At 40.4% G+C, this 281,378-nt stretch overlaps 4 protein-coding genes and 1 pseudogene across 6 annotated transcripts in view; 2 read left to right on the top strand and 3 right to left on the bottom strand.

Annotated features, from left to right (window-relative positions):
* Window positions 1–32,056, bottom strand: part of DENND2A (DENN domain containing 2A) — a 100,360-nt gene extending 68,304 nt beyond the window's left edge. Inside the window, exons 1-3 of the mRNA XM_032401453.1 lie at window positions 31,999–32,056; window positions 4,312–4,413; window positions 58–1,221 (exon numbers count right to left, since the gene is read on the bottom strand). Of these exons, the coding sequence (XP_032257344.1) occupies window positions 58–1,221; window positions 4,312–4,385 (1,238 nt within the window). The 5' untranslated portion in view covers window positions 4,386–4,413; window positions 31,999–32,056. The remainder of the gene's footprint in view (window positions 1–57; window positions 1,222–4,311; window positions 4,414–31,998) is intronic.
* A 9,766-nt stretch (window positions 32,057–41,822) lies between these two features.
* Window positions 41,823–57,569, top strand: ADCK2 (aarF domain containing kinase 2). The gene is made up of 8 exons (XM_032401451.1): window positions 41,823–43,188; window positions 44,773–44,919; window positions 47,351–47,479; window positions 48,446–48,541; window positions 50,655–50,906; window positions 52,320–52,448; window positions 53,280–53,333; window positions 57,138–57,569. The coding sequence occupies exons 1-8, from the start codon at window positions 42,256–42,258 to the stop codon at window positions 57,276–57,278; spliced, it is 1,881 nt and encodes a 626-aa protein (XP_032257342.1). The 5' UTR covers window positions 41,823–42,255; the 3' UTR covers window positions 57,279–57,569.
* Window positions 57,570–62,068: 4,499 nt separating this feature from the next.
* On the top strand, window positions 62,069–72,470 carry NDUFB2 (NADH:ubiquinone oxidoreductase subunit B2). Its single transcript, XM_032401157.1, has 4 exons — window positions 62,069–62,232; window positions 68,279–68,423; window positions 71,006–71,108; window positions 72,390–72,470. Exons 1-3 carry the CDS (start codon window positions 62,135–62,137, stop codon window positions 71,078–71,080), a joined length of 318 nt encoding a protein of 105 aa, XP_032257048.1. The 5' UTR covers window positions 62,069–62,134; the 3' UTR covers window positions 71,081–71,108; window positions 72,390–72,470.
* Window positions 72,471–82,496: 10,026 nt separating this feature from the next.
* On the bottom strand, window positions 82,497–248,780 carry BRAF (B-Raf proto-oncogene, serine/threonine kinase). Of its 3 annotated transcripts, none has more exons than XM_032401448.1 (20): window positions 248,618–248,780; window positions 169,079–169,180; window positions 157,041–157,304; window positions 145,496–145,599; window positions 144,554–144,656; window positions 140,195–140,343; window positions 139,131–139,250; window positions 134,081–134,240; window positions 127,095–127,130; window positions 126,727–126,763; window positions 122,910–123,046; window positions 122,548–122,665; window positions 120,611–120,695; window positions 119,329–119,505; window positions 103,193–103,239; window positions 102,265–102,383; window positions 98,437–98,568; window positions 93,092–93,226; window positions 89,396–89,549; window positions 82,497–83,882 (listed from the first exon to the last, which is right to left on the bottom strand). In XM_032401448.1, exons 1-20 carry the CDS (start codon window positions 248,747–248,749, stop codon window positions 83,860–83,862), a joined length of 2,334 nt encoding a protein of 777 aa, XP_032257339.1. In that variant the 5' UTR covers window positions 248,750–248,780; the 3' UTR covers window positions 82,497–83,859. The 3 variants fall into 3 exon arrangements, with proteins under 3 accessions (XP_032257339.1, XP_032257341.1, XP_032257340.1); XM_032401450.1 differs by lacking the exon at window positions 127,095–127,130 and adding an exon at window positions 125,201–125,320; XM_032401449.1 differs by lacking the exon at window positions 127,095–127,130.
* LOC116631191 lies at window positions 219,985–220,103 on the bottom strand (annotated as a pseudogene).
* Window positions 248,781–281,378: the final 32,598 nt, after the last annotated feature.

The following is a 281,378-nucleotide window of genomic DNA, read 5'->3' as shown; positions in this document are numbered from 1 at the left end:
TGTGGTCAGCGCTGTGATGCCGCATAAACCACTGGAGCAGAGTCCGCCGTCACCTACCTGTGGTCAGCGCTGGGTTTCGGCCTCCCGGTCCATAGTCTTCTGTTCACGGAGGAGGGCGGGGGGGAGGAGGGCAGGGGCGGGGGAGGTAGAGAAGGCAGAGGAGGCAGGTGCCTTTTATCCTTCTGGAAGCTGATGCCTGGGTTCCCGTCCTTGTCCCCTTCTCCATCGTGTTTGAATGTTCTCCGGGGCTTGGGCAGGGGGTTGATGAAGGGTTTTGCAAGGGAGCCCTCCGAGCTCCTGTCCACACCCTCCAGGGTCTGGTCGCAGGGCCTCCTGCACGAGCCTTTCCTTTCCTCTGCGGCTTCAGGAGCGGGCTCCCTGGCCTCCAGGTCCCAGTGGTGGGACCTGAATTCCGAGCCACGCCCGCCCCCACGGTTCTCAGGAAGGGCAGGCCCATCCTCAGCCTTGTCCGGCAGGCAGTGTGGGGAGTAACAAGTCCCAGGTAACTGGGGATCCAACCCCGCCGACCCATCCTTCAGAGCCTGCTCCAGTTTCTTGACCTGCCTCAGCACGGAGAGGCTATCGTTCGGAAAGCGCTGCTTGCCCAGCCTGGGCTCTCGGCCTCTGCCCAAGCTGGGTGCCAGCTGCCCGGCTGGTTGGCTGAGGTCTTGCCTTGGCTCTGCATCCTGTCCCCCGACTTTCACGGCCCCTTTATTCCTCTCATTTTCCTTGCTCTCTGTCTCGGGCCTGGTTCCATCCTGAACCTCCGTGACCCACGCTCTCACACCATCACTGCTTCTCCTCCCCATCACACAGGACATCAGGTAGTCCTCCTGCCCATCTGCTTTCCTGCCGGGTGCAGGAGTAGGCAACTCCTTTTTCCCTTCCCATTCGGATATCTTGTCCTTTATGCTGAGGGGCTTGTGCAGGGCCCCGCCTCGGGCAGGAGGGCAGGGGTTCTGAATGCCACGGAGCTGCCTCTTGCCCGCCTTGCTGGCTTCTTTAGCGCTGAGATCTGAAGCTGGGTCGCTGATGATCATATTTGAGCTGAACATGTTCTGCTGAAAACAGTCCACTCTTGACTCTAGCATCAGGTTATTGAGACTTTCCAATGAGCTTCTTCTGGGGGGTGAATCCTGATCAGTCTCTGGGAAAGGAATGGGGGACTTAAATGGCAGCCTTCGAGGGTCTTCCCCAGCCTTTGGACCTTCCACCTTGACCCTGAACAAGAAAGACAAACATTGGGTGATGGATTCTTAGTCATTGTTCTCGGCTGGTCATAGAGATTGGCTAGAACTTAGATATAAATACTATATGCTAGCTGTAAGTCACAAACATTGAAACCACCATTTTAAGGAATCACTTTGCTCTTCTTGGGAAGACAGTATTGTGGAATGAAAGGAACTACTGGATTTTGGAATGCAGTAGACTTGAGTTTAAAGCCTAATTCAACCACTGACCAGCTGTGTGACCTTGGACAAACTGTTTCACTTCTCTAAACCTAAGTGTCCTCATCTGTGAAATGGGAATAATAATAATACATATCTACCAGAGTGGCTGAAAACACTGAAAGAGGCAGACCATATTAAGCATCTAGCATGTCGTGAGTGTACAATAAATGTTATTATCATTATTGTTAGCTTGTTTCCCTGATGAAAATAGGGAACATCTCCTGAGGTAAAAGCTTACACAGTCCAGATTTCCTCTGCTTCTGTAATCAACGGATGGGCCTTTGTGATGACTATTTAAAAATTAGAACAATGCCATAAGTCATACAATGTTTGCTAATTCTGGGCTTCATAAGCTCTCCTGACTTGAGTAGGTAAAGCCAAAATTATTGGCTGCATTTGAATTGGACCTCCTCTAGAATGTGAGCCCTACTAGACTGGTTTCTCATGTGGACAGGGATTGCTTCGTTTTGTTGGATTACTTTTAATTTTGGCCTATCTGGGCTACTGCTGAATCCCCAGCACCTAGAACAATGGCAGAGTAGTAGAACATGGTACTCATTAGGCACATGTGACATCCACATTGGACAGAGCAAAAGAATATTTCCATCATTGCTGAAAGTTCTGGCCTAGAACAAACATGTGGGGAGATATGCCTCCAAATGTGATTTTAGGGGATTAGTCAATGCCATGAAGATGTTAAAAGCTCTTTTGAAAGAAAACCAGAAAAACATTTTTAAGCTAGTCTAATGAGAACGGGAGTATCTGTTTCTGAATGCAAAACATTCTTCCACCAGCAAAGGTCATAACTAAGTGGAGTGATCTTGGATGTGCCAAGATTAGCAAGGACGCACGGACCAACTTCATGGTGCATATTTTTTGAATATATAGATCTGACTATATAGGAATTCTGAAACTCCGGTTAAGGTTCACAGTGAGGAATGAATAATTAGCAATTTCATGCATCCTGTTACTATTTAGCTTTCTGCTCCAAAGACTAATAATTGTTTACACGAAGACTTCTCCCTCCACTGGGACGTTAACACGTAAATTGCATTGCTATTTGTGGTTGCACAGCATAAATTAGAAACTTGTGAATAGGCAAACACATTTTCGTATTTTAAATACAGCTATCAAAGCAGAATTCCTTATTTAAATAAACAATTAGCATGCATAACAGAGTGCTTACAAAAGAGAAACACATTTTTTAATTGTCCTGTCACCACTGAGGACATTAGCATGAATTCAGATTTTAGTCAGAAGCAAAAGCAGAATCAGTTTGTTGATATTTTACTGAGAGTTCAAAAGGCAGAAGTTAAAGCCCTCGCTCTCACAGTGCTAGAAGCAAGGTGACAGGACAGACACATAAAAACACAATTCATTAGTTCTTGCTTAATGACAATGGATGATATAACAATAATCATACATATCATACATACTGGTTTCTAAGGATTTATTTATTTTAGAGAGAGAAAGAGAGCACAGCATGAGTGGGGGGAGGGGTAGAGGGAGAGGGAGACTGTCCAACAGACTCCCCACTGAGCCCCATGCAGGGCTCGATGCAGGGCTCGATCCCACGACATGAGATCATGACCGAAATCACAGGTCGGACACTTAACCGACTGAGCCACCCATGTACTGTTAACAATATTGACAACAGATAAATATGGCTTTCAAGTCAGAGGGACCTCGGTTTGAATCTTGGCTGTATTTTTTTCATTTTAAAGTAAGAACTCTCGGGGCACCTGGGTAGCTCAGTTGGTTGAGTATCTGACTCTTTCTTTTTGTTTGTTTGTTTGTTTTTGAGTATCTGACTCTTGATTTTGGCTCAGGTCACAATCTCAGGGTCATGAGATCGAGCCCTGTGTCAGGCTCCACACTGAGCATGGAGCCTGCTTAAGATTCTCTCTCTCCCCCTCTCCCTCTACCCCCCGCGCCAAATAAATAAATAACTCTCTCTTCCTTCCCTAGACTGGAACTTGACTGGTGCAGAGGCCAAATTCATCTTGTTTGCTGTGCCTAGTACGCAGTAAATAGTCAAAAAATACTTGTAAGATGAATGAGTGGATGAGTCAGTACATGTTAACATTCCCAGAGTACAGCACACATTCTAATTCTTGATATTACTAAATGGCAAGGAGTGTTGCAATGATTATAGTTATTGTCTAAGATCCCAGACATCTGGGGTGACCTCACAATCACGGAGGCCTATGTGAAAACTGAAAGAGACGAAGGATGGCTTGCTGGAAGACTGCATGGATTTATGAAGTTCAAGAGAGAGGCAAGGATGATGAAGCCAGAGGCAGAGGGTCCTCTCCATGTGGTTGTTGCACCCAAGGATTTTTTGAGGTCCTGTTTCCAGAAGGACGCTATGGCCCCAGAAGGGGCCAGGGACTGGGGTGCAGAGCTGTGGTCACCAAGCCCACCGTAGAGTGTGAGACAGAGAGTCAGAGGAAAGGGCTTCATCTGGAGAGAAAACAGCACTGTTGAGACAGGATGGGCAAAGCTGGCTTTGCAGACAGATGCAGCTGTAAAGATGTAAGGCTCAAGGATAATTAAAAAGCCCATGCATCCTAGTAGTTAGGAAAACAAATCCTGGGCTGGAATGGGGAGAGGGCCTGAAGCTGCCATGGGCCCATCCTCTCAACAACCGGACACTAGTCAGACCTTCCACTGACCACTGTGGTCTCAGGTTCTGCAGCGCGTGGGGATAATTTCCAGGAGGCGCATCGCAAGGACTCGGAAAAGAACCCGTCCTTAGTCCAAGGAAGTGGGGATAGAGAGGAGGGAAAGGCAGTAGACAAAGGAAGGAAGTGGAGAATCTAGGCTAACGTCTACACTCTCAGGGGAGAAAAGCTCTTACTTGTCAGCCAATTTGTAGCTCAGGCTTTCAGTCTGGATGTGGCTGCCCTTGGCCGGCCTGCACACTGTCATCATGTCAGCACCAAGAGGAGCTCCAAGTCGCCTGGGGGAACAGGGATGCACACTCAGTGAGTCACGACAGCAAATCTAGGGCCCACACCCCAAACTATTTATCCCTGTTGGAGTCCACCCGGGAGTGGGGCGGGGCAGGGGGGGGCGGGATGTCCAACTGCAACACACCCTCCAGAATCCCTGACCCAGGAGAGGGGGCAAGGGCACAGAATCCTGAGATCCTCCTGGATACAGACCCCACACCAACCACCCTCTTCTCATTCAGACCGCATGCCAATCTCACGTGTGTCTGTGCATGCGCACGTGTGTGTAAGCAAAACATAAATACCAGCACAACCTGACACTTTTTCAGGCTCTCTAAAACCTGTGATGAGCTAATAGTCCCCAAAGAAGACATGAGTTGTTTCTTTACTTGAAACAAGAAATATACCACCTGCCAAAGCAGAAACATCTACACAGAGGTCCTCCTGTGCTGGCCCTCGGGCAGGCATGGACGCACCCCGTCCTTGGCCTTGGAGCCCTGCCCGAAGAACCTCTCCCAGCGGCTGCAAACCCAGGGAAGGAAACGCGTAGCCACTAGGTCATCTGTCTGGTCTAAGGAAAAGTAGGTGGTTCTGGCAAACCCCGGAATCCCACGCGCCTCAAACCCGCCAAATATTAAGGACCACGTGGACGCCAAAGCAGCGGCCTCCGCGCAGTAGTGGTTTTACGACACGCCAGGGCCTGACATTCAAATGAAGTGAAGTAGCTGATTAAAATGCATAATTTCAATAGCAAGGCCCATCAGAACTCTGTGCCTTCAACATGAGGACAAATGGACATTGCTCAGGTGGACGTGGCTAGGAAGCTGAGACCCATCGGAGAATGGAGAACGCCAACAGGATGGGAGACGCAGGTCTTCTGTAAAGCATGAACACTGCATGGCTGGTCCCTCCTGATGGGGATGAGGTGACTCTTTGACTTGAGGTTCAAGGAGTACTGAGATACTGGAGATTCACATTTCTTTTCCACTGACCCTCAAGGGAATCCCTCTCAAGTTCCAAGATTCCCATCCCCTCTCCCAGGAGAGTTTCCCTGCCAGGTGACAGGGTGGCTGCCCAAATTCCTGGCCTAGGCATCCCCATCCTGCAAGAAATCAAAGGGCTGAACTTCAAGACATGCATATAACTCCTGGGAATAAGGAGAGGGAGGCCAGAAGCAGGAAGAGGAAAAGAAAAGGAGAGTGAGCTCTGGCTAACAAATTAAAAAGAAGGGGGTTGGGCCTGGTGAGCTGAAAAGACAGGAAGGGAATAGGCTGGTCCAAGAAGGTGTGAGTTAAGGGAGGGGGGCAGAGCTTAGGACTGCCCACGGAGCTCAGCTGCCCCTTACCCAGTCACGTGGCACCCTACCTTTTGGGGTACGGCAGTGCTGAAAGCAAGCCCAGCTCTTTAAAGAAGTCAGGCCTAGGACTCTCCCCTCCCGTTATGGAAGAGAGCCCTGAAGGGCCTTTCAGAACAGGAAGGAACTCATCGCCTCTCTCATAACGCTCCACAAAGCTTCTGGTCAACTATACTTCAATAAAAAAAAAGAAAGAAAAGCTTCTGGAGCCTCTCCATTTGGCTGGACTGAAAGACACTGCCCTTCTATCCTGCATCTGGCAGAGGGCCCGGTGGATGTCAAGGACAGGGGCCACTCCCCCCGCTGCCCGCCTCATGCCTGCACTCTGCACCCACACAGCCAACCGCAGGGATGCAGCCTTGTTCTGCTTGAGCAGCAACTCTCTCCACCACCCTCTTCTTTCAAGCAGACATACCTTTTTCCCTGGCTCTAGAAGCAGGTGCCAGGCTCTGTGCAGGATGTGCCGCGGCCTCAAGGATGAGTAAAATGCGGCGTCTGCCCTCAGGGAGAATACCCAGGACTGTGCTTGGGTCACTACCAGCCCTGGCATCTGGCTTTCCCCAAAAGAAAACAATTTCCCTATACTTCCCAGAAAGCCAGAGCTTTTCCAAAATGAACAAAAGCCATTGTGTCTCATGCACAGAGAACCGTGTATGGAGTCTGAGGTTGAAGGTCACAGAAGCACTTAAACAATATGGTACTGAAGTGAACTCGATTCCCATCGGGCACTAATAACTTCGAGGACTAAAACCACGGTCTCTAGAGAAATAGCTGATGCCATATTCTGAAAAGCAAGTTCAAGTGGGCTTCAGGCGCTGGAACTGAGGGAGCAAAGGACGCCCCCAACACTCAGCAATCAGCCTGCCAGCATTTCTGAATTCACAGAGGAACAGAAAATGCTGCCTCCACAAAGGCATTTTTCCCTTTTCACCTGTGATGTTTAAAAATCATTAATTAGGTGACAAGCCCAGCCTAATTTGCTGATTGGAAGTACTCTGTCACTTATATTACCATAACTTCGCTATCACTTTGTAGATCTGGGATTATAAGACGGAGCTTTACATCTTTACAGCTGCATCTGTCTGCAAGTGTGGTCCACTGGGAATCTGTTCGAGTCCTCTGGCGGACCTCGTTGGGCAGGTAGACTCCGGGGCACCACTCCAACGTCCCAAAACCCACTGTCTGGGCACTGGCCTGAAGCTGCACTTAAATACGGTCAATCAAAGGCCTCGGGTGATTTTTACACAACTCGACATTCTTTATTTCTTCCTGGGCAATTTGGCCTTGTGATCCCGACTGGTTTCCAGGAGGTATAATGAAGGCATGACTAATAAATACACATTTTCCCACTCAACTGCTTTCCATAAAAATAGAACTTCCCATTCACCAGATGGGCTTAATTAGTACTAATAATTTTAATTCAATTTAAAATGTCATACACAATTCTGAAGCTCGATGATGGGTACGTGAAGATACGTTTTAGTGAGATGCTTCTAGTCCATCTCAAAGACCCACGGAAAATGTAATTGCTTCAGCCTGACATTACCAGATTAAAAACCTGTGTTATTTTATAATTCCTTTATGTTTACCCACGAAGGCTTAAAGTTCCAGCCTGACCTCTGAAAACACCATTTTTCTTTTTTTAAGGGCCTTGGAGTACTAAAAGGTGAAGTCATTAATTAAAAAACAAGTTATCTCCCCATGAGAGCATCAAGATTTTTTTTTTTTTAAAGATTTTATTTTATTTATTTGACAGAGAGAGACACAGCGAGAGAGGGAACATAAGCAGGGGGAGTCGGGGAGGGAGAAGCAGGCTTCCCGCCGAGCAGGGAGCCCGATGTGGGACTCGATCCCAGGATTCCGGGATCATGACCTGAGCCGAAGGCAGACGCTTAACGACTGAGCCACCCAGGCGCCCAAGATTTTTTTTTAATTTCTTTTTTTTTTAAAGATTTTATTCATTTATTTGACAGACAGAGACATAGCAAGAGAGGGAACACAAGCAGGGGGACTGGGAGAGGGAGAAGCAGGCTTCCCGCCGAGCAGGGAGCCCGGGACCATGACCTGAGCCGAAGGCAGATGCTTAACGACTGAGCCACCCAGGGGCACCGAGCATCAAGATTTTAAAACAGATATAAAGTGTCCCCCCCCCCCCCAGTAGGAAGGAGGAAGTGACCATATTAGATCTTCTCCTGAACACAGTTCTTACAGGAGAGCCTGAGGGTGCCTGAAGGAGGGAGGGCGTGCAGCCACCAGGGAAAGGAAGGGGGAAGCAGCTCCTTCAGAATCCTGCCCATGCCTGCCTGCCTGCTCTGTTCCCTCCGCTGCCATTTGGGGAACCAGCCTGGTGAAGCCGGTGTAGTCTCCACTGCCCGGAGCCCAGTGAGACAGCTACCTGTGGTCTGAGGCCTGGCCTCTCAGAGTGTTCGCACTCGTAACAGAGCTTTGTTCATGTTTTATTCTGAGCATTGATTAATTGTCCATTTATCATACTACAAATTATACAGGGTGCCACTGAGCTCTCACCAACATTAATAACATTCTTCCTATTAACTCTGCTCGGTTTTTTTGTTTTTTTAACTTTTTTTTTTTTTTAAGATTTTATTTATTTATTTGACAGAGAGACACAGTGAGAGAGGGAACACAAGCAGGGGGAGTGAGAGAGGGAGAAGCAGGCTTCCCGCGGAGCAGGGAGCCCGATGCGGGGCTCGATCCCAGGACCCTGGGATCACGACCTGAGCTGAAGGCAGACGCTTAACGACTGAGCCACCCAGGTGCCCCTCTGCTGGGGTTTTTATGGTACAGCAGGGAGGTAATACATGATCTACAAAAATGTTGCTATCAAAGTCAACCTATAAAAAGAAGTTCAGATATTACTGTTTCAGACATTACTAGAAAAACAAGCTGGGCATGTATAAGCCATGGGGAGTGAGGGGTGGAGAGACTGGTTTTCCCCAAATCTTAAAACAAAAACAGTGATTTAAATAAAAAGTGAAATCTGGAAATGTCAATCAACTAATAAACAAAATGTGATATATATATATATATATATACACACAACGGAATATTATTTAGCCATAAAAAGAAGTGAAGTACTGTTAGATGCCACAATATGGATGCATCTTTGAAAACACAGTAAGTGAAAAAGCTGGACACAAAAAGCCACATACTGTATGATTCCATTTATAGGAAATGTCCAGAGTAGGCAAGTGCATAGAGGGAAAGGGAACTGGGATTGATTGCCAATAAGTAAGGGTTTCTTTTGGGGATGATAGAAATATTCTGGAATTAGATAGTGGTCTTTATAACTACCAATATATAGTGAATAACTACAAGTCACTAAATTGTACACTTCTAACTGGTACATTTTATGTGAGTTATATCTCAAAAATATATGCATCTTCAGTGAAAACAAAAATAAGAAATTTGGGCAGGGGAAGGAGACGGAGTGAGGAATAAAACACACACAACTATAATTTTCCGGTGCTCTCTACTGCTCTGAGGTGAGTATGCTAATTCTGGAATAGAGGTAAATACACATTATATTCACTTGATTCATAAAATGGTCATACTTGATATACTGAATGAAAAAATACAATTTACATCACAAATGACTGCACACTAATACAATTCAATTTTAAATGGTTTTTCCTTGTGTCGCAAATAAAGCTGTAAGTTGTTCAGCTTTAATGATTCTAGTAACTGTTATTTTTATCAGTTTATAAACAGCAAACACAAAATTGAGAAGGAACCACAACAATTACTGCAGAACAAAAATAGTTATTTTTCTCAACTGAGCATTCTTCACAGCAAGCATAGGTGGAAGGTGTTTGTTTTCAGAAACTAAGCTGAGAAGGAAGAAACACGGCACCGTCACAACCACGCAGCTCTGGCTGCGTCGAGCTGCTCAGTGACGCTCCCTCCGAGCCTCTGGAGCCTTCATTCTCGTCTTCTTCAAGCAAAACAGTTTTAAAAAAAAAAACCAACTAAATGGATTGCTCTAGTATTTTACATAATACCTTTATTTTTTTGATTTTGGAGTATTTTCAAAGCAAACCTATTTCTTCACGTTTGGACGAAGACAGAAGACTGAAGCGGGTGAGGAACAAGAGGAGGCAGAGGCTACGCGCCACCTCAGAACCCAGGGGGCCGTTGTGGCGACTCGCAGCCTGCGCTCTTGAACCCAACACTTAAACCATGCCTGCACAAAAACCCCACACACCAGGACCAGAGACTAGGTCCCCAGCGCACCACACCGGGCAAAGACAGTGGCGGTGCCAAGGTAATGATTTTTCTGCTAACAACCATCAAAGTCTTCCTATTTCTAGGAGTTCTGCTTTTGAGCCCAGAAGATTCCCCCTTCAAATAAGAGTGTTCAAGAAGGGTCTAATGAACAAACGAACACATACCATTTTCTTATAGTTACCATATCCATCAACAGATGACTGGATAAACATGTGGTTTAGCTTTACAATGGAATATTATTCGGCCATAAAAAGGAATGAAGGACTTGTACACGCTATGACGTGGATGAACCTTGAAAACACCACGCTAAATGAAGAAAAAAAAAGCAGTGACAAAAGACCAACCATGTTATATGATTCCATTTATGTGAAATGTCCAGGACAGGCAACACAACAGAGACAGAAAGCAGATTAGTTGGGTGGGGGAAGGGGTAACTGGGTGATAGGCATTAAGGAGGGCACGTGATGTGATGAGCACTGAGTGTTATGTGCAAATGATCACTGAACTCTATCTTTGAAACTAATAATACCTTATATGTTTTTTTTTAATTTTTTTATTGTTATGTTAATCCCCATACATTAAATCATTAGTTTTAGATGTAGTGTTCCATGATTCATTGTTTGTGCATAACACCCAGTGCTCCATGCAGAACGTGCCCTCCTCAATACCCATCACCAGGCTAACCCATCCTCCCACCCCCCTCCCCTCTAGAACCCTCAGTTTGTTTTTCAGAGTCCATCGTCTCTCATGGTTCTTCTCCCCCTCCGATTTCCCCCCCTTCATTCTTCCCCTCCTACCTTATATGTTAATTAAAAAGAAAAAAGCAGATTAGTTGTTGCCAGGGCTGGGTAAGGGGAGGTGGGGAGTGACTGCTAACAGGTACGGGGTTTTTTTTGCGGGGTTTGGGGGGAGAAGTGATGAAAATGTTCTAAATTAGGTAGTGGTGATGGTTGTACCAGTGAATAGGCTAAAGACCACGTGATTGTACACTTTAAAAAGGGTGAATTTTATGGTATGTGAATTGTATCTTAATAAAGCTGTCATGGAAAAAAAAAGAAAAAAAGCAGGAAGGACTGCTGAAAGGGAGGAGTCCTGGCCCCACCACAGACCCAGTGAATCAGACCGCCAGAGGGCCCCAGGAATATGCATTTCTAAGCTCCCCAGGGAATTCATGCTACAGTCTAAGAGCCCATAATCCATATTTATTTTCCTGCCGCTTGTGTCCTGAGTCGGCAACAGAAACACTCTCCTACGCCCTCTGCTTTGGAAGTCTTTTACTCCAGTGTGTGCTCCTATTTCAGAGCACCTCTAAAACCTGATGGAGGAGGTATCAACACAGAGTGAGTTGCTCCTGTCCCTCGAGCCCAAGGGTAAATGCTTCAAGTACTGTGTCCCTATGCAGACTTCAATACCAAGGCTTGTTTTCATTCTAAAGGAGGCCTAGGACAAAAAGTATAATCTGAGTAATTTTAAGACTTTCTGTGGGTATGAAAACTCAGTTACCGGACAATCATATTTTCTTTTAACAAGTTGGTCAGTATTTTCCTGACCTACACCTGTCAGTTTGTCTGACAAATGAAGCCACTGGGAATCTGTGGCTAGAGCAGCCTAGCAGCAGGCTAGACCACACTTTGTGATGCTCCTAAGGCCAGAGGCAGCTGAAGATTTTTATTCTCACTACGTATAAACCCGGTTTTCACACCTGCAGAACATTCTTATGTACAGAGATGTATTTGGCCACCTTCGTAGAATGGAAACACATTTTCGCTTGACAATATTTGCAAACCATGCTTTTTCCGTCACTCACTTGCAATGCAGAAATACTTCCATATGTTGCCTTTAGGTTGTCCATTTTGTAGAGGGTAAAAAGAGAAAAAGTACAATTAGGTGGCCATACGAGCGCTAAGCTACGGTGTCTATATGGTTCTAGCGCTGTCAGCCCTCCCGAGTGAATGCTTGCAACTACTGCTGTGACCTCTCTGGAAAAAGTTACTATGCGTTTGCCACAAATCATCAAAGTATGAGTTATGAAATTATGAGATATGCTCACACTGCCAAAATATGGCTTAAGAATCTGAATTCTGGTAAATATATTTTAAGTAAAAAAGTACAGGGGCTCCAGGCTGGCTCAGTTGGTGGAGCATGTGACTACTGATCTGGGGATTGTGAGTTCAAGCCCCACGTTGGGTGTAGAGCCTAATTAAAAACAAACAAACAAACAAACAAACAAACCCTGCATTGCAATGGTATTATCCTCATTTAAAAAAATTAAAAGTATAATTTCTTTTTTTTGTTTATTATAGGTCACCAAACTGGGAGGACTCAGGTTCTAACTTCTTTCAACCCCAAATATTTATTTTTTTATTTTTATTTTTTAAAGATTTTATTTATTTATTTGACACAGAGAGAGCACGAACAGGAGACAGAGAGCAAGCACAAGCAGGGGGAACCGCAGGCAGGGGAGAAGCAGGCTCCCTGGGGAGAAGGAGGCTGCCTGCTTCTGAGCAAGGAGCCCGATGCGGGACTCGATCCCAGGACCCCGGGATCATGACCGGAGCCGAAGGCAGCTGCTCAACCAACTGAGCCACCCAGGCGCCCCAACCCCAAATATTTAAACTTGCTCTTCTTTCTCTCTGTTCTGGGCTGGCCAGAAACCACTTCTTATTTCTAACTTCTATGGAAGTCTGGAGTCTGCTTCTCCCTCTCCTTCTGTGATCTCTCTTGCTCTCACTCTCTCTCAAATAAATAAATAAATAAATAAATCTTTAAGGAAAAAAAAGAATCCTAAATATGGAAAAACATATGCATAAATGTTTATAGGTATTACTTATAATATTGCAAACTTAAAAATAACTTAAATGTCAAACAATATAATGGTAACATAAACTATGATATAGTTATTTGATGCAATATTATAGAGCACATTAAATTATGTTTAAAGAGGGGCTCCCGGCTGGCTCACTCTTGATCTCGGGGTGGTGAGTTTGAGCCCCACACTGGGTGCAGAGATTACTTTAAAAAAAAAACTGTGTTGGGGTGCCCTGGTGGCTCAGTGGGTTAGGCCTCTGACTCTTGGTTTCTGCTCAGGTCATGATCTCAGGATCCTGGGATGGAGCCTCATGTGCCTCCCAGCTCAGCAGGGAGTCTGCTTCTCTGCCTCTCTGCCCCTCCCCCTGCTCTCATGCTCAAATGAATAAAAATAAATAAAAAATAAATAAAAATAAATCTTAAAAAAAAAAACAAACTGTGCTTAAGGAGAATACAATTCTGTAAGGACAGAAAGGAGATTAGTGCTTGCCTAGGCTGAGAGTGGGTAGGGCAAGAAAAATGGGAGTGATTGCTAATGGGTATGGGGTTTCTTTCTGAGACGATGAAAATGTCCTAAAATTGATTGTGGTGACGGTTGCACAACTCTGTAAACATGCTAAAAACCATTAAACTGTACCCTTTAAATGGGCGAACTGTAATGTATGTGAAGTATATCTCAATAAAACTCTTATTTAAAAAAATAAATTTCTGTGGGTGTCTCGGTCTGCCCTGTGGCGCCCCCAGCAGGCCCTTGGTTGCCTTGCAGCCACAACCAGGCCTGCAGGGCGTTGGCTCACCTGAACCCCTCCCGCCACCACGTGCTTTGCTACCGCACAGCAATCTCCAAAATGGAAGCGTAAGTGACACTGTATTCTCATTACCTCCTTCCCCTTAGTTGACCACCAGGACCTGTATTCTGGCCTCCCACTTCCCAGTACAGCTGTTTCATTGGGTCCAAAGAGAGATTATATGGAAACCTACAGCTAACAGAAAAATAATCATATAATTCATTCTTCCAACTAACAGTTGTGTCTACTGTGCAAAGGGAACTGAGTGAAGCCTGGGAGAAATATAAAATAAAGACACTGATTTGCCCTCTGAGAGTTTTCATTCTTGTACAGGAAAGATGATGCACAAGACAATACTGTATTATACACTTGGAAGTTGCTAAGGGAGTAGATCTTAAATGTTCTCACTACATACACACACACGTTAACTGTGTGAGGTGACAGTGTGTTAACTAACCTTCACAGTGTATACATATATCATCTAATCATATCATCGTGTTGTATACTTTAAACTTATACAAAGTTATATGTCAATTATATCTCAATAAAGCTGGGGGGAAAGATGCACATGAGTGCCTCCAATGCAAAACACAATATGATAAGCAAAACAGTGAAAGCAAGATGCCTTTGTAGATCTGGGCTCGAAGGATGGGCTGAATTTCCTTTGGGGTATAAGGGTGAAGGCACAGATGTTTGCATAATCTCAGGACAACTAAACGTTGAAGCACAAACCACAGAATGAAAAGCAGCACCAATTCCGTAAGGAGATTACACTGAACTGAGGGCTGGATTCCTTTCAGGGGTCAATCAAGTGAACAAAGGCAGAATCTGTGAACACAATTTGTGTAGATTTTCTGAAAGCTTTTACCAAGATACTACTGTAAGCGTAACGACCTTACATATTTTTTTATTTGGAAATGATTTCAGTTTGCAGTACAGTTGCCAGAATTTTACAGAAAACTCTTCTAAACCCTTTATACAAATTTACCAAGTTTTAACATTCTCTCAATGGAAGACTGCTTTAAAATGCTGTTTTGGAGGCTTAGGGAAAATAAGTTCTAGGCAGGCACTAGAAGTCTTGAGTGCTCATGAATCCAAAAGAAAACAGAATCTTACAAAACCAGTTTACTGAAGTAAGCAAGCACAGCCAGGTCCAAAAGACAACTCGACCTCCAACCTACCCCAACCCTCCACCAGGACCTCCCAGGAGGACACTGAAAACTTTAAAACCAGAATACCAGACATGGAAGACAAGCTAGGAAAACACTGAAAAATACAAAAGAGTGGGGGGGGGGGGGGGGGGGTTGGGGGGGCCACCACTATATATTAAAACATACTATAAAGCCTCTATAACTAAAACAGTGTGCTACCGCCAGAAGAATAGATAAATAGACTGGTGGAACAAAATAGAAAGCCTAGACCCAACTACACATAGAACTTTATATATGATAGGGGCACCTGGGTGGCTCAGTCGGTTAAACGTCTGCCTTCGGCTCAGGTCCTGATCTCAGGGTCCTGGAATGGAGCCCTGCATCAGGCTCCCTACTCAGCAGTGAGTCTATTTCTCTTCCCCTCTGCCCCTCCATCGGCTTGTGCTCTCTCTCTCTCACTCTCTCTCTCAAATAAAAAACAGAAAAGAACTTTATATATGATAAAGGTGGCATCTTAAATCACTAGGGCAAAAGTGGACTTTTTAATAAATGATGCTGTAATAACCAAATAGGCCAAAAATGTTCAAGTAAGATCACACTGCAACTCTCATGTGCCTGGGGCTCCTGGCTGACTCAGTGTGTAGAGCATATGACTCTTGGTCTCAGGGTAGTGAGTTCAAGCCCCACATTGGGCATGGAGCCTACTTAAAAAAAAAAATATGATGTACCTGCAGTTCTAGTGAACTGAGGATAATCCGCATCTTTTTCAGAGCCAGAAAACCAGCTGCAGGCAAGAACTAGTTTCACAAGGGGACTGCAGCCTTGAGGGGCTAACAGGAGACCTTGAAGGATCTGACCAGTGCCTGCCATAACTCCCGAAGGGCTCCAACTGCCTCAGAACCTGCTATGATTTCAATGAAGTTTTTAAAAGTCTGATTCTTGAGGCGCCTGGGTGGCTCAGTTGGTTAAGCGTCTGCCTTTGGCTCAGGTCATGATCTCAGGCCCGGGATCGAGTCACACATCATGCTCCCTGCTCACTGGGGAGCCTGCTTCTCCCTCTGCCTGCCACTCCCCCTGCTCGTGTGCACTTGCGTGCTCTCTCTCTGACAAATAAATAAAATCTTTATTATTTTTTAAAGACTTTATTTATTTATTTATTTGACAGAGAGAGAGAGCGAGAGCAGGAACACAAGCAGGGGGAGTGGGAAAGGGAGAAGCAGGCTTCCCGCTGAGCAGGGAGCCCCATGCGGGGCTTGATCCCAGGACCCTGGGATCATGACCTGAGCCAAAGGCAGATGCTTAATGACTGAGCCACCCAGGCGCCCCTAAATAAAATCTTTAAAAAAAAAAAAAGTCTGATTCTTTTTCTAGGGCAGCCCTAGAGCTTATAATACATTTGTGCAGCACCTGATATCCATACTATACACACATTATAACATATATAACCCCCCTCCCTCCCACCAATTTCCAGGTGTGTTACTGTTATCCTTATTTTGAAGGTGAGAAGATCAAGGTTCAGAGACTTGCCCAGAATCACAACTGTTTAAGAGACAGAACAGGGGGGCCCCTGGGTGGCACAATCCGTTAAGTGTCTGACTCCTGGTTTCAGCTCAGGTCATGACCTTAGGGTCCTGGGATCGCGTCCTGGGATCGAGCCCTGTGTTGAGCCCCATGTCAGGCTCCTTGCTCAGCGTGCAGTCTGCTGGAGATTCTCTTCTCCCTCTGCCCTTCCCACCATGCTCGCTCTTTCTCGCTCTCTCTAAAATAAATAAATAAAATCTTTAAAAAAATAAAAGAGAGAGAACAGGGAATTTGTAACTCTCTACTCCAAATTCTATATTTTGGCCCTCAAACCTCCTCTGCTCTCTCAGCACCTTCAACTAGAACCAGCCTGGATTGACACCTCTCACAACCTGATGCAAGAATCTGCTAATTGGTGATGCCAAGAGACCCGGGGGGACAGTAACCTCAGAGTCTGACCCACAGGGGTCAGGCTCCTTAGGGGAGCCTGACTTTCTTCTAAGGGCAGCAAGCAGGAAATAGCTTTCATTCATAACCTTTGGGAAGGTCAGGGTAAAGAAATTAGCACTGTTACATCCTGTGATCTGTCAGGCATTGATTTAAGCACTTTACAAACATAATTCTAGAAGTAATGCATCGCCCAAGACAAATGAAAACGTATGTCCACATATGTTCTTCTACACTAATATTCATACCAGCATTATTCATAATGGCCATAAAGTAGAAATAATCCAAACGCCATCAACTGATGAACAGATAACTAAATGTGGTATATCCATACCATGGAATATTCTTCAGTCATAAAAGCAACGAAGTACTGATACATGTTACAACGTGAACCTTGAAAACATTACGCTAAATGAACAGAAGCCAGTCACAAAAGCCCATACATGGTTTGAGTCCATTTATCTGAAATGTCCAGAACAGGGAAAGCTATAGAGACATAAAGTAGATAAGTGGTCGCTTAGGGTTGAGGGGAAAGGAGAGGGAGTTAGGGGGTGACAGCTAAGGGGTGCGAATGGGTTTCTTCTTCCCTGTGGTGGTGGTTGCACAACTCTGTGAATATACTAAAAGCCATCAAATTGTATGCTTTCAGTAGATGAATTTTTATGGTAAGTAAATTATTCCTCAATAAAGCTATTACCAAAAAAAGAAAGGAAGGGGGTGGGCAGAGGAAGGAAAGAAGGATCAATCCAAGCATCCAGCACCATGTACCAAGCACATAATAGGAAGTCATAAGCGCATCAGTGAGATTTTAAAAGAGACATGTCTGGTCCCAAAGCCCTTGCTCCAGAATGCCATTACTTCCTTCACAAGCAGTATCTCTGACGAAGTACTTAGCGAACGAATCCAAGAAACTAGGATACTTATGAATACAGTGGTAAAACAAATGAACACAAAACGGTCACAGAAACATAACACGGGTAGTAGATATGGCAGGCGCTATGCGGAGCTTGCCTACCTCACAAGCAGGTCCCCTTTTCTACAAACTGTCCTATCCCTCAGCCGAAGGGTTCCAGGGTCGCCGGCAGCCATGTTTGAATGATGATCCCACCCACACCCACAGCTGATTGGCTCTAGAGGAGGCCTGACTCAAGCCGGGCCAATCAGATTCCACTCCTAGGAAGTTGCGCCGATCTGCGTGGCTGGAACATGGAATCCGGAGCCTGCGAGGGAGCCATTTCCCAGCTTGTGGAGTAAGGAGCCGGGAGGCCTGCGCTGTTGGGGAGACTGATGCCAGTGCGCAGATGGCTTGGCAGCCCCTGGATCCAGTCCCCTTTTGAGGCTAGGCTGCAGTCCTGCCCGTGGGTTCCACGAGACATCTTCATATCTTTGTTTAAGCAACAAAAGAATCCCCCCCGCAACGCCTAGTGCCGTGTTAAATCTGTGTTCATCTGCTATGTTCAACGACTTTCCCAAAGCGAAAAAGTAAAACTACTGTATGTGTGAGATTTTGGGGGGGAAGATATTTATTTATTTATTTATTTAAGATTTCATTTATTTATTTGACAGAGACACGGCGAGGGAGGAAACACAAGCAGGAGGAGTGGGAGAGGGAGAAGCAGGCTCCCCGCTGAGCAGGGAGCGATGCGGGACTCGATCCCCGGACCCTGGGACCCTGACCTGAGCTGAAGGCAGATGCTTAACGACTGAGCCACCCAGGAGCCACAGATTTTATTTATTTTTTAGAGAGAGAGAGGGCACAGAGAGAGAGTGAAAAGCAGATTCCTAGCTGAGTAGAGAGCCTGACCTGGGGCTCCACCCCAGGACCCTGGGATCAGGACCTGAGCCCTAGGCAGACGCTTAACCGGCTGAGCCATCCAGGCGCCCCTGTATGTGTGAGTTTTAAACATGAATCTGCATCGATATCCGTGAAGCTGAGCAAGCTTCAGCTACTAAGGAAACTAAACCCCGCCTTGGGTTTGCCTCCAGCCTGGCACAGGAGGTTGGGTGCGAAGTGATCATTCCCGTGACACGATTGAGGGGCAGAAGAGCAGCTCTCAAGAAGTCCTTTTCCCTCCCTGAGGCTCTTCATGACACTGGAGGTGCTGGAAACTTCTTAGTAAAGCTATCATGAGACCTAACCTTTCCAAGGACTTTAAGAGCGTATTATAAGCATTACTGCAGGAGAGCTGCTGAACCCTTGGATGAACCCTTAAATAAGACATGGTATCAGAAGGTGAACATTCTCCTTCCTTCCCAATAAAACCTCACTGAAAAAACTCTAGCTTTATATTGGAATGGACTAATGAGAGGTTACTGTGGGTAAATGAACAAATAAAAGGCATGCATGCCTTCTTCAGTTCTTATTTTAGATCTACAATATACATACAAGAAAGCAGATACCACATCTCTCCCACACACACACACTGGCAGGAACACGTTTGAATGAAAAATATTTCTAAGAGTTTTGCATAGTCTGGACACCAGAAGGAAGAGCTGACAGGAGGGAAGGGATGGACGAGTCCTTTTCCCATCCCTCTGTCTATTTATGGGAGCCATTTCCCTTCAGGAAATGCTGAGCCCCTTCTCCCAGGACCCTGTTGGGAATGACGCCTGCACTGGCTGACCCAGCCTTCCACATCCTTCTCCTGGCCTCAGCAATTCTCCCCTCGTGACCCAGTCAGTACTGGGAACCCAGCCTGTAAATGACAGTGCTTTTAGAGGCCCCAGTCTAGTGAGGAAATTCAAAGAGAAAAGGGAGGGTGGGAGAGACACACCACGAAGCCAGAAAGCCCCTGGCGTGGCAAAGCTCCTAAATCTGAACATGGTATCAAAGGGGATGAAAGGGGATGAATCAGGAGGAAGTTGGGGCTAGAAACGATGACACTGTGGCCCAGGAGTTTTGTAGCTCCCCTAGCTTTGGTCACCTGGCTGGGTGGTGGCAGAGGCAGGAGCAGGACCCAGGGCTCCTGTCGCCCCATCTAGGGCTCAGTCACCAGCTCCATACTCTTTTCCTTTCATGTTTCAATGGAAAGCTGTCCCAGGGGAACTTGGGTCTATTGTGTCCTTGATGAAGGTGGTTCGCTTCTCTTCTTGGTCTTCTCTTTTTGGTCATCTGGGGTTTGGGTTGGTTTTTGTTTTTGTTTTTGTTTTATTTTATTTTTTTAAAGATTTTATTTATTTATTTATTTGACAGAGAGAGAGACAGTGAGAGAGGGAACACAAGCAGGGGGAGTGGAAGAGGGAGAAGCAGGCTTCCTGCGGAGCAGGGAGCCCGATGCGGGGCTCCATCCCAGGATCCTGGGATCATGACCTGAGCCAAAGGCAGACGCTTAACGACTGAGCCACCCAGGCGCCCCTGTTTTTGTTTTAGAGGTGAGAAATGTCCTTTGTTATTAGGACATTGAGGGATTTTTAAAAAGCAACAAAAGCAAAAATGTTTGCCCCACAGATGCCAGGTAATATTTGCCTCACAGATGCCAGGTAATATTAGTCACTGGCTCCCAGGGAATGCTTTTTCTTCTTTTACAAAAAAATTAATGAATATATATAGTGTTCAGAGCTTCCCTGCCCTATACCAGGGAGAAAAAGAGACTTAGTGTTAGCAGATCAAAGAAAATGAACTGGAGAATGAGGGTAAGACAGAAAAGTAGAGACTGAGAATCAGAAAGACAAAGACTGAAAACCAAAGAAACAGGGAAAGAATGGCAGTAAAACACGGAGAGGAGAGACCCAACAAAAAACTGCCAAGACACAGACCAACAGGGAGGCTATGGGAGGTCACATCCAGATGCCTCTCCATCGGATGCAGCATCCTGGCGATCAACTTTTTTGCAGCTGAAATGTATATAAAGGAAATACCTTGCCCAAGTGTATATCATGGGCAAGAGAATAGCTAGAATGCCCTATTGGCAAATACTTGGAATTAGAATTTTCCCAGCCCCACATTTCTATTCATATTCTTTCCCTCAGTTGTCATCCTCCCTTTTCCTTGCTATTATATTCCCACCTACCCCTCAAAATCTAGTTTAAATCCTAAGTTTTCCATAAAACCTACTCTGACCCCCCAAACTAAAGTTCTTCCCCACTCTTCTGAATTTCTAGAGCAATTATTAACTTATCTATACTTGATAATCTAACTAAATGTGTGTAACCTTGTCTTATCTCTTCTATGGCTGGCTTCAACTGTTATTGAAATACGTTTTACTCGGGGTATCTGAGTGGCTCAGTGAGTTGAGAGTCTGACTCTTTTTTTTTTTTTTTTAAAGATTTTATTTATTTTTGACAGAGAGAGAGTGTACAAGCAGGGGAAGCAGCAGGCCGGAGAGGTAGAAGCAGGCTCCCCACTGAGCAGGGAGCCCGATGCGGGGCTCGATCCCAGGACCCTGGGATCATGACCTGAGCCGAAGGCAGTCGCTTAACGACTGAACCACCCAGGCGCCCCTGAGCCTCCGACTCTTGATTTGGGCTTAGGTCGTGATCTCGGGGTCGTTGAGATCCAGCCCCACCCACCTCGGGCTTGCACTCTCCCTCTCTTTCAAAATAAATAAATAAAATCCTTAAAAAAAAATATGTTTTAATCAAGGTTCCACATATCTATGTTTGCCACTTCAAACTGCAATAATGAATGAATGGCTAACATTTATTGAGTATTTACTATTCTCTAGGCAAGATTCTACATGGATTCTTGCACTGAATCCTCACACCAACCCTACGACTGCCTCCCCTTTACAGATGTGGAAACTGAGGTCTGGAGTGAATAACTTTTCCTAAGGCCACATGGATGCTGAATGGGTCCAGTTTGTCAGATTCAAGAGTCCAGTGCCTAGCACCCGAATAAATGCCTTGGGGGTAGGGTCCAGGCCTTCCCCTCCTGGGTACAGAGTAGCTACTCAGTACATTGTTATGATTGGATTTTATTCCAGGTCCCCAGCACCCATCCCCTTTCATACCTCCCCTCCATCCCTTCCCTGCCCACCACAAACACCCTGGCCCCACCCCCCATCCCATCGGATCTGTCCTGGGCCCTGAGCACGTGGAGAGCCCCAGGGCCTGTGCCTCCCGGGGCTGGATGCTCACACTGCACCACTAAGTAGCCACTTGAAGGGATGCACCTGAAGGCCACATTTGTTTGCTTCCTGACACCCATCTCTGGTTCCGGCTGTGCTGCCCCAAACTCCTCACTTTCCCGCCTCCTCTCTCCCTCTCTAATTCCTGCCCTCCTCTTCCTTTCCTCCCCCTCAAACCCCTTCCCACCCTCTTTTGCTGGCTTCTGTTCTCTTTCTTTCCATGAGCAGAGACTTTCCAGCTTGGCTTCCGGCCAGCACATTTGGACAAAAGGCAGCAATCTTAGAGGAAGACGTCATCTCCCATCCCCTTTCCCGGGGCCAGCACCATGGCTCTCGAGACCAGAGAGGGAGAAGGGGGCCCAGGCTGCTCTGCTGTGGCTCCCTGTTCTGGGAAAGGCCTTGAGCGATAGGGTTAAAAGCAAAGAGTTTGCAAACAGACCCAGGTTCAAACTCCAGTTCTGCCACTTGAGCCGGGGGGACCTTGGACAAGTTACTTTTCAAAGACTTCGCTCTCTCCTCTATAAAAGGGTGGTCATTGTAGCACCTCCTTTGAAAGAATGCAGGAAGGATTAAATGAGAATGCACCTGTAAAGCATTTGGCACAGCACATGTCCTATAAAAAGTGCTCCACACCCATCGTCTGTAATAAAGCGAGCTTAACTCTGCCAAATAATAAAATAGGAGTAATAATACGGGAGCTTGTATTAATAATACTACCACCGCCTCAACTCCTCTGCAGGGCTGCTGATCCGGCCTCAGCTGTTTGCAAGTGTGGCAAAGCTGTAAACCACTCTCCAACATGGAATTGCTATTACCGTGTACGAGTTGGCTTTGAAATTGGAAGGGGAGCTGACCCCCTTTCCTTTTCAGTAGGAACCAGGACGTGCTAATGCTCAGCTTCAGTGCTGGATGTGGAAGTAGGAGGAGCCCACCCTGATCAGCACAGCGGGGCTCATCCTGACTCCCCGCCCTCCTCCTCCCCTCCCCCTCCGTTTTCAGGCTCCCTGAACTCTGAGGCCCTGTTTCTGTTTGTTTACTATCTGTGCTGGTGTGTGGTACTTGGAAGTTGTGCAATGCTTGGGAACGCGTTCACTTTTATTTAGCTAGGTTTTGAGATATGGGAAATGGTCTTTCCCCTAGGATTTTATTTAGCTCATCTAGGCCAGCATGGATGGATTTGAATTTAATCAATAAGATTAATCAAAAGAGCTGAGTACAGTAGTCCACATGAGATGCTGTTGGGAAATACACACATATATGGGATGGTCCCTGCCTCTTAGAGCTACGGATGACAGCTATGAATCAATCAACGGAATGGCAATTAAAGATTGCAATTGTTCAAGACAAAAAGACAGAAGCAGTCCAGGGAATGCCTGACACACATTCCACAGAAGTCACAACAGGAGATTGGCTCAAGGACTAAATCTGAGCTACAGTGGTGAAGGTTATAGAACAAATATAAACTGAAGGGATGCAGAAGTGGGCAATGAAGGTCAGAGGAGTCACAGACAGCCTCAAAGAAGAGGTCGGATCTGATGGCCCTTGTGACTGGATTGGGTTCCAACAACTGGGGAAGGAGAACGCACTCCAGGCGAGGCAAGGGCAAGAAGAAGTTGCACCCCTGCCCCGACGCACGGACTGGGGGCTGGAAGCCCTTGGATGTGCGATGGGAGCCAGGAGAAGATGAAGTGGCTTGGTGGCTTACATTTGGGCATGTCCCAAAAGCAAGGAGGAGGAGTTAAGAGGGGCTACCCTGGGAAAATGAAGAGGATACATAACGAAGATATGTACTCTTTTGGACATAATAGGGTTGAAATGGCACCTTCAAGAGGAACCTTGTGGAGTAGGCAGTCAGAGGTAAAGATCTAAGGGTCTGGGGAAGGAAGCCCCCTGGAGGGGTAAATCTGGGAGGGAGCCCAGGAACCCCTGCGCACAAGAATGAGCTCCCCAAGGGACAAGTGCAGACAAAGAGTGAGGACACCAGCTCTGGTTGCTCTTCCATGGCCCTCATTACTCAGCTTGCCTCAGTTTCTTTTTGTTTCTTTATGTGGGCCTTCCAACTAGATGCTGCAGTCTGATGGTAGAACACTGGCCTTGGGCTTCTTTTTACTCCTCTACAGTGCCTAACCCACACTTGGTCTACCACGAGTGAGGCGTACATGCTTGCCAAATAAGAAAAAGAAAATGAATCAGTGGAGATCTCCTTTTCTAAAGATGATGAGGATAAGCCAAAGAGTGTGGCATCTCAGGTGAGGAGGCAATATTCAGAGTACTTACCAAAGGGGTGGCTGGGCCACCAGCCACTCAGAATGACCTTACTGTTAACCCTGTAATGGCTGGATCTGGGGAGGTTGGGGTTCCGGGGAATGTGGGACACTGGGAGCTCAGCAGTTCAGAAGCAGTCAGCATTTTGATAAGTGGACCGATATATGAGTGCACAGTGGTTCTACATTGACCTTGACCTGGGTCAGGGTGGGGGTGGGGTCACGTACATTAGGGAGCTAAAGAACAGAGAACTGGCCCCCGGGGGCATCATTAGTAATCGAGGATAAGGTGTCAGCAGCTGGTTAGGGAAGGAAGCCAGATTTCAGGACCTTGGGGAAGGAGCTGGTGGACCAGCCTCAGGGGCTCTTACAGCCACTCCATCTCCCCATCCTGAAAGCATCCTGCTTCTCTTTTCCTCCAGGCAGCAGGCAGCCTGAACCTGGAGCTGTGTGGGTATCAGAAGCTGCCTCTTTGACCCTTTCCCCAGCTCTCTCCTCTCTGCCCCAGGCCAGGGATCTTGGCTGTCCTGCGTTCAGCGGAGAGGAGAGCCCTTCTTGGCTTCATCTAGGCAGTGCTGGGACCTCCAAGTCTCATGGTTTTGGGAGGCATCAAGGAGCTCACTCTCCTCTGACATTTTTTTCACCCCATTAGATGCATGGGTTCAGCTGGAGGGTAAACAGAGAGCACTGGTCCCTTTTTGATGTCCTGGGAGTTTGTGCATATTTGTTGACTGTCACCAGCACAGACGATGACATGGACCAGATGGAAAGGATGACAGTGGCCACAAGATGCCGGGGAGTCTTACTTGGGGTTGGATGACCACACACTTCATTCCAAATCTGAACCCCTCTCACCTGCAACTCAGAGTATTAAATAGAGAACCCCTCTGAGCCCCCAGAGAGCTGGAGACATTTTCTGGCAGAGAAGCCCAGAGCACCCGCAAGCGCAGGGGATGCAAGTTCTGAATCTCAGGCTGCCCCATCGCCCCTGCCCGGTGATCAAATCAGTCCTCTATGGCTTCTCTCCCAGCTAACTTCTCCCCTGACCATGCAAAGGGCAGTTTTAATCCTGATTTGCTGCATGATCCCGTACAAATGCCTTTGCCGCTCATCTGGGGTGGTTGAGCCTGTAATTCCCAGAGACCTGAAAAGCACATAAAATTATAGAAGTGTCCTGCTTCAATGGTTCTCATTTGCTGAAAAAAGGCAGTCAGTTATTATTTTTCTCAGGGTGAGCTGGGGGTTGGCAGGGACAGTAGTATCCATCTCCTCTGACTCTTTCTTTTTTTTTTTTTTTAATTTTATTTATCTATTTGAGAGAGAGTGAGAGCGAGAGAGATCACAGAAGGAGAGGAAGAGGGAGAAGCAGACTCGCCACTGAGCAGAGAGCCTGATGTGGGGCTCGAGCCCAGGACCCTGAGATCATGACTGAGCAGAAGGCAGACGCTTAACCGACTGAGCCACCCAGGCGCCCCTCCTCTGACTCTTTTAGTGGGAAGGAAAAGTTTACATGTAGCACTTGACCCCTCCTCCTTCCCTGGCTTTGGGCTCTACTCTAGGGGGAGCTAAACAAGGCTGGGGGGGCGGCGGGCAGAAGGATGGTACAGACTCATGTCTGCTTATGTCAATGCACTGGGACCAGCAGGGAGAAGGGAGGGACACGGCCAACTCTCACCCTTTCCCGGGGCCGCGACAACATGCAGTTTCCAACGACAGTCCCAGGGTAAGCCTGTTGTAGACCAATTAACAACTTATCTTAAGGGCTCCCTTTTTACTTTCCAAGTGTCCCAGTTTGTATATATGGTTGCCCTATCCATGACCCACGGTGGATTTGCAGAGAACTTGGTGCTAAGTCAAATGCAACCCTATGATAGCTTCCTTTCTGAGAAGTGAGGAAGTATGAGGGAGAAAAGGGAGGCACTGTGGATTACTGCACTGGGTTGACTCTTGTGTGTAACCCACCCCACCCATCCCACGTTTCCGCCTACACAATATGTGGAATGGTGGTTACGTGGGATCAAGGTTATAGGAACATGAAACCAGCTGCCAGAGACAAAATTAAGTCAGTTCGTTGGATAACAACCTATAAAACATAAAAAACCTCTTAGAAATTATAATTTTAATATGTTGCCTATTTCAATTTAATAAAACTCAAAATAGTAGATTCCCTTTATGAATGTACCACACTGTGAATTTTAATTTTCGGATTAACTTAAATAGAAACTCATAGTAAATTCAGTGGGGGAACTAGGGTGGGAACACTTGGGTTAAGGGAGAGGGAGAGAATATATTTTACAATTTTTTTTAAGACTGAACATCGGAATCTCATTTTTGAAATGTCCATCACTGGGCCCAAAGATATTCAATATGCATTTTGCTTTGAAATCTATTTTAATCTAGCAATTACACCTCTAGGAATTTATCTTACAGAAATATTGGAACAAGTGCCAGAGAGTGGCTAAACTCAGGAAAACCCAGGGCTCATAAACAGGTAATGTGTTAAACAAATGAAGGCGATCCACACAGAAGGAACCCTAGGTGGCTGGGGCCGGGGGCGGGGGGAGCGCGGGGAAGGATGGGACTATGTATGTCCCCCATGGAATTATTCTCACAAACCACTGTTCAATTGTGACAGCATGCATCCATTTCTGCAAGCAAACATATTACATGCAAAGGGAAGAAAAATCTAGGAGGGTTTGGGATATATACCAAACAGTGATTGCCTCCAAGGAGGGAGATGGTATGGGGTAAACTTTCATTTTTTCGTTTTATTCTTTTTACGTATTGCTTAAATGTCTTCCAACAAGCAGAACTTTCACAGTTTACACAGAAAGATATATGTATATATACAACGATGTATATAAAAGCAATCTTACAATTTTAAAGTACACTTTTTAAGAAAACAAAACCACCAAAGGAAATGCATTTGATACTGTGTTTGAACTGGTCTGACAAGCCCTGCTGATAAGACACGCAGCCCTGGGTACCATGGAAGGATGGTCACGGTCACAATTTCCTGTCCTGACCCCACTCTCCAGCTCGATCCTGCTCTCATTTCCTTCTGAAGGGGAGCATGAAACCTCTTGTTCCCCATTACTGAGGGAAGTTAACCTCTTCCCTGAGCTTGCCACAAAGGTGACTCATCCCTTCCTTCCCTAAGGCCGGGGGGAAAAAGATAACAGTTTTTGGCAGTTCAGCCTGTTAGAAAAGGGGAGTTTGGGGCTCACCTCTCTTCCAGTCGACTGTAGGCCAAGGATGGATGTGTCAAAGGGAAGCCAAAGACAAAGCCCTTCTGGGCTGCAGATGGCAAAGGGCTTAACTTCTAGGCAAGCTGAGAGTCGACAGGATACATTTTTGCTCAGCTGCGACAATGATCTTAACAAGAGCGTAAAAGATGGTCTGACTCTGGCTTCCCAACATATTCGTCTTTGGACATCAATTCTAGAAAACTGAGTAATCGCTCACCTCAGTTCCAGGCACTGACTTGCCTCCTATAACTAAAGGGGCAGATGTGCTTGTCAGTCCTTCTGTTTGGTAGCCAGTGTGTATGGGTTAAAGAGAGTATGGGGTGGGACGCCTGGGGGGCTCAGTTGGTTAAGCATCGGCCTTCAGCTCAGGTCACTTTCCCAGGGTCCTGGAATCGAGCCCCGCATCAGGCTCTCTGCTCAGCGGGAAGCCTGTTTCTCCCTCTGACCCTCCCCCTGCTTGTGCTCTCTCTCTCTCTGACAAATAAATAAAATCTTAAAAAAAAATAAATGAAGAGAGCCTGGGGTACCCATGGAGGCCATCTGGCTCTGTGGAGGAAGAAGGGTCCACGCCTGGACACAGGAGACTGGGCATGACATAACCTTGGTCACTCATGAGTACATGTGACACATTCCACAGGCCCTTAGGAAGCAAAAAAGAAGGGTCTGGGGTTCCAGAGAGAGTAAAGGAAGCTGAGTCAACTTTGCCCACAGCCAAAGAAATGAATGCCTGCAAGGTGTATTTGAGTGTTGTTGGGAAAGTCATTGAGCCTCAAAATTTTCCCCTATTATCCTGTCAGAGATGCAAAATTCAACCCTTATAGATTCTTCCTTTTGACTGAGACCTTATGGATGTTCAATTGCAAACTAATTCTCCCAGCTTTTTTCTTTTTTTTTTTAAAGATTTTATTTATTCACTTGAGACACAGAGATACAGAGAGAGAGAGAGAGAGCATGAGCAGGGAGAGAGGCAGAGGGAGAGGGAGAAGCAGGCTCCTGGCTGAGCCAGGAGCCCGATGTGCGGCTCTATCCCAGGACCCTGGGATCATGACCTGAGTCGAAGGCAGACGCTTAGCCATCTGAGCCACCCAGTCGCCCCCTCCCAGCTTTTTTCCAATCCAGAAGACATGGGTCAGAAGACAAATATACTTGAATATCAGGAGGCAAGTAGAAAGAACCCAGAACTCAGAGGCTCGACACTCAAGAAAAGTAGACTTAAGTGGGTTCCAGGCAAAAAGAGAGCGGTGCCAAAGCTTTTCAGTTCAGGCTAAGGTGCAGCACTGGATACAATTGCATTAGACAGATCTAACTACAGAAGCCTTGTGATTATGCTTTTAGAATTCCTATTTTTAAAAAAATACTTCACATACACACGAAGCTTCCCATGAATGTGTCTGCCGCTAGCCTTCTTATCTGTATCTGTTCAAGCTGACTTTAAATCCTGATGTTGAAGGCTGATCAGCCATTATTTCATAATGAGTAACAGGCTTCTAATTTTAAATTTTATGGGGTCCTTGCTTTTGGAATCTGAGGTTTCTGTCCCTTGCTGGGAGGAACCCTTTATGTGACTGTTAAAGCAGCCACTCTCACCTCTGGCTGTACCTTAAAATCACCTGTGACCTTTCAAAAATCCTGATGCCCAGAGCCCATTCTCAGAGATTTTTATTTAATCCATCTAGGGTCGGGTGCAGGCATCCATTTTTTAAAAAAATGCTCGCCCAGGACATTTAAGTGTTCTAATGTGCACCCTGAGTTAAAAATGTTAAGAAACGTGGTGGGGCTTGGGGAGTAGAATCTCGTACCTACTCAACGCTAATTTAAGACATCTAAAATGAGCAAGAAATGGGTTCAACAGAAGCCATGCACTGACGTGGATTCTGCAGGTTCTGTCCCTTCTGCAGAAAGGAAAGGGAAGGGCCCGGCCAGGAGATTGGTGACTGAGTCTGCAGAACATCCCGGCTTGGCTCTCTCGGCTCACTCTCCCTGCTCTTCCGCGACATTCCTTGAGTTGCAGCAAACAAGATTCCCACCCTCCCTAGCTGCACTCACACTCTGGAGTGAATCTCTGGTCTCCTGAGTCCCACCCTTGCCCTACTGCCGAGAAGCAGGCTTACCATCAGGTCTGAGGGTAGAAAGACTTGGACCACGGTGGGGGAAGTGCTCTGCCCATCGGAGCGGAATCCTCAAATGCTGTTCTCACTCCCCATTTTCCTTTGGTCAGGATTTCTGGGTGCATACTGCCCTAGCGGACCCTTCACCAGACCAGAGTCTCAGCCCAGCGGGCTGTGGACCATTCTGTGACTTGCTTCCTTCCTGTCATGGTGGGCACCCGGCGTGCTTTGCTCTCTACATCCATCAGAGCTCGTGTCACCTCTTCCTCCACTTGAGAAAATGGGCTCCTCCACACAGAATTCCCCTGGCTCCAGCTGCCTGCCCCGCCACTGCCCACAAGCCTGAGCGACACTCAGCAGCCCACAGAAATGCAAGCAAGTTCCCAAGTCATAACAGGAAGATGGTATAGGAAGATAGTCATGCGGAATTTTATCTTCCCATCTTTTGTAACACCAACAATGAAGATTCTTTTTCTATGTCACTCTTTAGTCTTTACACAAAGTTCCTCATGACAAATTCCCTGTTGAGTTAATTCCAGGAAAAATTTTGTTCTGAAAATTAATTTGTAAGCTTTCTGTTGTCCAAAATCCAAAACTGTGCAATTCAGTGTATTTTTGTTTGTCTCGAAGCTGCCAGAAAATTTAGAGCCAAATTCATTGTCCAAGTGTTGTAATCTGCTAAACTCAGGCCACTCAAAATATCCATTCCTTTTGCTTTGCTTTGTTTTCTCCTGAGCTTTTGGGCACTTAGTTTTGGTCTAAGTTACCTTACCTGCACGGGAGCCTGTCACCAGGTCCCACCTCTTTATCTCTTGGATCCTTCCACCCTTCTTCAGCATTGCCAATCTTCTCTGTGTCAGTAACTCTGGCCTGGGCACTGCGTGGCCTTGGTCACATCCTCCAGGCCCCCACCCAACCACCAGAGCAGGCTTTCTAGGACACCATGCTGAACCCATCACTCCAGCTTCAGTGAGATCCTCCTTCCCTCTGGGGGCACACTGTGAATTCTCCCCACACTTACCATCCCCTCCTTCCCTTTTGGTGACTTTGAGCTTTCTGTTCCCTCAGGCTGGAACAAACTTCCCTGCTTTGTTTTCCCAGTGAAGAGGTTCTCAGCGCTCAGTCCCAGCATTACCTCGTCTGTGGGCCTTCCCTGAGCTGGGTGGCCCTGCTCTGGGCTTCTCTAGCATGCAGCGCTCATAGCCAGGCCACCCTAGGACTGGTTTGAAATTTTTTTTTAAGATTTTATTTTTAAGTAATCTCTGTACTAAATGTGGGGCTTGAACTCAACAACCCCGAGATCAAGAATCCCATGCTCTACCGACTGAGCCAGCCAGGCGCCCCTAGTTTTAATTTTTTGACTACCCAACTAGGATGGTTGTTTCTGGAAGTAAGAGAGATACCTTATTCATTTCTGTGTTTGTTCCTAATGGCTAGCACAGAGCTGTTAAGTGAATGATTACACAACCCAGGGAGGCTTCAAATCGTCCCAGTAAAAGGACCTAAGGCCATCTTCCTCCACCAGACTTTTTACTACCCTTCCTCAAAAACAGTCACTGTTTGCCTTTGACTTCTCACAGAATTCTGCTCCACCAAAGCAGCCCACCCCAAAGACTTTGCACTCCACTCCTTTGGTGTGTTCAATACTCGATGATGCAAGCAAAAAGGATTTTGTTCTTTTAAGTTGTAACCAAGGGTGCAAGAGTTTAATAACAAAATTATGGTAGAGAGCCCATTAAAAGCCTACTACCCTGGGGCCATTATTACCTGAGTCCTTGGGAACGTTAGAGAAGTCCCATCCCTGACGCACATCTCCACACCAGCTAGAATTCCGCTAGCTCTCTCCCCAGCACCAGCTGGTTAAAGCACAGTCGCTGCACTTCCCTTTCCCCAGCCACGTCCCGCTTCCCCACCGGGTCCCCTCCGCCAAAGGACTCCACCGCTGAGGTCTGGCTCTCCTCAGGGGTTTGAATCCAGCTCTCTGTGATCCCTCCTAAACATTATTGTATCTCGTGCTGTTAAGAGACTCCCCCTGGGTTCCATCTGCTCCCAAATCCATCCTTAGGGGCAAAGTGGGAGAAATAAGATCATTTGATCAACTTTACCATCCTGCTTTCCCAAGACTGCAAATTCTGACCACAGTGTGTGTGTGTGTGTGTGTGTGTGTGGAGGGGTGTCTGGCTGCTCAGCCCCACTCGATTCCTTCTCTGCACACTCTCTCTCTCTCTCTCTCTCTCACGCCCCCTGGGACCCAGCCGGGGCTCTGCCCAGTTTCTGCAGGTTTCCGAGGCGCGGGACAACGGCTTCCCCCCTCGGCCCTGAAAGTCTTCCCGAGCCCCCAGAGACCGTCTGGCCAGTACTTTGCTCAAGTCCCACAGGTCGGCCCGAAGCGCCTCGGTCCCCACGTCCGCACACGGGAGACCCGGTCCTCGGTCTGCAAGCAGCCACTCGCCCGCTCCGGACCGGGCAGCTCCCACCGCCTCCTCCCTTCCCCACCCCCGGCGCGTCCCCCTCCGCGGCGCCCCCCCCGCCCCCCCGCCCCGCGTGCCCCCTCCTCGGCTCCCCCCTGCCCCCCACCCCGGCCCGGCCCTACCTCCCGGCGGGCCGCGGCTCCGCGGGCTCCGAGGCGCAGCTCGGGGACGCCCGGGCGGGCGGGGGCGGCGGGCGGCGGGGGCCCGGGGCGCCATGGCCCGCGGCCCTCCGCCCTGCTGTCGGCCGGGCCTCTCCCTGCGCCCGGCGAGCCGCGCGCCCTCCGCTCGCGTGCCCGCCGCCCGGCCGCGGCTGTGGGCGAGTGGAGGGCGGGCTCGGCCGGCTGCCGTGTCCTCTCCGCCGGGCCGCGCGCCCCGCCGCCGCCCCCCGCCCGCCGCCGCTCCAGTGAGCTCATCCGCAGCTGGCGGGCGCCCGGCCCGTTGCCACGGCAACGCCTCTCCCAGGGCCGCGCGGACTCGAGCGGCTCCGGTAAACAGGACCTTCTGCCGGACTCTTCCCCTCGCCTTTGGAGGGTGAGGGTGGGTGGGGGGGGGGGTTCTGGCGGCTTAACCCTTTCTTTGCTGGAGACCCAGCGCCGCGGCGTTCTCCATCTCCCGCGGGCAGCTGTCGGCGCGCTGCGCTCGGCCGCTCGGACCCTCAGACGCGGGCACGGAAGTGGCGGCGACACTCCCTGCACCCCCACCTCCGTTCGCTCCGGTCGCCTAACGCGTTCATGGGGCACCTACTACGGGTCAGGCGCGGCGCCGGGGTCCGCGACACCGCAAACGAGGCAGCCGCCACCCTTGCCCCTTGCAGCTTGCGTTCCGGCTGGGGCTCCGACGACCAGGGTCCAGGCAATGAAAGCCCGGGGGCCCCGAGCGCGGGGCACATGGGTTCCCGAGGCGCGCCGGCAGGGGAGTCAGGAAAAGGTTCCCAGAGGGGCAATGACTTTATAGTGTCCACTGCCCCCACTCACGTGGGACAAACAATCAAGGAACACAGATCGCAGGAGTTAGGACTGCCAGATAAGAAGTACACGCGCAAGTGTTGTGGGCTTTTTATGCTGAGGACAATGGGGGGCCACGCAAGGTTTTTGAGCCGAGGAGTTCCCTGATGAAAGGGAGATGGAGCTGACAGTGGTGATTTATGGGTCTGGGGGGAAGCCTCCAGGCTCATCTCTACACCAGAGGAAAGTCACTCTTGTCTTTAGCTCAGGGGCCCCTAGAAGGAAGGGTCTAAAGCTCAGGCAAGGGGGAGAGGGGAGATAGAGGCTTAGCCTATAAATCCACGAAAGGGGTGTGCAGGAGAGAGAAGGAAAGAAAGGATTGCAGAACAGGGGGAACATTAGATACTGTCTTGGCTGTCCCTGTAAACTGGGGGCCCAAGATTTGAGGGACTGATTTAGATATCAAAGGCACAGGAAAAAACTGTCTCCTTCTTAGCTGAGGGTTTTGCTCATTCTGTGAGATCTTCGAAGCTTTTCTAGAGCTTGTTATAGCTTCCTAAACTCCATCATGCCATACCCATTTCGACTAAGCTCAGTAAACTTTCAGAATAAAAATTTGCAAGGTACTAGCATTTTTTTAAAAAGTATAAGCACTTATTTATTAATTTTTAAAGATTTTATTTATTGGGGCACCTGGGTGGCTCAGTCGGTTGAGCATCTGCCTTTTTGGCTTAGGTCATGATCTCAGGGTCCTGGGATCAGCGGGGAGTCTGCTTATCCCTCTCCCTCTACTCCTCACCCCCACTCATGCTCTCTCCCTCTCTCTCTGCTCTCTCTTTGTCAAATAAATAAAGATCTTTAAAGATTTTATTTATTTATTTTAGAGGGAGATAGAGAGTGGGCAAGTGGGGGGAGGGGCAGAGGGAGAGAGAGAGAGTCTCAAGCAGACTCTGCGCTGAGTTTGGACCCGGTTGCCGAGCTTGATCCCACGACCCTGAGATCAGTACCTGAACCCAAATCAAGAGACAGACGTTCAACCCACCGAGCCACCCAGGTGCCCCCAAATTATAAGCATTTAAATTATTGTTTTGTTTGTTGAAGCATCATTTAATACATTTTCACTTTCTAAAAAAAGATAAAAAACTTGGCTTCTTTAGGGTTAATTAGTCCCGGGGTTCTGGGGTGTCATGAGGCAAACTGGCAAAGTAGAGCAAATGGCAAGTGGAGAACAACCGGGAGCCCAGCTGGCTACCTCCCCCGAGCCAGGGCACGCAGCAGGCCGGCCACCTTTGATGTTGTGGCTTCCAGATTGCCAGGCACATGTCAGGTGGACAAACCAGAGAGGAGGCTGGGGAGCTCCTCAGTAGTGGCTGCCACTCCATCTGCTCCGTCATCTTTGAGTTCTAGACACTAACTTGTTTTAGAAAAATTCCCTGCCTCAGCTCATGGGGTCAGACTCTGATGAGTGAGGCTGGGGCCTGTGCTTTGCAAGTTTCCTTCCCTGCCTGCCTGTCACAGCCCCCAACCCCATGGCTGCTCCTGTCCCTGAGCCATTCAATGGCTCTGTTGCCATGGCAGGGTCCCTCCTTTCCTGTATGGCCCTGTCTCTGCTGGCTCCCTGGAGCTCTGGTCTATCCCAAACCCTGGTTCTCCAGCTCCAGAGGCTGGGGTAGCGGTCCAAGGTGGGGGCGGTACACTGGAGCCTGGAAGACCCTCTCCGTGGTCCCACTCCTCCCAGGTCCTGACACTGCTCCAACCGTGCCCCCAGCCCTCCTGGTCGGTCCTCAGCTTCTCTCCATGTGGGAAAATGAGGCCTAGGGTAGGAGATGCTGCCCGGCCTCAAGTCAGGAAAGGTGCGGAAGGGAGGAGGGAGGCAGAGTTGATTTTTCTTAGTTTTTTTTTAATATATATTTTATCTATCTATCTATCTATCTATCTATCATCTATCTATCTATCTATCTATCTATCTATCTATTTATTTATCAGCGAGGCACAAGCAGGGGGAACGGCAGGGAGAGGGAGAAGCAGGCTCCCTGCTGAGCAGAGAGCCTGATGCGGGACTCAATCCCAGGACCCTGGGATCATGACCTGAGCCGAAGGCAGATGCTTAACCGACTGAGCCACCCAGGCGCCCCGACTTGATCTTGAATCTGCTTTTCCCACCTAGAACAACCATGGAGAACTGCGGAACCTCTCCTACCCCTCCGTCCCCTTCCTTCAGCATCCTGTTGAGGGGTGCGCGCTCTGGGGCAAGTGGCTTTGCCTCTAAGTCTCAGGGTCTCCATCTGTAAGGTGGAATTAGGAACAGTTATAACCGACTTTATCCTGTTGCGGTGATTAAAGCAGGTCAGCAAGCAAAGGGGGTAGTCCTGGGCCTGGCAGATTGGGGACACTCTCAGTTACCTCCTGTTTGTTATGTTCCTAATCTCTCTCTCTCTTTGCAGGAGAACAGAGGTGTTCAGAATTCAGCAGATGGGAGCAGGCCGTTTTTCCCCTCCCGTATCGGGCACAGAGCCTGCTTCATCTCACCTATAAACCAGGTGAAGGAGAACCGAGGGCCGATGGCCGGAAGGAGGCTAGCCTGATTAAGATGGGGAGAGAGCCTGAAAAGGAGCCTTTGACCAACTCCTCTCCCCCAAATTGTTTCATTTCCATTCAAATTCCCTTTGGATGCTAAACATTTACCGAGAGTCTTTCATTCCAGCAGCTTCACATATGTCATGTCGCATAATCCTCCCCACGCTTGTGAGCAATTCACTATCAGCCCTAATATTTTATGGGTGGGAAAACGAAGTTCCAAGAGGTTATGTGCTTTAATTGAGGTCGCACTAGCCTAGGCCCGTCTGGCTCAAGCCATGTTCTCTTTTACACCAGCTCTGCCCGAGAGCCGGGGTTCTGCCCAGTGCCAGCCACTCTGGACGGGGGTTTCTGGATCAGCGTTCAACCCATGTTGTGGTCATGCTTTCCCCTCTGGAAGGCACAGGTGGTGCAGTTCCTCCAGGAATTTCTGACACCCCTCCTTAGAGACTGGGTGACCCCTGCTTGGGTCACTGGGACCCTTTCCTTCTCAGCCCTCGCGTCACAGCAAGCCCTCTTCTGGGTCACGGCCTGAAAAGGAGCCTTTGACCAACTCCTCTCCCCCAAATTGTTTCATTTCCATTCAAATTCCCTTTGGATGCTAAACATTTACCGAGAGTCTTTCATTCCAGCAGCTTCACATATGAGCCTGCCAGCTCATAGTGGAAAGGTATACACACAGCAGAGAACAGACGAGAGGTTTGGGTGTTGTTCCTATTCTTTTATGCAGAGAGCTGGTGTGGGGAGAGCAGTCATTCACTTATGCTCAGGCCCGTGACATGTGGATGCGGCCGAACAAGGAAGGAACTTATTTTAGGGGCAGGGAAAAATCCACAGCCTCACCTTGAAATGCTCTTGGGAAAGCTCCTCCCCGTCGCTCCAGTGGCTGATGTGAGCCAACCAGCAGCAGGGCTCCCCTGCTCTTGTCCTCCTTAGGCAGCCCTTTCCCTCCTTCCCTTCTCATTCCATTGCAATCCCATCCTTGGCCCATTTTCTCCTGCCTAGAGACAGCTGGATGCGAGTTCCTTCCCATCCACCACAACCCTCATCTGCCTCCCTCTGAGGAAACAAAACCAAGCCAACCATCCCACCCAAACCTCAAACCCAGGTTTGGTTTGTTCTTGGTCCCAATCAAATGTCATCCAGGAGGTGTGGGAAGGGAGGGGGTGGGTGGGAGGGGCCGCGGAGGCCACCCAGGGGAAGGGGTGAGCAGGGCCCAGACTGAGGGCCCCAGGCTCCTTCATCCTCTCCTGCTGTGAAGGGCGGGTCTTTGGCTGCGATCCGTTTGTACCCTCTCTTCCTCTCTCTGGGTGCTCTGGGGCCTTCTACCTCCCACACTGGGGCTGAAGATGGGCAGCTGTGGGGGGCCCATTGGGGGCGCTGTGGAGTAAGCGACATTTGTCAGGGTACCACTGGAAATCTCAAAGAATCCCTGAATTGGCAAGTAACACAATAACAGAATTTTGCCTAAGAACCATCTGTTGCACTTCTATGCCCCTGGCTTTGGAGGGTCATTTTTTTCCCCCACAAAGAATTAAGGCATTCATAGCTTTACAAGGATTGGTGTGTTTATGACCGAAAGCAGAGAACAAAATCATGGACATTCTGCAGCGTTCACCATTAGGCCCTCTCAGATGTCAGGCCGCCATGCCAGATACCCTCTACTCATATTCTTTTCTGTTCCTTTTGGGAGACCCAGTTGAACATGAAGGAAGGGAACAAGAGTGTGGTGATTTAGATTCTCTTTTTTTTGAGTCACAGATTTCTGCGTCTGAGCAGCTATAGATCTTCCTGTTCACTGTGATTGCAGAACACGCTAGGACAGTCGGACCAGCTCTAGACTGGCCTGAGGACGCAAGACTCTCACAGCTTGCTTCTCAGAGCTTTCCTGACCTACTTCCCAGCCAGCTAGACAACCTCCTCAAACCTGAGGGAGGTGTGGGAGAGGGAGAATCCCTCCAAACATTTTCATCACACAACATTATGAGCTGCGAGCTGCACGCATAGACTCAAAACCCGCCAGCTCATCCCCCCCTTGCTAATGTCCCCCCAGCCCTGATCTCAGCCTTCAGGCCTCCAAATAACTGGACTGCCTCTTAGAGGCCACACCTTGAAGGAACATGCTTCTGGGGGGCCCTAATATCTGATCCACTTCCTGTATCTCTCAGATCAACTTAGAGCAAAATAAAAAATACTGTCCTAAAGGCGAGCCAGGTGACATCTGACCAGCCTAGATAGCAGTGTGGCCTGGGCTTGGCTACTCCCTTTCGTGGGTCTCAGGTGTCTGGGGAGATCAGGGCAGTTGGCTCTCAGGCCATCCCCAGCTCCCTGCCTTCTCAAATAGGCTAAAAATAGCAGCTGCCAGTTCTCACCCTTTCTGCTTTTTCCTGTATGGCTGGGTGTGTGCCCGCTAAAGCTAAGGCTTTGCGGAGATCACCTAGGAGGCAGGTTCTAGTGTCAGCCTCTTTTATCAGTGAAGAAACAGCCCAAAAGAGGTAGGTGCCTTGCCCAAGGCCACTGCGAATGAGGGCCAGAGCCCGGAAAGGCCCAGCAGTCTAACCCAGGACAAACCCTGCTGCTCAGCCACTAGGACCACGGGCGGGAGCCACTGTGTTCACGTGGCCGGCTTGCGAGCAGAGACGTAGAAGGCCAGGGAGCAGCAGAGCAGAGCGGGAAGGGGCCTCTCGGTTGGGCACAGCCAAGCCCCTCATCGAGGAGGGAGGGGACCTGCCCCCACCACCGGGCATTTGCACAAGGACAGCACCTGCCCCTGGGGCATGCTGGAGCAACCCTAGCAAGCCAGAAGGTGGGACCCGGGGGGAGGAGAAATTCCCATGACAACCCCATTAAGGAGAAAGAAAGGAGGAAGCGGGAAGGCGGCCAGGGAGCCCACGCGAGGGAGGGGCTGTGAGAATCGCTGCCACACGTGCGGAGGGAGGTGGGCGAGCCCGTGGCAGCCTCCTCCCTCAGTGTCCTCCTTCTCCAGCGCTGTTTCGGACAGTCCTACTCTATGGGTTTGAGGAGCAGCTGTAGGTGGGTGGCCCAGGGCCAGAATTTTCATGCCAGGGTCCCATTCTCTTGGGAGCTGATTGCAGGCCAGGTGTACCAAGTGGGACCTGGGGGGAGTCAGTCCTGGAACTTTTATTTGTCTAACAATCCCCTAGGTTTGGGGTGGGAGTGGAGGGGGGAAGCTGGGTCTCATCTTCCCCACAGGGATCCTCAGGCATCGGGGGCTGCGGCAGGCCTGCTCAGGGGCTTCCCTTCCCTGATACCCTGTTTTGAAGAAAACGAGTGTGTGTGTGTGTGTGTGTGTGTGTTGAGGGGGGAACTGCTGAAAGGGTCTCAACAGAGAACTGTCCCCCACAGGAGCTAAGCCCCGTGGTTTTCCTCTAGAGGCAACTTTGTTCCCCAGGAGACATCTGGCAACGTTGGAAGATGTATTTTAAAGTCATAGTCTGGAAAAGGTGGGGGGGGCGGTTTCTGGCATCAAGTGGGTAGAGGCCAGAGATGCTGCTAAACATCCTACAAAGCACAGTTCAGCTTCCCCTCCCCCTCGCCGCCCCCCCTCCCCACCACACACAACAAAGAATTATCCTGCCCCAAATGGGAAACGTGCTGAGGTCGACAACAATTGTTTGCTGAGCCCATTGCCCATCTCTACCCTCTTCCCCGGGAGTCTTGAACAAGTACTTGCCCTGCATCCCATCTGCTGTGTAACCATGTTACAAGGGAAATGCTAAAATCACAGTCATTTGGGTCCTGTGAAAAGATAAGCACAGCCAGGTGGGCCTTTGCCATTCTCTTTCCACGCCCACCCGATTCTTCTCGGTGGGGTCTGGGAACGCGGAGGAAGCTTCGGTGCACTTCACGAGCGAATGGTGCCACTTAGTGGTACCAGGGTCAACAGCAACAGCAGGAACATCTCCAAGAACTGGAAACTGTTAATAGTTAGCTGGCTTAGCTGTGAAGAAAATTTCTATGGGAAAAAAACGGGGTCCACCCAAATGAGGACAAACAGAGGCTATTTATTCAGAGATTTCTATAGCAGGGAAGTCAGCCACCGTCACTTGCATGTGGCAGAGACTCAAATACCCGCGAAGACTCAAATGCTAGGTTTATAGAGGAAAAAAAAGGCTTCAGGTGTGCCCTAATTGTCGGTTGTTGGCACAAGGCAGCTGGAGGCCTGGGCATCCTCTGTGATCGGTTTGGAGAAGATATTTGGCTTTCTCTGGTTGGTCCTGAGATGGAAGTGGGGGACGAAAATTAGAGAAGTTGGCAGTCATTGACCAAGTGCTGACTGTCCGGGGCCGGTGGCTGCAGAGGCTGAGGGTCTGAGTTCTACTGTCATATACTGGCCAGTGTCCGTTTGTATATTTAGTCTCTTAAGTCATTAACCATCCCAAATACATTTGTGCTGTTACTAATCCTGAACCAGATTACATAAAATGACCCATGTGAGAAGCAGCTTGACTGCAAATCAACATCTGCGATTTTTTTTTTTTAAGAATTTATTTATTTATTTGACAGAGAGAGACACAGCGAGAGAGGGAACACGAGCAGGGGGAGTGGGAGAGGGAGAAGCAGGCTTCCTGCCGAGCAGGGAGCCCGATGTGGGGCTCGATCCCAGGACCCCGGGACCATGACCGGAGCTGAAGGCAGACGCTTAATGACTGAGCCACCCAGACGCCCCAACATCTGCGATTTTTTTTTTTAAAGATTTTAAAAAAATTTATTTATTTGACAGAGAGATAGAGAGAACAAGTAGGCAGAGAGGCAGGCAGAGGGAGAGGGAGAAGCAGGCGCCCGCTGAGCAGGGAGCCCGATGCGGGGCTCGATCCCAGGACCCTGGGATCATGACCTGAGCCGAAGGCAGCCGCTTAACCGACTGAGCCACCCAGGAGCCCCGCATCTGTGATTTTTAAAGGCTGCCCTTACAAATTCTGAGTTAGGGTTCATATTTGATAGAACGGTGTGATTTTGCTGCCCATGTGCCTGAATATGGATGACATCATTCTCCTCATTGACAGTCACATGGACCCCAGGAATCCCCCAACTTCACCTGCTTGGGTGACTATAGATCCTTGAGAAGTTGCACCTCTAACCCACCACCACAACCATCACAAACACCACCACCATCACCACCTCCGACACGGGGCTAGAGCCCCTACTACCCTCACCATCACCTCTGTTTCTCTCCCCCTTGCTGTTTAGAGCCATATGACCTTCCTTTGGTTCTTCAAGGTTAAATCAAACCAACAACCCCCGCTCCCAAATTCTCACACTCAACTCCTTCCTCTTGAGGACTTTATTCTTTACATGTCTGAACACCTTCCTCTCCAAAGTAGCTGCCATCCTTGGGGTTCTCCCAATTCTTCATTTCTTTCATGCTCTTGCCACATTGAAATTGCACATTATGTGTTCCCCTGCGGGGTCTCCCTCATGAGTGATCATCTTGTAAGGGCAGGATGTGTGTCTCCGTGTGTCTCCATGTCCCGGGGCCTAGCATGATACCTAGTTTTAATACATATTATGGAGCCTTGATAATATTAGATTCTGCTTAAGAAATACGTATTGGGATCAAAAAGTATTGGTTGAATGAATAAGCGTGGTCTTTCAGGAGCCACTCCTCAAGGTCCAAACACATTCCCCAAATCAATGCTGCCTGGAACTCTCCGTCCAAGGATAACCTCTCCCTGCCTCTCCTCACATTCTGCTTAGCTGAGAACCCAACCTGTGTGCAGAACGGGCTTTCAATTCACTGCGCGTCTCAGCGTTTCCATGCCTTTTGTAAGGAAAGCTACAAAGATGTCGGTGGAGACTGAGAGGCACGGAGGAAGGGGAGGGCACAGAAGTTGCCTTTGCATTTTGCATTAAACCTATTTATGGAATCCAGGACCCGAGGGCCAGGGCAGCCTCCGAGGGTGTCCGCGCCGCTTCCGCTTTAAGGGGCGGAGCCCGAGCGGGCGGGCGGGGCGCTCCCGGAAGACGCGGGCGCCGAGTCCTCGGCGTCGGATCCCCGGCCCTCCGCGCGCCCCCCACGGCACTGGGCGGCCGGACTCCGGCCCTCCGCACCCCTCTCCCCCGCCCTCCTCACCGTGATCCCCAGCCCTCCCCTCCCCTCTCTCCCCACTCTCTCCATCCCGATCGCCGGCCTTCCGCACGCCCTTCCCGATGTCGGCGTCCGGATCCTCGGGCCCTCATCTTTGAACCTCTGCACCCGTCACCTCCCGGCCCCTGGCTCTTCCCGACCCGGGCACCCGGTGCCTGGGTCTCCGGCGGTCCGCACTGCCCCTCCCCCACGCCGCGGCTCTCAACCCTTTGTCCCGGGTGTGCCTTCCTTCTTCCCCCGCACCACCCTTGCCTCCGCCACCCCCCGGCTCTCGGCACCCCGGCCCTCCGCGCCGACCTCCACCCCCACCCCCGCCCAGCCCCTCCGCGCTCTGGCCCTCGGCGGGTGCCCCGCCAGCGAGCTGGTGTGGGGTGACCCCGCGGCCGCCAGACTCTGGCTCCGCCCGCGCGGCCACCTCGTGCAGGTCGCGTCCCCGCTCTGGGCCTGGCCGGGCGTCTGGCTTGGTCCCTCCCGTTGTCACAGTCGGTGCAGTTCTGAAAGCCCCCGAAGGCGCAGCCGGCCTCAGGCCTTAGGTTTAGGCGAGGTACCGGGAGGGAGTGGGGTGTGGAGGGGGACCGAGGGGCCGGGCTGCGCGGAGCCTGCACGCGGGGTCTCGCTGGTACCCCACCCTTAAGTGGGGTACTCAGCTGTGGCCCTGGACTCGTGTCAGCCTTGCCTAAAGCGTGAAGTTAGATGGGTGCCCTTTAAGCCGGGGGCAGGCAGCCTAGGCCGGGGACCTCTGGGAGAGGATGGTGACCCCCTGGCGCTTCTCCGTCAGGGTCTGCTTGTCGCACCTAAGGGGTTTTGAGCTCAGAAAAGAACTCGGCCTTTTGAGATCATCTGGATGCTCTCGTAATGCCAGACTCTGTTGGCTTCTGCTTGGTACTTTACCCAAACTTATCTCAGCCTATGGGGACACTGGTGAGGGGGCTCCTGAGAGTGTGCGCCCGCGAAGAGCCGGCTGGAGTGACCTAGCTGAGAATGGGCCTCTGGAGAGAGTGTCCCAGGAGGGGCGGCTCGGATGCCTCTTTCTGCACCTCCGCATCTGGCTCCGGGCTGGGGCTCTCTTGATGAAATTCCTCCCCCTCCTTCTCTTCTACCCCCTCACCTACCTGGCTCCCAGCGTCTCCAGCCTCTGGCTCTACCTGCTTCTGAAAGCCACGGAGACCTCAGGCCCAACATACATCAAACTGGGCCAGTGGGCCAGCACCCGGCGCGATCTCTTCTCAGAGGCTTTCTGCGCCCAGTTCTCCAAGCTGCATGTCCGGGTGACCCCCCACCCTTGGACTCACACTGAACACTTCCTGCGCCAGGCATTTGGGGAAGACTGGGGGAGGGTCCTCTGCTTTGAGAAGAAGGAACCTGTGGGTTCAGGCTGTGTGGCCCAAGTGTACAAAGCGCGTGCCAATCCCACCTTCCTGGAGCATGACAGCGTCCAGAGACTTGCTAAGGCCTCCCGCCTGCAGCTTTCTTCAGAAGCTGGGCCAGTCGGGAGGCTGGGAGAGCTCTTTGGCCCCCCGGGGAAGGGGTGGGGGTTTCAAGGAAGTCTTGCTGACCAGTCATTTCTAGAAAGGCTGCTTCTCCCTAAAGCTGCCCCGGTTGGATCAAATGCAGTCGTGTCTCAGTCTTCAGCACCTGCCCACCAACCTGAGCCAGATCACCTCATCCCCGTGGCAGTGAAAGTAAGTGCTCGGATGTCTTCGGCTGGTCCTTCCTGTCTAAAATTTCACCGACTCCACAGAGCTGTCCCAGGTCAGGAACCCCCATTTGCAAATCCCCCCACATTGCCTTCCACTGATTTTTATTAGCTTGACCTTTGTCTGTGTGCCTGTGCTGAGCACGCTGTATTTCTGGGTTCGAGGGAGTGGTTGTGTGAAGAGTCTGATAAAGGAAATGAAGAGGGTTTGGGGTCCGCTGCCTCTGTGGGTGGGGGAACCGCCCCCCAGCTGACCCACTCCTCTGGGGCCAGGATAAGTCAGGGACAGTCTGTGGCGAGCCCAAGATGGCAGTATTCATTTTTATGGAAGTGGCTTCCTTCTCTCTTCATTTCTAGTCACCCCTGTCCGGGCTCCATCATTTTTGTCTCCACACTTTTCTGTCCCCATTCAGCATGATCCCAGGGATCTGGCAGACCCCAGCAGCAGGTACCCTTGATGCTCTCTTACACCTCCTTGGAAACAACCCTCTGTTCAGACCCACTGAATCATACTTTCCAAGGCCTGAGGCCTGGCTTTTTATAAATGCTGCCAGTGATTCCCGTGAGCAGGCACGTTTGGGGAACACTGGACCAAAATACCCTCTGCTCTGTGGAAGACACAAGGAGTGGATGGTGCCCGTCATGGAGGACGCATTATTTAGTCTGTGCTAGCTGCCTTTGAGGGAGGCATTTGCTTAACCTACATCTCTATTTATATCTCTGCTTTGTTCCTGAAAGGACTTCATGTGTGTGTGGGGGGAGCAGTAAGGACTGTTATCTCCATGTTTTGTTTTTAGATTTTATTTATTTATTTGAGAGAGAGAGTAAGCAAGAGAGAGCACGAGCAGGGGGAAGGGGCAGAGGCGGAGGGAGGAGACTCCCCGTTGAGCAGGGAGCCCGATGTGGGACTCGATCCCAGGATCCCGGGATCATGACCTGAGCTGAAGGCAGACGCTTAACCGACTGAGCCACCCAGGTGTCCCCTATCTCCATGTTTTAAAAAAGAGGAACAGGAGGCTGAGAGGTTGAGTAGCTTGGCCAGTTTCAGACTGGGAATGAGTTGCGGAACCAATAGGCATTTGAAAGCAGACTCTTTGCATCCCACCTCTGTGAACCTTGCTGGGGTTCTGGGACTCTACATCCTTCTCTGACTCAGGCTTTGGACTCAGTACCTGTGTGCTCAGTAAAATGCAGATTCCTGGCCCCATGCCCAGAGTCGGTGATGCAGTAGGTCTTGGTGGAGGCCCGGCTGTCCCCATCTACACCGGGTACTCCACAGTGACTTCGATGCACACTAATGTTTGGGAGCCATTGACTTAAACTTAATGTATCTGGAAGGAAAAGCCCACCTGTTCTTCCCGGCAAAGCTAAGTGCAGCGCAGAGGAGCTGGCCCTGCTATCTGATCGAAGGCACGCGGGAGCAAAGGAGAGGAGGGTCCCGGGTGTTGGGACCACGTGCGTTCCGCTCTGATGAGAAGCTGGCTTGGCTCCCTGATGCTGGGGCCCCGTCCCATCTGGGTGAACGTGCCCTCCTGACCCCTCCCTGCCTCACTGTTCCTCTTCCTGGCAGGTGCTGCACCCTGGCTTGCTGTCTCAGGTGCAGATGGACCTGCTGCTGATGAAGATGGGCAGCCGAGTCCTTGCGCTTTTGCCGGGAATCAAGTGGCTTAGTTTGCCTGAGATCGTGGAGGAATTTGAGAAGCTCATGGTCCATCAGGTGAAGTCTCCTTCCCTCAGTTGCAAATTGCATCTCACATAGTTCTTGCCATCAGCTGTTTAGCAAATGCTGAATGGATGCGTGACTTCCCAGTGTGTCACGGCCAGTACGGTGTGGTGGTCGGGTAGGTAACGCTAACTGACGTAACAAGGAACGCCCAGATCTCAGAGGCCGAATGCTACGAGGTGATTTCTTGCTTCTGTCAAAGTTCCATGCCGGTGAACTGAAGGAGGGAGAGGGAGCTCTACTCCATAGTGATTCAGGGACCCAGTTTCCTCCCAAATTGGGCACAGTCATCTTCAACCCACGTCATCTCGGGTCAGTGCGGAATGGGGAGGAGGCCATGGAGGATCCCGTAAGAGATCTGGGGCCTTCTTAGTCCACAGGCCAGAGCTTAAATGCCACAGCCCACTGTAACTGTGAGCGTGCTTGGGAAGCTACCTTCCTTACTGCCTGCAGGAAAGTGCAGGATTGTGGAGAGGCCTTCAGCATTATTACCTGTGCCACAGGCAGCCGCGGAACTTCCGGGTGAGAAGAATTAGTGAAGTCGCGCACTGTGCCTTTGCTTTGTTTCCAGGCCCTCCTCCCTGTCCAGGACCCTTGGGATCCTTGTTTAAGTAGCGAGACTTGGTGAACACACTTTGGGGGCGGTCAGGGCTTCAAGTAGGCAACCGTCCTGGCTCCCCGCTAGAGAGTGCAGAAGTTGGCAATCTTCCAGAAGCAATGTGCTAGGTCCTCATTTATGTCCTCCGATGTAAGGTTTTAAGTCCCAGGAATGCATTTTAATGTTTAGAAAGCTTTGCTGTATGCTATGGAGTAATGTAGTTTTAATAAAAACTACATATATATAATGTATATAATAAAAGAAGATTAAAAGAGAGAAAATAGCTTCTATTCCCACAGCCATCTCCGCATTACTCTCAGTCCTACCACCCATGTGAGCTTTGGTTCCCCTTCTAGAATCTGATAGACAGCATGGGGGTGATGAGTGAGATTTTCTCATCCACAAGGAAGGTATAGTAGGCAGAGTAAATATTTTACGGACAGACCTGTAAATATTTGCAAATAGAGCATGATCTCAGAGACTCCTGTAGAAGTCTCTACAGGTTCAGTTGGGTTCAGCTGGGGCCCAGAGAGGAAGTGATCATTCTGTCCTGAGGGTCAAGGCTCCCCAGGCTCAGGCTGAGTCTTGGAAGGTGAGTGGTGTTTACAGTTGGACCAAATGGGGGAAGAACATTCCTGTCAGAGGGAATAAGGAAGGCAAAGGAGAGAGGGAGAGGCTCAGGTAGGCTGGGATGTTCAGCACCATACAGACTGGGGGAAGCTAGAGTTCTGGGTCAGAGAGGAAGTGGGAGGCACAAGAGATGGATCTGAAGAGAGAGCCACCTTGGATGTCATCCTCAAGAATTTAGACTTCATCCTGCGGGTAGCGGGGGGGGGGCACCAGCAGATGGATTAGAGAGAGGGACGACGGGAGTCAGAGAGCCCCACTCAGGTGCCTCTGTTAGGATTCCGGTGACTGGTTGCGAGTCAGCTTGGGAGCCACGGTGCGGTGGGGCAGAGCTGAGCGTGCTGAGACTGCAGCCCACTGTGTGGAGGCCACTGTGTGGAGGCCACTGTGTGGAGGCCAAGAGAGAAGAAGTAATGTGCAGTCAGGGGGGCGGGGGCAGTAAGTTCTCTTTAGACACGGAGTTTAAGGGGCTACCACTTGAAGAGAAGTGCGGAGCTGGTAGCGGGGTCTGACCGGGGTCTGGCCAGGAGACCGTGGTCTTGTCACGAGGAGGTCCCAGCTGAGGATGGAGGCGACGGAGAGGGGGGGCACAGGCTGGTGAAGGGCAGCAGCTGAGAGAGCGTCAGCATGTGTGGGGCACACAGAGGAGGAACGGCCGGGAGACCAGACCCAGACGGGGCGGTTGGAGGCTGGGGGAGGATCATGGGGGGGAAGTAAACAGCAGGTGCCAGGAGATGGGCTGTTCGGGAAGAAGGGGGTCCTCAACGGCACCAGTACCGGGCGCCCCGAGAGCTTGTTAGGATAAAGATGGGAGCGGTCCCTTGAGTCGGGCACGCGGAAGGCTTGGTGAGTGTAGGGAGCAGGGTCAGTGCAGTGGGCGGAGGGGAGCGGGCTGCTGGAAACCAGTGGAGACAAACCCTTGGGACATGGGGAAGGGCTGCACGGGCTGGAGTGAAGGGGGTGAGCGGAGAGGGAATGGCGGGGAGGCAGCCAAGCCCAGGTGCTGCAGGGCTGTCTGCCGCTGTAGCTTCCAGAAGTTCGTGGAGGCAAAACCGCCCCTCCCGAGTCTCCTGGGGCGTTCTGCAGGAAGGCGGGGGGGCAGGCCGGTGGATGTGGGGGCTGCCTAGCTCTGTGGTTCTGCAGATGCTGCCATCCCGGTGCCCAGGTCACCCCTCATCCCTTCTCTCCACGTCCCTCTAGATCGACCTGCGTTACGAAGCTCGGAATCTAGAACACTTCCAGTGCAACTTCCTGAATGTGAATTCTGTCAAATTCCCCACCCCTCTGCGTCCCTTTGTCACCAGGGATGTCTTGGTGGAGACGTACGAGGTAAGTGAGAGCTTCCTGGGGCTGTGCCTATCGCTCACAGCTGGGCCATCTCCGCTGAAAAGACAAAAGCCAAGAGAGCATGTGATTACTGTCTGTAAAGCTGAGGGGAGTTCGGATACGGGGTGGGGCGGCAGCGTAGGGAGGTGGCTGGGAGCCTGGACGTGGCCCCAGACTTTTCTGGACTTGAAAATCTTTCCATTTTATTTGCTGGTGACTTCATATTCCTCCTGTGTAACAGTGGGCGCCTGTCCCTGCCTCGTAGGCTTGTCCCAGGAGTCAGTGACACGTTGAATGCAAAATGCCTTCAGCACAGAGTTTGCAAAGAGAAAGTGCTCAGGAAGCGTTGGTGTCACATCACTGGCCTTAGCTGTTGCCTGGTCCGGCCTCCTTTGTAAAAATGGTAACGTGAGACCCAGGGAAGTGACATGAAAGACCCACTGTTACTGGCTGTGTGACCTTGAGCAAGTTACTTAAACTCTCTGGGCTTTAGTTCTTCTCTTTGCTACTGAGGAATAACAAGATCGATCTCAATGGGCACTTGTCTCAATGGACAAATAACTAACCTATATGAAATGTTTACTTCCCCCTCTTTCTTCCCTTTCTCCCCTTCCTTTCCTGCTTGAGGTCACAGAGCTCACTCATGTCCCTGTTGGCTCTCCTGAGGCCTGCTCCTGTCTTCTCTCACGACATTACAACATCTCTTATCTGTGGGTGGCGGAGTCACGGGTTTCCTCCATAATAAGCCTATGGCACTTGTTTTCTTTTGAGAAGTGTTACAGAAGGGAAGAGCAAACAGGTTAAAATGAACTTGTGGGTGACAGATTCAGAGGGATTGTAAGGAAGGGAAAACTCTTTGGGAAGAGTCGGGATGGGAAGGTAGCGCCGATGTGTCCCGTGGGGATGAAGAGCAGGGCACTGGGCGGGCTGTCCAGGGTAAAGCTCTCTCTTTCCTGACCTTCCTTAAAGGAGAGCGTGCCCGTGTCCAGCTACCAGCAGGCGGGGATTCCCACTGACTTGAAGAAGAAGATTGCACGGCTGGGGATCAACATGCTCCTGAAGATGGTGAGCTCATGGGCTTGGAGAGGGTGCTCTGGGCCCGCAGGTGGTCAAGTTGCGTGTGGGGAGATGGTGGAGACACCGGTCGGCTGCCACGGGCGAGGGGGTGAGCAAAGCAGCAAGCCACCACGGTGAGAGTCTGCTCTGGAAGTAGCCCCTTCATTCTGTGCCTTTCTGTTAAGCACAGTCTTGGGGGCACGCATGCTGTCACCGTGCCAGGTGCTGTGGGAAGAGCAGGGAGCCAGACCCAGGCCCTGCCCACGTTGCCTATAGTTTAGACAAACAGCCGAAGATATCATACGTTCAATGGCACTTCATTCATTCATTCGGCAGTGTTTATCGAGCACGTATTCTGTGCCAGGCACTGAATTAAGTGCTAGATTTACAGCAGTGAGCGAAACAGACATGATTACAATGTTCATGGAACTACCGTTCTCCGGGAAGACAGGCCACAAATAAATGATACACAGGTACCACAGGGTCATTTAGGAGGGGCCCGTCCTGGCCTCGGGATTTATTCAGGAAGTGGCGCCATCTGAGCTGAGATGTAAAGTCTAGATGTCACCTACGAGGGGACAGCCTGACGATGAAAAGGACGCTCGTAAAGGGACATAGTGAGCCCTCAGCCACGTCAGCTTTCAGGTATTCATAGCAACTCACGTGGAGGAGTGAAGGAAGAAGGTACGGAAGTGTAGGGCCTGAGCTCTTCCTGGTGGCCGGCATGGAAGACCGTGGTCGAGGGATGGATGGCACGTTGTTGGCAGGAAAGAGGATGAGCGTCCAGGCCTGGAGGGGGCAGGATCTGGGGAAGAAGGAACCAGGTGCGTGGCCAGAGTGGGAGGACAGAACCCACGTGACTGACATGAGCCGTGGGGAACGAGGCCGGTGGCCAAAGTGGGGCAGGGGCGGGAACAGGAGCTCAGAGCAGGCCCTGCCTCCACCTCTAGCCTCTAGTGGAAAGTCAGCAGCCCCCACCCGAGGGGCTCCTGGAGCAGCGGGATTGTGTGGGGAGAGCTGGGTGTCCACTCAGTCGGTGCCGTGGGAGTTCAGTGGGGAACCAGGCCCCAGGGCTCCGAGGGGCCCCCTGGACTGGAGGGGAAGCGGCAGTGGAGCAGCTAGGGGAGAAGCAGCACCAAGCGGAACCAGAAGACGGGAGATCATGACGGGCTCCTGCTTGCAGGATGGAGGACGGGGGCGAAAGCTGGGGGGCTAAGCTGACAGCCATGCGCCAAGAGGTTCGGCCCTGGGGTCGGGTCAGCCAGCCTTTCGTACCCACATCTGGCAGCTGTGCCAGCCCTGGCTTCTCTAGTTCTCAGTAGTTTCACCAGGGAAGCAGCCTCTTGCCGCCTTCAGAGCCAGAACCCGGACCAGGGGGGTCTCTCTGTGGCCTGGGGCTGCGGTAGGAGGAGTCCCGGAGAGCCTCTGTCGCGGCAGCTCTCTGCACCGTCCTCGGGCTCTCCTTCCCCTTCAGAAGCACTGCGGGTGGTTTCTGACCACAGAGACGACCTTTCACAGGACGCACACTCCTGCCCCACGAAGTCACACCTGACTTCCGTCCATCGTAGTCCCTGGGGCTTTCTTTCCTGCTTAGTAGGTTCAAAGCCACTTCCCCCGGCCCACCCGATTCTGTGTGCCGGGATGGTTGTCGGTATCACGGTCAGACTTCACTGTGATGGGCAGATGGAGATAATGGAGGGGATGTCTGATTTATGAAAAATTTTTAAAAAGATTATTTATTTATTTTTATTTATTTGACAGAGAGAGAGAGAGCACAAGAAGGGAGAGTGGCAGGCGGAGGGAGAGGGAGAAGGAGGCTCCCTGCCGAGCAGGGGGAGCCCGATGCGGGGCTCGATCTCAGGACCCTGGGATCATGACCTGAGCCGAAGGCAGACGCTTAACCAGAAATAATTTTTCTCTTAATAATGTCAACCTGGCCTATGCCAGTACAGATTCTGAATGCATGACATAAGCAGTGAGCCTTTCTGAGATGTACACCTCTCTGCCGTGTACTCAGTCCCTGGGCACTCCCTGTCACCTTGGAAGCTTTTTTGCACATGGCCTGGTGGTGATGGGGTGGCGAGGGGTGACTCTGCCTTGAGTAGCGCTGATCTCCTTCCAGATATTCGTGGACAACTTCGTCCATGCGGACCTCCACCCCGGGAACATCCTGGTGCAGGGTGCCGACGGTCTTTCCGGGAGTCCAGAGGCCCAGCCGCCGCGGGTGGAGGCCCATGACGCGCTGGTGGGGGCCCCGCCGGCCGCCGGCCGCGCGCTGCGCCTGGTGCTGCTGGATGCCGGCATCGTGGCCGAGCTGCGGGCCGCCGACCTGAGCAACTTCCGGGCCGTTTTCATGGCCGTGGCGATGGGGCAGGTGAGACCCCCTGGGCCTGCGGGAGCTGGGGACGATCTCGACCTGTGGGGCCCCTCGGCCCTCGTCAGTCTTGTAAATGCCTCCGTTTGCCACGGGTGCTCCTGACGGACGGAGTGCAGTGGTGGGGGAGGGACTGGGAGGGAGAGGGGAACAGGGGGACAGGGGGAGAGGAAAGGAAGCCAGCCGAGGGGTCTTCAGTCAGAATGTGCCGAGGCCCACGTGTGACACCTGTTCTGAGCAGCTCACGGTTTGGGACCAGGGGAGGGAATGGCTCTACCCTGAATGCTGCCTCCCGCAGGGAGCTTCTCTCCCCGCCTCGGCAGGCCTGCGGGTGGGCGCTGGGGACACCGGCTTCTGGTCTGAGTCACAGCTGGCCTGGCCTGTGCCACTTGCCACAGACGGCAGGCCGGTGAGAAGACTTAGCCTCCAAGGCTGGGAAGATCCCTTGGGATCTGGAGTGGTTTTTGACTCCTGACCCTGTGGCTGCGAGGGGCTCCCGTGGCTGAGAATTATTATTTACGGAAAGGGATTCAGCACAACCTCTACTGAGTCAAGAGTGACAATGAAGAAACCCTCCGACCAACTGGTGTGGAATTTTCCGGCAAGAAAGACCCTGGCAAAGAGAGAACTGTTTTGTTTTTGTTGTTTTGTTTGTTTGTTTGTATGTTAATAAAGGCAAAAATTCAGGGGAGCCCCTGCTTCTTTGGGAGCCTGAGGGGACAAACCAAAGGCTTGAGCCTGAGACAGTTGAAAGTGTCCCCTGAGTCAAGGTTAAACACAGGTGCAGTGGCAGGTGGCGGGGGGGGGACGTTCCCCTGCACAGGTTGGGGTGAAGGAAGGTCACAGCCAGAGAGGAGGAGCTCGGCTCCCGGGGTGGCGCTGGGGGATGCGAAAGGCTCTGGGAGTGACCACTAGGGTGTTCAGGGGGCCCGGAGGCTCTGGTCCGAGGGCGCCCAGGGCAGAGGAGGAGGTGTGAGGCTGGAGCACAGAGGCTGGGCCAGGTGTGAGGAGGGAATGCTCCTCAGCCAGGAAGAGAGCCCACAAGGCGAGTGTGGCCGGTCGAGTCCAGAGGCAGGTCCTGGTGACTCTGGGGACGGGCTGGTTGGTCAGCAGGGCCTCGTGGAGCGCGAGTGGCAGGACACTGGCTTTGCCGCCATGCCCCGCGTGGCCGTTGAAGGTGAAGGAGATGAACACAGCCCCTGGCCCTGGCTGCGCTAGCCCAGGGGGGCTGCCACCACTTTCAAAGTCTCTGTCGGTTACCAGCTATTCTGGAGGGGGGTGAGATTAAAAAAGGATGGGTGGTCAAAGGCAGGATGGTTGAAACCTTGGGTGGAAGCAACTAGGATATGAGGCAGAGCGTCTAGTTTTATGGTCTCTTGACTCTACCAAGTTCCTTTCTTTCACGTCTTGTAGGGCCAGAGAGTGGCTGAGCTCATCCTGCATCATGCCCGGGCCAGCGAGTGCAGGGACGTGGAGGGGTTCAAGGCTGAGATGGCCACACTGGTGACCCAGGCCAGGAAGGACACCATCACCCTGGAAAAGGTGAGCAGGCCACTTGGGGGGTGGAGGCTGTGGGGCGTTTACCGCCCTGGCCCTTGGATGGAGCAAAGGTCGAAGGGAGACCCTCTTTATGGGGAGTTGGGGGTTGAGTGGGGTTGAGTTTTAAGGCAGATAAAGAGCACACCTGTCCTCTGCCCGCATCTTCCGGGTGTGAGGCAGGTCACTGGAGTCCCTGGCTCTCGGGAGTGGCTCGGTGACCTGGTGACATTTATAGTGCCGTAACCCCTCCCTGTCCCGGGTGTAGCCATTCTGCTGCTTCCCGGGATCAGGAGCTCAGCTGAGCAGGGAGGGAGGGAGGACTAAGGCCCTTGAGCAGCCAAAGGACATACCTAACGTTCGTGTCCTTTATTTACACCTGAACCAAAGCCCACTCTGTGTTTTAGACACAGTTCTAGCAAACTTGACTGTTTTCTCACCGAGTGCATGAGTGCATGGTCTACACTAGCAGGAGCGAGTCAGAGCAAGGAGCGGCCCCCAGGTAGTGAGGATCGGCGGCTGACACCCCGGCCCTGCGGATCTCATGGATTCAGATGTGATTCTGTGTGTGCTGGGAGTGATGGGAGTGATGGGAGACGGGCCTCGAGGCTCGACTCCGGCAGGGGTCTTTGAACTCACTAGTGCAATGGGGGCTGTGCTGGTGCGTGTGTGGTCCTTTCTGGAATTTGTCCGACAGCTGGTGTGTGTGTGTGGGGGGAGCAGTGGTTGCTAGTGTGGGTGTGAGCGGGTGTGGGTGGGAGGACGGAGAGGGACGGGGCCTGGAAGGGAGCGGAGCGGTGGAGGGGACTCTGCAGTCAGTTTTATCCTGTTTTCCAGCTTCAAGTTTCCAGCCTCCTGTCGAATGTCTTTAAGTTACTGATGACTCACAAGGTAAGGCCCCCGGTGGAGCCGAGCCCCCGCGCTCTGGTCAGGCTGGTGGGGAGGGGTCTGGGGAAGCGGGCGGGTGGCCGCAGGGCGCTGAGAGGGACTTCTCCTACAGGACATCTCAGTTATGCAAACATTTTCCATACCAGTCCGTTTGTGTGAAGGGGGCCGTTTCCGTTTCCTGACACGGTCGTGGCGGGGTCTTTTCCTCGCCACAGTTAGTCTGGGTACTGTCAGTCTAGCAGTCTAAGTACTCGTGATCCCTAGCTGGAGGAATAGGTCTATACAAATGCAAAAACTGTCTAACTCAGGCCCTTCATACCTTTTCCCTCCTCAGTTCATGTTACTGATGCTTAGTCTTAATGTAAGTCATACTTAGTTTTTTCCTGGGGTCAGGGGCGGCCCAAGAGGAGGTGCCTCTTGTCCTGGTGCGTTTGGAGGCCCCAGCTGGGCTGTCCTGGCCCAGCCCCTTGGAGGGCGGCGGCCTCACGGTTCTTCACCTTGGCCTTTGCCTCGGGCTCTGTCTCCGTGTGATGGAGGGTGGTCTTGGGCCACTTTTCAGAGCCAAGCCGCCTGCCAAGGGTGTAAGGCGTCGAGGGCAGGGCAGGGTCTCCTCTGAAGACGGCCTTTCCCATTGTTTCTCTTGAGGTTCTGCAGTCTGATAATCAAACACTGCATGGGAAAGGCAGCTACCTGACAAGGATCGTAACACACGACTGAGAGAGGGTTGTCTGGCCGAGCACCTTCACTTTACAGAAGGCACGAGGGAGGGAGGGTGGTCCGCTCGCCTCCCTGGGCCTCGCGGGCGGAGCCAAGACTTGACCCACAACCGGGTCTCTCAGTCTCGCGCTCTCTGCGGCTCCCCAGTTGCTCTGCAGCGGCTGGGTGCTCGGAATCAAACCGACACGCACACTAAGGGTCCCCTAAGTATGCCATGGACTCATGGGGTGACAGGTGCAGCGAGCACGTGTGGGATGCCTGCCACCTGGACTCGGTCGTGCTGGGTGCTTTTCATCCAGTCTCTCATTCAAACCTCAGGATAATCCCCATGGGGAGGTGTGATCTCTGCCGTATTATCTGCACGAAGAGACGGGCACCGAAAGGTCGGGTGACTCCCCACGCCCCACCGACTGCATGCCAGGGCCACGGTCTGCACCCGTCTCCGCCTCTAGAGTTGGCCTTGTTGGGGGGGTTTTGGTGAAGAGCTTTATGCTTTCCAAAACTTTTGACAAGTTCTGTTTTAAAAACGACTTAAATATCACCGTGGGATTGGGAAAAGCTTTAATCATTGCTAGGGAGTGGGGCTGGAGAGAAACAGGAATGAACACACACTCCTGGGAGTTCAGTTGCACCCAGTGTGGAGCACGTCGCCTCGGCTCGCACTCCCCAGCTCTGGCCTGCATGAGCCTCTCCGAGCCCGCAGGGCCGCCGGGAGGACTGGCCCAGTCACGGCGCTGTATGCTGAGCCCCCTCTCCGCACCCTGGGGTGCCTGATTTAGCTGTGTCGTATTTGTCAGTATCCCACTTAAACCCCTCCACATTCATCAAGGCAGCCACCTATGCCAGGAGCCCCGGCAACAAACCCACGGCCACGTGGCCCCTGTGGCAGGTTCAGGACCCGGGTGCCGGCAGTCTGACCACAGAGCCCCGACACACAGTGGGGGACACCATGGGCAGAAGCTCCCTAAAGGTTTGCTGTTGACATTGCTGTTCCCAGGATGGAAGAGCAGAGAATGTCTAGTACCAGTACTGCATTCTAGGTACTTCCCTAGGCATTTCGTTTTTTTAAAAAACTTAAAAATGTTTACTTATGGTTAAAAATACGTATATAAAATTTACCCTAACCATTTCCAGTGCATAGTTCAGCAGCGTCAACCATATTTACATTGTTGTGTGGCAAATCTCTAGAAGTTTCTCAACTTGCAAAATGGAAACTATATCCATTGAACAAGTCCCGATTAATTTCTCCCTCCTCTCGGCCCCTGGCAACCACCGGTCCACTTTCTGTTTCCATGATTTGGGTGACTTTAGTTATCTCGTATAAATGGAGTTGTGCAGTATTTGGCCTTTTGTGACTGGCTTATTTCACTCACCATAATGCTCTTGAGGCTCATACATATTGTAGCATGTCACAGAATTTCTTTTTCAAGATGAAGAATATTCCATTATATATATATATCATATTTTTTTATTCGTTCATCCATCCGTGGACATTTGGGCTAGTTCCACCTCTTGACTATTATGAATAATGCTGCAGTGAACATGGATGTGCAAATATTTCTTTGAGGTCCTGCTTTCAGTTCTTTTGTACATTTACCCAGAAGTGGGACTGCAAGATCATAAGGTATTTTTGTAGTTTTTGAGGAAGCTCTATTCCGCTTTTCCACACATGATTTTACATTCCCGCCATCAATATACAAAGGATCCAGTTTTCCACATCCTCACCAACACTTGTTATTCTGTTTTTTGATAATGGTCATCCTAACGCGTGGGAGGTGGTCTCTCATTGTGATTTTGATAGCATTTCTCGAATGACTAGTGACGTTCAGCATCTATTCATATGCTTGTTGGCCATTTGAATGTCTTCTTTGGAGAAATGTCTATTCATGTGGCACTTAATTTTTTTTTTTCTAATATTTATTTATTTGACAGAGAGAGACACAGAGAGAGAGGGAACACAAGCAGGGGAGAGGGTAGAGGGAGAGGGAGAAGCAGGCTTCCCGCTGAGCAGGGAGCCCAATGTGGGGCTCAATCCCAGGACCCTGGGATCATGACCTGAGCCGAAGGCAGACGCTCAACGACTGAGCCACCCAGGCGCCCCCATGCGGCACTTAATTTTTTAATAAGATATTGGCCAGAAACACAGAAAGAATACAGCAAACACTGAGGAACTCACCACTCAGCTTAAGAATGAAAGCCTTGCCCGTGGTGTCGAAGCACCATCTGACTCCCCAGACAACTTTTCAGGCCTGAACGGAGACAGATACCCTTTCCTTTCAACAGAGATTATTTCCCCCTGTGTCCACCTGCAGTTTTCCAACCTTCAGTCCATTTGAGAAACAGATTCTTATTCTTCTAGGTTTAAATCTTGGCTCTCCTCTCCCTCATGCAGTGGCTTGAGCAAGTCACTTAACCAGCCTGTGCTTGAGCTTTCTTTCTATAGAACGGGGATAATGATAGTACTTTTGAGAATTAGTTGAGTGATTCACTTAAATTGCTATTACTATTAACCTGGCTCCAAAGGGGAAGAAGTTGGGGCGCCTGGGTGGCTCAGTCGATAAAGCATCTGCCTTCAGCTCAGGTCATGATCCTGGGGTCCTGGGATTGAGCCCCACATCGGGCTCCCTGCTCAGTGGGGAGCCTGCTTCTCTCTCGCTCTCTCTCTCAAATAAATAAATAAAATCTTAAAAGGGTGGGGGAGAAGCTCTTCTGTGTTTGAGCAAAGCCACTTGTGCGTGGTCTCAAAAAGGCTACTGCAGATCTTGAAGAATGACCCTCATGTAGATTTATAGTTTCTGGTATAGCTATGAAATATTCATTGTATTATTTTTAAGTCATTCAAACACATACACACACACACACCCCCCTAGAGAAGTACATGCTGCATCCCCCAGATTTCCCCTTAATATTTCTAGTAGATGGGAGGTTGGGTGAGTAGATGAGATGGTGGGGAGAATGATGGGTAGGGGAAAGAGTGTTAGGTAGACGGTAGAAATCCCAGCAGGCCTGGAGTGGACAGTCACATGGTTACCCAGGATACTGTCCCTAGATCAATGGGCTTTGGAAAGAACCCATGTTTTTCTGTTTCAGGTAAAACTAGAGAGCAACTTTGCCTCCATCGTGTTCGCCATCATGGTGTTGGAGGGGCTTGGCCGCTCACTGGACCCCAAACTGGACATCCTGGAGGCAGCAAAGCCCTTCCTTCTGAAAGGACCAGCGTCCTCCTGCTGACTGCAGTAGTGGGCATGCAGTGGGCCTTCGTCTAAGACCCGAAGGCCACTCCCGACCGCCTCTCCTGTGGCAGCTTGAACATTTTAAAATTGGGATGCATGGAAGGCATACCAATATTTTTCATTCTGACTTGGTTTCAGGGGTCTGTTTTAAAAGCTTTGGGTTATTTGGGGAAATGAAGGGAGGGAAGAGCCCTAGCCATTCAGTCGTGGAAGCTGGGCCTGGTGTCGGGGAGGCTATTTCAGGGAAAATGGTCTGTGGAGGAGGACAAATAAACTTAGTTATTTTGTTTTCTCGTTTTTGTCTCTTCTCTTTTTAACCCTCTCTCCTTCCTGATCAGGTGGGTCCTGCTGGGTATTCCATGACTCTGGGATTTAGGTTGGAAAAGGTCACAGAATCCTGTAGACCCATGGCTTCCCAGTGTTTCTGATTACGCATCCTATTGGTGAAATATATATATTTACATATATATGTGCACAGGTATCACTTATTCATAGGTTTTATACACGTGCGACCACCACTACAAATCTCTGGGGGGTACCTGGGGCAAAGTTTGCTGTACTCCAAATGATCTTCTTGATAATTTTTAATATTTTTTGATGATCTCCTGCTCAATTTTATTACAAGGTAAAATGATTAATGTGGCTGACATACTAGGGACAGGAGCAGAATCGGCTCTGCCATTTTCTTCAAGTTCCCCTGTGTCCACGTTAGCGTTCAGACTGCAGTTTCTCTGGGTAATGTTCAGCCCCTTTTCCATTTGTCCAGAGTCAATTTTGGCTAATATTAACATAGAGATAAAATAATCAGTACATCCTCTTAAGCAGGGCTTGAAATCTGCAGTAGCAGCCCAGTGGTACCCCAGCAAGGGATTAAGGCGGCCGCTGCCTACCTCCCTGCACTGGGTCCACTCACGGTCAGTTCTCTCACAGCTGTGGCTGGCCCACACGGACCTAAGGGGCTCCCAGGGTCAGCCGGTAGAGTAGATATTAGTAAAGCTTAGTTTCTTTTTCTTTTTTTTTTTTTTTAAGATTGTATTTATTTTGAGAGAGGGTGAGAGAGAGGAAGCACAAGCAGGGGGGAGGGGTAGAGGGAGAGGGAGGCTCGATCCCAGGACCCTGAGATCATGACCTGAGCCGAAGGCAGTTGCTTAACCGACTGAGCCACCCAGGCGCCCCTAGGTTCTTTCCTTCTTCTTTTTTTTTTTTTTTAAATAAAAAATAGCATTTTCTCCCACATCCCAGTGGGTTCTCTTGCTTGCTTTGGAGTCCACTGCTTTAGACAGTGAGTGGAAAGTCAAGCTCTCCTGCTCTCTGGAAGTTCTGCTCTGACCACAGGACTCAATTCTTCCATTCTTTCCTCAAGAATAAAGTTCCTCCTTTCTGTCTTTTGGGAAGCAACTAAGGTTTAGTCAGACAGAGAGGTTCATTTGGGGCAGTTTTTTTCAGAGAGCTGGAGATGTTATTTTTACTTACCGAGTCGTGAGGGGAGAGCAGTCTAGTCAGGCAGTGAGGGGCTGGCGTGGCTCAAGGTAGCTGGGAGAGGGCGGCGGCACCAGTTAGCTCCCTCATGGACACCCTGGCCAGACACAGGGCGGATGTGTCAAGTGCACATACACTGAGGTGACAGGGGTTCAAACACAGAGCAGGTGCCGTCCTGAGCCCACACCAGCACTACTGAGCTTTAACTAAAAGCCCGTTGGTTTAATCACACCATAGTGGTACGTATTAGGTAGTTATCTATCAGCGCATACAAACTACCCAAAACTTAGTGGCTTGAAAACAATAAAACTTAGTACCTCACAGTGTCTGCAAGTCCGCAATCTGGGTGCTGCTTCCCAGGTCCCCTGCTCAGGGTTTTGCACGGGCTGTGGGCATCTTGAGGCTCCCCAGGTGTGGGTCTGATGCCAAGCTCATTCACATGGTGGTTGGCACAATTCAGTTTCTCATGGACTGTTGGACCAAGGGCCTCAGTTCCTTAGGAAATTTTACAGCAGCAACAGAAAATGAACACAGGCTGTATTGAAGAGGAGAGAAATGGGCAACAGATATGCTTTAGTATGGGTAATTTGCTGATTTTTAAATTATGCATCTTAAAAAGGCAAAACTTGATCTATAAAGTCATCTTCTTAAGGAGAAAAGGCTATGGCTACTTCCTTGGCTGAGCAGGGAGCCCGATGCAGGGTTGATGTGGGGCTTGATGCGGGGCTCCATCCCAGGACCCTGGGATCATGACCTGAGCCGAAGGCAGACGCTTAACCGACTGAGCCACCCAGGCACCCCCGTGGAATAGGTTCTTGATTTGGGGTTAGATGCTCTATGTTAGGTGATTTAGAGTCTGTCTTTTGTTAGCAGTTGTCAGTTTGTTAACACTTGACTGGGAATTTGATTCATCATGTTGCAGCTGAGAGCTCAGTGTCAGGGCTTGGCATCCTTCCTCTCACCTTCTAAAATGCATCCTCTAGGGGCGCCTGGGTGGCTCAGTTGGTTAAGCGACTGCCTTCGGCTCAGGTCATGATCCTGGAGTCCCTGGATCAAGTCCCGCATCGGGCTCCCTGCTCGGCAGGGAGCCTGCTTCTCCCTCTGACCCTCCCCCCTCTCACGTGCTCTCTCTCTCTCATTCTTTCTGTCTCAAATAAATAAATAAAATCTTTAAAAAAAAAAAATAAATAAAATGCATCCTCTCAAATGGGGCGCTCATCTGAGAACCCAAAAGAAGCCACCCCAACCCCTCACTGCCATCATGCAATCTACAAAAAGTAGTAAGGGATATTTGCTCTGGGAGTTCTTAAAGCATGTCTGCAGAACAAACATGCATCACTGCTACATAGTCAAAATAGTTTACTGACAGAGACCCTACACTTTCTACAGTAAAAAAATCAGAATTTGTAATGCAAGACATTAAAGCTAAAGGCCCCACAAGTGGTCTATAAAACAATATTGCTTTAAATACAAGCAAGCAGTGAAGTTAAAACTTTTCTTTTGTAATTCAGCAAGAAAGATGGGGAAGGTGGATGGATTTTAATACACCTGAATAGGTTTTGGTACTAGGAAGGGAAGGAATAACAAAGCATAAACATTTCCTGAGTGTGTGCTGTGGGCCAGGTACTCTCTTAAATGATTCCCACTCAGATGGGGCCACTGATACTCAGAGAAGTAGAGTGACTTGTCCAAATTCATAGAACTATTAACTGGCAGTGCTGAGGTTTGAACTCTAGATATTTTGGCCCTTTTTTGGTTTAAGCTGTGCTTTTTTTTTTTTTTTTCTTGGCCTTGACATCATAAATTCGTTCTTTGCTGGGATCAGGAAAGTTGTGTAGCTTGGGCAGTGAGCTCCCAAGGAAGGATGGAAAGCCCTGTCTTCCCAAATCATGAACTTCATATCTTAGTGGCTTGTACATGTAACTAGAAAGGGTAAGTGGTGAATGGTAGCTCAGAGAAAGCCACATTAGTGTATCAACTAGAAAGTCAACTTTCATCCAGAAGATAGTGGATTCTCTCCTCTAATTTATATACCAACTTAGAAGTTAGGAGGGCAGGACAACAGGGGAGAGTCCTACAGGGCCAGAGGGATAATTAATAGGCTGTTCAGAATGCCACAGGGCAGCTCAGTAAATCATAAGCTTTACCTGAGCGTAACTCCAGGGAGAGAGGTTTCCCGTTACAGGGCACATGGAGACCCACATCTTGGCACAGAAGGACAGGTGTCAGTTATAGTTAAGGCATTCAAATCCCTACATTTAAGTCTACATTTCTGTCCATAAGTATCCCATTTTTCATGCATGAGTGTGAAGTCTTCAGTGTTTAGCTGAAGGATCATTTGATCCATTTCAAATTGAAATCTGCAAGGTGTGAGGCTGGCAGGCTAACTTCATATAATTTAATCAAACCTGGAACTTTTTAGGAAAGCTATAACCCATATATAAGACCCTAAGAATTTGTGGGACTGATGTGGGGTGGGTGTCCAGAGAAGCTTCGAGTCCATCCAGGATTTAATAGAAGGCAATATTAAGAGATAAAAGCCAAGAATCCAGGGCTTGGCCCTGGATCAGGGAATTAGAGCACTGCGGAAACTGGAGGCCACGCTAAAATGCAGATTCCTTGGCCCTAGTTCAGACTGAAGAGTATCTGAGGTCGGGCTCCTTAGATGAACGTGATGCCATGAGCCCACGTACTGGTATTTGGGAACCATTGGCTGCCGGTCGGTAACCAAGTTTGCAGAACAACAGTAAAACAATGAAGACCTTAAAGAAACCGTCGAGAGCCTCTTGCAGGAGAGGAGAGTACAGAAGACGAGCTTTGGGGGGCGCCTAGGTGGCTCAGTCCTTAAGCGTCTGCCTTCGGCTCAGGTCATGATCCCAGGGTCCTGGGATCGAGCCCCGCATCGGGCTCCCTGCTCCGCGGGAAGCCTGCTTCTCCCTCTCGCACTCCCCCTGCTTGTATTCCCTCTCTCGCTGTGTCTCTCTCTCTCTCTCAAATTAAAAACAAAAACTTTAAAAAAAGACTAGCTTTGGGAAGGTCCTCTGGTTCAGAGTGGGTCAGGCGGCCTAAAAGGGTCCGGAAGGCTAACTCAGGAGCAGCAGGTAGAGGAGGGGAGGACGTGGGAAAACACCATCAAGATGAGCAGTCAGGGGGAGCGACAGCAGACTCAGCGTTGGTTTCTCAGCACACGCGTACAAACAGGGGTTCCTGAAGCCAAGCCCGACGCCCGGCGACCCGAATACCCCCTGCCTGCCCCCGTAAGTCACCTTCTGGGAGGTGGGCGGGCCGACGCCGTGACGTCACGAGGCGGGACGCCGGGGGAAGTGACGTAGGAGGCGGTGGGGCCTGAGAAGTGCTCTCCGGACGCGCGCTGGCATGTCGGCTTTGACGCGGCTGGTGCCTTTTGTTCGCGTTGGAGGCCAGTGGTTCAGAGGCCCCGGCTCGCGGGCGGCGGGAGGCAGTGGAGTTCGTCAGTGAGTGTTGGCTGGGGGAGGGGCCTCGCCTGCTTCTAACGGAAAACGCCGGTCTTCGGGACGCCCTCACCTTGACGCCGGGCACCTGGGGTGGACCGGGTTCCCGCAGCGACCTCCGCCCCGAGGCATGCTGGGACTTGGAGTCCGTCTCCGCGGCGCCGGGGCCGGGAGAGCGGGGGCCGTGGGCTCCGGGAGGTTTCTTGGCAGGTTTTTATGACCTGAGCGGAAGGCAGACGCTTAACGACTGAGCCACCCTGGCGCCCCCGCTTGGCGGGTTTTAAACTGTGTATCGGGTCACTCCGGCCCCAGGGGAGGCCTGCCCTCGGGAAATTCAGTTAATCGTGGAGGCAAGCTGGAGCTAATCTGGAAGCGAGGGCAGGAGGGAAGAACTTGTACCGTATGTTTCCGAGGCAAGGAGTAGCACAGAGGCGCCGCGGGAGACCTAGATACTATTTTTTTTTTTTTTTAAAGATTTTAGTTATTTATTTGACACAGAGAGACACCGTGAGAGAGGGAACACAAGCAGGGGGAGTAGAACAGGGAGAAGCAGGCTTCCCGCAGAGCAGGGAGCCTGATGCGGGGCTCGATCTCAGGACCCTGGGATCATGACCTGAGCTGAAGGCAGACGCTTAATGACTGAGCCACCCAGGCGCCCCACCTAGATACTATTTTTTAAAGCAGTTTTAGGTTCACAGCAAAACTGAGCAGAAGGTACAGAGATTTCCCATAACCTTCCTGCCTCACAAGTGCATAGCCTCCCCCATTATCAGCGTTCTCCACGAGAGTGTAGAATTGATCACCCAAATCCTGTAGTTTGTATTAGGGTTTACTCTTGCAACACCCTCAATTCAACAGAATTGAGAGCGAGCAAAAGAAGAGTCACCTGTGAAGTAGCCCAAAAATTCGACTGGAGAGCATAGTGCTGGGCTGCCAAGGGAGGGCACCTGCCAAAAACAAATTGGTAGTGCGGAGAGATTCAGTAAGGGCAGGATGGAAAATAGAACATTAGATTTTTACGGGTGATGTTCCAGGCCCCTTAGATCATCATCTGCATTTTTCCAAGAGGCAGTGCAGGGTCGTGGTTAAAAGCAGGATTCTGGCGGGACGCCTGGGTGGCTCAGTCGGTTAAGCGTCTGCCTTCGGCTCGGGTCATGATCCCGGGGTCCTGGGATTGAGTCCCGCATCGGGCTCCTTGCTCCGCGGGGAGCCTGCTTCTCCCTCTGCCTCTGTCTCTCTCTCTGTCTCTCATGAATAAATAAATAAAATCTTAAAAAAAAAAAAAAAGCAGGATTCTGGCCCCAAACCGCCTCAATTCAAATTTCACCTCTGCCACACTCTACCTGTTTGGCCTTGGAAAAGTTTCTTGATTTCTAACTGCCCCCGTTTTCTCACCCGAATGATGGGGATAATGTCAATTTCCAGGGAACTGAGTGAATAACAATTCTCTAAAGTATTTTAGGACAGCTGCTGCTGCCTAGTAAGGACCTTACCGGTATTGTTTAACTGTTGTTGTTAGGGAACTGAGACTCAGGAACATTAAAGGAGTGACTTGCTTAAAGTCACATGTCTCTTAAAGCTGTGGAGCTGGGACAGGTGTGGGGTGAAAAGAAGGAAAAGGCCTGTGTGACCTAAACAAGGACAGTGATGGAAAGCCACCAGCCATAGCCCTTGACCCTGCATGGGAAAACTGGGGAGTGCTTCTCTTCACTGAGGTGTTGTTACTTATGTAACACACCTTATTATTATCACACACAGTTGTGTGATAATTAAGTGGATAGGTATGGAGCATCTTCCAGGTGCCAGGGTCCTTTCTAGGTTGTAGGGATAGAGCAGAATACAAGAAAGATAAGGGAGCTTCCATCCTGGAGAGGACACAGGTAGAAGAGAACATGTTTAGGTACTGTTAAGTGACATGAAGAAATAAAGCAGGGGATTAATCTAGAGAGTGCCTGCGATGGGGGTGGATGGGATATTGTACTTAGGATGATGTGGCAATGCAGGCCTGATAGTGATTTGAATAGGACCTGAGTGATAAGTCAGCCAAGCAAAGATGCCAGAAGGAGCCTCTGACAAGGAGACTGCAAGTGTTGAGGCTCTGAGTGCTGATGATGGACAAGCAAGCCAGTGAGTCTGGAATGGGCCGAGCAAAGGGGAGAGGTAGAGGTGAGGTCAGGGGAGGGGTGGAGGCAGGTTAGTGACAGCCCTGTAGGGATTTTATTTTAAGAATCATGGGAAGCCATTCGAGACTTTGAAGCAGGAAAATGATATGATCTGGTTTCACTTTATTTTTTAAGTTTATTTATTTATTTATTTTTAGTAATCTCTATACCCAATGTGGGGCTTGAACCCATGACCCGGAGATCAAGAGTCACATGCTCTTCTGACTGAGGCAGCCAGGCACCCCTTTTTATCACATATTTTTTGATATGATCTGGTTTATGTTTTAAAATTTAACTTTCACAGAGTTATGATGCATTTTTGTTTTTAAACTTGACACTTAAAAATCCTGGGTTGGAATAGCCATTATTTCTTGGGATACTGTTTCTTCCCCATTCTGTTTTCTCCTTATGGAACAGGAATTGGGCATATGTCAACTTTTCTCATGCTCCTAACCTCAATTACATTTTCTTATTTCTAGAAATTGTTTTTGCTGTTTTTAAACCTCTTTGTTCTTTATAATGAGTTCTTTTTCCTTGCTCTTAATTTCACACTGCTCCACACTCAGCAGGGAGTCTGCTTGGGATTCTCTCTCCCCCTCCCCCTCTTGTGCACTTTTTATCTTTCTCTAAAATAAATAAAATCTTAAAAAAAAAAAAAAGATTCTCTCTCTCTGCCCCCCCTTCTAAAAATAAAAAAAAAAGATTTCCATCTTGCAGTCAGTGGTCCACTTTCTTTCTCTTTCTTTCGATTATATTTCTTTAGAGAGAGAGCGTGAGCAGGGGGAGGGGCAGAGGAAGAGAGAGAGATAATCTCAAGTGGATTCTGTGCTGAGTGTAGAGCCCGACCTGGTGCTCGATCCCATGATCCTGAGACCATGACCTGAATCAAAATCAAGAGTCATTTGCTTAACCTACTGAGCCACCCAGGCACCCCTCTTTTTTTTTTCTTTTTCTTTTTAAAGTAATCTGTCCACCCAGCATGGGGCTGGAACTCAAAACCCTGAGATCAAGAGTCGCATGCTCTACCAACTGAGCCAGCTAGGTGTCCCAGTGACCCACTTGTTTCAAGGAATAGTTAAAACAGCATGTCACTCTAGCAATAATGAGATGTGGAGTTCCTGGTAGTGGGTTTGAATTATAATTCTCAAATATTATTTTAATGCATTTAACTGATGGGCCCTTATAACTAGATTGTATCTAAAACCTATCAAAGAGGAAGCCTGTTGTTACAGTATATTGAATTCCCATCCCCATGGTTTGTTTGTATAATACAGTATTTATATGCACAGATAGATCCTGAAGACTGTTAAATAGAATTGGCATATGATGGCATTACAGAAATAGTGTGATATATTCTTCAGGTTGTAAAGCAGTGATGCTTGAGGGAGTCTTTTAAAAGTAATATGTGGTAGAGGCGCCTGGGTGGCTCAGTATGTTAAGCGTCTGCCTTTGGCTCAGGTCATGATCATCCCAGGGCCCTCCATATAGCCCCGCATTGGGCTCTTTGCTCGGCAGGGGGCCTGCTTCTCCCTCTCCCACTGCCTGCCACTCTGCCTACTTGTGATCCCTCTCTCTCTCTCTCTCTCAAATAAATAAATAAAATCTTAAAAAAAAATAAAAGTAATATGTGGTCAGGGGCATCTGGGTGGCTCAGTCAGTTAAGCGCCTGACTTCGGCTCAGGTCATGATCTCAGGGTAGTGGGATCGAGTCCGACATCGGGCTCTCCACTTAGCAGGGAGTCCGCTTGTCCCTCTATCCCCCCCCCCCCCGCATGCTCGCTCACTCAAATAAATAAATCTTAAAAGTAATATGAGGTCACTATTTTTAAAAAAGATACATATTACTCAGCCATAAAAAAAAAATCTTGCCATTTGCAACCACATGGAGTCAGACAGTATTATGCTAAACAAAATAAGTCAGAGAAAAACATATGATTTCACTCATATGTGGAATTTAAGAAAATAAATGAGCAAAGGGGGAAAAAAAAGAGGCAAATGAAGAAACAGACTCTTAACTACAGAGAACATACTGGTGGTTACCAGAGGGGAGGTGGTGGGGGAATGGGTAAAACAGGTGTTGGGGGTTAAGGAGTGCACTTGCTGTGATGAGCACCAGTTGTTGTAAGGAAGTGTTGAATCACTGTATTGTACACCTGAAATTAATATTACACTATATTGTAACTAACTGGAATTTAAATAAAAGCTTAAAAAAAACCCCATACAAAACCCCCCACATACATACATATGCAAAAATAAAAGCCATCTCATATCATCCATAGCTAATTATCAATATTTTATGTAGAGCCTTCCAAAGAAAAGTGTTAATATATTGAATAAATATTTACATAAAAATGAAACTATCACTTCACTGTGGTATTGTGCTGATGGGAATTCTAATTAAGAACTGTCTTTGGTTCATAAAATGAGAAAATTATTAATATTGTTTGTTTATAGGCTAGGCAGTACATAAGAGCTTAGGCTTTGCCTCCAAATAATACCCTGATGTTTTCATTTGTAAACACTAAGAACCATAGGATCTGTCTCCTAGGGTTATGAAAATAAATGATAATGTGTGTAAAATGCTTCGTGTGGCGTACGGCACACGGCAGACACTCAGTAAATGATAACTGTTCATAACCTTTAAGAGCGGGACAGGCTAATAAAAAGGGTAGGAGGTAATACGTATCAGGGACCATAGATGTATTCATGTTCACAGATCTACAGTGCATTTTGAAGAAATGTTAGTGCAGTTTTGGTAGTTTTTGCTGCACAAAAGAGCACATTGTTTTACAAGCTGTTCTTAAATTTGTGAATACATTTTCTGTGGAAATTCTCTTTAAATTCTTTATTTTTGTATAGTAGAATATGTATAGCTGCTAAATAGAACTTGACAGTAATGCCATTAAGTACAAATTATATTATTTAAGTTAGATTCAATCAATAACTAATTATAATCTAACTGAATAAAATGCAGACCTCATGGATTGTGTCCCACAATTTGTCAACAGAATCTAAATGGAAAAAAAAAAAAAAGTTGTTCATATTTACTCTTTAAGGCTCTTTGCTTTGTTCGGAACTATTAGCGTATTAAAAAGGATTTGCTGGGCGCCTGGGTGGCTCAGTTGGTTAAGCAACTGCCTTCGGCTCAGGTCATGATCCTGGAGTCCCGGGATCGAGTCCCGCATCGGGCTCCCTGCTCGGCGGGGAGTCTGCTTCTCCCTCTAACCCTCCCCCCTCTCGTGCTCTCTCTCATTCTCTCTCTCTCAAATAAATAAATAAAATCTTTAAAAAAAAAATAAATAAATAAAAATATTAAAAAAAAAGGATTTGCTGGTGCAGCTAGAGCATGTGACTCTTGATCTCAGGGCCATGAATTTGAGCCCCACATTGGTTGTAGAGATTGCTAAAAAAAAAAATTAAAAAAAGATTTGCTGAGTTCTCCTTCCCACGTAGTGTTCTTTATATTAAGAAAGACTGTAATAGAGCAGAGGACATAATTTGCCTTTGAAATAGATATGGCTAAACAGAACAAGGTTAACTTCCTGATTTGTTTTTCGAGATCAGCTAAGTGCCCAACTACTGCGGGTTCACATCCCTTAACTGAAACTTTGGGGCCAGTAGCCCTATTTCTGCTGTAAAATCCATGAATATTCACTAAAGGGAAATAATCGTCTTTCATCCTTGCAGGCCAGTTTTTGCTGCCAAACAAGTTTAAAAGCAAGCTTATGAAAAAGGAGTTTTGAGGGCTTATGGAGCTCCGTCATCCTGTACTTCGTGGAGGAGATGAGAAACGTTAGATTTAGTTTCTAGCTGGAACTCAAAAGTTTTGGATGACTTCAAACTTAGAAGAGGTACCGAGTTGCATGACATCTGGTTCTGTCTTGTAGTGCTGGCGGCGGTGTGCATATCGAGCCACGGTATAGACAATTTCCCCAGCTGACCAAGTCCCAGGTGATCCAGGCCGAGATTTTCAGTGGGACCATGTGGTTCTGGATTCTCTGGCGTTTTTGGCATGACTCAGATGCTGTGCTGGTAAGTGCAGGAGACTAATTCTAATATAGTAATAAAATATTATAACTAATTAGATTATTACTAATATATTAATAGCTTAGCTTTTTTTTTTTTTCCCCCTCCTTCCTGTTTGTAGACCATTTTTCTATCTGGATATATCCCTTTACCATGTTGTCTTTGTGTACATGCAGGAATCCTGTCATTTAATGGAATACATTATCTCTGACCTTTCCTACTCACAGATGTGTGTGTAGGTAGTCCATCTCTTGTGGCTTCTGTTAGGTTGCCATATTTGGAAGGAAGACTAGAAACAAATTGTTTTACTTTCTGAACCAGGGGTTCATCAGTGGGTTAAGTTTCACACTTAAATTTCTTTTTTTTTTTTTTTTAAAGATTTTATTTATTTATTTGAGAGAGAGAATGAGAGAGAGCACATGAGAGGGGTTATGGTCAGAGGGAGAAGCAGACTCCCCGCCGAACAGGGAGCCCGATGCGGGACTCGATCCAGGGACTCCAGGATCATGACCTGAGCTGAAGGCAGTCGCTTAACCAACTGAGCCACACAGGCGCCGCACACTTAAATTTCTTTAAATGCACCTCACAGGGGCGCCTGGGTGGCTCAGATGGTTAAGCGTCTGCCTTCAGCTCAGGTCATGATCCCAGGGTCCTGGGTTCGAGCCCCGCATCAGGCTCCCTGCTCAGCAGGGAGTCTGCATCTTTCTGTCCCTCTGCCTGCAGCTCCCCCTGCTTGTGCTCTCTCTGTGTCAAATAAATAAAATCTTTAAAAATAAATAAATAAATAAATAAATGTACCTCACACCAGTCAGAATGGCTAAAATTAACAAGTCAGGAAACGACAGATGTTGGCGGGGATGCGGAGAAAGGGGAACCCTCCTACACTGTTGGTGGGAATGCAAGCTGGTGCAGCCACTCTGGAAAACAGTATGGAGGTTCCTTAAAAAGTTGAAAATAGAGCTACCCTACGACCCAGCAATTACACTACTGGGTATTTACCCCAAAGATACAAATGTAGTGATCCAAAGGGGTACATGCACCCCGATGTTTATAGCAGCAATGTCCACAATAGCCAAACTATGGAAAGAGCCAAGATGTCCATTAACAGATGAATGGATAAAGAAGATGTGGTATATATATACAATGGAATATTATGCAGCCATCAGAAAAATGAAATCTTGCCATTTGCAATGACGTGGATGGAATTAGAGGGTATTATGCTAAGCGAAATAAGTCAGTCAGACATGTATTGTATGACCTCACTGATATGAGGAATTCTTAATCTCAGGAAACAAACTGAGGGTTGCTGGAATGGTGGGGGTTGGGAGGGATGGGGTGGCTAGGTGGTAGACATTGGGGGAGGGTATGTGCTATGGTGAGTGCTGTGAATTGTGTAAGACTGTTGAATCACAGATCTGTACCTCTGAAACAAATAATACATTATATGTTAAAAAAAAAAAAAGATAGTAGGAAGGGAAAAATGAAGGGGGGGAATAGGAGGGGGAGACGAACTATGAGAGACTATGGACTCAGAAATGGGGAGGGGGTCGGGGGATGGGTTAGCCTGGTGATGGGTATTAAAGAGGGCACGTATTGTATGGAGCACTGGGTGTTATACGCAAACAATCATGGAACACTACATCAAAAACTAATGATGTAATGTATGGTGACTACCCTAACATAATAAAATAAAATTAAAAAAAAAACACAGAGGACTGAAAAAAAAATTCTTTAAATGCTGAATGTCATCTAGTCTGTCTAGAGGCCCAGGGCAGCCAGATTGGGGTGGGAGAGATGTGGGTTAATTTGTCTTAAGGTGAGAAGTTAGCTAGTGATAACTTTCTAACGTGTCATTAGCCTTGACTAAGCTTTTATGACTTTCACACAGACCCTGTTCTGTAGGAAGTTAAGCCTTTAAGCCATTGAAATCTGTGCTTGCTGATCTGGATAGGATAGGAAAAAAATCTTCAGTGTGCACGTCTTAGACGCATCATTTCTCTTAGAACTTCTCTGTGGCCTTGTCATGCAGTAGAGAGCTGCTTAGTGTCTGTGAATTGGCAGCACAGTCACCCCTACCTCATTGTAGGTCAGCTGTCAGGAGGATATGTGGCTGCTTGGCCTGAGACGAGGATGCCTCCAGATACGTCCTAGATCAGGACTGAAGATGCATGAGCCCACTGAGGCTCCCAGATCTCTCCCGGGTCGGCAGCAGTGATAGGTCATTTTGAGACATTCTGTTTTACCAGGGCTTCAACACATTGTCGAGATGTGGGCTGCCTTTGAAGTCTGTTGTCTACCTTCCTCCATCACAAACACATACTGAAATGCTGGCTCAGCCTGGTGGCTCCAAAATGGGTCTTTTAAAATTCAGGCCACAGCCCATATTGAGCAAATTGAAGAACAGTTGGACAGTCAAATAGTTAAAGTAGTAGAATTTGTTCCTGTGACTTGTCAAGGGCTGTGTATGTGACAGCCTTACCATATATATATATATATATATCTATATTTACATATACATATATATATGTGTTTTTTTTTTTAATTCATTATATGGAATATTTACTTTTTTTTTAAATGGTTGTCACCAGGGTCACTTTCCATATCCAGATCCTTCCCAGTGGACGGATGAAGAACTAGGTATCCTTCCTGATGATGAAGACTGAAAGTGTAGATTAAACTCTTTGCAAGCAGGTATGCCCCAAATTCCTTTTTAAAGTTTATCTTGTGTCGATTAAAATGTTTGACTTTATGATGGTCTTGAAGGTGGTACATTTTCTAAAAGCATGGAGGACAGTTAACTATATCATGTCTAATTTCTGCCTTTAGTATTTTTGTATTTGCTATCTTCCTCCCATCCCCTTCTTTTGGTCTCATCTTCCTTTTCACTATTTCTTTTAAAAAATTTTCTTTTCCTGAGTTGTGTTACAATTTAGGGTCCCGTTTAGCCATCTGTTGATCAAAGACTTTTTAAAAAAAATTTATTCCTTTTCTAAGATTTTATTTATTTGAGAGAGAGAGAGAGATTACGAGTAGGGGGGAGGGACAGACGGAGCTGCAGGCTCCCTGCTGAGCAGGGAGCCCAATGCGGGACTTGATCCCAGGACCCTGAGATCATGACCTGAGCTGAAGGCAGGCACTTAACCGACTGAGCCACCCAGGTGCCCTCCACCCTGAGTGTCTAAATGGAAAGTTCCAGCATATGGGAATGTTAGGATATGGAATTGTGTGGAAATTAACCCTAAACACTAAAAGGTTATGGCCCTTTCATTTTTCCAAATTAGGAATCAGTTTTTCTTCTTTCAAAAGGAAGGTACTAGGAGTAGGTACTAGAAAAAGGAGTCTCTTTTCCCACAAACCCCTCGGAGTCAAGACATTCTCATGTAATGTTTTTAAATTAATCATTGCACATAAATAATTGCCATCACTCAAAATGCCTTGGAAATTGTTTTATTTATTTATTTTTGGGAATTGTTTTAAAGGCTAGGAAGCATTAAGGAAAAAGTGTTCCTATTACATCATATTGTTAGTATTGTTACTCTAATTTTAATTAGAAGTAGCTTATTAACATGGACAGCAGTTTTGGGGTCTTTAGGGAGCCAGGGGGATGGGAAAAAATGTCACTGAAGGGCAGGCAGCAAAGCTGTGTTACAATCTGTTCCGTGTCTCTGGATTTACTGTGGGTCAGAGGCCCCAGGCCCTGCCAGGACCCCGCTTCCCTGTGTAATATGTCTGCTGGCACTAACCTCTCCTCTTCCTGTGATTTCCCAGTATTCTCACACATGGTCGTTAATATTTTATTTTAAAGAGGAGACTCTAAACCCTTTGAGAAAGTAAGGTGCCTTTGCTTCTCTAGAAGACTACTCCCATAATCCGTGTTCAGTGAATGCTTGAATAATGGAATGAACCAAAATTATGAATTTGAATGATTGAAAATAAAAGTACTTAAAGCTTTTTACTTTTGTTTCCCTGCAGGAGCCAGGTGAGAATTTCAAGCAGTTACGGACTTCATATTGTACATGGAAGTTGTAAAATTAAAGTGTTTTGGTCAATAGTAAGGAACTGAGTTTTGGATGTTTCTGATAACGACAGCCACTCTTTATGGATTATTTCCTGTGCCCCCGGCTGCTGTCCTAATTGGGTACAGGCCCTTTCAGTGGGTCCTCGGGGTTACCCCGGGGTGGAGACAGACATTAGCTCCACTTACCAGTGAAGTGATTGAGGCTGAAGCCGATGAAGTAACTTTGCCTGTGGGTCACACATGGATGAGGGGCGACATTGGGTCTGACCCTGCACTTACCTGCAGTGCCAGACTGCCTTCCTCCTAGTGAATGTTTTAGTCACACGTATGTTGACAGTGCGAAAACTCTTGTCGTCTCTCTACTGCTGGCGCCATCTCGCCCTGATTCACGGAGGTTAGAGGTCCGTGCAGTCCAGTTCTTGTGTATTTGTGTATCTCTTGTGGGCTGGGCGTTGTGCTGAGGGGCCATTTGTGGACCCAAGACACACGTCTAACTAGGATTTCTTAGGGCTGGAGGAATGGGAGGTATGGGTGAAATAGGCTATTCCACTTTTTCTAAAATGTGTTTGTACTTTGGAACTTCCTGTAGTGTCGCAATTCTGAGTAGGTAGGACAGAATTTTCTTTTATCCACAGATAAGAATCTGCAGTATAGAGTGGTTTAATGACTTGCCCAGCAGCATAACTGTTCATATTTTTAATTTAGGCTCTTGACCACTGAAGTGTTGGGAATACAGTGCTGAATAAGACAGATGATTCAGTTTTTTTTTTTTTTAATATTTTATTTATATATTTGACAGAGACAGAGAGAGAGGGAACACGAGTAGGCGGAGTGGGAGAGGGAGAAGCAGGCTTCCCGCAGAGCAGGGAGCCCGATGCGGGGCTCGATCCCAGGACCATGGGACCATGACCTGAGCTGAAGTCAAACACTTCATTGACTGAGCCACCCAGGATCCCCAGATGATTCAGTTCTTAAGGGATCTAGATTTTAGTAAGGGAAGACAGACACAGATTGATTATATGAGACTTACTAAGTGCTCTGAAGGAAAGCACATGGGGTCATGTGCTAGAGACAGGTGCGTACTGATCTTTGCGGGGTGGGACCTAAACGAGGAGGAGGAGCCAGTTGAGCGGGAGTCTAACGGGAGCATGCTCTGGGGACAAGGGACAGCAAGAACCAAGGTCTGGGATGGGACCAAGGTCACTGTTTCAGGAACACAAAAGTCCGGTGGGGTTCCAGCAGGAGAGGAGATGGGGACTAGATGAAGCTTAGGTCATGGTCGCAGGTTTAGGTTTTATGTCAAGTGCAGTGAGAAGCCTCTGGCAGGCTCTGAACGGGGTCATCCTTGAGTTCCCACTCCGCTTTGGTTCTCGGTTGTCAGAGTGCACACAATGGCAGCGAAGTGGAAGCCAGGGGCCCAGTTCCACCCTCCCCACTGCCAGCTCCTGGGCCTGACGCAGCGGTGCTAGAGACACTTCTCTTGGTTTTGTTTACTCACGTGGGTAAGAGGCAAGCAGTCTCAGCTCGGCTGAAAATATGGAAGCTGTTTAAAAGGCCATCTCTGTTCTGTACTTTTTGGGTCAAATTTTTGTTGTCTCCCTCCAGCCAACAAAGTGTTTTATTCCTGTGTACTCATTGTAACCGTGAACTCAAGGAAGATCATCCCATTAGCTCTTTTCCTTAGAAATCATTCAGAGTTGCTTGATTGGAATTAAAGGTAACTTTAAAAACAGCAGTCTTCTAAACTCAGCGGCCTCCACATACTGGATCCTCCTTTTCATACCTGGGCTGTGAAACCAATCTTAGCTGATGGGGAAGTTGTCCCCAGCCTTCTCTCCGAGTAACAACCTCCACCCTGTCACGTTTGACTCAAAGCACCCAGGGGTTGGGGTACCAACCCTGAGCAGTCGCAAGTCCGGGTATCACTTTTGGCTCCCCCAGAACCTAACAGCCTACTGTTGACTGGAAGCCTTATTGAGAACATAAAACAGGCAATTAACATGTTTTGTATGTTATGTGTATTACATATTCTTAAAGCTAGAGAAAAAAATTAAAATCCTGAGGAACAGAAAATAATTTATAGGACTGTACTGTATTTATCAAAAACAATCATGTATAAGTGGACCAGCACAGTTCAAACCCATGTTCAAGGGTCAGCTGTACAGCTTATGGGAAAATAAAGTGAGAGCGAGCCCCAAAGAGATGTTAAGTACATTTGATTGACGGTTATATATAGTTGAACAGAGGAAACTCAGGGCTTACTGTGGTCCAGGCACTGTGGTAAAAACTTAGCATGTGTTAATTCTAATGTATTAAGTGCACATTCTTTCCATTTTATAGATGAGGACACTGAGCTATAGCCAGGTGACTTGTCCAAGGTCATACAGGTAGGGCTGAGGTTCAGATCCTGACTGGCTGGCTGGCTCTAGGCCGAGTCAGATTATCTGAGAGTCAGTACAGCGTATGTAAACCTTTTTGATCATGACCTACTCGCAAGTAATTTTACATTGTGACCTAGAGTACATGCCTGTGAGTGTATATGTATATAATCCAGTTTTGTGAAACAGTACTTACCTGTGATACACACTGATACTTTCTCTTATTCTGGTCTCCGTACAAGATGGTTGATCGAGACTGATTTTACTATCCACTAATGGAACTCAGCCTGCAGTCTGAAGAACTGGCACAATGCTTAAAGAATTCAGGCTCTGGGGCGCCTGGGTGGCTCAGATGGTTAAGCGTCTGCCTTCGGCTCAGGTCATGATCCCGGGGTCCTGGGATCGAGCCCAACATCGGGCTCCCTGCTCCTTGGGAGCCTGCTTCTCCCTCTGCCTCTCTCTCTCTGTCTCTAATGAATAAATAAATAAAATCTAAAAAAAAAGAATTCAGGCTCTGGGAGAACTATATAACCGAGACAGCAGGTCCAAGGATCACAGCCCCTGATAAAATTTCAGGACTAGTAGGGTAGTAGGTAGGGTGCTAGTAGAATTTTATCACAGTAACGAAAGCGTTTATGTTCTGGTCTAAATTTTATTATTTTATTTTATTTTATTTTTTTTTAAAGATTTTATTTATTTATTTGACAGAGATAGAGACAGCTAGAGAGGGAACACAAGCAGGGGGAGTGGGAGAGGGAGAAGCAGGCCTCCCGCCGAGCAGGGAGCCTGATGCGGGGCTCGATCCCAGGACCCTGGGATCATGACCTGAGCCGAAGGCAGACGCTCATCGACTGAGCCACCCAGGCGCCCCTGGTCTAAATTTTAAAGAAAACCTTTTGTAGAATAATAACATTCTTAAAAAATAAGGCCCCAATCACTCTGTTGTAATCATGTATGAAGGTTCTTTAAAAATGAGTTTCTCAAAAAAAAAAAAAAAGCTTCTATAATGTTTGTACTACAGAATTACATTTTTTAGATGAGAATGCTAGAGTTCAGAGAAAATACTTGTCTCTACAGAATTTTATGATTAGTTGGAGGGGCATGAAGGCCAGAAACCAGATGCCTCAAATAATGTGCCATCCTGAACACTTTTCTGTTCCTTCCTATAGTTCTGGGACAATAAGGTTTCCAAGTGAAGTTTTAAAATGGTTTACTTCTCTTCTGGAAACTGCCCAGTTATCTGACACAGCTAGAAGTTATTTTAGGGGTCTTTCAAACTTGAGGTCATGAAATCACATGCACAAAATCAACTCACTGGGGTGGCCAGTATTTTTAAAAAACAGTATAAAACACAATGCACAGTTTCAAATATATATGTCTTTGTGTACATTCTGTGTTCCCACAGAAAATGTATTGGTAATTGTGTCCAAAAAAAAAAATTGAGAGATACACTTTTAAGGGGAACTTCTCCAGATGAGACTCTTAACTCTAATGACTCAATTACTGCACCCACTTCAACTGAGCACTGCATGGGATCAGTCAGGTCAGAGTGTCACCAAGTATTTGAGGGGCATCACCAGCACTGGACAGAAGGCTGTCCCCACTACAGGACTGCAGCTGGTACAATGCAGCAGGCATTCATCCTGACAACTTACTTTACAAATATTTTTCATACGAATAACTTCTACCTACCCAGCAGTAACTGACAGGAGACAAAAGGCACATTTCTCAGTGTCTGCATTGCCTGGAGGAACTGTCGGCACCCTGACTACTTCCGTTGTCAAATGTGATAGTGCTAGAAAAAGAATCTTGATGAAGACTTCTCCATGCAGTCAATCTTTATTATAGCAGTATTCGCATATTCACATCAAGTACATAGAACTTTTTGCCTTTTATATAATACAGAGTTTTTAAATAACTTTACACAGAAATAAATCTCTTCAATCTGAATTTCAGCTATTTTTTTTTTAAATTCTCCATGCTTTCTATCCAAACTGAACAATATTTTCCATTGTACAAATTTACATGAGAAAAACTCCAAAGTACAAATGAAGGGACCTGAGCAGGAAAGAACCAAAGTATCAAGAAGTGGGTATGGGGAAGAATTAAAAAAAAAAAAATTCAAGCAAACATTGAGGATTAAGGGACAACAGGGAGACATCATCCATTTGACTGAAAATAAATGTCTTTTTTTATGAATTGAAAAATAAGCTTTAAAAATAGTTACTCCATTGTAATTTTTGCAAAGCAGGTATAAAGAGGTCTGTGGACAATTTAAAAGTCCCCATTTTTTTCCTCTGGGCACACCCCAGACTCCATGAGAACCTTTTCAATGCTTGAGTGGAACTGAAGTGAACTAAACCCAAACCTTTGGCAGCAAGAGAGAGAGGAATGTATATGTGAATCGCCTTTAGGTTTGGAGTGGGAAACCAGGAGCCATTAATTCACTGCGGTTAAAACACGAAGGATTTCCCTTTCCTCTCCCTTATAAAAGAATTGTCCTCAAACCAAGAAGTAAAATGAAAAGGGGTGTGTTTTCCTTTTTCTTGGTTTAAACTAAAGAGCAATCCTAAATACTGACCTAGGATTCAAAGGGGACATATGTTGAGGAACGGTCAAATTCAATCCCCTGATCAGCTGTGCGCTCCTAAGAAGGCAACCGCTGAGTGAGGAAAGGGTCAGAGGGTACAACCAACAAATGAGATCACCACAAAAACATACCACTGTGACAGAGTCCTTTAAATCAGGCAATACCATGAAGGCCAAATCAAGACCACAACCTGTAGCATGGCCAAAGGAAGAACAGAGGACCCAATGAATGCGTGTCCAAATGAAGGAGGGCAAGGGTAGAGCATACACCCAGACGCACACAGACACGCACGCACGCAAGCACACTCCTGTATGTAAACTAATATGACACGAAGATAAATAAGACATAAAGGTTAGCCACTTATGTTGGTAATTAACATGAATAAAAAGGCATTATATGTTTACATAGCTGGTTTTAATTAGCTATGGAACATATACAAATGTATTAGGAAGGAATGTTTTTTTGAAAAAACTGTTCACAGCTTAGAAGAAAAAGCACACTTATTGCACTCTTACATTTTATTTCAGGTAATTATAGTTTATTTCCCACGGTCCCATCACTTTTTCCCTAGCCCCAGACTTACTCCCACACCCTCCCACCTCCCATTTTGGTCCACTTTCTCTACATTTGTGCCTACTCTGTGAGCTCTGTTGCTTATGCTATCTGAAGTTTCTTCCACTGGGATACATGTGGGTTTAACACACAAATGCAACACAGAATAATTTTCAACACAAAACTGCTACTAAGTGACTTACAACCCCCCATCCCCACCCCTGTAAACGGAGCCCTCCCCCTGCTGCATCTCTTCAGCCGACTTCCTGCCCAATTCCCTACAGACCGTGACGGGAGCGAGCTGCTCAGGAGTGCGGGACAAGGTGCTCAGCCTGCCTGAGAGTGGCAGATGGCTCGCACAAATCTTTTGTTTGATACTAACACGAATAAACAGATTTCAGTTGTTTGCCAAGAGTACTTCAATCTACAGAATTCTTAAAAAACAAACTCATCAAACACACACACACACACACGCACACACACCAGATACACTGGCTATGTCCTCATGCACAACTGGTCATTAGTCAAAACAGAATTACGTTAAATAAAATTACATATTTTAATAAAATTAAACATTTTAATAAAACTAATTTAGTAATTAATAAAACTAACAGTTGGGTAGAGGGGGGTCAAAGGGTAAAAAAATAAAAAAAGGATTAAAAAATTAACAGCTTGAGTTGTGGATGTTGAAATAAAAGATCTACTTAATCACTCTGAGGTGAGGACAAACCATCCCTATGCATGTTAAAGCACTGTTCCCTTACTTTAAGATTTTAAGACTTAACCATTCTGTCCTCCTCTACCTTAAAAATCCTGATAGAAACCATTAATTACCTTTTCCACCACTGGCAAAATTTAGGACTAAATTCCAATTTCAATGTCTTTGCCCGACCAGAAGTAAAAATAAGTTCTCTGAAAACAACAAAACTTACTCTTGAGTGTGCTGATAAAACAAAAATCTTACCAGTATTTTCAATTTTACCATAGCTAGCAATACACTGGCCACTTCATTCTCCTCCGGCCAATATAAAACTTAGGCAGAGATGCGACTGCACTCCTTGGTGCTCAACAACCTATGGGCGTCAGCAAGACAACTCCGAAAAACATCTAGAGAACTTGCTGAAGACAGTATGCCGCCTTTCCTCAGGGTGGCAAGAAATGCAACAAGACAGAAAAAGCACACCATGGAGTGTGTCCAGTTCACAGCCACCGGCCACGTCATTAACTATTCCAATGCCCCCTCACAAAGGGGACCCCAGAGACCCCATCTGGTCCCCAGAGCACCCTGAACAGCATTAGCAGGACAGTCCCACTTAATTTGCAAACACATCCTGGGAGGCAAGTTTACATTTTAGACTCTGGAAAATCACCGTTTAGGTTTGTAGCAGTACTCTGGAAACTGGTAAAATCAAATTCTGTCCTCTACATTAGCTTCCTCTTGCTCACTCTTGACAAGTGTTTGCTGCCCAGCACATAATACTTCTGACCCCCAAACTACAGCAATTCCTTAAAATGTCTGTCAAACATTTCTGTTATATAAAAAAGTTCCATGCTTTGAAGAACCTATTGGAGTAGAAAAAGATTCTCTAGAAATGTCCACTGAACTATAATTTTCAACCTAGTTGCTCTATGTGATAAATATATCTGACTCTACTAGGGATTATGTGCTTTAAAAAAATAATTTTGTTCACTGAAAATTTACCTGTGTGTTCTCTTTTTAAATGTGATTTTGGCTATAAACCCTTTAGTGCATTTGTCTTTGCAGTCTAAATTGCACTCTAAAAAATATTAACACAGCTGAGTTGGACCAGAGTGGCTTCTCTCTTTGCAAATCACTGATTTCTGCTAAAATTTAAGTTTTTTTTTATTGCATCGTGAAGGCACAGTAAAGATCATTTGGCAAATTGTGAAGGTATTTTTCTAGAGCCTCACCTACACCATGTCAATGTACGACCTGTAAGCTATTTGCTGTTTATACTCACAGTAAACTTTCCGTGTCTGGTTACTTTTTTTTTTTTTAATAGCCTAATGGTTGGAATCTGCTAGTCCCAAGGTGCTGATTTTCTAGCGCTAACAATGCCAACTTAGACAAAGAAGAGAATCGTGTGGAATCATTCTACCCTCCCAGCTGGGCAGGCTCTTGGTCGGAGGATCTGTGCATGTGATGGAGCTGTGGCTAACTCATCAGGAAGACGTATGGTTTTGCTAAGCCTATTGAAAATTAAAACTGTATCACTGTTAGTGAACTGTTACCATAACTGCTTAATTTCATGCAACTGCCTTAAGGTGGAGATTCTGAAACGTACCCTGAAACAGATGCTGGCACCACTTGCAACAACATTTAGAAACCTGGAGCTACATTTTTCAGAAAAGTCCTACTGCTGAAATGCATAATGCCCTTTAGGACAAAATGAGAGTGCTCAAATACAAGTACACGTCAAAGTTAAAATCTTAAGTCATCTTCATGTTCTAGAGCTCCTGACTTTTCATATCTTAAAATAAATAACTATTCATTACCTCATTCTGAGGAGGTAGTTTTTCGAAGGGGTCACCTGAACCCTGCAATGTGCTTCCAACTAAAGCCGGCTGGGGTCGGCACAAGGCTGGGGAGCGGGCGCGCAGGAGGGGCAGGTGAGGTCCTGGGAGCGTGGGCAGCAGTTCGAGCACCGGCTGCTGACTGCAGGAGAACACCGCGTGCTGAGCGAGCTGGGACCGCACCAAAGGAGAACCTAGCAAGTATTTACAGAGTTTCCAGTGGACAGGGCTGAAGTCTTGATTACCTCTTTATAACTATGTAATGCTCTTTCTCTTCCAATACCAACATAAATATAACATGTATGTGTTACACGGCATTTTATCTTCTAGGATGCCCCAGTATATCCTACAAGATCATAAGTGCAATCAGGGACTGGATGTTCAGGAACCAGAATTTGATAGCTAGACAGAATCCTCTTTTAAGGTGCATATAAGTACAAATGATCATGTTGGATTTTCTACTCACAAATCCCTTTTATAAACTACTTTTGGTCAGTGTCATTTCAGTGGCAAAAGTACTAGACCCTAAACTCTAGTTTGATGACAAAAAATCCATCAGGAATACTCCATATTTTGAAACAATCTTTTATGTCCGCTCTCAGATTTTTCAGAAGGCTTCGCCTCTTCTTACCCAAGATAAAATACGCTAGAGAAGGCACTGCGGCCACTTTAAGGAAAAGACCGGTAATTACGCCCTGACGGGCTAGTCCGCGAAGCAGCCACACACTGTCTATACAAGTTATTCATAAAGTGCTTTGCACAAACAAGGACTTCTTCCTTGTATCTTCTTAGGAGCTCAACAAGTCTATCTGTAGTCTAAACATCAAAACATAAGAGGAAACCCCTTTACCATGTCATTTGTAAACTAGAGAAAAAACTATTTGATGGAAAAAAGGGATGAGAAATACTAGAATTTTATTTCTTAAGGGCTCTATAAAAATCTCTCAAGAATACCCTGAGCCTGGCTTCTGACTGGGCACAGCTTCCTCTGAGACCAAGTCTGCTCCCCCTTTTCAAGTGAGACAGCAACCTATTCTAAAGAGACTGGAAGAAGAGAAGTGCCGGCCTTCCCGCGCTAAGCTTCCTCCATCACTAGGGCCCGTGCTTGCGGGGCTCCCGGCCCCCGGGGCCGCCCTGCAGCCGAGCTGCCAACCCGATGGCAGCCTCCACCGGCTCCACAGGACCTGCCTCTTGTTCAAACCGAGCTCTCTCCGATCGTGGTGAAGGGAAAGCAACCAGTTTTAAAAGCATGTCTGGGGACACATTTAAAAAGAAAAATACGCACAAGACGCTCTTCAAATCAGCACCAATCTTCGCAATTTCTGACTTTTGTAAGAAACTGCCCTGCTCACGTGGGACTTAAGAATACACTGCTTTTCAAACTCATTAATAACTTGAGGATATTTTCCATTTTACTAGGACAACCTTTCACAGGTCTGTACCTCTCATGTAGGCCTTCCTCTGAATACAGGTATTTTAGTAAAAAGCATGGAATGGCAGTGAGCTTAATAGGCTGGAAGATAGTGGGATCAGTTACAATTTGAAATTTTAAAATAACAACTTCTAATTCCCTGATTTATTTTATGGGTCCTGTCTAATTTCTTTAAGGTCCTTGGCTACAAAGCTTGGTTGGGCTAAGTACATTTGATTTGATTTACATTCCTAAATCCTGGCAAGAGATTCTAAGACTCATGATAAGGGAGATATTTGTCATTAATACATCCAGAGTCACTTTCTTTGTTACTACTGCAATTTATGCCACCCTTTAGTAAAGGCCAAAGGAAGCTACGACTGGGTTCTATTTTCCACTTACACAAAGATAAAGAATGATGTTTCTAATACCCCAGCATCTCTTTCTACAGAAACAACTGATGTTAGGCTTCACACACCCTCCCTCTGTCCCAATACACCTAAAATTGCTCTATTCTCTACTTGGGGAACTCAGCTGCCAAATTACCCAACCTTTTGAAGACCAGGCTTGGGAAAAAAGGAAGGAGGAGAATGAATGGAGACACCACCATTTTTATTTTAGGTTGCATATTCTAGATAAAAGACTGGAAAGAGGATGGAGGATGTAGTGTAGGAGTAAGTTGGAGGAAAACATGAGATATTAGTAAAGATGTTAGTGTGGATCCAGCAAGTACCATTAATTTAAAAATTATAAATATCTGTCATTATGCTAAGACTCCCCATATTTAGGTAGAGAAAAGGATAATTACCTTTCTTTAAAAGTTGTTTATATAACAAAAATACAATTTTCCAGGATATATAATTCTGGTGGGAAGTATTATTTTATTCCAATTCAATTAAATCTGAAAATTATTTTCTTTTTAATAAAAATATAATAGAAGAAACTCAGAAATTAAAACTTGTACCTTACATTTAAATTACATAAATGTCTCACACATTCAAAACTGGTATCAAGCAGTTTTGTAGGCTTTTAATTAGATACTGCCATGGCATTTTGTGCCCTGGACAAAGTAGCCATATAAGTACTTGATGACTGGAAGAGCTTAGGAGGAAGATATCAACTGTATTTTCCTGAGAACTTGCTACATTGTGGAGGGAAAAAAAAAAAATCCCCAACACTTGTCTTCATTGCTGGACCCAGGGAGAGAAGAAGGCAATGCGTGCCAGCACTTTCCAGCTGCTTGGTTAGGCAGACACCCTCAGTGAGCAGGGAAACAAGGCCAGAAACCCAGTAGGTCAGGAAAAAGATGCAGCATTCCCTTTTCCCCTACACCAAAATGTATCTCCTCCTCGCCTCTCATTCTCCATTTAAATAAAAGAGCTTCACCTGATAAAAATTTATCAAAGACTGGACATGCACCACACAGAAAGGCCATGCTGCATTTTTGTTCCATCCCTCAGAAATGAACTGGTGGTGACTAGGGGAAAGAGCTCCACGACAAAATCCCAGAACAGGAAAGAGAACGATGCTTGGCGACTGCAGCTGCCCCGTCAGGTGACCAGCCACACACTGCTCTGGTGGTTAGAAGGGCAGAGCTGACTGGCAGGCTCTCCACAGCCAATCTCCCAAGCTGTAGCAGCAGGTTCTTTCCATCATGCCTGACCATCAAAAGGTCAGAACTCAGGCTCTCTCCTCTTCCTTCCTGGGAGTGGGCAGACTTGTATGCACGTGGTATTTGTGTTGAAGAAGAAACACTGGCAGCAGAGAATTCTGGTTCCTAAAACATTCTTCCCTCTTTTGTTGGATGGGAAATTCCATTCTGTTCCACACCAGCTTATGCATTGAAAATTCTGTATCTTTAAAAAAAGATTTGAGGAACAGAACTGTGTTTTGATGTTAACAAATTGTACGAACACAAGACTTAAGAAATAAGAGTAGATGTTGCCATGATGGTGTGGCTACTTGAAGGCTGCAAATTCTCCTGTAGAGGGAGAACAAGAGCTAATTTTAAAAAAGTTATCTCAAATAACCTAGAGACCTAGAAAAGCCTCACTGAAACCTCACTGAAAGGTGACTCACTATTATTACAAATCTAGCGACATCATCACGAATTTAAAAGCAAAAATGGCTGAAACACATAAAATAATTTATAATATGTAGAATATGCTTCAGTTCTATCAATTAAATATCGAGTCTGCAGGTAATTTCCCAGTTGGGTTTTACATGCTATGCTGAAAACCTTTCCAATGAACAAAATTTCTCAAAAACAGACTGTAAAATAGTGAGGTTGATTTGTTGAATACTTTACCCCCAGTTATCAACTCATTTCCATTATTATAATACCACTATTAGAAAGGAAGAAGCAGGAATTATATCCCCCATTTGCAAAAGATAAAATTAGGAGGTCAAATGATTTGTCCACATTACCCATTTGACTGAAGGAAAGAAAATCTAGACTATTTTCTAGTTCATTTCCCCTTTCAAACCACCAAACAATTACATGGGGGCACGTGTCGCTGAACTTTCCTGAATTTGAGGGCTTCGTGCCATTATGTTTCACCCAGCATTTTGTCCACAGCTTCTACTTGTGACTAGAGGCCGGTTCTGCTTCTTACATACATTCTAGCTGATCTCTGGGGGTTGGTTAGCAACCGACAACTATCGGAATGCAGCTGGCCTTAACATCCGTGTTCTGTAATAAGAGCCCGTGATGCGGGTCCAAGCAGTCACTGACATGAACACACTCTGTCATCTAGGAGTGACCTGTCCACTCTCTGAGTCCAGCAGAGTCCAGCTGACTACCAGAGGACACTGGTATGTACCCACAAACAACAGACTGCTAAGGACTAGCTGACTGAAGCCCCAGATCGCAGGCTGATAATATTAGTGACTATTTGAGTACCTGCTATAGGCCAGGTGCCTCACTGAATGCTTGACGTACATTTGCATCTAAGCCTCATAATAACTATAAAGCAGGTGCTATTACTTCTCTTAATTTATGGAGGAGCAAGCTGGGGGTTTAGAATGGTGAAGTAATTTGTCTGATATCTCACAGCTAGAAAATGGCACCGTTAAAATACAAGTTCAGGGGTGGTTTGTCTTAACAATGAACACACCCCTAAATAATTTTCAATAATACCAGTTTGTTTTCCCATTCTGAATATTATTACTAATTGGACTGCAGATAGTGATACCATCTCTTTCTAAGGATTCCTTCTACCAAGCAAGTAATCATGGTATTGTGAGTCAAAAGATCAAGGAAGGGTCAAAGAATTATTACCTCATATTTAAAGTTAAAAAGTCTGTGAAGGGAGTATGGCATTGATGAAAAAAAATAGCCACATTACTAAGACCTCGGAGAGCCAAACATGAAGAACATAACCACAGAGGGCTATTATGTTAATAGTCTCTAGAAATCTATAAACATTTACACTACCTTTGCTTATGGTTTGAGTACATTATGGTTTGAAGGTTGCTATTTTTTCCAGTATTTTAATACATTTCTTTAAAGCAATTTTCAACATTCTAATTAGTAGTCACTGTATCTTGCAGAATCTAAATCTCATTAAAGGAAGTCAGTGTGAAAATAGGATTTACTTAGAAATCTTTATTTTAAAAAATGGCTAGACTTTAATCTATTAAGTGAGAATATCAAAAGTAATAAAACTCTGTCAAATCTTATATACCACATTAAAAAATAACTTTAAAAAATCTTCAGATGTTTCCCATTAGTTATGATAATTGACACTCCACTTTGTTGTAGTGTTCTACTCTACAAACTTAAATGTTAGCCTTAAAAAACAAACAAAACCCCACAAAACAACCTCCCAAAGTACAAACTCTTACCAAGAAACTCCAAATCAGACACCAGTAAAGCCAACCCTGAAGATCATCCTACCACTGTCTACTCTTTCTAATGGAATGCAGTTCTTATTCCATAAACAGACTTCAGGTCCAGGAATAAAAAAAGACAAAAAGAATTCAAGAGTTTACAGATCAATAAAATTAAACTCTTTCTATATATGTCCCTGAAATCATGGAGAAATTCAAGGAAAGATGGGGGTAACAGGCAATGGATCTGCTTTTGGGGAAAAAAGCATATTCTTTCTTGTATATCTGGAAATTATCTATTATCCCACCTCCTATCCTATTTTATTTGAGGTAAGAATTATTTGAAGTGAAATATCCAGAATACTATGTGACTTTGAAAATCTCAGTATATTAACTTAATTATTGCCTGAAAAATCAGAGGCCAAAAATGAAGCTTTTTTTTTTTCAGGTTGAGAATAATCTAAGTTCTATTTTCCATTTGACTTTATTTAAGACTAAGGTAGAGAACATTTGGGAAGGCCCTGTGATTTTAGATACCTCAAATATCAAGATTTGTTTATGTGAAAGCTAAGGATTTTATTAACTAGTTTTAAGATACTACATAATTATTATCTTTTATTCCCGAATTGAATGTATTTCAGTGGCTGTTACACATATAACAATCTTCTTAAAGGTAAAATATGCTATGAAAAATCGATTTGCACAGAAATCAATCACTGTTTTAGATGTGGGGGGGGGGGCAGTCACCTGAAACCAGAGTAAGTCTCATTCTTTCTTTGTGGTGACCTTTCAGGAAGTTTCAAAAGTATGATAAACATTCTGGCACAGACACACTGGACTTCTTAAATTCATAAGAGAAATTATCACAGGAGAGATGAAAAATTGAGTAAAATAAAAAGTGCTCTAGAAATGCTTAATAATTCTCAATCTAATAAGACTGTAACTGACAAAATGTTTTAGTCATGAAGTACCCATTCCATAATATTAAAAAGAAAAAAAGCAGCTCATTTCCTTAAATTGAAGGACTCACTTGAGACAGAGGCCATTTAAGCTGGTGTGTTAAACAGTCACTATTTAAAGAGGAAAATTTAACTAATGCTTTAGTATGTCAATGGCTAGGACAATATTTAATATCTGAAAATAAACAACCTAAAGCATTTGATTAAATGCTGTGATTCCCTAAACTACTTAAAATCAAGAAGAAAAATCGTAGTCCTCATCATTGACCAGTAAAACTTCTAAAATGTAAAACAAATTTTACAAAAAGGGTGCCTGCTGAAAAAGGAAATCAACTTTAATAAAAATACCTGGGGGTTGACGTTTTAGGAGTAAAAGCAGTCACAAGAGAATGAACGTCCTTCTGTTTCAATTACCTAGTTAGAGAGGTTAACTCTACGTATGGTTAGAAAAATGATGTTTTTCTTTATTTGGAGAATATATCTAAAATGAAGTACAAAACCAACACAGAAAGGGAGACTACACTACCATGTCATTCTACTGCTCCCTACTTGTCTGCGTCCGTGCCACCTAAACACCTCGCCCTACCAGACTGTTCCTCTTCTTCCACCAACACTTCCAATGGGCTCAGTTTGGCAAGAAAACTACTAGGTGACCCTTTGGAGGTACAAGGGATCATGTGAGAGGGCATAAAGGAGTTTCTGAGCAGTTCTCAGTGCTCAGCAATGCCCTCTGGCAAGAGATTGAAAGTCAAATGCAGATAGTTGGAGGCTGGGCAGTGGTCAGTGTGGGGAGTTGTTGGGGGGGGTGAGCAAAGAAAGGACAGTATGAGTGAAACAAGTACGCTGGGGAACTATAGAAAGAGCTATATCAATAAAAAGATCCTTTGACTCTTGTGCCTTAAAATGCCCAAACCTTTCGGCATTCCACAGACCAATGCAAAAACTTTGTTAGCTACATGTTTGCTGTTCAGTTTGTGATAAACAAGACCCTATTCAGTAATTACTAATAATCATATCTTTAATATCACTAGAGGATTTAGAAATCCTACACTTTAATGTTTTCCAACATGTTCCATTCTTTTATGCCTTTCTCATTCTTATTTTTGAAAACAGGAGAGAGGTTCTTTTCCATTACTCTTGCCTAATTGAAAGGCATGAATCAATTTTGAACAACATGAATGGTATTACTTATTTCAAACTACCCAGATGAGGGGGGCAAAAGGTATGCAATGCTTCCTACTGAGAAGTTTTCCTGGATGAAATCTCACCCATTCAAATTAATAAAGTATTTTAAAAATTTACTTGTGGCACTTAAAAACTAAATCATCATTAAAGTCTTCCCAATTTTCTTCTTTATTGGCTTCAAAGTATGGTATTTACACAGATGTTGTCTGTGTGCCTGAATAACCCCAAACTGTCAGTTATATTTAAAAATCATCACAGTTCCAAACTGAACAAATGAAAATGTATTTAAGAGGCTGGCTTTTGCTACTGACTCTGAAGTAGAGATGGTAATTTCTTTGATAAGATGACAGTGATACTGCTTCTTTCATTTTTGATTCCGAGTAAGATTTTGGCTCACAGTAAGAATATACTGACTGCCACAGTACAGTCATTTTCTACACAAGAAAATTTAAGTATTAGAAAGCACTAACAAATATTTCATACCGTGGGCTACAAAAAGAAAAAAAAAAAGACTAGCCTTCACTCATAATAAGAACCTTGCTGGGCAAAGAATATAAGGAGCACAGAAATTTTATGACACATGCATAAAGTGATTGTTAAAACAGGCGTCATGAGAGGTAAGTATAATCTAAAGTAATAATTTTTAAGAAGTCCATTACCTGGTTGTTTGGCAACTAAAATATCTAAACAAACAAACAAACCCCAAACTTCTCACAGAATTCTGTGAAGCTTTTTTAGGGGAGGAGGAAATAATGCATTTGTAAGGAAATTCAACTTCTATGTGTGGGGAAGTATTATTTAAAAGGAACTCCAATTTTTAGTATTTGCCCAGTAAAAATCCAAAGTTCAACCATATTACTCATGTCAAACATGTCACTCCTCAGCAGTATCTTTGGTTACCTGCACCCACAGTTAATAAAAAGAAATTCAGTCTATTGCTTTGAGGGAATAAAGGACATCCATATTTTCCAAATTGTAATAAAAAATAGTTACAGAAAAAAATATTAAGAAAAAAATAACTTATCCAACTCTAGTGACTTCTTAAATTAGATCTGTTTGGATTAACTTGCCTAACACAGGCTAATCTACTGTCACCTTCCACCTGCAAATCCATGCGCAGGAGTGGTGCTGTTCCTGGGAATCCCTAATGGACAAGTGATAGCTAATAACAAAAGGTGCATGAGAAAAGTTTAACTGAAGTTTAATAATTAGATTAAGCCAGTAAACAAATCTGGAACAGGAAGTAAAGCCTCTGGAAGAGGCACTGCAAAGTTTAGCAATGTCTGTGCATTTTATAAAATGCTTGGATGTTGAAAATCCAATGCTAAGTTTACACTTTAGACTGGGAAATAATTATATCTAGTCTTTAAAAACCTGCACATTCTTTGGTTCATCTTTTTAAAAAAAGATCTTATTCAATTGAGCAAATATATAAGCAAACTATATTTTCATGTCCTTGGTCCCTACTGCCCTATACTGGCGCACTCATTTAATTTCTTTCAGTGGACAGGAAACGCACCATATCCCCCTGCCTGGATGGGTGTTTTTGGAGAAGCACAAGCATATAGACTAAAATCCTCTGTTTGGAAGCCAGCCCGATTCAAGGAGGGTTCTGATGCACTGCGGTGAATTTTTGGCAATGAGCGGGCCAGCAGCTCAATAGAGGCGAGAATCTAAAAAAAGAAGAAAAAAAAAAAGAAAAAAAGAAAGTAGAATGAAAATCTAGGTGGTGTTAATCTTTAAAATCCCCATCATACTTTACAAGAAAGCACCTGAAATCTTACACTGTTTTTGGTATTATCCTAAATGTCTGAAAAAAATACCGAATAAACTGGTATTTTTTCCTTACAAAGAAAAGAAAATGACCAAACTCCTATAGCTTTATTTTTATTTATTTATTTATTTTTTACTCCTATAGTTTTAATTTCTGTGAACTGAATGGGGAAAGTAACCTATAGTTAGCTTTTATTTACATTTGAGATCATTTGCCAGCCTTGGAACAGTAAATAATAAAAAAATTTAAACCAATTATATGCCTATTTCTCACAAACCACAGTCCCTTTGGGGAAGAAGATGGAGTGTCAATCAGTAAAGCACTAGATGACTTCACAAACAGAATCATCAGAGCAACTCATTCTTTAAGAAACTTAGTAATGGGAAATGTCTTCCACATACATAATTAAAAGTAGGACCCCAATGACCCAGGCTGCTAGTGGCACAGGAGTGAGAAGTGACAGGTGACAATCCAAGAGTGGAGAAGACAGGCAAACTACAGATAGACACCAATACACGAACGTAGAAACTCCGCATAGTTTAAGGTACAGAGAAACGGGTTATGACTCTTGAAGGCAGACAGTATGATAATGGATATTCATAATCATGAGACATACGTGTAAAAGGCTTGGCACGATGCCTGGCATATAGTAAGTACTCAATAAAACTTCAGCAGCCATTACTATTATTATTTTTCTGAGCTACCAAAACTTTTTTAAAAGTTAAACTGTAATCTGTATGATTAGTATAAGGCAAAGAAGCAATGTTACAAAACATTTTAAATTACAAGCATAACACACAAATAAAAATTCAAATAATAACAGAAAAAGTATAAGTCCTACCTTCCAGGGGTAACCACTGTTAAAGAGTCTATACTTTCTTCTGGACCTTTCCTATGCATAAACATGCACATATGAAAACAGAGCCCATCCCCACCCTCATCACCATTTAAAGTGGTATCATACTACACATATTTTTCTGCATTGCTTTTCTTTCCCCTCACTAACATCCATGCTATCTAGACAGCTACCCTGATCTTTATGTCTTTAATTTTTTCTATTATGGTAAGCATTTTTGTATATATCTGAGCACTTGTGGAAGCAGGTTCTGCAGCATACATTTTTAGGAGTGGAATTACCAGAGCAAAAAGTATATATATTTTAAGTTTATGAATTCTACCAAGTCCTTTCAAAAGGCCAAACCAATTTACATTCCCAACAACACTGTTAAAAAATTTATAAGGAGGGCTCTTCCTTACTTCCCAACACTGTTCCCAATGCTGGATATTGCCAATCTGAGAAAATCAAAAAGTATTTCACTGTTACTCTGCATTTTACTGACTATCACAGAACTTTTAACATCCTAAATTCATTCACCATTTGTATTTCTTTGTGAATCACCAGCTCCATATCCTTTGCTCATTTTCTATTGATTATTTTTTTTACTTATTGGTTTGTAGGAGGCCTTTGGATAATACCAATATTTATACTTTGTTATACATGCTACAATTATTTTACCTTACAATATTATTTTTATTACATAGAAGTTTAAAAACTTCTAATGTAGTCAGACTTGCTATCTTTTCCTTTATTACTTATGGATTTTGCCTCTTATTAGGGAAGTCTTTCCTGATACCTCAAGCTTACAAAAATGACTTCCTATTTTTTAGTTTTGTTTTTTACATATAAATCTGAAATTTGTGTTTGTATATAGTGTGAAAAGAGATCTTATAATGAAAAATTAAAAATAATACTTAAAAGGGGTAGCCTTCAATAATCTGAAAAATTCAGATATGCATTTCATTTTCTGATACCATGCACAGAATAAAATGTTACTTATATTTAGAAATATGAACATTTTTCCCCTTTAAAGCACTTAAAAAATGGGCCTATAGGGGCGCCTGGATGGCTCAGTTGTAGAGCATGCAACTTTTATCTCGGGGTTATAAGTCTGAGCCCCACGTTGTGTGTAGAGATTACTTAAAAAAGTAAAATCTTAAAAAAATAAAGTGGGTCTAGGAATATAATTTCCATTATTAATGTACATCAAGCATGTTAAACAGGAAACTCTAGTACCTGGACCATGAAAAGAGAATGTGGTGTAGGGTCCTGCTGATATTGGCCAACAACACTGGTCCTTTTACTTTGATAGTCTCAAGCCAGTGGTTTTCTGGGTTAAAAAATTACTCTTCCTCAGAGAAATAGTAACTTAGAATTCCAATATGTAAAACATGTATCTACCCACCCTGAGAGAGCCCAGAGACTTGTTAAAATTCTAAATTCTATCTTTAATTCTTTAGATAGGAACAAAAGATCCACTCATTCCTGTAACAGTGACTTCTAAGAGATCCAGCTAGGAGTGGGTATTCAAAAGCATAATAAGGTTCACAAAAGACCAATTCAGTAATTATGGTAGCTGAGTAATTATGGGAGTCAGCCCTTCCCACCTGAAAACTATACTGATTTATCAAGATCCATTTATATAGGGCTATCCGGAACTTCATGAGCATCATAAAAAACTGAATTTATATTACAATATCTACAGAATCTAAACTTTCTAAGCTTGTTCAGGTACTTAGTTCAGTTCCTGAGGCTTACAAAAGATTAACTTAAGGGCTTCAGCCTTATACTATGAAAAGATAAAAAGCAATGGTAATTTTCCAAGAATCAGAGAAAGGCAGACAGTGCCAACAGGTGCCTTTTCTTTTTGCCCCAGGTAGAAATGCTCCTCCAAAAGACCCAGTATTAAAGGGAAGCTTGGAATTTGTTTTACCACCAGGAAGAATTAAGGCAGCAGTTCTCAAAATGTAGTCTGTGGAAAAACTATTTTCATAGTAACACTAAGGTATCATCTGCCTTTTTTACTGTCATTATTTTACAAGTGTAAGTGGAGTTTTCAGAGGCTAAGTGATGTAAAATATTGCAACATAATGAACGCAGAGAATCCAGATGTCTTCTTTTTGCAGAGATTTGCAAAAAAGATAAAACAATGCCATTCTTTTCACTAATTCTGTTGTCTGGGAAAATACAGTTCTTTTTCATAAAAACGTTAACATGTAATGATTTTATTATGTTTAAATAAACTTTTTAAAACTTAGTTTTCATTTCTAAAATGGCAATTATTACTTACATAAACAAAAGCTCTTTGGGGGTCTTCAATAATTTTTGAGTGTGTAAAAGGGTTGTGAGACCAAAAAGTTTGAGAACTGCTAGACAAAAGCAAAGTCTTCCTGAATATTCTGTACTGGGATTCCGAGTTTTTAGATATCCCACCATTCAACCTTTATATAATCATCTTTATGTCATTACTTATCAGATGCCTGCACATAATCACATGGAATCCAAATCCACAAAATACAAACTGTGTCCTCTAGAAACTATTTAAAAATCTGCATCTGAGTATTAGTCTGTCCTCTTAAGTAACATATAAAGCTGCTTCTTACTTGGGGAAAGAGTGGCCTCTCATCTCTTTTCTTTTTTAGGCACTCTGCCATCAATCTCTTCATGGCTTTTGGACAGTTACTCCGTACCTTACTGAGATCTGGAGAAAGATATCCTCGTCCCACCATAAAAATTATCTGGGGAGAGAAAAAAATCATACAACCTTGTATGATAAGTTGAAAAATACATAAACATTGAAAATTCAACAAGCTGTGCATTTATGTGTACTTTTCTGCATGTACACTGTACTTCAATAAAAAGTTAAAAACACAATGCTAGTATTCTGATTCCTATACATCATATCGTGGGGAACCAACACTTATTGGGCTGTAAGCTGAAATCGTCAGGACCTGTGGACTATTGTAAAGGTCTCCTAATTGCTCCCCAGGCTTCCAGTCTCTCCTTATGCAATGCATTTCCCACTGCCAGGGTAATCATGAGACACACATTGGATTGTGCCTCTTTTTCTACTTTAAAAAAGGAATTTATTGAGTACTTGTTGGGCATCACACTAAGTCCTTTATATATATATATATGTAGCAGGAACCAAAAAAGTTCACCTTTTAGCAGTTGTTTTGGCATCTGCATTTTAAATTCGTTTGTTGAGGGAATGGAAGAAATGGGGCATTTAGTTATGTAGGTCTGAGAATCAGAGCCTCCTCTAAAAAAAAAAAAAAAGAAGGTAAACCACTTGGGAATTAAATTTTCTGTTTAATAAAGTAAAAAGGCTTGTCTTCCCTGGGTGCAGAGATGTATACTTTTTCTGATTTCTTAATTTTTAAATTTTTGGCTCTTTTTAGAATGGACAGAGACAGACTTTAGGAGTCTCGGGACTCTGTAAAGAGAAAGGGGTTTTGATCTTAAGAGGGAACAGGTCCAACATGCACAGACTAGAGGCTAGGTGGAGAGAGCCAGTAAGAGATCCCCTGTTATAGATAGGGCAGAGCTTACAAACTTTAGGGACAGTCAAGTCTGATATCCTAACTTTATATTATTTCCTGTTTGGTGCTGTAGTAACTTTTGTTGATTAATAAATGATTATTTATTATAATCATTAATCAATAAATATAAGCTGATTTATTATAATCATTAATCAATAAATATAAGCTGATTTGCCTGAGCTCCACGGAAGTGGAGGTGTAAAGCTTATCCTCCTTTCCCATTGCCCCTGTCAGAACTGCCCTTCTCCTACTTTATAAAAAGCACACCCCTTACTACCCACATGGAATTTAACTATAGTACACATTGCTCCAAGGTGTAAAACTGCTGGGGTAACAATGGGACACTTCCAGATACTGGTATATAACTAGGCTCTAATGAATGGGTAGCAAATCCCTTCGCAAGACAGCTGGTTTCCAATTCTTTGCTTTCAGCAAAATTAACTGAATTGTCAGCTAATTGTAAAACTTACTGACAAGTTATTATGTACTTTTTAGTATATTATAGAAATGAGTTCAAATAACTGAATGATATATGTATGGTAAAGAATCAATTTTGCCCAGAGAGAGGGCTGGCCTTTGCCTTTGGCTCGTGGGAGGTAATCCCTAAACCTCTGACATGTCCTGCCTGATAAGAGTCCTTTTGTTTACCTGGGAGCCTTGGGCTATGACAGATAGTCCATGCTATTAAAGTGATTTATAGAAGGGATGTTGAGTCATGTAGCATCAGCTAAAACTAAGGTCGGCCACAGAGGTGGTCAACCATATTGACTTAACCCGAGCCCCGGTGATAACTCTGGATTCGAGTGAATTGGTTGGCAATACTCTACACACTGTCACACACGGCTACCAGGAGAATTCAGTGCTGTCCACGGTTACACTGGGAGGGGACACCTGGGACCTCCACATGTGGAACTCTCCTGGATTCTGCCCTATGTGCCTCTTCACTCGGCTGTTGTGATAAATGGTAACTCTAAATACTAACAACCTGGAGGGAGTTCTGAGACTTACTGAATGGCTGAATCTGAGTGTGGTCTGGGGGACCACTGACCTGTGCATCTGGGTACAACAAACGCCTGATTTTTCCCATCTTTGTATCTGCTTGAACAATAGTTCTCAGTGCTTACTGCTTTAAAAATAAAAGAAGGAAAGGAACTGATGCTGTCCTACCTCATTTTAGCAAAAGCCTATTTATCCACAAACATATGAATGAACTGAAAAGAAAAGCCACATGTTGTTCATGAAGACACACATTTCCAATAAAATTTTACCTTCTATGTCTCTATATATCAACACTTACATTTTCATCAGTTATATATTAATAATTATTAATAACAGTATAATTCAGAATTTTAAAAATTAACATTCAAAGACTAAAGTCACAGGAAAGATTCTAAAGTGGAATCTTTTTTTTTTTGTTTAATAAAGTAAAAAGGCTTGTCTTCCCTGGGTGCAGAGATGTATACTTTTTCTGATTTCTTACTTTTTAAATTTTTGGCTCTTTTGAGAATAGACAGAGACAGACTTTAGGAGTCTTGGGACTCTGTAAAGAGAAAGGGGTTTTGATCTTAGAGGGAACAGGTCCAACATGCACAGACTAGAGGCTAGGTGGAGAGAGCCAGTAAGAGATCCCCTGTTATAGACAGGGCAGAGCTTATAAACTTTCTAAATTCTAAATTTAAATACATATTTTTTTTAATTCTAAATTTTTTTAAATTCTAAATTTAAATACATATTTTTTGTTGCAGAGATGTAACTTGAGTGATCAGTAAAAGCCTCGAAAGCATAAAATATGTTAAAAATGTTTCTTCAAAGAGAAAAAGTTCCAAAAATTAATGAATCTATTTTTTAAACAAGTGATGGTAGGTATCAAGTCAGAATGGCTTTTAGATTTCACTGGATACACTGAAAAGAAGGCTATAATAGCTTTATTTTGAAATGTTAATATAATACAAAGGAAATCACATTCTTTGCAATTATTTAAACTTAAAGGGAAGATTTAACCCGGATAATACATGTATAGAAGATTTAAGTGGCACAGACGCGGTAAAATCAGTAGTTCAATTTGAAATTCTGGGACTGACTGGTTCCTTTCATTACAATCCACATTCAGCCCTCCCGGCATCTCCGCCCCTTCATTTACTCCTCTCTGTGTTCCTGGAGCAGTGTCTGCTCATCAGCCCCTGCACTGCCTCAAGAGAGTGGTAAAGCTCCACTAACAGCACGGCCTGTGTTTCATTCATCTTTGTATCCCTCTATATCCCACAGTGCTTTGCATATAGTAGTTTTGAAAATTTTTTATTAAAATAATTTGTGTGTTGATAAGACACTGGTACTTATCATTTCCTATCTCTTGTCTCTTGAGGTATTATGCTTAGAACCCAGCCACCGGGAGAAAAACAAAAAAAAAGAACCCAGCCACCAGGCTGTAACCAAGTCCATGCTTTCTATGAAGAAGTCCCCACAGAAAGGCCCATGTGGAGAAGAACTGAGGCCCCCAGCTCTTGGTCCTGACCAAGCTTCCAGTGGACAGTTAGCACCACACCTTGTAGGATGTGTGAATGAGTCATTTTGGAAGTGGATCCTTTAACACCCAATGAATGCACCCTAGACTATACCATGTGACGCAGAAATAAACCTTCCTTACTGACAGCAGCCCAAACTGCTTCAGCCACTACATTTTGGGTGGCTTACTATACAGTAATAGTAACTGAGATATACTTAAAATAAGACAAAAGTTATGTGTTATTTTCTTGTAAGATGACATAGCACTTCTGCTCCAAGAAAAGAAAGAAGACAGAGTGTCAATATACCTAGCTCAAATGAGTGCATTATTAATCCCAACTTAGAAAAGCTGCACTGAAGAGGGAAGATTAGTGTGATTAGAGAGTGAAATAGAAGGATAAAGAGGGGGAAAATGACAGCAATTTCTCAGACTTCAGCACTAGAGTAAGAAAACAAAAGATAAGCTATTCTGCAAAGTAACATAGGTATGGCCATCCCCTGAGGAGCTAAGAGATGTGCTTTAGGAACGAATCTGATCTTTTTTTTTTTTTTTTTAATTTTTTTATTGTTATGTTAATCCCCATACATTACATCATTAGTTTTAGATATACGAATCTGATCTTTATAACTACAAGGAATTCTTTTGTCCAATTTCTCATTTTTATTAAAAAAAACACACCACCATTTCATTAGATTAAGAGGTTACGATAAAACATAAAACATTCACACTTTTTTTTTCTTTGGATTGGTGATTCTCAACTTTGGTATAAATCAAAATCACCTGGGAAACTTATTAAATGTAAATGCTTGGCTCCTACTCCATGGAATTAGAATCTGCTCCAGTTATCTCCATTTTTATTTATTTATTTTTTTGAGAGAGGGGGAGAGAGAGAGTGTGTGTGCATGCATGTGAGGGGGCCTGGGGGGGGGGGGCATATGAAGAGGAAGAGAGAGAATCCCAAGCAGATTCCATGCTCAGCATGGAGCCCGAAGTGGGGCTTGATCTCATGATCCTGAGATCATGACCTGAGCCTAAATCAAGAGTCAGATGCTTAACAGACTGAGCCACCCAGGCACTCCAGCATCTCCATTTTTAAACAAATTACCCAGGTAACCACAGCAAAAAAATATAAATATTATTTAACCACAGTTTATATGGTCGATCATCGTTTTCTAATATATTAACTGTGGAATTGCTGCAATCTCTCTCTCTACACACACACACACACACACACACACACACACACACACACTTTTAAAATCCTGAGGTATACAATGTAATAATGTCAGTAAAGACAATTCCTTTTTCTTGGTCAGTGTGAATTGAATGTGGCTGGGACAGAAAAGGCAAAGAGCTGCATGAGGTTCTGTTAGGGACTTTGGGAAGGACAGAGAATAGGAACTTAGGAAGAAAGAAGTAAAAAAATTCCCTCCTATTAGACTCACTATAGAAAAATGAAAGCATGATATCAGTCTTTCCATTTACCTAGTTTTAAAAATTAAAAAAGGAGAAACCTTAATAATTTTAAAAGAATCGGACATAAAGAAGCGCATAGCTGAGTGCCTGCGCAGCACAAGCTGTGACAGAACAGAAGGCACAAAGCCCCGACGCCACGGCAGCAGAGCTCCTTCCTCTGGTCTGTGCGGTCAAGAGGCGTGGGCGATCTCCACTGCGGCAGCTCTGGTGTCCAGTCAGAACACCAGGAACTGCACTTCGTGACCACACTTGGCACTGACGTTTCAAGGAAGGCCTTACATGTTGCCATCACAGCCAACAGTCCACCAAAGGTAACAAAGATCAAGATATCCAACCTTCATGCCTACTCAGGACTCAACACTTCTACAGCAAACTGGAGTCTTTATACAAATAGTAAAATAAACCCCAAGAGACAGTAAATATTTACCTGGTCCCTGTTGTTGATGTTTGAATAAGGTAACTGTCCGGTCATCAATTCATATAGAACAATCCCAAATGCATAGACATCTGACTGAAAGCTATATGGGTTTTTATCTTGCATTCGGATCACTTCTGGTGCCTGTTAGAACACACAGAAAAAAAATATTCTTGTTTATTCTTCAACTAAAAAGACTGAAAAGCAAATTATTGCAATTCCCAGAACAATGCTTTTGTTATTAAATAATCCATCTAATATGCAATCAATTCTCTTATTAATGGGCAAAGAAATAAAACTGATTAAGAAAAAAAATGCTCAGTAAGCTCTGAAAGAGGCAGTATTACTAAGACTTTATAATTTTATCAACCAACTTCTTTCTGCACAAAATACTGTCATAGCTATCTGAATCCGTCCCAGGACTAGCCCTATCAAGAATCAGTTACCGTTTCCCATTCCTGATTCAGTAAAGAAATACCAGATCTGTGGTCCTAACATGTTTGGGAGTAGCACAACCACTACGCTAAATGCCTCAGAATATAAGTTTTCCCATTGGTACAATGGTTTGCATCTCAGGGCACCTTCAAGACTGACAAACTCAAACCCCTTCCCTGCTTCCAAAAGCATTATCAACATGCCATGGATGCTTTATTAACAAAAGCGAGAGAGAGGAGGTTGATTTAGAAGACAGTATAAAGAATCTTGGCCTCTTGCTTCTTGGACAAAGATATAGACCAAACCATATTTGCTACATTTTTACACATTTTACTCACTGTATCCTACCACTTAATTTCTTATTGGCTGTGTTCATGAAATACAATAAATGGTCGGCTAAATATAAACTTAAAAGAGTTCTTCACCTTGCATTTTCTGTACTGTTTCATTTGGAAGAACTGTTTCACTAGAGAAATTGCAGAGTGTAAGTAAAAGCTCTGTGAAAGCATTACTTAGATATATAAACCTGAACTAACTGCATAAATGGCTGGAGGGCGTGGGACTAGTGGTCACTGGTCAGACTATCTCACAAGGCAGGCCATGGCACTCAGCCTCACCTGCAAATCACAATCACCTGTGTACTCGTTAACCTCTCAATGTCCAGACTACATTCCAGCCCAATAATATAACAACAGAATCTGGGGATGGGATCCAAGCATTGCTGATTTTTACAGCTCCCCAGATGATTTTAATGTCCAACCAAGGTTGAGAACCACTGACAGAAGATGTGTGGGAGATCCTGATGAAGGATGGGGTGGGGGGGCGGTGAAGGAGAAGATTTTTGTCTACTTGCTTTTGTCAAACATTTTATTGCTGACTGCTTTTAGTAATACAGTACAAAATAAACAACATACAACTGCGATGTGATGAACAAGTTAGAATACTGAGAGGCTGGTTATGATCCAGGCATAATTTTAAAAGCCAGAACACAATTTTGAGAGGAACAGAGTAATAAATAAAATTTAATAAATAAAAAGAACTAAACGTCTTTTTAAAATTTAGTTTTACTTCTACTGTTACTGGTATATGGCTTGATGAAAAGTTGTATGTCACCTATTTACAAGAAATGCATCATTGATCCTCAATTAATTTAGTGATTTAATTTGTAAAAATTTTCGTAAAGATTTCTTTCCCCTCTAAGATAAGTAAAACAAGGTTGACAAGAATTCAGAGAGTTACATAACTTTAGTTCTGACCAAACTCTTCTTTACTGGTCTATGGATGCGCCATATTTGTTTTTGAAGGCAGTATCAACCCAAAAGGGTTTATTCAACAGTTAAGTGTACTACTGGCTAATCGCTTGTATTAAAGCTCAGCTTGATGGAATAAAGGGTGAACCAATCCACCTAGGTATCAACAAAAAATAAATTAGAAGAAAATATAAAACTTTATGTATAATAATCTGCTAACTGTATAAACTAAGGTTTTTGAAAAAGGAAAAACCCGGAGACTTAACTGAGCCTTTCTCCCACACTAGTTAAAATAAACACACCTTTAAAACATGTATCAATTGTTTCTTTTTAATTTTAGGTTTTACAATTTCAGTACTTAGTGTCTGCCAGCCTGGCCCTTCCTAGGATACGCTGCTATCTTGTAACAAGATGTGTGCTTAAATGTGCATGAGATCCAGATTACAATGATTAATTAGCCTCTTGTTTATAAAATGATTAAAACAATTAAAATATATTAAAGAAACAAACCTAGCTACCTCTAATTACTGAATCTTAGAAACAAAAAAGGCATTAGAAATCCACTGGTCCAACCAATATTAAAGATGGAGAGACGTGGAGGAGGTTAAGAAAAGTGCAGGCTGAGAGTCAAGTAGAGCACTAGAGTACAAATCTAATTCCAAGTCCAATGTGCCCCTTCCACCTTGTCACTTGCCTTCACTCCAGTTATTTTTTTTTAATTTAAGTTCAATTAGCCAAGGTATAGTACATCATTGGTTTCTGATATAATGTTCAATGATTCATCAAATTGGGTGATGGGTATTAAGCAGGGCACGTGATGTGATGAGCACTGGGTGTTACACTCCAGTTATTATTACAAGAAATCATAGCTGAATTTAACCTTAACTTGACTAATTCAGCTGTCTATCTTGGAATTCCCCTCTTGGAGACTGCTACAGATTCAGTGAATTTATACAGATGTGGCTTCAAGAGCTCTTGCAGCATCTCTGTTTCCAGATCCAATTATTTAAAGTTTCAAATTGCACTGAGTCTGGGGACATTCCGTATTCAGCTGAGAGCAGCGGTTCTCAAACTTTTTGGTCTCAGGACTCTTTTAGTTTTGAAAATTACTGAGGACCCCAAGTAACTTTTATGTGGATTATATCTATGGGTATTTATCATATTTAAACATAACTGGGAAACTGTTAAAATATTTAGTAATTTCATAAATAATAAAACAACAGCCATCTTTAGATGTTAACATAGATCACCCATTTTTAATGAAAAGTATATTTTCAAAACCAAAAAAGGTTCAGTGAGAAGAACAGTACTGCAATTCTCTTTGACTGGTTTAACAGCAGCCAGTTATGGTCACATATTTGCTTCTGCATTCGATCTATTGTGATATGTCATTCTGGCTGAAGAATATGAAGAAACATCTGGTCTCATATGGGGATGACCTTTGGAACCTCCAAAGGGTCTCTTAGGGCCCCTTTGGAGAACTGTTAGCTTAGAGGATGATTCGTATACCTGCCCTTTTCACAGCCTGCTGAAAGTAATTGCACAGAAGTTTTCATTCCCTTCTTTTCCACAAAGCAGAAATAGGATAAAGAAAAAGCAAGAAAAAGCTATGCAGGGCTGCACATGGCTGATGGTGTTAAAATTCTTTTTTTTTTTTTTTTATCTTTCCTCTCCCAGCTGCCCCATAATTATAGGTTCTTTCTAGTCTAAAGGAAGTAACTTTCCAATTTAGGCTTAAATAATATTGTGAAGCAGCCTCTCTCTTAAAAGGAGTTCTCTTAGTAAAACCTTAATAATTGCTGCAGATCATACCTGCTGAAATTGCACACTTGTTTTTTCTTTTGGAAACAGGGTACACAGAACATTCTGAACACAAAATATTTTAAAGAGACAATTCTGCATAAAATTTAAACAGTGTTTATAAAATACATATTTTTTGTTTGAAATATACTGAAACTGGTTTCATAATACTCTTTTTAAAGATAAAGAAAAAAATCAAAATCTATTTACATAAAAAATAAGATCAACATTGATTTTTGTGAATACTGGGAATTATGAAAATACTACAGTTGAAACCTTCAAAGATTTTTTAGTAATTCAGCAACATCTCAGGGTCCAAAAATTTAATTAATGGAGAAACAGCCTCAATTCTTACCATCCACAAAATGGATCCAGACAACTGTTCAAACTGATGGGACCCACTCCATCGAGATTTCACTGTGGCTAGACCAAAATCACCTATTTTTACTGTGAGGTCTTCATGAAGAAAAATATCTGAGGTGTAGTAAGTAAAGGAAAACAATAGATCTCATTTTCCTAGCAAAGAAAGCATTATAAAAATTTAGGTAAGAGATCTAATTTCTAGAATTCTGTAATATGATTTTCTCTTTTTGGTAAAATTGATATTCCTTTAAAAAGTACAGTACTTCATATTTCCTCTTAATGAATATGTTTTTAAAAATATGGTTCTATTTGGCCTATGTGACCTGCTTTTAAGATTTTTGGGGCTTGAAATGTGGTAGGATGAGGTGAGATGCTTTCCTACCTATGTTATGGGAAACCCTGAAACTTTCCCACTAGATTTTAGTAATATAGACCCAAATATGCTTTTGGCACTGCTGGGAAAGCTACAAAGATTCTTCATTGGAATGAAGTTGGTTGGCAGACAGGGTCTTGATCTGGGTTTATGGAAGAAGAAGAAACATGTTTTTCTCACCTCATTGTTACTAAGTTAGAACCTTCAGTTACATCTCAACTACTGCAGAGCAGCCTCAGAGCACTGAAAGAAAGGAGTAGATAGCTATCCATTTTATGGTGCTGACAGAATGTAAGCACGCAGTCGTTAAGAGTCCTACTATTAGAAAGACTTGGTAGATTTTTTTTTGTAACGCTCAAATGTTCAGACACCAAAAGCATGCTGTAGTACCCTGCTTTACTATGCTCTCATGCAAACCCGTTCATTAATTCTCTTTACATTATATTGAACTTAGCATGAAAACTGTTTTTACATAATGTGAAGACAAAATGCAGAAGAAAAAGTCAGGATGTTTTCAAACTTCGCAGACAAATTTCAGGAAGGATACTATTACTCTTGAGGTCTCTGTGGATGATTGACTTGGCGTGTAAGTAACTGAAAAACAAAACATCATTTTAACCTGAGTAGGGGTAAAGACTCTGGCCTCAAAATCTATAGAACATATTTAGGGGTGTAAATAAAGACTTATTCAAAATCATGATACAATTGCAAACTGTACATTGTGATAACCCCTTTACATAAAAAATCTTAAACTGTAAATGAATTTAGGATTATAGGAACATATTACTATTATGGTACAGCCCAAATCTTGTATTCTATTAAAAGACTTTGCTTTATCTTTTACTATTTACCGATACAAACCTTTCACTCCAGCAAGCCTATTTATCCATGTCCTTTAAATATACCTTGATATTTAATCCCACCTCTGTGATCAATGCTCCCCTGCCAAACCCAACCCCAAATGCGCTCTCATTCTATTCTCCACCTATTCATACCTATCCTTTAAGACTGAACACACATTCTAACTCCTGAATGAAGCTTTGCCATGATTAACTCAACTGAAAGTGGTCTTTCACTGTTGAGTTATATCGTAATTACTCTAACAGCTTGATTCATGTATTTTTTTTTCCTATGCCTATGGTTCGCTTTCTTTTCAGAATGTAAACTCCACTAGAGTATGAAAATTTGATTGGTAATTTTAAAGGTAGTATTATACATTCTTAAAATAACCTCTTAAAAATATGAAGGAGCTTTAACACGCATGTTAATCATTTATTTAGTCTTACAATTAGTTAATAATGGTCACAGTAAATAATCCTGTTGTTGATTAGTTTAAAATAGTGTATTATAAGAGAAAATTAAATAATGCAGAATGAAATAAATTTCCAAAACAAGTAAACAAAAATAGTGAGGAGCAAACTTGCTACATAATGTCCACAGTGAATCTACCTTAAAGTCAATGATAAGTTTAAATTATCTTTGTTACCTCTAAAAACTGCTTTAGTTGAGTTCACTGAGGGTAAGAGCTATGCTTAGTTTATTTCTGTTTAATCTCCAGTGCCTAGCACAGTGCCTGGCATATGGTAAGTATTCAACATGTCTATTGAATCAACTACAATGAAATGCATATAATAACCTAGTCAAAGTTATTTTTCTTCATTTAATACTGGAAGGAACAGATATATGAAACATCTAAAATTTGACAATGACCATTAGGAAATAAATTTTGCTTTAAATGACATTTATATACCAAATGGTATATAACCAAAATTATGTAAAACACTTAAAAATCGAAGATTCATAATAATTAAGCTTTATTTATACTTTCTCATCTTCATGTAAACTTCCTCATTCTCCCAGAGATCAAGATTTTGAAACTTTCTTCTCAGATAAAATTTTCATTTCAAATGACTATTGATACAAAGGAACCCCTTCTCCTCCAATTACTCTCTTACGTCACTGTTTATTTCTTCCACAGCATTTTCCACACTCTAAGATTCTCTTGTTGTCATGACATCTGAAGCCCAGTCTTGCCCCACTACATCACATGGTCTCTCTGAGGTTGGAAGAAAATGTGATGTCAGTTATAGGACTCGTTTGCTTAAGAAGTTCTGCAGTGACACAGAATGGTACAGAGGGAGAAACAGGGGCCTCAATCACAAACTTTTTCAAGATGGGGAGACCCTGTCTCCATCAGAAAGAAAGGGGGAACAAATGGTCATGGTATCCGGTGGCAGAGCTTGGTGCTTTGGTCAGAGATCTGGGTATTCAGTGCACAGAACAGGTGTTGGTCTTTGAAAAGAGATCCTGTCTCCTTTGAAATTAAAAACAGCAATAAATGGGTGGCAGACATGAATATATGGAGGCATGATGAAGTTATAAGGGAAGATAAAGGTGTTCTTGATGGTGTCAATCTTTTCAACAAATCTGATACAAAGAAATATAGCAAGAATAAGGTAGATAGCAATTAACTAGAGGGTTGAGGAGAAAAAATTTCTGACCAGGAAAGTACTAGATAATTAGCAAGATATGAATACCATTATTGAGCTAGGGATATAACCTTAGTAGAAGCTGGATAGCATAAATCTATTATAAGTTAAAGTTGTATATAGCTGCAACTTGAAATAGCACCACCATATCCCTGTGTAGTCCTTTATTGTTTACAAACTACTTTTCTAACTTTTATTTCATTTAACAATTCTCTTTCTGTAACATCTCTGCAACAAAAGCAGTGAAAAAGCAGAAATCCAGGTCTATATAATGGATGGTTAGAAAGAAAAGGTACTCAAATTCCCCAGATGGAAAAATGGAATGAGTTATCATACCCCGTATCTCTACATGATATAATGTTCCAGAGTAATTACTACCCTATATAATTCTATATAGGCTGACACTAAAACATAATTTTCTAAGCAGCAATCAGTTATAATGAAAGCTGCCAAAAGACACATAACTGGTTGAGGGTAGGGAAGGGAACAAGAAGAAATTAACTTTACTAAGATGATACAGAAGTGTATCCATTATTTAGGGCAATTAAAGTGGAGCCCCTTCTCAACTTTTCTAAGATGTTAAAGAGAACCTTACAGGTTTATAAAAGCAGCAGGAAAGAAAAAACATGCTATAAACCAAATGAATACATATCCTCTTGATAGGCTTCTCTTAGGAGTTTCTTTCCTTGAAAAAAAGTATCCACCTACAGAATCATTTAATCTGAAAGCTGGGCAATCATCTAGTAAAATCTGTTCTTTCTACTTCTTTCAAGTTATTATCCAAGATTCAGCTTTTTAATATTCTTTTTTATAGCTTAATCTGATGCCCCAAGAGTAAATACAATACTCTAGATTTGATCTGATCAACATAAACTAGAGTGACTCTCATCTTAATTTTCTCCTTGAACGTAAAACCTAAAACCATGAAACTCCTAGAAAAAGAAACATAGGTAGCAAGCTCTTTGACAATGGTCTGGGTAATGATTTTTTTTTTTTTTTTTTTTTGGATTTGATACCAAAAGCAAAGGCAACAAAAGCAAAAATAAACAAGTGGGACTACATCAAACTAAAAAGCTTCTGCATAGCAAAGGACACAAACCACCAAAATGAAAAGGAAACCTACACCAAATGGGAGAAAATATTTGCAAATCATATATCTAATAAGGGTATATCCAAAAAATATAAAGAACTTGTACAACTCACTAGCAAAAAACCCAATCTGATTAAAAAACAGACATTCTTCCAAAGAACACATACAGATGGCCAAAAGGTGTCCAGCATCAATACTCATCAGAGAAATGCAAATCAAAACCACGATGAGATATCGCCTCACACCTGTTAGCATGGCTATTATCAAAAAGACAAGAAATAGCAAGTGGTGGCAAGAATGTACAAAAACGGGAACTCCTGTGCACTGATGAAGAGAACATAACATTGGTGCAGCCACTATGGAAAACAGTGTGCAATTCCTCAAAAAATTAAAAACAGGATTATCATATGATCCAGCAATCCCACTTCTGGGTATATATCCAAAAGAATTTAAATCACGATCTTAAAGAGACAGCTGCATCCTCATGTTTATTGCAGCGTTATTCACAATAGCAAAGACATGGAAACAATAGTGCCCATGAATGAAGAAAGAAAATGTCACTCACACACACGAGTATTAGGCAGCCACAAAAAAGGATATCCTCCTACTTGCAACAACATGTACGGACCCCGAAAGCATTATGCGTAATGAAATAAGTCAGAGAAATACAAATACCATATGATCACACTTATATGTGGAATCTAAAAACAAAACAAAAATAAAATTCACCTTCATCTTCCTTATGGTGGATTAAAAAAAATTTTATCAGCCATTATTCTGATTATTATGGCAGCCACAGTCACTGTACTGACTCCTATTAAAATTACATTCAGTTACAAGCCTACAGAGTTGTTCTTGCATTGCTCCAACAAAACAGTTTCCCCATCCTATATTTGTATGTCTCTCTCTCTTTTTTTGGAGTTGGATAAGATGTCATATTTCATAGACATGGCCTATAATTTCAGCTTATTAAAATTTTAGTTCTCACTAAAAAATAAGTTTTAAAAGACCAGTGTGCTAACAAAGCCCTCATCTAAGTTATCGGTAAATGTGCCAGTCATATTCAAGAAAGAAATGAAACAAAAATCTCCTTCTAGCTTAGTAGCTTCAGGTATGATCAATATACAGTTATGAACCTAGTTGAATTCTCCATGCATGTTGCATCTCTCGATCTTTTCCTCAACATTATCCTGAGAAATATTACTCAAATGCCTTGCTATAATTCAAATACTATGGCTACATTTGCCATAGTATTTGCCTGGCTTATCAGTCTAGTCTATTTACAACAGCCCCACTTAAGTTTACTGTTATTTTCTTATATTTTCAACTGTTTCTAAAACCAAATAACTGGTCCACATAGACATTAGCATTTCAGTCCTCTTTCACTAATACTACATGATTTCAAAAAGTTCATCAGACTTCACACAGCAAGTTCAATCTCCCCTCAGACGCCTACAGAGAATGTAGCAGCCAACTGGACTGATATGCATGACGGTGGTGACAAGATGATATTTGATCCAAGCAGTTTCAATTATAGTTTCCCTTCTACTTTGATGCCCTCTACTCCCCTCATAATCACAATGTGGAATGGGAGCAAGATTGAAGGGAATGACATTCTGCTACTCCTCTGTAGTCAATAATCATTTAGAACAGTTAAAATCCCTAAGAAGTGAAGTTCACACATTTTTCTAGTTGTGATCCAAAGTGGCCTAAATTCTATTTTTAGAGTTTTCAGTTTCTTTTACTTCTAAAAAACCAAATTTATGAGGTACAACTTGTATACAACACAAAATGCACCCAATTTTACGTACAGTTTGAGTTTTGATAAATATATACTTGTATAATGACCAGCCACAATCAACATGAAGAATACCCATCACCCCCTAAACTTTCTTCATGTATTTCTGCAATGAAACCCTCCTCGGTTCAGGTAACCACAGATAATGATTTCTGTTACTAGAGATTAGTTTTGTCTTTTCTAGAATTTCATATAAACAAAACCCAGGCTTCTTTTGATCAGCACAATGATTCTAAGATTCAAACACTGGCTGCATGAGGTATTGTGGGGTATGGATACACCACAATTTAACCATTGACCCGTTGGACATTTGGGTTGTTCCTCATTTTTGGCAATTTTGAGTAAGATACTACAAACATTCAAGTACAAGTCTCTGTTGTTGACTTATGTTTTCACTTTCGGGTAAATAAGTAATTGCTCATGTGGCAATTTTAACTTTAAAAGAAACTGCCAAAGTGGTTGTCCCATTTAAGATCCTTACCAACAGTGTGTAAGAGTTCTGGTTGCTCTGCATCCTTGCCAGTACTCGGTATAGATGGTTTTGATTATAAGCATTCTAGTGAGTGTGCAGTGGTGTCTTGTAGTTTTAATTTGCTTTTCCCTAATGTCTAATGATGGTGAACATCTTTGCATGTGTTCATTTGCCATTCTTATGCCTTTTTAATAAAGTACTCCAATCTTCTGTCCATTTTCTTGTTTGGTAGTTTTTTGTTTTTAAAGATTTTATTTATTTATTTGACAGAGAGAGACACAGTAAGAGAGGGAACCCAAGCAGGGGGAGTGGGAGAGGGAGAAGCAGGCTTCCCGCGGAGCAGGGAGCCCGATGTGGGGCTCGATCCCAGGACCCTGGGATCATGACCTGAGCCGAAGGCAGATGCTTAACGACTGAGCCACCCAAGCGCCCCTGGTAGTTTTTCTTATTACTGAGTTATAAGAGTTCTTATATGGTTCAGATACAAGTCTTTTAATCAGATAATGTACCTTGCAAACATTTTCTTCAAATCTGTGGCTTGTCTTCTCATTTTTTTTTAAAACAGTGTCTGTCTTTCAAAAGGCAAGTTTTAAATTTTGATGAAGTCCAATTTATGAATATTTTCTCATATGATCCTTACTTTTTGTGTCCTAAGAAATCTTTGCCTTTCTTTAGGCTACAAAGTTTTCTCCTATGTTTCTTCTAGAAGTTTTAGATTTTCAGCTTTTAGTCTTTGATCCATTTCAAGTTAATACTAATGTCTTGTGTCCAGTAAGGGCAAATGGTTTATTTATTCTATATGGATGTCCAGTTCTTCTAGTAATATTTGCTGAAAGGACTGTCTTTTCCACACGAATTGTGTCTTGGTATCTTTAAAAAAAAAAAAAAAAATCAACTGACCCTCCCTTCCTCCCAAAACAACTGACCATAGACCTATGGATATATTTGTAGGCTATTTTGTTTTTTGATTTATATGTCTATTCTTATGCCAGTATCACATGGTCTTGATTACAGTGGCTTTATACAAAGTTTTGAAATCTAACATGAGAAGTCCTTCAATTTTTTTCAAAATTGTCTTGACTATTCTAGCCACTGCATTTCCATATAGATTTTCTAATCAACTGGCCAATTTCTACAAAAAAGCCTGCTAAGATTTTGATTGGAATCACCATGAGTCTACAGATCAATTTGGGAAGGATAACATCTTAACAATATTGAATCTCCTAATTGATGAATATGATGTTTCTATTGTCTTTTTTGTTTCCGAGGTGGGACCTACATTAGAGAGGGTATAATCCCCCTTTGGAAAATAAGACCTTCTAAAGTTTTTGGCCTAAAAAACAAAAATAAAAGAGAAGGTATTATAAACATGCAATATCAAAACCATGTTGGGTACCTGGGTGGCTCAGTCGGTTAAGCATCTGCCTTTGCCCCAGGTCATGATCCCAGGGTCCTGGAATCGATTCCGGCATCGGGCTCCCTGTTCAGTGGGAAGTCTGCTTCTCCCTCTCCCTCTGCCTCTCCCCCCGCTTGTGCTCTCTCTCTCTCCTTCGCTCTTGCTTGCTTGCTCAAATAAGTAAAATCCTTAAAAAAGCCCCATAAAAAACCCCATGTTACTCTTTACAAAAATTCATTCTCAAACATTCACAAGTCCAAAATCAGAAGCATAATATTTATTTATTTATAAGAGCAAGGTAGCTCAATGGAGGAAAGGATAGTCATTTCAACAAATACTGCTGGGATATACATATGGGGAAAAAAATCTTCAATCCTTACCTCATACCAAACACAAAAACCAATCTGAAGTGGACTTAAGACCTAAAACTAAAAGCAAAAACTATGAAATTTTTTTTTTTTTAAGATTTTAAAAATTTATTTATTTGACAGAGAGAGAGAGAGCACAAGCAAGGGGAGCGTCAGGCAGAGGGAGAAGCAGGCTCCCCCCTGAGCAGGGAGCCCGATGTGGGCCTCGATCCCAGGACCCTGAGATCAGGACCTGAGCCGAAGGCAGACGATTAACTCACTGAGCCACCCAGGGGCCCGAAAAACTATGAAACTTCTAAAAGAAAACAGTATCTACCACCCTCATGTACACATACAGCATTTTAAAGTTTTCAGGGTATTTCTACATCATTGAGTTTCATAACCTTCATGTTTCTTTGTGAGGCAAGCAAAAAGGCAATAATTCTACTTATGTTGATGGGAAAACCAGAGCCAAGAAGTACTTAAATGACCTAACCAGAGAGGCGTAGTGGAAAGGGCATGGGTTTTGAGCACACAAGACTTGGGTTCGAATTCCAACTACATCACTTACTAGCCATATGACCTTGGGTACATTACATAATCCCTCTTAGCTTTAGATTCCTAACCTAAAAAAGGGAGGTAATAATGATCTTGAAGGGGTTCCTTCTTTTATCACATGTTTAGTGAAAGCCCCCTGTGTACTAAGCAACAACTGTTCTAAGCCTTGGAGATAAAGCAGAAAATCCTCACCCCAAGGTGCTTACATTTTAGTACAGAAGACAGAAAAGAAAAAAGATGTATCAGAGAATATATAGTATTCTGTAAGTGGGGGACAGGAAATGTTGAGTTGCAGGAGGTTGTAATTTTAGGGCAGGGATGGCCTCTTTTCAAGGGACCTTTGGATTAAAGACTGTAAGGAGAGGAGGGAGAGGAGGCAAAGGAACTAGAAAGGGCAAGACCCTAAGGCAGGGCCCATATTCTAATAATTGCAAAAGGGCAGAGAAGTAAATGAATTGAGAGAGGTAATAAGAAAGCAAGGAGGGTTGTGGTGATGGTTACTTTGAGGAAGTACTATTGTAAGGACTTTGACTTTCTTTCTGAGTGAAATGTGAGACAGTGGAAGGGGAGAGGAGCAACATAATCTGAGCTAAGTCCCAAAAAAAACATTCTGGGTGCTGTGTTGAGAATAAACTGAAGGTGGGTAAAGGAGGAAGCAGGGCACTAATCCAGGCAAGAGATAATGGTGGCTTCCATCAGGGTGAATAGCAGAATAGGTGATGAGAACTTGTAAGATTCTAGATATACTTTAAAAGACAGATTGAGGGGCGCCTGGTTGGCTCAACTGGTTAAGCGTTTGCCTTCGGCTCAGGTTATGATCCCAGGGTCCTGGGATCAAGCCCCATGTCAGGCTCTCCACTCAACGGGGAACCCGCTTCTCCCTCTCCCTGTTGCTCCCCCTGCTTGCTCGTGCTTGCTCTCTCCCTGTCAAGTAAATAAATAAAAAATCTTAAAAAAAACAAAAAAAGACGGAGTGAACAGGAGTTTATAATAGTTTGGTTGTATGGTGTGAGAAAAAGAGAGGAGTCAAAATAACTACACTATGTAGACATAAGCAGCTGACGGAACAGAGTTGCCAGTTACTGAGATGAAAGGAATGCAGGAAGAGTAGGCTTGAGGAAGAAGGTCAGGTCCTCAGTGGGAGACATAGTAAATTTGAGATATCCATTAGACAATCAAGAGATGTGGAGGAATACAGTTGGATATGACAGTTTGGAGTTCAGAGGAAATGAAGTGGCTGGAGACTGGCATATAAATGGTAAATAAATGGTATTTCAAGCCATGAAATTCAATGAGATCACCAAGGGAATGGAGATTCCTAGAGGGTTCCAGTATTTAGAGAGGGTAAAGAGTTGAGGAAGAACTAGCTGAAAAGGAGCGGTGAGTAGAAGGAAAACCAGGAGAACACACTTTAAAGCAGTGCTTTTCAAATTCTGACATGCATACAAACCACTTAGGGATTTTGTTAAAATATAGTCTCCAATTCAGTAGATCTGGGGTGGCACCTAAAAGGCTCGCAAGTGGTACAGATGCTACTCAGACCAGGTTCTGAGTAGCTAAGGCTTAAAGATGGGTTTCATTGGAGAAGGGTGTGATCAACAGCAGCACAAACAGATGGAGGACTGTGAATCTAACCACTGGATCTACTACGAGGTATTTCGGTGGAGTATCAGGGCAAAAGCCTGACTGAAGTGGGGGCCAAGATAAAAGGGGAGAAGAGAAATTACAGAGTGAATATCAACAACTCTTCTGAAAAGTTTTACTGTCAAGAAAAGAATGAGGTGATAGCTCGAGTGGGAAATGGAATCAAGGAAGGGGCCTCCACAACTTTTTTATTATGAAATTTTTAAGTGTAAAGACTAAAAAGAACAGTACAATAATCGCCCTGTGCTCTCCACCTAGATTCAACAGTTGTCAACATTCTGCCAAATGTGCATTATAAGAAAGATTTTTTATTTTGTGTTTTAAAAGTTTTTATTCATTTATTTAAATAATCTCTACATCTAACATGAGGCTTGAACTCACGACCCTGAGATCAAGAGTTGCATGCACTTCCAACTGAACCAGCCAGGCACGTCAAGAAAGATTTTTTAAATAGGAGAAAATCCAGTAGAAAAGGAAAAGCTGAAGATGAATAGGGGAGATTTACTCAAAAGATGTCAGTGAGTAAGGGAAAGAGGATGGGGATCTAGCACACTAAATGCAAGGGATGGCTTTCACTCTTACTAATAAGCCAGAAAAACAGAGCATGAATATAGGTGGGTAGGCAGATGTGGTACGTGATGCTGATTTTCTCAATGAAATGGCAAGCAAGGTCACCAGCTGACTGTTCTTGGAGGAGAGGTGTTGAAGGTTTGAAGATAGAGAAGGTAGGACATCGTCCAGGAGAGAGGAAGAATAACCATCTTAAAAAAAAAAAAAAGTATGGTTGCTGTATTACATTAAAGGCCCACTTGAGGCGTTGAAAGGATTGACTAAAATGGAGAAGCAGCAAGGTGTAAAAGAGTATATCCTGCAGCCAAACTGTTACATGATCTTTCTAAACCCTAGTTTCTTCATAAGTAAATGGAGATAATAATAGGATGTACCTCACAGGGCTGCTGAGGATTACATGAGGTAGTATACATAAAGTACACAGAATAATGTCTGGCACATAGTTAAGTACCTGCTAAATTCATTACCACATATATAAAAAATCACAGAACACAGCTGGTATAAAAAACAGAGGGAGAGAGTAAGTTACTAGTATGTAGCAGAGGTGGGGTCACAACATACTTATTGACCAGTAAAGACAGTATTTTCTGAGTGTTCTACAGTGACTCTGTATCCCTATAATAACTTATTTTGAAATTAAGAAAAACTGTACCAATCACTCATATTTCTCACCATAATCCTGTTAAAATTTTTACACATTGGCCTTTTTTCAAAGTTTATACTTATAAAAAACTTAGGAAAGTAAAACACACCTGTGGAGTCTTTTTTTTTTTTTTTTAAAGATTTTATTTATTTGACAGAGAGAGACACAGCGAGAGAGGGAACACAAGCAGGGGGAGTGGGAGAGGGAGAAGCAGGCTTCCTGCCGAGCAGGTAGCCTGATGCGGGGCTCGATCCCAGGACCCTGGGACCATGACCTGAGCTGAAGGCAGACGCTTAAGGACTAAGCCACCCAGACGCCCCTGTGGAGTCTTTTTTTAATTAAAAGATAGAAACAATCAGAATGTTTTGGTAAAGTTAAAGCCCTTCTCTTCTTGATAGCTGTCCCCATCCTGACCCCTTCTGTCATTCTTGCAGACAACTACTACCCAATTTGGTATGTGTCTCCTAATCCTTATTTTAATACTTTTGCATACATATATGTACCACTCCTAAAAAAATTTTATATATATATAAAATGTTTTGTTTTTGAAATTTTAAGTGGTCTCATGCTTTAGCTTTTCGCACTTGACACTCTATTTTAAAGCTGATACTGATACACGTATGTAATACTTTTCTGCAGTATTTTATTTATCCAAGTCCTCTAATGGACATTTGTGTTTCCAATTTTTCACCATTACATATTTTCCTGTGATACATCTCTTCCTATACACATCTTTTTAAAACAAAAGCTGGTGTTTCTTGGGGGTAGGTCAGGGATTTTCTATTTAACAAATACTTCTGATACGCCCCAGTATGGCTGCTGCCTCAGGTGTGTGCCAGGAAGCAATTCCCCCAATCTTCACCAACACGTGGTTTTGTCAGAATTTAAGCATTTTGCCAATGCCAGTGGGTAAAAATATCACTTCCTTGTTTTAGTTTGTATTTTTCTGATTATCAGTATCCTCTTTTCGGTTTTCTTATCCACTGGAAAATCATGTTTACTATATATTATTCCCTAATCAACTGGAATTGTTTTCAATCATTAATACACATTCACCATCTTTTCAGCTTTAATCTATCCTTCTATCTTTCTTTCAATTAAGTTTATATTTAAGTAAGGAAGGCATACTCTTCATTATTTAAAAAAATAGTGAGGATTTATCCCCAAATAATTTATTATCTTTCTTCAGAATATAACACTTTTGTGTGTATAACAACAGACCACAACTTTGTCTTGATTTAACATTTAGTAAATTTTCTGACAGAGCTAAATTAAAAATTATACCATAAATATTATAATAAAATTAAAAGTCCTGCAAAAAAATGGCATGACAAATTGACCATTCCTGAAAGTTTTTTTTAGTAACAATATTCTTAAAATACCTTGGTCTTTGGGCTGAAACAATGACTGTCAGGTGAGAAGATGATAAACATACTATACTGACCCTGATTCCTAAAGAGTGGGACTCTCATTATCATACCCTGAGAACAGCTCTGCTCTCTACAGGGAAATCTAGGAATCAGAAATGATCCTTCACTGAGAAAAGAAGAAAAAACCACAAAGAAAAAATGTCACCCATCTGCTTATATTCTGTAATCCAATAAAAGCGACACATTTAAAACTCCCACTGATTCGACTTTCTTAATTACTGAAGGTTTTAAACTATGAATGACTGTAACCCCAGCACCTCATACAATGAGTTAGTATGCTCTTATTCTGCTTATACCCTCTGACTTCAAAATACATTTTAGAAAGGAGTCAGAAAAGATCAACAACATCTGGAAAACATTCAGGGGGCAGACTATTTTGAATGAGGGCTTTGCAAAAAAGTACATTATTAGGCAACTATTTAAATAGTCTATGGACTTATCAGTTAGCTACATCTAGCTTGCTCTGTCCTTTGTTTTGTTTTAAATATTTTATTTATTTATCTGAGAGACAGTGAGAGAGAGAGCTACAAGCAGGAGGGAGGGGTGGAGGGAGAAGTGCTCCCCGCTGAGCAGGGAGCCCAATGCAGGGCTCGATACCAGGACCCTGGGATCATGACCTGAGCTGAAGGTAGATGCTTAACCGACTGAGCCACCCAGGCGCCCCTGCTCTGTCCTTTGTGAAATGATGGTGGAGGACAGGGAAGGAGAGATCAGACATTTAAAAGTTTAAATAACTGCAAAGCATATAATTTGCAGTGGACTACAGTATCAACATTTTAACATTGTTGCTATTGTTATTATCCGAATGTTCCTTATAAACCATCTGTTCTTGCTTTATGAATAAAAACTCTTCTTTCATCTCTGAGGAAACCAATAGGGTTTTGGGGGAGAGGGACATCTCTGCTCCTTGTATTGTGTCTGTTTATTCCTAGTTGCCTTTTTATTTATTTTTTGAAGATTTTATATATTTATTTGAGAGAGAGAGAGCATGAGAAGTGGGGAGCAGAGGGACAGAGAGAGGAGAGAGAGAAGCAGACTCCCCACTGAGCAGGGAGCCCGATGTGGGGCTCTATCCCAGGACCCTGAGCTGAAGGCAGACACTTAAAACCAACTGAGTCACCCAAGCGCCCTGCTAGTTGCCTTTTAAACTCCCATTTGTTTTGGTCTCTGTCACTGGCATCCGAAACTTTAACACTTGATGTTCGATGATCCAGAGATAATGTCTTACCCAGACTAAGTGAAGGTGCAACAAACTGTCTGAAAGGTTGGAGTGTACAGAGGGCTTCTTGTTCTTGAACTTTCCTGCACAGTGATCTGGTGGAATCTCTGATGTCGCTACCTCGGGGTTTTTCCCCCTTGGCTGGTAAGTTTCTTCAGAGAAGACTCTCCAATCTCCTGCCTGAAGGGGAAGGTTTGACTGCCAGCATTCTGGTAATCACTGAAAAGAGAGTGCTGGGAAACTCCATTCATCCTTCAGGAAGCAGTCACTCAGTCCCCCTGTTTCTGGTAAAATATCTATGTCCACGTCCCCAGTCCAGACATAACTGGTTTTCCTCTCTCCAGAGAATAAAAGTCTACTGCCAGGGAAGGGATGAGGCAGTCACTGGGCAGGAGACAGGATTCAGAGAAGATGATCAGATATGCTTTCTCACTTATGTGCCTTCCCTCTTCTGAAGATACCTGGCACTGCCGATTCCTGAGACTTTTCAGGAATCCGTGGTATAAATCAGGCTGGTTTTCATTTCCCCATTGCCAACTAGGGATTTAGCTTTTTTAGGTGTATTAAGTCCATTACCACTTCTCCATTTACTTTCTGGCTTTCAAAATGTTGTTTTTGTTTTCTTCCTCTCTGTTGTCTCCATCCTTATATGTTCATGCTTAAAAAAATTCCTTGATTATAGTTTTAGTGGAGTTTCAAGAGACAGCAAAAATCTGTCACCTTAACTGAAAACCCACATCTGCCAAAGCCTTTGGAAACTAAAGATGTGTCAGTATATTAAACCAGTTGCGTGTTATTGTCTTATTAAGAGCAGAAAGGAAAAAGGAAAAAAAAAGAACAGAAAGGAAAAATAGGAACTGTATCTTCTTTGGTTAAAGCTGGTAATAAAACAACTCTTGCTAGAAGGCTTAAAATTTATGACTAATACTTTTTTAGTTATTAAATCTAGGATAAACTGATAGGATGATCTGCATTCATAACCAGGTACACTCGTTATATAGTTAGTTACCTAAAAATGTAAGCCAAGTATTTCAGAGTACACAGATGTCAAGGTTATGCTTACAGAACTCAGACTGTAAAGCAATGGGAACGTATTGCCTCTTCACTATTCCCCAGACTACAGAACTACTCCATTTTGATAATGTTCTCTCTATGGTTACTTCTTGTCTTTATCAATACTGGCACTTCACTACCCCATCACAATTTCTAATACTGTTCTTTGTTGCCTCTGTTTATAGCAAAAGCCTTTCCCCTTTGTTATTCTTTTATTACTCTTTGACTGTTTTCCCTTTCCTTGATATTTCTTTTTTTATTTTATAAGATTTTATTTAATTATTTGATAGAGAGAGCACGAGCAGGGGTAGGAGCAGAGGGAAAAACAGACTCCTCGCTGAGCACAGGGAGCCCGATGCAGGACTTGATCCCAGGACCCCGGGATCATGACCTGAGCCGAAGGCAGACATGTAACCAACTGAGCCACCCAGGCGCCCCGAGAAGTCTTCTTTTAAAAGGTGACATTTGAATAGAGACATAAGAGAGAAGCTCTATGGATATCTGTGGACTAAGTATCCCAAAGAGAAAAATAGCAAGTACAAAAGCTATAAAGAGGGAGCAGGCTTGGCTTGCTGAAGAAACAACGAAGAGACTGGTGGGATGGGAGCAGAATAAGTTTTTTTTTCTATCAATGTTTACTATTTTTGCCATGGTTTACTCTCTACAAGAGTTTAATATACCTTTCAGATTTGAACAGATTCAGATTCTACCTTATATGAAAGGCTGAGATTGTTTTGAGTCTAGTGGATAAGTGGGACTGTTACTGAATAGGTAATCATTTGCTGCAATAAGCATTTTGGCTGAACACAGGCTTGTAAACACTCTAAATTACAGATATATTGCCCGGTTTGGAGACAGAGAGGGTGATAGTTCAATGGGAAGATGTAAGAGCCAGATCTGATTTTGAGTCCTGGTCCTATGCTTACTTGCTCTAAGTGATCTTGAGTCAGAGAGCTCTATATGTCAGTACATAGATACACTTTTATCCTTTTATTCTAATTTTAAAATGTAAAAGCATAGTGAATATGGGGAAAGTATAATGGCTTGGGAGTCAGATTCTGAGTTAAACACCTTTGCTGCTGCTTATTAAATGTGCAGCCTTAGACAGTCATTTAAAAGCCTTAGTTTCCTTATCTGTAAAAGCAAATAAAAATATGTACTTTATAAAAGCATTATAAAGATTAAATCACATAATGACCTATGCATGTGAAAGCCATTTGTATACTATAAAATGTAAATTTAAGACACATACATATTTTTAAACTACCCACAGAGCTTTCAAACTTGTATTTTACTCATTTAAAATTTTTCATCTAAGTGCTTTCAAAATTTATTAAGTTTTATCTTTTGATTTATCTCTTCATTTGTACTTAAGAGTTGCATGCAAAATTTATCCTCCCAGTTGGTTCCCTATTTTGACTGATGATAAATTGTATTCAAATAACATTTGATCTTTTAAATTACATAGCAAAATTCAATGGATATGAACAACTCAGCTTGAAATCCTCAAAAAGGATCAAAATGCAGATTTTCATTTAACTTTATTTCACACAGATGACCATTCTGTAATAATAAATATGGGTACATGGAGAAAATAATTTGAAAGGATAACTTAACAATCATTTTGTACACTTCAGTAACTGTTAATGACTTCTCAGTAGGGGTTTTTTTGTTTTGTTTTTTTTTTGGCCTGTTTTGTTTTCTGAACCTTCACTGACAAATGACTGCATGCTAAACATAAATTTGCAGTCAGGTATTTGCTATCAAATACTTGATACACGTTTTTGAAGACTGTACTAGAGAGATACTATTTTATTTCTTAGTATCATATTGTTAGCCATTAGTTAAAAGTGTCCATTTGTTACTAGACAGTAATTTAAAAAGCAACCCAAAAGAGTATTAGCTAAAACCTTTAAAATACCATCAGTGGTCTTCAAAAATATTTTACAAGAGATTTAACAGAATGGAACTTACTCCATGCCCTGCGCAGTCTGCCGTGCAATATCTATAAGCTTGATCATCTCGAATTTGGTCTCGATGATGTGGAGATGGTGATATAAGCTGGAGCCCTCACACCACTGGGTAACAATAGCTAGTTGGGGCTTTGTTGAATAGCCCATGAAGAGTAGGATATTCACATGTCGAGTTTTCCTATAAAAGGAAAAATGTAAGTAAGTAGTAAAGTTTGATAAACTTCAGCAAATCTTTAACAAGTGGGCCAAAGCAGACTAATTATCAGATATTGTTAGAAAAAAGTATTTTAAAAAAGACAGTGGAGGGGCGCCTGGGTAGCTCAGTCGGTTAAGCATTCGACTGTTGGTTTTGGCTCAGGTCATGATCTCAGGGTGGTGAGAGGGAGCTCCGCCTCCTGCTCTATGCTCAGTGGGCTCCTCGCTCAGCGGGAGTCTGCCTGAGATTCTTTCCCTCTGCCCTTCCTCCCACTCACGTGTGCACACGCTCTCTCTAAAATAAATAAATCTTAAAAAAAAAGACAACGGAAGGATAAATTTAGAAATGACCGTAGGAACTGTCTAGTCTAATATCCTACCCCTTTCAGAAAGGTCTTAAATTTTAATATACCTCACAGATGGGCAACTGGAGGTTGCTTAATTACCTTCAATTATGTGAAGTTCATCACTGAGATTGTAGCTTATTTCCCCCACTCCCTTTTTTTTTGTTTCTTAAGTGGTTCTAGTCTTACAAAGTTCTTTGAGGTTGAGAAAAAATCATTTCCCTACAACTTCCACCACTGGCTTTCCTGTTCTGTTCTCTGGAATAAAACAGAGTAAGTTTGTACCCTCTTGAACATAATGGCCTTCAATGGACCCAAATATCCTCAGTTCTGTTGACTGTTTTTCCCCTAAAAGTTATAGTACCAGAATACTCCTTGTCTAAGTTGTCCTTGCCTGGATATACTCTAGTTTGTTAATGTTCCTCAAGTTCCAGGGCTTGATACAATCTTTAAATGTGTTCTGGTAAGTTTAGAATTTTGAGAGTATTATTTTGCTAAGTGGTGATACGATTTCCCATGATCAGAATACTGTATTTCTATTAATTCACTCTAGGATTAATTTTTCCATCAGTTATACCACATAATATTGTACACCACTTGAAGAATATAGTTAAAGACAAAATATACTCAGACAAGCTCCATTTTATCCACTTTTAGTAAAACTGTAAAGCCACCAGCAGCTGTCCCTGGAAAACAGAAGATGAAGATAACTTCTCTGGAAAACAGTAATTCACACATGCTCACCTGAGTACTCCTACTTCATTTTTGAAGGCCTGTAACTGCTGAGGTGTGGGTGCTGTCACATTCAACATTTTCACTGCCACATCACCTAAAAAAGAATTATTATTCCAAATGTCATTCCAATTTTTTAAACTTAAAAAATATAAAAAAAACTGTTGGGTATTTTCACTAATTACCATGACCTTAAATCCATATCATTATTAAAGTGCATATAAATGTTCTAAGGATAAAAACTAAGTGAACAATGATACTCCTATATTAGTATTTCAAAATACCAATCCAAAAAAATAGCCAATGTTGTTTTTCCCCTGGAAATTTAGTTTAACCAATGAAGTACCCATAGTATTTTCCTGGTTATTTAACAATATTAAACTAGATGCTTTTATTAACTGAATGTTGAAACTACCAATGACAGGCCGAAGCTTGGCTGAAAGAGAAAACTGCAAAATTTCCTTATCAGAGTACTTAACATGTTTTTCAAATCCACAGATCACCTTCTTTTGCTTAGGAAAATTATTTAAATTGTAATTTAAAAAAACACAATTTCATGTGAAACAGGTAGAACTCTTACACAGTGTGGTACAACAACTTGAAAGACTTCTGGTAGCATCTACTAAAACTGAACCTATGTATAGCCAGAGGTCCCACAATTCTTTCTTAGGTATATACCCAGCAAAATGGAACATATGTTCACCAAACATGTACTAAGAATATTCACAGCAGCAGCATTCATAATAGCCCCAAACTGGAAACGATTCAAATGCTCATCATACAGTAGAGATCGAAAAAGAAATCATGGTATAGTCACACAATGAATACTACACAGAGAATGACCTACAACCACACACAATAATAATTGCACTTTTTTGCAGATATATTATACTTTGATGTAATTATTGATTTTTCCTGATTATCAAAGTAATATAGTAAAAAACATTTTGAGAACATAAAATTAAAATCACTTATAATCTGTCACTCAGAAATGATCATTGTTAACATACTGATAAACATCCTATTAGGCTTTTATATGTATGCAATGTGAATATTTATGAATACATATGAAAAGATAACCTAAAAAGATATATACTAAAATACTGATGGTCATTTTTAATTTTGTTATATATTTATTTCTAGGTAGTATCATAATATGAAGTATTACACATGCTGCTTTGTAAAATTCAATATACCACGGACAGCTTTCTGTATCAACAAATACAGATCTATCACACTCTTTCATGTCTATAGAATCATATATGGAGATTATCAATTTATCCTGTCCTCTATTAATGAACAGGTAAGTTTATTTCCAGTTTCCATTAAGTCTCTAATGAATATACTTGCACACACATCTGTTTGTTTCTGTCCAATTAGTTGTAGTTCTACAAATGGAATTGTTAGCTCAACATACATATTGACAAAGTGCCCTCCAGAAAATTTGTAACAATTTATTTTTCTACAAGCAGTGTTACAATCACAGTTATCAACATGGTCAATTAAAAAAAAAATCTGTCCACTTGAGAAGCAAATAATGATTTCTAGGTTTTGATTTTGCAATTCTTTGATAACTAATGAGGCTAAACATTTTAATATGTTTATTGGCTATTTCCTCCTTTGGTAAGTACACTTTCAATGTTTACTTGTGGTTTATAATACAAAGAAAATCAGCAAAAAGACTTCTAAAAGAAAAAAAAAATCTCGGGGTATATACGCTCTCCTAGAGAATTATCTTTAAAAATTATTACTCTAATGGTAAGAGTCCTGGTTGCTATGAATCCAGTTTTTATTTCCCATAATTTTTGTTAGAAACCCTTTGGTGGGCTCTTGAATCTGATCAAAATAGCTTAACGATGCAAACAGTAAATATTCCCTTTGACATTTTTCTATAGAAGTTGTTAAACATGTCCTGTTTTAATTTGTGTGTCACTGTATTACATACATACCATGCCACTTTCCCTTGTAGACTGTCCCAAATGACCCAGATCCAATTCTCTGTCCCACTGTGATCTGCCCATCAGGAATCTCCCAATCATCACTTGAATCCCGTCTACCAAGGGTTTTCTTGGTAAAATTTGTGCAAAAGTCATGCCAAAGCAAACAAAAAAGAGAGCAAAAATCAGTGTGTGGGAATGCTTTAAGCAAAAAACTATCAGCTCTTATATTTATTTCATTAAGGGAATTCTGTGTCACATACTGACGTATCATGCACCACGATATATCACACCATCTAAAAGGTGACATTACATTTAGCTATGACTTGTAAAACAAAAGAACTTAGAGGAAAAAAGATATCATATATTCTCACCATTCGATTCCTATCTTCTGAGGATGAAGATGATTTCCTTTCCCGCTGAGGTCCTGGAGATTTCTGTAATGCTTTTACATTAGTGAGTGAGCCAGGCAATGAAGCAGGGGGGGTGGCAGACAAACCTGTGGTTGATCCTAAGTTAGTGAAATGAAAAATATATCTATTAAAGGAGGATCAAGTATATTAATTTATTGGGGGCAGAGGGTGGGGAGAGATTTAGACTTCTTTTAAAAATGCAGCGTATCTTTAAATATACACCTTTTGGAAATGACAGGCCAAGAAAAAGTCTCATTTGGTGATTTGCACTATAATTTCTTTTAGTTTTCTGGCCAATTTAATGACTTTTAAAACATCTGATTACAGATACAAACTCTGTTTATTGGTACAGAGTGCAGAAGAAAAATAATCCTTCTAAAGTAAGAGATCAATACTGAAACAATACTCTCAAGTTTTTGTTTCTTCGATAAAAAGAAGTAAAATCAATTTAAAAACACCCTTGTAACTATTTTATGTTACCTCAACAGCCAATCAATATAAAAACACATGGAAACTCCCAAAAGGAAACATATTATAATAATGGCCTTAATGTTAAGAATATCTGGCTCTATCATTTAGCCACTAAAACTTTAAAAATCCTATACTATTTAACTCTTAAATAGTTAGAAATATTGGTCAGTTCATTGGTTCCTGGGTTCCTATTCTACTAAACAAAGATTATTTGTTACCTGTATAACAAAGTTAATGTAAACAAAGCCAAGCAGGTTTCTCAAGATTTTCTGAAAAATCGCTACCCATACAGAGTCAGAGCAAAGTAAGTGCTATGGCCTCTTGGCCAATTTACTACAAATGGAAATATCCTATCAACCAAGTGAGCCCCATGGGTACACTGTAAGGAGACTCAGTTGGCAGGGCCACATCCTTTTCCAAATGCTGACTAAGCAAAAATCCCAAGTTCATCTACCTGGTTTAGAGGGGTTCGGGCCAATGACTCTTAGTAGGGCCTGTATAGCTAAGTAGAACTGAGATGTCCAATAATATTTGCATATACAGAACAAAAAGATCTCCAGAGAATCTTTTTTTTTTTTTTAAAGAAGATTATTATTTGGGGATAGGCAGGTGTCACTACCTTTCAAAGAATAAGGATACCAATGACTATATTTCAATGTTAAAACTATAGAATTTTATCATCACTGCATCACACATGTCATCATGTAGAATTTCCATAATCTAACATGCAATTTTCTAAGAGAAAATGGCATCTGCAATGTCTTTAACTAGAGCATAATCCATTTCCATTGATAACTTTCAACATCCTAAAGCCTTAACTGCTTGCTCAGGCCTCATAATCCTGATCTACTGAGGATGGCACTGTACTACTTATTTCAGTCACACTACTCAGCACTGTAGGACTTCTAGCCCATTCTATGGATTTTATGAGAAACAGCTGGGCTGAGAGAGCAAAAATCTGAAACACCACCACTATATTCAGAATAAATAACAGACACTAGCAAAAGCCAGTAAATGTAATTCTTTAAAAATATCTATAGCAAGATACTTGTCTGAATTTTGACTTAAATCTTTGAAAATCAGTTTAACTACTAATTAAAGGCAAGATGAAATGGAAGAGTGAAATTATACTGTTAGCTTTCCCCCTCATATTAGGGCATAAGTGAGAGTGTCAACCCTCAAATTTTCTAAAGTATGCTAAAATATCCCAAATATATTACAGACCTTTTTTAATGCTCCCTACCTTTGATATAAGATGTACATGTCCTACATTTTAAAAAAGAACCCTGCTATTACAGAAAAATAAAGCCAAAAGTCTAGCAAAATCTCATAACTGGGATTTCCATTTTTACTTTTTTAAAAACCACACAAATTGATAACAAATATTAATAGTCATAAAGGCTACTGATTAAATAGATTAAAATAAAAGTAATTCAGACTGAAGGACACTCCCGCCCCAACATACATTATTTATTGCCACCCACTGAGTTTAAGAAGTTATCAAGGCCAAAAAGTAAGTAATATAACAAAAAACAAGATGGACATCTCAGCTCAGAATTTTCTTGCTTTTAAAAAATTTACAACAGATAGCATACAGAAAGCTTGTGGTAGTGAGTATGTGTGAGAAGCACATTCAGAGCATTCCAGCCAGGCCAAGCAGAAATTTAGTACTGAAAACTCTCACACTTACAAACACACGCTGTGAGGGTGAGGCACAAACAGAATCTGTAGTTTATATTTAGTTTGCTTTGGGTGAAAACAAGAAAGAAGAGCCCAACTACCTCTGAACACTGGGCCAGGCTCAAAATCAAACACTATTTCACTGGGGACAGAATGTAGGAGGGGACTGGGAGTCCGGGATTGGCATTTCCGAAGACAGCGCATCAGCTGGTTCAAAGGGGCTGTTAGAAGAGAAAGAGAGGGGCAGGCAAACACAGGAAGACAGACACACAGAAGAAATGAAAGAAGTCATGGGAATAAATGAGCTGAAGCTAAAATAATTCTGGATGTCTAAAAAATTCTGCTTGTTTTCATAAAATCCCAATGACTTTTTATAAAGTGACTCATAGGACAAGAAATGCCATTTGATTTTTGGTACTAGGCAGGCAGTTTTTATGACTAAGTCAACTCTGTGATGCTAACATGATGGCAACATTTAAATGCTGGATGTACTGGGCAAAATTATCAAAAGCCACTGTTATTAAGACATATGAAAGTCAAACTGGCAGCAACATTAATTGGCGGGTTCACGGAATAACAAATGGAAAAAAACCACAACTTTTTAAACTACAGGCTAAAGTGAACACTAAATCCAGTATATAAGGCAGGGTTATCATTGTGGCAGGTTCACAGGTATACAGAAACATAACAAAAGATGGTTTATACAATGTTTATTCAATATAAAATATCTTTAAGTCTGGGCTTAGATATTTTGAAGATAAAGCAGGTCACAGTGAAGAGACTGACTCTCAACAAGATAAACAGGTTCTGCAGGTCTTCCTTATTAGACAGAAGACAGCTGAAAAAGCAAGCATGGAGGGCCACCTGGAAGAAATCTTCAAGATAGTTTCAAATACCATTTTTGGGAAAACATTATATAGGGGTAAAATCTTACTTTAAAAGTACTTTCTTAAGCAATGTTTTATGTCCCCAATTTTCACAGAGTGCTAGAGTGAATATCTGATGAAAATTCTATAAGAAATCTCAACTCAATTTCTCATTTACTTACTTTATTCACTGGACTAATAAGAGGACAATATGATTTCTATTAGGGTCTATTCTATACAATGCGCATTCCAAATCCTTCTAGAAAGCTGAAGAGAAGAGGCTGACAATTCTAACAAACTGAGAAGTTGTGACAGGCAATCTAAGGGATTCTTCCTAAGAATGATTTAGGAAAATCAAGTTTTAACTGATTCTAAGCTCAATTGTTAACAATTAGTGGTATTAGTGGAGGCTCCCAAAGGAAATTTAGCGTCTTGAGTTTTGGAGATGGTTAGAAATCAGTAAAGTGGGTAAAATAGTTAAGGCTCTCTCTTTGATAATTTTAAAATTGTGGATAGTACATTTAAGACTCCCTTTTATGTTCTCTCTTTTTCTCTACTCATCTTATAAATCAGTTAAAATTTTATTAGATATAAATGATAAATAATAAAGAAAAGCAAAAAATATTTGGGGCTTTCTCTACACATTTTCCTCTGTGTCTGTGTTTAATGAAAGAAGCAAATATAAAGGAGACAAGCAGCAAAGCAATTGCATTTTTCTCTGAGTTTGTTTTTTTGTTTTTTTAATGGAAATCACTACTTACCTCCGTCACTACGAAACCCTTGGTCTCTAATCAAGTCCTACAAATAAACAGTAATGGATATTTATTCAAAGCATATGGTAAGAAAGTAATAACAACACTCAACTTTTCACTAACCATTAACACAAAGGTAAATTCAAAATAATACCTATCTTAATAATGACTTCACAAAACAGAAAGAATATGAAATTAGCTGGTCAACATGATAAAATAAACATCTGGAAGCACTTCCAACCTAACCCTATACTGAAGGGATTATTAGTCCTGATCAAATGCTGAAATCCATTTCAGGCCATTCAAAACCAATGGCTGTGTCACTTCTTAAAAAAAAATTCTACCGGCACATGTTAAGAGCCATAAAATGTTCATACCCTTTGATCCTGTAATTCCACTTCTGGGAATTTTTCCTAAGGAAATAATTCAGAAGAAAAAATGATATGCACAAGGATGTCCAGTGCAGCATTATCCATCATACTAAAAAAATCAGAAATAATTATTTCCCTATTATAGACATACTAACATTTGGGTTGAGTAAATTATGGTGCATCAATTTAATAAGTATTATGCAGCTACTGAAATAATTATGAAGCTTATATTGTGAAACATGTTTATAATGATAAAAAATAAAATTAAATGTACATTGATTACAATTATAAAAAATACAGATGTATAAGGAAACATGAGAAGGGAAAAAATCAAAATGGCTCAAACAAGGGTTTTGTTAAAATCTGTCCTTATGATTAAAACATAGCTTTTTACAACAGATAATACTGGGGGTGGGGAGGGACAAGTCTACTGGCAATGCAATGCAATTTGGACCTTCATAGGTAGAACTTTGTTTTTTACCCAGTTTAACTTAAATATGAGGGATTGAATGGCCCCAAATGTCTCTAAACAGGCTCGAAGGCTCTTTGCAAACAGGCAGCTTTTTGTTTATAGGTTAAGACCTAGAGTAAATTCCACAGATGCATTTCTATCATGTTCAATGTATTATATAAAGCCTTCAACATCTTCTACAGAATAACCAACAAATACTTATATATCTGGCAAACAAGGTGCTAGGTATTAGGGGTTGTGTGGCTACCAATAAATATAAAATCCTGGTGGTGTCACTAACTTTTTGTGTTCTTGAGAGCTTGTAATCTAAGTGGAAGAAAGACATACAAACATGGAAATTAAATAATATAAGAATAATAGCTTAAGAAAACAAAAGAGGTGCCAAAGATGCTTAGTTAACCTCCAAATAAACAGTATGGGTGAAAAGATTCTTTTTTTTTTTTTTTTTTTTTTAAGATTTTATTTATTTATTTGACAGAGAGAGAGCACAAGCAGGGGGGAGTGGTAGGCAGAGGGAGAGGGAGAAGCAGGCTTCCCGCAGAGTGGGGAGCCCGACACAGGGCTAGATCACAGGACCCTGGGATCATGACCTGAGCCCAAGGCAGACGCTTAACCGACTGACCCACCCAGGTGCCCCAGGTGAAAAGATTCTTAGTGCTACACAAGTTCAAAGAATAAGTAACTTATAAGACCTGATCACTGGTGAAGTATTTCAAGAGATGAGCTATGAGTTGGGGTCTGAGGGATAGAGAGAAATGTAGGGGCGCTGGAAGCAGAGGACCTGCTGGACAGAAAGAACAAGACAAGGCAGAAAGGCCACATCCCTTTCCTTTTTGCTGCACCAGCCTTGTGACTCCCCATCACCAGGGATCAGCCAATTTTGCCTTTTTCCACTCTTACTGCACCATAAACTTCTACTTTTCAATCTGTTCTTAAAGCTCCTTAACAACCTTTTTATTTGTTCTAGGTTAAAGAGAATGTTCTATTATTCCAATACTGGCTATTTCAAACTCTTTCTCATGTCCTGTAGTTCCTTTCTTACTTATTATTTTTTCCCTTTAGCATGATAGAGAAAACAGAAGCCATCAGAGAACATTCTGTTCTGCCCCTATATTTACGAATATTTGCACAGTAATGTTAGCTATAATTTCTGAATTCTTACTATGTGCAAGGCACAATAAGAATTTTCAACCCACTGTAAGAGGCAGACACTTCTAGCTTCAAGGTTAAGTCATTTGCCCAAGATCATACAGCCTGTAAAGAGCTGCAGAGCTCTAGCTATGTCCATCTTTAATTCCTCATAGCCTCTGAGGAACTTTGTTTCCACATTAAAGGAACTTTACTGTATCAATTATTCCCTATTTTGTTATTTTCAACCTCTCTCTTCACTTGCTTCTTTCCCTCAAGTTACAAATATGCGTAAGACTCTCACATTAAAAACAACTGTCCCTCAACCCTGCTTTAATCTATAGCCCCTGTTCCTTTACAGCCAAGCTTCTCAAAACTCACACTTAACTCACATCTTCACCTGCCTTGCTCTCCTCCACCAACCCTCTAAAACAGTTCTCAATGAAGTCAAAATGACAAAATGACATAGTCTAATAGTCATTTTCAGTCCTTATCACATTTGAGTCTCATTGGCAACTGACATCAACTACTTCAGCATTCTTGAAGTCCCTTTGGCTTCTGCAACACTACTTTCTCTTACTTATCTGAAGTTAGGAAGAGCAGTCCACAAAAGAGACGCAAAACGACAGTCTCTGCCTGGACCTCAAATGTTAATAATATTCAATGGGGCTGCATATTCTACCCTACATTCTACCCTATATTCTACATATACTCTTTGAGTAATACATTTACACTCATGGTTTTAACTGACAAATATGCTAATTACTCCAAAATCTGTATCTCTACTCAAGGTCCTTATATTTAACTGCTACTGGTTTTTTTGGTTTTTTTTTAAGGTTTTATTTATTTGACAGAGAGAGAGACAGTGAGAGAGGGAACACAGCAGGGGGAGTGGGGGAGGGAGAAGCAGGCTTCCCGCTGAGCAGGGAGCCCGATGCGGGGCTCGATCCCACGACCCTGGGATCATGACCTGAGCCGAAGGTAGATGCTTAACGACTGAGCCACCCAGGCGCCCCTGCTACTGGACTTCTAAACCAGTAAAGTCCCTCAGACATCTTAATGTCAAAATGTTCAAAATAATAGTTACCATTTTCATTTCTACAAGTCCTGTCCTTCCTTTGGTATTTCCTATCCTAATGAATGGAATGAATACTGTCTATTCACCCAAGCCAGAGAAATGTGGGCATTATCTTCTACCTCTCATCTCTTTCAACCCTTTCTTCTACTACTTCACAGAAGAGTGGTTAAGCATAAGCAGGAAAAAGCAGGTTTTATACCCCATTTCAATCATTTATCAGTGATGAGATCTTGGGAAGTTTCTTAACCTCCCCAAATCTAATTTTCTCAACAGTAAAATAAGAATAAAAATAGTACTTAACCCAAGAGTGTTTATGGGGACAGAGTGAGAAAATTTATGTAAAGCTCTTCGTACAGTACTTGCCATAGAGTAAGCATTCATAAACAGTAGGCATTTTCAATATCATTCCTAACAGTCTTGCCTACAAATCTCTCATGAATTCAAGATTCTTCCAGAATATAGAGCTGAGCACTTTCTCTCCCACTCAAAATTTTTCAAACTCTCTACTACCAACTCCTACAGAGACCTTAAAGTAAGACAAAATGCCTTTCAGTATGCACTCTACCTACCTAGTTTTGTCTTCTACCATTCCCTACCCTTCTCCCGAGTCCTAAACTCCTACAATATCAACTATTAATTACATCCCATGCAAAGGTACTTCCATACTTTTGCACATACTATTTCCTTAACAAATGTCCTTTCTTCTTAAAACCCCCACTGAGTGTCCTTAAATCAACTCCTACGCATTCATCTTTTACAATGTGGATTAAATGTTATCCTTTCTCTGTTAAATATTCCTATATACAACAATGTAGAGTTTATTACTCTCTTCTATAAACTACCACTATATATTTTTAATGTCTATTTATTTATATGTCTGATTCATCCATTAGACTCTGACCTCTTTGAGGTCAAAGGCCGTGTTCTAATTCATCCTTAATTCCCAGTTCTGTCATAGTGCCTATCCCAGAGCCAATATTGCCAAGTATGTCAAAAACAAGTCAAAACAACCTTGTTTGCTAGAATAATAAATGATAAATAATGACTGGAGCTGAATGAAATGACTGAAATTGAATGAAAATGCTAAAGAATTTATATATTATCTTAAAATCAGTGCGAAGTCAATGAAAGTTGTGGAACAAGGAAACAGATGATGATAGAGGTGTAAAAAAGTCTAGAGGGAAATAGTCTAAAAGGATGTTAGTATTGAAAAATGGCTACAATTTTGAACATAATGCGAATAGACCTAACTTACAAGATTTGATTTCTTATTTCACAATCTCATTATTCCCATATTTCCCTCTCCCACTTTTTTCTTCCTTTGTATTCAGGTCTAGCTAGATAAAGGAAGACCTTATTAGTTGAGGAAAATTGATATTAGTAAAAGGCCACTTAAAATGAATCCAATAAAAATAGAGAAAAAATTTCAAAGTAAAAAGTGGGAACAAAGTCCAGAATTTAGAAATTTATCTTGAAAAATGAAATTAAAATTTATAATAAAGTTTTTCTTTTACATTTAACAAAAATTTTTTTTCAAGATTTTATTTATTTATTTGACAGAGACACAGCGAGAGAGGAAACACAAGCAGGGGGAGTGGGAGAGGGAGAAGCAGGCTTCCCGCTGAGCAGGGAGCCCGATGCAGGGCTCGATCCCAGGACCTGGGATCATGACCTGAACCAAAGGCAGACGCTTAACGACTGAGCCACCCAGGTGCCCCATAAATTTTGTTTTTTTAAGATTTATTTATTTATTTGAGAGGGGGGGTGGGGGGAAGGGAAGAGGGAGAGAGAGAATCCTGAAGCAGACTCCACGCTGAGCCTGATGCGATGTAGGGCTTGATCCCAGGACAGTGAGATCATGACCTGAGCTGAAATCAAGAGTTGGCCACCAAACTGACTGAGCCACGCAGGTGCCCCAATAAATTTTAAGATATAATTTCAATATGCTAATTCTTAGAACATAGAAATCAAGTTTTTTTTTTTTGGTCAATACAGAAGTTTTGATAGAACAAACTGAAATCCTCAATTTCATATTCATCTTTTATATCACAGGCATAATCATTTTTATAAAAATTGTAGGGGCATCTGGGTGACTCAAACAGCTGACTCTTGGTTTTGGCTCAGGTTATGATCACAGGGTCCTGAGATGGAGCCCTCCCTATGTTGGGCTCTGCGCTCAGCGGGGCAATCTGCTTGAGGGTTCTCTCCCTCTGCCTCTGCCCCTTCACCTGCTCATGCTCTCTCTCTTTCTCTAAAATAAATAAATAAATAAATAAATCTTTATAAAAATTTTAGAGGGCTTCATCAATTCCCTGAAGGGCCTCTATCAATCCTTTGATACTTAAATTATTTTCATTTGAAGAACCTATTATATTGTCATCTTTATGTTTCTTTTCTATTATTAACTGGACTAATTTAATTCTACTGTATTCCTTATTTCTCAATGGCTTTTTGTAATTTCAGTAGTTCTCCAAAGTCCTTTTTCACGGTCTTCATAAAAGCCTTAAAATCTTTCCTTTTTTTTTTTTTGCCAGATTTGCAATCAATTTGCATTATGTTTTCATTGAAATGTTGGATAATGATGTAAGGGGATTGGAATGCAAACTGGTATTAGATGGGGAGGAATGTTTGTGTGGGTACTAATATTAAAGTAGTCTGTTAATAAGTGAATATTTTCCTGTTAGGACAATTTTTGCTTCTCTACTCAACCTTATAACTCTGAGGACTCACATAAGGAATGCCTGTAAAATAAGAACAATTCCTATCTTCTAACATACAAGTAACCACCTCACTAATTCTAGTACCCTGTTTACTTGGGGAAACAGTTTTAACTTCTTTTTTATTTTTATTATTTGTTTATTTATTTTTAACTTCCTTTTTAAATATAATTACTTTCCCCAAGGCAAACAAGCTTGGTGGGTTTTCTGTTTTGTTGCTTATTACAGAGATTAAGGATAACCTATATTCTTTTTTTTTTAAAAGATTTTATTTATTTGACAGAGAGAGACACAGTGAGAGAGGGAACACAAGCAGGGAGAGTGGGAGAGGGAGAAGCAGGCTTCCTGCGGAGCAGGGAGCCTGATGCAGGGCTCGATCTCAGGACCCAGGACCCGTGAGCCGAAGGCAGAAGCTTAACAACTGAGCCACCCAGGCGCCCCAAGGATAACCTATATTCTTTATATGAAAGCACAAATTCTGGGAGAAGTGACACCTAATTCTAAGATCGGGATCCCCAGCCCACCACAGCTCAGGTAGCAAGAGCACCTTATTCTCTTCTGTTACTCAATTACTGGATTATTCTGTAAATAAAATTTTATGGAAATAAAGCCACACCCATTTGTTTATAATGTATTATATCTGGATGCTTTCACACTACAATGACAAAGTTCAACAGTTGTCATTAGAGATCATATGACCCATAAGCCTAAAATATTTACTATCTGGCCCTTTAAGAAGATGTTTGTTGATCCCTGGTCTATAATATGGAAAATTTCCTGTTTCATCTTCTAACCCTTTTACTGAAACAAGTATTTTTTGATGACCAATTATGTACTTAGTTCTAAGACAGGTGCCAAGTGAACTAATATTAGGAATGGTTTCTGCTGCCAAGAAGATCTAATTGAAGAAGCATCACTAAGGTATATAATTAAGTTACAGTGCGCAAGATAAACCGGAAAAGTAAAAACATCAAGAGTGACCAGCTAGAGGGTGGCTAAAATAATTGAAGATATGGGATTACAGTATATGATGATTACACAAGAGAAGATACATTTTTAAAAATGAATGATTAGAACTTAGGGAGAAACTTTACAAAAAAAGAATATGCAAAAATTCATGATATATAGAGAGATGGAATACAATGTTACAGTCAAAAAAATAAGGAAGGTAAAAGGTAGTTTTGCATGTCTTGTACATAAAGTAATGATTAGTTCTTAAGGGTTATTTAACTCAAAGTTGTACTTTTAGAAATTTAGATAAAGATTTCAAATTGATCTAAATAGAAAATCTGTAGTTGTATTTCTATTTTCTTTACCATAAAATGGCCAAGGGATTATCTGTTAAACAAATGAAGATAAGACTTCTGCAGAAACAATGTCATAAGGAAAAAAATCAGAACAACTCCATAATTTGGCACCAGTTAAGTATTTAATACCATCAGAGAAGATGACAAGGCTTTTCTGATCAGTAATTGAAGAAAAGTCTACCACTAATAATAACTGACGTGCATTTCTGATCTATATTATAAGCATTTTAGCACAAAAATAAAGAAATACACTTGATTTTTTTTAGTTCTAACAATGCTGGATTACTTACATCAATATTGACAGGTTCTATTGTGTTTATATGCACATTTGGAGCTGATGAGGACCGGTCTCGTTGTCCAAATTGATTTCGATGATCTTCATCTGCTGGTCGGAAAGGCTGTGGAATTGGAATGGATTTTGAAGGAGACGGACTGGTGAGAATTTGGGGCCTGGAAAAATCAAGTCATTGAAAGATAAGTTCAGAGCAACTTTATAGAGATAATAACATAAAAAAATGGATGATATAAAGATTTCCTTGTAAAGCATTAAAAACCCAGCAGTAATTGTTTAAAAAACTAACATATGCCTACAGCTAATACCGACAAAGCTGCTTTTGCTCAAGCAGACCCTCCAGGGACTATCAATGGTAAATGATTCTTATCCAAAAAACTCCAGGGAAATCTACAAATGGCTAGAAATTACCTGTGGTTAGTCAGCTGAAGAAACTCTCTAAAGTTACACCAAAATCTCTAGATACTAGAGACTGACTGAATAATATCTGCTATTTTTTTCTACCTTTGTCATTTCTTGATAGCCAAAGTTACTAAAATGAGATTTTTATGGAAAGTATTAGGAAATTATGAATATTTTGGAAAATACACCTGTGGATTTCAGGGCCTGAAAGATGTATCTGTTGCTTTACATAGCATTGAATTAAAATCTTGAATAATAGCAAAAGACCATTTGCAAATCCAAAAGATGACCCCTTATAGTGTTCTCTCATATTTTAAATTTTTTATCATGTCCAATAATTGAGCAACAAAAGGGAATCATATGTTAAGCATTAAAGCAAATCTTTTTAAAAATTGCTTTTTTATGAGATCATCAAAATAGGTGACAGAATGATCTATTTTCGTACTGTAGATCTCTCACTGCCCTGAAATGAACCTGGCACTCACAGAGCACACTAAAGTTTTGCGAATAGATTGTAAACATCAGTGAGGAGTTTAGGTCCCTCAGAAAGGATATCCAAGGGAACTGGGAAGGGAGTATCATATGATAGAGGAGGTATGGTTGTCTCAGTGAGCTCCACCAAGACCAAAGAATGACACAGTGCTAACAGCCTCTCTACAGAGACTGGTTATCATTCCACCCCATTTTATGCAAACTCTGTAATCATCTGCATTATTTAGTAGTTATTAAGACATAGCCAGAAAGACAATGTGGAGGAATACAAAGACATTTTGTGAGGGGACAGGGTTTAGAAAGGAATGGGAAGAAAATATAGTACAAAAGGAGTAGACAGGGGTTTGAAGGGCCAAAGAAGCCAAATAGTGACAAAAAGTTTGTTTTTGTTTTTTTTTTAAAGGTTCTGAATAAAGCATGTTAACAAAATCTGAACCACACCAGTTTATAGTTTGACCCTCTGAAGCATGCTCTTAAGGGTAGGGAAAGACATTTTGAGCTTATCTGTTCATATTAATGGAGTCCACTTAGAACTGAAATAAAAATAATAAAATATTATGTACTTTAAAAAATAAGTATCACCCAAGGAGAATTACAGGATAAAACTGATGGATCCGGCCTTTAGAAAAATTACCATGCTCCACTTGTCCTTTTTATTCTATTAATTATTGAGAAATTTTTAGTTTGTGACAGAGCTATCTTTACTTTTGCCTTTGGCAGCCAATATATGCCTTTTGCTAAGGGATTTTGGGAACAGGTAAAAGAATGTAAAAATGACAAAACTGGTTTTTTAAAAAAGTTTTGGAAAATGCACCTACTTTTAAAAAACCATAGGCTGATTTAAAGTCTCAAGTCAATAGCATAATTTAAGTTAGGACTTAAAAGTGGAAAGAGCCTGAATTAACTACAGTTGTGTAGGGAGTCTAATCAATATAATTGGTCTGATGTAGGCATAAGTGACAGCAAGTCATTTCTGAAAGTTACTGAATTAACACCATGACTGCAATGTGTAGTTTATAACAAGGCAGAACATGTATTCAAGGGGCATTGGTCCAGAAGTAGGAAAAACAAAAACCTGGATTTAATATGATAGACTTTATTACCTAAAGAATGGATATATAAGAAAGTGAAGATATCCTGTGTATTACACAAAATCAGAAAGACTGTATTTGGCAGTTGGTATCTAACACCACCCAGCAGAAGGCATACGTTGGTCCATAAAGTCAATTTACCTAGCCTTGACAGCAAGTTTATAACTTTGGAGAAAACTTCAAGTAATTATGTCCTGGTATCATTAAACTTCTCAGTCATGTCCTAATCCCATGTTTAACAAAAGCAATCTTTGGATTATAATTTGGTTTCTCATAAATATCTTCTAAGATTTTTTTTTTTTTTCTCATAAATATCTTCTAAAAGTGGACTGAGTACTGGTCCATCCAACACAAGAACTTTGGTCTATACAATAGCTATATTTCTCAGGGAAGTGAATTCACCTGGAATTCTGATTCAGTCTTTTCTAATTCTGGTCACTGTACACCAGTATATCTCTAATAACTCTCATCATTTCTGGGGACTAATAAAATTCAGTTTCTATGGATGTTTTTACCTGGACCAAGGTGATTTATACCCTGTGAAGTATGTTGGGAGTCAGCAAACTGGCTTCTCCTGATATCTCTATCTATCTTGCTGCAAACCTCTTTAAAGCAGTATTAGATTAAAAAGAAAAAGAATTTCACCTCTAACACCCTTCAGCAAATTACATTAGTTTAGATCTCATTTTCAATCTAGAACATTAAAAGTTTTTTAAGAATATTAAAAGTTCTGAAGCAAAGTGACTACTCCTGTTCAGCAATATGCAAATTTTAAAATGCTGACTTTTCAGACATTCATACATCCCATAGCATTTTTAAAAAGCAGAAAAGGAAGTACAGACTGGCCAATGTTATCACTTCTCCAGTATGTCTTGGTTACATCCATTATTATAAGCGTTTCATGAGCACTACAGTGCTAATATAAGAACTGTTAACAAAATGCAAAGGAAGAGCAGTTCAGAACAGGACTGGCTTCTATGTTTTCACAGGCATATATAGACGCTTGTGACCTAAAAGCATCAGGAAAGCAAAAGTTTGAACACCTTTCTTATCATTTGCTCAAGACCAGAATGTACTTCAGTTTAGTTATAAATAAAATACTCATGGCATAGGCAAATGGTTTCTCAGTTTTGTGGTTGTTTCTCAGTTTTAAGACAGCACCCTTTCAGTGGAAGGTAACTGCCATTATGAACCTTCAGAAAGACCATGCTAATTTCATTGTGGTGTTCTGTAACTCTGCTCAGAGAACTGGAACCTGCCATTAGAAAGGCATGATGGTCTACAGAACCTGCCAGGAGTAAATGCCATAACCAAAAGATTAATTAAAAATCAAAACAAACAATAACAACACTTTGCTCTAAGAAAGACCCAGGTACATAAAACTAACAATAGAGATAACAGGAATAACAGGACTCCACCAGAGCAGGTAACTGTTACAACCTGGCAAAAAAAAAAAAAAATTAATGGTTGCATTTTCTAGTGTTCCAAAGTAGATAAAAACATCCAGTCCTTAATATAAGTCTTTTGCTAAATTTTCTAGCCTATGAGACCTTTAGAAAGGTTGGCTTTAATTTATTAGGTTTGGCATAATTTATTCTGCCTCAAATCCAAAAGGGAAAGAGTACACAGACCTGTGTAAGAAATTCTCCAAAACACTAATATCTATTACTCATCATTTTTTCCCCCACTATGAAGCTTGAGTATATGATGCATTTATATTATCTTTAAAGTCAGTTTCACCTTTATCCTCGACAACTAATAATACTATTAATATTTTTCTTTACACTTTATACATATCCATCCCTTCTCCACAATGCTACCACCCCAGTTCAAGTCTTTATTGCCTCTGTCTTCATTATGAACAGCATCTGAGTTGGCCTTCTTCAATCACAACATTTGTCCGTTGATCTATCTGTGTATCACTGCTAAGTGCTTCTTTCTTTAAATTTTCACCAGGTTAGTCCTCTGTTGAAAAACCTTTACTTTTTTCCCCTCTTCCGTTAAGTCTAAATTCCAGCTTGAATTCCAACACTCTTTATAATCTGGTCTTATATGTGATACTTCTCAATTTAGATTAGCCTGTGTTCACTCTCTCTCAAATCTACCACCCCATTCCCTTTGTTTATGCTATTTCTCCCCTACCAACCCACCACACCATGCTTTTTATTCCCTGGATTCATTCAGATTCTAGAATTCTTGAAGGTCCAGTTTAAATATCATTTCTTCATTAAATGTTTTTGACTACTATCACTATTCTCCTGTCTATGGTAAATATGATCATATTTATGTCCTTGCATCGTTTAAAATATCCTCTGAAACAAATAATGCAATATATGTTAAGAAAGAAAAAAAGAAGAAGAAGAATGTAGCAGGAGGGGAAGAATGAAGGGGGGGAATCGGAGGGGGAGAAGAACCATGAGAGCCAATGGACTCTGAAAAACAAACTGAGGGTTCTAGAGGGGAGGGGGTTGGGAGGATGGGTTAGCCTGGTGATGGGTATTGAGGAGGGCACGTTCTGCATGGAGCACTGGGTGTTATGCACAAACAATGAATCATGGAACACTATATCTAAAACTAATGATGTAATGTATGGGGATTAACATAACAATAAAAAAATTAAAAAAAAAAAAAGAAAACTGTCTCAATAAAAAAAAAAAAGGCTTAAAATATCATATCATCTGAGAAACCGAAGACTATAATTATATACTATTTTTAAATTGTTTGCCATTGTCTCATTGGTCAATGCTACTTTTCTAAATGGAAATCATACACTTCTATATTTGAATATTACCTAATAAAGTGATGAGCACAAGGCAGGGACTCTAAATGATCCGTTACTTGATTTTTTTCAAGACTGGTCCTGAAACAGTCTATGTCAGTTTTAATCCCACGTATCTTACCAAATGCATGTATGAATTTGCCTTATGTGATAAAATAAGTTACCTGAAGAAAAATCCTTAATTTAACAATCCAAGTAGTTGGAAAGGTTTATAATTAACCAAAAGATCCAAAAGAAACCAGCTCAAATAGCACTGCCATTGAACAGCAGGAGTCAAATCATACCCAGCAGAATCGGAGGGGGGAGCGGAAGGGGATGATCCAGACGTAAGGGCAGTCTCTGCTATGGAGGCCTCCTCCTGTGGTATTGGGTGGTGTTCAAAGAACTTGGAGACAAACAGCAAACTGTGAGGCAAAAACAAAAACAAAACAAAGCAAACCTAACTTGTGCAAAACCCAGAAGCTTCATACACCAGAATACATTACAGAGTTAACAGAAATACGAGATCAAATTCCACTTTCAGAAATGATTGTTAAATTCAATTAGTTGTATTTTTGCCTAAAAGCTTATTTTAAAAAAATTACATTGTACTTTGAAAGGCAAGCTTATAATCTAAAACTAATTGCTCTATACAGCAAATTTCTACATATTAGAGGGGAAAAATCATGCTTTATGGTTAAGGAATTAGAAGAAAATGTATCTACTGTCTCAGTTAGATTCCATCATTATAATACACTTTATAGAGTTGGATTCTCTTTGCTCAAGTGATTGAGAAAAGTAAAAAGACCTTGACAGCAGGAGCAGCAGCAACAAGAGAGACTACAATAGACTCAGTCTAATCTATTACAGAAACTCTGGCATAAAGCAAATAGAAATTTTAGAAAGAGAAACACCGGGTATAAAGATTTTATATCTTACTTTTAAATAAACTGGGCAGGGGAGGTTGAAGGAGAGAGAAAGAGACAGAGAGAGAAAGAGAGAGAGAATATATATAATTTACAAAATAGTGACAGAACCAGAACCCCTGATCTGTGATCCACAAATATAATGGTTAACTTAATTGAAATCACACCCACTCTCCTCCCAAAAACCATCTAAAAATGATGTCTATGGGCAAGGGATCTTTTACTAACTAAGAGAGGATATAAGACATAGATGACATGTACAGCTGAGTCAGAATGACCATTTGGGAGAGCAGTACTGCCTATACTACACAGTATTCTCTAGCCAGCCTTTTCTAATTTCCTGTAACTCTACTGGACAGAAAATTCCCAGACTCTAAGATACACTAGTTTCACACTAGGAAAAATAAAATGTAGATAGAAAAGAGATTTTTTTGATTACTTACTCAAGTTGGTCATAATTAACACACATCAGTGGAACCTCTGTACTACAACGCTGGTGAAATTTATAACCACATGTTTGACAGCGAAAACCCTGGAAAAGCAGCTTTCGACAAAAGTCACAAAATGCTAAGGTGAAAAAGGTTTTCCGTACCTGCAAAGTAAAAAACATCATAGAGAATTTCAAAAACTTGCAAGAATCTTCTTAGATATCAACTTATTTACTCTCTTGCTTATAATAACAAATCTTTAATATGTTCATATCCTGAGAACCGTCTTACACACGAAGATACTAAAATGGAAACCCGGGGGTTCAAGACAATAGATGGACTATATGTATTTATCTCCCACCCAATATACAATAAAAAAAACTCAGAAGTCAAGAAGATGGAAAGTGAGTAAAAGACTGGAAACTATTTTCAAGCTTGACTCCATGAAAGTAAAAATAGAGATGATAAGTAGAAGGAGGGAACAAGGGTGAAAGGAAGGGTAAGGGCACACTTTAGTAACTGTACAAAGAAAGGAGTTAAGAGATGCTTACTGGTGTTGACAGAACAAGAAACAATGGTATATTTATATTACTTAAAGTTACAAAGGTATCCAATAGAGGAACCTGCCCCCAAAACAAACCAACCAACAAAAAATCCAAAAAAATCACACTGAAGGAGGGGAAGAAGGAAGAAAGGTTGTAATGCTACAAATGAGCTAATTCCCTTTGGAATCAGTAAATAGTGGCCGAAGTTGATAAAGCAAGGAACTATGGCTTAAAGTTACTATTTAGTAATGGGGAGATAATCACCCAAAGAGCTTTAAAACAGAAACTAACTAGGCTAAGGAACAGGAAAATTACCTAAAAGACAGTAAGAACCACTTCTAACCAATTATCAGTTTGTTAGAGGATTAGAACACCTAAATTTGTGAACATTCCTCTCCAGGAAACTTAAAAGGCAACATGGAAGGACTCCATGTGAGAAGACAAATGATCTACACAGAGGTCACATAAAAAGAATTACATTAGGGAGGCTCTACCTTGATAACTACTGAAGCCAGAAATTATTTTTAGAGTATCTGTTTTGGGTACAGAATGAGCAGAAAACATAAGAGAAATACCAAAATGTTAACAGTGGCTATTTCAGAGTGGTGAGAGCATGGCTGACTCTATTTCGTCCTTTGTCTTTGCTGTGTGTATTCTCAATTCACCTGTTTCTCAGATAGTTTTCATCACTAACAACAGTAAGAACTACATTTTACATTATGACCCAGGACATACCTATATTCAGATAATAGTATTTACCCTGACTATATATAATGTACATCAGGACTTTCTACTATATGGAAATGTCTTTCATGATCCATTAAATTGATTTCAATACCCACAGTTTACCAAACTTTTTCCAATAAACATGCATTTAACAGGATACAGTTATTTAAAAATAATGTCTCATCAAGAAAATGATATCTTAGCACATCAGCCATTCTAGGCTTTTTGAGAACATTCGGGTAATTTAATTTAAGAGTGGCTCTTGTTTTCTTCACCTTTTTGTCTTATGTATCACTTTCTAGGGGATATAAAAGGCAACTGCTCGTTTTTAGCTTTGTTACTTTTCCGTTTGTCTCTGGATATACAAGAAATTAGAAAACCTTTAACATTTATGTGGCGAAAACATTTAACATTTATGTGCCAAAGCAAGCGTTTTTCATATTTCTTGCAGGATTTCAGAAAATAGAGCACAGAAATATACAAAACATGTTCACAGGAATCAGCATTTTATAGTCATCTGATCCTCTCCTATCCTCTCCATTTCTCACTCACCTAATAATCCGTTGAATTTCACGAAGTTCTAATTTCTCTTTTCATTAATCTACTCGCTTGCACTCTTTCTTCCTGCTACTGACTTCTATTTGAAAACTATGTGTACCAGGCTGTTTGTGTATGTAAAGGAGAAAACCAAACATGGCAGTAGGAGAGGACAGAGGAAAGCACAGAGGAATGGAAATCAGAAGCAAATGTGGGAATGCATTTGAGTATAAATGGTGACATATAATTGGATCTGGGAGTATATCTTTGTCAATAAAAGTGAGTACAGGAAGGTACATTTTCTTGTTTTTCTAACTCTCCTGCCTCCTCCACCCTGCCAGTTCCCCGGGACTCCTGGAATGTAGGCAAATACCAAAGAACTGCTTTTATAACGGACTAAGAAACTGGGAGGCATAAGCAGCATTGCTTGAGTTGCCAGCAAAACCGAGCACAGAGAAGCAGAGAGAAATTCTCTCCCTTTCTCAAGTAGAACGCGTGCTTTTACTCTTGCCTCTACATGGCACTCAGAGCAATTGTTCTGAAACACAAATCCAATCATGTCTCCCCTGCTCACAATCAATTTCCAATTATTTTAAAGAGAAGTGTAAATCTTTAACATGCCTTACAAGGACTCCTAGGAGCAGGATTCTTCGTACTCTACCCATAACTCTTGCTACACTCTCCAACTTTATACCATTCCCCCTGAACTTTCAAAACTGAAAAATTCCATGCTCTCTCCCTGTTTCCTCTGTTGAGAGTACTCTTCCCTTCACTCCATCTGCTATTCCCTCATCCATCAGGCCTTAGCTTAGAGAGTTCTTCCTTTGGGAAACCTTCCTGACTCCTCAAAGGCTAGGTTAGGAGTCTCTACTCTGTGCATCTACTGTACTTTATACATACACAGTAATTAAGAGCGCTTATGAAATTCTCTTATCAAAACATCTGTCTCTCTACTCTAAGGCAGGGATATTGTTTTTTCTTATTCATTGTTATAGTCCCAGATCAGACACAGTGTTGGCAAATGGGAAGTTCTTAATAGATATTTACTGGCAGGTCTCCAATTGTGTTGTGAGGATTTCCATACTCTGGAACTAGGCTGCAGCTTGTTTCCATTATCCTCTTGTGACAACGATCTTCCTGAGGCACCACTTTAACACCATTTTATGGTTAACAACTTAGGTCTTCTTACCTCCTAACTACTTTCTAGCCAAGAAAAATAATTAGGAAAAAGAGTAGTAATCTTCATGAAATGTAACCTCTACTGTTTTTGGATTCCTAAAAACTTAAAATTATCTTCAGATTTTTCCACTTGAAATTCTATAAATTAAAAAAAATCAATAGTAATGAACTTGCTAGGTCTTCATTACAAAACTATTTGCTACATAGTAAATCTGATTGACAACACTCATTGAAAAGATGCCTTATTGAAGCACAAATTATTCACCATTATTCACCACTAATGGAGCCCTGAAAGCACAAATCCCCAAGGAAATCAGCTCATTATTCGTCTGCTTTAGGAGTCCAGCTGTACTAATCATCAAAGCACATGGGAAAGCACTTGATGCCGAAAGGGTAGCAATAACTAACTATCCATCTAGAAAATATAAACTATGGTCAAAATTCCATATATAATAGAAAGTGAGAAATGCATTCCTGCCTTATAGATCATTCTACTCCTGGCTTCTGCCTTACCCTTTTAGAGGGTAGGTTCTCAAGCTCTGGGCACTATATCCTCATCTCTAAGGTGGAGATGCCCCACGTTCCAGGTATCATGCTGGTGACACTTAGCTTAGGCTAGGTTCCAGCAAATGCAAAAACCAGATGAAGGGAGAGGTCCTCAAGGAGAGCTATTCCACTTCCACTAACTCATCCTTCAGAAACATTAACGCAAGTATATCAAGATGTATGCAAAAAGATTGTTTAGCCCTGTACAAAACAGATTAAAAAAAACTTAAATGTCTATTAATAGAGGATGGTTAAGTATAAATATACTGAATTTATATTCTTATAGACTATTATGCAATCACTATAAACATAACACTAGGTGTACTGACGTGGAAAGACATCCATGATGCACTGTTTAATTTTTTTTTTTTTTTTAAAGATGAAGACTATCACACAGAACAGGACTCCATTTTTAGTTTTAGGAAAGAAATGGAAATTAATGGAAGGGAAGGGAGAAAAAAAAGAATGGAGAGAACTTTGGGCTCCCAAGGTATAATAAGCACACGGTTGTATAAGCAGAAAGAGTTTGGAAGACCATACAATAATTAGTAAGTGTTTACCCTACTAGGTATTTTCCTTTTCTCACATGATATACTTTTGTACCATTCAGATTTTCTTTTCAGTTCCTTTTAATGAAAGACATTTATTGCTTTTTCAAATTAAAAAGAAAATAAAACTCTTTAGTTTAAATACAAATTTTTTAAAGAACAGAACTGATTTTCAACGTAGGTAAAATATCAATCCCAAAATTATGCATCTATATTTCATATTCCCTAAATAAAAATTCATGTGCAAGAACCTGAATGCTTTTGACATTTGGAAAAAATGTAAAAGTACATACAAAGTTGTGTGTGGTAAGCGGAACATTTTCCAACACTTCTACATGCAGTTCCTCTCCGGTGAGCCAGGAAATATCAGTGTCCCAGCCAATCGGTTTCTTCTCTCTGAAAGTGTAGACACAGCCTTTCTTGGTTATCATACCTAAAAATCTTTATACCTCATGCTGAAGATATGAAAATTGGTTATTGAGGGGCTAGTAATGGTGAGGGAGGTTTGGCTCCCTGGTTTTCCATCGTTAGAAATTTAAATGGCAATAAATTAATTTTTAAGTTTACCCCAAATAAATGTATCACTCTTGGACAAACAGCAGGGTAAAGAGATGTACTCTTTTCTTCAAGCCAGCTCCAGAAAAGACCTACAACAGCAGAAAATTGATTGTTCCTAGGGTCCCCCCCTCAAAACAAACAAACAAAAAAAAAAACCAACCAGGTACGGATTTATCTATCCATTCAAAAAAAAAAAAAAAGCACTCAAGGGACAACATGCCCCAGAAAGGGTATTTTTTTTAAAAACAGGATTCAAAATTTGGGGGGTTCTTGGCACAATTTTAGATACTTTTCTGAAAGAAAAATAGTTTAATATAAAATGTTAATTTTGATAAGCCTTTTGTGAAACTATGAGTTTATATTAAAAATAGGGGAATAGGGAAGAGTCCGTTATTCAAATAAGCCACATTTTAAATGGTTCACAAAAATTATAAGAATCTCAAACTCCAAATAAAATCATTTGATCAGAGTAACAAACACTATCATCACACAAAGTATCTAATGTTAACTCCTCAAAAGGCCTGCAAGTTTTCTTTAGGCTAACTTAATATTTTTTTCTAAAGTTAAATTTCAACACCCTGGGTTTGGGTAAAGCTGCTACAGAAAACCCAAAAGTTTTATGTCTGAGGGATTTTTTTCCTTTTTAAACAAAATTTCACATCACATACAAACCATACCCATCCTGAATTCTGTAAACAGCACAGCACTCTGGGATTAGACCTCTCATCATCAGAGCTTTCTTTAGACTGTCTCGGACTGTAACTCCACATCTTGCAGGTACCTATGATATCACAGATATATGATATGAGGTAAAGGGAATAAATTATGTATTTTTTCTACATCATTTTAAAAAGCTCAATACTTTACCTTTATAATACCTTTAAAATGTCATATGGATTAGTATGTCAGATACAACATCATTTGTAAAGCTAAGTTGCTATTAAAGGAAAATTATGACTCAAGTATCTATTACTCATCAACTTAAAGCAAAACTGACTTTGCTTTTTATTAAAATTATGAAATATTTTAACATATAAAAAGAGAACAGAAAATATAACAGATTCCTATATACCCATCACTGAGAAATGTCAACATTTAAAGCAAAAGCAATTAAAAAAAAATTTTTTTTTTTAATTTGAATATAGTTGACACACATTATATCAGTTTCAGGTGTACAACATAGTGATTCAACTTCTCTATACATAATGCTATGCTCACAAGTGTAGCTACTATCTGTCACCACACAACATTATAATATCATTGACTATATTCCCTATGCCTTTCATCCCCATGACTTATTAATTCCATAACTGGAAGCCCGTATCTCCTACTTCCCTTCATCCGTTTTGCCTATCCCTCTATTGTCCCCTCTGGCAGCCATCACTTTGTTCTCTGATTCTGTTTTTTGTTTGTATTTCTATTTTTATTATTTTTCTGAGGAACCTCCATACTGTTTTTCAGTGGCTGTGCCAATTTACATTTTCATCAACAGCATATGAAAGTTTTTTTTTCTCTGCATTCTCCATCCTAACATTTCTTTTCGATTTTAGTGATCCTGACAGGTTTAAGGTATTATCTCATTGGTTTGTTTGTTTGTTTTTTTTAAAGATTTTAAGTAATCTCTACACCCAACATGGGGCTCGAACTTATAACCCCAAGATGAAGAGTCGCATACTCTACTGACTGAGCCTGCCAGGCACCCCCTCATTGTGGTTTTAATTTGCATTTCTCTGATGATAAGTGATGGTAAGCATCTTTTCCTGTGTCTGTTGGCCATCTATAGGTCTTCTTAGGAAAAATATCTGTTCAGGTCCTCTATTTTTTAATCAGATTATTTGGAATTTTTGGTGTTGAGTTGTATGTTCTTTACATATTTTGAATATTAACCCCTTATCAGATATATCATTTGCAAATATCTTCTCTCATTTAGTAGGTCACCTTGTTCTTTTGTTGATGGTTTCCTTCGCTGTGCAAGAGCTTTTTACTTTGGTGTAGTCCCAATAATTTATTTTTGCTTTTATTTCCCTTGCTTAAGGAGACACATCTAGAAGAACGTTGCTGATATCAAACAGATTACTGTCTATGTTTTCTTCTAGGAGTTTTATGGTTTCAGGTCTTACATTTAGGTCTTTAATCCATTTTGACTTTATTTTTGTATATGGTATAAGTAGTTCAGTTTCATTCTTTTGCATATAGCTGTCCAGGTTTCCCAACACCATTTATTAAAGAGACTGACTTTTCCCATTGTTTATTCTTGCATCCTTTGTCATAGGTTAATTGACCATATAATCATGGGTTTATTTCTGGGCCTCTATTCTGTTCCATTGATCTGTGTCTATTTTTGTGCCAGTAGCACATACTTGGTATGATTACTACAGCTTTGTAGTATATCTTGAATTCTAGAATTGTGGTATTTCCAGCTTTGTTGTTCTTTCTCAAGATTCCTTTAGCTATTTAGGGATCTTCTGTGGTTTCATACAAACTTTAGGATTATTTGTTCTAGTTCTGTGAAAAATGTTGTTGGTATTTTGATAGGGATTGCATTCAATCTGTAGATTGCTTTGGGTAGTATGAACATCTTAATATTAATCTTTCTAATCTATAAGCATGGAATATCTTTCCATTTGTTTGTGTCATCTTTAATTTCTTTCATCAGTGTTTTATAGTTTTCAAAGTATGGGTCTTTCACCTCTGGTTAAGTTTATCCCTAGGTATTTTATTCTTTTTGGTGTAACTGTAAATGGAATTGTTTTTTTAATTTCTCCTTCTGCTACCTCATTACCAGCATATGGAAATGCTAGTGACTTCTGGGTATTAATTTTGTACCCTGCAACTTTACTGAATTCATTTATTACTTCTGATAGGTTTTTTTTGGTGGAGTCTTTAGGATTTTCTATGTATAGTATCATGTCATCTGCAAATAGACAGTTGAACTTCTTCCTTACCAATATGGATGCCCCATTTCTTTTTCTTTTCTTTTTGAAGATTTTATTTATTTATTTGACAGAGACAGACACAGTGAGAGCAAGAACACAAGCAGGGGGAATGAGAGAGGGAGAAGTAGGTTTCCCGCTGAGCAGGGAGCCCAATGCAGGGCTCGATCCCAGGACTCCGGGATCATGACCTGAGCTGAAGGCAGATGCTTGACCAACTGAGCCACCCAGGCATCCCTAGTATCATACTACTATAAACTTTAAAAATACTTATAGATATATATATTTAGTAAAGTATAAGAATTAATGTAGCCCACATTTATCGAATGGCTGCTTCTTGGGAAACACAGTGGGACGTGGATGTTTATGAGGGGAATGGGACTGGTAAAGGGGACCACATTTGCGTATGTGTGTGCAGTATGAAGGAAATATAACAAACACTCCTATTTGTTCATTGGAGGTGACTAAACACAGATTTTAATATACTGTCCTTTATACTTTTCCATATAAATACATTTTCTAAATAAAAATATTTTAAAAACCTTATGAACATTCTTTTCTAAATGCTAAATTGGTGACCAAAGTTACCAATTTTTAAATACCTTGCTTTGAAAAATGATAAGCATGGTTTTGGGGCACCTGGGTGGCTCAGTCGTTAAGCGTCTGCCTTCGGCTCAGGTCATGATCCCAGAGTGCTGGGATCGAGCCCCGCATCGGGCTCCCTGTTCAGCAGGAAGCCTGCTTCTCCCTCTCCCACTCCCCCTGCTTGTGTTCCCTCTCTCGCTGTGTCTCTCTGTCAAATAAATAAAATCTTTAAAAAAAAAAGAAAGAAAGAAAAATGGTAAGCATGGTTTTTTGTTTAGTACTGGTTTACAGTCATAAAAGAAAACTTCTAATAGCTAGCTACTATCATATTCCTGTATTATAATCCTCTCATTTAGTCTACCTTACTTTTACTTTCTAATCTCAGGCTTACTTGTCTTCTATAGCTCTTTTTTCAAACCTGAAACGCATTCAGTTTTATTCCTATAATCTCCACTTCTCTTCCTCCTTCTAAAATTATTAGTCTTAGAACGTGTACTTTTTGCTATCTCTAGAAGAAATAATCTTGGCTATTTTCTCTTTTTTATCCAATTTCTATTATTAGAGCATTGCTCATCAGCTCTTATAATTATTCTTATTTCAGACCTATCGTATTTTATTTTGTCTCTGCATGCCATGTAAAACTATTTATAAAAGAAATTTCTTTCTCCAAAAAAGATACAGAAAGCCAATAAGCACAAGAGAAGATGCTTAATATCATTAGCCATCAGGGAAATACAAATCAAAACCACAATGAGACACCACTTCACACACACTAGAACGGCTGTAATAAAAAAGACCGTAAACATGCTGGTGAGGGGATGGAGAAACTAAAACCCTTATACAGTACTGCTGAGAAAGTAAAACGCTACAGCTGTTTTGGAATACATTCTGGCTGTTCCTCAAAAGATTACTATAGACATATACCAAACAGAAATGAAAACATATGTCCACACAAAAACTTGTACATGAATGTTCATAGCAGCATTATTCACAATAGCCAAAAAGTGGAAACACCACTCAGGATGGATAAATAAAATAGAGTATATACAAACAATAGGGTATCTTTTGACCATAAAAAGGCATGAAGGACTGAATCACACTGTAACATGGATGAACACTGGAAACATGCTAAGTAAAAGAAGCCAGTCACAAAAGACCACACATTCCACAATTCCATTTACATGGAATGCTGGAATAGGCAAATCTATAGAGATAAAAGGAAGTAACTTGTTGCCTAGGGCTGGGAAGATTGGGGAGAAATGGTAAGTGACTTCTAATGCATATAGGATTTCTTTTTTGGAGTGCTGAAAAAGTTCTTTTATTTTTTTTTAAGATTTTATTTATTTATTTGACAGAGAGAGACACAGAGAGAGAGGGAACACAAGCAGGGGGAGTGGGAGAGGGAGAAGCAGGCTTCCCACTGAGCAGGGAGCCTGATGCGGGGCTCGATCCCAGGACCCCAGAATCATGACCTGAACCGAAGGCAGAAGCTTTAACAACTGAGCTACCCAGGCGCCCCTGGAGTGCTGAAAAAGTTCTTAAATTGATTGAGATGACATTTGTGTGACTCTATGAATAGACTAAAAATCACTGGATTGCACCCTTTGAATGAATCAATTGTATAATATGTGAATTAAGTCTTAGTCTATAAAAAAATTCTTTTAAATTATGAATTCCAAAAGCCAGGCTTAGGACAAGCTGTGTTTCAGGGTAATTGGGTTAGTCTAATACTTCCTTTGTTAGCCTTTTGTTAATTTCTTTGTTAACCTTTTGTTGGATGATTTATGTATTGAAGAGTATACATGAATGTGGGTATCTCAGGCTTAAAATACTTCAAATTTTATTAGATCAATAATATCTTCTAAATTTTAACATTCAGTGTTGGCCAAGGTCTCATGGTAAAAGTAAGTCTCATACACTATTGAGAGTGTATACTAATGCATACCTTATTCAGTAATTATTTCTAGGTATCTAACATAAAAATATTCCCACAGTGTTTCAGGACACAGATATTTAAATGTATATTACAGTATTAACTATCCATCATGAAAAATGGCTAAATAAGTTGGATACAACCACTGTAAACAGTAATTTTAAACGTAAGAAACAGTTCTGCATGAAACAGCTCTGTGAAAAAAAGATTTAAGTATAAGGTAAAAGGTTAGTCTTTTTCTCCTGCCAGAGCATGACCCTCCTCATCCTTAACACTTCTTTCTCTCTTTAAAGGTCTATTTCATATAATACTTAGATAGCCCTACCAATTTTCTTTTGGTTACTAACAGCTCTTCATTTTTTTTTTTTTTAAGTTTTATTTATTTACGTAATCTCTACATCCAACATGGGGCTCGAACTCATGACCTTGAGATCAAGAGTCACATGTTCTTCCAACTGAGCCAGCTAGGTGCCCTTCTTCATTCCTTTTTTAAAAAAAGGTATTTGAGGTATAGCTGACCTACAATAAACTATATTAAGTATATTGTCTGATACAATTTGACATTATGTATATATCCATGAAATCATCTAATGTACCCATTACACCTCTCAAAGTTTCTTTGCGCTCCTGTGTAATTCCTCCCTCCTGCCCCAGGCCCAGGCCCAGGCAAATACTGACCTAACACTGTCACTATAGAACAGTTTGCATTTTCTAGAATTTTATGAAAGTATAAAATACATATTCATTTTTGTCTGGCTACTTTCACTTAGCATGATTATTTTGAGATTTATCTATGTTGTGTCTATCAGTAGTGTATTCCTGTGTACCACATGGTATTCCATTTTATGGATATACCACAACTCGCTTAACCATCTGTTGATGAACATTTGGGGCTAAGAACAAATCTGTACAAATCTTTGTATGGACATATGCTTTATTTTCTCTTGGGTAAATACCTAGAAGTAGAATGGCTGGATCATATACTAGGTGTATGCTTAACTTTTTACAAAATTGCCAAACTTTTTTTTTTAATTGTGGTGAAATACATATAACATAAAATTTAACATTTAACCATTTTTAAGTATACAGTTAGCTATGTTAAGTACATTCACATTGTTGTGTAACCAATGGCCTTGACTCTTTTCATTTTGAAAAACTGAAACTCTATAACCATTAAAGAACAACTCCCCATGCTCCCCCACCCCCACACGTTGCAACCACTATCCTATTTTCTGTTTCTATGAATTTGACTACTCTAGTTAACTCAAATAAGTGGAATAATACAGTATTTGTCTTTTTGTGACTGACTCAAGATTCATCAATGCTGTACAATGTACCAGAATTTCCTTTTTAGAGTTGAATATTTCATTGTATGCATATATCACATTTTGTTTATTCGTGAATCTGTTGATGGACACTTGGGTTGATCACACATTTTTGGTTATTATGAATAATGACGCTATAAATATGGTATATAAATAATCTCTTTGAAACCCTTCCAATTCATTTGGGTATATATTCAGAAGCAGAATTGCAGGATAATATGATAATTCTATTCTTAGTTTTTTGAGGAACCATAATACTATTTTCCATAGAGGTCACACCATTTTATATTCCCACTAGCAATGCACAAGGGTTCCAATTTCTCTACATCCTTGCCAATGTGCTATTCATTCTTTCCTCTTTTCTTCTTTTTCTTTTCTTCCCTTTCTCCCTTTCTTTCTTTCTTGATAGTAGCTATTCTAATGGGTGTGAGGTGGTAGCTCATGTGGCTTTGATTTACATATTTCTAATGATTACTGTTGAGAATCTTTTCATGTGTTTGTTAGCCATCTGTGTATCTTTGGAGAAATATCTATTCAAGTCCTCTCCCCTTTTCTTAATCGGGTTGTTTAGGGTTTTTTTTGTTTTGTTTTGTTTTTTAATTGAGTTGTATGAGTTTTTAAAAATATCTTCTAGGGGCACCTGGGTGGCTCAGTCATTAAGCGTCTGCTTTCAGCTCAGGTCATGATCCCAGGGTGCTGGGATCGAGTCCCACATCGGGCTCCCTGTTTGGCAGGAAGCCTGCTTCTCCCTCTCCCAGTCCCCCTGCTTGTGTTCCCTCTCTCACTGTCTCTGTCAAAAAATAAATAAAATCTTAAAAAAAAAATAAATAAATAAAAATACGTTCTGAATATCAGCCCTTTATCACAGATATGACTTGGAAATATTTCCTCCCATTCTATAAGTTGTCTTTTCACTCAGATGGTTGTGTTCTTTTTTTTTTTTTTAATTTATGTCCGAGAGAGAGAGACCACAAGCAGGGGGAGTGGCAGGCAGAGCAAGCAGAGGGAGAAGCAGGCTCCCCAGTGAGCAAGGAGCCCGATGAAGGACTCAATTCCAGGACCCTGGGATCATGACCTCAGCCAGAGGCAGACGCTTAACTGACTGAGCCACCCAGGCATCCCGATTGTGTTCTTTGATTCACATAGTTTCTAATTATCATATAGTCCTATTTCTCTATTTTTATGTATGTTGCCTGTGTTTTTGGTGTCATATCTAAGAAACTACTGCCAAATCCAGCATTGTGAGGCTCTTCCTTTATGTTTTATTCTAAGGGTTTTAAAGTTTCAGCTCTTACATTTATGTCTTTGATCCATTTTGAGAGAGCTTTGCATATAATGTAAGGTAAGGGTCCAACTTCATTGTTTTGCATGTGCATATCCAGGTTTCCCAGCATCATTTGTTGAAGAGACTGTCCTTTCTGTGGTACCCTTGTCAAAAGATCCCTTGACCATATACATAAGAATTTATTTCTGGACTCTTTATTTCACTGATCTATATGTCTCTATGTCTATGCCATTCTGTAGGTTTGTAGTAGTTTTGAGATCAGGAAGTGTGAGACCTCCAACTTTTCTCTTTTCCTTAAGCCTCCACATTAAGTTCAGGATGGATTTTTCTATTTCTGCAAAAAACGCTGTTGGGATTTTAAAAGGAACTGCAGGGTGCCTGGGTGGCTCAGTCAGTTAAGTGTCTGCTTTCGGCTCAGGTCATGATCCCAGGGTCCTGGGATCGAGTCCCACATCGGACTCCCTGCTCAGTGGGGAGCCTGCTTCTCCCTCTCCCACTCCCCCTGCTTCTATGTGCTCTCTTTCTCTGTCAAATAAATAAATAAAATATTTAAAAAAAAGGAACTGTATTAAATAAAACTACCAAATTGTTTTACAAAGTGGCTGTACCATTATACAGTCCCACCAGCAATGAATGAAAATTCCAGTTATTCCACATTCTCGCAAATAGTTGGTACGGCCTCTCTTTCATTTTAGCCATTCTAGTAGGTATATGGTGTTATCCTTGTGCCTTTATTTTGCATTTCCCCAGTGACTAATGATGTTGAGCATCTTCTAGTGTATTTATCTACTATCTACATATCTTCTTTGGTGAAGTATCTGTTCAAATCTTTTGCTTATTTTTTGAGTAATTTGCTTTCCTATTATTAAGTTCTAAGAGCTCTTTGTATGCTCTGGATACATGTCTTTAATCAGGTGTATGTTTTGCAAAGACTAGTCTGTGGTTTGTCTTTTTATTCTCTTAACACTGTCTTTTGAAGAGCGTAAGTTTTTAATTTCAGTGAAGTCTAATTCATGAATATGTTACTTTTCATTCCTTCCTCTGTATTCAACTTTCTTTCTAAATTAATTTTTGGGTAGTTCCTTCCAGCAGAGCCTGGGAAAGGTAAATTCTCATCCGGAAAGGCCTTTATTGTACTTTCAACTCATACTTTATCTAAGCAACTTACAGGCATTTCTCAGCATTCTGAGTATACTAGTCTATTGTCTTCTGGCTTCTACAGCTGCTACAATGAAAATTTTTTGATAATCTAATTGAGAATTTTTTAAAGATAATTTTTTCCCTGAATGGTTTTAAAATACTATCCTTTCATTTTGTTGTATCTAATAATTATACTGAAAATTATTTACATCATTTAGGGCCTTTGTTTCCCAAATCTATTTAGATTTATGTCTTTCACAAATGATAGCCATCATTTCTTTGAATTTTGCTCTACTCTTTTATTTCTATTCTCACTTTCTGGAACTCCTCTGAGGCATATAATGAAACTGTTCACTCCATCTTTCATATCTCTTATCCTCTCTATTACAGTTTTTTTATTTTTTTTTACTCTCCTTCCTTCTTTTCTAGAGTTTACTAATTCTCCCTTTAATCTACTTTTTACCTCATCCACTTAGTTTTTTAAAATATTCTAATTTTTATTTAGCATTTTGATACTTCTTCTGTAATATGATGTAATTATTTGACATACTGAGATTTTATTTAAAGTTACCTTGCTACTTCCTCAAATCAGTATCAATTTATATTCGTTAGTTTTTTTTCCCTAGTGGCAACTATTTCTTTTGAACTTTCTTTTTTTTTTTTTTTAAAGATTTTATTTATTTATTTGACAGAGAGAGACACAGCGAGAGAGGGAACACAAGCAGGGGGAGTGGGAGAGGGAGAAGCAGGCTTTCCGTGGAGCAGGGAGCCCGATGTGGGGCTCGATCCCAGGACCCCGGGATCATGACCTGAGCCGAAGGCAGACGCTTAACGACTGAGCCACCCAGGCGCCCCTGAACTTTCTATTTTTCCTTTGGTCTAAGTTGTTTGAATTTTTCCAACTCTATTAAGAAAAATTGCACTCACAGAAAATTAGAAGGAATGATACAATTAACATCCAAATTCTCTCTACTTAGATTCTAAATTTTTTTTCATATTTATTTTCTCTAACATTTTGTTTTCCATCTTACCATTTGAAATGAAGTTCCAAATTGATTGATTGAGAAAGGAGTCATAATAGTGGTTACTCTTGAAGGTGATTACTGTTTTGGAGTGGGCATGGGAGAACCTTTCTCAAGCACTAGAAATGTTCAGTATCTTGATTTCTGTGGCAGTTACATATGTAGAAGGTCACTCAGCTGTACAGTTGAGATTTGTATACTTTACTCTGTCTAAGTTTTACTTCAAAAAAGAGGATGGAAAAAGTTGTAGGTGTCATGACAATTTATGTCTAAACACCGAAAAATGTATTTCCTAAGAATAAAGACATTCCCCTACATAATTACATTCCTGATATCAGACTAGGAAAATTAATAATTCCATAATAATATATTTAATCAATATTCACTATTTCCCAACACAAAATGCCTTTTATAGCTCTTCCCCACCCTAGTCCCAAGCTAGGATCACACACTGCATTTGTTTACATCTCTTTAGTCTTGTTTAGTGTAGAATAATCTCCAATCTTTTTTGTCCTCTGTGACATTGAGTCCAGGCCATCTGTCTTACAGAATGTCCAAATTCTGAACTTGTTTGTCTCGTCATGGCACTTAACTTTTTCCTTTATCCCCTGTGTTTCTTGTAAAATGGAAGGTTCAGAAGCTTAACAGCAGAATTGTCTTTAGCTAGAATACTTCATAGATGATAACAGTCATCCACTGAGTTTAAAATTTTAGGACCACCTAGAAGTTCTGTTTGGTTTCTTCTTAGGAGTCCTGTTGTTCTTAAGTCTTCTAATGCACTGATAAGCTCTTTCCTTGTGTATTTTATAACATGGGATTTTGAGCTTATCAGTGGGCATTATCTACGTGGGTTCCATGAGCTCTAGATAGGCCAAAGAGACTTTGCATTTGCTTCTGCCTAGTGCCTGACTGCTATTACCTCTCCAGGACCAGTTGTTGGGTTTAAAGTTCCTGGACAGTGCCCATAAGTATAAATATGAAGCCCACACCATGGTGAGGACAGGCCTATAATTAAGAATTCAAGGGAAACTTTAACCTTTATCTGGACTGCTGGTAAAGACAAGCAAGTTTCATTGTTATTTATGTATGCTGAGTAGGTAGATTTTCTTCTAGTTTACCCTTTTGCTGAAGCTAAAACCCTTCAAAGGCTCAGCTTTACGTGAGGATCTGAGTTCCAACTACCCTTTGTGACACTGGCCGAAGGCCTCGTCTTGCATCCCCACACACTGACACTCGCATCCCTTTGTTGCACAAGGTGACAAACTGACCTCTCTGGAGGCCACTATAGCACTTTTTTCCATGAAAATCCAGAATTACTACTAATGCTGTGTAAGGGAAAAAAAATTAAAACTACTTTGATTTCACGTGTATTTGTAAATGAAAAGGTTTTTTATTAATTTCAAAAATAACCATATACATTTTTAAAAAGTAGTGATGTATACAGGTGCATTATTATTAAATCCAATGATAGTACTTGTTGCACTCAAGGATTATAGACCACCCATAAAATTGTGCAGATTTCCCTGCTTTAAATATTACTTACATAGTAGTCTGTTCCACTGGTAATACTTACCATCAACAAAAGTTACGTAGACAGAGAAAAAATATCAAGCACACTAAAAATCCAACGTTTGATAATAAGTCCAAATAGGGATTTCTCAAGGGCAAAGAACAAAGCTGACCTGACATGTTAAACAACAAACAAGCTCAAGTCTTGAAATTCTTTTTGATTCTAAACTCGTACTTAGACTTGAGTGTGGTTCAAGTTTGGTAGATAGGTTAAAATGTTAAATCGGACACTAAACACAATACAATTTGTTCCAGTTAAGAAACACAGACAGTGGTACCAAATAATTATGTCTTTTTCACTCCTGTTTGAAATGGATGCTTCCATTTGCATGACCATGGAGTATGGAGTGGTAACATATTTCAGTTTCAACGACTACTATTTCTGAAAAACACAAAGAAAAAGCAACGATGACATTAAAAGTTGACTCACCACTGTCCTCTGTTTATTGGGCAGGAAGACTCTAACGATAGGTTTTTGTGGTGACTTGGGATTGCTCCGTGATACATCTGTGGGATTTTGAAAAACTGAAAGAGATGAAGGTAGCACTGAAAGGCTGGAAGAGGAAGAAGATGTAACGGTGTCTGTTGATGCAGAGCTAGAAACAGAAAAATCAGTTCCATTCCCCAGGGATTCCAATAACTGTTGTTCTCGCTGTTGGAGGGCATCTAGCTTGCTGGTGTATTCTTCATAGGCCTATAAAATAAAGCAGACTTACATTGAAGCTGGACTTTTTCCTGACAGTAACAAAAGGAAATAAGAAATTTAAGTCTGGTTATAATGTCTTTATAATCTAGCTAATAGGGTTTTAAGTTAGAAGTTACAAGATAAATGCTAAAGTACTGTAAATTAATACTTATACTTTTAAATTGATAAATCTTTTGTGATAAGATACTACACTGCATTGAGAAACTGACAAAAACATAAATGTCTAGAATAGCCATGAATGTTAATTTAAAAATACAGTATTTAGAATGTTCTGGTCATACTGCAATTTACCTTCCAAACCACATATCTAACATAAAATAAAATACTATATACTACATCAAGGGTAAGTACAATCTCTATTAAAAATTTATTTTTTCCAGAAAACTTGTAGGCATATAAAGTATCATACCTTTCTCCTCTCCAAAGAACAGAAAGAGAGGTTGAAAAGGAGATGAGGTCTTAAAAGAGATTTGTCAAAAAATAAGACTCAGGTATAGTGTCAGATCCCACCATTACTTAAAAGATGTATAACTGCCAGCTTCTTTCTGAAATAGCTATTAGTTAAAATACTTTATTCTCCTCACTATGGGTCTCTGATGATCCCATCAAATACTGTTTAGAGAATAAAATTTTATCTGAAAAGGTGGTTTACAACCTGCAGTCAAGAAATTCTGGGGCCATTATCCATCATGGTTTCTTTCTACAAGTTTCATTTGACTAAAGCTATAAAGTCAAATGACCACATAAGGTATCATATTCTAAAAGTAACAACAATTTTGAAAACAGGGGCGCCTGGGTGGCTCAGGTGTTAAGCGTCTGCCTTCGGCTCAGGTCATGATCCCAGGGTCCTGGGATCGAGCCCCACATTGGGCTCCCTGCTCTGTGGGAAGCCTGTTTCTCCCTCTCCCAGTCCCCCTTCTTGTGTTCCCTCTCTCGCTGTCTCTCTCTCTTCCGTGAAATAAATACATAAAATCTTAAAAAAAAAAAAAAAAAGAATTTTGCCAACAGAGTAATATTGAAAGTAAAGAGATGGAGTGAATTGGAATATATATGTCTATGGTTCTTTAAGGCAGTGGTAATCACTCTCCACCACACCATAGGACACCATTTCTGTCCATCACCATACACAGATGCAGTAGCTACAAACATTTATAAAAGGCTACAAGGGAGAATCATAGATTTTAAAATGGCATTTCCTATCATTCAAAGAGTTTATTACTGGGCTGCAGAGAAGTAGGTGGATGTATTTTCATTTGTTTAAATGCTGTACATGAGAAATAAACAAAGAACATTTCTGATACAAGGTGAGAATGAGAAGGGAAAGGGCCTTAAAATGTTAGCATTTAGATAGATGGAGTTAAGTGGGGAGAAGAGAATACTGTGTACAGGAGAAATTCTGCCATAAAATAAAGAGGTAGGAAATTCTGGGGCTCCTGGGTGGCTCAGTCGGTTAAGTGTCCAACTCTTGATTTCGGCTCAGGTCAGGATCTCAGAGTCCTGGGATTGAGCCCTGTGTCGGGCTCCATACTCAGCGCGTAGTCTGCTGGTTCCTCTCCCTCTGCTCTTCTCCCCCCACCTTCTGCTTTCAAACAAATAAAATCTTTAAAAAAAAAAAAAAAAGAGGTAGGGAATTTCAAGGCATAGAGGGAAAACTACAGACGAGTATAGCTGAATGCTATTTAATATCTGGGACATAGCAAGGGATCAATATATGCTTGCGGTATCTAAATGCAAAACAGCAATACAGGGAAGCAAATAATAAGACTGGAAAAGTGGGTAAGGGACCAGCTTGTAGAGGGTGTATATACCATGCTATGAAGCCTGAACTTCATTCCACAAGCAAGGGAGAATTATCAAAGGTAGATGGGAATGAAGGAGAAATTTTATTTCAATAAAGACCACTGCACTTGCTATGCTAGACCTTAAAATGTAATTTTGAAGAAAAAAGGAGGAATACTACTAAACTGAGCCACTGAGGTTAAGGGCCTAAAGTATCAAAATGCCCTCTCCTTTAGCCTACTAGCTACCCTACCCTGATTCCGGAAATGTTTCACAGCATTTCGGGGCATTATAACCAAATCAATTCAAATTTTTCTAAGCTGTATTTTGATTTAGTTTTCAGTTCCAAGATCTAATTACTTAAGGGCATCTCTTTCAATATGATCCACTTTTTAGGCCTAATTTAAAATCAATCAATTAAGGAGCACCTGGGTAGCTGAGTCAGTTAAGTGTCCACTCTGGATTTCTGCTCAGGTCAAGGATTTCCACTCAGGATTCTCTTTCCCTCTCCCTTTGCCCCTCCCCCCACACTCATGCTCTCTCCCTCTCAAAAAAAACAAAAAACAAAAAACAAAAAACAAAAGTCAATTAATATATAGTGAACATACACGTGCCTTGCACTGTTTGGACCTCAAGCTACAAAAATAAAGATGGACACAATTCCTACCCTGGGAAGAACATATATATGCAGTCTAAGAGATAAAAATTACCTCCTGCATAGATCAAATCGTATTTACTATCATCTGGACAAGTACCTTTACTACACAAAATTAGCCTTAGGAAAAGTAATGCATGTAAAAAATAAACTCTCAGAATGTTATTTATCAAAATGTTAGTCTTAATTTTTGAAAGGATACTGTTCCCTCTATTGTGGATTACAAACTATTTCACTGCATTTATCAACAGCTCTTCCTTTCCTTAAGTACAAAGCAGTTACTTATTCCACCTCCCTCCATCCTCACAGCTGAAATCTATCAAGGCACTTGTACCTGGCTTGGCTCATTTCTTCCCATTATTCTTGCTGCATTCAGTGTGGATTACTCTTTTAACACTCCTGTCTTGAAGTTCTCTAGATCTCTTATCTCTAAAGGTATTTATCTTCACTCTACCTTTCAGATCCACTAGTTCCAAATGATGACAAGATCTCATATTGTAACTTCCCTTGTCCCTGAGCACACCTTCTTAAGTTTCCATCTCACTACATTAACCCGTTCATGAGCAACATTAATCCCTTCAAGTTTCTTAGATTTGGGCCTTCACTGTCTTAATTCCCCTACTTTGTGGCTCACCATTTCAATAATGCCACTAGTAACATCTCTGATTCTCTGGCTAATTCTTATTCTTTTACCAACTTGTTCGTCAGATACAAATATTGAGTAAATCCTACCATTTAATTATTCCATTCTTTCTCTCAGGTTACTACTACACACTGCTGAAGAAGGTAGTAGTAAGACAAAGCCAATTAGTTCCATCATCAATTCATGGAAATAAGTCCTTCACACTACTACCTGAAAAATTTTACTTATTTTTAATATCATCATATTACGTTTTTCACAATACTTACTCCAACCTTTTCCATGCTTCTTTGGTTCCTTACCTTCATCCCTCAATGTTTAATTCACTCAGAAAAAAGCATTAACTTCAAATTTACACTAAAGATCAAAGCCATTAAATAAAAGCTTCCTCTTCTTTTCTTTGTCTAAGCAATTCTCCACACCTTTCCCCACCCCTCTTCTGTTCTCAATTTAGTGTTGGCACTGAGTGTTTAGGGCCTCAGGCCCTGGTACACTGTAATCCCCATTTTCTCTTATATCTTCCAACCTTTTCCTCTGTTTCCTTACCCAGCAAATGTGAACACGTCTTCCCACGTAAATGCACATCTCAGCCACCACCACTGCGATCAACAAAATTCTTGTGGTTCTTCAAGATGTTGCAGATCTAGAGACTTTTTCAGGACGCAGCTTTCCCAAAACCCTGTTCTTTCTCATCAAAATCCTACTTATTTTTCAAGGCGCCTGGGTGGCTCAGTCAGTTAAGTGTCAAGACTCCTGGTTTCGGCTCAGGTCATGATCTCATGGCTCTTGGGATTGAGCTCCATGTCAGGCTCTGTGCTCAGAGGGGAGTCTACTTGCCGATTCTCTCCCTCTGCCCCTCCCCCGACTCTCGCTCTCTTGCAAGCTCTCTCTCAAATAAACAGTAAATCTTAAAAAAAAAAAAAACCTACTTATTTTTCAAAGTCCAATTCAAAGCTCTGCTTGATAAAACCCAAGGGGTATTCTTTGTCTTCACCTCCTTTAGAGTATTATCACGTTCTTCTTTTTACGACTATTTCTATTTTTTTGAAAAAATTTTGTGAGGATTAAATGAGATAATACAAATAAGTTATTACAGAGACTACCATATAGCAAAAGCCCAATAAATATTCTTATTAGTAATAATAAGTAGTACTAGTAATTGTTATGTTTATTCCTGTTATCACTATATTACTTAGCTGAGTTTTTAAGATGACTCTACTAAATTATAAGCTAGTTGAAGGCAGAGATCATGTCAGATGTTTTTGAATTAAATAAAAGAGTATAGGGGCATCTAGGTGGCTCAGAGGGTTAAGCGTCAGACTCCTGATTTCGGCTCAGGTCATGATCTCAGGGTTGTGAGACTTGAGTCCTGTGTCGGGCTCCATGCTCAGTGTGGAGACTACTTAAGATTCTCTCTCCCTCTCTCTCTATCCCTCATGCCCAAACCTGCTCCTGCTCTCTCTCTAAAATAATAATAATTATTATAATAAAATTAAATAAATAAAAGAATACAAGAACACTTAATATCATTAAGATAACAATATTCCCCCAAACTGATCTACAGATTCACTGCAATCTTTATCAAAATCCCAGTGGCTTTTCTGCAGAAATGGGCAAGCTGATCTTAAAATTCTTATGTAAGTGCAAGGTACTCAGAACACCCAAAATAATCTTGAAAAAGAACAAAGTTGGAGGATTTAATTTCTTCATTTCAAAAGTTACAATAAAGCTACAGTAATCAAGACATGTATATTGGAATAAGGATACATGCATAGAACAACACAATAGAAATGAGAGTCCAGAAACAAAGCCTTACATTTATGGCTAACTGATTTTCGACAACGGTGCTGGTACCACTGAATATCTACATGCAGAAGAATAAAGTCGGACTACTACCTAACATTATATTCAAAAATTAACTCAAAATGGATCAACCATACACCTAAAATTAACAGCTAAAACTACCAAGCTCTTAGAAGAAAACATAGGAGTAAATCATCATGACGCCAGATCAGGCAATAATTTCTTGATATGATACACTAAAAGCACAACAACCAAAGAAAAAATAGACAAACTACACTTCTCAAAATTAAAACTTTTGTACTTCAAAAGACACTACCAAAAGAATGAAAAATAAATCCCATAGAATAGGAGAAAATATTTACAAATCATATCTGATAAAGTTCTATTATCCAGAATATACAAAGAACTCTCACAACTCAACAATAACCCAGTTTAAAAAATGGGCAAAAAATATGAATTGATATTTTTCCCAAGAAGATACAGAAATAGCTAACAAGCACATGAAAAAGATGCTTAAAGGGATGGCTGGGTGGCTCAGTTGGTTAAGCGTCTGCCTTCGGCTCAGGTCATGATCCCAGGGTCCTGGGATCAAGTCCCACATCAGGCTCCCTGCTCAGGAGGAAGTCTGCTTCTCCCTCTACCTGCTGCTCCCCCTGCTTGCGTGCTCTCTCTTGCTCTCATTCTCTCGCTCTCTCTCTGGCAAATGAAATCTTAAAAAAAAAAAAAAAAGATGCTTAACATCTTTAGTTATCAGGGAACTGCAAACCAAAACCACAATGGGACACCGATTCACAACTACTACCATGACTATTCAAAAAACAAACAATTTAAAAAAATGAAACAGAAAATAAGTGTTGGTACTGATGTGGAGAAATTTAAACCCTCATACACTTCTGGTGGGAATGTAAAATGAAGCAGCCACCTTGGAATAGTCTGGTAGTTCCTCAAAGAGTTAAAACATCGAGTTACCACAGGACACAGCAGTTCCATCCCTAGGCATATAGCCAAGACAACTGAAAACATATGTTACACAAAAACTTATATATGAATGTTCATAATACCTTTATTCATGACAGCCAAAAAGAAGAAACCCAAATGTCCAAAAACTGATAAATGGATAAACAAAATCTGTATATCCATATGATGGAATAAAAAGGAATGAATGCTACACCGAATGCTACATGCTACAGCATGGATGAATTTTGAAAACATTATGCTAAGTGAAAGCAGCCTATCACAAAATGCCACATCACGTATGATCCCATTACATGAATTATCCAAAAAGGCAAATCTATAGAAATACAAAGCATATCAGTGGTTGCCAGGGGCTGAAGGGAACGACTGCTAATGGGTAAAGGGTTTCTTTTTCTAGTATTTTGGAATTAGTGATGGAACTGATGATGATTGTACAACTCTGTGCATATACTAAAAAACCACTGAGTGGTACACTTTAAAATACAAAAGTGAATCTTGGGGCGCCTGAGTGGCTCAGTTGGTTAAGCGTCTGCCTTCGGCTCAGGTCATGATCCCAGGGTCCTGGGATAGAGTCCCACATCGGGCTCCCGGCTCAGCGGGGAGCCTGCTTCTCCCTCTGACCCTCTTCCCTCTCATGCTGTTTCTCTCTCTCTCTCTTTCAAATAAATAAAAATAAATAAAATAAAAAAGTGAATCTTACAGTATGTGAATCATTTCTCAATTAAGAATGGAAGGAAAACTATCTACGGATCTACTTTAAACAAATGGGAAAAAGCAGTGAAATAAAATTACTCTTTTAAAGATTTTATTTGAGAGAGAGAGATCGAGCACAGGCAGAGGGAGAAGCAGACTCTCTGCTGAGCAGGGCGCCGGACCTGGGACTCAATCCCAGGGCCCCGGGATCATGACCAGAGCAGAAGATGCTTACCCAACTGAGCCACCTAGGCACCCTGAATTTTTTTTTATCATTAGTTCATTAAATTTATTCTTACTAAACTTCATCTTACAAGACACAATGAAATCTTGCAGACTACCCAAAAATGGTATTTAATGAACTGCTCTGCATTCCACAGGAAGCACCTTGCTTCCAGTATTTTCATTTGTTTTAACAAAATTTCTCTGCATTATCCTGGATTCTACACAGACTAAAGATCAAAAAGGCAGCATCATAATAATGATATAGCAGTTAAGAGCAGAATCCGAATTCAGAATGTCTAGATTCAAAGTTTGACTATACCATTTACTAACTGTGTAGCCTTAACCATGTTATTAAACTTCTCTGTGCCTGAGTTTCTTCATCTTTATAAAATGAAAATGAGAATAGGAAGTATAACTCATAGGGTAGGTTGAGGATTAAATGATCTACTATATGCCTGGAACAGTGTCTGGTACATAGCAACTCAATAAATGTTAGGAGCTCCTACAGTTATCATCTGTCTGCAGGGAACCCTAGCACATATGTAAATTCTGTGGTAGCTAGGACTCAGTGTGTAACACTAGATAAGTAGGGTAATTCCAGAAACACCATTTCTTCACTTCAGGAATCCAATATATATCAGGTCCAAAAAGAAGAATCTACTACTAGAAGAGCATCTAGCATTATATCTTATACACAGAAGTCATTCAAATAATTTGTTGGATGAGTGAAGAGAGAAAAATTGGGAGAAAAAGAAAAAATTCTGGGAAATAACTTATCTTTTCTTCCTCTGGATGATGATTTAAAAAGGAGATCAAAGATTAAAAAGACAAATTTGAAATTCTTTAGAGTACTACAGCTCATTTCACTATAGTTATCATCAAGGGAATCAACAGAATTTTAATTATTATTCATGTCAGTAAGAGAAAATCTAGAACAACTTAAAAGTTTTAAAATAAATTAGTACAAGGAAAAAAGAAAAGAGGATTTCTGATGGTGATATAACCGAATTCACTCTGTTCTGCTACAAGGAAGAGATGCTGGGATAGGTAAAGATGTTTCCTGTGGAAACATCAAACATATAGGAAACATTATTTCCTGTGTTGAAATGGTATGGATTGAAATAACCAGCCTAACTCTTACTTGTCAGTCTCAAACCAATCTGAAGCCAAATTGTGAACAATGGAAAAACTTCACTTTTTAGCCTCTTATTTCAACACAGTCCTGGTGTAGGGATATATGTGATCCCATCCCACTCGATGAGATGTAAAGGAAAAGACTTTTAGGGGATTTGGAGGGAATAATTTCTTCCTTGAAAGAGCTCAGTACACAAGAGAGCCTCTGTGATCCCGGCGTCCTGTTTTGAGGTGTCCTATGAGACCACACAGATCTGTTGCAGTCATGACCGAAAAACCAAAAGGACTGTAGAGATCCACCCCAGCATCTGGTAACTTTGAGCTGTAGAACAAATGTTAAAATAATTCACCTCCATGCTTCTTGTTATAGGAGCGGAAAATAAAACTCCTATTTGTTTGGGCAACTTGTGATTGTTTTTTGTTTTTCTATAGCTAAAAGCATTTGTAATTTTGATCTCCTAGATTTATTCTCTAATTTTTCTCATCTTTCCTCTAATATTTTCCATCTGTGTTTTTATTCTGCTTTCTAGAGATTTCCTTAACTTTATAACATTTATTTATATGCACAGAGCCATACATATACACATACATTTACATTTTCTGCTTAACTTTTATACTATTTTAATTATTTTAATACCAAGAGCTCTTTCTTGTGCTCCATTAAGACTTTTGTTTTAGAACAGCCATGAAACAAGAACAGACTGTCTTATCTCTGATGTTAATTATAGTTATTTTCAGGTTTTCATCTTCGCTGCACTGTTTCTGAGTTTCTTTTGGCCATTTTTGCTATTATCTTTCCTGTTATAAGCTTTCTTCCAATATCTGCTTATTCTTAGCTATCCATTTATATTTAAGACTTAAGAGCTTTTAAGATGTCAATACTACCCAAGCAATCTATGAATTCAATGTAATCCCTATCAAAATCCCAACGTGTTTCAGAAACAGAAAAATCTACCCTGAAGTTCTTATGAAATCTCAAAGGATACTGAATAGCCAAAACAATCCTGAAAAGGAGAACAAAGCTGGAGGTCTCACAATTCCTGATTTCAAAACTTACTACAAAGCTACAGTAATCAAATAGGTATAGTATAAAATGGCATAACGTTGGACATAAATACCAGTGGAAAAGAAAAAAGAGCCCAGAAATGAATTCTCACATACATGGTCAAATGATTTTTGACAAGGGCACATGTCAAACTTTCTATAAAAAGGACAGTCTTCTCAACTGTCCTTCTATAGAAAGGACAGTCTTCTCAACAAATGGGGCTGGGAAAACTGGATATACACATGCAGAAGATTGAAGCTGAACTCTTACTTTATACCATACAGAAAAATTAACTCAAAATGGATCAAAGACCTCAACAAAAGGGCTAAAGCTGTAATTATGTATCTTAGAAGACAACAGAAAAAAAGCTTCATGACACTGGATCTGGTAATGATTTCTTGGATATGACACCAAAGGCACAGTCAGTAAGAGGAAAAATAGGTAAGTTAGACGTCATCAAAATAAAAAAAAAAACTGCACAAAACGTAATAAACAGAGTGAAAAGGGAACCTGTGGATTAGAAGAAAATATTTGCAAATCGTGTATCTAATTAGGACTGATACTCAGAATATATAAATAACTCCTACAACTCAACAACAAAATAAACGACCCAATTAAAAAATGGGTGAGACTTAAATAGACATTTCTCCACAGAAGAAACACGAATGGCCAATAAGCACATGAAAAGATGCTCAACATCATTAGTCATCAGGGAAATACAAATCAAAACCACAAGACAGCACTTCACACTCATTAGGATGGCCATTACACACACACACACACACAGACGGAAAGAGAAAGTGTTGGCAAGGATGTGGAGTAATGGGAGCTCCTGTGTATTGCTAACAGGAATGAAAAAGGCAGCTGCTGTGGAAAACAGTATGGCAATTCTTTAAAAAATTAAACACAGAATTACCACATGATTCAGTAATTCCACTTCTGGGTATATAGTCAAAAGGAGTAAAATCAGCATTACTCATGATAACAAAAAGGTAAAAACGACCAATCACTGATGGTATCCATTGATAGATGAACGGATAAACAGTATGTACAATATTATTTAGCCTTAATTAGCAAAGAAATTTTAACCCATGCTACAACACAGATAGACCTTGAAGACATTATGCTAAATGAAATACGCTAGTCACAAAAGGACAAATACTGTATAGTACCATTTATTTGAGTAGTCAAGTTCATAAAGAAACCAGAATGGTGGGTCTCAGTAGGTAACTAAGAGATTTGATTTTTCACTGAAGGGCCTTCATGTATTAGTACCCAAAGGTCTTTTCCCTGGGCCTCGCCAACCTTCCCCAGGGAAAAATATTGTCATTGCCAGGCAGGCTCCTCTTCATAGTATATCAAGTGGTGTAAGTTCCATGTTTATTGTCTCTAATTCAAAAATTTATGGAGCACTCAGTATGTGTCAAGAATGATGCTATTTCATAATTATAAACTTAATGAAACCTTCAATTACTACATGTGTGATAGTATTCCCATTTTACCAAAGAGGTGAGGTAATAGGAAGGTTAGGTAACCTATCTGCAGAAACTAAGACACAGCTAAGATTCAAACACAGGGTCTGTGTGACTCCAAGGTTCATCTTAACCACTATATTACAGGGCTTTCTACAGAGAAACTGTGTAGTGTTTGTCCCTGAGAATGCGGATCTACATGCTAAAGATAGAATCTATGAGGTATGGTCTCCTGTATATTATCCTAGTTAGATGTAATTTGAACATTAAAAAGCCTGAAGAGTGTGAGTGTGGAGGAGGCAGCGAATCCCTGCTATACTCAAACACGGTTATTGATGTAAATGTATTTACAACTAAGCATGGGGGAAAGTCTCCCAAGACATAGAAGTGGCTGGCAGAAAAACTGTTGCTTAAGTTGTCTAGTTCTAATTAACAAAGAATTACTATTTTCTTTTCTCTCTCTCTTTTTTTTAAGATTTTATTTATTTATTTGACAGAAAGAGACATAGCGAGCAAGGGAACACAAGCAGGGGGAGTGGGAGAGGGAGAAACAGGCTTCCCACTGAGCAGGGAGCCCGATGCGGGGCTCGATCCCAGGACCCTTGGGATCATGACCTGAGCCGAAGGCAGACGCCTAATGACTGAGCCACCCAGGTGCCCCTCTTTTTTTTTTTTTTAAGATTTTATTTATTTATTTGACAGAGAGAGAGACACAGTGAGAGAGGGAACACAAGCAGGGGGAGTGGGAAAGGGAGAAGCAGGCTTCCCACTGAGCAGGGAACCGGATGCAGGGCTTGATCCCAGGACACTGGGATCATGACCTGAGCCGAAGGCAGATACTTAACAACTGAGCCACCCAGGCGCCCTTATTTTTTTTTTTAAAGATTTATTTATTTATTTGACAGAGAGAGACACAGTGAGAGAGGGAATACAAGCAGAGGGGGTGGAAGAGGGAGAAGCAGGCCTCCCACCAAGCAGGGAGCCCGATGCGGGGGCTTGATCCCAGGACGCTGGGATCATGACCTGAGCCAAAGGCAGACGCTTAACGACTGAGCCACCCAGGCGCCCCCCCCCCCTTTTAAATAAGTTTTCCACCAAGGTATATTTTTAAGTTTATACATGACTTCTCCTTTAGTTTTGACATTTTTCCAAATTACAAAATACTGCATATTACTATAACAAGTGAAACAAGATTAAGAAGTATAAGAAAGACAAAGGTAATTCACCTTCCCCTTTCTCATCTCATCTCCTAAGAGAAACAATGTTACCAGTACAAACCCTTGTGATAAGTTCATGCTTTTATTTTCAAAATTACAACAGATAGGATACTCAGTAGCTTACCTCCAGATATATTGATGGTGGATTATGCTCCCCACCAAATTTGTCCAATAGGGCTTCTATATGTTCCTGTGTCAACTTAATCATTTGTTTGATATTCCACACCTGAAAAATATTTTAAAAGAATATAAATAAAATGAATTAGAATATTTTTATTAAAATATTGCAGCAACTGCCAGCATTCCTTGAAATTTAGGGCTTAGAGACCTGTTTAATATAGCAATTTTTCCCATTTATTATTAAACATCTTAAAACTCTTTTCTACACTAGTAATACAATAAACTCTCAACTGTAAAAGACTCAAGTAATAGATAAATATTCAGAATAAATAATGAAAATCTCTTTTTCACCTTCCCCACATTCCTGGACCCCTTGCCAAAAATGTTAAGTGCTATTTACAGTTCGTTATGCATCCTTCCACATCTCCTTTTAATTCAAGTAAATATCATAATACATACACATACAAAATATACAAAAACATATAAGTATTATATATAAAATATATTTTTAACACTTGCTTTGTCATTCACTGAACAGCATGCCTCAAAATTCTTTCCATGTCAAGACATACATATTTTACTTCTTTAAAATGGTTAAGTATAGATACATTCATTTCGTAATATTTTGACACTGCTTATCTCAATGGTCTTCAAACTTCAACAGCAACCTAACAGTGGGTGGACATGGATGATTTTAGGAGAAACAATTTCCAGATCTTCGATGTCTATATGTACTCCTTCTAACTGAACGGTTTGAGAACTAGTTCTTTTTTCCTCTCCCTTTAAAATCACATTGTAATTCTCCACTCTCTTCAAGAAAGGCAAAATTCTTATCCATCTCAGACCCTACTAAGATGCACTATTCTGAGATGTGCAAACTTCAAAGTACCTAACAAACAAGTGGTAAAAATCCCTTGAGAGAAAGCAAGGTGTGTGTGTTGGCGGAGAGGCGGAAAGTGATTAAAATCAGGCCTTTATCAAAGAAACAAATTCTTGGCAGGGTTCTAAGCCTCATCCATTTAGCCATCCAGCCAGCCTAGAATTCAGAAGTCAGGTGGTTATAGTACAGGCACATATTACATGTTTAAGATATGTAAGTCAGTTTTTTTTCCCTGATTAAGACCGAGTCCAATTTATCTGGTTAGAGAACGTGCTTTGCAAATTACACTATATGCTAGATACTCTATGAGTTGCATGATCTAAACCAAAGATGAACAGCATAAATACAATACACACTAGAAATTATGGCCTTTTAAACTACTGCTGTAATTTAAAAATGTGAGATAATTAAAAAATGTACAAGAGGGAATAGATAGATGAACAAGGGGGTTTCAGGACCATCGGTTTACTTAATAATTCCCTTATTAGAGGACATGTAGATTATTCCATTTTTCTCAACTTCAAACAATGCTTCAATGAATAGTTCTGAGCTGCCTTTCTGGGCAAAGGTACAAGTTTCCCCTTTAGATATCAAGGCACAGGATTTCTGAATTGAAAGTTATGTGCATTAAAAAATTTAATAAATGTGTCAAATGGTCTTCCAAAAGGAAAAAGTACTAAGTCATACTCCCATTAGGAGGGTATCCCATCAACACTGGGTATTATCAAACTTTGAAACTTTTGCCAATTTGAAGGGGAAAAGGTGATCTTGTTGTTTCAATTTCTATTTCCCAGAAAACTGAACATTTTTCATGTTCATTGGACATTTACATTTTTTTGAAAAATTCCCTATCCACATTTTTTTATTCTATTTTTTTCTTGTTGATGTATAGATACCCTTTGTTCTAGATATTTTATATACTAATCCTTATCCTCCTCCAAATGTTGCAGTCTTTTCTTGTTTTTCATTTTATGTCTCATTTGTCATACAAAGTCTTGCTACTCAAAGTGTGGTCTATAGACCAGCAACAGCATAATCTCCTGGAAGGATGTTAGAGTAGCAGAATCTCAGGCCCCATCTCAGACCTACCGAGCTTTAACAAAATGATTTATATTAAAATTTGAGAAGCAATGACAGAAGTTTCCTTTTCTTTCTATGGTCAGATATTGCAACATTTTCCTTTATGACTCCATGGATAATTTCTCATAACCCTCCAAAAGCATTAGATGTCTTCTTTTCTCTAGCTATACTTAACTCCCCAGGTGATCTTATCCAAACTTATAGCTTTATATGCCAAATATGGACTGATGAAGCCCAAATTTTTAAATCCAGCTCTGTCCTCTCAACTCCAGACTCTTTTTGTCCAACTGCCTACTGAACATCTCTACTAAGAAAACGAATAGACATCTCATTCAAAGACTAACTTATGATCTACCCCATAACCCTCCCAAAATTTATTTTTCCCACAGTCCCACAGAAAATGATAACCTCCTTATATGATGAGTTCATTGACCACCCAGGCAGAACAGCTTTATAATAAGAATTTTGATATCCTAAAATTGATTATGTTTTTCATATCTACTAGCTGCTTTGAGATCAGAAAGATGTTCTATTCTTCTTTTGTCTCCTCATTGCTTAAATCTTGAGTCATGGTCATAAACAGGTATTCAATCAGTGCTGAAGTTAAGATTCAAGCTGTCTTTAGAATAGGGTAAGAGAAAAAAACTAATCCTAGTTCAGTGATTCTTTCCAGTCCAGCAAACTGAAGACTTTATAACCCACAGCAACTCCCCCTTTTTTAAAGCTCCATAGATAAAATCATGTGCAGTAAGGGTAAAGAACCACTCCCCCAAGGGATGGGAGAGAGAAAGGAAAAAAAAAAATTGGATTAGCAAAGGAGAATGAGTATGAGGAAAATGAGGGAACGGAGCTGATTAAAACTGATTAGAATAAAAATTTTTTGCTGGGCAGTAGAAAATGATTGGTTTGGTGATGTAGGGCAGGGCCAGACCATGAATGTCCAGAAATAAGATTTCTTATCTCCCCAAACAAAAGTAATTTTATATCCAAAAAATGAAGAAAACTCACTACAAGCCCTCGTTGAAATTAAAGATGAGTCTGGGACAAAAAATTCTTTCAGATTTCCCCAGAAGAGTAAGAGAAAGAACTTTGATGATACTTATAAAATAGAAATATATTAAAAACAGGATAAAGGGGCGCCTAGGTGGCTCAGTCGGTTAAACATCTGACTCTTGATTTTGGCTCAAGTCATGATCTCAGGGTCCTGAGATAGAGCCGTGCAACTGGCTCTGTGCTCGGTGGGGGGGGGGGGGGGGGGGGGGGGGGGCGGGTCCTACTTGGGATTCTTTTTCTCCTTCTGCCCCCCACCCCTTGCGGTGCATGCGTGTGAGCGCCCATGTGCTGTCTCCAAAAATAGTTTTGTTGCTTTTTTTTAAAGTAGAATAGGATATTGTAAAACTAAAAGGAGACAGTTTTGGCCTTAACATGTCTTCTTAGAAAAAATGAAGAAAATCTTTTTCAACAATCCTAAAAGGGAAATGAAAGAATTAAAAACAAAAGCAAAAATATTCAAGAAGGGTACTAGATTTCCTGTCCTGTTTCGATCTCTTCAGTGGACCAAAGCAATTAAAACCAGGTAATTTTAGTAAACAAGTGATCATTTCTAGTGACTTTACAAATGGCAAAATTCTCTCCCCCTAAAAATATTTTTTTAAAAGCCTACCTCAGAAGATGCCTATGTTAAAATATAAATTCAGACAAACTACTAGGGAAGGAACTACAGGGAAACAATGGTACAAAAAACTACAGCCACCGGCTTCCTTCCTCCCAATAAAAAGGCATCAAGTCCAGATTATTATATGATTGGTTTCAATCAAACCTTTAAAGAAAATATAATAACAATTATTAGATGATAGCATATAAAAAAGAAAAATCTTCCAAATACATTTTATGAAACTAGCAAAATCTAGATGTCCAAACTTGACATAGGTAATACAAAAAGAAAAAAAAACACAATAATCCAACCTGTGAGGATGGAAAAAAAAATTTATTTTTATTTTTATTTTTTTTATTTTTTTATTTTAAAGATATTATTTATTTGACAGAGAGAGACACAGCAAGAAAGGGAACACAAGCAGGGGGAGTGGGAGAGGGAGAAGCAGGCTTCCCACAGAGCAGGGAGCCCGATGTGGGGCTCGATCCCAGGACCCCGGGATCATGACCTGAGCCGAAGGCAGACGCTTAACGACTGAGCCACCCAGGCGCCCCCCAATTTTTTTTTTTAAAGAGAGGGAGAGAGGGAGGGAGAGAGAGGGGCAGAGGGAGGCTGGGGCAGAGGGAGAGGAGGAGAGAGAATCTTAAGCAGGCTCCACACACAGCACGGAGCCTGACGGTGGGGCTCGATCTCACAACCCTGAGATCATGACCTGAGCTGAAATCAAGAGTTGGACATTTCACCACATCAAAAACTAATGATGTATTATATGGTGACTAACATAACATAATAAAATTTAAAAAATTAAAAAAAAAAAAAGAGTCAGGCCTTAACCGACTGAGCCACCCAGGCGCTCTGGATAGAAAAACTGTTTTCCCTCTCCCTCTCCCTTCCCCCAACTCTCCCTCTTGCTCTTTCTTTCAAATTAATGCTAGTCATTCATCAGGAATCCAGTAAAGTCATACCTTAACAGGTCGAAGGAGAAAATTACAGATTATAGATGCCAAAAAAAAATGACTATTACCAAAGATAAAAAATTTTAAATAAATAATTCAAAAAGACAGACATGGTCCTAAAGTTTCAGAAGAACTGCTACAAGAATTATGGTACTGTAAGCAAGAAGGCTAGACCATCACTCAGTGAAAAAGATTCTAAATAATTCCTCTAAAATAAAAAAAAAAACAAATACACCAGCAGCTTGGGAAAGAAATCAAAACTAATAAATCACAGACCAAAATACAAAAGGAAGTTTCTATTGAGATAATTCTAGAATATCTCCAAGCTTAAAGACAGCACATATAAAAAGGAAGCATGAGGAAATGATAAAGACTGAAATTTTAATCATATAGTCATTAAAATAAAATTTCAGCTGAAGTAAAAAGATTAGAGCTGAAGAAAGAATTAAAGAACTAGAAGAGGATTCAGAGAAAATTAGCCAAAAGGCAGAGAAAAATGAATGGAAAATAGGAAAGACAAAGAATGGAATTAGTAAATCCAGAAGCTAAACAGACAATGGGAGAGATATTTGAAGAAAAGATGGCTGTAATTTTCCAAAACAGTTGAAAATAAAAATTACTCAAGAGTAGCACAATGAGCCCTGTGTCCTGGCCGTGACAGATAAAACTAAATCCACAACCATTCAGGTTGAAGTCAAAGTGCATAAAAGTTCTTAAAGTCAACCAGAGAGAGGGGTGCCTGGGTGGCTCAGTCGTTAGGCATCCGCCTTCAGCTCAGGTCATGATCCCAGGGTCTTGGGATCGAGCCCTGCATTGGGCTCCTTACTCAGCGGGAAGCCTGCTTCTCCTTCTCCCACTCCCCCTGCTTGTGTTCCCTCTCTCTCTGTGTCTCTCTCTGTGAAATGGATAAATAAAATCTTAAAAAAAAAAAAAAAAAAAAGTCAACCAGAGAGAAAAGAAAAATAAATTAGATAGCATATTTCTTTTTTTTTAAATTTTATTATGTTAGTCACCATACAGTACATCATTAGTTTTTGATGTAGAGATCCACGATTCATTGTTTTCATATAACACCCAGTGCTCCATGAAGTACGTGCCCTCCTTAATACCTATCACCGGGCTAACCCATCCCCCTACCCCCCCTCCCCTCTAAAACCCTCGTTTGTTTCTCAGAGTCCATAGTCTCTCATGGTTCATTTCCCCCTCCGATTTCCCCCCCTTCATTTTTCCCTTCCTTCTCCTAATGTCCTCCATGCTATTCCTTATGTTTCACAAATAAGTGAAACCATATGATAATTGACTTTCTCTGCTTGACTTATTTCACTTAGCATCATCTCCTCCAGTCCCATCCATGTTGATGTAAAAGTTGGGTATTCATTGTTTCTGATGGTTGAGTAATACTCCATTGTATATATGGACCACATCTTTATCCATTCATCTGTTGAAGGGCATCTCAGCTCTTTCCACAGTTTGGCTATTGCAGACATTGCTGCTATGAACATTGGGGTGCATATGGCCCTTCTTTTCACTACATCTGTGTCTTTGGGGTAAATACCCAGGAGTGCAACTGCTGGGTCATAGGGTAGCCTCTATTTTTTTAATTTTTTGAGGCAGCTCCCTACTGTTTTCCAAAGTGGCTGTACCAACTTGCATTCCCACCAACAGTGTAAGAGGGTTCCCCTTTCTCCACAACCTCTCCAACATTTGTTGTTTCTTGCCTTGTCAATTTTTGCCATTCTAACTGGTGTAAGGTGGTATCTCAATGTGGTTTTGATTTGAATTTCCTTGATGGCTAATGATGATGAACATTTTTTCATGTGTCTGTTAGCCATTTGTATGTCTTCTTTGGAGAAGTGTCTGTTCATGTCTTCTGCCCATTTTTTGACTTGATTATTTGTTTTATATATTTGACAGAGAGAGACACAGTGAGAGAGAGAACACAAGCAGGGGGAGTGGGAGAGGGAGAAGCAGGCTACACAAGCAGGGGGAGTGGGAGAGGGAGAAGCAGGCTTCCCGCTGAGAGCCCAATATGGGGCTCGATCCCAGGACCCTAGGATCATGACCTGAACCGAAGGCAGACGCTTAACAACTGAGCCACCGAGGCGTATTTCTTAATAGTAAAAGAAGCCAGAGGATAATGAAATGACTTCAAGATACAAATGAAAACAGCTGACAACCTAGAAAAGGGAAACTGAACCCAGAATAATGTAGAAGAATGGTATGGGCATGTTAGACTGATCAACAGCCCCCAAAATATCTACATTCTAAACCCCAGAACCTATGTTACCTTATATGACAAAAAGAATTTTGCAGACGTAATTAAGTTTCTTTCTTTCTTTCTTTCTTTCTTCTTTTTTTTGCAATTAAGTATCTTGAGTTAGGGTAGATTATCTTGGATGGGCCATAAATGTTACTACAAGCATCCTTATAAAATGGTATTGGAGGAAGATTTTGTTACAGAGGATAAGGTAACATGAAGATAAACCAGAGAGATCTGAAGATGCTACACTGCTGGCCCTGAAGTTGAAAGAAGGGACCATGAATCAAGGAATCCAAGGAATGCAGTTCTAGAAGCTGGAAAAGGCAGGGATATGTGCTCCGGAGGGAGAACAGTCTTTTGACACCTTCATTTTGGCCCAGTGAAACCCACTTTGGACCTCAGACCTTCAGAATTATTAAGAGAATACAGTTGTGGTATTATAAAACACCAGGTTTGTGGTCATTTGATACAGCAACCACAGGAAACTAATATAAATGGGGAACCTTAACTAATAAACACAAGAGTAAATCTAAATAAACATAAACTATATAAAACAACAAAAACAATGATAACAACTACTAGGGGAAAATGGCCAGCACTAAAGCATTCTAAGACCCACCTATTATCCAAGAAGAGGGATCCTGGAACATCTTCATGTGCCAGACAGATGTCAAAACAACACAGGAGTCAGCTTAAAGGGACTCCTACTGGCCAAATTTGGAAGATTATCAGCAAAAAGAGTAAAAACTATAACTACAACAGATTGCATACATAAAATAAAAACTCACTAGTCCATAAAAGTAAGAAGTGTGTTTTGGGCGATGTTTGCCACCACTGTAGGTGACTATTACATCTTTAGAAAACTAAACATTACTGGAACAGAATTATGTATTTATCTTGCCTTTTTGGGGGAAAAATTCTACTTATTCCCATTTGATGTGGGAAGCTCTCTTTACAAAAAAAAAAAAAAAAAATGCCAGCTAATATAAAATCACTGATTCAGGAAAGGATCACAGGAGGCTAAAGCCATTAGATGAAAAGCTAATAAAGAACAGGAATACTCATATAGTGTCAAAGCATTTCTGCAGATTAAAGACAAAGGGAAACACACACCTTTACAAGGAGATGTGGCTTTGAATCATTAATAGAGGGACAATCCGACAAGTGCCTCTTAATGTGATGCAACATAAATGACACATTATCTATCACCCATGAAGTATACCTGCAAAACATTTATATAGAATCAAATCAAACTTTTATACTTCTAATTTAGAAGAAATATCCAGGATAAAAAAATATGCTAAAGACACCACAATGAAATAATCAGGAAAAGAGAAAATATGGGACATTAAGACATTTACCTCTCTCTTTAAAAGTCAAAGCCATGACAACCAGAGAAATCCAAAATGTGGGACATTGCAGGACAAGTGTAATAAATCATGTCATGGGAAACAAAATGGCGGGTGGTCAGTTGAAGACTCTAAGATAACAACTTCTAAAAGAAAACAACTAATTCAATGCATGCACAAAAAGGAGATCTTAGTTCAGGGATGGAGGATAGTCATAAAAGACATTCTTAGGATAACTATGTAAATTTAAACATGGACTTCATGCAATTATGGAATTGTTAATCTCTCTAAATGTATTTTAGACAGGTAAAATAATTTTCCAGGACCTATAAATCTAGCAAAATGTTAATAACTGTTGAAGCTAGGTAGTATAGGTAATATCTATGTAAGTGTTCATTGTACTGTTATTTCCACTTTTCTGTAGGTTTGAGTTTTTCTCCAAACTTTTTATTTTTTTCCTTTAATTCTTCCCAACAATGCTTTTTCTCTTAAAGTCTATTTTATGATACAAACCTACCTACACTAGCATTCTACCACTACTTGCCTGATATATCCTTTCTCATCTTTTTACCTTATTATTATTATTTTTTTAATTACGTAGGCTCCATGCCTAGCATGAAGCCCAACATGGGGCTTGAACTCACAACACTGAGATCAAGACCTGAGCCGAGATCAAGAGTGAGACACTTAACCAACTGAGCCACCTAGGCGCCCTTCATCTTTTTACTTTCAACCACTGTGTGTCTACTGTAAATGAATTATGCATAGTTCTTTTTGCTAGCTTGTTTTGTTTTAAACATATTTATCGGTGTTTTAATTAGACAATTTGGTTCACTTACATTTTCGTAAATTTGATTTATTTCGTAAAGCTGATTTATTTCTACCATCTTATTGTGTGTTTTTCACTTACACTGCTTTTTTTTTTTTTTTTTAAAGATTTTATTTATTCATTTGAGACACAGAGATAGAGAGCATGAGCGGGGGGTAGACAAAGGGAGAGGGAGAAGCAGGCTCCCTGCTGAGCCAGGAGCCCGACGTGGGGCTCGATCCCAGGACCCTGGAATCATGACCTGAGCCGAAGGCAGACGCTTAACCATCTGAGCCACCCAGGCGCCCCTACACTGCTTTTTCTTGATTTTCTGACTTCTATGGAACTGATCAAGTTTTGTTATTCTTCCTTTTTACCTCTATATACCAGCTACATTCCAGGCCATAAAACATGTTTCATAACTACAGAAAAGTATTATTAGACAAACCATATTCCTTTATCATGATGCAATTAATTTAGAAATCAGTAACAAAATCCGAATATATTTTGAAAAGTTCAATACTCACTTATTTTAAAAATCTTGAAATATTAGAAATAGGGATCTTTTAACTTAATACAGTGTATCTATAAGAAACCTGCAGCAAACCCTATGACCCAGCAATTGCACTACTGGGTATTTACCCCAAAGATATAAATTTGGTGATCTGAAGGGGCACATGCACACCAATGTTTATAGGAGCAATGTCCACAATAGCCAAACTATGGAAAGAGCCTAGATGTCCATCAACAGATGAATGGATAAAGAAGATGTGGTATATATATACAATGGAATATTATGCAGCCATCAAAAAAATGAAACCTTGCCATTCGCAACAACGTGGATGGAACTAGAGGGTATTATGCTAAGCGAAATAAGTCAATCAGAGAAAGACAAGTATCATATGATCTCACTGATATGAGGAATTTGAGAAACAAGACAGAGGATCCTAGGGGAAGGGAGGAAAAAATGAAACAAGATGAAACCAGAGAGGGAGACAAACCATAAGAGACTTTTTTTTTTTTTAAAGATTTTATTTATTTATTTGACAGAGAGATAGACAGAAGAGCACAAGCAGAGGGAGTGGCAGAGGGAGAGGGAGAAGCAGGCTCTGCACTGAGCAGGGGACCCGATGCGGGACTCGATCCCAGGACCCTGAGATCATGACCTGAGCCGAAGGCAGACGCTTAACCATCTGAGCCACCCAGGCGCCCCCATAAGAGACTCTTAATCTCAGGAAACAAACTGAGGGTTGCTGGAGTGGAGGGGGTGGGAGGGATGGGGTGGCTAAGTGATGGACACTGGGGAGGGTAAGTACTATGGTGTGCACTGTGAACTGTGTAAGACTGATGAATCACAGACCTGTATCCCTGAAACAAATGTTATATGTTAATTAAAAAAAAAAAAAAAAAAGGAAGAAACCTGCAGCAAAATATCACAGTGAAAGGTCAGGCATAAGACAAAGGTACCTGTTATCACTGAAGTATATAGAGGAAGTTAATAGTGTGGAAAGAAGATATGAAAAAGGACATAAAAATTGCAAGAGTAGAGATAAAAATTTATTTGTAGGAAACACGCTATCTATAGAAAAACTAAAGAGAACCTAGAAACCATTAGGGCTAATAACTAGTATCTATAAAGACTAATTTACGTTAAGAGTTATAAGATCAAGGATACAAACGTTATATAGTATTCCAGTGCATCAGCCAGACCCAAATAAAAAAAGATGCCCTTCGGGGTGCCTGGGTGGCTGAGCTGGTTAGGTGTCTGGCTCTAGATTTCGGCCCAGGTCATGATCTCAGGGCTGTGAGATCTAGCCCCGCGTTGGGCTCTGCGCTAAGCGTGGAGCCTGCTTAAGAGTCTCATTCTTCCTCTCCCTTTCCCCACCTCCCTCTTTTAAATAAATAAATAAATATTTATTTATAAATTTAAATAAATTATTTATCTAAACAAACAAACAAGCAAATAAAAACATGCCCTTCACAATAACAACAAAAACCATAAAGAATCTAGGGATACATCCTTTAAGATTTTATTTATTTGACACAGAGAAAGTGAGAGAGAGAGACAGAGAGCAAGCACAAGCAGGGGGAATGGCAGGCAGGGGAGAAGCAGGCTCCCTGCTGAGCAAGGAGCCCGATGCGGGACTCGATTACAGGACCCCGGGATCATGACCTGAGCTGAAGGCAGCCACTTAACTGACTGAGCCACCCAGGCGCCCCAAATCCTTTTTTTAAAAAAGATTATTTTTAAGTAGTCTCTACACCCAATGTGGGGCTCAAACTCACAACCCCAAGATCAAGAGTCACATGCTCCACCAACTGAGCCAGCCTGGAGCCCCTAGAAATAAATGTAATAAAAGATTTGCAAGACCTTTGTGGAGGGAACAGGAAAATAATATGCAAATGAGTAAAAGAAGATTGAGAAGAGAAACTCAGAGGACTCTGCAGGTTAATTGCTTCCTCTCAGTAACCTATCAACAAGCTGACTCAGCAGGTGTGAGTTTACTCAATGCAAGAAAAGACTGATGAAAGAGACAAAAGAGCTCCCCTTTCTAATAAGGCCATTTCATCAACCTCAAAGTTCCAATTACTGAGGAGCCCTTTCCCTGGCATATTCTAGTTATGTCTACTCTAAGTACACATCTATGTGAAGATAATAGAGCTCAGGGGAGTGTGTGTGCTCTGGCACTTACTGTTTCCCACTAAATCTTACTTCACATTTATGCCATGTGATGCATGTGTGTACGTACATGCTCCAAACCTTCATGTGACAAAGACTAACATAAATGCTTTTTAGTATGAAGACTCAATATCATAATAATCTCAATTTTCCCCAAATTAATTTAGTGCAAGACAATAAACAAAATACTGAGATTTTTTTTTCCCTCATGGAATTTGGGAAACTGATTCTAAAATTCTTATGAAAGCACTGTAAAATGATAGCCTTTTAACTATTTTAAATAATGAGAGTAACACTGTACCATATATACAGTAAGACTATCCATGTATCATGGACCATATAATAAATAATGCTGGGGTAACTGGCTATCCTTATGGAAAATGTCAAATAATCCAAAAGAAAAATGGGCAAAGGATTTATGAATAGGTAGTTGAACTAAAGAGAATTCAGACTATCCAACAGACACATGATAAAATGAATGACCTCACTGGGGCCCCTGGATGGCTCAGTCGGTTAAGCGACTGCCCCATGTCAGGCTCCCTGCTCAGTGGGGAGTCTGCTTCTCCCTCTCCCTCTGCTCCTCCTCCCTCTCTCAAACAAATAAAAAAATAAATGACCTTATTAGTAATCAAAGAAACGCAAATTAAAATAAATCATTTCACACCCATGAGACTGGCAAAAAATTTAGGTCTAACCATATACAGCAATAGGTGCTTTTCTATTCTACATGTGGATATAATATAAATGCATGAGAGTAAACTGGAAATATCCCGTTAAGCTGAAGATAGGCATTATGCTATCACCTATTATAATATTAACATATGTACAAGAAGTATGCATTGCAGTAACGTTTATAACAGCAAAATACTAGAACTAAAATACTCCCTAAGAGAAAAATGAGCAAAAGAAAAAATGTAAAATGGAATACTATATATAAATCAAAATGAGGAACTAGAGCTAAATATATCAACATGGATACATCTCAAAAACACAACACTGAATGAAAAAAATCAAGTTCCAAGATATATACAGCTTTAAAATATGCAATTAATATTGTTTATGGATATACACCCATGGCAAAAATTTAGAAGTCAGGGGAGGTGGGTGGGAAATGGGGTAATTGGGTGATGGGCATTAAGGAAGGTGCTTGATGTGATGAGCACTGGCTATTATACGCAACTGATGAATCACTAAATTCTACCCCGAAACTAATAATACACTATATGTTAACTAAATTGAATGAATTTATTTATTTACTTACAGGTTTTATTTATTTATTCGAGAGAGAGAGAGAGCGTAAGCAGGGGTGGGGTGGGGGTGGGGAGGTGGAGCAGGGAGAGGCACAAACAGACACCGTGCTGAGCACAGAGCCAGATGTGGGGCCTGATCCCACAACCCCAAGATCATGACCCGAGCTGAAATCAAAAGTCGGATGTTCAACCAACTGAACCATCCAGGTGTCCCTTAACTAAACTGAATTTAAAATTTAGAAGCATGCACGGGTATGATAAACACTAAATTCAGGATAATGGGTACCTCTGAAGATGAAGAGGGCAGGGAATAGGATCAAAGGATAAGCTCTGATTACTTCTGATGGTCTATAAGGTGCTTTATCTGTGTCTGTAATTTTTGTTTAGAAAATCTGAAGTAAAAATGATAAAAGACTTAATTCAACAAAATTGGTTTACAGGTACATGGATAATCAATATTATTATACTCTATACACTTCTTATATGCTTGAAAAAGGAAGGAAGGAGAGAATGAAGAAGGAAATTGAGGTGGTGAGTTGGTTAGCTCCTTCCATACTAAAAGCTGTCCTTATATTTATAATTAGGGGGTAGCCCTAAACCTGGCAACTCCAATCCCTGTGCTCTAGAAAAAAACCAACCAATGAATACACAAAACTTAAAGAGAACTCACAGTCAGACTTCCCATTTAGAAAAGTCTAGACTATATAACTGCAAAACTCTCTACTCTATTCAGCTTAGTCCTTTATTCATGAATATGAATAGACGGTCAAGAATCACCAGATATGAACAGCATGGTGACTACAGTTAATATTGTATTACATATTTGAAAATCGCTAAGAGATTAAATCTTAAGAGTTCTCATCACAAGAAAAAAAACTGTGACCATGTATGGTGACAGACATTAACTAGACTTACTGTGGTGATGATTTCTCAATATATACAAATAGCAAATCATATTGTATACCTAAAACCGATATAATATGTCCATTATATCTCAATAAAAAAAGGAAGGGCACCTGGCTGGCTCAGTCAGCAGAGCATGTGACTCTTGATCTCAGGGTACTGAGTTCAAGGCCCATGTTGGGCATGAAGCCTACTTTAAATTAATTAATTAATTAATTAATAAAGTCAATCTCTGTCTTTAAAAAAAAGAGAGAGAGAGAGAAAAGAAAAGAATCACAAGACCAGGAAAATCCAAAAAAAGGAAAGAGAAAGATCACAATGAAGAAACAGAATGACTAGGCAAGGAGAAAGTGGAAATATTGTTAACATTTTAGAAAGTGTAAATAACAGAATGAGCATTGGTAAAGACCACGGTAGCAATCTGTAATATAAAAAGAAAATAAAGGTAAAGAAAATTCCAGAGAAATAGAACAAAACAAAACAAAAAACAGAGATGGATAATACAAGTAAAAAGTTGGTATGTTAAGACCATATCTGGGAGGTTCAAAATTCATTTAACAAGAGTTCTAAATACCTAGAGGGTGTTATGCTAAGTGAAGTAAGTCAGAGAAAGACAAATACCATGATTTCACTTATATGTAGAATCTAAAAACTAAACAAATGAACAAACGAAAAAGCAGAAACAGACCCATAAATACAGAGAACTGATGGTTGTCAGAGGGGTGGGGGTGGGTGGTGGGCAAAATTGGTGAAGAGGAGTAGGAGGTATGGGCTTCCAGTTATGGAATAAGTCATGGGGATAAAAGGTACAGCATAGGGCATACAGTCAATGGTGCTGGAACAGCACTGTATGTTGACAGATGGTAGCTATACCTGTGGTGAGGAGTTGTTGAATCACTATGTTGTACACCTGAAACTAACGTAACACTGTGTGTCAACTGTATGTCAATAAAAAATTTTAAAAATAAAAAGTAAATGATTCTGACTCTGGAATTTTACATATAGGCAAACTACCAATCAAGTATAAGGGTAAATGAAAATCTTTCTGGACATGTAAAGTCTCAAAAACTTACTTCAATAGGAATCATGGGTCTGAAAACATTCCTATCATTTGACTTAGCAAGTCCACCTCCAGGAATTTTACAAATCTCACACAAAACTGGAAAAACATAATAGGTCCCTGGTTCTAGCCTTTAAAAAGGTAAGTCACCACGTGGAAAAACATCAACTAATTTTTGAAAATGGCACTATCTTTACATAAAACAAAACAAACACAAAACAAGAACGGGAATAAACTGGTCTAATAAAAAAAAAAAAGAAAGGAAAACACCCCATCAAAAGTCATGTTTCAGAGTAAAGGGTTAAAAGACAGCAAGTGTGGTTTTAGTACAGTAAGTACGGTAAGCAAGAGGCACATGAAAACAAGAAAGAGGTCAGAAAAATTAAGCAAGAAGCCAGATTATGAAGAAGTCCTGAAATCCATGGTAAGTAGTTTGGATTTTACTTAGTGCAATGAGAACCCAAACTCTCAAAACCAGGTGTGTGTGTGTGTGTGTGTGTGACATAATCTGATTGCTATCTTATTATTACTGACAATTATCATCCCGTTTTCTAGATGAGAATATTGTGGCACAGAGATATTAAGTATTTTGCTAGTGAACAACAGTCAGGATTTAATTCTAGATAATGTAAATCCAGAGCAGTAAATATTATAATGCCTCTAAATATCACTCCCACAGAGCTAGTGAACAACAGTCAGGATTTAATTCTAGATAATGTAAATCCAGAGCAGTAAATATTGTAATGCCTCTAAATAGCACTCCAGTGAAGAATGGATTATATTCCAGTTGAGACTATGGTTGTAGGCTAAGCAAGAGATGATTGCTTGGACTAAGGTGGAAGCAGTGGAGATGGAGAAAAACTGGCGAATTTGGGATATATTTTAGAAGTAGAGAAAATAAGACTTACTAATAGATTAGACATGGGGAAGGGGTGGGAGAGAAAAATAAGAGTCAAGAGCCAAAATTCTGGTATAAGCAACAGGATGGACAATGATGCCATTTACTGAAGTGGGGGAATCAAGAGGGAGAGTTAGCAAGCATTATGTCACCAACAGGAGAGGTCAATGAAATTATCAAGGAGGCAAGCTGGCCATGCTATAAACAGGGGCCAGAGGAGAGATGAAGCAGGAGATACATTTAGGTGTCACAGCACACTAATAAGCAGATTTCCAAGGGAGTATAGGCAAAGACTCAACCACAAGGCCCATCAATATTTAGAGGACTAGTAAAAAAAAAAATAGACACCACAAAAATGGTTGAGAAGAAATGGACACTGAGGTAGGAGAAAAACTATTCTGAGAAGATTTATTGGATAAAAACTGGAACAAGAATAATAGACAGAAGACACTAAGAAGGATGGAATTTTATATATCTGGTCATCACATTTACACACATTTGCAGAAAGAACAGCGCTGGGAGATAACACAGCATGTTTGTAGGCTAAAAGGAAAATCCAACAGAGAGGGAGAAACTGATGATGTGGAAGAGAGATGCTAACTGCAGGAAAGAAGCCCCAGAGACAGTAAGAAGAGATGGAACCTGAGTCACAAGAAGAGGAATTAGACTGGCAGGGAAGGTCTCTGATAACAAGTGAAAGGAAGACAGAGAACACACAGCCCAATGCAGGGAGGTCTGCAGATTTGGTGGTGAGATGAGAGCTGCATCTAACCTCTCAATAAAGTTTGCGGTGAAGTCCGCAGATGAGAGTGGGAGTTGACAAGTTTGCAATGAGTGGAAATGAAGTCTTAACAGGGAAAGTGAAGAAGCAGCAGCAGCACTACCAGCAGACAGGTAAAGGCCTATTGAGGTTTATGGCATAAATTTAAAGCGGTACATTCAACTGCCTGAGTGTAGGCAGGGAGACAGTACACAGTTGGTATTTTGTTAGGCCCATAAAATGAAAGGCGAGAGAGTCAAGGATATTGGTAATTGTTATAGTCATTCCCTGGTCCTAAAGTTGGTGGGTTGTGAAAAGACAGTTTCACTTAAGAAGGCTGAAGAAGTGCTATAGTCAGGGGCCAGACAGCTGTCTGGAATCTTCTTAAGATTAAAAAAGAGGTGGAGGGGTGCCTGGGTGGCTCAAGTCATGATCTGAGGGTCCTGGGCTAGAGCGCTCTCCTCCCTGCTCATGCTCTCTCCTGCTATCTCTCAAATAAATAAATAGAATCTTTAAAAAATAAAAATAAAAAAGAGGTTGAGGATTTAAGAGTTTATTGATCATAGTTCCACAATAACTTTGGGCATGTAGAGAGTGAGAAATACAAAGAGGGAAGTAGTATTCATGAAATCAATAAGCAGAAAATATCCTGACTTTTCAGTTAAACTTGGAAATTAATCTAAAATTATCCAAAATGGAATAAAGGGAGGAAAGACTGTTTTTTTTTTTTTCTGGCTAATTAACAGCAGGTAGACCTTATAGTTTCAGGGATCCTGGAAAAACAAAACAGCACCAAAAATGAGCTATTTTATTATTATTTTTAAAAAGATTTTATTTTTAAGTAGTCTCTACACCCAATTTGGGGCTTGAAGTCACAATCCTGAGATCAAGAGCTGCACGCTCCACTGACTGAGCCAGCCAGGTGGCCCCCCAAACACTTTTTTAAACTGTCCATAAGATCATGCACTAAACTTATTTAACTTTAAAAACAAGTCACTCTCAGTTTTCCAAAACCCTGGAACACCATTCCAGAGCACTGAGCCTTACAATTCTAAAATAAAAGATGTGTGGGAAAACATAAGTAAATAACTAGGGCATAATGGCCTATTAGGACTGTAAGCTCAGTGAAGTTAAGATCTATACCACATTGATCACTATTTCATTCCCAGCACCTAAGAGCACTAGCATGAAGCAGGTAGTTTACAGGTCAGAGAAGTAGGAGGCACCTTAGTCAAAGTATTTTCCATCTTTCTCAAATGAAGCTCCGTGAGAGAATTCAGTCCTAATGCACCAAGTGTGAGTCCAAGGCATTCTCTCTGATGTCTCGACAATGATGCTTATATGACTCTCAAAAGAGACAGAGTTAAAAAATATGTTCACTAATTTTAGGTATTTTTTAGTAAATCCTGAAATAATGAACACTATTTTGTGAAGAGCACTTGGTGGTATGTGAATGTTTTCAGGACATGATGTTACAAAAAACATCACCTATTTCCTTTGCTTTATGGGCTTTTCCCCTTCCCCAAAAAATACACTGTCGAATTTTCAACAATCTTATAATTTCTCCCTCAGTATAAGATCTCGCCAGCTTCTAATTCCATTTTCCCTATGCCATGTACTCTAATAACAAGTGGGTGATAGGAATATTATGCCAGAATTGTGCTTTTCTAGTGCTTACTTCGTACCAGGCCCTGTTAACACACTTTGTATCTATTAAACTGGTTCAACTCCTCCCAATAACTAAAGTAGCTGCTATATTGAAAATGAACCATAGTGGGAGCAAGAGTTGATGCCAAGAAACCAGATGGGAAATGACTGCCAAATGAAAGAAAATGGTGCCTTTTATCAGACTGATACAGGCAGAGGTTGTAAGATGCATCATAGCCTGGATATATTATAAAGATAGAGTCAATAGGTTTGCTGATGAAATGAATGCAGGGTATGATAGAGGGAGTCATCTTTGACTCTACAGGTTTTTTTTTTGTTTTTTTTTTTTAAAGATTTTATTTATTTATTTGACAGAGAGAGACACAGCGAGAGAGGGAACACAAGCAGGGCGAGTGGGAGAGGGAGAAGCAGGCTTCCCGCGGAGCAGGGAGCCCGATGTGGGGCTTGATCCCAGGACCCTGGGATCATGACCTGAGCCGAAGGCAGGCAGACGCTTAACGACTGAGCCACCCAGGCGCCCCTGACTCTACAGTTTTTAACTTATGTAAGCCAATAGACGTAAGAGCACCAAATCGAAAAGACTGCAGAAGGAAGACTAGAGGTGGGACTGGGGGGACACAGCATAAGGAGTTAAAAATTTTATTTTAAACATCCTGAGAGGCTTATTAAACAATCAGAGTGGAGAACTTAAATAAGAGCTAGATATCTATATCTGGAATTAAATTAAGAGGTCTGGGCTGGAGATATAAATTTGGAAGTTGAGAAGTAACATGTTTTTCACCCATTCTAAAAGACAATTTTTCTTTTACATTGTAACAGAAACCAGAATGTATCTTACAACTGATGACATCTTAAAATTGCTGTTGTCCAGATGGTGAGCATAATGTAGTTCTCACTGCCTGCACATGTATAACCTGATGAACTCTATTCAGACTGTTGTCAGTAAACTAACTTATGAGCATTGTTGCTATTACGTATGTTGACATTAACTGCCACTGTAAAATACATCCAGAAAGATTATGTTTCTCCATTGAAACAAAAGTTATTATGTATGCAGAAAGGCACAAAATAAGAGCTGGCTGAGCATAAATTTGATGTGGGTGGAGCAGCAGATAAGTCTAAAAAGTGAAAATAAGCACTGAAAAAGTTTAATTGACTATTTTTTGGTGGTACATAAAACAACAGTGTATCTTACAATCAACTGTATCTCTGATTCAGTGAAAAATGAGAGATGATATTTAAAACCATAAAATGAAAAGACAGACCATAGGGTAAGATCCTACCTCATAATAGCTCTTCCCTCATAGGAGAATGGCAAAGATTTAGTGAGATATTTATAAAGCACTATGCAGACTGCTTAAGACATAATTAAAAACACAACCATTGGGGTGCCTAGATGGCTCAGATGGTTAAGCGTCTGCCTTCATCTCAGGTCTCATTCCAGGGTCCTGGGATTCAGCCCCACGTCTGGCTCCTGGCTCAACAGGGAGCCTGCTTCTCCCTCTCCCTCTGCCTCTCCCCCTGCTCATGCTCTCTGTATCTCTGTGTCTCAAATGAATAATATTTTAAAAATCTTAAAAAACAAAACAAAACACAACCATTAGGTATTGATATCATCATTAAATGTTTAAAGGCCCAGTTCTATCAAATGAGCAGTTTCCAGAGAAGGTGTACTAGCCAGGATAGGCTACATCATGCTGTGTGTTAAGGAATCCCCAATATCTATAGCTTCAAACAAAAAAGGTTTATTTCTCATTCATGCTATCTGTCCATTTCAGAGAGGTAGGGAAGCCCTGATTATTTTATCTGATTACTACAGTCATTCAGGGATTCAAGCTGAAAGAGCAGCCACCATTTTGAACAATGCCAATCACCAGGCTGGACAGAAGGTGGGTGGGGGAAAGCTCTGGAGGAACTAACACTGGCAATTAGACATAAGACATGAGGTGACACAAGACGTTCATAACACACTGAACTGAACTAGTCACATGGCCTTCTGTGTGATCAGAATAGGAAAACTGGATATGGGTAAGAAGCACAAATGACTACCACAGAAGACTGATTTATCTAGAAATATATATAAGAAAACTATAGAAAGATAACCTGACACTTGGACTTAAGCAGAATGATTACTAGATGCCATGGAAGAAATAAGGAAATATATTACATCTACCAAACACCATCCACATTTAATAGCCTTTGCCCCTTCTTTAATTCCAGTATAGTTAACATACAATACTAGATGAGTTTCAGGTGCACAACATAGTGATTCCACAACTCTATAAATTACTCAGTGCTCATCATGATGAGTGTATGATGAATCCCCTTCATCTATTTCACCCATTCCCCCACCCAATTCCCCTCTGGTAACCTTCAGGTTGTTTCCTATAGAGAAGTCTGTTTTTTGGTTGGTCTCTCTTTTTTTCTTTTGTTTGGTTTTTTAAAATTCCACATATGAGTGAAATCATAAGATATTTGTCTTTCTCTGACTGACTTAAATATTTCACTTAGCATTATGCCATCTAGATTTATCCATGTTGTTGCAAATGGCAAGAATTCATTCCTTTTTATGACTAATATTCCAGTGTATGTACATATATATACATATGCACATATGTACATATACACACACCCCACTTCTTCTTTACCCATTCATCTATCATTGGCCACTAGGGCTGCTTCCATAATTTGGCTACTGTAAATAATGCTGCAATAAACAAAGGGATGCAAATATCTTTTCATGTAAGTGTTTTTATATTCTTTGAGTAAATACCCAGTACTGGAATTACTGGATCACATGGTAATTCTTGTTTTAAAATTTTGAGGAACCTCCATTCTGTTTTCCACAGCGGCTGTACCAGTTTGCATTCCCTCCAATGGTGTATGATGGTTCCTTTTTCTCTAGATCCTTGACAACACGTTTCTTGTTTTTGATTTTAGCCATTCTGACAGGTGTGAGGTGATATCTCATTGTGGTTTTGATTTGTATTTCCCTGATGATGAGTGATGTTGACCATCTTTTCATGTGTCTGTTGGCCATCTGCATGTCTTCTACCCATTTTTTAAATTGGATTGTTTTTTTGCTGTTGACTTGTATAAATTATATATTCTGGATACTAAACTGTTAGCTAATGTCATTTGCAAATATCTTCTCCCATTCAATAAGCTGTCTTTTAGTTTTGATGATTGTTTCCTTTGTTGTGCAGAGCTTTTTATTTTGATATAGTTTCAATAGTTTATTTTTGCTTTTGTTTCCCTTCCTTCAGGAGACATATCTAGAAAAACGTTGCTATGGCTGACGTCAAGGAAATTACTGCCTGTGCTCTTTTTTCAGGATTTTTATGGCTTCAGGTTTCACATTTACATCTTTGATTGATGTTGAGTTTGTGTATGGTGAAAGAAAGTGGCCCAGTTTCATTCCTTTGCATGTAGCTGTCCAGTTTTCCCCACACCATTTGTTGAAGAGACTATCTTTTCCCCATTGCATATTTTTGTCTCTTTTGTCAAAGGTTAATTGACCATTTAATCATGGGTTTATTTCTGGGCTCTATTCTGTCCCGCTGATCTGTGTCTACTTTTGTGCCAGTACCACACTGTTTTGATTAACAGAGCCTGGTAGTATATCTTGAAATCTGAGATTATGATATATTCAATTTTGTCATTCTTTTTCGACTGCTTTGGCTATTTGGGGTCTTCTGTAGTTCCATACGAATTTTAAAATTATTTGTTATAGTTCTGTGAAAAATGCTACTGGTATTTTGATAGGGATTGCATTCAATCTGTAGATTGCTTTGGTAGTGTGGACATTTTAACACTGTTCTTCCAATCCATGAGCATGGGGTATCTTTTCATTTGTTTATCTTCAGCTTCTTTCATCAATGTTGTATACTTTTCAGAGTACAGGTCTGAATTTCCTTGGTTAAGTTTATTCCCAGGAATTTTATTATTTTTGGTGCAATTATAAATGTGATTGTTTTCTTAATTTCTCTTTCTGCTATTTCATTATTTGTGTGTAGAAATGGAATGGATTTGTGTATATTGATTTTGTATTATGCAACCTTACTGAATTCATTTATCAGTTCTAGTAGTCTTTTGGTGGAGTCTTTATGGTTTTCTATGTATAATATCATGTCATCTGCAAATAGTGAAAGTTTTACTTCTTCCTTACTAATCTGGATTCTTTTTATTTCTTTTTCGTGTGTATTGTGGCTAGGACTTCCAGTACTATTTGAATAAAAGTGGTGAGGGTGGACATACTTGTCTTGTTCCTGACCTCAGGGGAAAAGCTCAATTCATGCCGCCCCCTCCCCCTAGTATGATCTTAAATGTGAGTTTTTCCACATGTGGCCTTTATTATGTTGAGGTGTGTTCCTTATAAGCCTACTTTATTGAGGGTTTTTATCATGAATGGATGTTGTACTTTGTCAAATGCTTTTTCTATATCTATTGAAATGATCATATGGTTTTCATCCTGTCTCTTGTTGATGTATCACATTGGCTGATTTGCAAATACTGAACCACACGTGCAACCTGGAAATAAATCCCACTTGATAGGTGGTGAATGATTTTTTCATTGTATTGTTGGATTCAGTCTGCCAATGTTTTGTTGAGGATTTTTGCATCTGTGTTCACCAGAGATATCAGCCTGTAGTTCACCTTTTTTGTGGTATCTTGAACTGGTTTTGGTATCAGGGTAATGCTGGCCTCACTGAATGAATTTGGAAATTTTCCTTCCTCTTCTATTTTTTGGGAAAGTTTGAGAAGAAAAGGTATCAATTCTTCATTATATGTTTGGTTTTTCAATTACTGATTCAATTTCATTGCTGTTCTGTTTTTGCAGAAAAATTTGTTTCTGTTCAAATTTTCTATTTCTTCCTGCTTCAATTTTGGTAGGTTATGTTTCTAGGAATTTACCCATTTCTTCTAGGTTGTCAAATCTGTTGCTATCTAATTTTTCATAATACTCTCTTACGATCCATTGTATTTCTGTGGTGTCAGTTATTTTTTCTTCTCTTTCATTTGTGACTTTGAGTTCTTTCTTATTAATGAATCTGGCTAGAGGTTTATCAATTTTGCTGATCATTTCAAAGAACCAGCTCCTGACTTCATTGATCTGTTCTGTTTCTTAGTTTCTATAACACTTATTTCTGCTCTCATTTTTATTATTTCCTTTCTTCTGCTGGTTTTTGGTTTTGTTCGTTCTTTTTCAAGCTTCTTGAGGTAGGCCTGTATTGCTATAAACTTCCCCCTAGAACCCCTTTTGCTTCATCCCAAAGATTTTGGACTGTCCTGTTTTCATTTTCATTTCTCTCCACATAATTTTTTATTTCTTTGATTTTTTGGTTGATCCATTCATTGTTTAGTAGTATCTTATTTGACCTCCATGTATTTATGGTCTTTCCAGAATTTTTTTCTTGTGGTTGATTTCTAGTTACACAGCATTGTGGTCAGAAAAGATGCATGATGACTTCAGTCCTTTTTAATTTGTTGAGACTTGTTTTGTTGCCTAATATTCTGTGTTTGCTTGAAAAGAATGTGTATTCTGCTGTTTTAGGATGGAATGTTCTGTATATGTCTGTTAAACCCATCTGGTCCAGTGTGTCATTCAAAGCCTCCATTTTCTTGTTCATTTTCTGTTTGGATGACCTGTCCACTGATGTAAGGGATATAAAAGTCTCCTACTATTATTGTATTACTATCGATTACTTCCTTTATGTTTGTTATTAGCTGCTCTATGTATTTGGGTGCTCTCATGTTGGGTGCATAAATATTTACAATTGTTCTATCTTGTTAGATTATCCCCTTTATTATTATGTAGTAACCTTCTTTGTCTTTGTTTTAATGTCTATTTTGTCCAAATATAAGTATGGCCACCCTGGCTTTCTTTTGACATCCATTTATATGATAAATGTTTCTCCACCCCCTCAATCTGTATGTGTCTTTAGGTCTGAAATGAGTGTCTTGTAGGCAGCATATAGACAGGTCTTGTTTTTTTATCCATTCCATCACCCTATGTCTTTTGATTGGAGGCTTTAGTCCATTTACAAAGTAATTACTGATAGGGGTGCCTGGGTGGCTCAGTCGGTTGAGTGTCTGATTCTTGATTTTGGCTCGGGTCATGATCTTGGGGTCCTGGGATTGGGCCCTGGGTGGGCCTCCATGCTCAGCAGGGGATCTGCTTGGGGATTCTTTTCCTCTCCCTCTGCCCCACCCCATGCACACTTGTGTGCACTAAGACAGATGAATAAATCTTTAAAAATATATATATTCAAAAAAGTAGTAATTGATAGGTATGTATTTATTACCATTTTTATACTTGTTTTGTGGTTGTTTTTACAGTTCTTCTCTAATCCTTTCTTCTTTTGCTCTCTTTCATGGTTTGCTGGCTTTCCATAGTGATATCTTTGGATTCCTTTCTCTTTATTTTTTGCGTATCTATTACTGGTTTTTGATTTGTGTTTTTGATTTGTGGTTACCATTGGGCTTATATATAAACATAATATATATATACATCTTCATACATAATTATATATATACATCTTCTGCATATAAGTCTATGTTAAATTGATGTTCACTTAAGTTTGAACCCATTCTTTTTTTTTTTTTTTTTTAAGATTTTATTTATTTATTTGAGAGAGAGAGAATAAGAGACAGAGAGCACGAGAGGGAAGAGGGTCAGAGGGAGAAGCAGACCCCCCGCTGAGCAGGGAGCCTGACGTGGGACTCGATCCCAGGACTCCAGGATCATGACCTGAGCCGAAGGCAGTTGCTTAACCAACTGAGCCACCCAGGCGCCCCTGAACCCATTCTTTACTCCTCCCCCTCAACCACCTTTTAGGTATATGGTGTCTTATTTTACATCCTTTTATTTTGTGAATCCTTTGACTGATTTTTTTTTTATTTTTTTTTTACAGATATACTTATTTTTACTGCTTTTGTGTTTCCTACTTTTCTTATACTTGCTTATGGTCTTTCCTTTCCACTCAAAGAGTCCCTTTTATCATTTCTTGTAGGGCTGGTTAAGTGGTCATGAACTCCTTTAGCTTTTGCTGTCTGAGAAACTCCCATTTCTCCTTCTGTTCTAAATGACAGCCTTGCTGGATAGAGTATTCCTGGCTTTTTTTTTTTAATTTTTCCTTTCAACATTTTGAATATATCATGCCACTGCCTTCGGGCCTGCAAAGTTTCAGCTGAAAAGTCTACCTGTAGCCTTTTAAGGTTTCCCATGTATGCAGCAGTCTTCTTTTGCTGCTTTTAAAATTTTCTTTATCACTTTATCAACCCTCCTTGGGTTGACTTTGTTGGGGGAATCTCTGTGCCTCCTGGGTCAGATTAGAGCAGTTTTCAGCTATTATTTCTTCAAGTAAATTTTCTGCCCCCCATCTCTCTTCTGGGATCCCTATAATGTGAATATTATTATGACTGATGGGAGTCACTTAGTTCCCTAAGTCTATTCTCATTTTGTGTTATTTTTTTTCTCTCACCTGCTCAGCTTGATTAGTTTCCATTACACTGACTTCTAGATTGTTAATTTGCTTGTTTCCTCTAGCTTGCTATTTATTCCATCCAGTTTATTTTTTATTTCACTTACTGTGTTCTTTATCTCTGATTGGTTTTTTTTTTAATTTTATTTATTCATTTGAGAGAGAGAGAGAGACAGAGAGTGAGAGAGTGAGCACAAGCAGGGAGGAAGAGCAGTGGGAGAGGGAGTAGCAGGCTCCCTACTGAGTGGAGAGCCCGATGTGGGGCTTCATCCCAGGACTCTGGGACCATGACCTGAGCTGAAGACAGAGGCTTAACCAACTAAGCCACCCAGGCACCCGACTGGTTCTTTTTTATCTCTTTGTTAAAGGTCTCACTCATGTCCTCCATTCTTTTTTCAAGTCCATTCAGTATCATTATGATCATTACTTCTCTATCAGGTATATTACTTATAACCATTTGGTTTATCTCTTTTGCTGTGATTTTGTCCTATTCTTTCTTTTGGGACATATTCCTCTGTCTCCTTACTTTCTCTAACACTCTGTGTGTCTGTTTTTGTGTGTTAGAAGTCAGTTTCATCTCCTGCGCTTGAAAGTAATGGCCTTATGAAGAAGAGGTCCTGTAGTGCCCTTCAGTGCAATGTCCCCTGCTTACCAGAAACTTGCACTTCAGGGGGTGTGGCATGTGTGTTGCCCATGCCCTGTTCTTCTGTCCTGGTCACTTTTTTCCTTCAGTACAGTCATCTACAGAGGTTCTCTTTGCCTGTTATGGGTAGTATTTAATCCCCAGTTGAGGTGGTGTACAGTTTTAACAAGGTGTGTGCTGGTCTGCTTGCAAAATGAGATCTACCACAGCTGCCACCCGCACCGGGAGCAGGGGTTGGCCTGGGCAGATAAGCAAAGTGGGTGAGGATGCAATTATAACAACGTGCACCTATAGTTTCTGCAGGGCCCACCACCACTGCCTACCAAGACTGAGGCTCTGCAAAGCTTGTGAGTCAGGAGACATGGTGTTGGCAAGGTTTGCACTGTTCTTCTGGGGGAGGGGACTGACAGTGCCAGGACTGAGGTTAAGTGGGCTGAGGTAAGCATGACTGGAAAGGCAGATCCACTGAAGCATGGGGAATGGGGCCTGGTGTAAGCAGGTTAGAAAGTGAATGTTGGGAGCAGCACTGGTTCACACAGGTGGCTGTATGTTTATGCTGGGGGGCAGGGGAGAGAGATGGCACCTGCCAGCTCCTTTGTTCCTGGAGAGGTTCCTTAACCATCACTGCCCCTCAGGGACACACTCTGAAATGAGTAAAGTACTCTCCCCTCCCAGTATATCCCAGATGTTTTTCAAACTATTGCTTTTACACTATAACTCTGTGGGCTATTTGTCCTATCTCTTTAAGGGCAGGGACTCAGCATCCTTTCACCCTCCAAGCTCTCCCAGAGCCACAAAGCCCACTGATTTTTAACATTCCAGGCTTTAAGTCCTGCTAGTTATACCAATTCATGAAATTCGGCCCCTTGCTTTCAACACCAAGTTATGGGGATTTGTCTTCCCCACGCAGTCTCCCCAATGTGATATTCTGCTTCCCCCATTCTCTTAGCTGTTGGCTCCCTGCCTCCACGGATGGCCACAGTCCGTTTAGCTTCCCACTGCATCTCCACCTTTCTATCCTCTTCACTGTGGCCTCTTCTCTCCCTTTAGTTGTGGAGTTGATTCTACCACCTTCAGGTCATTTTCTGGGTTATTTATGCTGATGTGAGTGTTATCTTGTTGTTATCAGTGGAATGAGCCTAGGGTCCTCTTACTCTTACATCTTCCCAGCCTCCTCTGAGTACCATAAACTTTTTTTTTTTTAATTTAAATTCCAGTTAGTTAAAATACAATGTAATATTAGTTTCAGGTGTACAATATAGTGATTCACCATAAACTTTTAAGATAATGTCCTTCAATCAAAAAATTGCCTCTAGGGGCACCTGGGTGGCTCAGTCAGTTAAGCAACCAACTCTTGATTTCAGCTCAGGGTTGTGAGATCGAGCCCTGTGTCAGGCTCTGAGCTCAGCAAGGAGTCTGCTTGAGATTCTCTTTTTCTTTGCTCCTCCCCACCCCCCACTCTCTCTCTCTCTTTAAAATAAATAAATCTTTTTTTTTTTTTTTTTAAGATTTTATTTGACAGAGAGAGACACAGCAAGAGAGGGAACACAAGCAGGGGGAGTGGGAGAGGGAGAAGCAGGCTTCCTGTCGAGCAGGGAGCCCAATGTGGGGCTCAATCCCAGGACCCTGAGATCATGACCTGAGCTGAAGGCAGACACTTAATGATTGAGCCACCCAGGCACCCCTAAATAAATCTTTTTTTTCTTTTCTTTTTAAAAAAATTTTATTTATTCATTTGAGACACAGAGATAGAGAGAGACAGAGAGAGAGCATGAGCAGGGAGAGAGGCAGAGGGAGAAGCAGGCTCCCTGCTGAGCCAGAAGCCCGATGTGGGGCTCGATCCCAGGACCCTGGGATCATGACCTGAGCCGAAGGCAGATGGTCAACCATCCGAGCCACCCAGGCGCCCCTAAATAAATCTTTTTAAAAGGTAATAATTCTTTCCTCTCCATACCTAAAGAAATCTATTGTGATAACCAGAAAACAATATGCCTTGTGCTCGCTTCAGCAGCACATATACTAAAAAAAACAATATGCTCTTCTCCCTGAGCTATAATACGGAGATGTACATCCTTATTTTATTTTAACTTTTAAGAAAATTTAAAACAAAAACAGATTTCAAAATACCATTCAAAACTATATTTTAAAATATGGTAAAACTTTAAAGAAAAAAGCGTTCTGTATGGTCTCATTAATGTTATTAATTTTAGTTTATTTCTGAAACTTCTTAACTTTTCTTAAAACTATAAGGCCCTACCTGAAGAATTTGCACAGATCCAAGGTTCCAGAAAATCTTAACATCATAAATCCTTACAGGTAGCTCTCTTTACTTCCAAATCTCTAATGAGTTCATCCTTCTGACTCAGGTAACTAGAAAAAAAGGCTTTAGCCTCTATTCCAACTAGCCTGCTCTAAATTTTTGCTTTCCTGAACAAAAGAAAAGAAAACAAAAAATAAAAAAAGAAAACTATAAAGAGTATTTCTATGCCTCAGTGTGAACCGTATGACTGTCATTTCCTAGTCAGATTCTCTTAACATAATATTCAAAATGTCCAGGAAACAATTCAAAATTACTCAAAATACAAAGAACCAGGAAAATCCCCAAATCGCATGGAAAAGACAACCAAATGATACTAACTCCAAGATGACCCAGATGTTCAAGTTATCTGACAAAAACTTTAAAACAGCTATACTAAATATGCTTCAGTAAGTGATCAAAAATACTTTTGGGGCACCTGGCTGCCTCAGTCACTAGAGCATGTGACTCATGATCTCAGGATTGTAAGTTTGAGCCCCACGTTGGGCGTAGAGATTATTCACAAATTAAAATCTTTTTAAAAAATACTCTTGAAACCAATGAAAAACTAGAGTCTCAGCACAGTGAAGACAGAAGGACAGAAACTTTGCAACTGAAAATTTAAATAATACAAATTTTAAAACTCAATGGATGTACTCCATAGCAGAATGAAGATAGAAGAGTCAGTTAACATGAAGACAGATCAATAGAAATTATCCAATTTTAACAGCAGGGGGGAAAAAAGGAATTGAAATTAAAAAAAAAATAGAACTTCAGGGTTCTATGGGTCAACAATAAGATCTAAGTTGTATCACTGAACTCCAAAAGGAGAGGAAAGTGAACAGTAAAAAATATTAGAGGGATGCCTGGGTGGCTCAGTCAATCAAGCATCCAACTCGTGATTTCGGCTCAGGTCATGATCTCATGGGTCATGAGACTGAGCCCCATGTCAGGCTCTGTGCTCAGCAGGGAGTCTGCCTGAGATTCTCTCTCTCCCTCTCCCTCTTCCTCTGCCCCTCCCTCCACTCTCTTGCATGCTGTCTCTCTAAAATAAATAAATAAATCTTAAAAATTTTTTTGAAGAAATAATTGTTGAAACCTTCCCAAATTTGACAAAACACATAAAACTAAAGATTCAGAAAGGTCACTGAATCCCAAAATGGATAAATACATAGAAATAAACACATATACATCATTAAATGTTGAAAACTAAAGACAAATTATCTTGCAAGCAGATAGATAAAATTACCCACAAACTATAAGGGAACAACATTTCAGATGACTACAGATTTCTCTTCAGAAACTGTGAAGACAAAAAGAAAGTAGCACATTTTCAAGGGTTGAAAGAAAAGAACTGACAACCTAGAATTCTCTATCCAGTGAAAATATCTTACAATAATTAAGTAAAACAAAGATATTTTCAGATAAATGAAAACTAAGAGAATTTGTTGTCAACAGACCTGCTCTATAAGAATTACTAACAGAAATGGTAAATATAATACATTAATCCCCTCCTCTTACATTCTTTAAATATGTATAATAGTTGAAAAGAAAATGTATAACATTGCCTAGTGGGGCTTTGTATGAAGAGAAATGTAACATCCAAGTCGACAATAACAAAAGGGGGGCAGGAAGACAAAGACACCTATATAGTGGTAACATTTCCAATAATACACTTAAGGAGATAGAACATTTATTCTAAGCAGATAGTGAAGACTTTAGTATGTATATTATAATCTCGTGAGCAATCACTAAAGAAACTATATACAGACACAGGATTTCCACACTAAGGAATTTTAAAGTGGAATACTAAACAACGTACAAATAACCCAAAAGAAGGCAGGAAAGGAGAAAGAGAGTAATGAAAAACAGAGAAAACTAACATAAAACAAATTACTAAACTGGTAAATCTAAATCCAAACATATCAATAATTACATTAAATGTAAATGGTCTATAGATACAAATTAAGAGATAAAGATTGTCAGAAGAGATGAAAAAATACCCAACTATATGGTGTCTACAAAAAACTCACTTTAAATATAATGACATGGATAGCATAAAAGGATGGGAAAATATCTATCATGCAAACTAATTTAAAAAAAAGTTTTACTGACTATGTTAATATCAGATAAAGTAGACTTCAAGGAAAAAAAGAGGGAGAAAAAGTGACATTACACAATGATGAAAGGGTCAATTCACTAAGAAGACACAAGTATTCTACTGTGCACCTACTAACAGAGCTTTAAAAAACATGTAATAGAAACTCACAAAACATGAAAACAAATTCACAATTATACTCGATGACTTCAACACTCCTCTTTCAGTAACAGAACTAGCAGAAAGACTAGTAGGATGTAGAAGAAATGAACACCTTCAATCCACTGGATCAAATTATATTTACATAACACTCTACTTAAAACAGGATACAAATTCTTGTAAAATGCACATAGAACATTCACAAAGATAGATCATATCCTAAATCATAAAACAAACCTTGACAAGTTTAAAAGAACACAAAGTATGTTCTCTGACCATAAAAGAATTAAACTAGAAACAAAGATAACTGAAAAACCTCCAAACACTTGGAAATTAAACAACTCACTTTTTTTTTTTTAAAGACTTTATTTATTTATTTGACAGAGACACAGCGAGAGAGGGAACACAAGCAGGGGGAGTGGGAAAGGGAGAAGGAGGCTTCCTACCGAGTAGCGAGCCCAATGTGGGGCTCAATCCCAGGACCCTGGGATCATGACCTGAGCCAAATGCAGATGCTTAATGCCTGAGCCTCCCAGGCGCCCCTAAAAACTCACTTCTTAATAATCCTTGGGTCAAAAAGGAAGCCCCCAAACCACAGGCCATTATCCTTCATAGGCAAAGATGCAAAAATCATTAATACACTAGCAAATAATCCAGCAATTATAAAAAGAAGTAAAAATGAAAATACAACATATTGAATTTGTAGAATGCAGGTAAAGTAGTACTTAAAGGGGACTTTATGCCATTAAATTTATATCATTGTATCAGAAAAGAAAAATGGTCTCAAATTCATCTTAAGAAACTAGAGAAAAAGCAAAATAAACCCAAAGAAAGTAGGACAGATAATGAAGAGGAGATATCAATTGAATTGTAAACAGAGGGGAAAATACATTTAAAAAATTAAACTGTTAAAAAGACAATAGGGGGCACCTGGGTGGCTCAAGTCAGTTAACATCTGCCTTCGGCTAGGGTCATGATAGCCTGCTTCTCCCTCTCCTCTGCCACTCCCCCTGCTGCTCCCCCTGCTGCTCCCCCCTGCTTGTCCTCTCTTCTCTCTCTCTCAAATAAATTAATTAAAAAAATAAAAAAGACAACCAACTCAAAGTGGAGTCACTTGTGCTAAGCCCACATCACCATCCAAGACTTAATACCTGATATAGATGCAGTTTTGGTCTCCCCCACAAATGTAACCTTAACCAGTCAGCCTGGAATACCTAGTCAGTAACTTGCCCGATAGACCCACGCTGTCCCTGCACCCCCCCCCCAAAAGAATGGTGACCTTGCTTGAAAGAAATCAGCTCTTTGCTAGAATAACTTCCTTGTCCTACCTCCTTCTGCCTATAAAAGTCTTCCCTCTTGCAGAGCTCTTTGTAGCTCCTTTCTATCTTGTAGATGTGATGCTGCCCAATTCATGAATTGTTGAATAAAGCTAATCAAATCTTTAAAAATTACTCAGTTGAATCTTGTTTTTTTAACAAACCAAAGCTAGTTCTTTGGAAGCATCAATAAAATTTATAAATCTCTAGTGAGAAAGACAAAGTAAAAAGAGAAGACACAAATTACCAACATTAATAATGAAAGAAGAATAAACTGCAGACCCTCAAAGACATTTAGAGGTTGATAATAAGAGAATATTATGAAAAACTCAAAATGTACATAAATTCAAAAACAAAAGAAATGAACCAATTCCTCAAAAACCACACACACACACACACACACACACACACACACACAATCTCCTACAAGGTGGAAGAGGTCATCTAAATTTCCTAAAACCATCAAGGAAACAGATTATTTTAAAAACCTTCTTTAAAAGAAATCTCTAGATCCAAATGATTTCAGTGACAAGTTCTACAAAATGTTTAAAGAAATAAGAAATGAGACTAATTCTACACAATGTCCTCCAAAAACAGAATAGGAGGGAACACTTGCCAACTCACTTTATGGAGCCAGCATTGCCCTTATACCACCGTGAAAGACTGTACAAAAAAAGAAAACCACACACCAATATCCCTTTTGAATATAGATGCAAAGTCAAAGAAGAAATCACAAGGGATATTAGAAAATACTTTCAGAGAAATGAAAATGAAAACACAATGTATCAAAACTTATGGGATACTGCAAAACCAGTCCTCAGTAGGAAATTTATACTGTAAATTCCTCCCATCTCACACCATATATACAAATTAACTTAAAATGTATAAATGACCTAAACATAAGAGCTAAAACTATAAACTCAGAAGAAAACAAAGTAAATCTTAATGAGTTTGGATTCGACAATGGATTATTCATTATGACACCAAAAGTACAAACAAAAGAAAAAAACTGGATTTCAACAAAATCAAAAACATCTGTGCAAAGGACATTATCAAGAAAGTAAAAAGACCACCTATAAAAGGGAAGAAAATGTTTGCAAATCCTGTATCTGATAAAGGTCTGGTACCCAGAAGATATAAAGAACTGTTACAACTCAACAACAAAGACTACCCAATTAAAAAATGGGGAAAGAACTCTAACAGACATTTCTTCAAAGATATAGAAAAAAGCCCATAAGCACATAAAAAGATGCTCAAAATCATTAGTCATTAGGGAAATGCAAATCAAAATCACAATGTGTTATCTCCCACTTACTAGGATGGCTATTATTTGAACACACACACACACACACACACACACAGAGAGAGAGAGAGAGAGAGAAAGTAACAAGTGCTGGGGAGAATATGAAGAAACTAGAACCCTCATGCATTGCTGGTGAGAATGGAAAATGATGCAGCTGCTGTACCAAGTTTGCTGGTTCCTCAAAACAACAAAAAACAACACAGAATTACCAGATGACCCAGCAATTCCACTCCCAGGTATATACCCAAAAGAACTGAAAACAGGTACCCAAATACTTGTACACCAATATTCATAGCAGCACTATTCACAATAGTCAAAAGTTACAAGTAACCCCAAACACCCATCAATGGATGAATGGATAAACAGACTGTGGTATACATGGGCAATGTGAAAGACAACAGACACTAAAGGTTGTATGTTTTATTATTCCATTTGTATAAAATTTAAGAATAGATAAATCCATAGTAACAGAAAGCAAACTGGTGATTGTAAGGGGTTAGGGGAGGGAAAAATGGAGGGAGATTACTTAGTGGTACAGGGTTTTATTTTTAAAGTGATGAATGTATTCTGAACTAGACAGAAGTGGTGGTTGCACAACACTGTGAATGTACTAAATGCCACTGAATTTTTCACTTTAAAGTACTTATTTTATGTGAATTTCACCTCAATTTGCAAAAAAAGGAATGAAGGACTGACCATGCAACAATATAGATGAACTTTGAAAATATTAAGTAAATGAAGACAGACATTAAAGAATACATATTGTATGATTCCTTTTATATGAAATATCTAGAATAGGCAAATCTACAGACAGAAAGATTGGTGGATGTCAGGGGATGGAGGAAGAGAGAGAATGGGAAGTGACAGCTAATGGGAATAGGGTTTCTTTTTGGAGTAATAATCATTTTTCAGAATTAGTGGTGATGGTTACACAACTCTGAGTAAACTAAAATCTACTGACTTGTACACTTTAAAAGGACAAATTTTATGATATGTGAATTATATTTCAAATTAATCTTAGAATGGGGGAGGGGAGAAAGCTAAGGATCAGTATTTATAAAACTATCAGAACATTTAGGAAATCTCAGCAGTGCCAAAATATATTTATTTATAACCCTTCTTTTCTAACTTAAGATAGCCAAACTGTAAATTAAGAATAAAATAGCTAAAAAGTAAAAATCAATCAATCAATAAACTATGAATCCAACCACTGGGAAGCTTTTTAAAAATTCAACTTCCAAATAAATCCTGAGTTAAAGAAAAAAATCCACAAATGAAAGTACAATATTCAGAAACCATTGACAATAAAACACTACGTATCAATGCAGCCGAAACAATACTTAAAAGAGAAAATCAATAGATTCAAATGCACTTATCAGAGGAAAAAACAGATCTGAAAATACATTGTTTGATGTAAGATAGAACAATAATTATAACAAAAAACCTCGAGTAAAAAGAAAATAAATTTTAATAGCCAAAATTAATGAAGGAGCAAATGAATAAGTGCATTAATGGGCGCTTGGGTGTCTCAGTCGGTTGAGTGTCCAACTCTTGGTTTCGGCTTAGGTGACCCATGAGATCAAGCCCCAGGTTGGGCTCTGTAATCAGTGGGGAGTCTGTTTGGGGATTCTCTCCCTATGCCCTCCCCCAACTCGTGTGCGTGCACATGCTCTCACTCTCTCTCTCTCTCAAATAAATAAATAAATAACCTTTAAAAAAATTAAGTACATTAAGTTAAACTAAGGATTAATTCTTTGAAGAAATTAATATTGATCAATCCCCTGAAAATTTCAAAAAGGAAATAAAGAATCAAAAAGGTAAAAAAAACACACAGATAAAGATGAACGATATGGAGGACAGTATTACAAACAACTCCAAATAACTGAAAATTTAGTTGAAATAGGCATTTACATGAAAATCTAAGTTGCCAAAATCAACTCAAGAAAACTTGGAAACCCTAGGTAGTAAGCCTGTAAAGAAACTAAAAGGTTGTAAAACGTGTATCCAATAGAAATACCAGGGCCTAAGGTTTTATATCCCTTTCCTTAAAGGGATGAAGGATAACAGGTGCCATTTTATCTTCCTCCACGGTCTGGAGATGCCATGTGGTTGGAGTTCCCTAACTATAGTAAACAACTGACACACACACTCAAGCAGTTTTGCACTCAAACTCAGACTTAAATCCCCCTTTTAACTAATGGAGTTAATAAAATACCTGTATTCAGATACTTCCTATGACACATACACACAATAACACAGAAAAGAGAGACAGAGAATCAACAGATGAATGAATAGATTGAGATGGCACAACATTAGTGGCGTGAAAAATGTCCAACAATTTTCTGTTACTACCTCACAAAAGAGGACAAGCGTCAATTTCCCTAATAATTCAAATTACTGAAAGGAAAGTGGAATTTTTGCTTTTTCTACTATTTAGTTATTATTTAAAGTTAAATTCGGGGTGCCTGGGTGGCTCAGTTGGTTAAGCATCTGCCTTCAGCTTGGGTCATGATCCCAGGGTCCTGGGATTGAGCTCCAGGTTGGGGTCCCTGCTCAGTGGGGAGCCTCCTTCTCCCTCTCCCTCTGCTGCTCCCCCTGCTTATACTCTGTCAAATAAATAAAATATTTAAAAAATATATTAAAAGTTAAATTCAAAAGGTTCCCCAGATGAAAAATATTCTGGGCACTGATTAAACGTTCTTTATTTTTTTCCAATATAAAGACTATAGCCAATACAATTTACATAATCAATACAGCAAAAATTTATACAATTTTAAAAGTTGACAGCAAAAGAACCAAAACAGCTCAAATGGCCAGATTCACTTTTCTGCTTATTTTTGATTATTGCCAGTCCCAATTTACATAATGGACATTAAATATAGCTAAAGAGAAATAAAATGGAAGACAGTGTCATCAACATGACAACTCTGTGAGCAAATTACCTTAAACTCTACTATCACACACTTTAAAATGACTGATAAAAAGTCATAAAAATGACTTTTAATCAGTCATTCTAAAGTCCACCAACAGCAGGCTTCTATGAACAAACTCAGGAATAATACACAAAAACTGACAGTGGATACATTATGAGAAGTAAGACTAGAGCTCTGTCAGAATGGAAGTTAAAGTTACCCTTCCTTGGGTCGCCTGGGTGGCTCAGTTGTTAAGCATCTGCTTTTGGCTCAGGTCATGATCTCAGGGTCCTGGGATCGTGTCCCGCATTGAGCTCCTTGCTTGGCGGGGGGCCTGCTTCTCCCTCAGCCTGCCACTCCCCGCCTGCTTGTGCTCGCTCTCTCTCTCTCCCCCTCTCCCTGACAAATAAATAAAATCTTTAAAAAAAGAAAAATAGTAATAATTAAAAAAAAAAAGTTACCCTTCAATGTATATGCTTTTGTATTTTTTAAAACTTTTTGGCAATTTTCAATAAAAACTAGTTACAAATTTTTGAAATTATATATAAATTTAAAGCCATAATGAATCAGTGTAGTCACTCTATTAACAGGTTTTTTAAGATTTTATTTATTTATTTGACAGAGAGAGAGACACAGCGAGAGAGGGAACACAAGCAGGGGGAGTGGGAGAGGGAGAAGCAGGCTTCCCGCGGAGCAGGGAGCCCGATGTGGGGCTCGATCCCAGGACCCTGGGATCGTGACCTGAGTCGAAGGCAGACTCTTAACGACTGAGCCACCCAGGCGCCCCCAACAAGTTTTTTTTTTTTGCATATCAAGACCAAGTATTAATCAGGTAAAAAATTTATCTAATTAGAACTAAGTTTTTATGATTAAAACTATATTCAAATAAAAAGGTTAAAGATAAAATGTTTAACTACTGAAATTTACTTATTTAAATAAGATTATAAGAAAGTGATATTTCTAAAGAGATATTCACATATCAGATAAATCTGATTCTTCTAGAATGTTTTGTGGTTATTTTTGGTGGATCCAGTTTATGTCATCCTACTTTAACATTTAAGGAGATTTTCAATACTAATACACACTCGTGTATTTTATGATCTTATGCATATTTTTTGGGGTGCATAGTTCTGTGAAATTTTATTTAAATCCAATTAATTAACATATAATGTATTATTTGTCAGGGGTACAGGTCTGTGATTCATCAGTCTTATATAATACCCAGTGCTCGGTGCACCTGGGGGGCTCAGTTGTTAAGCATCTGCCTTTGGCTCGGGTCATGATCCCAGGGTCCTGGGATGGAGCCCCGCCATCAGGCTCGCTGCTCAGCGGGGGGCCTGCTTCTCCCTCTCCCACTCCCCCTGCTTGTGTTCTCTCTCTTGCTGTGTCTCTGTCAAGTAAATAAATAAAAATCTTTAAAAAAAAAATACCCAGTGCTCATTACAACACATACCCTCCCCAATGTCCATCACCGAGTGATCTTACACATATTTTAGAAATAAGCCAGCTAACTATGGATCACACACACAAAAATAGCTCCAAATGAAGACGTTTTGACATTTCTAAGGATACACCCATCATTCTACATCTACCATTCTAAACTTGAAAGTTTTTATATTTTGCAAGCAAAATACTGATACTAAACCAATCCAGCACCATTTCATCCACAGACTTAACATCACACACACACACACACACACCTTGTTCCACAAAAGTCAAATAAGGACATTAAAAAAAAATCAGTTTGTAATTTTCCCTTCCACCTTCCCCCAATTCTATGACTCTGAAGTACTCAATGTCAACATTTTGAGTCATTTTCTTCCATATTTTTCTCTCTGCCTTTATGTTCTTTTTAAAAACAAAACCAGGATTACACTTGATATATTATTACTTGGCAACTATCATGGTTCTGGTAATTTTGTGTTCAAGTTTACTCAACCAAATATTAAGACATACACATTCTGGTTATTGGAACATTTTGCTCAACAATGCAGCAGCACACAATAGTTAAACAATCACACATTTACCAGGGCTTTTATTATTTTATTTATTTATTTATTTGACAGAGGGAGACAGTGAGAGAGGGAACACAAGCAGGGAGAGTGGGAGAGGGAGAAGCAGGCTCCCCGTGGAGCAGGGAGCCTGATGCGGGGCTCGATCCCAGAAACCTGGGATCATGACCTGAGCCGAAGGCAGACGCTTAACGCAGAGCCACCCAGCCCCCCTACCAGGACTTTTATTTTTGCGGGATAGATTCCCTAAAGGGCAATTGCTGGATTAAAAGATGGACACAAACACACAATTTTAAAATTTGTAATAAACATTAACATATACTTTTGCAAAAGGCTTTACAAATTATCAATCCTTTCTTTTTCATTAATTTTTTTTTAAAGTAGGCTTCATACCCAGCATGCGGGGCTTGAACTCCCCACCCTGAGATGAAGACCTGAGCTGAGATCAACAGTTGGATGCATAACCAACTGAGCCAACCATTGAGCATCCCTAGAAATTTTCAATCCTTAGTCAGTACCTGTATCTCAATCCTATCAGCAACTCAGTCTCATCATGCCCAAACAGGTGCTGATAGGTTCCTGATTTTCCTATAGTCCAGTGAAGAAGTGATGTTATTATTTTTTATTTATTTTTTGCTACAATACCAATGGACAAAACATAATCTTGCTGTTAATACTAACTTCCTGGGGCACCTGGGCAGCTCAGTTGGTTAAGTGTCTGCCTTCAGCTCAAGTCATGATCCCAGGGTCCTGGGATCGAGCCCCAAATCGGGGTCCCTGCTCCACGGGGAGCCTGCTTCTCCCTCTCCCTCTGCCTGCTGCTCCCCCTGCTTGTGCTCTCTGTCAAATAAATAAAATCTTTAAAAAAAAAAAAAAAAACCAACTTCCTTCTCTACTAATGAGATTATCTACTCAGACGTGAATCTGCATGTGTTGTTTTATGAATTATAGGTTTATATCTTTTGTCCACCCTTAATGCAGTGTCATTTTCTTATCAATTTGTGAGAGCTCTCTGTATATTAGGGCTGTTAATCCTTTGTTAAGTGTCAGGGTTTTTTTGTTTGTTTTTTACAGATTTTATCTCTTTGAGAGAGAGAGTGAGATTGGGGGAGAGAGAGAGAGATCATGAGCACGGGGGAAGAGCAGAGGGAGAAGCAGACTCCTCGGTGAGCAGGGAGCCTGATTTGAGACTCAATCCCAGGACCCTGGTATCATGACCTGACCTGAAGGCAGACGCTTAACCGACTGAGCCATGCAGACACCCAAGTGTCAGTTTTTTCCATTGTCTATCACATCTTTTCCTTTTATGTGCACACTATTATCTTACAAAAATCCTGAATTTTTATATATTCAAGTGTGTCAATCTTTTCCTTTATACTTCTTGGATTTCCTAACTTGCTTAGTTCTGCTCCATCCTCCAAATTGAGAAAAGCACTAGAACTTCCTAGTGGCTAAGAGCATGGGCTTTGTGGTCCTAATACTTTGGATTAAATCTTATTTCACCACTAACCAGTTGTGAATACTTGGGCAATTTCCTAATTTGTCTCCTCAACTACAGAATGGGAATGATGAAAGTACCTACTTCATAAGGTAGTGAGGGAAGGGACTAAATTAATATATGTCAAAACCTTAGAATAGAACATACAGAATTACCAAAATGCTTGTGTTTATTATTTAAGTTGGATCTGGAATTAACAATGGTCCTCAAAGTTTACCATGCACAGAATCACTAAAACAGCGTGTTAAAATATAGATTGTAGAGCCTCATGTCCAGAGTTTCTGATTCAGTAAGTCTTCAATAGAGCCTGCATTTTTTAATAGGGTTCCAGGTAATGCTGATGCTGCTGGTTGTGGGCACCTCACTTTCAGAACCACGTATTTAGAATTAAAAGAATGTTTCTTAAATCTCTAAAAAGTTAATGTTACAGTATATGGGATCAGTTTTCTAGAGATGATTTCCAGTTTATTTAATTACATCTCCTTAGTGTACAGATAGTGTACATGGGATCTATATTGGTTCCTTTCATGTCTGAAAATATCTTGGCTAGGTATGGGATTCTTTTTTTTTTTTTTAAGATTTTATTTATTTAGGGCGCCTGGGTGGCTCAGTTGTTAATCGTCTGCCTTCTGCTCAGGTCATGATCCCAGGGTCCTGGGATCGAGCCCCGCATTGGGCTCCCTGCTCCGCGGGAAGCCTGCTTCTCCCTCTCCCATTCCCCCTGCTTGTGTTCCCTCTCTCGCTGTGCCTCTCTGTCAAATAAATAAAATCTTTAAAAAAAAAAAAAAAGATTTTATTTATTTATTTGACAGAGAGAGAGCATAAGTAGGCAGAGTGGTAGGCAGAGGGAGAGAGAGAAGCACGCTCTCCGCCGAGCAGGAGCCCGATGCGGGACTCGATCCCAGGACCCCAGGATCATGACCCAAGCTGAAGGCAGCCGTTTAATAACCGACTGAGCCACCCAGGCGCCCCATGGGTATGGGATTCTTAAATGTACTTTTTTCTCTCCATAGAGAGAAATGCCAATGTTGACTTATCTTTCCTTTCTGTTCTGTCTACAAGCTTCTGATCATCTGTATCCCTGATACTCAGGAATCTCATCAGGAAATGTAACTTTTGCTTGTTATTCTTTCTTCAGCTCAGAGATACGGTCTTCTATTGTTTTTTATTTCTCTGCTTTTTTCATTCTAAAAATCCCTCAATTCATATATTAGATTTCCTGAGTATATATTCTAAGTCACTCACATTTTTACTCATGAATTCCATTTCTGTGTATTTTTCCTTTTTCATTGTCAAATACTGATTAATCACTTATGTACCCAAGACTATTCTAGGCTCTAGCCACATAGCAGTAAACAAAATCCCTGCCTGCACAGAGTATACATTCAGGTAGGGGAACAGACAAACAGGAAAACAAACATAACAATTTCCAACAGTGATAAGTGCTTTGAAGAAAATTCAATCTAGGTAAGGGAGAGAGAATAGAGGAGAGGCTCTTTTAGAAAGAGCAATTTGTGGTCAAGAAAGGTCTTATCAGAGGTGATGACATTTGAACAGATAGGAGAATGACCTGAGGAAGCTTGAGAGAATACCCCTCAGGCAGAGAAAAAAATAGCAACTACTGAGAAAAGCCCTAGGTTAGAAGTGTGCCTTGGAGATCGCAAAAAAACAGGAAAGCCAATGTAGCTGGTGTTAAGAAAATGCAGATAGTGCAAAACAACAGTTCTCAAACTTCTTGGTCTTGGGATCACTTTACACTCTTAAAAATTATTGAGGATCTCTAAAAGCTTTTGGTTATGTGGGCTATATCTATTGATAGTTGCCATACTAGAAAGTAAGACTGAGAAATTGTCAAACTATTAATTTAATAAGAAATCCACCATGTAACATTTTTAAGTACATTGTCCAAAACAAAAAAAAATTTAGTGAGAAGAATGACACTTTTTTCCCCCCCAAAGATTTTATTTATTTGACAGAGAGAGACACAGCAAGAGAGGGAACACAAGCAGGGGGAGTGGGAGAGGGAGAAGCAGGTTTCCCGCCGAGCAGGAAGCCCGATGCGGGGCTATCCCAGGACCCCAGGATCATGACCTGAGCCTAAGGCAGACGCTTAATGACTGAACCACGCAGGCGCCCCAAATGACACTGTTTTACATCTTTACAATTCTTTTTAATGACTAGCTTAATAGAAGATAGCTGGACTCCAATATGTTTCTGCAGGAATCTGTAGCAATAACCACATGTCAACGAACAACTGAAAACTCCATTTCACACTCATGAAAATCCAACTAAAAATTAAGTAACATCTTGGTATATTTTATATTAATAACATCTTGGTATTTTTTATATCCCTGTGGATCCCTGGAAAGAGCCTTGGGGGCCTCTGGCTATCTCCACATTTTGAGAATCACTAGTTTAGAAGATAAAGTGACAGAGGCAGGCAGGGGCCAGATTATATAGACCTTGAAAATCATAGTTAAAAAGTCTAGATTCCATTTTAAATGAATGTGGTCTTCTTTTTTTTTTTTAAGATTTTATTTATTTAAGAGAGAGCATGAGGGGTGGGGGGGGACAGAGCAGACGGACAGGGAGAAGCAGGCTGACTCGACTGGATCCCAGGACCCTGGGATCATGACCTGAGCCGAAGGCAGATGCCTAACCAACTTGAACCCTGGGATCATGACCTGAGCAGAAGGCAGACGCCTAACCAACTTGACCAAGCCACCCAGGCTCCCCTTAAGTGTGGTTTTCTAAGCAAAGAAGTAACATAAATTACATCTTAAATGATCACTCCCATTGCTATGTAGAGTAGAGAATGTAAGGCGGCAAAACCATTTAGAAGGTTATTGCAGTAACTGGGTACATGAAAGCTAAGACTAAGGTGGTGACTATGGAAGTAGTGAGAAGTGGTACAGCGGTTCAAGATATATTTCAAAGGTAGTGCCGATGAAACTCACTAGAAGACTGGATCCTGGATCTGAAGAAAAAAGATCTTACTTGATCTTGTAGAACAGAAATTCGGTTCTTAGCCGTGGTTTCTTTTTTTTAGTTTGTCTCTGAAATTTATACATTTGGGAATTAGTTCCAGAGAAAATTCTCCTGGCTCCATGTTTGAAATATATCCTTTATCAGATTACTTCTTACCACTTGCCCTGCTATCACCTTAGTCCAAGTGACCATCATCTCTCCCCTAGAATCTCCAATGATTTGTTCACTGAACTCACAGATGATTAGAGTAAAAAGAAAACAGGAAATTGTGGATAATGCATTTTAAGTATGGTTGACACATGCAAAAACACATGGAACTCCAGTCAGAGCATTTTAATCAAACAAAAGGCTTTGGCCCTATATCAAAATATAGGCATAGGACAATACATTTTTTATGTTTTAAATTAAAATATAGTATTTATATCTTAATTTCCTTAAAAATTTTTCCACTTTAACCATCTTCAATTAACAACCAACTGCTGGTACTGATTGCATAATAGAAGCATCCACTTAAATAGCAAATGTAAATAGCAACATACTTTTCGTTTGCTCTTAAAACAAAGGACATCTCAAGTTCAAAGATCACAGCTGTGGAGGTAATACACCTTAATAATCTATGAAAACTCAAATAAACCTTAAATTGATAAAAATATTCAAACAAGAAAGAAATGAGATAATTACACATGTAATTCCTGTAAAACATTCTACTTGCTGTAAAAAGTACAGAATGTCTACAGCCCTTTCTATTTAAAATATAAGCAAGTTCTAGACACCAACCTCTGTGTTGCTTTGGTCAACTTTGTTGATTTTTATCTCAAATAAGGAATAACAGTATTATTTTTCCTTAATTTTTTTGAGTATAGTTGACACACAATGTTACATTAGTTGCAGGTATGCAACATAGCAATTTGACAAGTTTATACATTATGCTATGTTCACAAGTGTAGCTACCACCTGTCACCATACTGTTTTTTTCTTTCTTTTAAGCACAACTGAACCACCTGCTTCAAAAGAGAACACATAAAGGATAATTTTCCTATAGCTCTATGCTATGAAAAGCAAAGCAAAGCAGTCACTTAATCTTCCTATTTCCTTGCCATCCTTGGCAAACATTCTGCACTGTGATCTTAAGGAGTCTACCTTTAACATAGTTAAGATTTTAACCACTACATTTGGAATCCACCACAAGATGCCCTTCTGTACCATCTTATTAGATCCTGTTTAGTCACATCTTATGATACCATTTTATCCCCCCAAGGCAATTCTGTTTTTCCTCCAGGTTCCTTTATTTACTTCTCCAGTTAGCCGTGTGAGATATTTTAAGACCTGACGTTTAAACTATGGTACACATTTTTTCAAGGCTTCTAAAAATGTTTTTAGGTATTTCTAGCTATTTAACATTGTTTAAATACTCAGTAAATGTGAGGCACTGTTGGGAGCACCAGACACATAAAACTTTGTCCTATCCTTATAATGTACTGCAGTTATTTTTATTTAAACAATTCTAAGCCCACATTTTGTTTCAGTTCCTTTTTCTAAAGATGAATAACCACACAATGGATTATTTTGGCTTTCTCCCTTCCTGATAAACTATTATATATATTCGAATGGTGATTACTTAATTACATACTAATTTATCCACAGACCTCTTTGCCTACTAACTAGAACTAATCCAAAATATGTTGTGTATGTAAAATAAAAAGATAGCCATTTTATTGCATGTTCTGTGCCTGTCAGGTTATAGATATACACTGGCTCATTTAATCATTACAACACAGTAAGATAGTATGTATTCCATTATATAAATGAGTGGTAAGGTTCATTAAGGTTAAGTAACTTGCCCAAATTCACACCAAGAGGGACTGGAATCCAGATCCATCTCGCACAGTAATAAGAAATAAAGATGGTATCTTCAATAAAGGCTTCAAACAAATCACAAATTCAATGACCATCTACAGTAGACCTTGGCAATAAAACAGGATTTAACCAACATATCCGTTATATGCAAAGAACTATAGGCTTTGGAGACATGGAGATAATCAGACTCTACTTTTTAGATAACAGTTTAAAAGGGATATAAACTATCTTTTACTTCTCTAGAAGACCTCAATTTAAGTCAGCTCCCCATTATAGAAGTTCTTAAACTTCCTAGTTTTTCGTTTTTCTTTTCCTTTCTTTTCTTTCTCTTTCTCTCTCTCTGCCTTTCTTTCTGCCTGTCTGCCTTCCTTTCTTCCTTCCAAGATTTTATTTTTCCGTAACATCTACAACCAACATGGGGCTTGAACCTCCAACTACAAGATCAAGTTGCATGCTCTACCCACCGAGCCAGCCAGGAGCTCCTTAAACTTCCTGGTTTCAGAATCCCTCTATAATCTTAAAAATTATGGAGGACTTTCAGAGCTTTTATTCATGTAGGTTATAGCTTTCAATGTTTACCATATTAAAAAGTATAACCAAGAAATTTTTATTTTTTATTTTATTTTTAAAAGATTTTATTTATTTATTTGACAGAGAGAGAGAGAAAGAGCACAAGTAGGCAGAACACCAGGCAGAGGGAGAGGGAGAAGCAGGCTCTCCGCTGAGCAGGGAGCCCGATGAGGGGCTCGATCCCAGGACCCTGGGATCATGACCTGAGCCGAATGCAGACACTTAACCGACTAAACCACCCGGGCACCCCAAGAAATTTTTATTTTTAATTCATTTAAAAATTACACACAAACCCATTAACTCAACTGATCTATTTTTTATGAAAAAAATAACTACATTTTCCAAAACAACAAAATAATGAAAAGGGAAAGTGCTATTTCTTATATTTTTTATAGTATCATTAATATCTGTGTTAACAGAAGACATCTGGATTCTCTTATCTTCTGCATTCAGTCTGTTGCACTATCACACATTTTATCACTGGATCCTCATGAGAGAATGAGAGTGAAAAGGCAAACAGTGTCTTAGTATTATGAAAATAGTTTTGAGGGGCGCCTGGGTGGCTCAATCGTTAAGCGTCTGCCTTCAGCTCGGGTCATGATCTCAGAGTCCTAGGATTGAGCCCCAAATTGGGCTCCCTGCTCAGTGGGAAGCCTGCTTCTCCCTCTCCCACTCCCCCCTGCTTGTGTTCCCTCTCTCGCTGTCCCTCTCTGTCAAAGAAATAAATAAAATCTTTAAAAAAAAAAATAGTCCTTCAAAGCATCCTTTACTATTCCTTCATAGCACCTTTCAAAAATTTATAATTACATTTGTGTGCACAGATTATGTTCAAGGTCTGTGTTATCTCTAGACTACAGGTTCCATAGTGACTGTTTTTGTACATGAATATGTCCACGATGTCTACACATTTTGCCCAACACACAGTCATCACAAAAATATCTACTGAATTATCATACTATAATAATATAAAGAAACTACTGTGGTTAAAAGAGGGTAAATGGACAATATGTGTCTGGAAGCAAATTTGGAAGACTTCCTATTTGACTTGGATCCTAAAGGATAGTTAGAATTTTGTTAAAGGTAGGTGGGTGTGGGTGGGTGTAAGAGTATTCCAGCCACAGTAAACAATCATCAGTGGCATCTAGGTACAAGTTATGTTCCTAATAAGTCTTGTAATAGTATGGTTTGGGAGGAAATAAAGGTAATAAAGGTAAGCTGAAAAATCTTCAATGAAATTTGGGTTTTATTTTTTTTAAGATTTTATTTATTTATTTATTTGACAGAGAAAAACACAGCAAGAGAGGGAACACAAGCAGGGGGAGTGGGAGAGGGAGAAGCAAGCTTCCCGCAGAGCAGGGAGCCCGATGGGGGCTCCATCCCAGGACCCTGGGGTCATGACCTGAGCTGAAGGCAGACACTTAACAACTAAGCCACCCAGGCACCCCTGGCTTTTGTTTTAGAGACAAAAGCCAAATGGTCAACATCCATGGTTTAAATTCCTTATACCACTATTTACTAGATGGGCTTGGATATGTTTATTCCAAATCTTATTCTGCTCATACTTCACAAGGCTATTGTAATGGTTTTATGAGATCATAATTTTGTGTGTTATTTTGTTTACTGGCATTACTCTAAACTATTATCCTTTCTCCCTGGACTACTACTTATAAAGCCATCTTTAAAAAAAAAAAAAAAAGATTTTATTTATTTATTTGAGAGAGAGAGAAAGCTGGGGCTGGGCCAGGGAGGGGAGCAGAGGGAGAGGGACAAGCAGACTCCACATCAAGCGCAGAGCCAGACTCGGGGCTCAATCCCATGACCCCAAGATCATGACCTAAGCCTACATCAAGAGTTGGACGCTTAACCAACTGAGCCATCCAGGTGCCCCTACTTACAAAGGCATCTTAACTGGTTTCCCCATTTCTTTTGCCCTATTCCCATTCCTCTCTCATTCATTCTCCATAGTCAGAGTGAAATCCCTAAAACACAAATCTGATCACATCACTTTCCCTGCTTAAACCTTTTAATGGCTCCCCAGTGACTCAAAATAAAACCTTAACTTCTTAGCACAGATTACAAGATCCTAAATGATGCCACAATATCTACCTCCTGCCTTATCAGGCACTATTCTTCCCATCCCTTACTCAATAAACTCAACAACACTGACCTTCCAGCAGGAAAGCCTTTACACAAGCTACTTTTTCTTCTTGGAAAATTCTACCAAGCACTTTCCAAACAAGCACAGCTTTTCCAGATAGAAGAGATCTTCAGATCTCACTTCCTCAGAGAGGCCTATCCCGATCACTCTCCCCCAGTCTATACTGGATGCACATTAAACTCCACAGTACCTGGTATTTTTTCCTTTGGGCACATAATCACAATTCAGAATTTGTGTGTGTGTGTACGTATTTTTTTTTTTTTATAATTTGTTTAATGGATGTCTGATTACAGAGACCACATCTAAGCCAGCACATACAATTTTTTTAAAAATTGCAGTTTTTATTGTTATAAATGGCTTTTGATCTGATTAGACATATAGTTTAGATGTTTACTCTGGCAACAATGTTTAGGTTAACTAACAAGCCAGAGAGGCACTGGAGGCAAAGAGTACCATTAAAAACATGCCACAATTATAGGCAAGAAGTAATGAGAGTCTGAACTACTGCTGATAGATTTAATATCCTCACAATAATCCTGTAAGGTAGCAAGGAGGAAGCTAAGGTTGTTCTGAGACAGTAAATGGCCATTCCATAAGAGAAAGTTTCAAAACTTTTCATATAATATAGCTATGAGTTTAGATGACCAGAAAAGTAGAGAAACTATAATTCCAACTTCACAAAGTAAATCACCACAATTGTAATACTGAAGTGGGTACAAAAGAAACCCCTTTATTCAACGTAATAAAGTCTGGTGGTTGGTTAACTGAACAGATTTGTTAAATCAGAGAATCATAAGCAATGATAGAATCTTAAACATCTTATTTTACTTAAAACTGTAAAATGAACAGTCATTCTCCAATCCTTGATGTAGGGCAAGGGATCTTCCTTTAACAATAACCCATACTTAATCTGACAGCAAATACTTTTTTTTAACGGGAACTATCAGTTAACCTGATGAGTTGGTTAAGTGTAAGTCAATTAAGAGAACTTAAACTATTTTCCCCTTTTGAATACTATAGTTGAAATGATGGAAAATGAATAGTAATTTACAATGTGATGGCCAAATGCATGGTTTACACAAATGAGGGCACACAGGAGACTCTTTATTAGGGTTGTAGGCAGACAACATTATTTAGTAATGTATTCATCAAGAAAATTAAGAAAAATTCAGATTTTTCATATTTAATATTTACAGAACCACCCTCACTTAGGGTTAATAGATAGATATGTCAGATACAGTTAAGAGGTATGTGGAAGACTTGCCATTCCACACGGCAGAACGCTTGATGGTGGTGGTGTTCTCATTCTTCTTTGCACATTTGTCTTACTGTGACACGCTACAGCTTAAATACTGAGTTAAGTAAATGTATGGTTATTATCTAGTTTTAACTAAAGTAAACCTTATGAAATAGACATGAGGCTTGAAAGGAATTCGTACCAAAAAATCTCAGACCTCCTACTGAACCTAACACTACTGCTGCTAGAGAAAAAGGCAAAGCTGACATGTTGTGTGCTCCTAGTACAAGCTGTTTGGCAGCCACAATACAGGATTAAAACAATGATCTGATCCAGTAGTTCTCAACCAGGGCTGACTCTTGGCAGTGTCTGAAGATACTCTGATTGTAAGAATTGAGGGGAGGGTACTATTGGCACCTAGTAGGGAGAGACCAGGGATGCTGCTGAACATCCTATAATGCAAAGGACATCTCCCCAAGCCAAGAATTATCCAGGCCAAAATGTCAACAGTGCCCAGTTTGAGAAATCCTGACCTAATCAGATCTGACAAGAAACTAGCCAGTTTTAAAAAATTATCCAGATTATTCAAAATACAGATGCGTATCCACTATCATTAATGATGAACCTTGCCATAAGAGTGTAATGGCCTGAGATATTAGCTAGAGATAAACAAAACCATCAAAATTCCTTTCACTTTTAGCTTAGTTTTTAAAAATTTATTTTTGTACAGAACACACGTGATTTATAAGACAAACATGTATTGGGGGTAATGAATTTTACTGATAATATAAAAAATTTTAAAGTCTGAAGATTCAAACAACGAAAGCTAATAAAGAGATATCAGTACATTGACATAAGTAGAGTTTATCAAAATTCTAATTTAAATTCCTAGCTAAAAGAATCTGGTAAAGAAATGTTTTATTCTCGGGCGCCTGGGTAGCTCAGTCGGTTAAGCGTCTGCCTTTGGCTCAGGTCACGATCCCAGAATCCTGGGATCGAGTCCCGCATCAAGCTCCCTGCTTGGCGGGGAGTCTGCTTCTCCCTCTCCCCTCTGCTCGTGCGCGCTCGCTCTCTCTCAAATAAATAACATCTTAAAAAAAGAAAGAAAGAAAGGTTTTATTCTCTAGGACAAGCACAACCCAGGGTATTAAACTGATTCAAGATTATAATCCAGATTGAAAACCATCAGTAGGAAACCAGTCAAGGTGCCAAAAGTATAAAGAAAACATGAGCTGTCAATTGTGGTTAACAAACTGACAAGAGTAACTGTACGTGATACAACAGTAAGTGAGGAAGCTCCAATAGCATGGTGGTTAAGAGCATGTCCTCTGTAATCACAGTGCCTGGGTCCAAATCCCAGATCTTCCACTTAAGCAATGTACCCCTAGCCAAGTTGCATAACTTTTCTAAACCTACTGTTTCATCTACAAAATGGGAATTACAATATCTAATTCTTTTGGCCCTTGTGAAAATATATGGGATAGCATAATAGTTTATTTTTTTTTATTTTTTATTTTTTTTAAAGATTTTATTTATTTATTTGAGACAGAGAGAATGAGAGAGAGAGAGAGAGCACATGAGAGGGGGGAGGGTCAGAGGGAGAAGCAGACTCCCTGCCGAGCAGGGAGCCCGATGTGGGACTCGATCCTGGGACTCCAGGATCATGACCTGAGCCGAAGGCAGTCGCTTAACCAACTGAGCCACCCAGGCGCCCGATAGCATAATAGTTTAGAGCACAAGCTTTAAAATCAGAATCAGCTCTGACACTTATTAGCTCTGTAATCTTGGACAAAGTACTTAACTCCCAAGTGTCAGTTTCTTCATCTATAAAACATATTTAAATTAAAATATAAATTTTATTATATAATTATGTAGAGAAAAGTTTATAAAACGTATCCACAGTTTAAAGAATGACTGCAAAGTTAAGAAACAGCACTGCCAGGACCTTAAAAGCTTCCCACATGTCCCTTCTCATCCACTGTCTGCCATTCCTGGGGTAATCACTATTACTCTTCACTTTTGTGATAATTATTCTCTTGATTTTCCTTATAATTCTGTACCTATATTTGCATTCCTGAACAATAGTTAATTCCATGTCTTTGAACTTTTTATAAATAGAAGCATGCTGCATTTAAATTTTTGTGACTTCTAATGTTTGACTAATATTATATTTGTGGGATCATACACATTGGTGAAGGAGCTGTTTTTTCCTGCTCTATTTGAACTAAGTTTTTATTAAACTAATAAGAACAAATACTACACTTGATCTTAGCCAAAAGGCCAAGAAGTGATGAACCAAATTTTTATTCCATGAGTGAATACACCACGATTTACCTATATAATCCACTGCTGATGGACATTTGAATTTTTTTCTTTGTATTTTGGAGTTAAAATGAATAATGCTGCTATGAAAAGTCATATCTACATGCCTCCTAGTCCACATAGTCACAGATTTTCTCTAGGGCAATGGCTGATTCTCAAACTATGATTCCTGGACCAGTAGCACCAGCATCACCTGGGAATTATCAGGCTCCACCCCATTCCTACTGAATCAGAAACTTTGGGGGTGGGACCCAGCAGTCTGTTTTAACAATCCCTCCAGGGGATTTTGATGCACACTCAAGTTTGACAACCACTGGTCTAGGTTAAATACCCAGGAGTGGTGTTGCTAGTTGTAGAACATCCTATTATTTTCCAAAGTGGTTCTTCTAATTTATACTCCCACCAGCAGTGGAAGAGCTCCCACTGCTCCATATCCTCACCAATGCTTGATACTGTTCAAATGTTTCATTTCTGCCAATTTAATCTGTATAAAATGGTCTCCCATGGTCTTAATTTCTATTTTCCTAACTGTTGATGAGATTAATGATCTTTGCATATGCTTATTAGTCGTTTAAATTTTTTTTTTTATTCAAATGCCTGCTCCGGTTTTTTGCCCTTTTTTCTTTTTTTCTTTCTTTTTTTTTTTTTAATTTTATTTATTTATTTGACAGAGAGAGACACAGCGAGAGAGGGAACACAAGCACGGGGAGTGGGAGAGGGAGAGGCAGGCTTCCCGCGGAGCAGGGAGCCCGATGCGGAGCTCGATCCCAGGACCCCGGGATCATGACCTGAGCTGAAGGCAGACGCTTAACGACTGAGCCACCCAGGCGCCCCTGCCCTTTTTTCTATTTGGTATTATGTCTTTGTCTTAGTGATTCATACTTCTTTAGGTATATACTTCATACCACTTGTCCACTCATTCTATGTTGTGGTAGGTAACAAGATTAAGTTATTTGTGGCCTCCATGCTGGGAAGTCTCTCTCACTCTCTTTTGGATCTTTCACTCTGGAAAAACCCAACTGCCACTCTGTGAGGTGACCATGTGAGTGAATTTGGATGTGGATCTTCTGAAACCCCTGCCACAACCACATAAGGAAGAACAGAAGGAGATTCTCCCTCAGTCCAGCCTTGAGACAACTACAGACCTAGATGACTGACACCTTGACTTCAGCCTCTTGAGACACCATAAGCCAGAACCACCCAGCTAAACTGCTCTCAGATTCCTGACCCACAGAAACTGTAACATAAATAAATGTTTACTGTTTTCAGCTGCTAAATTTTGGGATAACTTATTACACAGCCATAGGTAATTAATACCTGTATATTACAAATATCTTCTATTCTGTACCTTGGTCTTTTCAGCCTCTTAGGGGGGGGTCTTAATAAATAGAAGTTTCTATTTTCAATGTAGTCAAATTTATCAATTTTTATGGTTTTCAGGTTTTTTTAAAGATCTTAGAGAGAGGGCGCCTGGGTGGCTCAGTTGGTTAAGCGACTGCCTTCGGCTCAGGTCATGATCCTGGAGTCCCGGGATCGAGTCCCACGACGGGCTCCCTGCTCAGCAGGGAGTCTGCTTCTCCCTCTGACCCTCCTCCCTCTCATGCTCTCTGTCTCTCATTCTCTCTCTCGCAAATAAATAAAATCTTAAAAAAAAAATTTTAAAAAAAGATCTGAGAGAGAGTGTGTATGTGTGTGTGTGGGGGGGTAGGTAGCAGAAGAAGGAGAGATAGCAGACTCCCCACTGAGTGCGGAGCCCAACATGGGGCTCAATCCCAGGACCCCAAGATCATGACCTGAGTTGAAACCAAGAGTCGGATGTTCAACCAACTGAGCCACCCAGGCGCCCCTGGTGTTCTCAGTCTTAAGAAACCCTTTCCTGGGGCGCCTGGGTGGCTCAGTCGTTGGGTGTCTGCCTTTGGCTCAGGTCATGATCCCAGGGTCCTGGGATCAAGCCCCGCATCGGGCTTCCTGCTGGGCGGGAGGCCCGCTTCTCCCTCTCCCACTCCCCCTGCTTGTGTTCCTGCTCTCGCTATCTCTGTGAAATAAATAAAATCTTTAAAAAAAAGAAAAAAAGAAAGAAAGAAACCCTTTCCTGCTTTGAGCTTATAAAAGTATGCTCCTTAAAAAAAAAAAAAAAGCTTTTCAGGGGCACCTGGGTGGCTCAGTCATCAGTCAGTTAAGCATCCGACTCTTGGTTTCAGCTCAGGTCATGATCTCGGGGTCCTGGGATCAAGCTCCCTGTTGGGCTCCCTGCTCCGTGGGGAGTCTGCTTGTCTCCCTCTCCCTCTGCTACTCCCTCTCTGTCTCTCTCAGGAATAAACAAATCTTTTTTTAAAAATAAAAACTTTTTAAAAGCTTTTTGTATTTAGTCTTTTTGTATTTAACCTTCAATCTACTAGGAATTGATTTTTGTGCAGAGTAAGAGGGAGTTCAAATTCATTTAATACAGTAAGCAAGTGTTCCAAACAAGTATATCCTTTCCCAACTAATTCACCAGCTCGTATTCACCCACCTACCTCCACATAAGCATATAAAATTCATTAGCAACCTCTACCTATTTCGGTTCACCTGTCATTTTGTTATTCATCTTCCCTTTTCTTTTTGTAGGCTCCTCAGACACCTGACACACAGGCTAGGCCTCAAAACCCAGGCCTGTGGGACCCTCAAAGTCACCCTCCCTCATTTGCTCCCCAAGGTCGCATAATTGCTCAAGGCATCATTCAGAAGCAGATCCTCCCTCCCTTTGGAGGCTATAATCCAATTGACATTCTTAAGGATCTATTTAAAGTAAAACCTGCCTACTTCTAAGCTTCCTACTGTTAAAAGAAATTAAAACTAATAAAAGAGTATAAAGAAAAAACATACACAACTGGGAAATTTTTTTTTTTTTAAGTAGGCTCCATGCCCAGTGTGGAGCCCAATGTGAGGCTTGAACTCACAACCCTGAGATCAAGAGTCCGACATTTAACTGACTGAGCCACCCAGGCACCCATAATCAGGAAAAATTTTAAATATAAAAATCAGGTAATAAAATTACAGTGATAAGTCTGTTGGTAGTCCTGGCACTCATCTGATATTTTACGAAGTGGTATATTAAAAATCTTAGCTATCACTAGAAATGGATCTTTGGGTTAAGAGTCACATCTCATGTTCACTAAGGTAATAACCAGGGCCCAGCAGTGCCTCACGTGTAGCAAGCATTCAAATTTGCTGACTGAAAAAATGGATTAAGGAAGTCTTATCTTACTGTTCTTTAATAATTCTTCAATTCTCGCCTCTTTTTACTTCCATACAAACTGTTAATCAAGTTGTCGAGTTCCAAAGAAAAACCTAAAGGCATTTGGATTTCAATACATCTACTGATCAATTTGCAAAAAACTGACATTTTTACCATACTTAGTCTTTCAATTCATTCTTAGTATACAATTTGTACCTTCATTTATTTAGGTCTTCCTGTATGTAAATAAAGTATAATTACCTTTTTTTATAAAGGCTTGTACATCTTAAATATCTAAAGTTCACTTTAAGTATCTCCTTTCCTAGGAAATCTTTCTGACCTCCATCCCTTAAGCTCATTTTGAATTACGTGCTCCTCTTCTGTGATTTCTCTGTACCAGGGGCACACACACACAGTACAATGTCCTTAATTCTTGATTTATTTGCTCCTACCACTAGATTGTAACCTCCTTAAGGACAGAGATGATCATTTCTGTATCACAGCACCTACCACACAACCAGCACAAAGGAGCTCAAGATTTTTAAACTTTAAGCAAATGAATAAATGTTCTCAATGAAAGTAAAGTACCAACTGTCTGATAAGGAAAAGGACCACCATTTATTGAGTAGCTTCTATGTGTTGGGCACAATACTACACTGAATGCTTACATGCATTATCATCTAATTCTAAAAGTAAATCACCCTCTTGACACATATTTTATAAAAGCCTAATATTAGGGGTGCTGGGTGGCTCAGTCGTTAAGCGTCTGCCTTTGGCTCAGGTCATGATCCCAGGGTCCTGGGATCGAGCCCCGCATCGGGCTCTCTGCTCCGCGGGAAGCCTGCTTCTCCCTCTCCCACTCCCCCTGCTTGTGTTCCCTCTCTCGCTGTGTCTCTCTCTGCCAAATAAATAAATAAAATCTTAAAAATAAAATAAAATAAAAAACAGAAAAAGAAAAAAAAAACTTAAAAAAAAAAAAGCCTAATATTAGTGTCACATGATGTAATGGGCATCAGGAATACTGTAGTGATTGATAGTCCTTACTACCTGGAGGTCAGAGTCTCATAAGCCTCAGTAAGAAAAGCAGCAGTCTTCACTCATTTGGGCTGTTATAAAAATAATACCATGAACTGGGTAGCTTACAAACAAAAGAAATTTATTTGTCACAGTTCTGGAAACTGGGAAGTCCAAGATCAAGGTGCCAGCAGATTTGGTGTTTGGTGAGGACCCATTTTGTGGTTCACAGATGGTGCTTTCTAGCTGTAATCTTTTTTTTTATAATTTATTTGACAGAGAGAGACACAGCGAGAGAGGGAACACAAGCAGGGGGAGTGGGAGAGGGAGAAGCAGGCTCCCCGCCGAGCAGAGAGCCCGATGCGGGGCTTGACAGAGCCAAAGGCAGACGCTTAATGACTGAGCCACCCAGGCGCCCCTCTAGCTGTAATCTTATATGCAGGAAGGGATGAGCTACCTGTAGGAGCAGGAATCCCAATCATGAGGGCTCTGCAACAGAAAAGTAAGGAGACAGGCGAAATGAAAGATGCTCTGGGGTTTCAAGTATAAATTACGGTAAGTGGAAAATATTACAAGAGGGGAAGAAGTAATTTAAAGGGAAAGATAACTAATTCAGTTTAGGACTTGCTGTCTTTGTGATGTCAGTGAGACATTAAGGTAAAATACTCAAGAGACCACTGGAAATGCAGGATGGAAACACCAGCTCAGAGGGTAGCCTGACTGTTAAGGATGCATAGTGGCCTCTGAAAGAACAGATTCAGTTGTGCAGTAAGAAATGGAAGACTGACTTTCAAGAAGTAAGGTCTGAATGCCTAAGACAGGTAGTCAGTGACCAGAAAGAAAAAAACAAAAGCTCGAGAGGGTATCAGAGTCAGGGAAGGTATTTGGTTTTGGATAGAATGACCTGGATACATTTGAAGGCAAACATCAAGTAACCAGTGTCAAGGACACATCTAAAGGGGGTGTGTGTGCATGTCAAATAGTGAGAGGGTAAGGATCTGAGATAGAAGGAAGAGACAGGTTGTCCTGCGCTGTTCCAAAGGACTAAACTAGGATGATGTTAGAACCTAGAGACAAAAATTCAAGAAAGTATATTTTAGCTTCACATGATGAGGTATCTTTATTAATAATAAAGATATTTCAGGCGCCTGGGTGGCTCAGTCAGTTAACTGTCTGCCTTCGGCTCAGAGCATGATCCCAGAGTCCTGGGATCAAGTTCCGCGTCGTGCTCCCTACTCAGCGGGGAGTCTGCTTCTCCCTCTCCCTCTGCCCCTCCACCCCACTCATTCTCTATCACTTGCGCTAATAAATAAAATCTTTAATAATAATAAAAAAGATATTTAACAAAGGAACAAACTGCCTTACTATTAAGGATATTCAATTGAATGCTTAATCATTTGTCAGAGATGCTACAGAAGAAATTTTGTACTATGTGAGAAGTAAGACTAGGTTCCTTTGACAATAAATTCTGACCTTTCTCATATTAAGCAGTAACTCCCAATCCCCCTCCTCCCAGCCCCTGGTAACCTCTATTCTAGATATTTTATGTAAGTGTAATTACACAATAGTTGTCCTTTTGTGTCTGGCTTATTTCACTTACCATAATGTTTTCAAGGTTTCCCCATGTTATATCATGTATCAGAATTTCTTTCCTTTTTTTCTTTTTTAATTTTCATTTTAAGTAGGCTCCATGCCCAACATGGGGCTCAAACCTACAACCCTGAGATCAAGAGTCGCATGCCCTACTGACTGAGCCGGCCAGGTGCCCCAGAACTTCTTTCCTTTTTATGACTAATACTCCATTTTATGTATATACTACATTTTATCTATTCATCTAGTCAAACACTTGGATTGTTTCCACCTTTTCTCTATTATAAATAATGCTGCAATGAGCATCAGTATGCAAGTATCTATTCAAGTCTGTTTTTTATTCTTATGGGTATATATTCTTGGAAGTGGAACTGTTGGGTCCTACAATAATTCTACTTTTAGTTTTTGAGGAACTTCCACTAAGAATAACGTTAATACAAAATTCACAATGAGATACCAATTCGTGACCAGTAGGATAACTATAATCCAAGGAAAGGAAAAGGAAAATAGCAAGTGCTGGTGAGGGTATGGAGAAATTGGAATCCTGATGATGGGTGGTGGGAATGTAAATGGAATACTTGTGGGAAAACAGTTTGGCAGTTATTTTGATATATGCCATAACATGGATGGACCCTGAAAACATTTCACTTAGTGAAATAAGATACAGAATGACAAATACTGTATGATTTCACTTATATGAGGTACTTAGAATAGGCAAATCCATAAAGATAGTAAATAGAAGAGAAGTTACCCCAGGGGCTGGGGAAGGAAGAAAGAAGGAATTATTTTTTAATTGGTGGAATTTTTTTTTTAATTGGTGGAGTTTTTGCTGGGGATGATGAAAAAATTGAGGATATAGATAGTGATAGTTAACAACATTTTGAATGTATTTAATGCCACTGAATTGTATACTTATAAATGGTTAAAATATTAATATATTTTACCACAATTTTTTAAAAATAAAAAAAATTAAATGTCAAATGATTCCTTGAGCCAATAAAAATTTATTAATCAGGACCCAATGCAGAAAAGAAAAAGATATATATCAGATATTTCAACCAGAAAGGCATTTAATACAAGGACTAAGATGGTTATCATTCAAAATATGGAAGGACATTAAAAAAAAAAAAAAGGAAGGATTAAGAATCAGAATAGCCACTCCAGTGAGGAGATAAAGAATACATTGCAAGCCAGGGGTCTAAAAGCTACTGCCATTACTGCCTCTACATATCCATGAAGCTGGTATTAAACACTGGAATCTCGGCCCAGACACCTCCACTGCTTCTATTCATTTAAATCTCACAACTTTGCTAACCACCCAAAGCAGCAGCAAAAACAAGTTTCCCTGTCCTCTTTGCCTTCCAAATTGTGGGAATTCATCTAGTGGAGAGAACCTAAGCTGCATCCACATTTGATGGAAGGGAGTTCAGGAAATGCACTGTATTTCATCACTTGCAAGATGTTAAAGTATTAAAAAAGTGAAAATTGGGTACATTTAGTTTACAATCAATAGCATATCATGGTTAACTGGCAATATTTTATTTTAGAAATATAAAATAATGGTGAATCTTAGAATTTGTGCCATCTTAAATTTAACAAAAACTGTTATTTTCAGCTTTCTAATAAAAAAACCTCTAAAAGCTCTCTAAATAGGGGCACCTGGCTGGCTCAGTCAGTGGAGCATGCAATTCTTGATCTCAGGGTTGTAGGTCTGAGCCCCATGTTGGATGTAGAGATTACTTAAAAATAAAATCTTAGGGGTGCCTGGGTGGTTCAGTTGGTTGGGCAGCTGACTCTTGATTTCAGCTCAGGTCATGATCTCAGGGTTATGAGATCCAGCCCTGAGTCAGGCTCCACACTCAGCTTGGAGTCTGCTTCAGATTCTCCCTCTCCCCCTGCCGTACCCCCCCCAACCCCCGGAATCACATTTGCTCGTGCGCTCTCTCTAAAATAAAAGCTTTAAACTAAACTAAAATCTTTTTAAAAAGCCCTCTTTTTATCTTCTTTTTATATTATCTTCTAAAAGCTTTATATTTTTGCATTTCACATAGAGGCATTTAATGTACCCAGAATTTTTTATCACTTTGAAGTTAAAGTCCAAATTAATTTTTCCAGTACCATTTACTGAAAAAGGCATTCTTTTCTTACTAATTACCAGCATATATCTGCCATATATTAAGTAACCTATATTTGTCATATATCAAATAATCTATAATTATAGATTTTCTTCTGTTTTGTTCCACTGGTCCATCCATCACTAGACTAGACTGCTCACAACAGTGTCTTAATTACTATACTTTGTAGTAAGTCTCAATAACTAGTAAAATAAATCTTCCCATACTGTCCTCTTTAAGAATGTCTTAGCTGCTTTGGCCCTTTATTGATTTTCCAGAGAATTTTAGAATCAGCTTTTTAAGTTCTACCTGAACAGTAACAAAAACAAAAACAAAAAAACAAAACCAACCAACCAACCAAAAAAATAACTAATGCCTTGATTGGAATTATATTAAATATATAAATTCATTTGGAGAATAATATCTATACAATGTTGAGTCTATCAATCCATGTACACGGTATTTTGCCCCATTATGTCTTCTTTAATTTACTTCAATAGGCTCTTTACACTTCATTCCATCTCGCACCTCAGACCTTTATCTGGAATCTTTCTGCCTAAAGTACATCCTTTGTAATTTCCTTTGGAAAGGGCTGATGGAGTTTGTTAAACTAAACTTTTACCTCATCCTTGAGGGATAGTCTTGCTAAGCAAGTACAGAATTTATAAGTATACACTAGCAATTATTTTGAAAATATACATACTTTTCTGTTGAGAAGTTAGCTATCGGTGCATAGCTCCTCCTTTGAGAGAAATCTTTTTTTCCTCTGGCTGAAGATTTTTCTCTTTGTATTTGGGTTTATGCCATTTCACTGATTTGTCTGGGTGCAGATTTCTTTTTATTTATATTATTAGAAATTCATTGAGCTTCCTATGTCTATCAACTGGTTTCTCATCAGAACTACAAAATTTTCAGCCAGAAATATCTCTTCAAATATTACTCTGCATCACTCTCTTTCCTCTCTTTATGAAACTTTGATTAAATATGTTAGATCTCACTCTTTCTCATCACGCAACCTCTCTTCAATATTTTCCATTGTTTTGACTCTCAGTAGTGCAGTCAGGAAAGTTTCTCCTGTCTTATCTTCCAGGTAACTAATTCTTCTTCAGTTAGGAATAACCTGCTCAATCTTTCCCTTAGGTATATCTGGCATAGTTTCATTTCTGCACTTTCTATTTGGTTTTTTCAAGTCTACTAAGTAACTTGTTATAGTCTCTTATTCTCTGCTTGTCTTCAAATTTGTCTTTTATTCTTTTAATATAACAAACATCAATGGTTTTAAATCCATCTGATATTTGAGAATTTTTTGGATCTGTTTCTTATTCACAGTGCTATTTCCATGCATGTTGTTACATTTTTCTTTTTAAAAAACTTATTTTGAGGTATATGTACATAAAGCAAACTACACAGTTATATGTCAATTATATCTCAATTTAAAAACTACACAAATCTTATATTACTTGAAGAATTCTACATACATATATCATGTAATTTTAACTTGTGTGTGTGTTTTTTACTATGCTTGGTTACTTGTGACAGTGTACTAATTACTGCCCTTGAAAAATTATTGGTGGCAATCCCCTTCAGAATGTAGGGCCTTTTTCCAAAGATAATTTGCCTTCCTTCTGACAGGCCTTGTGAGTACTACCAGTTTGAAACCAGGAACTGTGATAAATGGTTTGAGGGTCCCTAGACCACCCAGGAAGGACAAATCTAAGCTGCTTATCAGTTTGAGAGCTAAAACTGTGGTCACAACTTAAAGGATTTATTTTTCTTAATTTCCTTTTTCTTCCCCAGCTCCAAATCTACAATCCCCTAGATAAGGGAGTGGGGACACAGTTTAGTTCTGTTTCATCCTTAACCTAATGATGGAGTCCTTGGGATACCATCTTAAAATACAGTCGTTCTCTTCTTTGACTCTCACTTTGGACGAACTCTAGGCCTTGACTTCTATCCTCTTCATCTCATGAAGTATACCAAAACCAAAGCCCAAATTTAAATGGATTGGCAACTGCCCTCAGAGCAAAAGCTACTCCATCCTCTACTTATTTCTCCAGGTTCCTGCCTTTTTCCTAAAATTTGGCCTTGTAGCTGTCTACTACATCTTCAGCTCTTAATTCCTTTAAAAAATTTTAAAAATAATGTTTCCAAGATTTTTAGTTGTTTTCATCAAAAGGGCTGATCTGAAATAACGCAATCCACCATTACTGAAAACAGAAATCAATTTCCCCTTTTTATGGCAACTATTTTGTAACACCCCCTAAACTATCCTAAAATTAAATTCAGAGATAGCCTGCCTACATGAAATTTTAAAAGTCAGTAACACCCTAACTGTACTTTCAATCATATGAAATAAATTAGTAATAAAATATTTATTTCAAAATGTGCAGGCAATTATTAAAATAAACATAATGAGGGTATCAGATGCTCATATCTATACAGAGAATCGCTACAACTATAGTGGTTACAACTGTAGACTGAGAGGAAAAGTATTTGAGTCACTCAATTGTGTGCAAGTGGCATTGCCACCAATTATGTGATTTTCTGAAGTGGTGAAGAACTCCTGATAAAGTTCTGATCGAAAATTTTAATATTCCTCCAATTTATGTGATAACTAAATTCCTGCAACTTTTCGTGTATATTAAAACAATGCCTCATACCTAAAACAAAGTTAGTTTCTAAGCTCAGATCATTATTACCACTTTTGTCACCTACAAAGTCCAACAAATCACTCTAAGTCCTATGGTTATTCAAACAATTCTTAAATGTGCAGACTGTCCTGAACACTCAGAGAGCTGACTTCCCCTGGTCCTTGCTCATTAAAGGCTAATGCCGCCCTCTTCCCCCATATTTGTAACAACCAAAACACCTCCAAGTATTTCAAAACTGCCCTCTGGGGAAGAACTACCCACACGCAGACCCATTATCTGTAGAAGACATAGAGATGCATGACCAAACTCCATCTTCATGGAACAAATTGCTGCCCAGCTATGAGGACAGTCAGCAGACAGCTTCCAAATGTCACCTCCTTCCAAGTCCACCTTAACTGCAGCCCACATCCAAGCAAAGAGGCTCAGCCATTTGGCTCAAGTCCCTCTGACAGGCAATCCTCAGTCCAAAGGTCCATACTAAGAGGCAAAGGTTTTATGAGGCCCACCCACATCACAACGCAAGTTCATCCTTTATCATCCCAATCCTATATCTTGCCTCTTCCTTTCACAGGTGTTGATTCCTAGTAAATATCATGCACTGCAAACAGTGTCTCAGTATCTACCGTCAGAGAACCCAAGCTTCAACAGTGACATAGTGCATCTTACTGCTAAGTCTTTCCCTAAACATTTTTGGTGGTTTGACCTTTTCGCATCTTGAATCCACGCTACAAACCCTTACCAATTAAATCATCCTTAAACACTGCTTTCATCATTTATTTAAAACCTCCACATTCATCCCACTGCATATAATATAAAGCTCAATTTTTTTTCAGTCTAGAGGTGCCTGGGTGGCTCAGTCGTTTAAGCAACTGCCTTCAGCTCAGGTCATGATCTCAGGGTCCTGGGATCGAGCCCCGAGTTGGGCTTCCTGCTCAGCGGGGATCCTGCTTCTCCCTCTCCCTCTTTCCCCCCTCCGCCACCTTGTGCGTGCTCTCTCATGAATTAAAAAATATATTTTAAAAAATTAAAATTTTTTTCAGTCTATAACTACTTTCCACAATGCAGTCTTGTCTAACGTAGCCAAATTTTATTTCATACAAGCCACTCAACTATAAACATGATGATCCTGTTCCTTAAACAAAAGTTTCTAACTTTTTGGGGCGCCTGGGTGGCTCAGTTGGTTAGGCGGCTGCCTTCGGCTCAGGTCATGATCCTGGGGTCCTGGGATCGAGCCCCGCATCAGGCTCCCTGCTCGGCCGGAAGCCTGCTTCTCCCGCTCCCACTCCCCCTACTTGTGTTTCCCCTCACGCTGTCTCTCTCTCTGTCAATTAAATAAATAAATAAAATATTAAAAAAAAAAAAAAAAGTTTCTAACTTTTGTTTTCTAACTCCAGTTCTTTGCAAAGTCTATTCCCACTACCTTTTCTCCTTCCTTCCACCTGTCTAGGTTAAACACTAACTTCTATCAAGACCTCATTAGCCTATAACATTCCATTTCTGAACTCTTCCATCATCCACTCTGGCACTTAATCACATACTGACACGTGCATGCCCTCTTTCCTCCATCAAGAGCGTTATCTTTTAGGGGTGACTGGGTGGCTCAGTCGGTTAAGCATCCAACTCTTGATTTTTGGCTCAGGTCATCATCTCAGGGGTCATGGGATTAAGGCCCATGTCGGGCTCCACACTCAGCGGGGAGTCTGCTTAAGATTCTCTCCCTCCCCTTCTACCCCCCTGCCCGCACTCTCTAAATAAATAAATAAATAAATAAATAAATAAAATAAAATAAATAAATAAAATCTTTTTAAAAAAGTGTTATCTTTTAGAAGCCTTTTTCCCCTGCCATATGAAATCTCAAGCACAATTTCAGTATAGTAACTTATGAAGTGGAACTACTTTGGTTGAAGCAGAAATTGCTTCCCTACCCTCCACGAGCCCACTGAGTCTCTTCCTTGCTACTCTTTACCCTCAGAAATTCCTTGAGGTAACCTCACGGGTACCCAGTTTTTCAGTCTGAAGGAGAAAAACAAAACAAAACAACAAAAACCCTAGCTTTATAGTACTGAAGAACTTACTGCTGCATAAACCGGAAAGCTATGGTTAAGAACAGAAGTAGATAAGAAAATTGCCATATTCCAGGTGAGTGACAACTATCTGGTCTAAGAGTACTGAGAAAGAACACAGTAATTTAAGCAGCAGTAAGTACTACCAAGCAATGAAAAATAAATATGAATTCCACATAAGCCTTGACTTTAAAAGGGTCCAAAGTAGCCAGTAGCCACACGTGACTATTTAAATCAATCAGATAAATTTTAAAATCCAACTCTTCAGTTCTCCTATACACATTTTGAGTGCACAGTAGCCACCTGTGGACATATTAGACAGCACAGAACATTTCTCATGACAGAAATTTTGACTGAACGACATTGGTCTAAAGGGAATGGACAGATACCAACAGAAACTATACTATAGTAAATAAAATGATACCAAGTATACTTTGAGATACTATGTAAGCACAAAGCAGAGGCACCTAACTAGGCCTTGGAAAGAGGTTCAGGAAGGCTTCCTGCAATAAGTGAGCTAAGTATGAAAGGTTTGGATACGGTGATGACAGGAGAAGGAATTTATATTTCAGGCAGCAGGAAAAGCATGAGCAAAAGACAAGTCAAACTTGGAGAGCATTTGAAAGAAAGTAACAGGAAAACAAATGCTTCACTGTACAGTTTAAAAATTAAACTGCAATGAGGATGCTATTCTATATAGACAAAATAAATATTTAATAAAATTTCAATATAGAAAGAATCAAAGAATTATTTTTGAAAAGAAAATTAGTAACCAGACCTCTCCAAATTTAGCTTAAATTTGTGGCATGAAAATGGCAGGTACTTCATGAAGAAGTAATAATTCATGTTCTATTTCCCAATGATTCCATGTCTGTGAGTCAAAATGAGAATGACTCATATCAATTCTTAAATTGCCTTGGCAAGTTACATTTAACTTTGATCTGAGGACCTGCACCCAAAAGTCAGAAGTCCCACAATGCTGTCTGGACAACTGGTAAAATAATTTAATATTGCTTATCAATTTTATTCTTTGTCCCTAGTCCATTTACTCTCATGTGCTCCCAAACAACTTTAAGACCTTCACCTCTCTCCTTAATGCACATATCCCCAAGACTCACTCTTAGCTGATAACTTTCAGTCTTACTGAAAAAGAATAAAGCAATTGGAAGAGAACACACAGACTCCCAGCATCACATCTACCTACCTATCAACATTTGTATCTATATACTCTGCTTTACCATGTATTATCATAAAGTATCCGTGCTCCTACTGAGAGCCAATCCTTCCACTTGTACACTAAATCCCTTTCCCTCTTCCCTTCAGAGAGATTACTTCTCTCTCCCTCACTCTTATCCGTGCTCCTATTGAGAGCCAATCCTTCCATTTGTACACTAAATCCCTTTCCCTCTTCCCTTCAGAGATTACTTCTCTCTCCCTCACCCTTCCTTCTCTCTTTCTCCTCAGAAACCATTCATTTTTTTTAAAGATTTTATTTTATTTATTTGAGAGAGAGCACAAGAGGGGTAGGGTCAGAGGGAGAAGCAGACCGAGGGAGCAGGGAGCCCGATGCAGAACTCGATCCCAGGGCTCCAGGATCACGACCGGAGCCGAAGGCAGTCGCTTAACCAACTGAGCCACCCAGGCGCCCTGGGAAATCATTAATGTTTTACTCTCTAAGGATTCATTTCTATCACATGTCCTTATTTTTTTATCACTAAAAAAATTCCATGACCCCACTTCCCTAACTTGCTATTGCCCCATTTCTCTGTTCCCCTTTATGGGAAAATTCTTCACTATCTTCACTTCCCCTTTTATTCTCCCTTAAAATCACTCAGAGTATCTCCCTTGGAACCTCATTTCAATGCTCTATTCTTGTCTAGATCACAATACCTCTACTTTATTAACTCCAATGATGAATTCTTAGTATCTTACTTAACTTAGCAGCATACACAACTGACCACTCTCTATTAATAAACTTTCTTCATTCGATTTCCTACCTTACTGGTTGCTCCTTCTCAGGCTCCTCCTCTTTTCTCCAAACTTGGCTCTCTTTTTTCCTATCTATGCTCATTCCCTTGACAACCACATCAATATCACAGCTTTAAATACCATCCAAATCCCAAATTTAGGGTTGGCTAAATGCTATAACAAATACACTCGAAAGGTGTAAGGACTCAAATTCAATGAAAGCTTATTTCTTATCCATCTAATAGTACTAGGTTGTTGAAAAGGTTAGCAAGGTGGTCTTTATCCAAGCAGTATTCAGAAACCTAGGCTAATGGTCAATCTACTATTTACAACATAAGGCTTCCAACTTACCCTAGGGATCATCATGGTTCAACCAACCAGAAGGGAAAAACAGGAAGGAAGGTGTTTGTATGGACCAGACCTAGAATTAGTGTATATCACATGTGCTCATATTACATTAGCCAGAACTTAATCATATGACCACACCTAAGTACTAAGGAGAAGTGTCTAAGTGTATACTCAAGAAGAAAGTAGACATATATATGGCAAACAGTCTCTGTCACTAGGCCTCATTCCCAAACTCCAGACTCATAACAGCTTACTCAACATCTTTGACATGTAATAGATATTTCAAACTTAACATACCCCAAACTGAATTCTTAATCTGTGCCCTCCCCTCCCCCCTTGACACCTCTCTTTCTTGCACACCTCACATTCAATCTATCAACAAATCCTGTTGGCTCTACTTTAAAAACATCCAGAATCTGATCACTTCTCAATACTTCTACTGCTTCCAATCTGGTCTAAATCACTGTCTAGATAATCCCAAAAGCCTCCTCTCTGGTTCCCCTACATCTACCCTTGTCCATTTAGAGTCTATTCTCTACATAGCAACCAGAATCTTTCTGTTAAAAAGTAACTCATGTAACTCCGTTCTGACTGCTCAAACTTTGAATGGCTACCCATTTCACTTAAAGCAAAAGTCAAAGGCCTTTGGTCATGCTTCTGTTCCCACTCTTACCCCAACACCTCTTAGATTTCACCTCCTACTACTTACTTGCCTCCCTTCTTTAAGCCACTGCAGCAACTTTGACCTCCTTGCTGTTTCTCTAATAGGCAAGGCACATTCCTGACTCAGAACCTTTGAATTTGGTTCTTCTGTCTGAAATGCTTATCCTCTACCTTCTAAAATCTTTGCTCAATATTAACCTTCTCAACTAAAGCCCTACCCTAATCTCCCTATTTTAAATCTCCCTATTTTAAATTGCAAACCTTGTCCTGTTCTACTTTTCTTTTTCCATAGTACTTATTACTTTCAAACATACTATATAATTTTCTTTCTGTGTGTCTGTCTGCCCCTCCCCCACTCCATACACAGACGTCCACCGGCATATAAGCTAGGTAAGGGTAGAGATCTTTGATTTGTTTCCAAATGTACTCCTAAGCACCTAGAGTACTACTTGGCATATTGTAGGCACTCAAATATTTACTGAATACTTGAATACCTACTGGCCTATGAAATGACTTAAAAACAAAAGTCATCGGGGCACCTGGGTGGCTCAGTCGTTAAGTGTCTGCCTTCAGCTCAGGTCATGATCCCAGGGTCCTGGGATCAAGCCCCACATCGGGCTCCCCGCTCCGCGGGAAGCCTGCTTCTCCCTCTCCCACTCCCCCTGCTTGTGTTCCCTCTCTGGCTGTGTCTCTCTGTCAAATAAATAAAAACTTAAAAAAAAAAAGTCATCAATATAGTTTTAGAAGGATGACAAAAAAAATGGTGGATCATAGCTTTAAAAATATCAAAGTCTAACACAAGTCTTAATGCTTATATTTTTTTCTATAAAGTCATGAGACACAGTCTCTGTACTATCATATTAATACATTATACCTCTTTCCTATGAAATGCTTAGTAAAAGTATCAATATGTTGGCACTTTGTTTCTTTAACTCAGTAGTGGTTTAAAGATAACACTGAATGTAATCAACATTCCAACTGTTCTATCAACAATCAATATTCAAACAGTCCTATCAAATTGTCCATCAACAATCTTCTATTAAGAACCACCAAAAGTTTGTAACAGCTAGAGCCATGGGCTGTCACTGAACATTCTAAAAAATGCCATAAGGACTTCTGAAAGGTAAAATTTGAATATATTTTTTGTCTTGAAAACTGACAGAAAAATAACACTACTATTATTTTGTGAAGGCTTTTACATGTTCATAATCTCATTTTATTCTCATACCACTCCATATGGGAGGCAGAGGGAAAATCAAACAGTGAATGAATGGCATCAACACAGAACAGTTGCTATAACTATTTAAACCATTCTTTCAAAGACCCACCCATGATAACCAATAACCAAAAGTTTCCTTCATTTTTTTTTTTTTGAGAGAGAGAATGCACGTGCAGGCGAGGTAGGGGAGGGGCGGGGGAGAGAGAGAATCCCAAGCAGGCTCGTGCTGAGCCAACTCAGGGCTTGATCCCATGACCTGAGCAGAAATCAAGAGTGGGTGGCTTAACTGACTGAGCCACCCATGCACCCCTTCCTTCATAAAAAATATAGAAACTTAAGTGTCAAACTCAATAGCAGAAAAATCCTCTGCAATAGAGTTACCAAAAGGTTACACTAAACTAAATTTTCATGCATAATGAAACTTAACTTGAGACTGTGTAACTTAATGTTAATATGAGAAGACACCTGCAGGAAGAAGATACAGGTGTAATAGTTCAAATGTTAGAAGTATGAAAAAACTAAGGGGAAATGAACACTTTCAGTGGTTGTACAATAGGAATGTAACGACTACACTGAATTGTAATCTCTTCCCTATCTGAAGTTCTGACACCATTCCCATGGAAATACAATTATACAATTGTGTAAGAAAGCAATTTTGAGCTATTTAGGAACAACAATAGTACTTTACCTTTTTATATTAAAAAAAGTTATAAAGGCAATAATTGTTTGGTATTCACAGAAGATAAAATGCTTTTATAATGAATGGGAATTAAATTACCTCCATATAACATTACCAGAAATTATGCTAAGAACTCTAAAAAATAATACCTACATAAGACTCTTAAATTAGTAATTGTTCATTTTTCTCCCCTAAGTTGCACAAAGACTTCTAAGTAGACGGTATAAACTTTAAAACAGAGGAAAAGCGATTAGACCCAGGCTGACAATACAAAACATACAGGTTCCAATAACTATTTATAATGTTACTGTTGGAGCTATTAATCCCCATTCATCTTAAAATTCCATCTAGGAGCACCGGAGTGGCTTAGTCAGTCAAGCTGAAACTCTTGATTTCAGCGCAGGTCATGATCTCAGGATCCCCGCGCGCCCCGCGCGTCAGGCTCCATGTCCAGCTCCACATTGGGCATGGAGACTGCTTAAGATTCTCTCTCTCCCTCTGCCCCTACCCCCACCACGCTCAGTCTGTCTCAAAAAATAAATAAAACTCATCTATAAGACCAAACAGAAATTTATTTTCCAGATACTGTAATGTAGAAGACAGTTTAAAAATCCTATATCAATACAGGAACATACTCAAGCAGTATTTTAAACTGCTTCAAAATACTCAAAGATAAGTGACTAGTTCAAAGCATCCTAAAATTTCAATTAATTTAAGCTGTTCTAAAAATAGAAAGTCATTTTTTGTTATGAATTTAATGGCTATATATTTACTACAAGAAAAATATAAGAATATTTCTCAATTTAATTTAAACAGAAAGTATCTTTTACAATAAGGAAAAGCAATTTTTAAAGATTTATTGATTTATCTGAGAGTGTGCACAAGCGCCGGGGTGGGGGGCGTGGCTGAGGGAGAGGAAGAGAAGCAGACTCTCCAATGAGTGTGAGCCCGATAGGGGGTCTCCACCCGAGGACCCTGAGATCATGACCTGGGCCCAAATCAGGAGTTGGACACTTAACCAACTGAGCCACCCAGGTGCCCTAGGAAAAGCTTTTTTTTTTTTTTTTTTAAACACACTAATTTTGGAACAACAGCTGAAAATGGTCTGCCAAAATGTTGAGTTTCTCTCTCCCTGGAAGTGTAGTTTCAAAATTTGCAAGGTAATCAAATACAATTGGAATAACACTCCTTATAACATGAACAAAAGTCTAGATGGTATCTACCTTACCAATTGTCACATAGCCCTGTACTAGTCTGGTATTCAAGACTTATGCTCTATGAATACATTTGCTGATTTTTTTGCTTTTAAATACCTAAATGAAAAGCATGACCAGAAATATTTTATATTGTAGGGGCTCCCCTAGGCTAAGCAATAAAAAGCTGTCACCAGTGTAATTAAAAAAAAAAAAAAAAAAAAAAAAGATGAAGGATCCTATGGGCCCCAGTGAAAAAAGGTAGAAATATGACCAACTACCATATGCGTTATCCTTAGTAAAAACAATTTAATGATGACTCTAATATTAATAAAGGTGCTAATTCTGGAAGATCACAGAACATGACATAGGTTTCAAATGGAAAAACTCTTATAATGAAGATGGAGAATAACATAGTATAAACTAGTATCTTCCACCAACTGACATTTTCAGTGACTTCTCTGGTGAATAACAGCTTTATATACTCACTTTCACCCATATGTATCTTCATTACAGTTAATATTTTATTTTTGCAATTTGGTAAAAAGGACATTACTGACTTTTTTGTGCAACCTACTGAAACATCCCCTTCATTTCTTATAAAGAAATTAATTTTGGATATATCAGGTTTTCTTGAACCTCACCACCAAATAATTTGAAATAGGAGTGTACTAATTATATACAGCAGTGAATCTTAAGCTTTTTTGAGGTAGAAAACACCTTTGAGAATAAAAAAATTATGGACCTTTTCCTTCCAAAAGTATAGTTAACATAAGAAATTAAAAAATCAAATTTTAAAGTTCTAAAAATCCTAAGAATTGGATCTACCTAATTTTAAGAATTAACTATAAAGCTACAGTAATCAAGATACTGTGGTACTGGCCAAAGAAGAGACATATAGGTCAATAAAAGAGAGTACAAAACTCACATATATAATCAATTGATTTCAATAAAGGTGCCAAGGTAAGTTGATAGAAAAAAGTTTCTTCAAGACCTATGAAACAACTGGATACCCATATGAAAAAGAATGAACTTTAGCCTCTAGCTCACAACATATATAAAATTAACTCCAAATGGATCACAGACCTAAATGTAATAGCTAAAACTGTAACATTTCTAGAACAAAAACATGGGAGAAAATTTTATGATTTTTTTTAAAAGATTATTTATTTATTTATTTGACAGCAAGAAAGAGACAGCAAGAGCAGGAACATAAGCAGGGGGGAGTGGGAGAGGGAGAAGCAGGCCTCCCATGGAGCAGGGAGCCCGATGCGGGGCTCGATCCCAGGACCCTGGGACCATGACCTGAGCCAAAGACAGACGCTTAACGACTGAGCCACCCAGGCATCCGGAAAATTTTATGATCTTAAGTTAGACAAAGATTTACTGAATAGGAGACACAAAAAGCAGGAAACATAAAAGAAAAAAATGATAAATTGGACTTCATCAAAAATAAAACTTCTACTCTTCAAAAGGCAATTAGGAAAATGAAAAAGGCAAGTCACAACTGGAGGCATGTGCAAAACATAAATCTGATATAAAGGACTTATATCCAGAATATAAATATAGCACTCTTACAACTCCACGAGAAGATAAATACTGAATAAAAAGATTTAAATGGGAGACTTAACCAAAGAAAATACATGGATAGTAAATAAGCACATAAACAGATGTCCAACATTAGTTATTAGAAAAATACAAATCAAAACCACAACGAGCAACTACTACCTATCTACTAGAATGGCTAAAACTAAGAAGACTGACAATACCAAATGCTGACAAGGATACAGAATAACTGCAACACTCATTCACTATGGGTGACAATACAAAATGGTACTAGTTTGGCAGTTTTTTTTTTTCCCAGTGTAGTTAACATACATTGTTATATTAGTTTCAGATGTACAATATAGTGACTCAACAGTTTCATATATTGCCCAGTGCTCATCAAGGTAAGTGTATTCTTAATCGCCTTCACCTATTTCACCTATCCCTCTACCCACCTCCGTGCTGGTATCCATGTTTGTTATCTGTAAGTTAAGAGTCTGTTTTTTGGGGTGCCTGGGTGGCTCAGTCGGTTAAGCATCTGTCTTTGGCTCAGGACATGATCCCAGGGTGCTGAGATGGAGCACCATGTCTGGCTCCCTCCTCAGTGGGCAGTCTGCTTCTCCTTCTGCCCCTTACCCTGCTCTTGTGCTCTCTCCCTCTCTCTCACAAATAAATCAATCTTAAAAAAAAAAAAAAAAAAAGTTTTTTTTTGTTTGGCTTTTTTTCTCTCTGTTCATTTGTTTTGTTTCTTAAATTCCACATGAGTGAAATCATATGGTATTTGTCTTTCTCAGACTTATTTCATTTAGCATTATACTCTCTAGATCCATCCATGTTGTTGCAAATGGCAAGATTTCATTCTTTTTACGGCTGAATACTATTCACACACACACACAGACATATACATACACACACACACACATATAAATATATATACACATACATACACACACACCACTTCTTTATCCATTCATCAGTTGATGGACCCTTGGGCTGCTCCCATAGTTTGGCTATTGTAAATAATGCTGCAATGAATACAAGGGTGCATATATCTCTTCAAATTAGTGTTTCTGTATTCTTTGGGTAAATACCAGTAGTGTGATTACTGGATCATAGGGTAGTTCTATTTTTATTTTTGTGAGAAATCTCCATACTGTCTTCCAACAGCAGCTGCATCAGCTTGCATTCCCACAAGCAGTGCATGAGGGTTCCTTTTTCTCCATATCCTCGTCAACACTTGTTATTTCTTGAGTTTTTTATTTTAGCCATTCTGACAGGTGTGATGTGATTTATCTCATTGTGGTTTTGATTTGCATTTCCCTGATGATGAGTGATGTTGAGCATCTTTTCATGTGTCTGTTGGCTATCTCTATGTCTTCCGTGGAGATATGTCTGTTCATGTCCTCTGCCCATTTTTTAATTGGATTGGCAGTTTCTTATAAAGTTAAATATATACTTACCATACAATCCATAAACCCCATTTTAAGGTCCTTACTCAAGAGAAATGGAAACCAATAGCCACACAAAAACCTGAACCCAAATGTTTATAGCAATCTTTATTATAATTGCTGAAAAGTAAAAATGACCTTACTACCCATCAACTGGTAAATGTATAAATAAATTGGGACACATCCAGACAACAGAATATTACTAAACAATAAGCAGAAACTAATTGTTGATACATACAGCATGGGTGAATCTCAAAAACATCAAAGTAAATGAATGAAGCCAAATATGAATCACCCCATACTGGATGATTTCATTCGTGTAACTTTCTGGAAAAGGTAAAACTAGAGATCAGACCAGTTTCTGCCAGGAACTGAGGGCCAGGGAAGGGGACAGAATGCAGGGAAACTAGGAACTTTTTGAGATGATGGAAGTGTTCTGTGTCTTGACTGTGGCAGTAGTTGCAGGATCATGTACATTTGTCAAAACTCACCAAACTGTACAGTTAAAATGGTACATTACGGTATATGTAAATTATGACCGAATAAACCTGATTGTTCTCAAAAAGCAATTATGAACTTTCTATAGACCTCTAACCCACATCTTAATTTCAGAACCTCTAATATGATATAATTCAGTCTCCCCTAGACCAGGAGTCTGAAAACTTTGGCCCATGAACTAAATCTGGGCCATCATCTATTTTAATACAGACCACAAGACTAGTTTTACATTTTTAAATGGTTGAAAAAAATCATGAGTATTTCACGACACATGAAAATTATATGAAATTCAAATTTCAGTGTCCATAAGTAAGTTTTATTGGGTCAGGCTCATTTGCTTACACAGTCTATTAGCTGCTTTTGTGCTATAATGCCATTGTTGAGTCTGCTGAGTTGTTTTGACAGAGACAAAACAGGCCCATAGTGCCTAAAATTTTACTATTTGAACCTTTACCAAAAAATGTTTGCTGACCACTGTCTTAGACACATGTCGTTGAAATTTTCTACATAGATTATTACAATTGAGAAGATTCATGCCAGGACACATCTCTCTTCATACACAGGAGCTCTAAAATTATCACAGCCATAAAATGCTTTTTTTCAAGGAAACCAACATGTAAAGCAGATAAATGAAGAACTTCAAGAGTTAAGGTGTAGGGGGACTAAACACAGCCTTCAGTTAACCTCTGAAGAAGGCCCCTGAAACCCCCAAAACAGTATTTTTCAAAATGCCTGTTGGAACCAATTGGTTGTCAATCTAGTAAACTGACTTATAAGTAGCATTAAAAAAAAGAGAACTGAAAAGTACAGAAAAACAGAGTGTATTATATCTAATAGGGTTCCTTCCATTCACCATTTCTTTCACTAAATACCTGAGTACCTATATGCCAGATACTGTTGCAAAAGGTGAAGATTAAAAAAAAAAAAAAAATGTCCACAACAGACAAAAACTGTTTCTCCTATGTATGTATTAGGGTAACTTAAAATCTGAATTTCTTACAGTGGTTTTTTTTTTTTTTTAATTGTCCTAGAGCTCTACAGTAATTTGAAAACTACCATCCTATGGTACATTTGTCCCAAAAGTGCTGTCAGTAACTGCAGCCACATTACAAGAATGAAAATTATGTTTCATTTGATGTTACAGAGCTTCCAGAAGACAAAGTTAATTGAGTTCAGAGCAATTTTTATATTCTGTATCAAGGGCATTCCCAAGACCCAGAAAGGAATGTAATGTTACTGGGCATCAATATTCCTCTATATGCATAGTCTTGATATGGGAAGAAACAAGACTAATAGTTTTTCAAGCCCAAGAGAAAACACGGAAACCAAAATAATCTCAGAGGGTAGAGGGTTGAAAAAATAATTGCTTAATGTTAGGGTGTAGGCTGTATTAAGAATTTCTTCTACCATGCTAATTATGTATGATAGTAAATTAGGTTGGTAGCCAAAAGAAACTAAAAAATAAAGACTACCTCCCAGAACATGTCAATGCCTCCAGCAAATATTTAACAAAGGAATGAAACAAATGAGAGTATCTTTTTGGTTCTTATATTATCTATAACATTATGACTATAAAAGCACTGCTTACAAACAGAAAAGCTCCTAAACAGGCTCACCTATTTTGAATTCAGTTCTCTAACTATTGCTGATCCTGACCTCACAGAACAACCAATGTAAGTGAAATAGAGAATGAGTAAAAGACTCAATTCAACTTCTTTTTTTTGTTTGGTTGTTGTTTTTTTTTTTTTCCAAATTCAACTTCTGAGGAAGACAAAATCCAGTAAGAATTACTGACAATAAAGGCTTATCGTAATGACAATTTGAAGCAGAAACATAGGAAGCATAGCAACATACTGCATCTCCTAAACAAGGGGATTGTGATACAAAATACTCACTAAGTATGCAGCTCAATTAATATCAAGGTGTCTAAGAAAACAAAATGCACTTTGCAATTCTAAAGGAGAAGACAACTTTATTATTGCGGAAAAGGAAAAAGGAAGAAAGCTAAGCAGCTGCCTCATTCTTCAACAGGTAAGCATGAGGTCTTAGAAAATGCTAAAAAACAATGTAGCCTGCTCCTTTCCTCTCTTCCCCACCACTCACAGAACATAGGTTAACAGTTGTTAGGACAGCTTCTTATCATCCTTATCAGGAAAGCAAGGGACAGGGAACTGAGAAAAGTCAAACTTCTCTAGCCTGTTATCCAAATATAATTTTTCCGATCTACTATCCAAATAAGATTAAATCAAGTTTGCTCTTAGGTTTACTACCTTCAAAGATTTGAGCATCCAGTACCAACATTCCTTTCTTATCTATTTACTGATAAATGATTCCTTTAACAGCCAGCATATGTAAGTGACTGATATCAGATAGTTTTCTAAATAAAAGGAGTGGAGGCCTAAAGGAGGGAGGGAGAGAGAAAGAGTACACAAAGAGACCACTAGAAATACTAAAGACAAACAGCTATTTTATAGTTATGCCTAACAGGTATGTTTTGTCCACCTTCAAAAATACCTAGACAAGTATTAACAGCAATACCAGAACTACACAAGCACACAGTATCCTAACGGGACTACCTCCTTTTAGGAGTATGAGGTAATCCAACCTGGTTTCACATGGCTCATAAAGACTGTTTTAATACAGTGGACCACATTATAAAGAAGATCCCATCCCAGAATACAGCTTAGTCAATGCAATATTACAATTACACAACTTAACTAAGGCTGGTGATAAGAGATCTTGAAAACAATATAATTTTAACTGTACTGCAATTGTAAGAAGCTCCTTCTGCAGAAACACAGCAGAAGAATAGTTAATAAATATCACACCCTCGTATAACACATTTTTTAAAATAAATGTATTTATTATACCATATGGTCATGTTATCCCATATTACACCATATGGTCATGGAAAGAAACATTGGGGAAATATAAATGGTCAGTAGTAAAGGTTTAATGCCAAAAGTATAAGCACATTTATTTCATAAATATTTAATAAGCTCCTGTCATTTACCAGAATATCCTATTTTGACATCTACAAAGTAATACAAATACAGGACATGAAATTTGTTCACTTCCCAACACAATTTAAAAACTAAAATCTACATTCTATGTTCAAGATGTTTGATAACAAGCAGTAAAAAAAACTCTAATAACCAAGAAAAATGATTAGTTTAAAAAAAATCACAGTATTACCTAACGAAATGTAAAATATTTTGCTATATTAAGTTTTAAAATATTATAAAACCACATATACTGTATTATACAAACATAAAAAAAGTTTTGGATACACACCAAAATGTTTATACTAATTATATCCTAGTGGCAAGATTACAGATTTTTTTCTTTTTGACTTTTTGTACTTATAGCTTTCTAATTTTTCAATAATGAATGTGCTTTCCCTCGATAGTCAGAAATTTTAATGCAGCTGAAATTTCCCTCTGAGAAAGTTTAAAAACAAAAACAAAAAACTATTTTACTGTCAGGCAAGAGAATTCTTTAGAATAAAATGTGTCATTTTACACAAGCATAACTTTTCATTTCTTTCCATGCACTTGGCAATTAAAGGTACACATAAAGAAGACACTTAAATTAAAAGACCACAGTACATATCAGTTTGCACTGAATTAACAATACCAAATTCAAAGTTTAAATGATTTCTTGGAGGAATTTATTCTGCCATCCATAACACTGATATCTATATTCAAAAGAGATCCACTTATAATCATTTATTCCCCGCCTCCCTGATGCAAATACCTTTATTATCAGCTCCTATAAGAAATTATAGAGGGAAAACTATTCATCACTAAACATTAAAACCTGAGAGGAGGAGGCAGGATGAAACACTTCTAATTAAATTTAGTTAGGAGTATCCTTGTAGTTTCAGAAGATACCAATATGCTTTCCAATGACTGGCAATTTAAACTTAAATTCATTAGTGTAGTGGTTCTCAAGCATTGATACATGAGAACTGCCCAGGAAGTGTGCCAAATACTGAAACTTATGGCACTAACTCTCACCTACTGAGTCAGAATCTTCAGAGGGTAGAACTCAAACAATCTGGCCCTTTCAAATAAGATAGTGGAGATTGTACTTAACAAAAGACTTCTCTGTATCATTGCAAACTGTTCTACTAAGTCTTAAAGTTCTCAATGTAAACAATGTTATAATCAGAGAATTACAATTTCATGACCCATACCCATTAATTTATTCATTCTTCTACTCTGTAATAGTCTTCAAAGTTACAATTCAACAAAACCACACAGACACTACAGAGTAAAGCAAGCCTAGAGGCACCTGTGCCTGTAAGACAAAGGCATATCCGATTCATGGAAAAAATAGACAGCAGATGTGACCCCTAGTATTTATCCATTAAAAACAATGTATCCTAAAAATAAATTTCCATGTCAACGGAACAAAGCTGTTTATAAATAAGAAGGAATGTGGAGGTGTGGGGAAGACAAGAGGAAGCTTCAGCAAGTTAAGAACCAAAAGCCAGGAAACAAGGCCAAATGAATGGTAACTGGGGACAAGGAAATCAGAATAAACTAAGAAATGGAAGAAGGAAAGAGCTCTATCCTTAGAATCCAAGAAGTTGGGGAAAATGAACAGATGTTAGAGGAACCTGATCTGAGCAGAAATGCAAACTAAAAATTAAGTGGAAAGTCGTGCAATTTAAGAAAGAAGAAAAGATATGAGAACTTCAGATCAAATGATAGTATAGAACACATCATGGGCACAGATGGAGGTGATATAAGAGGCTAAAAAATTATTATTATTGTGAACAAACTGATACTAGAGCAAGCATATGGGATGAATTTCCAAAGTAAAGATGATGAAGCAGGAAAAGGAGCATTGCATAGACAGAAGAAAGAATGAGACGTTGAGAATTGGGAAACCAAATGTAAGCAGTAGGAAGGAAAGAGAACTTTGAGCAAAGTCAACGGAGTAAGTCACGTTATCTAATCAATAATTACAAAGCACAGTTATACTAAATATTATCTCATTTTTTGCAAAGTATAATAAAGTGTATTATTTTATATAGTACAATGCCAAATACTAAATGGAATAAATTTTCCTTAAAAACCAAATGTAAATAATTTGACAAGGTGTTAAGAGGCTGAATAATGTAAAAAAACAGGCTGAGAGAAGCAGAAGCCAAAGAGGAAAAAGTGAAAGGTAAAAACTGGGACAAAAAGGAGGACAACAGAAAGAAATCAATCAAATCTATTTAAAAATGGGTAGGAAAAAATAAAGAGGTGTGAATGCACAATGGAAGACTAACCAGAAAGTGCCAGTAGTGCAAGTGAAACCTGATGGAATCCTGACAGCTTCAGGATTCAGAAAGTAAGGAAGGAGCTCCAAAGCGTCCAGACGGATTTGTGAAGATAATAGGTAACAGTGTTAGGGAGCAGGAGAATGATTCAGAGGGCCTAAAGAGAACTAGGGTAAGAGAAGTGCAAAAATGGTTTTAAGTATAAACTGAGGCTAGAAGGCTGGCAGGTCCGACAACCGGCAAAAGAGCGGAGCAGCAGATGGGAATGGGATGGGGGGGTTACCACTCAGCGACGGAGCACAGACAAACAAGAACTGGGGGGGGGGGGGGGGGGCCTGACACCGGGATGGAAAGGAGAACGGAAACAGTGGGATTTAAGGCTGAAAAAGTAAAGATTAAATCAAAACCATCTGCTGGGTAAAACAGGTGAAGAGAAATCCCCCAAACAAGTAGAAAAGTGGAGGGGAGGGCAGCGGCCTGAAAAGGGGGACATCAGGGAGAGTGGAAGGGAACGATGCGCCCCATCACCTCCATGACCATGTAATAATTACAACAGCAACTCAGGCTGGGGTCCCGGCCCTGGCTACTAACCTACATCTATTCACCTGGATGCCGCCACCCTTCCCTACCCCCCCACCCCAAAATAATGAAAACATCGAAGAGATGAGAGCCTGGCTACCTTCAGCCAGCCGTGACCTTCTCGGACCAACCCTGAGTCTCGCCCCCTACTGATAGCCGCCTGCTCAACCAACGCTGCCCGAATCGCCCAAGCAGGGGTGCGAGTCAGGGAAACCCCCCTGGGCCACTGTGTGTGTTTACGTAGCGAGGAGCTGCATGACGGAGAGGGACAAGGCGGGGATGCCCATCTCCCACCCCGCAGAACCCAAAGAAGAAGGTGGCTGAGGGCACCAGAGCCCCCACCGCCACTTCTTTCCCCCCAAAAAACACCAGCCAGCCGAGCCCAGAGCCCGGAGGGGTGTAGGGTGCGCCGGCACTCACCTCCTCGGGAATGGCAGGGTCCGCAGCCGAAGAGGCCGCGGCGCCGGCGCCGGCCTCGGGCTCCATATCCCCGTTGAACAGAGCCTGGCCCTGCTCCGCGCCACCGCCACCGCCGCCGCTCAGCGCCGCCATCTTATAACCGAGAGCCGGGGCCGGAGCGACCGCTGCTGGGCGGGGAGGGGGAAGGGAGGTGGAGGGCGGGGGGGGAGGCGGAGGCGGAGGGCGGGGGGCGGCGGGGAGGGACGGCCGGGGCGGCGCCGGCGGCAGGAGGGCGCCTGGTCCACCTCAGGAACCGGCCCGCGGCCCCCGGCGCAGCCGAGCCTGAGGGGATTGGGGGCAGGACGCTAGGCGGGGGGCGGGGGAAGGGGGCGGAGACGACTAGAAGTCGCCGCGGCAACGGCGTCACCCGCGTGTCACGGCCGTGACGTCACCCAAGGTGCGTGACGTAATCCTAGGAGCGCCCTCGCGCCGTCGTCAGGGGAGGGTTCCTTCCCCTCCTGCCCACCCTCGCGCGCGCACGTTTCCTCGTCTGTGCGGTTTCCATGGCTCCGATTTCCTACTTCATTCTCTTCTCCGTCCTAAACCTGTGCTGTAATGTGGGATTTACTAGAAGAGCATGGGTGGTGTTCGAGAAGTTAAAATCCTAGAGGGAGGAAGACGGGAAAGCCCGTGCTACTTGTGTTGTTTCCATTACCGCGAATGTCTCTGTGTCATAAAAATAAGACTTGAAACCCCGCGGTGGAAACGTTCAAGCAGAATTTGATAGAAATATATTTAGGAGCAGCTAAATTATCAGAATGGTTCTTGTATCCGTTTCATTAAAGGACCTGGCCTGTTAAAGTAGGTCTAAACCCATCGTTGAGGAATAAAACGTTTTCAAGTCTTCCAGTCATTCAACAAATGTAAATGGAAAACTTTCCATGTTTTAGGGCCTGCACAAGGCACGGCATTCTAGACAGCTGAAGCATCAAAACTTTAATAATTTTTATTTTCAAGATAACTATTCAAAACACTTTAAATACTAGGTGCCTTTCATGAACAGAATATTTCGAGGTGTTAGCTGTGCAAAATATGCATGAAAACAAGAGGGGAGTTAAATTCCCTTTGTGAGGCCCAATTACAGAACGAAATTTAAAAAACCCAATTCATTATTACAATACGTTTATCTTAAAGGAAAAGGAATATTCAGGAAAAAAATTAAAGAATAGAGAAATAGAAGTGAAGAACATAGTGGAAGTTACTGTGGGCTCCGGATGGTGTACAGTTTTAATCACCAAAGGAACCTAAACATCAAGTCATGAGAAGCTTTGAGTGAACTACATTTTCTTTTTACTTCCCATGTGGAGGGAAGTCACCAGTGATCTCCTTATAGTATTCACCATGATTAAAGAGATGGAAAGATGTCCTACTGACTCCTGAAGCAGAATGTCTGCATGTTGATGGAGTCACTATGAGTCCAGGTACACTAGAGGTAAGGCATTGTGTGTGAGGCTGCTTGAATAATCAGAATACTAATATTCTTCTACAATGAAAAATGGGAAATAGAGCCTATCAAGTGGGCATGGTAGGTTTGTTAGCATTGTTGTACTTTTTCTTCCAAGTAGAAAAGTCTCCTTGAAGAACTAAATTTAAATCAAAAAGTGGTTTGGCAAAAGTAGAGTAAATGAAAATTATCATAAGGGATAATGTCATCAAGCTATACTAGTCTGAAGCACCCTTCTTTTACTGTAAGGACATACTTCTAAAGTGACTAAAATAGCGCCATTAGCCAGTCATGCCACCTGTTAGCCTTGATTTTATCAAAAACACAACTTGCAGCATTTTTTTTTTCCTTAACAGTCCTATTTAATTTTTTTTAAAATCAGACCCTAAAAAAATTACATCATTATGACACTTCCTCATAACAAAGTTCTAAGATTTGTTTTCATTGGTTCCATTTTAAATTATAGTCTTCTTTATCAGCAACAATCTGTAGATCATATCTTACATAGTTATTTCTCCATAGGATGACTGGTCTCATCCATTTAATACTGATTCTTGTTAGCTTCTATTCACTCAACATTTTCTGACCTTGTCTTTAAATTCTGGAAATATCTTATTTGATTTCCCTAGGCTATTCTAAAGCCCCTATAGGATCCAGATGGGAAAATATGGAAAAAGCATAAACTCTGGAATACAAAGATCAGTATTAGCATGCCACATCTTGGCTGTATAATCTGAAAGAAGGTAAGTTTGAATCCCTGCTTGTTGTTATCTTAATCTATAAAATGAAGGTCGTAATAATGCCAGCCCAACCTGCCCAACGGTATCATTGTGAGGCTCAAACATCGATTTTTCCCTTAACAAAATATGAATACCTTCTCATTCAGAATTCAGACGAGGCATAGCAGAGATGACTTGCCTCTGCTCCATGATGTCTAGGACCCTCTGCTGAGAAGGCTTGATGCCTGGAGGTGTCTCAATGGGTGGAGACTGGAATAATCTAGAGGCATATTGCCTCATGTGCCTGATGGTTGAAGCTGGTACTTCAGCTGGGGTGGTCAGCCACAATACCCAACATTCTTTCCTCATGTGGCCTGAGCTTCCTCGTAGCATGACTGCTTCAAGATAGACTACTTACAAGGTGGCTAAGGGCTCCAAATGCTAGTGTTCCTGTAAGCAAGGTGAAAGCTGTACTGCATTTTATCCTAGCCTTCAGAGTCACACAGTATCACTTCTGTTGCATTTTATTTTGTTTAATTTCTACTGCATTTTATTGGATATAGTAAGTCATTAAGTCTAGGCCAAATTCAAGGAAAAGGAATATAGATCCTACCTCTCAATGGAAGAAGTATCAAAGAATTTACAGTTGTGTTTAATTTACAGATGGGTTGTGTTTAGAATAAAGAACTAGCTATTATAGAAATAGTTACTTACCCTCACCTTCTCCAGAGGGGACTCTACACTCAAATCCTCCCCCTTTTTATTACTGGGAATCACCAAGACATATATCAGTATACTAATGAAGAAGCCTTTACCTTCTTTCTTTAGCATCTTACCACTACATGCAAAAATAAATGCAGGGCGGGGCGCCTGGGTGGCTCAGTCGTTAAGCGTCTGCCTTCGGCTCAGGTCATGATCCCGGGGTCCTGGGATCGAGCCCCGCATCAGGCGCCCTGCTCAGCGGGAAGCCTGCTTCTCCCTCTTCCACTCCCCCTGCTTGTGCTCCCTTTCTCGCTGTCTCTCTCTCTGTCAAATAAATAAATAAAATCTTTAAAAAAATAAAAAAATAAAAAAAAATAAATGCAGGGCCTTGACCATAGAACACAGCCTGTCTCCTCTTGGGCACTCCCTCCCCCCCCATCCCACTAATACCATAGGCAGCATGCTCTGCTGAAACTCTCTACCCAAAGGTATGGTACCGTGTTCTTAGAGCATGTAATGAACAAGCCAGTTTGTGATCTGCACAGAAACAGAAAAAACACCTCCTTCTTGTGCTATGGTGTATCATATGGGCATCAAAGCAGTATTATCTTGCATTCTAAAGTCTTACAGTTTATTTTTTTAGTACTTCTATTTTTTAAAAGATTTTATTTATTTATTTGTCGCAGAGAGAGAGAGCACACAAGTAGGGGCAGCAGGCAGAGGGAGAAGCAGGCTCCCTGCTGAGCAAGGAGCCCAATGCAGGACTCAATCCCAGGACCCTGGGATCACGACCTGAGCCGAAGGCAGACGCTTCACTGACTGAGCCACCCAGCTGTTCCTTACAGACAGTTTAATCAGTGCAGTTCTTACAGGTTTTGTTCACAGTCCCCTTATGCCCTAAGGCATTCATGTACTCACAGGAAGCTGGAATACACATCTAGGTAAGGAACATTCCTCAGGTCTTTCCTCCAGTTAATGTCTGGGACACTAAGAAGCCTTGCTGATATGTCTTCCAGTTTATTTCCAACTGGTGGTTCTATCTTGAATCTTGCATTCTAATAGACATTGGATAGTCCCACCCATCATCTGGACCTGCCCAGTCAGGTCTGATCCATGTTAACGTGGTCAACTCCTAGAAAACAAGTAAGCAGCTTCTAGGAAGCTTCTACAGCTCCAACCACATTCAAAGATATATAGCTGATTATAATTTAATGTTTTCTTTATGAATCAAGGTCATCATTGTGAATAACACATCTTGTATTAATAGAAGGCTACTCTCAGAAGCTATTTAGGTATGACTAGAAAATAGAATCATGGAGTTGATTCAGGGTAGCCTTCCTGCTGATACTTGGAATCTTATCAGTGGAATTCCAGACTCTATCCAAATGTGATGGGACCGCACTAAAACACTACATTCAATGGTAACTTTTTTCCCTGAAATTGAATTGAAACCCTCCTCTTTATGACATCTATATTCTGGTTGGTTTTGCCTTTAGAGGAACACAGGACAAGTCTATTTTTTATTCTGTGTAACGGCTTTCAAATATTTGAAGGGAGTTCTGTTTCCTTCAGTTCTTTCCTCAAAGCATTTTCTCATCTTTACTATTCAATTTTCCTCCTAAAACGTGGTCCCAGGGCACCTGGGTTGCTCAGTCAGTTAAGTGTCTGCCTTTGGCTCAGGTCATGATCTCAGGGTCCTGGGATCAAGCCCTGCATCTGGCTCCCTGCTCAGCAGAGAGTCTGCTTGTCCCTGGTCCCTCTGCTGCTCCCCCTGCTTGTGCTCGCTCACTCTCTCTCTTTGTCAAATAAATAAATAAAATCTTTTAAAAAACAAACAAAAAAACATGGTTCCTTGCATTGAACACCGTTCCAGATTTGCTCCAACAAAGAATAGAACCTCTGATTGCGATAACCTAGGACCCATGCTTCTGTTAATAGAGTAAAAACTCATATAAGCAACCCCACCCCATTATTGGTACTTTTGAAGCTTGGAGTCAACAAAAAACCTTTGTGTGTGTGTGTGTGTTTTTTTTTTTTTAAATAAAATGCTATCGCATCAAGTCTAGGTTTTCTGTCTGTCATCCCCTGTTGTCATGTCATGAATTAGGCACAGTTGTCATCCCCTCTACTGAACCCACATTTCTCAGGCTTTTTAATTCTTGAGGGAAGACCTTGCTTTTAGATTCATGAAATGTATTAGATATTTTATTTCCCTATTTTTTGAATTTTTAAAATAACAGCTTTATTGAGATATAATCCATGTATCATATGGATTTAAAGTAGACAACTCATGCGGTGCCTGGGTGGCTTAGTCATTTAAGTGCCTGACTCTTGATCTCAGCTCAGGTCTTGATCTCAGGGTCGTGAGTTCAAGCCCTGCGTTGGACTCCACACTGGGGGTGGAGCCTACTTAAAAAAAAAAAAAAGTAGACAATTCAATGTTTTTTTCATTTTTTAAAATTTAAATTCAATTAATTAACATATGATATATTATCAGTTTCAGAGGTAGAGTTCAGTGATTCATCAGTCTTTTTTTTTTTTTAAAGATTTTATTTATTTATTTGAGAGAGAAAGAATGAGACAGAGAGAGAGCATGAAAGGGGGGAGGGTCAGAGGGAGAAGCGGACTCCCTGCCGAGCAGGGAGCCCGATGCGGGACTCGATCCCGGGACTCCAGGATCATGACCTGAGCTGAAGGCAGTCGCTTAACCAACTGAGCCACCCAGGCACCCGATTCATCAGTCTTATGTAACACCCAGTGCTCATTACATCACGTGCCCTCCTTAATACCCGTCACCCAGTTACCCCATCCCCCCACACCCCTCTCCTCCAGCAACCCTCAGTTTGTTCCCTATGATTAAGAGTCTCTTGTGGCTTGTCTACCTCTCTGGTTTCATCTTGTTTTATTTTTTCCTCCCTTCCCCTATGCTCCTCTGTTTTATTTCTTAAATTCCCCATATGAGTGAAAGCATATGATAGACAATTCACTGATTTTTAGTGTATCCATAGAGTCAGGCAACTATCATCACAATCAGTTTTAGAACATCTTCATCACTCCAGAAAGTACCCAAGATATTATATTTTTAACATTTAACAAAAGATGTTTGTATCAGTATGTTATTTCATCTTATAACATCTTGCTTATACTACCCTTCCGTGTGTTAATAAGATACAGAGTTCTTTGAAATATTCTTTGTGAATTTGATAATTTGGAGTGTTAAAATGTTTTAAGTTTGCTTTTATTGCATGGTACAGTAGGCTATATACAGTATGCTCCCTTTTGGCGAGAAGCACGGGGAAACTGTATATATAATGAAAATGGCACCTGATAAGGGATGAGTAAGAACAGGGTAGAGGAGAATGAAACTTCTCTGAGTATATCTTTTAAGATAGTTTTGCTTTATGGGACATGTGACTAAGTGACTAAAAGTAAAATCTAACCAAATGAACCTAATCATATATCAAATTCATAACATAACCACACAAAAAAAGATTAATTCAAGTGGCTTTTGAATGTCATTTTCTAACTATAGAGTATAATGAACTTATGCCGTGTTAAATTAGCTAAACTGGAACTGTTTGCCAGAATCCTCTTCCATCATGTAAGGCCTGCTCACTCACTCCAAAATATATCCCCTGAGACAGTCCAGAGCAAACTCTCTTCACCAAGGCTGTAAGATAATGCATTTGTGAGGGTAACTCTTAGAGCTCTCTGCTGGCTCTCATCCATAAGCCAGAAATGACAATAATTGCTACCATTTCTATGGGATGCATGTTAACTCAGTGATGACAGCCTTCTCCTGCAGGACCCCCATCACTGACACTGTAATGAGAGCCCGAAGTAGTAACAGTCTGACTCGTACTGCAGTCCCTCCTCGTAGCTTCTAGCTCAGCCTCACCGATTACATTTTTGCCTTGCTTCTCCCACTTCACCTCTGTCTTTCCTTCCTGTCTGGCTGAGGATTTTAGGATCCAGCAGCAGGCCCACAAACACCAGCCTCACTTAGACTGTTTAGCCAGCTCCATGGTTGCCTAAGACCAAATCTCCGTAATATACTCCTATTATTTATGTTTCTTAGCACTTTTGCTTCTGATTAAGTACTGACTGGAATATGTTCAAAGAACAAAATGCACTACAAATAAATCTTTAACTTTATTTAGAAGTCTTATTATTGGTAGTGATATTGGTTTTGTAATTCTGAAACAATTTGTATTTATTGTGGATAGAGCAACAGTACATCTGATGGTGTTGGGAAGCAAGGTTTTTACTGTGGAAAAAGTTAGAAATATTTGATGAACAGAAGTTGAAGAAGAACCCTGTGATGCTGGATTTGAATTGGAATAACTGTATTAACATAGGATTTAGAGAAAAATAATGTGTCTGTGAACATGTGTGTATATATAGTTTTAGAAGAATATATGCTAGTTATTATACAGAGAAGAAAAGATAGAAAAGTACATATACTATATAAGTATATATACTTATGAATGTTTATATAATACAGATAATGATATATATCTGTATGTACATTTATACCTACGTATAGCATATGTAAGTATTTATATACAAGTGTACTATACATATATGGTATGTCTATGTATATCTAAATGTATAGGTATAGATGTAGATACAGATTCGTATAGTCTTAGCTCTGTGCACTGAAAAGAGGTGCCTAGGAGTATCAATAAGTATACCTGGTACCTCGATCTTGATTTTGAAATACCATTCTCCACTGTAAGTAATAAGGGCTCCTTTGAGAAATGGCTGATGCCAGATCTGGGGCAGGAAATGTATAAATTGAGCTTGTACAGTATGCACCTTGGTAAACTCCAGAGCAAGGGCATGATAGAATTAGAAAAAAATCATCATTTTGCCACTGCCAGTGTAATAATTACTCCTGGTTAGGACTTTCAGTTGCTGAAAGTCTTATTGAGTAAAAGACTGTCGGGGATCAGGGCAGTCCTGTGGTTTCGTAATGCTACCACACAGATGTCTCACTAATTATAAAAGGGGAAGTGTACATTTACAATAGCAGTCCCTCCATTAGCCAAGATAATGGGATAATTCAACATTATATAACAAGTCCTGATGTGGTGGATCATCTATGTAGTATTGGGGCCAAATGATATTTAATCTGAACGTAACCATGAGGAAACCATCAAATCCAGAATGTGGGAGATTAGCTAAGACAAACAACTCTAACTCTTCAAAAATTCAGTAGTATGGGGGCAGCTGGGTAGTTCATTTAGTTGTCTGACTCTTGATTTTGGCTTAGGTCATGATCTTGGGTTCTTGGGATCAAACCCCACGTCAGCTTCTGCGCTGGGCATGGAGCCTGCTTGTCCATCTCCCTCTTCTCCTCCCCCACCACCTCTAAAATAAGTAAGTAAAATCTTTTTTAAAAAAAGATTTTAAAAAATTCAATATTATGAAAAACAAAAAAGTCAAGGGCAGAAAGTCAAAGGAACTATTCTACATTAAAAGAGATTCAAGGAAAAAGATTAAAGAGCTTTAACAACCAAATGCAATACATGAAATTTAACTGAATCCTGGATAAGAAAATAAACTGTAAGAGACATTTTTGGGACAATTGGGGAACTTAAACGTGAGCTATATATTAAATAATAATTACAAATGAATGTGAATTAGTGTTGATATCCTTATTTTTATAAGATGAATGGTGAAGTTTTTAAGGCTGAAATACCATTATATCTGCAATTTACTTTAAAATGGTTCAGAAAGAAATGGAGATAAAGATAAAGAAAAGGCAACAATTTATTAACAATTAGGGAACCTAGATAAAGGATATCATCATTTGTTTGTAGTATTATTTCGACTTCTCTATATATTTGAGATTAAAAAAAAATGTTGGAGGGGCGTGCCTGGCTGGCTCAGTTGGTAGAGCATACAGCTCTTGATCTCAGGGTTGTGGGTTCGAGCCCCGTGTTAAGTGTAGAGATTACTTAAAAATGAAATCTTTAGGAGTACCTGGCTGGCTCAGTCCGTTGAGTGTCCAACTCTTGATTTCTGCTCAGGTCATATCTCAGGGTCATGTGATCGAGCCTCGTGTCAGGCTCTGCACCCAGTGGGGAGTCTGCTTAAGATTCTTTCTCTCCCTCTCCCCCTCCCTCCGTATTCTCACCCTCTCTCTTGCTCAAATAAATAAATATATCTTTGAGAAAAATAAAATCTTTTAAAAATGTTGGAGGAAATTTCTCTTTTATTATATAAAAGCAGTGCATACTTATGATAATAAAACTGTCATAAGTTTCCAAAGGAATGTTTTTTCAGGCAATTAAAAACTTGCTAGTCATCTACTACTATTAATATTACATTAAGTTTTAGGGGCACCTGGGTGGCTCAGTTGTTAAGCGTCTGCTTTTGGCTCAGGTCATGATCCCAGGGTCCTGGGATTGAGCCCCACATCGGGCTCCCTGCTCTGCGGGAAGCCTGCTTCTCCCTCTCCCACTCCCCCTGCTTGTGTTCCCTGTCTAGCTGTGTCTCTCTCTGTCAAATAAATAAATAAAATCTTTAAAAATATATACATATATTACATTAAGTTTTACCTTCTTCTTACATTGGATTGATTCCTGATAAATCTAGTTTTATAATGCTTTGTATTTTCTGATACGGTGGACTTAAAACTTCTTGTGTCATGATTCATAGACAATAAGAGTGATGAGACAAAATTTTTGCTGTGTCTCACTCAGGTTTTAATAAGACCCTGTAATGTATTTCTACATATCAAATTGGGATCTTCTCTTATCTTAAATGTTGTTATATTATTCTAAGTATGTATTTGTAATACACTTTTATTATAAACATTTGTAGCAACACCTGTCCTGGTAACTTCTTGTTCTTAAGATATATTTTTGGTGTCTCATAGTTCATTTCTTCTTCATTCCTTTCATTCATTCAACAGATACTTATTGTATACCTACTGAGTGCCAGGGAATGTGCTAGGCTTTTATGTAATCTGAACAATAATGAGAGTCTCAGATTTTTTGTCTGTTTGTTTTAGCATTCACCATTGCTCTGGGAGAGCCTTGTATACAGTAGACTGTTTTTTGGTTTTTTTGTTTTTGTTTTTTGAAGCAAACTGGTTATTTTTTTTTTTTTTAAGATTTTATTTATTTATTTGACAGAGACAGAGTGAGAGAAGGAACACAAGCAGGGGGAGTGGGAGAGGGAGAAGCAGGCTTCCTGCCGAGCAGGGAGCCCGATGCGGGGCTCGATCCCAGGAGCCTGGGACCATGACCTGAGCCGAAGGCAGACGCTTAACGACTGAGCCACCCAGGCGCCCCGCAAACTGGTTATTTTTTATTTATTTTTTTCAGAGAGAGACACAGAGAGAGCAAGAGAGTGAGAGGAGAGGCGCAGAGGGAAAGGGAGAGAGAAAATCCTAAGCAGGCTCCATGCCCAGTACAGAGCCCAACATGAGGCTTGATCCCAGGACCCTGAGATCATGACCTGAGCCTAAATCAAGAGTTGGATGCTTAAACTGACTGAGCCACCTGGGTAGACTGGCAAACATCTAATAGTACCCAACTATTATAGACATCACAACTATCATTGTTTCATGTTTAATGTGTCTAATGCTGATTTTCAAATCTGTGTTTTGCTTTATGTCTTTTTCTGAGGTATAGAAACCTTCCTGTGAGGTCTTGCTTCCTACATCACAGGGAAAATAGAGGCCTTAAGACATGAACTCTCTAACTTCTAACTCCCCCCAAATACAAACTTCTATGCACTTTTTAACCATTTTTATCTCCTTCCCTACCTCACGGTATGAGGTGTTGCTCCTCTGTCTGTGTTTGATACTGTTAGCTGTTCACTTTAACTCGAAAATCTCGCTTGCCTTAGATTTCATGATCCCACACACTCCCGGTTCTTCTCAAGAAAGGTCAGTTCTTTCTTGGCTTCTTTTTGGGGTCAGTTTTCACCATTGGCAATTTAACTGGGGAAAGAGAACTCCATCCTTTACCCATTTCTTTCCTCACAGAACTCCTTTTACCCTCATACCCATTCCATAGGTTTTATTTACAATGATGACTTCTAAATGTGTATCACAGTCTAGGTACCTGGACTCACCCTTTAGTATCCAACTTCCTACTTCATGTCTGTACCTGAATGTGTCATAGGCGCTGCAAACTCCACAAATCCCAGACTGAACCCTACATTCCCCACCTGATGCTCTAACAGCTGCTCAACGTGTATTTTTTTTTTTTTTTTAATTTCAGTTGGTGCCACCACCTTTTGACTTTCTTATTTAAAAATAAATACTGGGGCGCCTGTGTGGCTCGGTTGTTGGTTAAGCGTTGACTCTTGATTTCGGCTCAGGTCATGATCTCAGGGTCATGAGATCCAGCCCTGTGTCGGACTCAGGTGCTGAGGATGGAGGCTGCTTAAGATTCCCTCTCTCCCTCTGCCTCTCTCGCTCTCTCTCTCTCTAAAAAAAAAAAAAAATTAAAAAAAGATAAATACTAATTCCCCCCCAAAAGCAAGAGAACAACAAGAAATCTTTAGAAGGTGATGGATATGTTTATTATCTTGTTTTCAGTGATCATATCCCGGTGTATGCCTATGTCCAAACTCATCAAAATGTACATATTAAATATGTGCAACTTTTTGCATATTAAGTTTATCTCAATAAACTTTTTTAAAATTAAAGAAAAAGATAAATACTAATTCCATACTCTCTGTTACTAATGTAACAAAAATCTCTGAGTTAATCCCCGTAATATTTTTTAATATTTGAATCCAGTTACTTTTGAAGTTTTTCAACAACAGAATGGTAAATGTATGTCTTCTCACCTTCATATCTTTTCCATATTGAGTGTCCTCCTCAGAAGGAAAATCTGGATTTTTCTCTTTTAAAATTCTTTTATTTATTACTTGGTTACTTTTTTAGTTTTTTCCTCCTGGATCTTGGTTTCTGGTTTTGGCATCTGCCAGGATTACTTCTTGCTCTGTTATTATAATGACTCAGTATTGGGCTTAACCAAATGTTAATTTAACAATTTTATAAATATATTTGATTTAGATTGCTAGTATATATGTTGATCACAGTTTATGTATTGTGTATATTAAAGTAACGATAGCTTTGAGAGGTAAATATCCTAATTATGCAGATCCTTCAATCTATGTATTAGCATCTCTCACACTATTTAAAATTAGCATGGTTCTCTAGGCAGCGCTTTTCATATAAGACCTTTTCTCGCATGAATACAAACTTATCTTCCCTGATTTCATACAGGACAGTAATTCACTCTCTAGGAAGTGTTATTAGTTGTTAAAACGATGAAAGAAAGTTAGATGTTAGGAAATTAAGGGGCCAAGAACTCTGTTTTTTAATGAGAAGATTGAACACTTTATCATGTTTATCTTTCACATTATTTAATACATTCCAAGCATATTATAAGTGCAATGGGTTGTTCTGGATGAGAGTAGGCCCAAAGATTTTTGAAACACCGAAGGGAAGATGTGGCTAAAACTGCCATTTAAAGGTTGTAAGCAGGAGATTGTGGGTAGGGGCAGAGCCATAGTGGTGGCAGACGGCCAAGCTCAACTCAACCAGATGCTGAATATTACTGCAACTGAGTTACAGAAGATTGATAATGCAGACAGCAGCTTCATAATATTACTCCACCTTCAGAAGTTTTTCAATCTATAGATCCAGACTGAAACTCCCAACCTTATATGGAAATGTGCTTAGAGATGTCTCTAGCTAAAAATGAATAAGCTAAAGGCAAAATTGACACAATAAAGAAATTTAAAACCCTTCTGCTTCAAGCACTGATGGCTTAGTATTGAAGCATCCAAGGTGAGGATCATCTGTCTTCATAACTAGTTTATTTTTCCTGGGTCTGAAGGTATCTACTCCCTTCATTGAATTGACATGCCTGTTACAAGGTGTTTGTGAGCAATAAACAATATTAAAGGTTTCTTAATAATGTGGAACTGGACCAATTACTTCAAGGCCATTATAATTTCCTCAAGACACTTGTCCTTGTAATTTGACCTTGCTGGATGTTGAAAACTTGAAGTAATGGGAGGTGTAAAACCAGTTTTCCTTTCTCTTTCCCTGAAGATTTATTTCACTGGCAAGTTTACAGCATATAGTTAATCACAAATCTTTGGGTATGATTTATTTAATTATTCTCTGTGGGATATAAAAATTAAAAGTTACGAAGTTTTATTTCTAGAATGGGTCTAGATATAAAGTAAGTACCCCATTTTTTTCATCTCAATACATTACATACGTACATATGTATATAAAGTCACAATTAAAATAACCACAGGTGTTAAGTATTCTGATTTAGATATATGCTTCTTTGTCCTTTTGGATGGCAGTTGGAGAAGATATGCGGAGATGTTGGTGCATTTTGCATTGAGACGAATTATACCCACCAGTTGCTTATTTCTGTGGCAAATAAAGATTTAGTTTGTGGGGGATAATGTTGAGAGCTGCTTGCTGGAGATGAAGAATGAATGGAGAGAAGAAGCTGATGGGACACTTTGGTGAGAGTGTTTGTGTGGTCTTGGGCTTGAGCACCTGGAAAGCAAAGTGCCATGGATATAGAAAGCAGGCCTTTCTCCCCATATCTGCACAGAACCCAGCCTGTTTGGGTGCAGACAGTGACTCTGGGATTAGCAGCGGGCTGCATCTTTGGCATGAGTAGTAGAGAACCTGCAAAGGGCACCCTCAATAGTAGCATCAGTGGTTCTCCTTCAGACAATGTCAAGGACAGTGGACAATGGCCAGGGGCAACTGAAACAGAAGAGGAAGAACATAGTAGACCTCGAGTGGGAATTGGCTTGTGAACACCCGGAAGGTGCAGGGTCAATGTTACATTATTCCAGGGACACCATTCACATTTTATTCGGTATAAATCTCAGTTGTGCTCCAGGGTGTGACATTCACCCAGGACACAATATCAATCACGCCCCCTGGAATTGGGCAATGTGGCTGCCTGGTCCTGGGAAACATTCCTTCTGGAGACTCCCAGAAATAATTACAGGCTGCTTTACATGGGCTGCTGAGGTTCAAACTATCAACTGGTAGGGACTTAAGCCGTTGTGATTTTGAGTTTTCAGTTAATATATCTTCATTTTATTCATATGGTCTAATAGCCTCTGGGAATCCTGGCTGCTTAGCTTTGTTGTTCTTTTTTTTAAGATTTCATTTATTTGTTTGACAGAGAGAGACACAGCGAGAGAGGGGGAACACAAGTAGGGGGAGTGGGGGAGGGAGAAGCAGGCTTCCTGCTGAGCAGGGAGCCCGATGTGGGGCTCGATCCCAGGACCCTGGGACCATGACCTGAGCTGAAGGCAGATGCTTAACGACTGAGCCACCCGGGCGCCCCCTGGCTGCTTAGTTTTATACTGTTCTTGTCAGATATTGCTGTGTTCTCTTATAGCAAGGGACCAGTGGGAGTCTCAGCAGTGTTCCAGATTCAAGTGTATTTGGCCATTTACAGGAGGGCTTGGAATGCCTTGTAGGTGGGTTAAGGACCATGAGCCAGTGTTGAATAGAGTGATTCTGGTAATAGTATATTATCTATTATTTAGATTATTCTCCATTCTTGCAGTTCTCACTCATACCTGAGTTTTGAGGTAAATCTGCAGAAGGGTCATGTTTAATTTAAATCTGTTCAGTACGAAGTTGACAGCAAACTCCAGTGGAAGAATCACAGTGCAGACCATTCTGCAGTGCTTCACTGCAGAATGCTATCTGAAGGAGAGAATCATACATCTTTGAGAAACATTCCTTGGTACATTACTGGGCCCTGATGGAGACAGAATATTTGACCATGGAGAGCCAAGGGGCTGTGAGTCCAGAAATGCCCATTAAGGGCTTTGTCAGTCCTGCCGAGTTATAAAGTCAGATGGGGCCAGCAGCAGTCCATCAGAAGACTGAAATGGTATATTTGATATCAAGCTTGAACAGGACCAAAAGACAGAAGCAGGTAGCCTAGACCCTCATGTCACCCACCACAATTACACAGGTACCCCTCTCCTCACTCATACCTATGGCTGTGCTTTGGGAGAAGGTTCTGTAAAACCAGCTAAAGGAGGAAGGAAAAGCCCAAATTTGGCTCATAAATGTGTCAACTAGGTACATGAGTAAAAACTGAATATGTATATGGTTGCATTATGTCCACATTTAGGGATGGCCTTAAACAATTGTTGGAAGGGAAAATCTTCCCAGTAGGCAGAGCTATGAGTGGTACAATTGATTACCCACTTTGTGGGGAAGGGAAGAGGGCCAAAATGAGAATATATGCCTATTCCTGTGCAGTGGTCAGTGATCAGGGAAAGCCTGACAGATTGGATACAAGGAAATCTAGGGACGGGTCTTATGAACAGACACAGGAGAGTTGGCACAAAGTGTGCAGATCTCCATATCAAATGTTCACGTCCTCCAGGCAGCACTTGCCATGGATAAGGCATTCAACAGCCAAAGAGACCAAATGATTAGGCCATTTGATGTCAGCCAGTCTACATCATAGGACATCCCAGGGCTGACGCAATGGGCACATGAGCAAAGGGACCATGGTGGCAGAGGCTGAGGTTACGCATAGGCCCAGCAGCCTGGCCTCCCACTTGCCAGGGCTGTTCTAACTACTGCTGCCAACCTGTCATCTAAGAGATCAGCAGTGAGCCCCAGATGTGGCATTATTTATTGAGGAGACCAATTGGTTACTTGGTGGCAAACTGACCACATTAGGCATCTTGTTTTCTCCCTCAATAGTACCAAAAATACCTAGCAATCTCTCAAAGTCAACTAATAGAGCTCTACTTTATTTTTTTTTACAATGAACAAGCTGAAGAAAACATCCTTTTATGTGTAACTCCTCGATGCTTTTACTCCTATGGGATATAAAGCAAATGTGGCATTACTTGAAAAGGGTACAAACAACTGTAATTTAAATAGATACTGCCCATTGTTTATGAAAAAAGGCTCTAACGCTTCCTATTTCCACCAACAAATATGTGAGACTTTCCTTCTCTGCACATTCTTGCCAACAACAGGCATTATTCTTGGCAAATAGATTTAAAGTGATATCTTCTTGTTACTTTAAGTACATTTCCCTGACCACTAGTGAGTTTACTATATTTTTATGTGTTTATTGGTCATTAGATTTTTCTCTTCTGTGAATTGTCTTCATGTGTTTTACCACTTTTCTACTAGTATCTTATTCTCTTTTGCCTGAGTTTGTAAGAGCTTGTTATATATTATGGTTATTGAATATGTCTCCTCTTTATTATAAATATTTTCTCTGAATCTACTGTTAGTTTAAATTATAGTCTCTCCTCCACATTTATTCATACAAAAGTTGAAAATGTTTATAGAGTCATATATGTCTATTTTTTTTCTTTTATACCTTCGGGCTTTCCAGTGTCTCCTATCTGTTGATAAAATACATATTTTCCTCCAAGGATTGATTGATTGATTGATTGATTAGAGAAGGAGGTGGGGGGAGGGGCAGAGGGAAAGAGAATCTTAAGCAGGCTCCATGCGGGGCTCGATTTCATGACTCTGAGATCATGACCTGAGCCAAAATCAAGAGTCGGATGCTTAACATCTGAGGCACCCAGCTGCCCCTTTCTCCTAAGGATTTTGTTTGTTTGATTTTTGAGTATTTTATTCATTTGTCATCTCTTTTTATATCTGGCACAAGATAGAGATCTAAATTTATTTTCTTTAGAGGGTGCCTGCCTGTCTCAATCAATGGAGCATGCAACTGTTGATCTTGGCGTCATGAGTTCAGCCCCACGTTGGGCGTAGAGCTTACATTAAATTTATTTTCTTTCAAATACATAGCTATTTGTGTTAGTCCCATTTATTAAATAAAAATTCATCTTTCCCACAATGATTTCAACCTTTATCACATATTACTTTTCATATATATGCAGAGATCTCTTTGAGGATTCCTATTCCATTTCACCGATATGTTTGTCTAACCTTTTACAGTTCTGTAATAATTTGGTAACAGTGACTTTCCAGTGTGTTCTAATAACTGCTAAGTCTCCCATCACTGTTTATTTTGCTATAATCAGTCATTTATTTTTCTATGTAACTTTTAAAGGTATTTTGTCCAATTCCAACCTGCACCCATACTCTATTAGAGTATTAATTGGAATTTTACTAAATTTATACATTGTTTTGGGACAATTGACTTTTTAATATTAATATTCTCATTCAAGAACGTCAATACATTTCCTTTTGTCCAGAGCTTGTTTTATACTCTGAGATAACATGTTATTATTTTTCTCATTTAAATTCTATGCCTTTCTTGTCAAATTTATCTTTAGGTGATTTAGATGTTTTTCTCCTATTGTGAATGGAGTATTTCCACCTCATCCCCTTTTCTAAATGCTTATTAAAGAATAAAAAAAAGCCATTAATTCTTATATATTTACCTTGTCTTCAGTCATTTTACCAAATTCTCTTATAAATTCTAGTGTTTTTTTTTACCTTTTGAATTTTATCTGCTTTCCCCCTAAAATTTATACCATTTTTCCTGTCTTACTGAATGTACTAGACTGTTCAAGCCATTGTTAAATAACAATACTGATCTAGGATCCCTGACTGGTTATTGATTTTAATGAAGTGGTTTTGGTGTTTTGCTACTTAGGATATTTCCTGTTGGCTTTGGTAAGTAGTCTATTAAGAGCTTTCTTCTATTTTATGTAGATTTTTAAAATTAGGAATGGCTACTGGATTTTATAAGACATCTTTTCAGCGCCTATTGACATGATGATATAGTTTTTCTCCTTAAATTTGTTGATATAATGTTTATATTGATAGAACTCCTATTATTGAACCATCTCAAAAAAAAAAAAAAAAAAAAAAAACCCAAACCTGATTACATTACTGTATTAAGTGTAATTGTTTGGAATCATATATCTATATTCATAAGCTAGGAAATGTGTATCTATACTCATAAATGAGACTGGTCTATAATATTATGCTTTTTGTATTATCTTTATTAAGTTTTAATGTTAAAGTTGGCTGGCTTCCATAAAACGAATTAGTGGCTTTTCTGTCTTTTCATTAATAGAGCCGGGAGTAATTTAAATCACATTGAAATTTTATGCTCTTTAAGGAACAAATAAAAATCATGGAGGACCTTGCTGGCTCAGTCAGTGGAGCATGAGACTCTTGATCTTGGGTTCATGAGATGGAGCCCCACGTTGGGTATAGAGTTGAAAGAAAGAAAGAAAGAAAGAAAGAAAGAAAGAAAGGGAGAAAGAAAGAGAGAAAGAAAGGGAGAAAGAAAGGGAGAAAGAAAGAAAGAAGAGAGAAAGAAAGAAGTCAGGTAGGTTTGGTGCATTTTACAATGTTAGAGTTTAACACTTCCAATTCCATCTATAGTAATTGTTCTATTTTGTTTGCCATCTTTCATGGGTCAGTTTTGTTTATATAGGAAATCATCTATTTATCCTAGTTTTCAAATTGGTTGACATAAAGCTGTATGTGGTATTCTCTTAGAATTCTTTCAATCACTCTATCTCTGGTATGTCTCCTTTCTCATTCCTAATCCTGTATATTTTTATCCTCTTTATTTCTTCCTAATTAGACTAACAAAGGTTTATTATTCTTTATGAAGAAAGTGTTTTGTTATTAAGAGAGAATAATTGAAGTTATAAGACATCATACATTTCTCAATTGTTTTTGATGATGACAAGAGGTGATGTATTTCTCCAGAAAAAATATTAAAGAAACTTTTTTTAAAAAGCCACAAAAATAGGCAAAGCAGACATTTATATGGCAGACAGAAAATAATGGGGAGAAAAGTGAGAAATAAATATGAATTAAGTATAATTATCTTCATTGTCATTAATGGACTCAAAGTAAAACTTTAAAAATAAATGCCTGTCCCTTTAACAAGTAGATGTGTACACTTAAGCATATGCACCTTGCGAAGAGTACTCTTTACTTTGGGGGAAAAGTGCAGCCAAACTTCTACTAAGAAAGAAAATGTTTTCTCAGTTATCAAGGTGTCTTTTCTCAGTGTATTGTGGGGAATAGTGTTTAGTTCTTATTTTGTTGTCAAAGACAGTTTTTAAATTGAAATACTTATCATCAGCAGGTAAGTAGTAATTCAAATGAAGGCAATCCTTGTTTGGTGTCCTTAGGTTTTTTTTAGTTTTATATATTTTTTTGTTTTTGTCTCTTTGTTGATTTAAGAGTATTGAAAAGTATTATGTATGACAGTTCATAAAATAAATGGTTGGGTAATGATAATTTTAAGTATCACTAATTAAAATAATTCCACTTCAGAGTGCCTGGTTGGCTTAGTCAGTGGAGCATGCGACTCTTGTTCTTGGGGTTGTGAGTTCCAGCCCTATGTTGGGTGTAGAGATTACTTAAAAAAAAAAAGATCTTAAAATAATTCCATTTCATTTAACTATTTACAGTTTTCTTATAAATAATACCACAAGATGCAAGTCTTTAAGGAATTTGGCGTTTTTCTTTTTTTAAAAAAAGATTTTATTTATTTGAGAGAGAGAGAGAGCAGGGGGAGGGGCACAGAGAGAAGCAGACTCCCTGCTGAGCAAGGAGCCCCATGACGGGCTTAATCCCACTGAGTTGAAGACAGACGCTTAACCAACTGAGCCACCCAAGCACCCCTGAATCTGGCATTTTTCACTGCTGCAAGCTTGCAAGACAAAGGTAAAAATTCAAGAAATAAAGCATATATATATATATAAAAACTAAAATTATATTTGTGTTTGTGTAGAAAGTACCAATATTGTAGAGAAGGAACTGAGAGAACAGAACCTCAGAATAATTAAATGCACATCTTAACATATTGCTGTCATCACCATTAATTTATGCTAATTCTGATCTTTTATTTTTGACATTTAATAGTAATTATCACTTATTAATAGATTAATTATATGTCAAACAGTAAAATAAATGATAATAATCTTATTTAATCTTCCCACCAACGCTGTAAATATGTATTCTAAGTATCTTGCCTAACATCTATTTATATCATTGATTAGAATACCTATAATGTGGGGTGCCTGGGTGGCTCAGTCGTTAAGCGTCTGCCTTCGGCTCAGGTCGTGATCCCAGAGTCCTGGGATCGAGCCCCTCATCGGGCTCCCTGCTTGGCGGGAAGCCTGCTTTTCCCTCTCCCACTCCCCCTGCTTGTGTTCCCTCTCTCGCTGTGTCTCTCTCTGTCAAATAAATAAATAAAATCTTTAAAAAAAAAAAAGAATACCTATAATGTTTCTCAGGACCCAGTAGATTAATGGAACAAATTTAGTGTCCCTTCACATTCAAAATATATCCTTTGTTCCTGAAGAGTAGCTTGATTATGCAATGCACCAGTGGGCTTTTGCAGTATTCCTAATGCAGAACTGGAAAGTACGAAAGTCTTTCTACATATACACACATACCATATCTCCTCTTCTACCTTTGACACATCCTCCTTGCCCCTCAGCTCCTGCCCCTCCCCTCCTTGTCCTCCTCCTCTTCTTCTCCCAACCCTGGAAGCCTTTCTCCCATCCTTGAAGTCATCTTTTGTTTACCTTCTCAGTGTAAGAGTCATCTATCTTGTTTATCAACATACAAGACACATATGAGCACATTCAACTTAATTACAGCTATGATGACTTCTCCTGGGCAGTTCAGGGTCTAGGCCTGTTCTCTACATAAATTTCCAGTAAGCTCACCCAACCCCCCAAACTGGTTCCTCTCCTCTCCTAGTTTTAAACATCTCAGCAAATGAAGGGATGTAATTGAGCAATCATCCACCCAGTTATTCAAACCATAAACTTAGAAATCATTCTTGATTCCTCTTTTTACCTCTCCTCAGCACCCCAGCCCTTACCTCTACCTCCAAATATTTACCCCCAAAACATATCCTGAATCTACTTCTCCCCTTTGTCACTTCTGCCACATGTGTCTAAGTGATCGTCATCTCTTACTTAGATACTAATAATACCATTCTAAAGATCTCCCTGCTTCTACTCTTGCCACTTTATGTTCCCGAGTTTACCTAACATCCAGGTGATCTTCTAAAAATGTAAATTATTTGATCTCACTTTCCTGCTCAAAACTATCCAGTGGCTTCTTAATGCATTTAGAATAAAACCCAAATGATATACCCTGGCCTAAAAGGCCTTATATGAACCAGACCTGCATTTATCTCCAATCTCATCTTCTCATCTTCCATCCCATTCTCTAGTGTGTTTTCTTAATAGTTTTTTTCACTTGCTTACTTGTGCTAATATGTGTGCGAGCATTATAATTTACATACCATCTAATAATCCAGACCAGTATATATCTATTACAGAGGGGAAACCTCTTTGGACAGTTGACCTATTAAAAATTGAGAGGCAACCTATATATCTGTGGTCCATTGATTTTGAACAAAGGTGTCAAGACCAGGCAGTTGGGAAAGAATACTCTCTACAACAGATGGTGCTGAGACAATTGGATATCTATCTACATACAAAAGAATGAATTTGAACCCCTACCTCACATCATATACAAAAATTAATTCAAAATGTATCAGAGGCCTAAATATTAAGACTTAAAATATAAACCTTGTAGAAGGAAACATAGGAATAAATATTCATGACTTTGGATTACACAACGGATTTTAAATATGATATCAAAAGCACAAGAAACCAAAGGAAAAAAGTAGATAATTGAACTTCATCAACATTAAAAACTTTCATGTGCAAAGGATACTACCAAGAAAGTGAAAAGACAAGTCATGTAATGGGAAAAATATTTGCAAATCATATATCTGAAAGAGTCTAGTATACAGAATATGTAAGTAACTCTTACAATTAATAAAAAAATAACCCAACTAAAAAGTGAGCAGAGGATTTGAATAGATATTTCTCCAGAGTAGATCACCAAATAACCAATGAATTTACAGTAAGCTGGAACATATGCAAAGATGCTCAACATTATTAGCCATTAGGAAAATGTGAATTAAAATAGCAATGACATACTAACACCCACCAGGGTGGCTACAATGAAAAAAATAACAGAAATTAACAAGTTTTGGCAAGAATGTGAAGACAATTGCTGATGTTCGGAATGTAAAATGGTGAAGCTATGGTGGAAAACAATTCGGCAATTCCTAAAATAATTAAATATGGAGGTACCTGGCAATTCTACTCCTAGGTATATACCCAGGAGATTGAAAACATATGTTCAGGGGTGCCTGCGTGGCTCAGTTGATTAAGCATCCAACTTGGTTTCAGCTCAGGTCATGATCTCAGGGTTTTGAGATCGAGCCCCACATCAAGCCCCATGTCGGGCTCTGCACTCAACAGGGAGTCTGCTTGACATTCTTTCTCTCCCTGTCTTTGCCCCTCCCCCCCCCAAAATAAATAGATACATCTTTAAAAAAAATCGTATGTTCACCCAAAAGTTTGTACATGAATGTTTATAGCATTATTACTTATAATAACCAAAAACAACCCAAATTTCCATCAACTGATGAATGGATAAACAAAATTCCATTATATACTCATATAATGCAGTATTATTTGGTCATTAAAAGGAATGAAGTACTGGAATGCCTGGGTGGCTCAGTGGATTAAGTGTCTGCCTTCAGCTCAGGTCATGATTCCAGGGTCCTGGGATCCAGTCCCACATCAGGCTCCTTGCTCAGTGGGGGAGCCTACTTCTCTCTCTGCCTGCCACTCCCCTTGCTTCTGTGTGCTCTCTCTCTCTCGGACAAATAAATAAAATCTTAAAAAGAAAAAAAGAAATGAAGTACTGATACATGCTACAACATAGAAAAATGTAGAAAACATTATACTAAGTAGGTGAAGTCAGGCACAAAAGGCTGTATATTGTATGATTCCCTTTATATAAAATGTCCAAACTGGGCAAATACGTAGAGACAGAAAGTAGATTAGTGGTTGCCAGAGGTTGAGGGAAGGAGGGAATAGGGAATGACTACTAATGGGCACAGGGAATCTTTTGGGGTAACAAAAATGTTCGGGAGTTACATGGGGAAAAACTGAGAGCCTTTCCCCTAAGGTCAGGAACAAGACAAGGATGTCCACTCTCACCACTTTTATTCAACATACTGCTAGAAGTCCTAGCCACAGCAGTCAGACAACAAAAAGAAATAAAGGGCATCCAAATTGTAAAGGAAGAAGTAAAACTTTCACTATTTGCAGATGACATGATACTGTATATATAGAAAACCTGAAAGACTCTACCAGAAAACTGCTAGGACTGATAAACGAATTCAGTAAAGTCCCAGGATACAAAATCAATCTACAGAAATCTGTTGTATTTCCATACACTAATAATGAAGTAGCAGAAAGCAAAATTAAGAAAACAATCCCATTTACAATTACACCAAAAATAGTAAGATACCTAGGAATAAATTTAACCAAAGAGGTGAAAGACCTGTACTCTGAAAACTATAAAACACAGATAAAAGAAATTCAAGGCAATACAAAGAAATGGAAAAATGTTCCATGCTCATGGATTAGAAGAACATATATTGTTAAAATGTCTGTACTACCCAAAGCAATCTACACATTTAATGTAATCCCTATCCAAATACCAATGGTATTTTTCCCAGAACCAGATTAAATAATCCTAAAATTTGTATGGAACCACAAAAGACCACAAATAGCCAAAGCAATCTTGAAAAAGAAAAGCAAAGCTGGAAGCATCACAATTCTAGACTTCAAGTTATATTGCAAAGCTATAGTAATCAAAACAGTATGGTACTGCCACAGAAATAGACACATAGATCAATGGAACAGAATAGAAAATCCAGATATAATCCCATAACTATATGGTCAATTAATCTTTGGCAAAGTAGGAAAGAATATCCAATGAGAAAAAGATAGTCTCTTCAACAAATGGTGTTGGGAAAACTGGACAGTAACATGCAAAAGAATGAAACTGGACCACTTTCTTACACCATACACAAAAATAAAGCTCAAAATGGATTAAAGACCTAAATGTGAGACCTGAAACCATAAAAATCCTAGAGGAGAGCACAGGCAGTAATTTCTCTCACACTGGCTATAGCAACTTTTTTTTTCTAGATAGATGTCCTGAGGCAAGGGAAACAAAAGCAAAAATAAACTATTAGGACCACATCAAAATAAAAGGCTTCTGCCCACTGAAGGAAACAGTCAATAAAACTAAAAGGCAACCTACTGAGTGGAAGAAGATATTTGCAGATGACATATCCAATAATGGGTTAGTATCCAAAATATATAAAGAACCCAACACCTAAAAGAATAAATAATCCAATTTTAAAAATCAGCAGAAGACATGAACAGACATTTCTCCAAAGAAGACATATAGATGGCTGACACATGAAAAGATGCTCAACATCATTTATCATCAGGGAAATGCAAATCAAAACCATGATGAGCTATCACCTCACACCTGTCAGAATGGCTAAAATAAAAAACACAAGAAAAACAGGTGTTGGCAAGGATGTGGAGAAAAAGGAACCATTGTGCATTATTGGTGGGAATGCAAACTGGTGCAGCCACTCTGGAAAACAGTATGGAGGTTCCTCAAAAAGTTAAAAATAGAGCTACCCTACAACCCCACAATCGCACTACTGGATATTTACCCAAAGAACACAAAAACACTAATTCAAAGGATACATACATCCCTACATTTATGGAAACATTATTTACAACAGCCAAAATATGGAAGCAGCCCAAGTGGCCATTGATTGATGAATAGATAAAGAAGATAAATAATGGAATATTACTCAGCCATAAAAAAGAATGAAATCTTGCCATTTGCAATGACATGGATAGAGCTAGAGAGTATAATGCTAAGTGAAATAAGTCAGTCAGAGAAAGATGAATACCATATGATTTCATTCATATGTGGAATTTAAGAAACAAAACAAGTGAGCAAAGGGGGAAAAAAAAAGAGAAAGACAAACCAAGGAACACTCTTAACTACAGAGAACTGATGGTTACCAAAGAGGAAGTGGGTAAGGGGATGGGTGAAATAGGTGATGGGGATTAAGGAGTGCACTTATCATGATGAGTACTGTGTGATTAAAATAAAAAAAATGTTCTGGGCGCCTGGGTGGCTCAGTTGGTTAAGCGACTGCCTTCGGCTCAGGTCATGATCCCAGGGTCCTGGGATCGAGTCCCGCATCGGGCTCCCTGCTCAGCAGGGAGTCTGCTTCTCCCTCTGACCCTCCCCCCTCTCATGCTCTCTCTATCTCATTCTCTCTCAAATAAATAAATAAAATCTTTAAAAAAAAATAAATAAAAAATAAAAAAATAAAATAAAAAAAATGTTCTGGACTTAGATAATAGTAATTACTTCATGAATATGCTAAAACCATTGAATTGTACACTTCAAAATGGTGAATATTATATATATTTTACTAAAACATTACAAAATAAAAAATGCCTATAGAAAATGTCAAAAATTCATTATGTATCCAAATCTGGAGCCCAGGATAAAGGTCATACTAGAGATAAAAATTTAGGAGAGATTGAAATATTGATGGGATATAAAGTATTGAGTCTGTGTTTCTATTTGCAAATATGACTGAATGTGAGGAAAATCCTATGGACTCCACAAAACAACCACTAAAACTTAGAATTGAATTTAATAAGGTCCCAGGATATAGATCATATATAAAAATCAGTTCTGTATTTATATACTGGAGCAAACAATGGAAAATGAAATTAAAACACTATTTTATAATTTTAAAAACAGGAAATACTTAGAAATAAATTTAACGAAAGATGTATAAAACCTCTACACTGAAAATTATAAAACAATGCTGAAAGAAATTAAATAAGATCTAAATAAATGAATAAATGAATAAATGTTCATGGTGTGAAATAATAAGAAATTTATGTATTGGTGTCTGCCCCCAGTTCCTGACACAGGTTCTTGAAACCCTTGTAAATAGAGATGCTAGGAGAATCTTTTTCTAACTTTCAGTCTTTGGCCCCAATTTTGGGCACAGAGCTCCTAAAACTTTTGTAATTTCCCAAGTGAAAAGAGTACTAGAAACATCTTTTGTTCTAATATTTGGTCTCTGACCCCAGTTCCTGATATAGGGATAAACAAATAGATGATTAGAACTGAAGAGAAATCCCAGAAACAGACTCCTATATAATCATTTGATTTTCAACAAAGATACCAAAGCAATCCAATGCAGAAAGGAAAATCTTTTCAACAAATTATGCTAGAACAACTAAATGTCAGTATGGGGAAAAAATGAACCTTAACATCTATCTTATATCATATACAAAAATTAATTCTGGACTGATCATAGACCCAACATAAAAGCTAAATCCATGAAGCATCTGAAAAGATAGGAAAATATCTTTGTGATTTGTAGGTAAGCGAGTTTTCTTAGAACACAGGCTCATCCAACTATAGAAGAATAGATTAGAAAAGGAGAGATATCGCACAAAGGGTACAAACTTTTAGTTATAAGATGAATAAGTTCTGGAGATGTAATAATGTACAGCATGGTGACCATGGTTAATTTTCATGTATAAGTAGAAATTCTGGAGATGAAAAGTACACTAAATGAAATGAGAATTTCAAAGAGCTCAACATCAGATTGGAGCACACAGAAGAATCATGAACTTTAAAGTTAGCTAAATTGAGATTATTCAGCGTGAGGAATAGAAAAAAAAAAAAAGAAGAAGAAGAAGAAGAAGAATGAACAGAGCACCAGCAATGACTCCATTGAACAAGCAGGAATGCATGAAACCGAATAGGGTGCATCAATAAAGTTGTTTTGTGCTTGCAGGTCTGTGGAATCCTGTACCCTCAGTATCTAAGGGAGCTGGCACATTGCCAGGTGGTTAAGGAGGAGGCCTCTGGAAGCACACTGCTTAGGTCTGCACCACAGCCCCACCCCAGCCTGTGACTCGCCTTGGATTCCTTGTTTGTAATATAGTGAATAATAATAATACTACCTCCTGCAAAGGAATGTTGTGAAGGTGCAATAAGATAATCCACACAAAGTTCTGAGCATCGTACCTGGAACATACTACAAAATAGATGTTAGTTATTATCAAATTAATGACTAAGGACTTGCATCTGAAAATCTTCCCCTGGGTACATTCATGCCCCAGGTACTCTGGGGCTCAAGTAAGTTTAGCATCAAAAAGCCTTTCTTCTCTCTGATCTAGCAAATCACAGAAATAGATGGGGATAACTAAGTGGACGGCAGACAGTGGTTTGCCGCACTTATGCAGCATTTGAACTAAGAGCATTTGAAGTTTGATTGTCCTTTTCCCAACCAGTGTTGCTCTCCATCTGCCTCCCTGTGTTTATTTTTCTTTTGAGGATACCTTGTTCTTGTTCTAGTATTTGCCTTGAATCTCTCTTTACTTTTCTTTCTTTCTTTTTTAAGATTTTATTTATTTATTTGACAGAGAAAGACACAGTGAGAGAGGGAACACAAGCAGTGGGGAGTGGGAGAGGGAGAAGCAGGCTTCCTGAGGAGCAGGGAGCCCGATTCGGGGAATGATCCCAGGACTCTGGGATCATGACCTGAGCCGAAGGCAGATGCTTAATGACTGAACCACCCAGGCGCCCCTCTCTTTACTTTTCTACACCCCACCCCCCACCTTTTAAAATTGTGAAACACTCCAACACAGAGAAAAATAGAATAATAAATCACCAGGATACCCATGGCCAGGTTTTATCAAATATTGCCATTTTACCTATTTGCTTCAAATTTACATTAACTTGACTTACTTCTGGGTTAGCCCAGTGATGGTTATTAAGGAGGGCACATACTGCATGGAGCACTGGGTGTTATACGAAAACAATGGATCATGGATCACCACATCAAAAACTAATGATGTATTGTATGGTGACTAACATAACATAACATAATAAAATAAAATAAAATAGGAAAAAAAAAACTTGACTTACTTCACTTATCATAATCCCCTCCAGTTCCATCCATGTCAATGCAAATGGTGGGTATTCATCCTTTCTGATGGCTGAGTAATATTCCATTGTATATATGAACCACATCTTCTTTATCCATTCATCTCGGCTCCTTCCACAGTTTGGCTATTGTGGACATTGCTGCTATAGTTCATCCATTTTTTTTTTTAAGATTTTATTTATTTATTTGACAGAGAGAGACACAGCGAGAGAGGGAACACAAGCAGGGGGAGTGGGAGAGGGAGAAGCAGGCTTCCCGCGGAGCAGGGAGCCTGATGCGGGGCTCGATCCCTGGGCTGAAGGCAGATGCTTAATGACTGAGCCACCCAGGCACCCCTATAGTTCATCCATTTTAATTGTCATATGAATATAATAACATTTATCTATTTATCCTTTTGTTGATCTGCATGTAAGTCTCCCCTTTCCTTTTTTCTTCTCTAACAAACAATGCTGCGAAGAATTTGGTTGTCCACATCTCCTGTGCACAAGTGCAAGGGATCCTTGGACTCCACGGTCTGCACATTAAATAGCAAGTGTCAAGGGTTTATATCTAGAAGTGGAATTGCTTTGCCCATCTTCCACTACACTAGTGTTTTCCAAGTTGCTCCTCAAAGTGGTTGCACCAATTTATCCTTTACCAGCGATGTATAAAAATACATGTTTTGTATATATACATCTGGACGGCTTAGTTGGTTAAGCCTCTGACTCTTGATTTCAGCTCAGGTCATGATCTCAGGGTTGTGAGATGAAGCCCTGGGTAGGGCTCCATGCCCATTGGAGAGTCTGCTTCTCTCCTTCTCCATCTCCTCCTTCTGTCCCTCTCCCCTGAGCTTGCTCACTCACTCTCTCTCAAATAAATAAATCTGAAAGAAAGAAAGAAAGAAAGAAAGAAAGAAAGAAAGAAAGAAAGAAAGAAAGAGAGAAAGAAAGAAAGAGAAAGAAAAAGGAAGGAAGGTACCCTCCTTGTACCAGGATGATAGAAAGCAACCTATCATCAGAGACAGGGAATTTAGGGCCAAAAAGGCTATAAACAAACAAACAAACAAACAAACAAAACACACACAAAAAAAACCCTTACTTCTTCACCATTTTACTACCCTTGGCCCAAATTCTTTTGTCTTGTCAATTCTTCACAAATTTATTGTTTCTTTGACTAAAAAATATAAAAGCTTCTTGCTCTGGTCACTTCTTTGAGTCTCATAACTTTGTGGGGCTCCTATATGTACGTAATTCAATTTGTTTTTCTCCTGCTAATCGTTTTATGGGTTGTGGGGGGCGGTGTCTCAACCAAGAACCTGGAAGGGTAAAGGGAAAACTATTTTCCTCCCCTACAATGGTCACCTTAGTATCAAAGATGACCAGAAATAGCTTTGCAGCCTCTATAGTACAGCAGGCAAAAGATAAAGGGGTTAGAGGTTGAGACTGGGTCACACTACCTGCAATTGCTACCTCACATCTTTCTGTACACACCCTCTTTACCTTACATGGAGCATGTCGGCCTCATCTAAGGGAGACAACCACAGAGTTTTATCCATGGACCTTGCCCAGCTTGACATCCCAGACAGATCTCTGGAGGAGTACCACCCTCTCCATTAAGTATGCACTTGGTTTATACTCCTGCAACCCATAAGCTTAAAGACAAGTTACCATGATCAGAACACCTAATATACAACAGTCAGGAAGACCAGGATAACTGCAGTGAAAACTCCCAGTCAGAGAAGAGGGAGAATGGGAAATTAGAGCAGTTACTGATCTTTTAAAAATTATTAAATCCTGCTAGACAATTACCAAGTCTTACTAGACAGGAACAGTGAGGACTCCCTGCCCTGGTAGAAAAGAAAGTTCCTGGATGAGCCAATCCAGCAGCCACCAGTCTTCTCCCTGGGATAAACCCGTACCCATTATCCACTCCATCATTGGAGATTAAATCCTTCTATTCCTGCTAGTACTATTTGGGGGCCCAGGGATTGCTTTTGGGTTCAACAGCCACAGGCTGTTACCACACTTTGGTTTTTGTTTGTTTTCTTTTTTGTTTTTTAATAAACACAGTTCTCTCTTAAACCTAGTAGTTTTTTTGTTTGTTTGTTTACCTTTTTCCAGTTAATTCTGCGTGCAAGTAAACACAGCCAAGATTTTTTCTAGATAGTCTTTGAGCCTGAGAATTTTTGGCTCTTAGACTGGCCTTAGCACTCTGCCAATCCCCCACTCCCAGAAATTAATGGCCCCAGCCTTGAGGCAATTCTTAAGAATAGGCAGGAAGACAACACCCTTAATCCCATCTTCTTCCACTGGCATTCCTTCTTTGTTAGGGAAAGCATTCTAAAAGTGAAGGTACTGAATAAAGTTCTGGTCACCCAGTCTCCCCTTTTGCTGGGCCTGTTGCTTCACAGCCCCATTCCCTGGACCTCAGGGTGAGGGCTCGGATCGAAGCAGTTGACTGTCAGTTTCACCAGGCTCCCAAGTCCAGAACTGCAGGCTTACCACAGAGCCTCTCCTAGCCCTGCGGTTGTCCACATTCCCTTCCCTTTCTGTGTGCAGACTGGCTTGTTTGAGTCTCAGATGGCACCTCTTTTGTTGACCTCTGCTCCAAGTGGCAAGACATGTGGCTTCCCAGCACACTCAGAGTAAAAGCCGAGGTCTTACAGTGCCCCAAAGGCCTGCATGTTCTCATTCCCCTCCCCACCACACGTTTTTCTGTCACTTTTTACTATCCTCCTCTTTTTGTCTCCTTACTCTTCCACTAACACTCCGAGGATGCTCCTGCTTGGGCAATGTCATCCAGGTAGCCTCATGGTTCCCTCTCTCACTTCCTTTGGGCCCTTGCTTACCTGTCATGTTATCAGAGTAGCCTTTCTGACTGCCTCATATAAAAGGAACTCCCATCCTTGGAAATCCCTGTCTCCCTTACTCTGCTACTTTTCCCCTACAGTCCTTTACAGGTTATACGTTGTATATTTATGTGTTTGTTATCTGTTTCCCCCACTAGAATACAAACTCCATGAGGGCAGGGACTTTTTTCACTTTTACTCACTACTGTATCTCATGTTTCTAGAATAATGCCTGGCATGTGGTAGTGGCTGCCCATGGTAGAAACTCATACTAACTTAAAAACAAACAAACAAACAAAAAAACTCTGCATATGTCAGCATTCTAAAGGTTCCTTGTAATTCACCAACAGACAAAAGCCGTGGTAAGCATGTAGTCTATATTCCAAGGTGTGACAGGTGACATTCTGCCCAATATTTCATCACCACACATCATTTCACCACACACAGATATGACCAGCTTTTCAGTCTGAAATGGTTCTTGATTCCTTGGTACCTTCTGGCCTACTTCTTCTTAACTAATTCCATAATTAAAGTTATTTTTTCTTACAGCTTCTCATTTCTGATAAAATTTAAAATCAGTTAGGAATATTTTCTTTTTTTTTTTTAATTTTTTTATTGTTAGTTAGGAATATTTTCAGCTTCAAGTAACCAAAAACATCAATGTGGCTGTTAATTAGATGGAGGATTATTTGTCTCAAACCACAGGAAGTTCGGAGATAGGTGGGTAATCCAGGTGCGGTACAATGGATTCTCTGGGTCCAGGCTTCTTCCGTGTTCCCACACTTAGTGTTTAGACCTGTATCCCCATAATGGTTGCCTATTAAACGCAGGATGGCCACTGCATTTGCATCCTTTGGACCCACATTATAAGCAAGAAGAAAGAAAAGAGGGCATTAGCTGTATCATTAATGAAAAAAACTTCCAGAAATCTCCAGCATTTTAATTTTTGTCTGTATGGCCAGAACTATGTCACGTGGCTGCTTCAATATGCAAGGTAATCTGAGAAAGTGAATATTTTTAGCTGGAAACATTGCTACATGAAACAAAATCTGGGGTCTGTTAATAAGGAAGAAGAAGAGAATAGCTGTTAGGTAAACCACAGAAAAGTGTCATTGTTTTCCTCCTGTGTGAATTGCTGTTTATACATTTTGTCTGTTTTTAATTGGGTTATTTATCATCATCTCATTAATTTTTAGGGGTCCATTGTATAATTAGGATAATTTTTTGTTGATTTTATGCATAACAAATAGTTTCTACCATTCACTTATTCATTCTTTTTAAAATAAGTTGTGGTAAAATAAACATAACATAAAATTTACCATCTTAACTATTTTTAGATATACAGTTCAGTAGCATTAGGTACATCCACACTGTTGTTACTACCCATCCATAGAACTCTTTTAATCCTGCAAAATGGAAACTTGGTGCCTATTAAATAGTAACTCTCCATGAATTCATCATCCATTCTTTTTTTTTTCTTTTTAAGTAAGCTGTAGGCCCAATATGCAGCTTGAACTCACAACCCTGAGATCAAGAGTCACATGCTCTACTGACTGAGCCAGCCAGGTGCCCCCATCATTCATTCATTCTTACATTTATTCACTGGAATTAGAAAGCTGTTTGTTACCACAACATAGCATAGCCTATTCTGACTAACATGGGTGGCAAGAGTAAAAGCAGAGACCAGATACAGAGCTATTTATAGTTGAGACGATAGCTGGAAGAAGCTAGGATAATGGGATTTATGATAAGTTCTGAGTTCCTCAGAGACTGGATGTGGGGTTCACTGAGGGTGACTCACAGGACTTTGGCTTGAACAAATGGCAGTAATAACAGCTGAGAGAGGACGCAGTAACTGTGTAGAAGACTCTTGGTTGCCTAATCCAAGGAGAAAAGATCCTCTTTCTCCTTAGTAACAGAATCCTGCCTTTTCACCATGTGTATTACTGTCCAGAATAAAAGGTTGCAGTTTTCCAGCATTTCTTGCAACTACTTAAGGCCATGTGATTAAGGCTAGTGAAAGCTAAGTGAACATATTTTGTGGAATTTCTAGATTTCTTTCTTTCTTTCTTTCTTTCTTTCTTTCTTTCTTTCTTTCTTT

This window comes from Phoca vitulina, unplaced genomic scaffold (assembly GCF_004348235.1).
Source record: "Phoca vitulina isolate PV1807 unplaced genomic scaffold, GSC_HSeal_1.0 scaffold4, whole genome shotgun sequence".
NCBI lineage: Eukaryota > Metazoa > Chordata > Mammalia > Carnivora > Phocidae > Phoca > Phoca vitulina.
This window is presented reverse-complemented; position numbering and strand designations above follow the sequence as displayed.

Coding starts and splice junctions, on each gene's coding strand:
- ADCK2 (XM_032401451.1), top strand. CDS start 42,256: ATGGTGACCCCCTGGCGCTTCTCCGTCAGGGTCTGCTTGTCGCACCTA. Junction 47,480..48,445: donor TCTTGGTGGAGACGTACGAG/GTAAGTGAGAGC, acceptor CCTTCCTTAAAG/GAGAGCGTGCCCGTGTCCAG. Junction 53,334..57,137: donor AGTTACTGATGACTCACAAG/GTAAGGCCCCCG, acceptor TTTCTGTTTCAG/GTAAAACTAGAGAGCAACTT.
- BRAF (XM_032401450.1), bottom strand. CDS start 248,749: ATGGCGGCGCTGAGCGGCGGCGGTGGCGGTGGCGCGGAGCAGGGCCAG. Junction 157,305..169,078: donor CACCATCAATATATCTGGAG/GTAAGCTACTGA, acceptor TTTATTTTATAG/GCCTATGAAGAATACACCAG. Junction 93,227..98,436: donor ACATCAACAACAGGGACCAG/GTAAATATTTAC, acceptor TTCTCTCCCCAG/ATAATTTTTATGGTGGGACG.
- NDUFB2 (XM_032401157.1), top strand. CDS start 62,135: ATGTCGGCTTTGACGCGGCTGGTGCCTTTTGTTCGCGTTGGAGGCCAG. Junction 62,233..68,278: donor GGAGGCAGTGGAGTTCGTCA/GTGAGTGTTGGC, acceptor TCTGTCTTGTAG/TGCTGGCGGCGGTGTGCATA. Junction 68,424..71,005: donor ATGACTCAGATGCTGTGCTG/GTAAGTGCAGGA, acceptor GGTTGTCACCAG/GGTCACTTTCCATATCCAGA.